This window comes from Notamacropus eugenii, chromosome 4 (assembly GCF_028372415.1).
Source record: "Notamacropus eugenii isolate mMacEug1 chromosome 4, mMacEug1.pri_v2, whole genome shotgun sequence".
Taxonomy (NCBI): Eukaryota; Metazoa; Chordata; class Mammalia; order Diprotodontia; family Macropodidae; genus Notamacropus; species Notamacropus eugenii.
Genome location: NC_092875.1, coordinates 37,132,004 through 37,410,750, shown reverse-complemented (window position 1 = coordinate 37,410,750; position 278,747 = coordinate 37,132,004). Strand labels below are relative to the sequence as shown.

Sequence of the window (278,747 nt, the reverse complement as noted above, 5' to 3'; positions counted from 1 at the left end):
CTCTGATTCTTACTCCCTATGGGACTATGGGCTTTTATCCATTCACCTCTCTGAGCTCATTTCTTCATTTTTAAAAAGGAGATAATAATAGTTCCTATTACCCCTGGGGCTAGTGAGAGGATCAACTGAGATAATAGGGGAAAAAATCTTTTATTATTATTTTATTATTATTATTATTAACCAATCAGTATTTCCATATATGTACCTACTATGTGAGGGAAGGGTTCCTTATTTGGGAATTCTCTTTATCCGTGAAATCACTATTCCCTGTCCTACTGTGTGTCTCACAACATGGGTAAAACATTCCTTTTAATTTATTGATATTTATTTTATCTGCTGTATTTTTATTTATGTATTTTATTTATTTCTTACTTATTGGATGGTGATGAAAATCTTTGCAAAAGCCTCTGGGTATATTTAATAAATTATGACTTTTGACACATATGCAGTCTGTTTTGGAGATATTCTGGAAATGGGACTACAAGTCAATGGAAATCTTGGCCAGCTGGTTCTAGGACTGAGGGAGGAGGGATGGGGAAAGATGGGGCAGTAAGACCATCTAAAGGGAAAACCCAACACCTTGTACCCAATCCCTTTCCCAAATGAGATCATGACTTCATCCCCATTTGCATTCTTTTCCAATTAAACTTCCAAATTCTTCCATTCGTGCAAAACTTCGTTCCCTTGAGTTTTTCGAATTTTCCTCAAAGGTCTGTTAAAATAGATCAATTTGGGGCTGGGCAGTGCCTTGAAGATATCCTAGTACAATCCTACCATTTTATAGATGAGGAAACAGATTTAGAATCAGAGACAAAGTAACTGCCCAAAGTCACATAGTGACCAATTAATGGTAGAATTGAGACTGAAAGAGAAAAGTGGCTGGGAATCAGGCCTGGCTTCTCATCCCAAACCACATCAAGAACTATCTGCTTTCAGCTCTATATGTCTCCATGTCACACAGCACAAGAAGCTGCCTTGTTCCTTATTAAGATCCTGGACCCTTTTGGTTTCATGCTTCTGCTCAGATTCTTTTCTCCTCATCTCTCATTCTCCTCATGTCTTCTTCTTTGGAATTCTCTAGGGCCCTCAGAATCCCCTCTCCCTCTACCACAGCCTTCCTCTCCATCATCCATTCATTCCCCAAAGAGCCGGTCACCTTACGTTAAGATCGTCACATGTGTCTCTTGGGGAGAACAACAAACCCAGACCCATGTAGCTGAAACTCCTCAGTTCAGGAACTCTCAGAGGGCAGGCAGGGTCTTCTGCTTCCTTTGGGGTTCACAGTGTGCACAACAGAGGCTTCCAGGAGGTCTGAAATGGAACAAAGGTGTGAGGATAGATGTGAATCCTTGAATAATTTGGGTAGGTGGTTGATATGAATTCTCAGTGGGCGGTATTTCTTTCTTTCTTTCTTTCTTTCTTTCTTTCTTTCTTTCTTTCTTTCTTTCTTTCTTTCTTTCTTTCCTTCCTTCCTTCCTTCCTTCCTTCCTTCCTTCCTTCCTTCCTTCCTTCCTTCTTTCCTTCTTTCTTTCTTTCTTTCTTTCTTTCTTTCTTTCTTTCTTTCTTTCTTTCTTTCTTTCTTTCTTTCTTTCTTTCTTTCTGTCTTTCTTTTCGATGCACTCAGCTTACCCCAAACATAGGCAGCAACCAAATGAACTCTATCCAGGGATTTAAAATTGGTTTGTGGGAGTTCTAAACTTCCAGAGCATATGCTGGGATCAAGTATGCATTTAGTCCAAGTTCCTAGAATCTAGACCCTGCAGTATGAGGATCAAGGGCCATTGATGGGGGGCTGAGGGAGGGAGAGGAAGTTGAGGGCTGAATAAAAATGAAAAGCATTTTATTTTGGTTATTTACAAAGAAAGCTTTTATTTTTTGGTTAAGGTTAAATCCAAAACACAGCCAAATTACTCAATAAATACTTAAGATAGAATTCATTTATATGAGAGAAAAGTTTATTTTTTATTTTATAAGCATCTCACACAGCCGCTGAAGGAATATTCCTAAAACAGGTCTGATTACATCTGATCACTCTACTCAAAAATCTTTAATGGTATCATCCCAATAGAACAGAAACTGCTTGAAGGCAGGGAACCATAATTAAAACTTTGCGTGTATCTTTATCATCCTACGCACCAAGGGTGGTAGTTTTAATAAATGCCTGTGAAACTGAATTGTTTTTATCAGTACCAGATCTCAAGCTACACTATAAAGCAGTGATTATTAAGATGATTTGATGCTGGTTAAAAAAAGAGGTTGATTACTAGAACAGATTAAGTACCCAACACACAGAAGTAGACAAACAGAGTAGGACAGTATTTGATGAACCCAATGTCCCAGTTACTGAGGGAAAGACTTACTATCTGACAAAAACTGCTGGGAAAATTGGATAGTAGTCTGGCAGAAATTAGGTTTAGACCAACCCTTCACACCATACACAAAGATTAAGTTCCAGATGGATACAGGATCTAGATATAAAAGCCATGTCATCAACGAATTAGAGGAGAAAGGAAGATATTATCTTTTGGATCTATGGAAGCGAAAAAGTTCATGACTACATAAATAGGGAGTATCACACAAGATAAAATGAGCAATTTTGACTACTTAAAATTTAAAATATTTTGCACAAATTTAATGTAGTAAAAATTATAAGGGAATCAGATAACCAGGGGAAAAATCTTTGCAATAAATTTCTCGGCTAAAAGTTTCATTCCCAAGGTATATAAATTTAGATTTATAAGATTGAGTCCTTCTCCAATAGATAGTCAAAGGTATTTTTCAAAGGATGAAATCTAAGTTATCAACAATTATGTGAAAAAATGCTCTAAGTCATCAATAATTAGGAAAATTCAGATTAAAGCAACATTGAAGTTCCATTTCACATCTATCGGATTTTCAAAGATGACAAAAGAGGAAAATGACAAATGTTGTAGAGAGTGTGGGAAAATAAGATGCACTCATGCATTGTTGGTGGAGCTGTGAAGTGGTCCAGGCATGATGGAAAGCAATTCCAATCTATGCCCAGAACCCCTTTGACTCAGCTATACCACTACCAAGCTTATACCCCCAAAGAAATTAAAGAAAGAAGAAAAGGATCTCTGTGTCTGAAAATATTTATAATGGCTCTTTTCCTGGCAGCCAAAAAATTGGAAACTAAGAGAGTGGTTGCTTATTGGAGAAGAGCTAAATAAATTGCAGCATGTATGTAAATGCAATGGAATATAATTGTGCCATGAGGAATGATGAAGTGGAAAGTTTCAGGGGAAACTGGGAGGAACTTTATGAGTGAAAGGAGCAGAACTAGGAGAACTCATACAATAATAACAATATTACAGCTAGGTAGCTAGGTGGTGCAGTGGATAGAGTGCTGGGTCTGGAATCTGAAAGACCTGAGTTCAAATCCAGCCTCAGAAACTTACTAACTGTGTGACCCAGGGCAAGTCACTTAACTCTGTTGGTCTCAGTTTCCTCATCTGTCAAATCAACTGGAGAAGGAAATGGAAAATCACTCCAGTATCTTTGCCAAGAAAACTCCAAATGAGGTCATGAAGAGTTAGATAAGACTGAAAAATGACTAAACCATAGCAACACATTATACAGAAAAACAACTTTGAGAGACTTTGGAACTCTGATTAATGCAGTGGTAAACCCTAAGTCCAAAAGAATGAAAATGAAACATCTACCCTCCCAACAGAGAGGTGATAAACTTAGAAAGGTATAGACATTTTCAGATTTGGCTATTTGGCAATTTATTTTTGCCGGACTACATAGATATGTTTTGAGGTGTTTGCTTTTTAGTTTTAATTTTTAAAATTAAAATGTAAAATTAATTTTTAAAATTTTTAAAAACTTTGCTCAGTGTGTGTGTGTGTGTCTGTGTGTGTATGTGTGTGTGTGTGTGTGTGTGTGTGTGTGTGTGTGTGTGTAGGAATCATTAGTACAAAGATGGCAGCTTAATCCATGGGAGTTAATAAGGTTACTCAGAATGTAGAGATCGTTCGATTCTACAATCAAACCTTGGAGAATTAACCACTGATTTAACAAATATTCGTGAAATACCAACAATTCTGAGACATGAAACACATGTCTGAAAAACTGAAAATGATGGAGTACAGAGAGGGCCCATGGTAGGTGTGACCAGCTTGCTCCCACCTGGCTCTGTGATCACTTCAGATGCTTCCTCTGACCCCAGCACTCTAACTCTGCAGAAGATAATGCATCCATGGGTGTCCATCCTGTATGACTCCTGTCCATGATTTCTCTTAAATTAGCTATGTGCCAGAGGTCTCCCACACTTTCTCCTCATATTGTGGCAACATACAACAACTAAAGAATTTCAAAGAATGTGAGAAGACCGAGATGTCAACAGGTAAATGTCTGATATGAAGACAGGGGCTAGTCACAAGTGGAGGGAGGGCAAGGGTTGATGGGTACGTAGACTGAGATCTTCCTTGGTACCTTCATAAGGTTTCTTTCATAAGAAACCAAGATACATTTGCTCTCAGCACATTGGGTGAACCCTCTGGCAAACTCTCATCCTTCTCCAACTAATGACCTCTCTTGGCTTCCTTTAAGTCCCAACTAAAATTCCACCTCCTACAGGAAGCCGTTCCCAACCCCTCTTGATTCCCTATGTTAATTACTTCCTATTTATCCTGTATGTAGCTTGCTTTAAATACATTTTCATGTTGTCTTCCCTACTAGGTTGTAAGCTCCCTTGTCAGGGACTGTCTTTTGGTCTCTTTTGTATCCGGAGGAATTAGCACAGTGTCTGGTACTGAGTAAGAGCCTCATAAATGTTTATCAATTGACTGACTTCTGGGAGCTGAAGAGCAAGAGTCCTATGGGATAGACAAATGGAGATGGATTTCTATCTACATTCACTTTATCTCTTCCAATCCAAAGGCCACCATATTGTGCTCTCCTAGCCCTGTTGTCCGCAATCCAACAATCTCTTGGTCTTTCCACTGGAACTCAAAACTGCTTCTTTGGAGACCCTGGACCAAGATTGGTGGCCCCTTGTCCTGCCTGACCCCCTGGACTGCTACATCACTTCTCTGACCCCACGCATGACTCCTCCCCTTCACCCTTTTGGACTCTAGCTTCCCTTTACATGTTCTTTCTCTACTGGATTTCAAGTTCTTTGAGGAAAGGACTGCCTCGATCTCTTGATTTTGTGTCCGAACAGAGTCTAGTACATAGAAAATACTGAATGAATGCATTTGTATTCATTCAACACTGGAAATTTACCCCATGGCCTCCTCGCTCTAGAAATACACTTCACTGCTGCAGTTGCTTCCTCTGATTGGCCAGCTCTTCCCAGATTCTCCATTTTAGGGCAGGGTTTAGGTTGGCCATGTCTTCCTTCCTCTCTGGCTTTCCAGACAATCTCCACCACACCCTCATCTAGGTCCCCTCTCCCTCCTCCCCCATCTTCCTTTTATGTGTTGCCTTCTCCCATTAGAATATAAACTCCTTGAAGGTAGGAACTTTCTCCTCATATTTGTAGATACATTATAAACATTTAACACTTCTTGATTCAATTTCATTGTTAGAATCATAACCATTGGCATTTTGAGTGTCTGCTCAGAGCAGGGTTGGTTCTACACACATCTTGATTCAAAGGTAAATAGAATATGGCCTTCACAGCAGAAGTGCCTACTTACATCTCTCTTTCCAATTTTAGAAACTTTGATCAGAAAGACTCCTGTTTCTATAGCCTTTGTGCTCTTGCTCTCAGCCTGGCTTTACCCCATCCCTCCTTGTCCCTCCCTCTGAAGACATTATTTTAAATTCCTCCTCTGCTCCCTTCAGGGCTTACTTATTCTCTCCCCCAACTTATCCAGGCTCTCTACTGTCCTTCCAAATGACCCACAAATTTAGTTCATTACCAAAACAAATCCAAGAGAAGGGGCACCGAAAGGAGTTGTCATCTTTCTCTCTGGTGCTAAAAGCTAAAATTTTACTTTGTGTAATGAGTGAATACCTTTTCCACTCAAGATAAATACATTTTCCCTTGAATAAGATGAGTTGGTTTGATCAGACAAGGGTCTGTCAGCCTAGCATTTTCAGTCAACAGATTTGGATCTGAGAGGAGCAAGCTGTCTGGTCACAGAACCGGGGCAGGCCCAGAAGAGGCCTCCTGCTACTGTGGATCATTTGAACATCATGTGGAGTGAAGCTGCAGAAGCTATTCTGGGAACTATAATGTAGAAATGAACCAAAATTGCTCTAAATTCCAGGAGTATCTGCAGGGGTGGCCTTCCCAGCCATTTTAGGTCCCCCCTCCAGGCTCATGTGGGCAGTCCCCAAGGGCAGCTGAGTGGCTCAGGAGTCACCTACCAAGGTCGATTCCTGAAAGCCTCTTGACAGAGGAACAAAATGAAAGGTGCTTAAATCTAGGGTCAAGTAGTGGGAGTCTGGGTTCGACCCCTCCTGGCACCAGGATGTCCCTCTTCTGCCTTTTCTGGTATTGGAGCATTCCTTGCTGGTGGCTAGGTGGTACAGTGGATAGGGCATTAGACTGGAGTCAGGAAGACCTCAGTTCAAATCTTGCCTGAGATTCCTAGCTATATGGCCCTGGGTTAAGTCACTCTTATTCATTTTTCTAATCAGTACAACCTATTTCACCTGACTGTTGTGAGGCCTGAAGGAGATAATAAATGTATAGTGTTTTGCAAACCTTCAGGTGGCACCTAAATACTCACTTGATTGCAATCATCAGTGCCCAGGAGTGGCAGCCCATTGGCAGGGGTCCTCACAAACAGGGTCGCTGCCTGTCTCAGTAACTGGGCATCTTCATTCTTTCCTCCCCCAACCAACTATTGAAGTTTTTTTTTTTCATTTATTCTAACATTCCTTTCTATTACCCAGGTTGAATTTAAAAGACACCCCATAGCACAAGCTCTTCCAAAAAATAAGTTTTTATTGTTTTGGCTGCAAATATATAAAAAAATGCATTGTAGTGTTGAATACAGCTGGTGGAAATGTGCTTTTGGATAGCAGAACAATGGAGGGCATGATGGAGGGTGCAGCAGGACTGCCTTCCACATAAAGACAAAGACAAAGGTTTCTGTTCTCTGGGGTTTCATCCCCAAAACAAATTAGATTACTGAAATGAACCCTGAAACAAATATTGAACAAAACTCACAATAAAACCATTTATGCAACAGACTAAAACCAGGAAAAGTGACAGCATATCATGGTGCTACAGTAAAAGCCAATGAATTCAGGCTTCCTTTTGTCAAAGAACGATTCAGAACTGTAAATAAATCATCAATATGGGGAGGTCTCGGGAGAACCTGTCTCCCTGCCGGGAGCTGTTCATTCATCCTGGTTTATCAGTTGAATGCAAACTATTGGTACTGATGACCTAGGTTCAGATTCTGGTTCTGGCACTTACTGTGTGATATCCCTGGGCCTCCTTTTCCTCACATGTAAAATGAAGGCCTCTGAGGTCCTTTTCAGCTCTAGAGCTATAATCTTAATATTGAAATATTCAAAACTCCAGCTTCTCCTAAACCCTTTAAATCTCTTTCTTCCAGAGACATCTTAATCCCTACTAACACAAAACCAGAAGAATATTTCAAAGTTTCTTATGCTTTGGATTTCAGACTCACTGATTCAAGAGAAAGTTGGAATAAGAGAAGGAACTAAATATTGTTGTATGGTGACCAAAAATCCCATTTAGGTCAACGATACAAAAACAAAAAAGAAAATATTCAAGACAAATTTTCCCTTTTTCCCCCAAGTTGATTTTCATAAGCACCAGGAGTAGTTCCATTTGATAAGAGTTAGGAAGGCAGGCCCCTCCACGCTCTGAGTCTGCTTTCTTCCCTGATCCTTCCCCCACCACAGGCCAGCACTGAAGGGCTCTGGGAGCTTTCTGCCAGGACCTTAAAGGACTTCCTTCCCATGGGCCGCCTGGCTTATTCAATACTTCAGATACACAGCCAGATTTCCTCGCTCATCCTTTCATTTAAGGTAAATATCTTCCCCAACTAACTGAAATTATGAACCAACACCACATTGAAGATCCTTCACCTTTCAAAAATCAGGTCGTATCCTCAAGTCTTCCATTTCCTCATCTGTAAAATGGGGATACTTGCTTGTGTCTTTCTTACAGGGCTACTGCAAGGCTGAAATGGTATCGTGTAGATGAAGGCTCTGGAACAAGTTTAAAAAGTGCTCTTCTAAGGTACTGAATTACTACTGACTGGTACTGCCCACAACCTTGCTGGAGTGCCCCTGGGGAAAGGAGCTCTCCCAAACTGCAGGTGTTTTTCTGCACACACAAAGGAACTAAGAACTTCTTAGGAAAAGCCTAACACTCCAATGTTACACCATGGGGAGGACACCACACACAGAGAGGTAGGTAATTGGCATCGCCCTCGGTTTTGCCTGGGTGTACATTCACACGGATGGTTTTTTTATCTGCTTGTCTTGGTGGCAAATGAGATATAAAAGAACTGAGACCAGAAAGATCAGGAGTAGTGAGACAAGTTTCACAACTGTTTCATAGCCTGCTCCAGACCCAGAAAAGAATTTGGCTGACAAGGGAACAGGTCTACAAACATCAGTGGAAATTCAATCTGTCTTTTTTACTTTCTAGACACAGAACCGGGTTTTAGTCACATGGCAAAAGTCTGGCTGGATAGAGGTAACACCCAAGACAAGAGATTAAATAAAAGTCTGGAATCCTTGAAGTGTGTTCACTTGTTAATATCTCCAAGTCCTAGGGAAGAAGGTAGGAAAGGCCTCGGGGTAAAGAGCCATGACCACCCAAGTTGTCTTAGCCTTAGAAGAGCAGGGTGCTTTGTTACCATGGTTACCACAGCCCCCTTAAGCTCCCTAGCAATCCCTACCCTCCTTACTTCCCCCCAGGGGCATCGGCAGTAAGCAGGGAGACCACCAACTTTCCTGAGCAGGAGTGTCGAAAAGAGAAAATAATAGGGCTAAGTTGGTACCATCAGAGAACAGGGCATGATTTCATCACATTTGGGCCGGTTTCTTTTTCGGAGCCTATCTCCAAGTGTTGGGTCTCCTGCCAGCTGCCAGAAGACATGAGACCAATCTTGCTGAAGCCCTGAATTATGGAGACTACTTCCAAAAGGTATCCAAAAACAGCTACATGACTGGCCTCAGAAGGGAGAAAACAGATGTGGTCTCAAGAGCAGGGAGGGGATGGAAGGAGATAAGCAGAGCCTTCCCAGCTGCAAGTGACAATCCCCTACATCCCTGCTCATGCTCCTGTTAGCATTAGGTATATTTGGCACCCTATTTTCTTACACTCCTCTCTACCCACTAGCTTTCTATCAGGGAAATTTTCTTCTCATGAACATTTTATTTGTGCTGGGGAAAACAGGAACCCAGTCACCATCCTGCAGCATGAGGAAGGCAAGCAAACATCATTCAGATTTTGTAAACCCAGGTGGAAGGGGTGTGGGAGGGGGCTGTGTTGGGAGAGGGTGGTGGGAGGGAGTACACACAAGTCAGAATGCTCAGAAAACCCCACCGGGTGCCTGCTTCAGCGGCGTCTTCACATTTCCGATGCTCATCATGAAACAAGAACTGATAATGCTGATCAAAGAGATGGTGTTAGAAAAGCACTTTCTGAGATTTGTGTGGCAGAGGGGAGTTTTCTGAGCTGTGATTTTTTTTCCCTCAAAAGACTCAGCTGTTTCTTTAGAAGAGGGGAAAGAAAGGGGGAAAGCGAATGTAAACAAATCCCAGGTAGAAGGTCAGAGTTGTTTTCTGTCCATTTTCCTGGGCAGCTGGCTAAAATAACCCCTGAATCCCCCCAAGCTCACCCTGAAGCAGATCAAAACTCCAGAGCTTCTCAAGCATCCCCTGCCCAGCAAGTTGGTAAAAGCAGACAAATTCAGGCCCAGTCAGAGGTGATCTCCAAAGAGGAAAACCTCTGGGACCATAACTTGTGAAGGCCCAGGTAGAGCTCTGTTTCCCAGTCACCACAGTTAAGTCTTGAGCACCAGGATAAATGAATTTAAGTAAGTGGGTAAACAATGAAAACATGCACTTCATCACACAATTTGTGAGTATTCACATATACATCTACTTCATGAAGTCTAACCTAACCTACTTACTGCCTTAATATTTCAAAAACACTGATTTAGCAGAAAGGAATGGCAGGTCAGAAAAGCAAGATGCCAATTTCACATTCTGAGAAGGTTGAAAGTCTGCTTGTCCCCCTACCCTGCCCTCCCCTCCCACTTCTGGAGTGCTCCTGGCATTGCAGTAGGAGAAGGGCTCCGGGCCAGGGCAGGATGGGCTGCAGGGACCAACACCGAGGCCTCGATCCTTTTCACCACTTGCTTTCTGCTTGCTTCCCTGACACCCAAGGAGTGTTCCTTTGCACTCTGGGTAACTAGCACAAGGCCGTGAAGCACAGGGGTCTGGTTCTGTGACCTGTAGGTTTGTCAAGGAGTAGCTCAACCTCACTCCTGTGTTTACTCGGAGGGCACAACAAAATCTGCAAAGTAGGAGGCCAAATTCTCTTCTGATCTGCTGCTGACTCGAATCCAAGTTCTCAGAGGAGAAGCACCTCTTCTCTGAGGCACAAGCCTAAGGCCTCAGCTCCTCTGGGAACAGAGGCCCCCCCCTCCCCCTTCTCTCCCTCTCCCTTGCAGCTCCCTCTGTCTGCTTCCCTCCACCTTCCTAGATTCCAGACTGAGGAGGGAGGGGGAGAGGGGGAGGAAGGGGTAATTCCCTAACGACCTTGTGCTGGTGCTGCGATCCACTCTACAGGTTCTGAATCAGGCAGCAAGCGCAGAGGGACATGTTCTGAGGCCTGGATTTGAAGCCCTATTTGTTGGAGATGAAACAGACTACTTTTTATGCAAATCAGACTCCAAAATGGTGGAAATCAAACGTACTCTCATTCTACCTATATTCCAAGGGAAATGTGGATGAGAGAAGGGGCTTACCACCACGGGCTCAGAAACTCCCAGAACTTGTTGGAGATGAGCTAGGCCCAGAGCAGTCAACAAGGAATGCTCACTGCCTGGTGAGGATGGAGAAGAAGCAGGCTCTTCGCCGTCACCTTCCTGAGAGAATTACAGCCAAGTGGGTCTGGCCTATTTTTAAAATGGGGAACAATGGGGCACTTTGCCAAGGGCTGTGAAATGCATATTTATTTCCACTTTTCTAGTCAGAAGGAGGGAGTAGCAGGGGCCTCATTGAGAAAGGCAGTGGCTTTCACCCCGGGAGGAGAGCTCGCCACTAACAGAGACCCCTCCAGACCTACAGCTGCCACGTGGAAGCTGTCCAGATGGAGGGTGACCTGCCAGGAATTGAGCTTTTGCACCTGACACATTTCCAATCCTTTCAGTCTTAATGAGGGTTTTTCTCAGTACTCAAAAAGATCCAATCTACCAACCTGGGCTGGTTCCCTTGCAAATGGGCCAATTTCTACATACGTGACTGAACATACATGTTAAATAACTGAAATAGGTCATTATTAATGGATAAGACCTTCCTTTCCTAGGTCCACCCTTCCACTCAGATCAGGTACTCAGAATTATCTCCTGATCCACGAGGCCAATAAAGATGCCTCCCAACTACCCTCAGTCACCTGAACGGTAGACTAGACAGGTTCCCTTTCCTCAGTCTCTGCTTACAGGAATTTCTTTGGTCTGAAAATCTAGGATTTAGAACTTTCAGAAGAGTCCTGGGTAGAGGCTAGGCTGAGAATGAAGACAACTGAAATAATATATAGCCTGGCTTTTTTCAAATGCGATACTTAAGAACAGTGGTTTCTTACACAAACAAACTTTTATACAATGCTCTCAATCCCTTTAGCAAGCACAGCTCTGAAGCTGAGGGAGGGAAACATCAGGTCGAGCTGCCAGGTAAAGGCTGAGGGCTCTGGGTCTTGAGCCCCAGAGCTTTCTTCTCATGTCCAGGATGCTAGATAAGTCACTATATGGCACGCTCCCTCTCCCATCATTTTCCGGACTGGTGCAGCAGCTTTTCATGTCTTGTACATACATGTCCTCAAGAATGCTTTGGTTCTTGAGGCAGACTGAAGATTCTCTTTAGAAGGCACTCCCTCCCCTCCTCCCACTCCCTGCCAGCAGCCTATGCCATGCAGCAGCATCCACTTGCACATAAGTTTAAGGGTATTTACAAGCTACAGATGCGCGTCAAAGTTGCTACCTTGATGGTGCAGGCAGGCAGACACCTTCCAAATGCTACATCAGGAGGACTGGAGTCAGAGAAGAGAAGCCTTCCTTACTACCATAAAAAAAGCAAGAAGAGAAAAAAACCAAGCCCCACATCTGGAAATGGGGGTAGGTGTGGACGGAGAAGCCCTTCCTTTGTCCTGAAACCATTTCACTCCTCCACTCCTGTAAAGCCTTCCAGAGAAGCTGGTGTGAAGTAAAGCAGGTTCAGCAGCAAGGCCAAACATTTCCCTTTTTCTGGACCAGCTCTCACAGTCTGAATCCTGGGGAGGCTGACATCTGAGGTCACTGAGCACAGGAACCCAGTAATGCAGTGTTTCAGCAGATGGGCTATCACTACTGACAGGCCCTTCGCCTGCTACAAACCTGAGCTGGATATTTCTGCTGAAAATGTTCATCTTTATCAGAGGGAAGTCCTAAGGGATGCGATGAAAATGGGCTTTGGGAAAAGCCAAGGACACTGGCTCTCGAGCCAGGTACCCTTGACGCAGGGAGGGATCCCTGAGCTAATGGTGGAGGCCATGGGCTCAAGGCTGCTGAGACTCCCCTGTCCTCTTGTCGATTCTGGTGACGGCCTCAGATGCTTGCTCTGGTAACCGAGATGGGTCCGTGAGGATGGAGGTTGTTGTGCTCAGCTGGCGGAGGGTGAGCAAAACCACTAAGAGAGAAGAGGGGACCACAAGAAGGAAGCAGGGAATTAGCTAGCTCAAGGACACAACAGCCACCTTTCCCCCCCAACCATTTCTCTTAACCTGCACCTATCCTGGAAACCCTTCTCACCAACCCTTCTCACCCAGGGTGGGGTCAGGGGACAAGGAACACTGGATTGTTCATTCTCTTAGGTATAAACCAAGCCCATACACTCACTTGGCCTGAGAACAGGGAGGGAGCAGTGCTGGTCCAGCCAGGAGAGAGCACTCTGATGGAGCTCATGCAAGTTGGTGGTTGACACCATGCCCTTGAATGACTCAAACAATGGTTTGATGATAATGCTGAACTGCCCAGCACATGGGTTAAGAAAAATGAGAATGAATAAGGTTTAAGGGACCATCTATCACACTCCTTCCCAACTCCTGACATGTTTCCCTCTAATCCATTACTCCTGGAATGGCAGCTAACACTATGCAAGAGAGGGTTAGAGAGGACTTGGATTTGGGATCAGCAGGTCACAAACCTAGAACTGGAAGAGGCCTTAGAGCTCATCTACTGTTGAGCTTCTCACTTTAAAGGTGAAAAATCAGGACCTGGAGAGAAATGACTTGCCTTAGGAAGCGGCAGAAATGGGATTTGAACCCAGCCCCTGTGCTCCAAGTTAGCATTTGAAACTCGGAGCTCAGCCCACTGTCCCACAATGCCTTCTATGTAAACAAAGTCAACGCCTGACCCAAATGCCTGTCTCCATTTGGTTTCTAAGCATCTGAGATTTTGTAACTGATGGGCAGAAGCCACAGAATTAATGTGGAGTAATTCTTGGCACAAACAAAATAATACATAATGTCTGCCACTGGCTACCAAATGCTCAAGACTTCCTTTACCTAAAACAAAACCCTTTCCCTTGAAACTGTCCTTCTTTCAAGCCATCATCCCCTCTCCCCTCTCCCCTCTCTAACAGTTAAATTTCTAGAGTCTGCTGAGATGGCTCAGGGGAAGAAAGTGAGGCTGGTGACCTTGCACAGCCCTCCCTCACTCAAATCAAAGCCAACTGCAAATCATGTCATCATCCTGATATCACGGTTCTCTGGGAGAACGAAGGACAAATACAACAGTCTAGAGTCTGCCACACCCTCTATCTCCAGCACTTCATGCCTTGCCTCAATTCTCCACCCCTTGCAATGGCTTCACACTCTGAAATTGGTTTCTAGAAGGGCACCAGTCTCCTTTCACTTGCCAAATCCATTGGCTTTGTCTCGCTCTCTGTCCCTGACCTTTCTGCTACATCCAGATGTTGACCATTCCCTCCTGAACACTCTCTCTTCCCTTGGTTTTCTAAGACACTGCTCTCTTACCTGGTTCTCTTCCTACCTAACCACAAATCCCCAGTCTCTCTTCATGGATTTGTCCTCTAAATTCAAGTGTCCTTGAAGGCTCCTCTCCTGGCTCCTCCTTTTTAAATACTCTTTCCATTATCACTTACTTCATTGCAATGGAATGAATTATGACCTCTCTGCAGGTGACATTCGAATTCATGTATCTAGGCGCAATCTTTTCCCTCAGCTGCAGTCCTGTATCTCCAAATGATGGCTGGATACCTCTACCTAGATGCCTCTTGACATTTCAACTGCTTGGTCCTCAGGCCTCTAGGCTCTTTATCCTGGCTCATTTTCTCATCACTCACAATGCCACTGGCCCCCTAGTTCAGATACTCACCATCTTCCCATGGTCTCTTGGAGCAGCCTTCTAATTGCCCTCACTAGACTCTCCCCTGAGAATCCACCTTTAACACAGCTGCCAAAGAAAGCTTCATGACAATGTCATGACCTTGCTCAAAAATACTAAGGAGCTGCCTACTCAATCACAAGATTTTAAAATGAGACGAGTATGCCATGTCTTAGCAGCCACATCCAATGTCCACGACAGTCTCTGCTCAGCTGTTTGCACACTGTCACGTGGTGAGCTGCTTGAGGGCAGGGGCTGTTTCCTGCCTTGCCTTTTAGTATTCCCAGTACTTGGCACAGTGCCTAGCACATAGTAGGTGATTCATAATTGCTTTCTGATAGACTCTACTTAAAGACTTCAAATGAGAGGGGGACTCATGACCTTCAACAGTGATGACCACTTCGCAGATGTGCCCAGCTTAAAAAGAATCTTTCCTACCTCAAATTACTCCACAAACTTCATCTGGATTGACTCTATGACATTCTACTTGAATGATACCTCTTAGAAAATGTGTCATATCATCTTCTATTTGATATGAACCTGAGGGCAGGGACCATATCACCTATCTTCTTTTTTTAAAATGAGGCACTATACACACATATACATGTATGTGTATATATTATCAATTTGAATTGAGATAAGATAGTTAAAACTTAAAAGGACACCTGTCAAATAGATATCTGTGACACTGTGTAACTAATTCTGTGTGACCACTGTCGACTGTAAGGTGAGAGTTGTTTTTCTAGCACAAGTTTCAGTCTAAAGAAATGTAACAAGTTAGATATGCAGTGTGTGTGCATGTTAAGCAGTTTTACTCAAGACAACACCGACTCATTTTGATCATTTGATGACTAAAACAACAGTGCAGGGTGCCCCATGAATAAACCGAAGTGAATTGAAGTAGTGAAACGAAAGTCAGTATTTATCTGTTCTTTCAAATTGCCTTGTGTGTATAACTTGCCACCATAAAGATTGGTACTGATTAAGTGTCTCTGGAGGCCTATCACCTTTGGGGATCAGTGCCCAAACCACTGATAAGGCAGCTCCCCTACTACTTCTGCAGAGGTCTTCTTTGGAGGCAGAGACTAAGTGGCAGTGGACATGTCTGGTGGCCCCACGTCACCATATGTGATTCCCAGTCATCTCCCTATAGCCTGGCCCCCACCTTCTGAGCCAAGCCTCGTGAGCTCTAAGCTAGAGGGTGATTAGTGACACGAGGTTCATGTTTCAAGGGCCAAAACAGCCCATGAAACTGGCCTACCTACCCAGAGCAGAGTTCTGCCTGGGGACCCAGGTACCTCCCTCTTGCTGCTGTTAGCCCATGCACCTCTAAAATGATGTAGTCCCTCTAAGCTGAGCCTCACGAGGGTCAGCAGCCCTCAAAAGTGATGACTTCAAACTGACCCCCCCATCACTGGAACAAAGAACCCGAGGACCATCTCACCAAATCCCAGGCCTGGCCTCTATATTCTGTCAGACAGGGTTATTGGAGCTCAATGAAAAAACCCAATGACAACAAAGAATCCTTGGGGATGCTTCTGAAGGAAATGAAGTGTCATTTTTCTGTGATTTCCCCTGCCCTAGTAGATTTTTACGGGGCCAAAGATGAAAACAAAAGATACAATCCAGAACTTCCAATTCTGTAGAGTCCGACTTTTTACATAATCATCAAACATGTCCCGCATGTGATCATACTGGCGGCGAGTAACAGGGACTCCTGTGGCAGGGAGTTGCTGCTGACAGGAGCTGAAATGACAAGGTCAGAAATGATGAATAATTCTGAGTAGGACACCTGAGGGCAGGCATCCTCCCAGGTGATGGGGCAAGAAAGACCACAAATAGCATTCCCGCTTTCCAATGTTCATGATCCTGAAGGGAAATGGTCTCTGGCCCCACCAAGCCTGGCATCTCACATGATGGTGGCGTTGAGCTCCTCAATCTCCTCTCGAAGGCGCCGTGCTTCCTCCTGCATCTGGCTCCTCTCCTGCTGAAGTTTGGCAATGTACTCCACTGTCTTCTGCAGGGTGATGGCATGGCTGGTCTACAAAAGGGAAATGTCAGCCTCACAGCAAGTCCAGTGACAGAGGGAAGGCCAAAAAGCTCCCTGCTGCCCACCCTTCCAAAAGTTGCCCCTACTTTCTTAGTCAACTTACCAGCTTGCAGCTGTTGGAGATCAAACTGTTTAAGGTCCCAAAGCCAATCTTAATGTTGAACCGTCTCTTCTGTTCAGCTGAAATGTGCTTCATCCTCCGACTCTGAGTGAGGAAGCATATGCATCACACCTGGCCACACCAGGTCCCCTTTGGGGCTAATAACTTGTACTTACTGCTTCCTATTTTACTGTGATCCACCCTACATAGACTTTAGTTGCACATGTTACCCAAAGCCTCCTGCAAGCCCTTGGCTGGTAATAAGACTGCATTTGGGAGAAATATTAGGAAAAAATCCAATTCACTGAAGTCATCAGGAAGCAGAATACATTTTATAAACACTGCAAACACTGGAACAGACCAGAATTGGTTGGTGTATCTCTTCTATGATTCTTACCACAAGATACAACCCTCAGCAAATGTCATCTTACTTCTCATAAAACAGGGCAGTTCTGAAGCCTCAATCGACAGATATTTATTAATTATTTACTACATGACAGGTATTGTGCTAAAGCATTGTGAATGCAAAGCAAGGTAACAACAGGCCCTGTCTCTCCAGGAGCTCACCTTCTCAAAGGTGAGATAACACAGGAATAATTACATACAAAGTAGATGGGAGGCAAAGCTGGAGTGAAGGCACTGACAGATGGGAGAACTGAGAAAGCCTCTTGCATTGAGTCTTGAAGGAAGCCAAGAGGCAAAAGTGAGGAGGGAGAACATTCCAAGCATCAGAGAGAGCCAGACAGTGTTAAATGTAAGAATAGCAAGGCGGCCAGTGCTGGCAGGTCATAAAGTATGTGGAATCAAGCATGAGAAGACTGGACGGGGAAGAAGGGACTGGTTATGAAGAGCTTTAAAAGTGAAATGGAGGATTTCCCATCTGTCTCTGGAGCCACCAAGGCTAAGAGAACAGAAAGTGACAGTCAGGCCTGCCTATCACCACCAGTGACTGTCTACTGGAGAACCTTATAAATGACAGTTGGTAGAAATCCATTCAGCGGTCTGACAGATGAAAGAGCTGGTTCAGTTAGAAAGAGAATGATGCGGGGAAGCTAGGATGTTTTAGCTCTCCTCCCTAGTCTAGCCCTAGAGTGCAGATTTGGGACACAGAGGTGCCTCTAGGTTTCTAGCTACCCTCTCCCTTCCACCATCTGCAAAGGAACCCCAAACCAGAGAATGAGATACCTTCAATGCAGCCACATTTGGGGGGTCTGTAGTGGATTTCCCTGAGCAGTTCTGGGGAGATTGAGGACTGGGACTTTGTTCTGATGCACAAGGAGAGGCCTGACCAGAGTTCGAACAGTCTCGGTCTGAAAAGGAAGAATACAGACTCCTCTTAGAAATGGAACCCAACATACTGATCCAACCATTCTGTAGAGCAATTTGGAACTATGCTCAAAAGACTAGAAAATCATGTATACTCTTTGACCAAGCAATACCACTACTAGGTCAGTATCCCAAAGAGATAACAAAAAGGAAAAGCACCTACATGTACAAAAGTATCTAGAACAGCTCTTCTTGTGGTGGCAAAGACTTGGAAATTGAGGAAGATGTCCACCACCGAGGAATGACTGAACAAGCTATTGTATACGATGTGATGGAACACTATTGTGCTATAACAAATGATTAGCACGATGCTCTCAGAAACACCTGGACTTAGAAGAACTCATGCAAAGCAAAGCAAAAGGAGCAGAGCCAAGAGAACGCTGTATACAGTAACAGCAACATTGTATGATGACCAACTGTGAATGACTTAAGTTCTTCTCAGCAATACAATGATCCAAGACAATTCTGAAGAACTTACACTGAAAAATGCTATCCATCTCCAGTGAAAAGAACTGATGGAGTCTGAATGCAGACTGAAGCATACTTCTTTATTTTTCTTGCGGTATTTTTTTGTCTGTCTTCTTTCACAACATGACAACATGGAAATATGCTATGTATGACTGCATAAGTGTAACCTATGTCAAATTGTGCACCTTCTCAATAAGGGGGGGAGGAAGGAGAATTTGGAACTCAAAACATTTTAAAATGAATATTAAAAATTGTTTTTACATATAACTGAGGAAAATATAAAATAGTAAATTTAAACTTAAAAAAAATGCCAAGACTGTCTCATGAGAAAACAAAAGGAAAAGAAATGGAACGCAAACAGTAGATGGAAAGGCTCTTCACCCACCATCAAGCGTCCAAGTTTCCAAGTAAATCAAGTGTTTACAATAACTTTAACACCAATTTGTGAAAACCCTCCCTGCTGCTCAACCAGACATTTAAGAATACAAATGTATGCAGTCCTACTTGATGAAAAAAAGGTTTCCAATGGGCCCAGAATAAGGTCTGCCTTCATGTCAATCCAAAAGGGCTGCCAAGGTAACAGAGATTCAATCTGAACTCTACGTCTGACAGAGCATGGGCATCCAGATAACAGCTAACATTTATGTATCATTTATGGTCATAAAGCAATGTAGAGACATTGTCTGATTTAATGCCACAATATCCTTGAGAGGGAATAAGTTTTTGTCTTTAGGAACAAGCTAGGGTTCCTAGATCCTTTCTTAGTTTATACCTAAGCACTCAGAACTTTTTTGAGTGTATACTGTAGATGTTTTTCCTCAAATACTTTAAATTACACTTGTCCACAATGAAATCCACGTGTAACACTCACCCCATTTCCACAACCTTGAGAACTTGCTACACTTTGATCTTATCAGCTTGGCATTTCTAATCTAAAAGTCCCATTAGGGACAAACACAGATATCAGGAATTGAACTCTTGCTCAGGGATAGAGTGCCCATGTGCCAATGAAGGTAAAGGACAAACACACAAACCAACAAACCCCATGTATTTTCCCGGAGCTTTGCATTAAGGGAACTTGAAACTGAAAAAGAATGAAGGAGAAAAGGACATTTAAGTACGTACTCATGCATGCAGTATGTCCACATTTCATAGACAGTAGCTACAATGTAGGAAGTCCTAATAAAGGTATGCAGAAGATGACAGGATACCACAAAACACATGGCCTCAGTTATACATATAAAATACACAAACATGGTACACTAGAGATTTTAACACTAGGCAACAAATCCGACCTCACAGATGTCATGGAAAATTGATGGGATAGGACCCATTATTACAACATGGCTCTGAAAGGGTAGACCTTATTCAAAAAAACAGGACAGGTAAAAAGAAAGGCAGGAACATTGCATATTACAGAGACACACTCATGAGAGGAAAACTAGGAACCAAAGGGCGGAAGCTTGGGGGAGAGAGTTTAAGTGAAGATAAACCAAAGCATCAACAGAAGTGACGTTGTCATCAGGGGCAGAGTGGAAACCACCTGGACAGAAAGAGGAAATAAACAGATCGATGAGTTTGAGGAAACGATGACAAGCTTAAAAGAGGAGCAAAAGAATTGTGGTGAGGACTGAGCTGTCCAGACACCTGGTGAGGGGGGCTCTTTTTCTGCAGAGGTAGAAGACCCTGACATTTCTTGCCCTGCTTTAAAAATGTCAACCTTAAAAAAATGGAGGAATGACTAAGGGGGGACTGATATTCTGGACCTGATCATCACCACTGAGAACTAACCAACTGCTCAGGAGAAGTAATGGGAACCTTAAGGAGACAGGATACTTCACCTTGAAATTTGTGACAGAGGAAAGCCTGGAACAGATTGTGAAAGAACAGATCTTAAAATATTTTTTTTCAATTGTCAAACACTTATTTTTTTGTCTCTCATCCGCCTCTCCCCAATTAAAAAAAAAAAGAAGAAGAAATACAAAACAATTATATCATCCAAGTATAGTTAAGCAAACGAAATTCCTGCACTGGCCACATCCAAAAATTGTGCCTCGTGTTTTGTATATTAAGTCCATCACCTTCCAACCATGAAGGAGGTAGCTTTCTTCAATAGTCTTTGAAAGAAGATACTTTATGAGGCTCAGGGAAACGGTAAGGAGAATCCACAGCCCACACCCTTTCAGAGGAAGCCAGGCCAGTAAGGGATGGGAAGCTATCAAGAGTGAAATTCTGAAGGAAAATAAAACAATTCTGATACGGAAGGGGGGACCTGCCTAAAGAAACGGATGGGATAATAACACAAAACATAGAGAAGGCAGAAATAGTCAGAGCTTCTGTTTTATCTGTTAAAAGGGAAAGGCTTTTGGACTGGCTAATTGGAAACTGAGACAGTACAAAGAGATAAAAACAGAACACCAAGCTGTTCTTGCTTAGTCCAGGCAAATGACATTTCATAGCACTGAAAGACTGTGGGGAGCAGGTCAGGAAACAGGGAATGGCAAATGTCCCAATTTCAAAGAAAGTAAGAGAGCAGAGACTGAAAACTATGGGCCAGTGAGAGTTCTGGCTTCAATTTCTGGTAATATGCTAGGATAGACAATATTAAAAAGAGGAAGATAGTTAGCAGCTACAGAAGTCTGTCCTTGTAATCCCAAGAAGCTAGTGAGATATCATCAAGAGTAGACTTGGCTCGACTTTCATTTTCTTTTCTGACAGGGTTACTAGACTGACCAGTCAAGGACAGTTTAGAAATAGGTTTACCTAGATTATAGACAAAGTCTATTATGCCCTTGTTCAGATGACAGAGACATGGGATAGAAAATTGTACAAACAGGTGAAATATGAGCTGGTTGAATGGACAGACCCAAGTATAGTCAGTAATAGTTTAATATTTTTGTTACAAGGAATAGCTCCCTGGATAGAGGTGGGCAAAGAGACATATTTGGAGATAAAAGTGAGGGAAAAACAGAAAATGTGATGACATCATGGAAGCAGGTCCCTAGTGGATTTTCCTATGAATCTGTCCTTGGCCTTCTAATATTTGTGTTAGGATTTAATATGCACTTTAAAAAAAAATCTACGAATCATATGTAACAAGTTCATGGTTTCACATATAGTCATCTTATTTTACTTTTATACTGAAATGTATAGGTTGGTTGATGATTAAGTTTACAATAAAAAAGAAAATTTTTAAAAAATCCCCTCTACCTGAGAAAAAAGATCTAAGCTGCATGTTGATCAAATTTATAGATGGCACAAAAGTAGGAGAGAGAGCTAATAATACTACTGTGTGATGGAATCAGGATTTTAAAACTTTTCAATAAACTAGAACAGAGGCTAAGTCAAATGAAATGGAATTTAATAGGCACCAAGTCTTAGACTTCCAAAAAACAATTTTACTAATACAAAATGGAGGAGGGACATGGGTAGATGAAGTTCATCTAAAAGATCTGGGGATTTTAATGGCCTACACGATCACTGAGCTAAGAGTGTGACACCGCAGCCAAAAATGCCAGTGTAGTCTTAGGCTACACTGAGAAGCAGCAAGTGAAACGCTAAGACAACTTTCAGTCCCCTTGGGTTCCGGTGAAAGTGACAAAATGCCTTCCGAGTCAGAAAGGATAATGTGTGCAAGAAAGAGAAAAAGAAAGGATCAAAGGACTCTGTCTAAAAAAGATACTTGCAACAAATGGTGATGCTGTAATGGAAAAGTTTAAAGAGACAGCAATTGTGGTAGCCGTCTAGAGAAGTCAGAAAGATACAGACTGATCAGAGATCAAGATGATGATTCACACAAGTGGAGGTGGATAGTAAAAGAAAAAGAGCTAAGAGCAGCAGTGTGAAACTCAAACAGAAATGGATCCCCACAGGCCACAGCCAAGTGACCTAGAAAACTACCGCAAATGAACATTACCTACATGTGAGGTGGCACTCCAGCGAGTTTGACACCCGCAGCAGGGACAGGGCAAAGAGCACAGGCTCGTGACGGTGGAGGGACTGGGCTCTAATCCTGTCTCCGCCGCTCCCTACCATGTGGCAGCTTTAGCTTTCTCATATGTAAACTGAGAGTGTGGTCTCTGGAGTCCTTTCTAGCTCTAAGACTATGGTCCTAAGACAGGACTGTTTGGATGAACCTGGAGCAAAGGAAGGTTTGGCCTGGGAGATACTGTCTGGGAGGGTCTGTTTTGTTATATTTCTTTCCCTGAACAAAAAACAAATTTCTCTAAATTCCGCCTTTATAACATACTTTATATGTTTATATCTTCATAACAAATAAGCATAGTCAGACAAAATAAATTCTGACATTAGCCACGTCCAAAAAAACCTCTCATTCTGTAGGCTGGGTCTGAAGTCAGAAGACTTCCAATCCAGCCTCAGATACTTCCTAGTCCTAGGACCTTGGACAAGTCACTTCACCTGTTTGCCTCAAAGATAGCAACAGCACCCTACCGCCCAGGACTGTTGCTAGGCTCAAATGAGACTAAAAATGATCTGGTACTTCACACAGTGCCTGGCACACGGTAAATGCTATACCAATGGCAGCTGCTGCTGTTGTTATAACTGCCCGTCTCCTTGGTCAGGAGGGGAGGAGCACACTCTGAACTCATGGTTAGCACTGAGGAGTGTTCTCAAGGTCTGGTGCTGTGATAATCATTTCTCTCCTTGTTCAGTTCATACAGGTCTTTTCAAGTTTCCATGAAACTGACCCTTCATCATTTCTTATGGCATCACAGTATCCCATTACATGTATGGGCCAGCATCTATTCAGCCAGTCTTCAACTTATGCACATCTCCTTAGTTTCTAGTTCTTCACTAAAACTAAAAAAGCTATCAATATTTGTATACATATGGTTCCTTTTCCTCTTTCGTTGAGTCCTGGAAGATTCTTAAGAACTAGAAAAAAAACCCCACATAGATATGTTTGTCAGAATATGTACTCTGAGTTGGACGGGAAGCAGGCCACCTACTGCCAACATATCTCCTCTCACAAACCCCTGAAGTTTGTGCTAGATCAAACAGTGATCAAGAAATCCAATGAGAAACTACAGTAAGTGATTTCTTATACCCCTAAACTGCACAAGAAATCAATCAGCAGCTGACTCCTATACAAATGAGAAATGGGGTCCCTCCAGCAAAGCCAGGGACAGTATGACAGAGATAGAACATGTGTCAACTGTAAGGCTTTGTCAAGAGGCAGCAAGAATGGAGGGCTTCTGTGAGAAAGCCCCAAGAAGGTCCGAATTCCAGAAGCGGGGCCCTCTGAAGCTTCAGGCAGTAACCTGCAACAAGCACAGTTCTGCAGTTCTCAGACTTGGAGGAACAAGGCAGGGGGCTTAGAAGGCCTTATTCCTCTTTCCTGACATGCCAAGGAGGGTTCTGAAGATGGAGAACTCTGAACTGCAAAGATCCAGGAGACCCTCAGCACCGCAGGTCGGAGGGGTCAGAATCAGAACCCAGGATGAGACCAGTCCAGGTCAATCCTTCCAACCCTGTAAGTCTCACAGGATGAGCAGCCTGTCCCTGGCACAAAGCCCCAATAAAAGAACTAATGCTGGAGAGACAAAGAAATCAAAGAGAACACTAATAAACAGAGAAAGTCATTACAAATCTGAAGATCCTCCAAAAGAATTCAGAAACTCTAACCAGTAGAATCAAAGGGAAAATGAATGTTCCACAAGGGCAGCATGAACCTTGAAGGAACAAAATGAGAACTGATGAGATGAGCTCTGGAGAAACAAAACAGATCCGTAGCTTGGCGGAGGGCAGGGGGAGCCTCACTCAAGCAGGGGCTCACTGAAAACAAGACTGGGCCAATCAAACGGATACCACCAGATGGCAAGAGATAGTGAAACAAAATCAGAAGATGAAAACCATTATCCCTCAGGCAGTGTAATTCTAGGGGAAAGAGACTGCTGTGAGAGGGAGTTTTGGGAACATCTCTGATGGAAAGATCTGCGCTGACCAGAGACCCCTGGCCATGGGAAGCACCCAGCTGGACACTGACACAGGGCTAACGTAAGGGGGGAGAAGGAACCCTCACAATGTTCACCTCTTCACAGCGTTTTGGGGGTGAGTTGGCTGTTTTTTAGGGTTAGAGCAGGTTCCCAGAAAGAGATTGGGGGAAGGAATTCACTGGTGTGCAAAGGAGGAAGGTGGTAGAACTTGTTGTAGATGAGACAGGAACATATAAACATGCAGTAAGGAGTGAAAGGAGTGGGGTGGTCAGGGAAACTTCACTTCTATCTGTAATGGACACATCCAAACAATTTGGTTTAGACACAGATCTCAATCTCAACATCTCAATATAGATAGATCTCAACAGCTCAACAGGGAAACAAGTTGAGATTGAGGACAGGGAAGGAAAAGAGGAGAGTAATACAAAGGAGCAAGCAATTGACAGCAAAACAAATTTCCTGATCCTGAAAAGCTGGGGAGGAGCAAGGGAGGGGGAGAGAAAAGAACTAGAATCTACAGGAGAGCCTAGGATCGCCTCTGAGACGGCTGGGGGTTGGCTGAACAAACTGGACACAAAGGTCATGGAATGTTATTTTGCTACCATGAAATAAGTCATCCACCTCCTGAGAGACATGACGGATACAAGGTCCAGAAACACACATTTTTGGACAAGGTCATTGTAAGGATCTGTTTTGACCATGCTTGTTTGTTACAAAGAATTTTTTCTTTAGGTAAGCTTATAAATGGGGGAGAGAAAGAATATGTTGAGAAAAGGGAGCTCAGCAACGCTAAGGCCAAAAGGGGGGGCTAGCATAACATGTTCCAAATGCATAAAAGGGAACAAAAGGTTGTTGAGAAGGGAGAACAATGTAAAAGCAGTGTGTAGAATTCATTTCATTCTTTAAGTAAAAAAAGCATAAGATGTATGGAATAGAGAAGCTCTATTTTGGGATTTGGCTATATGGATGGAAAGGTGCTTCTCTGGTGCTTCAGTTCAGATTCTAAGTGCTTAACCACTTATTGTAACTATCCTGCAGGGCTTCCTTTTTTGTTTATAGGAAAGGAGAGAGCCAGTTGCTCTAACTTACTTGATTTTGTAAAGATAATGTTCTGTCTAACAGAACATTATTCCGAGCAGGTGTATACGGGCTTCCTGTGTTCGAGGTGGGTACAGGACACAAAAGTGTTAAGAACTCCTAGTTTAGAATGTGGTTGACAAGACAGTGAAGGTTCAGAAGATCATGCTATCTAAGGATCTGTGGCAAGAACTGGAAATGTGTAACTTGGGAAAAAAGAAGATGCAAATGAACAAGATAGTGATCTTGTGAGCGTCTGAAGAGAAACTGTTCCACAGCTCAGACTCACCCGGCTGGGCCCCGGAAGGCACAACAGATGCATCGAGCTGGGAATTGCCAAGAGGCAGATTGAGGTTGGTATAAGGAACAATTTCCTAACAATTCAAGGTGTCCACAAATGGAATGGGCTGTTTCAGGAGATACTACAGAGATCCTGAAGCCAAAGCTATGTGGCCATGGCAGGTATACTGTAGAGGAAACTGATGTTCAGGCTGCACAACAGCCTCCTAAAAGAAAGCTTCTCCCTCTCTCCAATAACTCAATCATCATTTAGGTGCCTACTATGCTCCACGCTGTGCTAGAAACCCTAGGGTACAAAAAGAGGTAAAGGACAGGCCCTGCCCTCAGGGAGCTGACAGTCTCCTAGGGGAGACAACAAGCTATATCCAGGAAACATAGGAAATAATTAACAGAGGGAAGGCGCTAGAGTTGAGGAGAGTTGGGAAAAACCTCCTATAGAAGGAGGGATTTTAGTTGACCTTTGAAGGAAGCAAGGGAAGCACTCCAGGCTTGGGGAACCACCAAAAATGAAGTGTCTAGTTCATAGAACAGCAAGCAGGTCAGTGACACTGGACTGAAGACTATGCAGTGGGAGGTGATGGGGAAGAAGACGGGAAAGGTGGGAAGGGGGCTCCTAATCCTTCCTCTTAGCCAGGAGGCCTCTGCTCAGACATGGCCAATGGCTTCTTTTCCTACCTACTTACTTGCCAGGCACTGAAAGCCCTCACAATCTAGACCCCTCTTTTTTACTGTCTTAAGATCAAAGCCCTCAAGCTGGTCAGAACCTCAGACAACAGTCAGCCTACTACTCCAACTTCGTAAACAGAGAAGGTAAGGGATGTGCCCAAGGTCACAGAGGCCTTCTGCTGTTCCAAGGTATGCAGACTGTGCCAAGCAGCCTGTGGTTTGGCCAGCTCTGTACCCTTCCACTTTTCTTATTCCCTGTGCCTAGAATGTCCTGCTTCACTAAAGCCCCCTCTCACTCTATGAAGAAGGATGCTGAGGCACAAGACCAGAGCTATGACTCTTTTTAACCCTTAGCAATTTATCACTTCCTCTACCCCAACCCCTTGGACTTCACAGAGTACTTTTATACTTCTCGTAGGCATTTATCATGTACTACTGCATTATGTATTACTGGGTATTGGGACTAAGCTCTATGAGGGTAAGAACTGTAGCATTGGACATTGTCAAACCGGAGAAATAAATGCTTGGTTTTTTTATTTCTTTATTTTATTTTACCCATAACTTCAGGTGTCTGCTTTCCCTTCCCCATTAAACACTCACTGGAAGATGGAGAGGCAATCTGGGAACCGCTTCCATGCAGTGAGATCTGCTCGCCCTTCACCAAGGACTCTTGCACAGCACTTGGGGAAAAGAGCCGAGAGGCTGGGGATGGCTGGCTACTAGTAGTATGGCCAAGGTCTGCAGCAACCAAGATGCCACTATGGAACTCAGTGACGCCAGGAGCCTGCGACAACAGTGGGATGGACGTTACTTATCTAAGGAGTCAGTCTTCAGACCAGTTTGCTGCCTGTGGACAGCTGCATGCCAGAGAGGGGAAGACTGGTCAGTCCTAATGGCAAAGGACCTAGTTACTCTGGAGTGGGATGGAAAGGGAAGTTTCCTTGGAAAAGGGAGTAACAAGGGAACCAAAAGGGAAGGGGACCCCCTACCATCCACTGCCTACTGCCCTCCTCTCCCATGACAAGAAGAGTCTGCTTTCCTCACCCTGGCGATGACCACATTGGGCTGGGACATCGTAGAGGTCAATACCCCTTCTCTCTTCAGAGGGCCAGGGGTCACAATCACTGCTTGGGGTTGTCCTGAAAAGGCAGCTGAAGAACAAGGAGATTTGGCTGAAGGTCCTCAGAGTACAGCAGGAACAGCAAGGACCAGCATGGGAAAATCAGGACAGCCTCACCACCAAGAGCCACCATGGTACCTCAGTCATGGCCCATACCAAAGGCACAAAACAAACAAGTCCCGCCAATCTCCCATATCTGAGGGATCCCTTTCCAAGACAAGGCTCAGGAAGATGGCTCCCAGGACCCCTAGAATATCTCAGACCTTTACCCTGTGGTCCCACAAACACTTCACAAACCCAAAGAACTAGAAAAGGAAGAACAAAGGATCAAAAGAAGATGTCTTCTCGCCTCATTCATGAGTTAAGAAGGTCCCACATTAGTTCATCTACTTTACTCACCTGGGGTGATATAAGCATTCTTTAACAGCAAGGACACAGGCTCAGGTTTTGGAGCAGGCACTATTTTAGGGGGCTGCTTGGCCCGCCCACTAGCCAAGGGCACAGATTTCGGATGGACAAAAGTCAGGCGAGATTGGCTTGGCCCAACTGCTGGAGGCACGGTCAGGCTGCAGGGCGGTCCTGGTGGGGCTGGCTGCTGTGCAGTTAGCACAAGGCCCTGGCTCTGGCTGAAAGTAGCTGCAGAAGCATCATGGGTGAGTGTAGCCGAGGCTGTGTGGGTGATGACTGAGGATGACTTGCCAACTCCAAATTTCTGTGACTGCAGAAAAGTAGATGGAGCCTGGGCACTCAGAGTGGCCCCTGGAGGGGGCACTAATGGCATTGCAGGAGAAGATGGGGTTGGTGCTGGGCTGGGAGAGAGCAGGGAACCTGGAAATACTGGGAGGAAAGTCTGTGAAGCACTCAGTGGTGGCTCGGGGCTCCCAAAGTCTGTGGGCTGGATGAAAGGGCCCCCAAGTCGAGGCCCACGTTCGCAGCTCTGCCTTTCTGCAGGGCTTAGGGAGGCTGGCCCTGGTGGGACAATGAGGCTATCAGGGAGGCTCACAGTGGGCAGAGTACCAGCTGACAGGATGGGGCCCTGAGGAAAAAAGGAGAGAACACCAGAGTTAAAGAGTTCTTCTTCATCAGCTTCTAATATAATATAAGCTCCAAGAACCTGGACTGGAACCCCAAAGGATTCAACTGCTGTGAGAGAGGAAACAAAGCTGAAGATACCCAAACACATTACTGCCAATCTAGGGGGATAATACCGGTCTTAATGGCCCCAGTTGTGCCCAACGGGCTGGACTCCAAAGTGGAGCCTAGAGAAAAAACAGTCAACAACAAAAACCCTTCCACAATCACACTCTGAAGATGACAAGTTTCCCACGAGTCCTCCTTTTCTGTTACAAGACGGCAGGATCAAGGGTCTTCTGAGAAACTGGCACGGATCTGGATCTACAGATGTTCTACAGATGTCCCACATATTCCCAAAGGCTGGGGATAAGTGACAAAGATTTCATAACGATATCCTTCCAAGATAAGCTTTGCCCATGGCTAGAGTGTAATCTCTAGTTGGTCAAAAGCAAGGGAAAGAAATAAACAGAATCTATATCTTCTAGTCATTCAAGACATTCTAATCGGATAGGAAGTACAAAACGGTATAAACAGGGGTATGTACAAGTATTCTACCTCACATACTTATATTGGGACCAAAAAGGAAGGTTCCTAATAATTCCTTATAACACTTAAATGTCCTTTACTTATAAATCAGTCAAAATGGCTACGCCCCTGGCACAAGCCTGTGCACAAATTCCTAGAAACGGACACCCCCTACCTGTGCTGGTGGACTACTGGGGTCTGTTGCAGTTGAAGAAGTAGGTCCAGCAAGGGTAGGGCCAAAGATGGAGCGGCTGGATGAGAACAGGTCTGAAAGACAAGGTCAGGACCCTTTAAGTTCCAAAGCCCCCAGACAGCCTTTGAACAGATAAACAGGTGCCTACAGGATTAGCCTCCCCTTACATGCAGGGGTAACAGGAGGTAGAAGCTGCTCACCCTTGCTAGGAACTCTTCCACTGGGACAGCTTTCTTAATATGGAGCCAGTCCCGATTGCCCATCAGGGCTCACTCAGAACAATTCCCACAACCCCATGGTTCAACCGCTCTTCAGGTCCAACGATCAAGGGCTCGTTTTGAGACATACCAGCTGGGCTAGGCCTGTCACCAGTGCCCTCTGCTGCACAGATGGAGAACTGTCCATAGCCAGAGCCATGGCTGGGGCTCAGGGAAGAGAGGACAGCAGCCAGGGCTCTGCTGAGCCCAGACACACATCTTCTCCCCGTCTGTAACCACTAAGAAAGCACTAACAGTGAGAAAGGGTACCCACTGTTGTTCACGAACAGCTCAAAGTTACCTCAGTTTTCACAGTACTCTGGACTTAACCACCTGTTTGACTCCTCTGGGAATTACAGAGAGGCATGGCTATGACTTCAAGATGGCCAGGTCCCCTTCTCTGCTCCATGTGCTTACCCTGGAAAGGTTCAAATGTGTCCATGAAGTCAAAGTTTGGTTGTAGAGGGATGAGCCCTGGCTGGATCATGTCTGCATTTCCCAAATGTGCTACAAGAAGGCAGAGAGGAGAAAGGAGCTGAACTGGGCTGCAGGAACAACCAGCGAGGCCAGGACGCACCTGACCATGTTTCTGAGCCTTCCTCACAAAAAGCAAGAGTAAATCTGCACGGCTGTCTTCAAAAGAGCTGGCCTTGCTCTCCCTAGAGTATGAGTTACTGTTTGCATTGATGCTTTGGAAAGTTTCACTGAGGCCAGAAGCGCAGGGGCTACCCCCCACCCCCTACGGACAAGGGAGCTGGGACCAGCTCTGTTTCTAGTCCAGATTGGCTAGGCCTCTCTGGGCAACCCAAGGGACCCTAACCCCAGGGACTCACCACAGCAAGCCTGACCTCAGATCTAGCCCAGTACACTGAGATTCCCAAATTCTGATGCTCACCTTGTGTATAACCCAAAAGGCTAGCAGAAAGAAGGCATGACACCAATGCCAGCAGGTCCAAAGAACATACTAAAGATTTGCTTTAGATTCTCCTGACCAAATAAAACAGTATAATCATCAACACCAACGCATACTGTTCTTAAGAAGATAACGTTTGGGTAGAGTGGGAGATCCTAGGGCAGGGACGACTCAGCACCTAACGGTGCCTGGCCCACAGCCAGAACTCACTAAATGCTTGTGGCAGAAAGGCCACAGGGCGTAAGTCCAACTGCCCATCTAGCTCAGTATTCAGTCTCTAGCAGTGGCACCAAACAAACACTGCCCAGTCTCTAAGGTGCCAACTTCAAAAAAGTGAGGCATCTATCACTACAGAGACCCTGGGGCAGTGAGGTGAAGTTAAGTAACTAAACTTGGAATAGAAAGTGACTGGGATTGAAGGGAAACAGACTGAAGTTACCTATTTCCCTTGGGTTGGGCCAGGCCACTGGCTGATGCGATGAAAGAGTGGAAAAGAGGGTGTCACTGAATTCTGACATGAGCATGTCTGTGTCCAAGAGTGGATCCTCTTCCATGGGGACTGGGGTGTCCCACCCATCCCCACTCTTATGCCAGAAAAGCAGGTCATCATCCTACTCCCATAGGAAGTAGAAAGAAAACAAAAGGGTTAAAAAAAAAAAACCTAATCATAACCCTGAATTCTTAACTACAGGGCATCAAGAAGTCTCATCTAGTCACCTGAGGAGTGTTAGACAAGAGCTGCTGATGAAGACCCTGCTGTTCTGAGGCAGAAGAAAGTCAGTCAATAAACGTTAAGCATCTACCACGTGCCAAGAACTCTGTGCTAAGTACTTCACAAACATGATTTCATTGGATTCCTGTCACAACCCTGCGAGATAGGCATGGCTATTACCTCCATTTTACAGGTTGGGAAACTGAGGCAGACAGAGTAAATGGCATGGCCAGAGTCACACAACTAGTAAGTGTCTAAGGCTGACTGTGAACTCAGGCCTTCCTGCCTCCAGGCTCACACTGCACACCCAGCTGCCTCCAGGTAAGTCTGGATTCTCTAGGTCCTGTTCTAAAAACAGCAAGTAGCCTGGCAATGATGATGGGGAAAACAGCAATTTGTAAACCAGTTTCCTCCCAGTTCTTCCTCTAAATGAGAGGATGCCTCCTGCTCTACCACCTAATCCATTCCTCTCTCAGTCCAAGGTAGCTGAATCCTGCTTCCCACAGAGGCTCACTCACCCGGACCAGGCTGGAGAGGTCCTCGTCCTTGTGCTTCTGTAGCTGTGGAGAAAGGGACACTCATGTTACCAAAAACCTTCCATGGCAGCAGAATGGGTTTTTCTGTCATGGGTACTGAGATTGTTTCTCTAGCTGTAGGATGCTCAGTCACTGCCCAGATACACACCTTTCTCTGGCAGAACAGGAGCAGGGAGTCTTAGCCCCATGTCAGAGGCAAGGAGACCAGGGAACAAAAGTATAGGGCCCAGTGGGCTCATGCTAGTCCAAACAGGCTTTCTTAGCACTACATACTCAGCTCTGCTTAGCCAGAACAATGTTTTCCAAATCAAACTACACTTTGGAAAAGTAATGATTCAATGCATTGGTGACCAATTTTTGAATGGCTGGCTCAAGGAGTAACAAATCAAGAAGATGTGACAAAGTAGAATGAGCAAGAATCCATCTGTAAGTTTAAAGATTCTGACAGAAGGATTTGGGGCCTCTAAACATCTGTCATAGATCACTGCCAGTCCATGGATTAGTAGCTGGAATACAGTGCTAGAGAGCAGCATGGGACACCATCCAGCCTGCCTCTGGGAGAATGGCCTCTGCCACATTCTCTCTGGTGCCAAGGACAGATACCCTTTTCTTGAAGTATGTTCTCCACTTGTGATACTCCCTGATCACAATCTCAATTCGCCGTTTCCAGTACTTTCCTTCTGTGGTGATGGCCTGGAATGTGGGGAAAGGAAAGGAGGAGATAATGTAAGAGAGAGAATTATTTTTTTTTTTTTATCTTTTTTTTTTTTTATTAATTTTTTTATTTTTTTAATGTTTAACAATCACTGCCATACAATTGCGATTTTATCCCTCCCCACCCACCCCCCCACTACCTCCCTCCCTCCCCACGACTGCATACAATTCTGTATAGATTCTACATATACTTTCCTATTGAGTATATTTTCACTATAGTCATGCTGTGTAGTCAGACTAAGATAAATGAAAGAATCCGTATAACAAATCAGAACATGATACACAAACAGATACACATACACAAACATGATCTGCTACATTATGTGAGTGACTTCCATATTTCTCTAAGAGAGAGAATTATATCAGTGTTAAGACAAGACAAAAATGAAAATGTTTAACATCCTATAAAGGCCAGGAGAGGGAAGCTGAGCACCTTGCCCTTGGCCATATTTCACACTTACAACATCATTCACAAGGTCACAAAAGCCTTTACAGTTGAAAGGTGAAGATTATAAATCTGCCCTTTCATTTCAAGCCTCGCCAAAATTAGAGGGGCCCAGAAGGGGAGAAGGAGGCACTGGAGAGCACACAGGAGATTTAGAAAACCGCTCCTTCCAACCCTTAAAATCAGGTAGGTCCTAAAGAAACTCAAGTGTCAGTACAGAGGATTGTCCTCTCATGTACCCAGAACTGATGCCCCAAAAAGACAATCTTTCCCAAAGCACCTCTGGCCGGCGATGCTCATCCACTTCCACAGAGCCATCCAAGGGAGTCACAAAATGGCACACGGGATTCTTCCGTTTCTCCAAGTCTAGGGAGAAGATGGGAAGAAACTGTAACTCTATCAAAGACTTCGGCATGTCCCCTCCCACCCAGTCTGGCTGCTCTCTCTCCTTTCGGCTTAGGTCCCTCCTTAGCTTCCTCTTAAACTGGAAGAGGTAAGAGAAGTAGAGATCAGAGGAAAAATGCTTACAAACAGTAGATGAAGGATCCCTAGAAGGGATCTGACACCTGCCAGAACTGTCCTGGCCTCCTCTCCTAAGCAGCCCCTAAGAATGCCTCTGCTTTGGAGCTCACTTACACTGCATATACCATGCCCGCCAGATGGCGTTATTGAGCCGGATCTTGTCTCTCCACTGCAGCTTTAGCCCTTTGAAGTTCTTCCACTTTGGAGATACCAATTTCCCACTGAAAAGCAAAATCAGGAACTCAGTGGCTTCCATGAAAACACTGGAGTCAGAGGACTGCCAAAAGCTACCCCTCCAATACCCTCCATGAAAATGTGACACAGGATCAGCCTTTATTGTGAACTACCCAGAACTGGCCCTGTCCCCCAAGGCAGGTAGCTGCCTGGGGCCCTGCAGCCACTGAGGCCTGTGAGTGTGGCTTTTTTAGCCCACTGATATTTCTCGAGGTTATGCTTACAAACCAAGGAGGCACAAGGTGAAAGAAAGCTCCTCTGAGCTCTAGGCCACAAGAGCCACCTCTGAAATACAAATCTTTCTTCTTTGGCTTGGTGCAGGAGGAAGAGATGATCAAGAGAAGACACAAGCCAAAGCTCTTCACTGGTCACCATGGGATCCCAGGATACCCCTTCTCCAAACACCCTCAGAATGACTCAGGAAAGCAAATTCTCAGCTGTTCTGCCTGCTTGGGTATGGCAAGGAAAGAACTGCCATTCAGCATTTGTCTTAAATACTGATAAACATCAAATACACTTGAAAACTCAGTTTCTATTGCTGACTCTATGTGAAAATTACTGCCTCTCTCAAGAGAACCTAAGTCAGAGATACCAGAAGAAGCTAGGAATGGCAAGGCCAGCCACCATCTGACAACTTCTACCTCTACTTGCGAGAGGAGTATGTCTCCAAGAACTAGACGACTACGACTGATGACAAGACCCTGATGGCATCAGTGGAGGCAACAAATGCTTCCAAGCACATAGATATAGTGGCAAATACTTACTTTCCTCCTGCCTCTATGGATGTCCAGCAGTAGCACCCCACCTCATCATCACTCATCGCTTCATGATCCTATCCTTCCTGAGTGAAGCATGCCTCTGGTATCCAGAGGAAAAAACTAGTAGCAGCAAGGCCAGGCCTTATTTCAGAATCTCTATTCCCCCTCAGCCCACCCTCCCAGAAAAATGTATCTCAAATGTACCAAACAATGGGACTGTTGATAACGACATTTATGTAGATAATAAATAACTTCTCTATTAGAATTAGAAAGCAAATTTCAGAGCAGAGATGACTTTATTTGTTTTAACATCTCAGTGCCTAACACAGTGCCTGGCAGAGAGGTGTTATCCTCACTGTGGCTCCACAGTATCTGAAGTATTTCTTCCTGGCTGCCTGCAATATTTTCTCCTTGAGCTGGGAGCTCTGGAATTTGGTTGTAATATTCCTGGGAGTTTTCATTTTGGGATCTCCTTCTGTAACTGTGTGGGGAAGTCCCTTCACCTTTCCAGACTCTAGGATCTTCATCTGGAAAGAAGGTTGTTGGAGCAGACTCTTTAATCCCTCCATTGTAAAGAGGGGATTAAGCAAGTTGAGGGTCTTTAGACCTCAAATGTTCCAGAAATTATTTAACCTTGATGCAAATCACTTCTCCTGAGTACAGTACATGCAGGAAGTGCTGAAGCCATTTCTTACTCTGCCTCCCACTGTTACTCCTAACTGTATTTATATCTCGGACATGGGAAAACATTATCAAAATCAGAGCTAGATTTAGAGTTTTGTTGACAGTCTAGATTTAAGAAAGTGATGAAGAAAGAAATGTTGCACGGGCAGAGCCAAGGAGGTGAAGAAAGTCAGGGACTCGCCTGAGCTCTCCCAAATTCCCCTCCAAGCAACTTTAAATAACACCTAAGAAAGAATTCTGGCATAGCAGAACCTACAAAAAGACAGGGTGAAATGATTTTCCAGCCCAAGACAACTTGGAAGGTTGGCAGGAAAGGTCTGTCACACCAACTTGAGAGTGGAACACAGTCCAGCATAGACTGGGCCTCAGCACATCAGCTACAGGCCTTGGGGGCAACTGAATCAGCAGCAGCAGCGGCTTCCAGAGCTCTGAGCTCAAAGAAGTAAGAAGACTGAACAACTGGTCAGAAAGAGATTTCAGAGGTCCCTCTGCTGGCACTGGGCACATTTCCAAGTCACAGTCGTAGGCTGCAGTCCCAAGGCAAGGCACTATCACACCAGAGCTTGCAGCTGTAGGGAGGCAGGGAACCCTGGCCACAGCTGTAGGGCAGAAAGGAGTGTTGGTGATCTCTCACAGACCAGAATACAGGCCAGGAGAATAGTAAACACATCTCTCCTTCGATTATTCCACACTGGAAGAACTGAAAATTTACAGACCCTCAGTAGTAACTCCAAAAACAGATGCACCAAAAAAAAAAAAAAAAGCTTGGGACAGTGCACCCTCTACCCTGGGAACAGAGGCTAACTTTAACATAAAGGCTAGAAAAATGCGTAAACAACCAAAAAGAAACTAACCACAGAAAGTTAGCACGGTGGCATGGAAGACTGAAATACAAACTCAGATGGAGACAACAAAGTCAAAACTGCTACATCAAAAGCCTCAAAGAAAAATTTCCTCAAAGGTCTCAGAAAAGGATTTTAAAAATCAAATAAGAAAGGCAGAGGAAAACTTGGGAAAAGAAATGAAGAGTAAAGCAAGAAAATCATGAACAAAGCCGACAGCGCAGTAAAGGAAGCACCAAAAATACTGAAGAAAATTAAAACCTAAAAAAAAAAGAACAAGCCGAATGGTAAACGGCACAAAAATCCAATAAGGAGAAGAACTCCTGAGAAAGACCTGAACAAGTGGAAAAAGACATGCAAAAACTCACTGAGGAGCCCCCTAAAAAACAGAGCTGGCCACATGGGAAAGGAGGCACGACAGCTCACTGGAGGAAATAGCTCCTTAGAAACTAAAATGGCAAATGGAAGCTAATGACTCCATGAGGCAGCAAGAAACAATAAAACAAAGCCAAAAGAGTAGAAGAAAATGGGAAATATCTCACGGGAAAAACAATGGACCTGGAAAAAAAGATCAGGGATAATTTAACTTTGGACTACCTGAAAGCTATGATAAAATATATATATATACAGACATCACCTTTCAAGAAATTATCAAGAAAAAATGCCCTGATATTCTGGAACCAGAGGGCAAAATAGAAACTGAAAGAACTCATCAGTCACCTCCTGCAAGAGATACCAAAATAAAAACTTTCAGGATTATAGCGAAATTCCAGAGCTCCCAGGTCAAGGAGAAAATATTGCAAGCGGACAAAAGAAACAATTCAAATACTGTGGAGCCACAGTCAGGGTAACACAAGAGCAGCTTTTACATTAAAGGATTAGAGGCCTTGGAATATGATACTTTGGAGGGCAAAGGAACTAAGGAATCACCTACCTAGCAAAAGTGAGTATAATCCTTCAGGGGGAAAATTAAAAATTCAATGAAATCAAGGACTTTCAAGCATTCCTCATGAAAAGATCAGAGCTGAATAGAAAATACGATTTTCAAATACAAGACTCAAGAAAAACACAAAAAGGTAAACAGAAAAGGAAAATCACAAAGAATTCAATAAGGTTCAACTGGTTACATTCCTGCAAGGGAAAATGATACCTGTAACTCTTAAAAACTTTTATCATTATAAGGGCAGTTAGAAGAAGTATATGTTAACAGAGGACATGGGTATGAGTTGAATATGATGGAACAATTATTTAAAAAATAAAATTAAGGGGTGAGAAAGAGGAATGCACTGGGAGAAAAGGCATGAAAGAACTTTTATAGTGGAGGGGAAGATGGAGGGAGGGGAGCACACAAGCCTTACTCTCATCTGAACTGGCTCAAAAAGGAAATAACATTCATCCTCAGTTAGATACAGAAATCTTTCTTAGCTTACAGCAAAGTAGGAGGGGAAGGGAATAAGAGAAGGAAAGGGGATGAGCTAATAGAAAGGAGGGTAAATTGGGGGAGGTGGTAAACAGAAGCAAACCACATTTGAGGATGGACAGGGTAAAAGGAGAGTAGGATAAATGAGGAAAAACAGGATGGAGGGAAACACAGTTAGCAACCGTAAGTGTGAAAAAAAATTTTCTTTCTCTGATACAGGCCTCATTACTCAAATATATAGAGAAGTGGGTCAAATTAATAAAAATAAGAACCATTCTCTAATTGATAGTCAGAAGATATGAATAGGCCATTTTCAGATAAACTAATCAAAATTATCTAAGTCATGTGAAAAAATGTCCCAAATCACTACTGATATCCACAATCAATTCCATAAACCTTTATTAAGTGAAGTAGGTGGGATAGAAAATTTAGCTAAAGTTCTATGCATGGCCTTCTGATGCTGACAATTCTGCAGGGGGATATGCTTCAATCAAATAACCATTATACAGAATAATGCATTATAAAGGCCTAAGAGAGATGCTAATAAGGGGCTATGGAAAGCTCAAAGAAAGGTCATTACCAAGTGAGGGGCAATGAAACTGCCTTAAGGGATTCTGGGAACTCTGGGCAGACAGAGTTCATACCTGTACCTATCACAGAGCCCCACACATAATGGGCACTCAAATACTAGGTCTGAGGGTAGGAAGACCAGGTATAAATCTGGCCTTGGAAACTCACTAACTGTGTGACACTAAGTGATTTCTGCTTATCTGTCGAGAGGGAGGGAAGGAAGGAGGTAGGGAGGGAGGGAGGGAGAGACAGAGAGAGGGAGAGGGAGAGGGAGAGGGAGAGAGGGAGGGAGGGAGGGAGGGAAGGAGGGAGGGAGGGAGGGAGGGAGAGAGAGAGAGAGAGAGAGGGAGAGAGGGAGGGAGAGAGAATATCACAGCCTGTACTTCCAGAGCTGCTGTGAGGATCAAAAGAAACACTGGTGAAGTACTTTCTAAATGCACTGCTGCCATTATTATTACTAGATGAAGGACACTGAAAGGAAATATCCATAGTACACAGTTCTAAAAATGCACACACTTTGTATTTTTTAAAAACAATTGCCCCCAAATGGTCTCCTCTCTCCTCCTTCCCTCTTGTTCCTGCCATTTACCAGGGCATTTACTCTTTAACGCATGCCTGGTAACCTTAGCTGGGCGCTCCTCACAAAAAGTTATTTGAGAATAACAAAACTAGGGAGGGCAGCAGCATGTCCCTGGTTATCAGAATGCTTGGGTCACCTCCAAGAAGAAGAGGCTAGCCCTGAGACAAGAGCTCAGGCACATCTGGATGATAAGCCTAAAGGCCACAACAGTGCTGGCAGAGTAATTCTACCCTTGTCACCATGGCTCTGTCTGTGTGTTTGGGGACAAGAGGGATTATAAGTGGCACTACTCCTCCCAGCAGGCCCTCATTTTTCTTTACTAGTCTGAAAGAACGTAGATTACTTCCCTTATCCCAAATGCCCTGGGCTGAAGTGGTCCTTCCTTGGGCTAATCATGCTGGACAGTATGTGACCTCTGAGGTCTGTGATTTGGGCAGTACATGCTTCCCATTTCATCATTAGTAAGTCATGGTAGGTTTTGTGTAGTGCTAACAGGTACCTGACAACACATCTACATGGTTACTTTAGATTTATAGTCTCCACAGGATGTTCTCCCCCTGATACAGGATTAGAAACCCAGTGAAAATGAGGGTGTCAAAGAAAACCATATTAACATTGAGGAAAAGGACCACAAGCAGAGATGGGGGGAAATGACATTTATTGGGGACGTGACAGAAATTCTTTTTCAGGAACTGGTTGGTCCAGATAACTGCCAATTTTCAAATTCTGTCACTGTGCAGGATGCCACCATTGTACCCGTGCCTCACAATTAACCCCTAGAATTCATCTCTAAAGTGGATCTAGAAAGCTGGAGGAACATAGAGCAAAAGGGAAAGGGGTCACACAGCAGTCTGATCCAGATATTCTGTGTCTTGTCCACCCAAACCTTGGAGAGATTCTAGGTCAGAAGCAACTGCAGCAAGCAGTAACAGCTCAGCTAAACCAATCTAGCTTTCTAAAGAGCCAAGGAAAATGCCAGCTGTGCCCCAAGGAGCTCCAGAGCGCCATTCTGGCCAAAAGAAACAGCAGAGCCTGTCTCTACACTCATCCGCAATGGAATATCTTCACCTTTTCCCCTCCTGCTTCGACTCACTTCTCTAAAGAGGCTGATGCTTCCATAAGCCCACACGCCACTGGAACATTCTGGACTCCTTAAGGCTTGGTCAAAGCCCACGGTGAGGTCTGGCACTCACTCTCCAAGGTCATCCATCAATTGGCACACAAGTTCCTTCAGGAAGTTACCATCTTCACATTGCAGTGGTGTGATAGCCCCCACACTCTCCCCATAAGAAAGAAGAAGCTTACTCACTCCTTAAATTGTGAAATCTACAATGGAAAAAGTCTTCCTCTCAGCTTTCATTGGCAGATCTAAGTATCTTACAGACTCCCTTTTAAAAGAGACGCTATTCTAGTGAAGATGATGACTCAGATGCCACAGTACAAGGGAATTAAAGTTATTAAGAAGGTAACTTTCCTGGGATTGTAAATCATAGAGAATTTAACTGGGAATCACTGAAGATTCGTAAGATGTACTGAAATGCTTTTTAAAAAATGAACAATGGGACAGGAGGAAGGTACCTGGATTCAGTCAGCTCCAGACAAGGATCCAATAACTCACTATTAAAGGGAAAGGGAGATGGATGGCTTTGGAGCCTGATTCTCTGGGTCCCCGAACAGGAAGGGAAAGAGAAGCATGAGGCACTCTGAAGTAATGGAAAGAGTATTTCAAGGGGAGTCAGAGAACCTGGATTCAAATCTTGGTTCTGCCACTTATTAGCTTACAAAGAACAAAAAGCTCCATCTCTTTGGGCCTCAGTTTTCTCAGCTGCATAATAAGAAAGTTGGACTAAATGAGCTACATAAAAGTAACTGTTACCAGATGGTATTCAACCTTTGCCACTGCAGCCTAAGTGCGTCTTTACAATGGACTACTTTTAACATGACAAAACAGGAAAACGACAAATGTTGGAGAAGATGTTGGAAAACTGAAACGCTAAAAACATTGCTGGTGGAGTTGTGAACTGATCCAACCATTCTGAAGAGCAATTTGGAACTATGCCCAAAGGGCTATCAAACTGTGCACATCCATATCCAGTGGTATCACTTCTAGGTCTGTATCTCAAAGAGATAATAAAAACAGGAAAAGAATTCACACAGACACAAATATTTATAGCAGCTCTTTTTGGCCAAGAACTGGAAATCAAGGGGATGCCTATCCATTGGGAATGTCTGAACAAATTATGGTGCACGATGATGAGCAGGCAGACTTCAGAAAAACCTGGAAAGACTTCCGTGAACTGATGCTGAGTGAAGGTAGCAGAACCAGAACACTGTACACGGTAACAGCAGCACCGTGCGATGACTGACTCTGACAGACTTATCTCTGCTTAGCGATGCAAGAATCGAAGGCTACTCCAAATGACTCACGATGGAAAATGAGTCTCCATCCAGAAAAAGAACTATGGGGTCTAAATGCAGATGGAAACGTGCAGTTTGCTCCATCTTGTTTTGTTTCTTCTTCTCATCATTTCTCCCACAGTTCTAATTCTTCTTTACAACATGACTAAGAGAGTCTTTATCAGACTGCATGCTGTCTTGGGGTGGCGGGAGGGAATGGATGGGGAGAAAATCTGGAACTCAAAATCATATGGAAATGAATGGTGAAAACTAAAAATTAATTTTAAAAAATGGGTTACTTTTAGAACTGGAAGGGACAGCTGTAAAATACAGGGGTGAGACTCAATGACTTTAACATCTCTTTCAGATCTAAGTCTGATTTTAGGGCTCATCTAGTCCAAACTCCTCATTCTGCAAAAGGGGAAACAGACTCAGAGGGATGAAATGACTTCTCCAGTCTCCCAGCTAGGATTCAATCCCAGGCTCCGCCTCCAAACTGATGCTCTTTCCCTGTATCATGCTGTCTCACTTGCTCAAAACTTCTGCCGCCCCAGACTAGTTTATCTTCCTTGGCCTTTCTTCAGGATTTGGGCTGGTCCCTACAGGCTTCTGGGAGCCAAGACTAACAGTCCATGGTTAAGACAAAGGTTCATTGAAGAGAGCTGGGATGAGAGGGAGCAGCCAAAGCCAGGGAAGAAGGGCGCATGTAACGGAATCATCCCTGTGCTTCTGGCCCTCTCCAAAACCACCCCGTATCAGCCTGCCCACACAGGCAGAGCCAGCCTCCTCCTTGCAGGCTTGTCAGCATTTCAAGGCCTTGTTCCCACACCTACACTTGAGTGCCATCTTCAGACACGTGAAATCAGTCCTACTCACAAAGTGCTTTTGACTTTTATTTGAAGGGACCTTATTGGGTCCCAGGAGTGTTGGCCTAGTGCCTCAAAACAAGAGTCAGAACTCCAAAGCTTTCTTCTGGGATCTGTGGCAGACTGACAGATGGGACGGGCCCCATTTCTCTACCTTTTCTCAGCCAAGGTGGGTAGTCAGCTAGCCCGACCCGTTCTCTCCATGAAAGTGCTATCTAGCTGTAAAAGAACTGGAGCCTATTTTAGGCACAAATACTAAATCTAGGGAAATGACTATAGGGACAGAATCACAGAGACCCTGTGCACAAGATGTTCCAGTGCCAAGATGAGCTCCCAACTGGTTTTTTCCAGACTTCTTTCACTCCCATTTCCCTCTCTCTCTCCTCTTTATCATTCTGCCTGATTAAGTTCCACACTCCAATCCTTTAAACTCTGATAGTGGGACCAGGCCTTCCCCACACTGAATTATCAGTGACATGTGATAATGACCTTCATCCTTATTAAAAAACCTCAGAGACTTGACCCCTAAGGCATGCCCTCCTGCTCGCTGATCTGCCTAAACCAGTATTGGGGGGAGAAGGGGAAGGGGGTCAGAAATCTAGCAAGTTTTTAATGTTCAGAGGAAGTAAAACCAGGTAAAGAGGGAAAGAAAGGGTATATGTTCTGGGGTCGGGCATGGGCAACAAGATGGAGGATGAGACAGCATGTTTAGGAATGACATCCTAGATGTTATAGCACCAGAGCTGGTAAAATTTGAAACTGGAACTCTGGTTTCTCTCAATTCCCTTGGGCTAGAACCAGAACAATCCTACTGTTCACAGCATAGAAAGAACCTTCTCTCAAATTGTGCCATACACTAGACACTCTAATGGATAACTTCTGGATACTGTTTGTTTCTAGCACAAGGGTCAGCAGGTTTCTCAAACAATCCACAGAGAAAACCATGCAATCAACCAAACCTTAAGTACTCATTCTATTGGAAGAGACACTGAGTCCTAGAACCTCAGCATCTTTCCTTACACAACTATGTGTGGGGAAAAGAAGTTGGCCCATAGAATAAAAGAAAGTGGCCTGTAGAATAAAAAATTTACAGTGAAATGTAGGGGGAAAAAACTTCTACAAACATACAACTCTTGTATTTTACACTTCAAGTGTTTATTACCTTTGATGCATAATGTTGAGGCAGCTAGGTAGCTCAGTGGACAGAGTGCTAGGCCTGGAGACAGGAGGACTTGAGTTCAAATCCAGCCTCTGACACTTACTAGCTGTGTGACCCTGGGCAGGCCACTTACTATTTGCCTTAATTCACTGGAGAAATGGCAAACCACTCTTTTTTCTTTGCCAAGAAAACCCTAAGGACAGAATCAGTGTCCATGGGATTGGAGATGACTGAACAACAAAGCATCATTAGTCCCTATGACCTTGGAAAGAATATTAAGACTAATAATTTGGGTGGGTTAATTTGAATTTGTGCAAACATCTGGATTTAAGAAATCACACTTCACCTGTAAGAGTTTTCATATACATGTCTCTCATTTAACCTTGTACTTTAAGGCCTTTGTGCATTTAAAAGTAGCTATTATCAATTGTACTCCTTCTTGACTCAGAACATCATGCTGACTTACAGGGTCAGAAAAGAAATTTGGACAAGCTGGGGGAGGGGGAAGTGGGCCTGTATCAGACGGCCATTATTGCTGTTGGCACCGAAAGGAGAAGAAAAAGACTTCCAAGTGAAGTGAAAAGATGATAATTACTACATTCAAACATTCCTTTCAATGGCTTTATATAAGAAACAAACCCCAATTAGTCTTAGACATCAGGTAAAGCAATGGAACTGAGAAATCATCTGCTTTTTACTACTACAATGTATGAATGGAGGCAGGGCACCTCACTCTACTGGACCGCTGCCAATGTGCTAAGAAACCCTAGTTAGTTCCCTCAAAAGAAAAAAAAAATTGCAGGCCCCCCCCCCCCCCCCCCCCTCCTTAGTTTCCCTACAGATTGCACAACTCTCAGGACTGGTGGGAGGAGAGATGGCGATCAGGCAGCAAGCAGCTCCAAGTCCCTCTGAAGAACTACGCTAAATAAACTCAAGGCATCATTGCTATTATTAGGCCACTCCAAGGCAAGGCGAGCTACTTACGCCGATTAAGGGCCAAAGAAATCTGAAGCTGCCTGTACATTTCTGAGGATAAAGTAACATTGTCACATCCCCCAACCCTAAAAATAAACTCCCCAAAGCCATAGGGATCGCTTTCTAAAAGGAGCCTCTGTCCTCCACTGACTCTGGGAAGAAAGACCTCCCCTCTAGAACCCCAAACCCTCATAGCTTAAAACCAGTTTTAATTGGGATTCTCAAAGCATTAAGCAAGCAAGTGGCTAAAAAACCAACCGAGTCAAATGTCATTCTGTGAATCATTAAGCCAACAAAACATACCTTTATAAAACTCAGACCAAAAGCATCTTCCAGATTTATAGATGAGATCATCCCAGTGAAAATCTTCCCTAGACTCCCAGCGGACACATAAAAATAAGCACTCCAGAGACCCTGGCCCAGCTGTCACCAGGAGCTTACCACCCAGCCTTCCTCTCAGCTCTTCTATAGCAATGGTTTCTACACTAGAATTCCTAAAAAAATCTGATATTCTGGATTTTCAGAGGATAGTGCGTGGCTCTATTCAATTCTCCAAACATTTATTAAGGATATTTTCTGTGTGCTGGACACTGTGCCGGGTACTGGGAGTATCAAACAACAAAAAACAAACGTCCCTGTACACTCAAGGAGAATACAACATAGAGCCTAATGTAAGTGAACAAACTGTATACAAAGCAATACCAACCACGAGAGCGTTAAAAACTGGGGAGCGTGAAGAGATCCAGAAAGGTCTCTTGAAAGAAGGAGCTCCTGGGCTGTGTTCTGACAGCATGTCAGGGGGATGGGGTTAGGGAGGCATGAGGGACCACGTGATCAGAGGCCAAGGGCTGGTGTCTTGTGTATGGGACACCAGCTAGAAGCCGGTTTGACTGAGGCCCAGAGTAAGTCAAGGAGGGTGATATGGAACAAAATTAGAGAGAGACAGAAATCATTATGAAGGATTTCAAAAGCCAAGTTGAGGATCTCACCTTTTCATTCCAGAAGTAAGAGACCTGGTAAGTTTTTTTAGAGGGGAAGTCGTGGAAATGACAAGGCAAAAGCTGTGCTTTAGGAATATCAACGGGATGATGGTGTAGAAGAAACAGACGCTGGGAGATCAATTAGGAAACTAGTACAACTGACTAGGTGACAAGTGAGGATGGAAAGAAGCCAATGGCACAGGAGATGTCGCAGAGAGACTTGACAAATGACTTACTATACAGGATTAAAAATAGCTGTAGTGCTCTCTCAATAGAAATAGGAAAATCTGAGAATTGGCTTTGGGGAAAAATGAGCTCTAATTTAGATATATTGAGTGTGAGATGTCCAAGAGGCAATTGGTAATTTGAGACTAAACTCAAGGGGAGAATTTTTGGTTTGATATATAGATTAAGGAGTCATGTGCAGGGAGATGATAACTAAACGTATGGCAGCTGAGATCACCAACAGAGGAAATACAAAGAAAGACCAAAGAGGAGAGTCCACAGCAGGGCTTACTTATCCACAGTCTAGGAAGACACTTAACTAGATACTTTGATGATGACAGCAAACTTGGGACACTCTCAGGGTACTCACGTAAGCTATGTCCTTCCCCCAAAGCCCAATCTTACTTATTAAAAAAAAACAACAAAAAAACAACTTCAACAAGTCCAAAATCCTGACTTTTGAATTCAACACCTTCTGCTAACACACACCAGTCAGCCTAGCTTTTTCAATGTCCCCAATCCTTGAATGTTCTGCTCAAGTCCTTCAAGTTTTTTTTTAACTCTTCAAAATTTATTTTTATAAGTATTGATCATCTTTCCCTCCACTAATTAAACCAAATCAAAAAACCCTCACAATAAATACAAATAGTCCAGCAAAACAGATTTCCACGTTGGCCACATCCAGATATGCATGTTCATTCATTCTGGATTTTAAGTCCATGACTTCCCTGAGAGGAGGTGACTGGCGTGGTTCATCTTCAGTCTTCTGGGCTTGCAGTTTATCACTACATTCACAGGACTTCAAAGTGGCTTTTTGCTGTGTCGTTACCTTTGCGTAAATTGTCGCAGTCCTCACTTTACTATGTCAGTTCATATCATACACTGTCCACTTCAACATTTCTTTTGGCACAATAATATTCCATTACATTCATACGTCAACATTTGTTTAGTCATATTCCTGATAGGTGAGCAAGCCCCTCCAGTTTCGAGTTTTAGGTTACTAAGGAAAGAGCAACTATAAATATTTTTCTACATATGAGTGCTTTCCCTTTTTCTCTGATCTCTCTGTCTAAGGTAAAGGACTAGCAGTGGTTTACCTGGGTTATGATAGAAGCAATTTGGGATTGGCCTCTAAATGCCATTTGGGACATTGATGTGATATGGCTGCTCACAGTGCATTCTTCCTTCAGGTTCTGTGGCAAATAAATGGTCACATTAGTACCTCTTTGGTCAAAGTTCTATATTTCTTTCCAGAATGGCTGGGCCAATCAACTCTCCACCAACAATGGCTCATTGTTACCTGTTTTCCCACAACCCCTCCAACATGTATTTTCTTCTTTTGTCATCTTTGCCAATCTAGTGGGTGTGAAGTGGAACTGATATTAGAGATCTGGGGCACTTTTCCAAATGGTTACTGACAGCGTGGTTCTCAACTTCCTTTAAAAAACTGCCTATTCTTACCATTTGACCACTTATCTACTGGAAATTGCAAAGTCTTATAAATTTGAATCCATTCCTTATGTATCTTGGACATGAGACCTTAATCAAAGAAACCTCACTGCAGAGATTTTTCCCTTCCAGTTATCTATTTCCCTTCTAATTTTAACTGCAATAGATCTGTTTGGGCAAAAACTTTTCAATTTTATATGGTCAAAAACGTTCCATTTTATTTTCTGAGATTCTCTCCATTGCTTGGTTATGGATTCATGGATCTCAAAGTTCTCCCATACTCCTCTAATCTACTTATGATGCTACCTTTTACATCTAAAGTTAAATATCCACTTTGAGTTTATCTTGCTGACAAACTGCTTTCTGCTTTCCCCAAAAGTTTTTTCCATATAGTGAATACTCATCCTATAAGTGAATGGGGTCTTTGGGTTTATTGAAAACTACGCTACTGTGTTCAATTGTTTTACATTGTTCACCTAGTCAGTTCCACTGATCAACTTCTCTATTTTTTAACTAGTACCAAATCATTTTAATAATTACCATTTTGTAGTACAGTCTGAGGTCTGGCGCTGGCAGATGTCCTTTCTCACCACTTTATCATCACCCTTGAGATTCCTGCCCTTTTGACCCTTCATATGAATTTCATTATTTTTTCTAGCTCTGATTCTCATTAGTTATAATTAATTCTAACTCTTTTTAGTTCAAATTCTAACTAATTCTTTGGTAACTGATTAGTACAGCACTAAGTAAATTAATTTATATAGTATTATTACTTTTATTATATTGGTTTGACCTACCCATGAGCAATTAATTTCTCCAATTATGTAGGTCTGGCTTTATTTAGAGTATTTTATAGCTGGACTTATTATATAGTTCCTAGATGTATTATGGTAGACACACTCAAAATACTTTATGCTTTCTGAAGTTATTTGGAATGGAATTGTCTTTTTAGCTCTTTCTGTTTGGTTATGTTGGTGACATTAAGAAATACTAATGATTTATGGAAATTTATTTTATCTCCTGCAACTTTGCTTCAATTAACTTTTGGTCGACTCTTAAGTTTTTCTAAGTAAATCATATTATCTGCAAAAAAGCAATAATTTCCCTCTAATTCTTTCTTATTTCATTAGGATATTTAGCATTTCTAGCAGTATGGTAAATATGTGGTAACTATCACCTTTCCTTTACTCTGCTATCCTATTACATTTAAGTACCACCTCTTGTTTAGCCATCGCTCAATCAAAGGGCTTCAGCTTTGTTTCCATTTCTTTGCTACTACAAAAAAATGCAACTATAAGTGTGTCAGCAAACATAGGAACTTTCTCTTATCAACGTCCTGGAATTCATGGAATCTCTGGGTCAACGAGTAATTATTTTTTAGTTACTTTGTTTGAATAATCATAAACAGAATAAGCTACCTTGATAAGTGCTGAGGTCTGTAGATATTTTCAAGTCAACGCCTGGTAGGTTGGTAGTCCTGACGTAGTTAGTCAGCAAATACTTATTAAGTACCTACTAGGTAGCAGACACTGTGCTAAGTGGTAGAGATACTAACAGAAGCAAAATAGAATTGCTGCCTTCAAAGAGCTCATAAACTAATGGAGGAAACAACAAATGAACAGTAAGTAGAAATAAACAATATAAAGGATAAAAAGGAAAAAATTTGAAAGAGGAAAGTCACTAGAAGGCCCAAATAGATGATCATTTAAAAAAAAAATCTATATTATGCTGAACGTGTAAAATCTTTAGCAGTTCCATTTAGAAGACATTATAAGTCTTAGATCTAATTCATCAAGTAATTTGTTCAGTTCAATATTTTATGCTTCATTGATCTGTTAATTTTGTCAAAATGGAAATACAAATATTACAGTCTCTAAATGGCACGGTTATGCTGTCTGTTGTTCCTTATAATTCCGTTACTTTTTCCCCTATGTATTCAAAGCACATAGTTTTAATATGTATATTGGTTTGTTGTATATGATTCTTTTAGCATCAAGGACTCATCTCATTTATATATTATGATTTTTTGTTTCTGCTTTGTCTGATAGCAGGACTTCAATTTCTGCTTTTTTGAGTTCACCTAAGATAGAGTAGACTGCTTCATTGCCTTCTATTTATTCCTTTTCCCTTTCCTTTCTTTTCCTTTCTCCCTTCTCTTCCCTTTCCCTTCCCAAAACCTTAAACCTACTACACTCTGAAGCTCATACATTGGACAAAATGAGGCCCCCGCCTAAGGGCTCTCTTCTAACTTAAGAGTGATTATCAATAATAACCGTTGCTTTATTTTTCTTTGCCTCATTTAAGGGGCCACCCCCTTCTTAAACAGGCATATTCAACGAATGGACGTTACCTCACCCTAAGTGAGTACCGGCATAGACTCTGGCCTAAAGAGGCCAAGGCCTCCCAGTGCTTCCTGGATCATCTCCCGTCATTATGATGAATATCTGGTCACTGGAGGAGAAGTGAGGCTGGTGACCTGCATAGCCCTCCCTCACTCAAAACAAAGTCAAGTGCAAGTCATGTCATTTCTCTGATGGCATGGTTTTCTTTGGCAACGAAGGACGAACACAAAAGTGAGAAGCTGTCCATTTTTCTCCATCACATATGTTTGCTCTTCGTTTTGGATAGATACGTACTATATTAAGGGAAAGTCATTTTATTACTATGCTTTCCAGTGTTTTAAACAGGAGTTAGTGTTGGACTGTCCAAAGGGATCTACTGATATCACACAGTTTTTGTCACTTCTATTTACGATTTATTTTATTTATAGTCTTCCTTAGGTTGAACTAGCCCTGAATTCCATGTACAAATACAATCTGGTAGTAGTGCAGAATCCTTCTGTTATGCTACTGTAGCCTATTTGCTAACAGTTTATGTAAAATTTGTGTGTTACTCTTCATTGGGGATGTTTCCCCTCTCTTTTGTCTCTGCTTGGCTAAAGCATCAAGACCCTATATGTACTACTGGAAGAGATTGGAAGGATGCCTTTTCCTATTACTGTAAACAACTCGTATAGTAACGGCAGTAGATGTTCTTTCTTTTTTATTAATTCACCTGTAAATAATGCTCCCAGTCCCCCAGGCTTGCAGTGGAGGAGACATCCTGGGTCTTCTCAGTCTCTGACCCCCTCTCTCCAATCTGTGTCCAAGCCCTGTCAATTTCGCCTTTCCAACATCTCTTGGACTATTCTATCATCACCTCATGCCTGCTGGTGGGTCAGCCTGTCTCAAGCCTCTCCCCACTCTGGCTCACCCTCCATTCAGCCACTTAAAGTGATTTTCCTAAAAGTGAAAATACAACCTATAAGAAGCCCTCCTACTCATTAAACTGTGGCACCAGGATCAAATACAAAATGCTCTGTTTGGCATGGAAAGGCCTTCATAACCTGCCCCTCTCTCCCTTCCCAGTCTTCTTATACCTTACTCTCCTCCACGTACTCTTCAGTTCAATGATCTAGTCACCCTGGTCTCCTAGCTCTTCCACAAACAAGATGCTCCATCTCTTACCTCAGGGTCTTTCCTCAGATTATCCCCCATGCCTGGAATGCTCTCCTTCCTCTACTCTGACTACTCACCTCCTTGGATTCCTTTAAGGCCCAAAGTCTAATGCCCTCCTGTTAACCATATCCTTTCTATCCTGTATATAATTTACCTTTGTTTGCACTCCATCCTGTCGGATGACAAGCTCCTTGAGAGCTGGGATTACCTTTTGACTCTTTTTGTATCCTCAGTGCTTACAGCATCATATCTGGCACATAGCAGGCACTTAATAAACGTTGACTGATTGACTGAAAACAATTACATGTATTACTTCCATGGATCCCTACACCAACCTTGTGAGACAGGTGTTATTCTCACCCTCATTTTACCAATGACAGAACTGAGGCAGAGAGAGGTTAAGTGACTTACGCAGGATCACAGAGCTGTATCCCTAAGGTGGGATCTGAATTTAGATCTTCTTGAATCCAAGCCCTATACCTAGTCAACTCTGCTTCCTCACAGCCATCTATCTATCTGCTCTTGAACTTCTTTCTTTGGGAATTCATTTGTAGTTTATCCAATTTCTTCTTGTGTTAATCTGAGCATTTTACATATTTTTAAGTATTTTTGTTAGCATATAATTGGGTAAAACAATTTCTAACAATTTCCTTTATTTTCTCTTTTAAGTGTTACGCTTTCTTTTTTCCATTTTACTACAATTTGGTTTTCTTCTTTTAAAAAATGAGGTCTAAAAAACTCCTACATTTAGCAGTTCAAATTTTTTTGCGTTCAATTTTATTAATGTCTTAATTTTCACAATTTTTAAGACCAGGCTTCTCTAGGAGACCTGGCCTAAGTACATCATGCCACAATGAATCCTACTTTTTCTCAACTCACATATCACACCAAAATAGAATTTCTCACATCTCTAATCTGTCTTTTACACAGTCACCAAAAAATCTTCATAAAGCACAGGTCTGACCATGTTCCTCTCCTGATCAAAATTGTAAATGGTTCCTTTTTGCTCTATGACAATACCAACTAGTGGTCTGCCATTTTAAGATCCTTCAAAATCTGGGCCCCAACCTACTTTTCCTGACTTGTTCACGTCATGACTCTTCACAGATATCGTCACCACCATTTATAAAGCATTTTACATACATTATCTCTTTTGTGAGAAGTGGGTGTTATGATTATCCTCATTTTGTCATTGAGGAAACTGAGAGAGAGGTTAAGTGATGTGCCCAGGGTAACAGAGTAAGTGCCTGAAGCAAGATTTTAACTCGAGTCTTCCTGACTCCAAGTGCAGGGCTCTATCTAGCTGCCTCATTAACTCTACATTGTCTAAAGTCTAGTTCCTGGGACACGTCATCTCTCAGAGACGTTCATTCACACAGGCCATCATCCTTGTGCCCTCCTCACCTCTGCCCTTCATGTTCTTTAACTTTCTTCAATGATTGGCTTGGGGGCTACCTAGCTCCTCTTAAACAGAGTTAACTTGCCCTGATGCTACCAGTGTTTATTGTTCCCTCCTTCTTGAAAAATGCCTCAAGTCCTTCCATCCCTCCTCTGCCAGTCCCTTCCTTTGAACTCCTTGCCCTGAACCATCTGTATCTACACAAAGCAGTCTCCCAGCAGAACAGAATAAATATCTGGAGGGCGGAAACTGCTTCATTTTTGCCTTGGCCACCCAAGGTCTAGCAGAGTGTCCTGCCCACCTCAGACATTTAACCTATTGAATCAGAAAATACCATAAAATAGCACACGATCATTACTTGGGTGGTAGTCACCTCACAAAAACGTTGACAGCCGGAACAAGGGGTCCTTCTTCAGCAGCCTCCCCGAATTCTGAGAACAGTGTTTACACATAAATCCTCTGAAAATGCAAGCACACTGGATTGAGAGCTGATTTTACCCATCTCTGACCCTTCTGGCACAAGCAGCTCTAAAGTAGGTGGTGTTTACTGCCTAGACATTTTCCACACAACTCCATAAGAGGTCATATAGTCTGAAGCAGATCCATTTTCTAATTGTCAGAATTTTTCTTTGGAACTACCTTTTCCCAGAAGAAGAAAGTACTAAGGAGACTGTAAGTGCGACTTACCCAGGGCAGATGCATTAGCAGGTAGTACTAGTTATCACTAACAAACCTGCAATCTACAGATCTGCCAACCATTAAATGGGAAGTTCATACTGTACTCGCAGCTTACGTACTCATCTGAGGAAGGATAATTCCAGCATTGGTCCTAAGGGGACAGGAGCGTGCTGAGCAGTTCGACCTATAATAATTCACTCGTAACCATCCTGGACACCAAATTAAGGTTTCTGGTTACCTGTTTTCCAGAAAGAAGTATACTCTTTATAAAATATAAAAGAGAGCAAGCAACCATCATCTCAGGGGAGATATTCCTGGAAATTACTCTTAGTAACCTGCCAATGTCCCTCCCCTGCCAAAAAAGGGAAAGGAAAGGAAGCATAGGAGGGTACGATCCCCATTACATCACTCTCCACAGAGGGAAGCCCTGTATCCCCAGCATAGGATGAATCTACTCCAATCAAGCTAACTTCTCTTTCACCTGCCCCAGGATCAGATATTTGCTTCTCTAAGTCTCCTAATTATTACGTTTCTCTTTCCACTCTGAGAAGAGGCTCATTTCTAATGCATACTTCAGTAAAGAAGCTTTGGGGGGTTGGGAGGAGTAAGAAAACCTGGGGATAAAACTAGCCCATTAAAGATAAAACAAGCCAGTCAAAGTCAGAGAGAGACTGGCCTCTACTTAAAAAAAAAACAACAACCCACTAATTTTCTCCCCCCTGGGCAAGCAGCTGATCTGCGGACATCACTACAGGTTTCATTTTCATACACTTACTAAAGCTTAGAATTCTCAGAAGTTAAAGCAACAAAAGGAGCCATTCTATACACAGGAAATCAAACTTTCAAAAGCAGAGTTATAATACAAGGAGAAGCTCGTCCTATCCACAGCTCTAGCCTCCAGCTTTTCTCCATGATACTATGAACCCAGAATCAGGGGCACTTGTGGGAAGTTGCATGTGTCCACAGCTTCGTACATGGATAAGCACAGTTTGAGTTCCTACAGTTCCATAAAAGTAAGGTCAGGGCATCTAATCTTGCTCTTTCACTACCAGCTCAGGGCCTTTCCAAAAAAAAAAAAAATGGTTAAATAGAGAAGAAAAGCCAAAAGCAGAGAAAGTTTAGAAGGAAAACCAAGCGATAAAGAGCCATCATAGGAAATAATATACATTTATTTTCTCAACAGCACAATATCCTAAAAAGGCTTCATTTTTAATATACTGAACTAGGCCAGAGGTGGGGAACCTATGGACTCAAGGTCACATGTGGCCCTCTAGGTCCTCAAGTGCAGCCCTCTGACTGAGTCCAAGTTTTACAGAACAAATCATTTTATTTAGGGAATTTGTTCCGCAAAGTTTAGATTCAGTCACATGTGACCTCAGGCCAAAGGTTTCCCATCCCTGAATTAGGCATTCACCCGAAACAGATAACCACCATCCAACAGAAGTATAAACTCTAAAGAAACAGTCAACCACCTCAATTTAGGGGTACAAAGCAAGAGTTCTACGAATATTTTTCTGATCTTTGAGAGACAAAAGGCATGCAAATATGTGTGGGGCAGTGGTTAGAGAAAAGAGTGAAATACAAAACGAATTCAAGGGATTTTGTATCTAGAGAGAGCTTAAGAGCCTGGGGCTCCCCAAGCAACAGCCCAGACCAGCATTAGTGTGAGCTCTGCCAGACTCTCCTGGCTTGGGGGCGGGAAGGACCTGCCTCCTCTGATGTCAAAGTCCTAAATTGTGCTGGGGAACCCAGTGCACCCTATCAACAGGATCTCAGACCAGGGCACCATTCGCAAATGGAGACAGGGGATGCCACCCAACATCTACCTTCAAGTATAACAGCAGCATTTCTAATCAGAAAGCTTGCTGACTTTTGGAATTCAATTGCACTTTCCAAATGTCCCTGTTAAATACCAGCAAGTGCAAAAAGGACAGTGTAACACCACCTAGTTCATTTACTTTCCTCTGACCTCCCCCAAGCACACAAATCTCCTCAGAGGTTTACAGATGTATTGTACAGGGACAGGACACAAGGAAAGACTTCTGGACCTCATCCCCCAGTTCAAATGAGAGACAAGAAATGGAAGAAATGGGTTGGGGGGTCTGAAGGCGCTTGGGCCCTGGCTCTACCAACATCCTATTCAGCAAATAATGTCCCAGTTCTTTAAATACAACCAAAGATCAGCAGAAACCCATAAAAGCTGGCGAGAGCAGTCATCTTTCAAGAATTCTTTCTCCTTCACTTTCCAACCATGCACAGCTCTCGGCAGGGCAAAACACCTGAGTGTTGTTCAAGAGAGGCAGAAACCTGAGTGTTTCAGACTTAGGGTGTGGCAGAAGCACGGCAGTACTGCACCCTCCAATCCCAGTAGCACCCTCCGGCACTAAGGCTGCACGCAGGAGAAGCTTCCCTTTCATACACAGGCACTCAGGCATACTTCACATCAATTACCCTTATCGAGCACCGCTTAGGCTAGAGATGAGAACTTTTGCTGGAAGGAAAAAATGGAAAACAATGGTGACTGTCTCAGATATCACCTGAAGCAACAAGGGGAGAAGAGGGGAGAGGGTGGGAAGTACCCAGTCCAGGGAGGTAAGAGACCAGCCCTGGCACTGCTGGAGTGGTGCCAGAAGAGAGGGAAGAAAAAACTGCTCAACCACTGAGAGGCTACAGGACAAATGGTGGGAAGCCCCAGCTTCCTCACCTCTTCTGCCCCAGGAACATAACCAGAGAAGGCTTTTGTCAGGAGAACTCGTTCCTATCACTACCTGAGATGGTGATGGGCTAAGGAGGGAGGGGGAGTAAGACCAACCCTTTCAGGGATCAGAGTTCCAGCTTTTCAGCTCCTTTCCCTTTACCTGTGGGCTGGCAGCCGATGAGTAAAGACAGAGAAGTTTTTGGAGAGGAAATGGAATGAAGAGGGACTACCAATTTCGTCTTCTTCTGGTCCCACTTTCTATTCCAGTTTGAACTGAGGTGAACTTTTCAATTCAAAGATTTGAAGGGAATTGAAAGGAATATTAAACTAGAAGGGAAAGTGATCTTGCCACACAGATTTTCCTGTCCCTTGGTAAGTTTGAGGAAAGGCAAAGGGGATGGCCAGGAGAGAAAAGAGGAAAAAAAAAAGAGGGAGGGGTAGGGGCCATCCAAGTTCAACAGCAGCAAAATGAGATGGGGCCTGTGCCTATATCCAAGAACCAATTTGGGGATCCATATGATCCAGGCATCAAGGGAAAAATCAGGCTAAGCAGCCACATTTCAGGTGGCTTGGTTTGCACATAGGCACAAGATCTGAGAAGTGGACAGTCCAGGGCTGCTTCTGTGTAATAGCTCTTCAAGTTCTTGCAAAACATAGAGGGGCATCAGGGAACTCACTCTCAGCTGCCACTTCCGACTTGGGAGACCACTAGTGGTCGGCAGTCTCCCCTCCCCCTCCCCCTCCCTTCAGATATCACTGACATCCTAGATAATGTCCTGGCATGACACCAGTCAGTACAAATACCCACATTCTCTGGCTTAGCCACAGACCTTGCAAAGGAAGGCATATGGGCCACCCTGTCTATGTTCCCCCTTCCTACCCCAGGGCAGGGTTAGGACAAGTCTCACAACAGGTGTTGTTTTACCTCAAACCACCCCACATGGATGAATTTTTTTCCTTCTTTTTTAACCCTGGACAAGGAGACACAGAAACATCTTGAATATTACTGGATTCCTCATCTTTTTAAAGGAGACAGTCTGATTAGTTCAACTGTAAGGCCCAAACAGAAAAGAAGGAAAAATAGAGAGGCCTTAAAATAGCCTTCGAGGAGGAGCCCTTTTTTTTTTTTTAAAAACCAAGTCAAGAAGCAAACAACTTCCACATTCCTTCCAAAGTCTCTGTGAAATTTCACCTCCTGATTTAGGGGACATAAGGAGCAGGCACCACAGAGACTCCTTGTCTTATTCCTGCTCTCTCTTGACGGTAAGAAGAGATGATTCCTCACACACACTCTGACCACATCTGACTATCCCTATTCTCCACGTCTCTTGTCCCACAGGAAGGCGACACTTGTCTAACTTGCTAAGGACAGGGGTTTCATAAAAATCAACGTGAAGTTTTTAAATTCTGAAAACTTGAGCTGTGAGCATTCAAGCAATAGTTTCCAACCTTCCTTCAGACATGGACTTTCATAGCTTAGATAGGAGCAATCTGGGATCGGCCTCTAAATGTCATTTGGGCCACTGATGTGATACGGCTGTTACCAGTGCATTCTTCCTTCAGATTCTGTGGCAAATAAAGGTCACTGTCAGTGGGAAGGTAAACGGTGTTCAGAGACCATTTTTTTATTGGCCACAGAATCTGAAAGTTGAAAAGTACACAAGGGCTTTATAAAGGTCTTTTATAGTAGCTCTTACTTTTATTGCCTGGTATGCAGAAGAGGGACCAGCCCTTGGTCCAACGGCCCCAAGTTGGCAAAGTCTGTCTCTGCTAACCACCTTCTTTCATCTTCCTTCACCAGCTACGTCAAGTTGCACTCGCCATTCTGCAACTCCCACTGTGGTATCTCCTTCTCAGCCTTTTTCAGATAGTCATCCATGCTGCAACACTTCTTCTGAATCCTATTTGCCAAACCTTGTCTAGCCTATGTCTTCCTGGACCTCCTAGGTGACTGGCCGGGTTAATGTGATAAATTAATTTAACTGAAATGCTATTATCTATTAAATGGCTTAATTTTATCATTCCCAGAGAAAACCAGCCTCAATCAACCAAACCATAAGCAAGAACATATCTTACCTACTAGGAAAATAAGCCTTTTGGTATTCCTCAAATTTTACCATATAAGTGGCTAAATACTCCATGAGATCACTTTCTATTTGATGAACAAAATAACCCACGCAAACTACCCTTTAGCTCTCTTCAAGGCCCTCCCAGCTCCAGCTTTTAGAATAAACACTTTAATTTAGCTGTCTAGGGCTAGGGACTAATTATGCTTTTTCAAAAACATTTCATGCTCAGCATTTTTTCGGCCTCTAGGCTTCTCATTATCACATTACCTTTGCAGTTAAAACCTCAACTGGAGAGAAACTAATTTCCTGGATTTGGGAGAGGGCCCCTGGATAAGTATCCTCTGCCTCGGCAGCATGGTTATTGTGACCACCTTTATGTCTACAGCGCTGACGAGACAAGAGTTGGAGCTGGCTAATTTAACAGGCCTGTAACAAATGTAAACCTAAGGAGAAACTGCGGTAAAATAATGTCAGCATCAGAAAGAAATAGACCATCTGTCTCCCAAGTCCCTGCTTGTAGTCTCATGTTACTTAGTGGCCATGCCAGAGAAAGGGTTATTTCTCTCCCTACTATGTGAACTTAGCATAAAACACTATGGATATGAGAAGAGCAGATGCCAAGCCAAAAAGGTCAGCAAGGAGAATTCAGCTGTGACTGCCTTGTCACTGATGATAGAAAATGAACCAGTGCCAGAGCAGGTGGTCTCAAGCACAGGACAGACAAGAGCCAAGGGAGACTGAAGCCATGAGCAAATGGCGTGATTAGCAGAAACCGAAAACCTGCGGGACATTCAGTGGGGAGGAAGTTAACTGCATACCAGCTGGGGTCCAGAAGGAACCTGGGCCAGTCACTCATCTGGTGGGGGAGTTGCATACTCTGAGCTACACAAGACAGAGAGGAAAGGGAAATGATAAGTATTTTTTCCCCTTTCCTGGGACTGGCAGTTCTCTTCCCATCCCACCTCAAGAAACAGTGTCTGAGGTTAAAGGAGCCAGTTTGAAAGCACCAGAGTGATTCAAGACGGACCAACCCAACCTAACTGGCACTCTGTCCCAAAACAAAGATTCCTTTGTGAGAAGATTACAACAGCACAGTAAGGCCCATCTGAAAACGCTGCCCTCCTTCCCCCAATTTCTCCCCTCACATACCCATGACTTTGGGAGATCCATCAAAAAGGACAAGACACCCGTGACCCAGCCCCAGTGCAAACACCCATATGACACAGAAGGTGGCCTGTTGCTTTTCAGAGTCAGAAACCAGAACTGGCCTCTTCACAAGAAGAAAGTACTCAAACTGGCCCATCCAGGAACTCTAGTTCACAGGGCACGTTTCCTTAAGTCAACCTTAATGCCACAATTCCACTGACTCCTGCCAAAAAGAAGACAGGTTGAACTGTTGGCCTTTCCAACTACTTCCCCAGTCTCCCTGGAGACAACAATGATCTATACTCTGAAAGGTCTCACTATGGCTCCCTTATAGGTCAAGGGCAGAAGTGGGACCTATGGCCTCAAGGCCACAGGTTCCCCACCGTTGGAGGGACTGATTCCATGCTGGCCTACCCAAGTGAAAGTTATTACTCCCTGGGCCCTTTTCAGATGGAGTGTTTAAAAACTGAACATTGGCCGGAAACAAGAAGAAATTCTATGTTAAGGGGAAGTTCTGAGAAGAGAGCCCTCCTACAGTATTTCTTTTCATACTACACCTGTCTCACATACTTTACCCAACTTCTGGCAATCACATCAACACTCTATACACACCCTTGTGCCAAGAAGTCAGCCAGCAACAACTCCCAAACAGACACAAGCAAACAAAGTTAGTGGCCAGAAGGTCAGCAGCTGAACACACAAGCAATCAATAGCCATCTGCCAGTGCACCATGGAGGAGCCCCTGAAGGAGACCATGATTTCTAAAGATGAGTATCTTTGGCTCTACCTGCCCCCTACCACAACACCATGCAAGGACACTGCCAAAAACAAGCTAGAGGTTCCCATAAACAAGTTTTGCAGGAATCCTGATGGGGGAATCCAGAAAAAGTCACAGTGAGTCCTTTGTCCAGGCAGGAAGGTCTCAGGACATTAGAGACAGGGTCAGGACAGTAGCATGCTACAGAGAGCAATCTGGCACCAGGAGAGAGTCTATGCAACAGGGCAAGAGCAGGTCTCATAGGGTACCCTCCCCACCCCACCCCCACTGGACACTGTGATGGTGACAGGCGGCAACTAGCAGCTTTGTCCCAGGTCACAGAGCCAAAGTGGAATGAGAAGGGTACCTACACATGACAGTGGCTTCCAGGTAGGGAGACCCTGGGCAGTGTACAGAGAAAGAAAAAAAATTCACAAGCCAGCAGCAGCAGCAACAGCAATGTGGCCCAGACCTCAAGTGCAAACATGGGACCCAGCCTGCAGAGGAATAACAAGGGCAGGAATCGCAGACCAAAGGGAAGTCTACAGATCTGCTGCTGCTTTGGGACAGCACCAGGTTAGGCACAAGAACTCACACTAGGGGGAAAGCAACCAGACTTTGCTCTAAATCAGATCACTTTGGGAGCTTGCAGGTCCCCAGCCTGTCACTTAGTTCCTGGAATAACACCATTTAATACTCCAAGAAACCAGCAATGGAATCAGCCCTGATCTTTCCTTCAAAAGTGCTACAGAACCCAGTCCTACATCAAGTCTGAAGTTGAAAGTAGGCTGGAAAAATGGACAAAACAAAAAAAAAGGATTCCACTATAATAAGCTGTAACGGTGGCAGAAATGCTCCAAAAAAAAACCCAGAGGAGAAGGATTCTGAAACAGTAATGCAGCACCTCAGAGGAACATGCAACGCAGGTACAAACTCAACTGGAATTCATGGTTGTGATGAAGCAAGAGTTAAGAGTAAAAAATGTTTCTATAAATGGAATGAGAATGCTCGAGGGAAAAGCTGGAAAAGAAATGAAAACTATGGAAGAAAGAATTGGAAAAGGAGTTAGCAGTTTGATACTAGAGGCACAAAACCTTTGAAAACAATAAATTCCCTGAAAGTTCAAATGAACCAATTAGAAACCAATGACTCCATGAGACAATAAGAAATATTAAAAGAAAGTCAAAAGACTGAAAAAAAAAATAGAAGAAAATATAAGAAAGTCCGTACCAAAAACAGCTAACCTGGAAAAGCAGACTGAGGGGAATTTAAGACTCACTGGAATATCTGAAAGCCATGACAAAAAAAAAAAAGTTTAACCATCATGTTTCAAGAAATCTTAAAAGAAAATTGCCCAGATGTCTTAGGCCCAGAGGGCAGAGTGGAAATAGGATCCGTATCGTCACCTAAAAGGAACACACCACCTAACCCCCCCCCAAATGAAAATGCCCAGGAACATCATAGCCAAAATACAGAGCTTTCAAGTAAAAAAAAATTACTCTAAGTGGACAGAATAAGATTTTAAGTACCAAGAAGCCATAGTCAAGATATTCAAGATATAGCAGCCACCACTCTTAAGAAGCAAAGAGCTCGGAATATGTCTTTCCACAAGGCCAAGGATCTGGGCTTACAACAAAGAATGACTTATTCAGCAAAACTGAGTATAATCCTACAAGGCAAAAAAAAAAAAAGATCTTTAATGAAATAGAGGACTTTAAGCATTCCCGAGGACAGTGGATAGGGTACCAGACCTGGAGTCAGAAAGACCTGAGTTCAAATCCAGTCTCATATACCAGGTGTGGGACCCGGGGCAAGTCCCTTAACTGTGTGCCTCCTTATCTGTAACATGAGCTAGAGAAGGAAATGGTAAACCACTCCAACATCTTTGCTAAGAAAACCCCAAATGGGGTGAGGAAGAGTCAGACATGGCTGAAACAACTCAACAAGCATTCCTGCTGAAAGGACTGGAGCTGCAGAGAAAGTAAACTACAAAATAAGGACAAATTGCTGACAATCACGCATGGAGAGATGATCCTCTCCCCTCTGATACCTGCTATCATCAGGACTCACCAAGGGAATGCTAATAGACACGGCCTGGGAGTGCTTCTGTTGGGTAGTGATCTTAAGAATGGAAAGGGGGGAAGAAGAACACAACAGTGGAGTGTGTGGGGGGTGGGAAGGAAAGGAAGGTTAGGGAAAATTATCTTACGTTATGAGGGTGCACAAGTAGACATCTACACCAATGAGGAAGGGGCAGGAGGAAACAGCTGAGAACTTGAACCCTTCTCTCCTCTGAACTGGTCAAAAGGAAGAATATGCACATAAAAAGCTGAGTACAGAAATACATTTCACTCAGTGATACAGGAAGGGAAGGGGACAGGTAGGATTAGAGGGGAGGGTAGACTAAGATAGTCATAAATCTAGTCCTAAGCAAAATTAATTCTAAGGATGTACAAAAATATTTATAGCTCTTTTTGAGGTAGCAAAAAATGGGAATTTGAGGGAGCACCCATAAACTGGGGGATGAATGAATAAGCTATGATATATAAATTTGATAGGACACGATTATGCTGAATTCTTACTAGTATAATGACCAATTAGGATTCCAGAGGATTAGTGACGAAACATGCGATAGCATAATAGAGATGAAAGAGATGAAAGACTCTGAAGGCAGAATAAGACAAATATTTTTTAGGAAATTTCCAATGTGGAAATTTGTTTTGATTGACCATACATATTTGTAACGGATTTTATTTTTCTTGAGTTCACAATGAATGGGGTATGGGGGTTAGTACTGGAAGAACAGATGAATACTAGTTGATTAAAGCAAAATATAGTTTTAAAAAAAAAGAAAGAAAATTTGGGAACTTTTATCAACACACACAATTCCTGAGGATTCACGATGAAACATGCTGCTCTGTGGAGAAACATCTCCACAGAGAAGGATCAGAGTACAGATTAAGACATTTTATTTTTAAACATGTCCAGTGAGAAATTTTGTTTTGCTCAACTACAGATGCTTATAACAGGTTTTCTTTTCATTTCTTTCTCAAGGTAGGGGAGAAAGAAGTGAGAGGGAGAGAAGGCTAATCTTTGTTTGCAATAGAAACTCAATAAACAGTCACTAAATTAAATAACATTTGTCTTTCTAACAGCCTTTTTTAGTCACTTTAAGTAAGTAGCCTGGGGTTTCTGAAATTCTAACCTTTGCTGTTAAGCACTTAAATGAGGAATAAGAGCAGTGAAAAAGCAGGGTTAGGACTCTGGATCTCAGTGATATTTTTTCAATGGGTACACAATCTGGGTTTCTAGGAGACATCTTCTCACCTTGTGCCAGAGGGAACAGGACTGAACGAAATGGCCACTTGACAATTCTTTTCTTTTTAACAGAGGGGTGCTACCCATTTCTTTCACAATCTGACCAAAAGGTCCCAGTCCCTAAATTAGCCCAGTTTTTATAATTCTCCATCTGTTCTTTTCTGTGCTGCCTCCTGGGGCCTGTAACCTCTCTCTCACTTGGGTGTATCTTCCCTTATCAGTTTTGAGAATTGTCGGTCAACCGTCAGTCCTTAAGGAAGTTAGAAAGAGGAGAGTTTATGGAGAAAGATAATGAGTTCAGTTTTGGATATGCTGAGTTTAAGAGAGGTTAGAGTTCCATAAGCAGATCTGAATAGAAATCACTGAATCTACGGGAGCTAATGAGATCAACAACTAAGGAACTAAAAAGGTATAGCGGGAGAAGAGAAATGGATCAAGACAGAACCTGTGGGGATAACCAATTATTAACTGGGACCTGAAAGTCTAAAGCAGACTGAAAAGTAGCAGTTAAGACAGACTGATAGTGTCAAAGGTTGTAGAGACATCAATAAGGATGAGGACTGAGAAAAGGGAGCACTTTCTACTGCATGATGACATCAGAAGCCAGACTGTAGAAAATTAGAAGAGTGAGAGGAAGTGGTGACTCCTCTTGTAGATAGCCTTCTCAAGGAGGTTAGACATGGATACAGTTGAGGCAGGACAGAGGCAGCCAACAGACGAAGATTAAAGTGAAGGATGAGAGAACACTGACTGTCAGATTAGAGGCTTAGCCTCTAACATGTTAAAGGAATACGCTAAGTTCTGAGCCACAGGAGGGGCAGGCACCTAGGGAATTCTGTCTAGAAGTCTGGGCAGTCTTCTTCTGATTATTGGAAAAATAGTTGAGTCCTTGTCTTTTCACATTTTGTGAAAAATTATTAAAATCTTCACAGAGATAAGGAAAACTGTCTCTACATTGACAAAAGTCAAAAAATTGGTTATTAATATTATATTATTAATAATAACAGCTAGCATTTATATAATGCCTTAAAGTTTGTGATACTGTTGCTAGTGGGGAATATATATATGTATAAAATGAAATCTCATTTGATTCTCACAACAACCTTGTGAGGCAAGCACTATTATTATCCCCATTTTACAGATAAGGAAAGTGAAGCTGAGGAAAGTTTAAATGTCTTGCCCAAGGTCCCACAGCCAATATGTGCCTGAGGCAAGAACAGAATTCAGGTCTTCCTGACTCCACTGGACCACTTAACTGACTCTAAGTAATTGGTAAGTAATTTATTAGTAAGATATCATGTACATGTGATCTGCAACGTATATCAGATTAAATTTTTTATAAACTGTATTCGATTAAAAAACTACGCTCTGTTCACATATGTGAGTTCAGTCTGGTCATCATGCACCACAGTCATCTGCTTATAGCTTTAAACAATCTGAAGGAACTCTGTTCCAGAACATGCACTGTCTTTTACATCATCTCTTAAATCTGGTAGTCTCTAACTTCTTACTGTTGTAACTAACAATTAATATGTGCTACCTAGACATGCATTCTCAAGCATTGTAGCCTATGGAAAGCTAAGAGGTTAAACTGCCCTCCTCCCTTGATTTATACCCTTCTCAAACATATAATTAAGTAGAAAACCTTTACAAATGATTCGTATAGAGAAATGAAGCTCTCTCCTTTAATTTTCACATCAAGTGTACGAGACAAACATTTTGACCAAAATGCTCAAAATAAGGGGGGCAGGGAATAAAATTATACATGATTTTACTGGAATTTTTATAGGTGATAAACACGCACAGCATTGCTTCCATGTAAAGAAGGCAAGAACCTACCACAATTAATGTTTTTAATAGAACTATCTGAAACTAAATAAATGTTGACAGCCCCCCCATAATGATTCTATTTGACATCTTTTAACCCAGTCTTACCGAAAATACAGAATTACAGACTTTTAAAACAGAAGCTGGCTGAAAAAGGCTTGCTACTTTGCAGATAAGTTGGCATCAGATCCTTTCTGCTAAACTCCTATCTAGTTCTTACTACTACATCATGTTAAAAGTCTTACTGAGACAAGTATAATTTGCCCCCATTTGTGTATATGGAAAATGCAGGTATATGAAGAATCAACAGACCAAGGTTTACACAACTGGTCATTTACAGTGGGGTTCCAACCTGACATAACTACCTTCCCCAAAACTAAGGAACTCCTTTCCCATTCCAATTGTCTGACTATAGGATTTCAGATTAAGCAAATTATTTTCTGCTGTAGAGACCATTTAATCCTGTCTGACTCACCAAGGTAACCATTACAAGGTTATTTCCATGCTTAGCATTCAGAATAGAACAAGAAAATATGTTGGGGAAAGGGATGTAGAGGAACTTGGGAGGCAGAGAAAGAAATTATTACTTTAAGGGCTACTTTGGGTTCAAGAACCAGAGATCTGCAGAAATCTGCTCCACTTGCCATTGGTTCCTATTTTTTCTCTTCTAGCTTCTTACAGTTGAGTCCAACTTAGTTTATTTAAGGGAGCTCCTAACCAGACAGTTCATCTGTTCCCTGGGGTAAGGAAAAGGAAGGTTTCACTGAACAATGAAATATAAGCTATTGCTTCTTCTCATTTCCTTTTGGGGACTGCTAAGTCACACCCACATGCACTCTTCCTGGGCAGGAAGCAGAGACTCTGCCTTTTCACAAATGGACAAGTCTAGTATGCTAAAGCCAACATTCTCCTACAATTTGTTCCTCCCCAAATAAACACTTGAACCCCATATGGAAACAGCAGCAGTTAACAGGAAATCAAGGCCAAAAAGCACAGAGTGTACCAATGGTGGGATGGGGGTGGAGGGAATGAGAACAATGAGGTCAAGGGACAGGAAGCTGAAGGTAGACAGAACCTAGACTAGGAACATTAGTGCAGAAAAGCACCAGCTGGCCCTCCCTATTATCAGCTCTCTCTAACAGTATTGACAAAAGTCCTACATCCGGGAAGAAGAAAAGAGGAGATCTTCAAGTGGAAGTCATCAAGGTTCAAATCCCAGTGGAACTGTTTTTCTAATGTTCCCTTCATTCTCTTCCTAGCTAGTCACGCTGGCCCTCCTCAGGAAGCCAGCTCTGCCACAGAAGAACCTGCCACTGTATTCTCATTTGTCTGCCAGACATCACAGCCCAGCCAACTGTCTTTGGGTCACTCCTCTGTCAGCTTCTGCAGTCAAGGACCTCACTGCCAGTTAAAGGAAGTGCATCCCTCTGCCAGTCTCACACAAGGAAACAATGAGGGGGATCTACAGCTACAAAACCTAGCAAAGGCAAAGGCAAAACAGGGATGGAATGTCTTTAACAGGCAAAATAAATTTACCCACTAACTACAAAAACTGCCAAGTAAGACAGAAGTCATCCTAAGGCTCCTCACTTACTTCAAAAGCAAAGCTCAGTTTCTTCAGAAAATAATATTGCTAAAGTAAATGCTGGCTGGGGGCAGGGGGAATCCCCTTGATGAAATGTTCTTCCCTGGACTATTTAATAGTAAGCCTTGGGCCAAGCAGTTCTCACACTTTTTCCAGTGGCAAAGCCCTTTTTGTAAAATAAAACATTGGTGAAGCATCTGCAGGAAAATTTTTAAATTAGGCTTGCCACTAAAATAAGGACAGCAGGAACCTGCTGTGCAAATCCATATGGATGCTGAATTTATTCTATAATTAAGAAAACAGAGGTGTACGTAAACAAACGTGAAGATTTACCCACACTTGTCTTTTTTTTTTCTATTGGGCTCATTTTAGTACAAATAAATCATCATCAATCACTGTAATGATGCCAAACACCAAGAAATAGCAATGGCCAATCTTGGTCCTGGAAAAGAGAAGAGGAAATTCATTTACTTCCTTCTGCTAAAAAGAAGGCAATGGTTGCATATACACTCTCAGACCCAAGCAGTCTCTGATTTTGCTTACCAGTTTTGTTTGTCTTTGGCACATATCTGGAAATGACTAAGGGAAACACCAAACAGTATTGACATAAATTATTCAAAAAATAAGTTCCATATATGTATCGTTTGGTGTAGGGTTAAGAGTTCCTAAAATTCAGAGGCTTGCAAACATGGTACAATTGCTCGTAGTCCCTTGCGGGTTTTCTGATCCATGGTGCAGGTTCATTTTTCTTATTATTTTATTTAAATGGGTTTTTAAATACAATTTATAATGAAGCTATTGAAGCTTCAAACTGCATTAAGATTTTTGGGACATGTGGAGACTGAAATTAAAATATATTTTATTTTTTAAAATGTAAATTCCTAATGATAGTAAATAACACAAGGCTGATTTAAAAAAAATTTCAGATCAATTTTATCCTGAATCTAACAATATTATAAGCACAGGCTTCCAATTTGAACAATACTTAATGGCCAGCTACCCTTGTAAGAATGTTTCACACACAAAAGCAAATTTCCCCTTTACTTACATGTCAGGTACGTTTATTACCTGTCTATATTTTTGCTTTTAAAATTTGTGTTTTCAAATTTGCTACGTCTTGTTTGCAAATGCCAGAATCATGGAGTAGTTATTAAATTTGGAAACAGCACACACTATACAAGATTACTAAAAGTAAACTCAAATGGCCTAATCTCATACTTGCATTTCTTCTGTACTTTGGACTTGATATTTTAATAGGTCCCTAGAAATTAAAAACATTCAAATGAGAGAACGAACACTTGCCTTTTCAAAATTTCCTCTTTTTGCGGAATTATCTTTAACAGACATTGATACAAAAAAGTTATGGTTTTTTAAAAATTCTAAGAATACAAATGGACATTAAATTGAATTGAACACATTCAATGCCTAGACATAAAGAAACCACTTTTCAGTCACTACTAATTTCAGCTAATCTCTCACAGTCCTCTTCATTGAACGAATACATACATGCACTCTTGAGCAGCAGAGCATGGCCAACAGGCCTGCCAGGTCTGTGTGTGGTGGCCTGCCACTACTAAGCCCAGGTTTCCATGAGCAGTTTAAGAAAACGCGATTACCAAACACCACAGAAGAGGAGGACTTTGGCTTTCCCCTCTTCTGGTAAAACAGCTGGGGTAAACTAAGTTTTTAGCCCTTTTCTCTCCCTCCTGAATCAGCGAGGCCCCAGCGAGGCTTCCAGAAGTTTACAGAAAAGTTAAGTCACAGGCTCACAAGTGTAAAGCTGGTAGAGAGCGCTAAGGCTGATTCAATGCCTTCATTTTACAGAAAGAGATGAGTGTCCGCTCAAACAATGGATATAGCTAAGATCCATTATAATATCCAATAATATCTAATAATGGAATTGTCTCCCTAAACTGTTACTTTTCTCATGTGACTTAAGAAAAAGGCTCCCCCAAATGCTAACAGGTACACGGCAAGCCAGAGGGGCTGTACTGCTTGGATTTTCCCCAACAGAACAATACAAGCTCAAGGGGCCTCCTTGAGCAACACTGCCATTTTACTTTTTAAATAGAAAGCCCCCACCCAGCTCTGTGCTGATGCAAATAAGCAAACCCAGAGCGCCAGGGGAGGAACTGCCAGCACTATGCCTTAGAAGATGGAAGTCAGAGCTAAGGGGCAGACATGTGACAAATAAGTCACCAAGGAAATTCTTTTGAAAGGAAATGGGAGCTCTTACCAGAACTCAGAGGAACATATAGCTTAATTATTTCTTCCAGAAGGAAAAACAATGCCAACCACAGGCAAGTTTCTACTATTTTAACTACATCTGACTTACTTACATTAAGGTTAAACTAGTTGCTAACTGTTTAGAAAACAGCAACTCAGCTTACCAAGGAGAAGAAAGAAGTTCCCATTTCTTTTCTTTACAGCATACACTATTCCTGGAGAAAGGCTCCCAGTCAAGGTGACTGAGCTGAGTTTTCTTACTCTGTTTGCAGACCAGATCTGGGACAGCCCCTGCCAGCCCAGCTCACCAGTGATCCTAATCCCAAGTGTGAAGGGCTAAGCACCAGCAGATCTTCCAAAGAAAGTGAAGAAGCTAAGTGGTACAAATCCTTAATGCATGCACAGTGATCTTTAAGCAAAGGATCTTTAATCCTTCCACCCCTTCCCCGCCTCAGCACCTATCTTGAGAGATGGCTCTGGGATTCTTCTGGCATTGAAATCAGACTACAAATATGGTGTTGGGCACGGCCACCCCAGGACCAGCAGGCTCTCCATTCCAATATTTAAAAGCTGGTGGAACATCCCTCCAGGCCCCGAGATTCCCACTGCTCCAAGAAAGGGCTGGCTACCCCTCCAACAGCTGGTGACTCCCAACACACAAAGCTCAGCTTTAGCATGAGGCATGTACCCAACAGTTCCTTGTAAGCACATCTAGGGTTCCCAGTAACTGCCACAGGGAAGAGGTGGGGCTTTTTGTCTAAAACCTGTAAGCCCTCTGCCAGAAGTAGAATGAACAGAAGACTGGACCAGAAGTCAGGAGACCCTAAATCCTAACTATCAGCAGCTCAGTATGTCCCCCTTGGACAAGCACCTTTCTTCCCTTCTCTGGATAACCTCTAAATAATCCTCTGATCCTTAAGATCTTTTCCAGCTCCAACATCCTAAGATTTCTCTGAGCAAAAAGGGTGTTGGAGAAAGGTAAGAAAGCTGAGTTGTAAGAAGTCAATGACATTCTATCACCATCTACCTAAAATGAATTCTACATCAAATCAGTCACCCCCAGGTCCTGCCAGCTGGGATAACCTGGAAGTCCAATCTCTTTCCCTCTCAACTTTAAACATCTTACCCACCTGTTGGGCTAAAGAGGTCCCAAATGCCCAGGGTATCTCCACAGTGAATGGGGCAGGAGTCAGGATCCCAGTAGGGGCCTATGGCCAAGAAATCTGAGGAGCTGGAGTCTGGTCTTCATCCCACTACTTACCCAAGGCTTAAGCATGGCAAGTAAGAATGAGAAATTGCCCTTGAGCATGCCTCCCTGCCCCTCAGCTTCTTCCTCCGGACAAAAATGATGGAGGCTGGTTTCTAAGATCAGAGGCAGCATGACTGAGGCACACAGCTAAATGGCCAAGAGCACTGACTTGTAGCCAAAAGGCCTGGCTTGGAGAGCTGTCAGCTGTGCAACCACAGGAAGACCACTTCAGTCCTCTCAAGCCATCTGATGACAGGCCCAGAGCTCCTCTACAGAATGGAGACAACCATGTCTAAAGGAATGCCCGGAGTAAGCAGAGTACTAAGGGAATGAGAAGCACTGCTAAGATCACAGTCATAGTTCAGAACTGGGCTCACCACTCTTCAATCCATCTTTAGCACAACTGTCATCCTCCTAAAGGACAGGTCTGACCATGTCACTTCCCTCCCTTAAGAAAATGCCAACGGCTCCATGGGTCAAACCCCCTTGATGGCGGCGTTTAAGGCCCTTCACAAGCCGGCCTATTCTGTCCTCCCAGATGGGTACATACACTCCTCAGACACAACATTCCATCTCCTGACTGCATGTCCCAAGTTTAGGCCTGGAATATACACCTAACTTTGACTCTCCCTTCCTTCCTTCCAGGCTCAGCTTCCAAGCTATCTGGCCTTTTCTGAGAATCCCCCCACTTCCCCCAAATACTTTGTATCTACATTTATTTGTGTATACATTACCTCAGCTCCTCTACTCTCCTACAAGTTAAGATCCTTCAGGCAAGGGAGTATTTGGTTTTTGTCCCAGTATCCCCAACACCTACACACAATATTTAATAAATTAGCCTAAACTAACCTCTTCACTTTACAAAAGAAACTGAGCCCCAGAAGGGTTACATTTCAGTCAACTCCAATGTAGAATTGAGGAGAAAGGACTAGATCAGAGGTTCTTAATGTAAGTTCTAAGAATTCATTTTTAAAAGATTTTGACAATTTTTTCAATGTCATTAGTTTCCTTTATAATTTCCTGCATTTTATTTTATACAGTTAAAAACATTATGAGAATGGGTCCAGACTTCACCAGATTGTCCAAGGGACCCAACACACAAAAAGATTAAGAAACCCTAGAAGGTCCATTCTAACTGTAAATTTTATGCAAGATAATGATAACCAACATTTCTGTAGTCCTCAAGTTTTCCAAAACCCCTTCCTCACAACCACCCCCTGCAACATGTCCATCCTCTCTTTACACAAGATGAGAAAACCCTGCTTTCTGCCTCTTAGCCATGAACAAGTCACAACCTCCTGGAGGCTCAACTTCCTCCTCTGTAACATGAGGATCAGAAACCCAATGAATCTCTAAAGGTCTCTTTCAGTTTTAGCGTCCTAAGCAAGGAGATTTCAGGGAGCAGCATCCAAGTTCCTTTTGGCTCTCAAACCCCCTGGTTCTCCTTTTCTGCTTGTCAGCCTGGCAAGAAGCCAGGCTGCAGAGATCCTTGGGGAAGGAGGACAGAACCTTCCTATTGCCCACGGGGAAGTGAAGGGGGAGATCTGAGAAGGGAACTGAGTGGGGAGCTCCCAGGGTGGACTGAGGAAGGAGTATGGTGATATTTCTCAAGGTCTCCTCCCACTCCTGGTCTCCCAGATCTACAGGGCTAGATTGAGGGTTGAGGGAACTCCCAGACTGGGTGTGGAAGGGCCTTCTCCCAGGTCCCTCAAAGGGAGGAAGAAGGTAAAGCCTGGATCCTGGAGAATTCCCAGGGGAGAGCAAGGCAAGCCGGGGCAATTCTAGTGTGGGTTTCCTTGATGGGGGAAGGTAGAAGGAAGACTTTCCAATTAGAATGAGTAGACCAGATCCCTTCAGTCCTGTCTCCCCAAAGCTCCCCATAGAAAGGAGCATTTCCAGTGGATTTATGGGTAGAAAGAGGAGCTCCCTAAATGCATGTTCAGGAAGTCAGCTCAGGTTCCCAGCCAGGGGTGAGGAGGGTAAAGTCCCCATGGGAGGGGGAGTGGAACTCTGTATGGACAGATGGAAAAGAAATAGAGGTCTCCATAAAGGAGAGAAATGGACATACGGGTGAGTGGGCAGAGACCTCCCCATCATGTAGTGCATGTAGAGGTCACCACCAAGTCTCTCATGGGGTTAGGATCCATATTTAGGTGGGAAGGAGTGAAGGAATGGCTGCAAAGACAATATTCACTGGAGTGTGGAGAGTGTGGACACCCTGTATCTGTACAGAAGCAGTGAGGAACATCCCGTGTTTAGGGGAATCACCTCCCAGGTTCCTGAGCTGGATGAAGGAGGTAGATCTCCATGGGAGACAGAATGTGTGGGAGGAGAGATGGGGTAGAGGGAGAAACAAGTTCAGCAATCTCCTGCAGAGTTGATCTCCATGGGAGGAGAAAACCATGCTTCTCCCCTGTGGGAGAGTCATCTAAGTGCCAAGGCAGTTGGGTGGCAAGGCAAATAAGAGTGTTAGAGCTTGGAAGACCAGCATTCAAATCCTGCCTCAGACCTTCACTAGCCATGTAATATCTCAGAGCCTCTGGTTTCCTCATCGGATTACAGCACTCACCTCACAGGTTAGCTGTGAGATCAAATGAGATCATATCTAGAGACGGTGAACTTTAAAATGCTACGTAAGTGTTAGTTATTATTATCATCCCCAGCTGAGAGGGAGGTACATGTAGGTCTGCAAGGGGGAAGGAATGATCATCTTTGTCTCTAGGATTCTCCAATTTGGAGGAATGAACCAGAACGCATGTGCCTCTGTATGTGTGCAGGGGGTGGTCATCCCATCAACCCCTAGATGGGGATGGAGGGGATAGGGGGGAGTAGGGGAAGGAATAATAGCCGAATGAGCACCCTGCTCTGGAAGGCGCAGGGGGAATGTCAAGGAGGAGGGAGAAACACCAGCTGGAAGTACAGGGAGATAAGCAGCTTGTGTTGAGGAAGGGTCGCCATCCCCCAGAACTGACAAGTGAGAAGGTGGGTGTGTAGGAGGCAGGTTCTTCCCCACCTGAGTGTGATTGCATGTGGGGAAGGATGTATGAGAGGATGTGTTCCCCCTCCTGCAGCAGAGGGGACGGGTGGGGTAGGTACCGGGGAGTGAGCCATCGTCTCCGGGCCACCATCGAACGAGGGATGTGTAGGTGGGTAGCTTGGCAGCTGAAGGGGCCGAGGCGTGGAGGGTCATGCCCGAGTCTCCCAGGTAGAAGACTGGGGAACAAAAGTGGGCGTCCTCGGAGGAGTGGAGGAAGGGAGGCCCCGGAGTGCCCTTCGCTGGGAAGGGGTGTCTGTGGGTGTGTGGGTGGGCAGGTGAGCAGGTTGGCAGCAGAGGGGGCCAGGGCGTGGGCCCTAGGGGGGATGTCATGCCCGGGCCCACCCCCGCTGGGAGCCGTGCACGGAGCCCTGGCACAGGACCGTGGCGTTGGCGGAAGGCTAGGGGAGGGGACCCCGCGGGAGGGGGCGGCGCCCGTGCCCACCTGTAGGCCAGGGTCATGCACTCGAAGAGCTTGGTGAGGGACGCGTCGATGGACAGATGGCACGAGCTGGTCTTGCCGAAGCTGTACGTCTGGCACGTCTGCTTGTTGACCGTGTCGAAGTCGTAGCCCTTCTTGGGCGGGTGCTCGCGGTGCGGGGACGACACCATGAAGTGGCCGCTGTGGATGATCTGCTGCCGGCCCCGCCGCCGCCCCCCGGGCTCCTCCGCCGCCGCCTCGTCGTCCTCCGCCTCGTCGTCCTCATCCTCGTCCGGGCAGCCGGCGGGGGCGAGCCGGGCCGGGCCGCCCGGGGGGCCGGAGCCCGCTGGGGCCGCGGCGGCCGAGGGCTCGTCCGTGTCCGAGTCGTCGTCGTCGTCGTCGGGAGCCGGCGCTTTGAGCAGCACCGGGCGGGTCCCGCCGCGAGGCCGGCGGGGCGAGCACATGAAGACGTCGGCGGCCATGAGGGCAGGCCCGCCGGGGGCATCCCCCGGGGCCGGGGCCGAGGCTGGAGCCGAGCGCGGGGCTGGGGCCGGGGCCCGGGGCCGGGCCGGGGCCAGGTTCGAACTGCCGCCGCCTCCGCCGCCGCCTCCTGCCGCTCGCTCCCCCGGAGGAGCCTGAGGCGGGGGAGACTACCGCCCGGATCAAGCCCCGCCTCCTTCTACGTCACGGAGCGGCGCGGCCAATCAGCGGCCCCTGCCGGGCTCTTAAAGGCGCAAGGCCTGCGCCCGGGGTGTGCGATTTACCCTGAGCCACGGAGGACAAAAAAATTTTCTTTTTTTTTTTTTTTAAACCAGCGCAACATTCGGGCGCCCCGCCCCCCACCTCCTTCCCTCCCCTTCTCCTGGGCCTCCTTCCCTCGCTGGGCAAACAAGACGTCCCCGCCCCTCCAACGCCTCCTCCCCGCCCCAAAGCAACTTCTGTGCTGCGGGAACTCCGAGACAAGGGAGCTCCACGCCAGACAGTCCCGTGCGAGCACTTTTTAAGCGCCTACTGAATGCGAGGCCCACCCCAGGAGCGGGACCCAGGCTCTTCTTGCCCCAGACTGCTGGCAAGGCAGTGCGAGGCGGAAGGCCCGGGGATGTCCGAGGTGCCAGGGATGTAATAAATGGCCAGTCCGGGCCCCACCCCGACATTCTGCAGAGGAGGAAGCCCAGGCACTGGAGGGGAAGTGACACGTCCCCTAGCGAACACCCTCCCTGTATAATGGCTCCGCGAGCACTTATGAGGCGCCTACTCTGTGCCCCTCACTCTGCTGGGTGCCCGGGGTACCAGTCTAAAGAAGGAAGCAATCCCTGCTCAGAAAGTTACTGCAAACGGAGGGGGAAGGGGAGGAAACGAAGGAAGACAGGGAGACAGATGTAGGTGGGTAGCTGGGGCTAGAGAGACATAGGGAGACGGAGAGGAGATGGATACATAAACAGATACATTGTTGCTCTTTGTCCTTCCTTGTGGAAGACGACCGTGACGTCAGGGAGGTGATGCCATGACTTACACAAGACTTGGATTTAAGTGAGGCAGGGCTGGGCATAGTCACCAGCCTCACTTTCTCCTCCGGAGCCATCTGGGCCCAGTGGCCTGACATAGATCAGGAAAACTGGAGATGGCTCAGGATGCAGTGTGAGACCTTGGCCTTGTTCAGCTAAGGGCTTTCCCTTGTCTCACTTTGACTGAGTCTGTCATTAAGACTAGTTAAGAAGTGAGCCAAGGAAAGACTCCTTTTATCTTTAAAAACAAACAAACAAATCAGTCTGGGAGGGGAAGCCCCTCAGGGTTTCTGGCCAAAACAGAATCAATTACTATTTACACTCTCCCTGAGCGGTCAGGCTCAAACAATGACCACTAAGTGGAGCTTGAGGCCAACCTATTGCTGGCCAATCCTTGAGAGCCAGAGTGAATTGGGTTTAAGTAGTGGTCTTTAAGAGAGAAATCTAGCCCAGAAATCCCTAGATATCTTGCTAGGTTTCAGCCATCAAAATTTACATTCCTTTGGGCTGAGCACTTGGGAGGTAAATGGCATGATACCCCTCGTGGAGGCGGGGAGAGGGGTATCATGCCATTTACCTCCCAGGTGCTCAGCCCAGGTGCAACTAGCCAGTTGGGTCCCCCTTGGGTCAGCTTGGACTGCTCACTTGTGGTTTGTCCTTCACTCTTGAAAAGGGCCATGACACCAGGTAGGTGATTTTAGGACTTGCAAGTAAATTGGATTTAAGTGAGGGAGGGCAGTGCAGAGTCATCAGCCTCACTTTCTCCTTCAGAGCCATCTGAATCAGATATAGATCTGGACAACTGGAGATGGCTGACCAAGTAGATCTGTAGATATAGGAAGATGAGGGGTATGGAGGATAGAGGTAGATTATAGCTAGATGGCAAGTGACACAAATAGAGAGACAAAATAGAGGTAGATGAAAGATAGATGGATGACAGGTGAGAGCTAGATAAAAGAAATGAGAATAAATACAAATATGCATTTAGCTTAGTGCCTGGCTATGGTAAAATAGTAGGTGCTTGTTGACATTTACTTGTTGAAAGAAATACAAAGTAGTTGGAAAGAGAAGCTGACATTTAGGGGGATTGGGAAAGGCATTATGCAGAAGGCCGTGCTTGAACTGAAGAGTTGGTGAGGTCATAAACTTTATTAAGCCCCTACTATATACCTGGTATTGTGATAGATACATCAGGCTAAGGATAAAAAAATTTGAAATAAAAAAAAGTAAAGTAATTCCTATTTCTTTAGGAATTTACATCCTACAGATGAAGATACTTGAGACCCTGAGATTGAGTGGTGTGCCCAAAGTCACATACCAATTAGTGCCAGATGTGGGCTAGTGCTCAGATCTCCTGTCTACACAGGGTCTAAGTCTTCTGCTTTTTTCCACACACCACAGCGATTAATCTTGCTTGTCACACTACCTCCCTCACCACTGAATGTTATCCCTATCCCTCTCCAAAAAGCAACTCCCCTCTCCTGGGCCAGGGTAAATAAATTACCTGTGACTATACATTGGACTCTAGGGAAGATTGAAACGAATTGTCAAAATACAGCCTTCAAACTGGTGCCGGGGACCAGCTCCACCGAACTTATCAACAAAGAAAACTTGGGTAAGGTGTGTCCTTCCTGTCTGGGGGTTTCTTCACAATCGGCTAATCTCTGCCCTGAAGACCTCATGGGAGATTTGTAAAGATCTAATGAAATCATGAGTAGAAGAGCCTTTGTAAATCGGGTAAGCCTTTCATTCATTCATTCAACAAACATTTATTAAGCCTTTGCTCTTGGTGAGGCCCCATACTAGGCCCTGGGGGAAATCCTAGGAGGGAGAGCCAGACTTGAAATCTGAAGAGATTTAATACTTCGATTCAGACGGGTAGCAGCTGGGTGACCCTGGGCAAGGCACCTAAACCTTGTAAGTCTCAGTGTCCTCACCTACAAATTGAAAATGATAAAAAAAAAAAATGGTAGCCTTTATCGCTCAAGATTCTTCTGAGTAATAAAGGAAATGATGTGTATCTATTAGGGAATCAGCTTAGTCAGGGAAGAGGATAACCTGATGAAATTGATAAGCTCCTCAGGTAATTTGATGAGATTTGGGGGAGTGGGGTATAATGAGCACCTCTACCCTTGGAAAATGTGGACATGCCCACTGTTGCCTTGTTGAGAGGACTAACCTAATTTTTTTTTCTTTTTTGTCACGGTGTTACTAAACTGGCAGAGGATGGAAGTGGAAAGATATGTATAATAAAGGGCTTGGACTAGAGGTGTGACAGTTGGAATATTAATTCAACAAGCATTCATAAAGCACCCAGTCTGCAAGAAGCCGTGTGCCAAGGGCTGGGGATATAAAGACAAAAATGAAATTTCCTCTTCCCTCAGAGAACTTACATTCTGATTTAAAAAAAAAAAAAAGCAACATACATGTAGATCAAAATAGATTTAGAACTGGAAGGGACTTTGGATAATGTTGATAACTTTTTACATGTGAGGAAACTGAGGCACAGAAAGGTTAAGTTATTACACACTTCACATTAACTGCTCCTCCTCAGCAAAACTCAAAGATAGTCATACCCTTCATCTTGCTATCACCAACACAAGTACCCTTTCCATGTTCATGAACTCTGAAATTCCCTTAACTGATCACAGTTGGTTGGCCCTCCACCTCTCCCATGGATATACGCTCTGGGAACCCCCTTGAACTCTCCTAGAATTGTCCCACTAGATCTGGTGGTCCCCTGAGGCCAAAAGTTTTCTATTATCTATGATCAAATCTCTGTTACCTTTAACCTAGGCTAGCCCTCCATTGTTTGTTATCTCCAGGTAACCTTCAGCTACTTCCTACCTGTAATCCTATTCTCTTGGTTCCAGGTATCTGACCTCTAGTCACCCCAGTCCCATCAAGATCTTCCCTGAATTTCTTCTCAAGACCTTCCCTACTTGACCACACCCTAGATCCCTTCCACAGTCTTTCTGTACTTAAGATCCATCTTGCCTCCATGAAAGTGTTCAGATTCAATCTGGCCCTTATCATAAGGGCTCAGATTCTATCTGGCCTGCACAAGTATCACAAATGCTCAGATTCCTTAAGAGTCTACCGAGTATAGCAGATCTTTAATAAACTGCTTTTCTTTGGCTGAAAGAAGTCTTGGGTCGAATTCATTAGGGCGGGACCCAGCTTATTGCTGTTTCAGGGTCCCAGCATCCCTAAATCTCAACATCTCCATCTGCCTTCCACTACCAAACCCTGCTCTTGTTTACTCTGTGACCTCCAGTCGCTAAACCCTGTTCTCCCTCCCAGACCATCACTCCTACAATAACCACATTATCCTACTTTCTCTATCTTGACCTCTTGTTGAACCAATTCAGCTGTACACTGTTCTCTCTTGAATCCCTCACCCCCTTAGCATATCACCAACTACAGCTGGAGCCTTGAGTCATTCTCACCATCATTCAGAATGTAGGCCTTCAGGCCTTATCTTTAAGCTCTGCTGGCAGCTTCCTGACAGTTTATAAACATGTCCACATCTCCCCCATCCTCAAAAAACTCTCTTGATCTTCACATCCTATCATCCCATATCTCTCTTACCTTTTATGAGTGAACTACTGAAGAAGACTCCCTATAATAGGTGTCTCCATTTCTTACTTTAAACCTTCCCACCTGCTGCCCCCTGCCACCAATCTTTGATCCAACAGACAATGGCCTTGCTATTCAGGAGAACAAGATATTCCATCTCCGGGCATTTTCACTAATTGTCCCTTGTGCCTGGAATGTTTTCCCTTCTTATCTCTGTCTCTGGCTTCTTTCAAATCCCAGCTAAAATCCCCACTTCTACCGAAAGGCTTTCCCTGTTAATTCTGGTAACTTCCCTCTGTGGATTACTTCCTATTTGTCTTATATATAGCTTGTCTTTACAAGGTTGTTTGCATTGTAGACTGTGAGCTTCTTGGCACCAGGAACTGCCTTCTGCCTTTTTTTGTAGCCCTAGTGCAGAGTTTAATAAATACTTATGGACTGAGTAACTAACTTGCCCAGAGTAACAATACCAAACGTAATGTGAATGCAATGTAATTTCAAGGGGGTCTGGGTGAACAGGAATAGTCTTGTTTAGGAAGTGGTACTTAGATTGAACTAGGGATGCCAGTGGTAGGCTGGAAAGGGGACAATATTTCAGGAATGAGTCTGTCCTAACCCTGGGCAAATGCCTGCTGGTCCATCCCTCAGATGCAAGACATGCTAACCCATGAAACACTGAAAGAAATGCCTTGAATGACTGTTTAATCTGAATCCTGCACTAAGAGCATATTGGAGGCTGGACATTGACTGAACAGAAAGATTAAGAGTTAATAAAGCCATGAAGGTATTTAATCTTCCTATGAACTTATGCCCAAGAAGAGTAGGCACCTATCTCTATGAGAAAGGACCCAAAGACTGTAGAATAAGACAGATTCTTCTTTTCCTTTCTCGCTGCTTTGCCTCATCAACCAATTACAATGCTTAGCAATCCAAACCTTGCTTCCCCATTAATCACTAGCTTGGAACCCTTGAAAATTACGGGACTATCCGTAAGCCAGGGTAAAAGTGAAATGCTGGAAAGCCATCCCTGAGAGGAGCTCCTCCAATATGGCTCCATTATCTGCACAGACTTGAATCACCCCTTCTATCTCCATCCTTCCTGAGACCTTCCTTGACTGCACAGACTTTCTCTTAATAACTATCATTTGGATGTGTAAGTCAAACTTGAGATTTTTCCTTTTCCCCTCCCTGGTTTGGACATTGATTACTTATCTGAGACCACTGGACTCACAGATCCAGTCGGCTGCCACTGCTTCTGCCTGAGTGCGCCTTACTGGGGCTGAGACAAACATATGTATGTACATATTGTATACATATGTAACACACATTATATATGCACATATATACATATATGTTATTCTCCCTTTTAGACTATAAACTTCTTGAGGTCAGGCACCACTTTACAACTGTTTTTGTATTTCCAGTGCTTAACGTAGCACTGGGCATATAGTAGGAGCTTAACAAATGCTTGGTGATAGTTGATTGATTGGAGAAGATTTTGATTGTCTAAATGGAATAATTGAAATAGATGAGAGAAAGTGATCAAATCTCCTCATTTTAAAACTCCTAGAACTCACTCAAATAGTCCCCCTTCATATTGCTCTAGTGAGTGGCTCCAATTCAATTGAACCCAGGAGTAGGGGGCCTTTAGCATCAGTAATTAACCTGTACAAAGGCAAAGTTAGGAATGGAATGACAGTAGCATGTTCGAGAAGGCAGTCTGGAAAGATAGGTTGGAGCTAAACTGTGATGAATTTGAAGTACCAGGGATAAGGAGGAAAGAAAGAAGCATTTATTAAGCACCTAGATACTGTACTAAGTGTTTGCAGATATCTCACTTGATTCTCACAACAGCCTTGTGACGTAGGTGCTATTATTATCTTTATTTTACAGTTGAGGAAACTAAGGCAGAAAGAGGTTAAGTGACTTGCCCAGGGTTTCACAGCTATTTGAATTCATGTCTTCCTGATTCTAAGGCCAACACTCTATCCACTGTACCACTTAACTATATCTCCTCCTAGAGGCAATAGGGAATCATTGAGGATTTTTGAGCAAAAGAGTAACATGGTAAATCCTACAATTTAAGAATGTTAATTTGGGAGTCATGTGGAAAATGGTTTGGGGAAGGGAAAGGCTAGAAGGAAAAAGATTTGTTAAGTCTTGATAATGAATCAAGGTCAGTGGAGACAAGCCTACACATGGTTGTAAAAGGTAGAACCAGCCTATATGCTGGTAAATGTTTAACCACCCTTCTCCAGGAAACTAAAACAAAAGCCTTCTCATGGCAAGCTTTCAAGTTTAATACATATTGGTAAAAATTTCCCCATCATTATCCTTTTGTGGAGGAGGAGGCTATTAAAATATTTTTTTTTTAATATTCTATTTTTACATTTTGACTTCTGAATTTTCTCCCTCCTTCCTACCTTTCCCCCACTCATTGAGAAGACAAGAAATGTGATATCAATTATACATGTGAAATGATGCAAAACATTTCTATATTAACGATATTGCAAGAAAAGCAAGAAAAATAAAGTGAGAAAAATTATGCTTCAGTCTGTGCTCAGACTCCATCAATTCTCTCTGGAAATAAATAACCATTTTTTTTTATCATAAATTCTTCAGGATTATCTTGGATCTTTGTATTACTGAGAACAGTTAAGTCATTCAAAGAAAATCATTGTAAAATATTCATGTTACTGAGTCCAGTGTTCTCCTGGTTCTGTTCACATCACTTTGTATCAGTTTATATGTCTTTCCAGCTTTTTCTGGAATCTGCCTACTCACCATTTCTTACATTACAATAGTATTCCAGTTACAATCATATACCACAACTTGATCAGCCATTCCCCAGTTGATGTGCATTCCTCAATTTCCAATTCTTTGCCACCACAAAAAGATTTATTTTTAATATTTATAGATATTAATCCTTTTCCTTTATCTTTGATCTGTTTGGGATACAGATCTAGTGGTAGTATTGCTGGGTCAAAGGAAGCGTAGTTTTATAACCCTTTGGGCACAGATTCAAATTGTTCTCTGGAATGGTCAGACCAGTTCACCACGCCATTGACAGTACATTGGTGTCCCTACTTTTCCATATTCCCTCCAACATTTGTTATTTTCCTTTTCTGTCATGTTAGTCATAAGTGTGAGGTAATACCTCAGGATTGTTTTAATTTTCATTTCTCTAATTAATAGTGATCAGAGCATTTTTTTTCACATGACTATAGATAACTGATTTCTTCTTCTGAAAACTTCTTGTTCATTTCCTTTGACCTTCTTAATTGGGAATGGCTCTTATGTTTATAAATCTGACATACTTCCTTATATATTTGAGAAATGAAGCCTTTATAAGAGAAACTTGCTATGAAAATTCTTTCCCAGTTTTCTGTTTTTGTTTTAATTTTGGCTACATTGATTATGTTTGCACAAAGACTTTTTAATGTCAAAATTATCCATTCCACTTTCCATGATCCTCCTCTCTCTTTTGTTTGGTCATAGACTCTTCCCTTATACATAGATCTGACAGGTAAAAATTTCCATGGTTCCCTAATTTGCTTAGGATATCACCTTTTATTTCTAAATCATGTACCCAGTTTTGCCTTTTCTTGGTATGTGGTGTGGGATGTTGGTCTATACCTAATTTCTGCTAAATTGCTTCCCTAGCAATTTTTATCAAATAGTGACTTCTTGCCCCAAAGCTTAGATCTTTGGGTTTATCAAACAGCAGATTACTATAGTCATTTATTATTGTGTATTGTATATGTGATCTGTTCCACTAGTCTATTACTCCTTAGCCAGTATTAGATTATTTTGATTACTACTTTGTAATATGGCTTGAAATCTGGTACTGCAAGGCTGCCTTCCTTCATATTTCCCCCCATTAATTCCCTTGATGCTTATGACTTTTTGTCCTTCCAGTTGAATCTTTTTATTATTTTTTTTAGATCTGTAAAATTATTCTTTGGTAGTTAGATTGTTATGGTACTGAATAAGTAAATTAGGTAGAACTGTCATCTTTATTATATTGACTTGGCCTACCCAGAAGCAATTGCTATTTCTCCAATTGTTTAGAAATGCCTTTATTTGTGTGAAAAATGTTTTGTAATTGTTTTCATATAGTTCCTGTATTTGTCTTGGTAGCTAGACTCCCAAGTATTTTATATTATTTTCAATTATTTTAAATGGAATTTCTCTTTCTATCTCTTCCAGCTGAGTTTTGCTGGAAGTGTATAGAAATGGTGATGATTTACGTAGGTTTATTTTGTGTCCCACAACTTTGCTTAAGTTGTTCCTTGTTTCAACTAGTTTTTTAAGTGAGTCTCCAAGTGCATCATCACATCTTCTGCAAAGAGTGAGAGTTTCATTTCCTCATTGTCTGTTCTTTTTCTTTCAATTTCTTTTTCTTGTTTCTTTGCTCTAGCTAGCATTTCCAGTACAATAGTAAACAGTAGGGGTAATAATGGATATCTTTGCTTCACCCCTGACCTTACTGGGAAGGTTTCTAAATTATCTCCGTTAGAGATAATTCTTGCTCTTGCTTTTAGATAAATACTACTTATCTTTTAAAGAAGAGCTCCATTTATTCCCATGCTTCCTAATATTTTTTAATAGGAATGGGTATTGTATTTTGTCAAAAGCTTTTTTCCTTTTCTTAATTAATTAATTTATTCATTTTCAGTTTTCAACAATCACTTCCATAAGTCTTAAATTTTCTCCCCCTTCTTCTCCCCTCCCTCCCCGAGACGGCTTGCACTCTTATATGGGTTCTACACATACATTCTTTTTAAAGACGTTTACACATTAGTCATGTTGCATAGAAGAATTTAAATGAATGGGGAAAAAACCAAAACATAACACAAGAGAAAATATTCTGCTTTCCGATTCCATAGTTCTTTCTCTGGATGTGAATAGCATTTTGCCTCCAGAGTCCTTTGGGAATATTTTAGGTCCTTGCATTGCTGTGAAGGGTTAAGTCTATCAGAAACAGTCCTGGAACACTGAGTCTTTAGAATTCTGATCAATGCAATGAGAAACCATGAGTCAAGAAGACTAAAGAGAACAAATGACACCTAGCAGAAAGCTGATAGACTTAAACCAAAGAGAGACATATACATTTTTGGGCATGGCCAATGTGGGAATGTGTTTTGCTGGACTAAAATATTTGCTATGAGCATTTAATTTTATTTTAATTGTTCAATGGGGGAGGGGCTGTAAGGACAGATAAATTCTTGCAAAAATAAATTAATTTAAAAGAAAAAAGCTTTTTCTGCATCTATTGAGAAAATCATATGGATTTTGTTGTTTTTGTTATTGATATGGTAAATTATGCTGATGGTTTTCCTCATATTGAGCCAGCCCTGCATTCTTGGTATAAATCCCATCTGGTCAGTCATAGTATATATATTTGTGATATAATGCTGTTATCTCCTTGCAAATATTTTAGTTAAAATTTTTGCCTCAATATTCATTAGGAAATTTGGTCTATATTTTGCTTCCTCTGTTTTGTTCTCCCTGGTTTAGGTATCAACACCATATTTGTAACAGAAAAGGAATTTGGTAGGACTCCTTCTTTGCCTATTTTTTTCGAATCGTTTACATTCTCTATCATTTTCTTAAGTATAGGCAATCAAGACCTGATATTTGAGGTATAAATGGTCACACTGAAAATTTAACAAGCAGCTCTGGAGAACCAGTTCAATCTGGCTCCAGCACTCTGCAATCTTAGAACCAACAAAACAGGACAATTATTTAGTTATGGGGGATGAGGGAGAGTGAAGAGTTAAGCATGGCTCCAAGGTTACAAATCTAAGTAAATGGAAGGATGGGGCAGATGTGAGATACTGCACAGATAGAACTGATTAGTTTGGTAACTGACCAGAAATGAAAGCTGAGGGAGAAGGTAGAGTCAAAGATACCTCCAAGGTTACAAACAGTCATGGGGCCATGGAGAGACAATGAAATCTAAAGAAAAATCCAGTGTAGAAAGATAATAGACATGTTGGTCTGTTTTATGCCTCCCCTGTTATTTATGACCAGAGGGTCTTCCAAAAAGGCTTTCTCTGTTGCTTATAAGAAGTCATGAATAATTTGTATGTTAAGATGCCTGATTGGAAGAGAGCATGTAAGGCAGAGGTTTGTGCTACCAAAATAATGGTTTTTAAAAAAATCATTGGCAAACAATCAGCTTAGTGGGATGCTATATTCTCTATATCTTTCCATCAACCACGTGATGGTAAAGATATGGCGTACTGTGGAATATTGCTTTCAGAAGTCTTTGCCTATTCCCTACCTAGACCTTCGCTGAGGACATTGTTAGTATGTGTGGAATTGATTCTCATAAAAAATGTATATAGAAAGGGGAGTTGGCTTCCCAGTAAGTGGTTGTTGATGTTCTGTTGTTGGCCCTCTTAAAAAAAAAAAGATCTGAGGTTTTTTTTTCCTACATCTTTTGTATCTATCAGTCAATCAATCAATCAGTCAATACAGGGATGTTGTAGTGCATAGAATGGTGGACTTGAAATGAGATACTTCCCTGCAGTGTGACCCTGGGCAAATCATGGATTCTCTTTGGACTTTAGTTTCCTCATCTGTTAAAATGAAGGGTCAGTCTTGATGGCCAAAAAAGTGCTTTCCAATTTTTGATCTACAGTGCTGAATCTGTATTTCCTGATAGACCCTGTGTAGACAAAGACAAATCTGAAACAGTGCCCATCCATAAGGAACTTATGTGCTGCTGGAGGAAATAAGATGTAAATAGACAAGTAAGTAAAAAATATAGATAGTGTAATTATTTTGAGTTGGGAAAGGCAGTAGAAGATGTTGAGCAGGAAGAAATTAGGTAAGGTTTCATTTAAGAGGTGGTGCCTGAGCTATACATATATATATATTTGCATGCATGCATACACATGCATACATACATACAATATAGTATATGTGAACATGTGTGTGAACATGTGTATGTATATGTATATATGCATATGTATGTATGTATGCATATGTGTATATGTATATATATAAAGTAAAAAAAAAGACTTTTTAAAAACAATCTGGAAACTGTTATTCAATCCTGTCCAACTCTTTATGACCCATTTGGGGTTTTCTTGGCAAAGATACTGGAGTGGTTGGCCATTTCCTTCTCCAACTCATTTTATCGATGAGGACGCTGAAGCAAACAGGGTTAAGTGATTTGCCCAGGGTCACACAGCTAGGAAGTGTCTAAGGACAGTGGTGAAGTAGATAGAGCACAGACCCTGGAGACAGGAGGACCTGGGGGGCCTAAGAGTGAGGGCAAGAGGTTGCACTGAACCGGCAGAGGCAGACAAAGAGAACTCTAAATCCAACTTCATCCCTCTACCAAGGATATCTCAGTGTGCCTAGAACTGAGTCACTGGCTCTCCAGGTCTAATAAAAGTAGCACCAAAGACAGGTGGTTCCTTAGTCAGGGAAGACTCTTCAGGGACCTTCCCACCACGTTTTGTCCAGAAAGCCCGGGTCTGTTCAAAGTCTTCCCTGGAGTGTGAGCCATCTGGCACAGTCCCTTCACAAATAAACAAGCCTGGTGACTTTAAAGGGCTGCTGCCACCTCGGGGAAGTTGTCTGAAAAACATTAAGGCCCTAAATTACTCTGGCCCTTCTGAAGGCACGTGGCCTTTCTCCCAGGGCCTCATTGTTATTTCCTAGGCTAGGAATCCAAACAGGATCTCTATTCATAAACTCGTAGGATCAAAGCTCCTGAAGAGAGGCCATCTCACCCTAGAGCTGGAAGGGACTTCTGAAGACATTTAGTTCAAAGCCCCCAACCCAATTTACAGATGAAGAAACAGACCCGGGTTGGTGATGGGACTTTCCAAAGGTCAGAAAGGCAGTGAAGGTCAAAGGTGGGATTTGAACCCTGGTCTACCATTTCTTCAGGTTTCATTTCTGGGCAAGGCAACATACAGGGATAACTAGGAGGTGCAGCTGATAGAGCTCTGGCCCCGAAGTCAAGAGGAGTCCAGCACCCTTGCCAAGAAAACCCCAAATGGGGTCATGTAGAGTCAGACATGACTGAAACGACTCAACAACAAGGCAACGTGTGACTAACATCATTGAAGTAGGAGATGAAGGGAGAAGCTTAGGAGAGGGCTTTGGATATTTGTTGTTGTCTAGTCATTTTTCAGTCATGTCCAACTCTTCCTAACGCTGTTTATTAAATGTCTACTATGTGCCAACCAACATGCAAAATGCTGGGGATACAAAAAGAGGCAAAAAACAATCCCTGTCTTCAAGGAGCTTACACTTTAATGGGAGAGAAAACATGCAAAACATAGTGAGCTATCTACAGGATAAGTAGGAAATAATTAACAGAGGGAAGGCACTGGAATTAAGAGGGGTTGGGAAAGGCTTCTTGGGGGAGGTGGGAGTTTAGTTGGGACTTAAAGGAAGCCAGTGAGGTCAGCAGTCAAGAGCAGAGAAGGAAGAAAGTTCCAGGCATGGAAGATACCCCGAGACAATTCGGGGAGTCTAGAAATGGAGGATCTTGTTAGTCTAATAGCCACATGGCCAGTGTCACTGGATTAAAAAGGGTGTATGGGGGAGTGAGGTATAAGAAGACTGGAAAGGCAGAGGGACACAGGTTATGAAGGGCTTTGAATGCCAAACTGAGTATTTTGTATTAGATCCTAGAAACCATAGGGAGCCACTGCAGTTTATTGAGTAGGGGAGTGACCCCTGTTTTAGGAAAATCAGTTTGGTCATCGAATGGAGTTTGAACTAGAGTAGGGAGAAACCTGAAGCAGGCAGATTCACCAGCATTGTGATTATCTGGTTGTGAGGGATGGGGGCCTGTACCAGGGTAGGGGCAGTGTCAGAGGAAAGAAAGGGACATATTTGAGACATGTTGCAAAAATGATTCAATAAGCATTGAAGTGTTGCCTGCTGTATGCCAGAGACGATGCTATATGCTGGGGATACAAAGACATATTGCTTGAACCCTAGCAGTGGGTGAGGGGCCTTTCCACAAGGCACTCTGGCTCAGGGCTCACATGGAACCCAGATTCATCCTCACCCCAAAGAAAAGGGATCAGGCTTTTCTTATTCTCTCTGGTTTATTAGGCTCCTACTTCAGAGTAGGACGCCAGGAAGATAGAAAATTGTTAAAAACAAAGCTTAGGTGTATGTCTCGTGTCCTTCTGACTTTGAAAATGACCATGCAGAGTCTGTAAAATCTCATCAGCCTCAGTCCTCCATCTCATCACCCCCCTCTGCCTCTCAGAACTCTATGAACTCCAAAACTCCATTTAAGGAGAGAACTCAGCTCAAACATGTCATCTGTCATTTGGCTACAGTACTTTGAGACTTCTCTGACTGCTTTTACCACTTTTACCCCTCGACCCCACCCCACTCTTTCAGCTTTCTTTTCGGTGTTGACTTCTCTTATTAGATTGTAAACTCCCTGAGCAGAAACTATCTCTCTTTCTTCCCTCTTCCTCCTTCCTTCCCTCCCTCTCTCTTTTTAATTAATTTATTTTTAGTTTTCAATATTCACAAGATGACTTGCAATCTGATATAGGTTATATATGTACAATCATATTAAACATATTTCCACATTAGTCATGTAAAGAAGAATCAGAACCAAAGGGAAAAACCATGAGAAAGAAAAAAAGATAAAATAGTATGCTTCAATCTGCATTCAGACTCCAGACTCTTTCTCTGAATGTGGATGGCATTTTTTGTGCTGAGTCTTTTGGAATCGTTTTGGGTCATTGTATGGCTGAGAAGAGCTAAGTCTATCAAAGTTGGTCATGAAACAATGTTGCTGTTACTGTGCACAAAGTTCTGGTTCTGCTCACTTCACTCAGCATCAGTTCATGTAAGTCTTTCCAGGTTTTTCTGAAATCCACCTGCTCATCTTTTCATATAGAACAATGCATTTCATTGCATTCGTATACCATAACTTGTTCAGCCACTCCCCAGTGGATGGGCATCCCCTCAATTTCCAATTCTTGTCTACCACAAAAAGAGCTGCTATAAATATTTTTGTACATGTGGGTCCTTTTCTCATTTTCATGATCTTTTTGGGATAGAGACCAAGTAGTGGTATTGCTAGGTTAAAGGATATGCACAGTTTTACAGCCGTTTGGGCATAGTTCCAAATTGCTCTCCAGAATGGTTAGATCAGTTCACAACTCCACCAACAATGCATTACTGTGTTTCAATTTTCCCACATTTTCTCCAACATTTATCATTTTCTTGTTTTATCATGTTAGCCAATTTGATTCTTTCTTTTTTCCTTCCTCCCTCCCTTCTTCCCTCCTTTCCGTCTTTCCATCTTTCCTTCTTTCCTTCTTTCTTTCTTTCCTTCTTCCTTTCTTTCCTTCTTTCTTTCTTTTTTCTTTCTTTCTTTCTTCCTTCCTTTCTTTCTTTCTTTCTTTCTTTCTTTCTTTCTTTCTTTCTTTCTTTCTTTCTTTCTTTCTTTCTTTTCTTTCTTTCTTGTATTACCAATTCTTTGCTTAGAGTCTAGTACAGAACAGGTAGAGTGATTCTCTTTCCCTACTAGAATGTCATCTCCTTGAGTAGAGACTGCCTTGCTTGTTGGTACTGGATTCCAGCCCAAGTAAGCACTTAATAAATGATTTATCTATCTTTCTATATGTGGGCAATCGATCAGTTAAAATTCCCTTTCCAAACACAAAAGTACTACTGATTATACGACAGTGCCCTTTGACCTGGCTATACCACTAGAGGCCTGTGCCCCAAAGAAATCAACAAACAAGGAAAAGGTACAAAAATATTTATAGTCGCTCTTTTCATAGCCCCAAGCTGTAAACTAAGGAGGTACCTACCTGTTGAGGAATGGTTGAACAAATGGTGGTACATGAATAGAATGAAGTGTTATTGTGCCATAAGAAATGATGAAATGCACAATGTCATAGAAAAGTGGGACGACCTTTGTGAACTGACTTCAAGCGACATGAACAGAAGTAGGGAAATAACGTAAACGACAAGAATGTTATAAAGAAAGGAAACAAAACTTTAAAAGATTTTACAGCTCTGATTGGCACAATGATAAACCACAGCCCGGATAAGTAAAGATGAAGCATGGCCCCCATCTCCTGCCAGAGAGTGCCAAAGGAGCCATACGGTTTTGGATGTGGTCAGTGTGGGAATTTGTTTGCTGGACTGTGGGTATTTGTTATAAGGTTTCCTTTTTCTTTTATTGTTAAATGGAGAGGGTCAGTAGGAGGGAAAAATAATAGAGGATGATTCGGTAGATAGAGTGGGGGAGAGGGAAAGAGAGAAGGAGATAGAAAGGAGAGAGGAACAGGAAAGAAGAGAGAGATAGAGAGATAGGGACAGAGGGAGACAGAGACACAGAGAGAGAGAGACACACACAGAGACACACAGAGAGAGACAAAGAGAGAGACAGAGAGAGAGACATACCCAGAGAGACACACAGAGACAAAGAGAGACACACACAGACACACAGAGAGACACACAGAGAGAGACACACACAGAGACACACAGAGAGAGGCAAAGAAAGAAAGGGAGTCAGAGAGACAGAGAGAGACATAGAGAGACAAAGAGAGAGACAGAGACAGAGATAGAGAGAGACAGAGGGAGAGAGACAGACAGACAGAGACAGAGAGAGAGACAGAGAGAGACAGAAACAGAGACAGAGACAGAGACAGAGAATGAATAGTACCCAGTGAATAGGTAAGGGTTTTAAGGGCTTAAGGTTAAAATCCTTTCTAATCCTAAATCTCTGATCTAATAATCCCCATCCCAGACAGGAGGCTGTAGTCAGGAGACTTGGGCATTAATCCCAGCTCTTCCACCAGTTCCTTATAAGAATTGGATCAAGTCAGGATCCTTCTCTGTACCTCAGTAGCACCAGCAGTAATATGGGGCCAGTGAAAGTTCTAGCTTTTCTTGAGAGGCTCAGATGCAATGCCTGTTCTGGAAGTGCCTCAGTAGTAAAAGAAAAAAAGGTTGTTTAGCCTTTGAGTCAGAGATTGTGTTTTGCTTTTTAATCTGGATGGCATTTATCCAGGAATCAAGTCCTGTATTGTTTCTACTAAGATTCAGGGAGGAAAAAAATCAATTCAAAGTCACCCAGCAAAAATCAGTGGCCAGATTTGGAGTCATTAACTACTGTGGCTTCTGGATCTTCAGCCAAGCCCTTCATTCTCCAGATGCTAATCTTAAAGCCTACAGAAATGTGAAGTGACTCACTGAGTTATGCAGTCACTAAGTGGGACTTCAAAGGTGGGTCTTTGGACTTCTAGTTAAATTTGCTGGTGCGCTAAAGGACTGAAATGATTCCCATTTTACAGATAAGAGAACTGAGGCCGTAGGATACTACCTCCCCATAATTACATACTAAGTCAGAGCTAGAAGAGTCCTTATAGACCATCTGATCCAATGTGCCCGTTTATTTCATAGATGGAACGGTGAGAATCAGAGAGAAGTGACTTACCCAAGGTCACACAGTGAGTGAGTGAGTGAGTGAATGAGCAGCCGAGTCAAGACCAGAACCAGTAAGTCTCCTGACTTCCATGTTGATGTTCTCTGAGAGGCTCAGTGACATACAGTGCCAGAGAGTATCTGGAAGACCTGGGTTCTTGTGACTTTGAGTAAGTCACAATTTCTCTGAGGTTAATGTGACCCTTATTTGTAAAACCGCAATGAAATGATCCCTGTAGTACCCATTTTACGGGTTTTGGGGAAGGTCAAATAGAGGAGGAAGGGGAGAGAATCAGTATTTGTTATTATGTACCTACTATGTGTTAGATACTCTGTTCAGCCCTTACAAATATTGTCTCATTCAAGTGCACTACCTTGTCCCACTTCCAAGGGCTATCCAAAAGTTAGTAAACACTCAAGGTATCAGAGTGGGGAGAGTGCCCAGGCCCTGCCTCTGACATGGCCTGGCTGTGTGACCCAAGCTGAAGTTCATAGGCCTTTCCAACTTCCTGTCTCCATCCTAGCAGTTTCCATGACATCTGCAAAAGAAGCCAAGGGCTCTTTCCAGGGCTAGCCCATTCAAGGTTCTACAAAGAGCCCAACAAAAACAGTGCATTGTACCTAAGGAAACACCCTGGGACTGCAGCCAAAGGATTTCCAAGAACTGGGAGCTACCCCTATGCAGAGGCATGTGATCTCAGTGCCACCAGGCAACTCTAAGTCTAAAATGTACAGAGCATTTGCAGAGTTGTATTATTATAACAGGAGTTTCCTTATTGGCACTTATCTGCCACCAAAAGAATCACTCACAGAGCCTTTCCAAATGAATAAATTTCAGTTGTTATTCCGGCTATTAGATGGTGCAGTGGGTAGATTATTAGATATGTCTTCAGTAAGGCCTGAATTCAAATGCTGCCATATTTAGTGTGATCCTGGGCAAGTCTCTTAACTTCTCCAGGCCTTCATTTTCTAATCTGGGCTCCTCCATAAATGCTAGCTGTTATTATTATTTCCCCAGAGGGCCTGGAGACAGAGAATGCTAGTACCCTGGAATGACTCTAAGAAGTCCTGGAGGGTTCAGGAAAGCTGGTGAACAGGGACTCATCCAATTGGTACCAGTCTTAGGAGCTCTAATTCGAGACCTCAACAGCTTCTTATCACCTGGGCAACTTTGGGGAAGTCTCAACTTCTCCGAGTCTCAGTTTCCTCATCTGTAAAATAGCACTTACTTGACAGTTTTGCTGAGAGGGCCAAATACTGTCCAATATAAAAATACTTTCCTCACCTTACAACATCATATGAATGTGAGCTATATCATTGTTTGGTTTTTTTGTCTTTGCATGTCCAGTGTCTAGCATGGGGCCTCGCACAAAAAAGTAATGTAAGGGTACATGAAGCAATGCACCCCACTTACTCAATAAGTGATTCTATGACCTGATAATTTGACAAGGTGAGATCTTATCCCCTTTAATCAATCATATGCTTTGGACAAAGAGCAGGGAAGACTGGGGGAGAGTCTAGGGAGAGTGTATGGGTGGTCTGAGGAGCCTTGGTAACATCACAGGAGGGTGTGCTGTATAAAACAAGGAAGCTAGTTCAGAATCAGAGAGATTTAGGTTGGTTGGCAGTAGAAAGGAGGGTTTCTAGAAAAGTTTCTGAAAAGGAATCTCTTTAGGGATCTAGGAAAAGAGGACAGGATCAAAGCCTCAGACCTCAGTCCAGTTCCATACCCCACCCCAAGAAGGAGGTCTTTGGGAACTACTGAAGTTTATAGGACTCCCCCCACCCTCCTATCTATGTTCTAGCAGTTTCCACGATGACACGTGAGGAGCCAAAGACAGGACACAGGTTTAAGGCTCTACAAAGAGCCAAGCAGAAAAGCCACAGTATGCTGAAGAGCAAATTCCTAAGGACTCCAGCAAAAGAATTTCTAGGAGCTTCAAGTTTCCCCTTTGCAACATGAGATTTCAAGGCTTGAGTCCACTTTCCCTTGGATTTATATGGGCTTATGATACAGTGTGCCACAGACTTTGGAAGAATGTTTTTGTACAAACTTCTAAGCCTTAGAAAATATCTCTTTCTAAAAGCTGATGAAGTCTGGATCTTGGTTGGAAGAACACTGATGGGGGCTCATGGACTTTAGTGTTAGAAAGATATTTCCTAACCTTTGGGGCTAAGGGGATACATAGCTATTGTTCTGGAACCCAACTCATTAGAGTTAGTAAGGTTGGGGTAAGTTTCCCTTAGAATCCACGAGTTATAATAGTAATAGCATATAGAGAGAGTTTCTGAAGTACTTTATAGACATCTCATTTGATCTCCATAACAATCCTATGAGATAAATGCTATTATTATCCCAATTTTACAGAGGAGGAAACTGAGGCACACAAAGGTTAAATGACTTGCCCAGTGTTACAATGACTTGCCCTGAGTTCAAATCTTGACTTATGATAGTAATAAGTCTTAAGTCAAGATCTGAACTCAGCTCTTTCTAACATAGTAGATGCTTGATAAATAGTTGTTGATTAATAGAACACTGGCTGGGTTAAAGGTGTGGGCTTATGTTTTCTCTGAGCAGAGCTAGCAGACTTCAGGAATAAAATCACAGGTTGGTCAGGCTGACCAAGACTAACTCTTAGTCAATAGGCTTCTATGAAGACCAGACAGTTCAAGAGCAAAGTCATTATGTGGTGCATTGTAAAGAAGACAGATCGGGAGTCGAGACCTCACAAGCATAAAATTGCTGATGAGACAGCAATTTGTCTGAAAAGGTTCTGAGGGTTTTAATGGACCACAAGCACAATATGAGCAAATAATGTGATTTGACAACAGAGAGAATTAATGTGATTTTGGGTTGTACTAAGAGAGGCATAAGGAATAAAAGGTGAGAGGTCCATGATTCTGTCCTGGTTAGACTATACCTGGAGTATTAGGTTTGGTTCTGGGTGCCATATTTTAGGAGGGATTGATAATCTGGAAAGCTCCAAGAAGAATATAGTCAGGATAGTGAAAGGCCTCAAATTTAAGCCATATGAGTGAGTTCCTAGGAGATTCGAAGTTGTCCTGCCTGACGGGCATGTTAAGTGAATTGTCTAAGGTCCCATTGCTACTTAGGTCTATAAGAATTTACTAAGTACCTATTGTACAACTGGCACTGTGCTGAGCTCTGCAAATATATAGGGAAATATTGATCACATTGATGGGAAAACTTAATTTGTTAATATTGTTGAACCTAGCTTTATATGCCTAGAAAATTGTCTAACCCTGAAGTTTACTGCAGAGATCAGGTGAGCCTCAGAGACCTTCAGGGAAGATTATAAGGAATACTAAGATTCCCACCAGGTGCTTGTTGTGGGTCTGTTCAGGTCTCATTTCGGGTGTGTCTAAAGCTTGTGTTTTGGGTTCCCCAAGTTAGATTGACTTATCTGTTGATAGACATCTCCAACTGTCCTTCTCTTGGAGATTACCTACTATGAGGCCAATCAAGCAAATATCCTTATGCCTTTATCTGAGTTGTACATACCATAACCTCACAAAAATTTCAGGAAGACACCACATCTTCTCTCCAGCTCTCTCCCTCCCAAAAAACCTAACAAATTTCTTTCTATAACTATTTCAAATTTTGGAGTTTGTTCTCATGATGAACAGAAACAAAAAAAGGCAAAAGGTAGTCTCAGCTCTCAAGAAGCTCACAATCTATGAAAATCACTATGTACAAATAGGTTATCAACAGGAGAAATTGGAATTAACCAATGAGAGAAAGCATTAGAATTAAGGGGGATCAGGAGAGGCTTCCTAGAGAAGGTAGGATTTTAGGTGGGACTCGAAAGAGGCAGAGATGAAGAAAGACAGGATTTTGGCCATGAGAAGCAGCAGTGGAAATGTCCAGAGCCAGAGATGGAGTGTCTTATCCAAGGAACAGCAAGGAGGTCAATATCAGTGGGGTACATGGAGGAGTATAAGGTGCAAGAAGACTGGAAAGTGGTGGCGGAGGTTAAGAATGCCAAACAGGGGATTGTATATTTGATCTTAGAAGTAATAGGGAGACACTGGAGTTTATTGAGTGGTGATGGTGAGATGACAGCCTGACTTTCACTTTAGGAAGATCACTTTAACAATGGGACAGAGGATGGACCAGAGTGGGGAGAGACTTGAGAGAGGCAGACCCATCAGCAGGATATTGTAGTAATCCAAGTGTAAGGTGATGAGGGCATACACTAAGATTGGTGGCCATATCAGAGGAGAAAAGAGAACAGATTGGAGAGATATCATAAAGGTGAAATTGACAGGCCTTGGCAAAAGACTGGACATAGGGGTGAGAAAGAGTGAGGAGTTGAAGATGACACCTAGGTTGTGAGCCCAGGTGACTGGGAGGACGGTGGTACCCTTAACAGAAATATGGAAGTTAGGAAGAAGAGAGGGTTTGGGGAAAAAGATGGTGAGTTCATTTGGGGGCATATTGAGTTTAAGGTGTCTATGGGACATCCAGTTCCAGATGTTTAATGAGCAGTTGGAGATGCAAGAATAGAGGTCAGCAGAGATATTAGAGTTGGATAAGCAGGTCTGAGAATCAGCTTCCTGGAAACTTGTAAACAATAGCTATAAGAATTTTGACTGAGTGATAAATATGAATTGAGTGAACCTCCTAGGAGAAGTTACTGAGTGATGGTGATAGAGGGAGATCCTGGAAATGGCTGTGGAGGAATTCACTTGGTTGAGAGGAATGGGATCTCTTGGGAGAGGTACACTCATCCTTGGGGTTCTGATGAACCTAAGTCAAAGATGGGAGGCCAAATGGAAAGCAAAGATATTAACATTAAAAGGAAGACTCCTCTCACTGAATAAAAGAGTGAGTTCTTAGAGTACAGATTTGGTTTTTATAACCTTTCTGGCTTATTTAGAATAAACAGACAATCAGCAGAATTTTATAGCAACTTAGTATAGATAAGTAAAGAATCTCACAGAAGAGAGAGAGGTAGAAAGAAAGGAAGATTAGCCAAGGGGGAAAGGGGAAGTATTTGGAATGCAGCTGGCAAGATTTATTCTAAGAAAACATTTCCTACTCGAGGGCACGAGTCAAGGGGAAGTAATCAAGCACTGTTACAATTATGAAAGAAATCCTTTTAGATAAAACTGTAAGGTCTTGTATTCAAAGACAGCTAGCAGTTGTTGTATCAATAGCTGAGACCATCTGCTTTACTATGCCCTTGTATAGTTTATTATGTTTTATTTCTTCTTCAATACCAGTTGAGGACTTTCTAATGTTAGGTCGCCAGGGGTTGAGTGATCAGTCCATCAAAATGTGCCAAAATAACTATGGTTCCTATTTTTCTCCTATATGGAAATAGTGTATAGAAGAAGGAAATAGAGAAAGGAGTATTCTAATTCTGCCATCTTGATTGGTGAGCTTGGGGAGTAAGTGAAAGTACAACCAGTGCTTCCCAGGGAGGCTGTGTCCAGAAGGAACCTGGGTCTCCAGGAGAGCCAGAAGTAATGAGTAGGAAAGGAAGAGTGTTAAGATGAAAACAAGTTTATTGTCTGTTGGGGGTGTAAGCTCAGTTCCATGTGGACAGTCTCGGGCAGGTAAAAGTGAGGACTTCTAAACCTTAGAGATCTCATGAGGCCCCCCAGGGAACAGCAGGGAATTGAGGTGTGAGACCGGGCTATCTCGTGCATTTCCGCCTCTTCCCGTGGGAAACGTGCTGGGAGAGAGCATCCCCGCCCTCGAGATTGGCCCGGGTCTGAGCACACCTATTGTTGTCTAACAGGCACGGTATTCAGGTGCAAACTATGCGGCAGGAGAGCTTAAGTAGGGTCAGGAAAGCCTGAAGGCGCTCTTAGCGCTGAGGGGCCCTTAGAGGACAGAAGGCCCCTCTTCCTTCTCTCCTCTCTTCTTTCTTCCCTCTCCCCTCTCTCCCCACTTCCACTTCCGCTTCCATTCTCTTACTGTAAGATCTTTGCCTCCTTGGGAGATTCCTCGCTCCCCAGGAAGAGTTCCCCCTGCACATGTAACCAAGACCCTGAATAAAGCCTAACCCTTGTTCGACTCTGGAAAGTCTCTTCTCTCATACGTTTATCTGGTTTGGCCAGCCGAAGACCTGCGATAGGTAAGGTAAGATTCGGGTAGCCCTCAGGCCTCTAGGCCTGGCAATTGTCTATGGAGCAGGCATTTCAGAGAATACAGGGAAAGGGGTAGGTAGCTTTATGGGACATCAAAGGGAGTTGGTTGAGGGGAATGTGAATCAGAGATGGGTCAGTGAGGGGGGAAGAACTGGTTTGTTTAATGACAGCCAAGGATTCAGGATGATTGGGATGGGGGAAACATAACAAGGTGGGAGTTTCTTCATCATTGAGTAATGAGTTGAGGTAGGTTATCAACATCTTTAGGTAAGTGGCTCCAGAGAAGAGTTCTTTCAGGACCTGAGGCAGCTCAAGTAAAGGGACACGTGGGGGAGGTGAAGAAATGGTGTCACTCCTCTTCCCCCTAAGGCAGGAGACCAGGAAGGAGATGTGATGGACTGGTGTTTCTCCTCCTTCTCTAGAAGGCAGGAGATGTTTGTTTCCCCTTGCCCCAAAGGTAATAAATAGTAAAACTGGGGCCACAACGACACAAAATACAGAGTTGCATGTAATCCAACTTGTACCTGAACAAGAATCCCATCTACGCAATCCCTGACATATGGTCATTCAGCCTTGGCTGGAAGACAGTGTTGGGAGAACTCACCCATTCTGCATATCAGACAGTTTGAACTGTTAGGAAGTTTTCTCCTCACATGAAACTCAAATGTGCCGCTCTCAAACTATTCTCCATTGCTCCTACTTCTCTACAGAGCCAAACAGAACAACCAGCACTTTTATAGTCTTTAAAAATCTGCAGAGTTCATGCCCTCCATTGTCTCACCCCAGCCTCACACCATCCCTTAGGATTGGCACAATGGTTCTCATTATGCAGATGAGAAAATGAGGGGCCTAGGAAGTCAAGTCACACAGCTAGAACGTGGGTCTTAGGATCAGAGCATCATGGATCGAGAGCTGGAAGGGGCCCCTGAGTCCATAAAATCCAGCCCCCCCCCCCATTTTCCAGATGAGCAACAAATGCCCGGAGACTCCCGAGTTAGAGCATCACCAAAGGTCTCTTCTTGTCTTCCAATGGCTTATTCCCTGACCCTCCCACTCTACCTCATTCATTACAGCAGATAATAATACTCTAAAGTTGGGATCAATTGAGCAAGTGAATCAAACCACCTTGCCTGCTTAAAGAGAAGGCTGCCCTTATATATTTATCAGGTGAGGACGCATCACTCTTAATGTTTACAGAACTTTTTCCCAAAAAAAATCACCCCTATACAGCGGGGAGATCATAGCTTTTTATAGAAAAGGAAGCCAAAACACACATTAAGTGACTTACCCAGGAAAAAGCCAGTAATGGACTAAGTCAGGATTCAGCTCGGGTCTTTGAACTTGATTCTGAGACCAAGACATTTTCCACTATGCGTACGTTTTACAGTCTCCAACTCCAGGGTCCATGTATCACTCAGAGAAGAAAGAGAAATGCCTACAATGTAAACTTTAAAACTGTCCAGAAGCCTGCCCCTCCTCACCGGGAGGGTCCCCAAACAGCTCTAGGTTTCTCTGCCTTGGGAAAAAGTGGGAAGGGACACGAAGATGGGAGAAGGGTAATTCCAGAAGACCAAGACTCAAGAGAAGCAAAATCACAGGAAGGAATGCAAATGGGGCAGTCTTTTAGGAAAAGCTGAAGCAAAGGAGGAAATACGAAGGGATGGCTATAGATAAATAGTGCCTGGGATCGGGTCTCTGACCATCACCCTAGAACAGGGGATTTGACTCTTTTTTCGTATTAGAGACTCCTTTGTCAGTTTGGTAAAAATCTATGGACCCCTTCTCAGAGTAATTCTTAAATACATACAATAAGATACATAAGATTGCAAATGAAATCAATTATATTGAAATATTATTATCAATTAAAAAAAAAAAAAGCAAACCAAGTACTCAAAATAACTACATATGAAGGAAGACGCTATCTGCATCCAGAGAACCGATAAATAGAAGTGTATATAGAATGATTTTATATATATGTATATATACACATATATTTGTGTCTAATAGTAGCCATCTCTACAATGGCAGGGGGAGAGGAGGGAAAGAAAAAAAGAAATTTATATGATAACTTTATTATCTATTTAAACGAAATAACAATAATAGATTTGCAATTTCAGGTGCAATCTTCTTTTTATTATGTTATGGAAATGCTTGTTTTAGTCCATAAATTAAAAATTAAATTGCAAAAAAATTTCATGGACCCCCAGGTTTAAAATTCATGGCTTAGAATAGGGATCACCACTGGCCCAACCTATTGCAATTAGAGTCCTTTATTGTTGCTGTACAGTTGTGTCTGACTCTGTATGACCCCATTCAAGGTTTTCTTGACAAACAAATTGGAGTGATTTGCTATTTTTCTCTCCAGCTCCTTTTACGGATAAGGAAAGTGAGGCAAACAGGATGAAGTGACTTGCCCAGGGTCACATAGCTAGTAATGTCTGAAGCCAGATTTGAACTCAGGACTTTATGACTCTAGGCCTGGGTACTCCATCCACTGTGTCACCTAGTTGCCTAGATAGGGTCCTAACAAGCCCCAAGTCATTCTACCTTCTCTCATATGGCTATCAAAATATTTTTTCTTTTAAAATAATTTTATTAATTTGGCTTTTATAACATCTTAATTTCTAAATATAACTCTAGGCCTTCTGTCCCCAGAAAACTATCCCTGGTAACAAAGAATAAAAAAGAAAAGAAGGCAGAAAAACATTTCAGGAAAACTAACCAACACCATCAACTGATTTGTCTGGCAATATATGCAATGTTTCCAACGTAGGGTCCCCCACCTCTGCAAAGAAGGGAGGGAGGAATGATCTTGGGTAAGTTCCTTTTTTTAAAGTTTATTTATTTATTTTTAGTTTTCACTTCCATAAGCTTTAAATTTTCTCCCCTTTCCTCCTCACCTCCCTCCCCATGACAGCATGCAATCTGACATAGACTGTCTCTCTATATTCCTGTTAAACATATTTTCACATTAGTCATATTATACAGAAGAATTAGGACAAATGGGAAGAACCATGAGAAAGAAACAAAACAAAACAAAAAAAATAAAAGTCTACTTCGGTCCATATTCAGACTCCACAGTTCTTTATCTGGATGTGAATGGCATTTTCCATCATGAGTCCTTTGGAATTGTTTTAGGTCCTTGCATTGCTGGGAAGAGCTAAGTCTATCAAAGTCAGTCATCACACACTGTGGCTGTTACTATGTACAGTGTTCTCCTGGTTCTGCTTATTTCACTCAGTATCAGTTCATGTAAGTCTTTCCAGATTTTTCTGAAGTCTGCCTGCTCATTATTTCTTATAGCACAATAGTATTCCATTACATTCATATACTACAACTTGTTCAACCATTCATTCCCCAGTTGATGGGCATCCCCTTGATTTCCAGTTCTTGGTCACCACAAAAAGAGCTCTGTAAATATTTTTGTACATATGTGTCCTTTTCCCTTTCTTATGATCTCTTTGGGATACAGACCTAGAAGTGGTATTGCTGGGTCAAAGGGTATACACAGTTTTATAGCACTCCAGACATTGTTCCGAATTCCTACTAGAGTTTTTGTTGTTTAGCTGTGTCCAACTTTTCATGACCCCATGTGGGGTTTTCTTGGCAAAGATACTGGCATAGTTTGCCATTTTTTTCCAGCTCATTTTACAGATGAGAAAACTGAGGCAAACGGAGTTAAGTGACTTGCCTGGGTTACACAGCTAGTAAGTGTCTGAGGTCACATTTGAACTCACATCCTCCTAACTCTAGTAACTAAGCTGTATCCATTGTGCCACCTCCCTGCCTCATTAGAGTTCTGAATAGATTAAGAGATGGGGGTCATACTAAGAGATGTGTTCCTATAGAAACTATTTAAATATTTGCTTTATATGGATTTTTATTCACTTTTCAAATATGGTACTAAAAATTTCCCCTGCATTGCTAAGCAAGCCTTTGTAGCTCCTACAATGGCAGATTTTAGTGTTGTGACCTGCTTTAAAAATAAAAGCCCATTGAAATAATTAGGTATCAAGTAATTCTTACAGGGATTCAAAACAGGTTTGCATATAATGCCATTAAGACAAGTAACCGTAAATAGAGTGAATTGAATTTCATCAATTGAAGATTTCAGCCAAGGATTTCTTTTAGTGTCTATGTGGTAATGCCTCCATTTAAGATCCAATTGGTTCTATTTTAAGGTCCTGTACTTAAGATGCAAAGGATATCAGAATGAGTTCAATCTATCTGGCCTTTTTGTCAATGATGACTAGAAAAGAAAGTATCTGCTGGAAAGTTAAAGTAAAAGAACCGGACCATATTCAATTGAGATGCTAAAACTTCAAGCATTTTCCACTGTGGAAGGGTCATCACTGGTAACTGTAAAGGTCAGAATGATGACCTACATCAATTGGCTACATCAATTTCTAATGGATAGCTAACGTTCTTGCATACTTATTTTTAGAGGTAATTGGACATGATAGTCTGAGTCAAAACAAAAAGGTGTAGGTTGGGTAATGGCATTGTCTTCTTGGACCTTGAACCCTTATTTCCTCTTCTCTTCCCTTCTCCCCATCTTTGCTACAACTTTGGACAAGTTACAGCTGCAAATTGAATTACGAATGTGAAAAGTTTATTGATTGTGACAATTCAGTGAATTCCATAGCAATAATTTATTATTTTTTCTTTTTAAAAATGTATTTCATATTTTATCTTTCTCCAATTACATATAAAAACAATTTTCAACATTTGTTTTTAAAATTTTGGGTTCCAAATTCTTTTCCTCCCTTTCTGTTCTCCTCACTAAGAAGGCAAGTAATTTGATATAGGTTATACATGTGAGGACAATAATTTCTTAAAGAAGAAATCCATCTCTGGAAAGTCTTCCTGGATTCCTGCTCAGCTAGACCAGTTCAGATCCCAAGAAAAAGAAACACAACCTCACACTGACTTAAAAGTAATTCTGCTTTGATTATTTCCCATTTCTTGTCTTTGTTAATTTACCTGGTGTGAAGGACATCTCAAAGTTGTTTTAATTTGCATGTCTATTATGATTTGGGGGTTTGGAGCATGTTTTCTTGTATCTATCTATAACTGCCAATTCTTCTTCTGAGAACGGTTCAAATTATTTGACCATCATGCCAAGAGTTCTCATAATATTCCATAAACAAGTCCTGCCTTTGGCACATATCTTTGAACCTGCCTGCCATCTTATTCCCAGAAAACTTCCATCCAGTATAGCTGAGGGATAGCTTGTGTCTCATTTCCCATTAAGCGTCTTTTCTCCTCCATTCCATGTGATTCACGAAGAAATGTGCAGCATGATTTAGTAAGCACTTATTGCTGGAAAGCCTAATTAAAAAGATATAGTTATAAAGCTTCAGGTAGAGCTGGGCCATTTAGATAAAGGACCAAGCATCTGTCATCCTAACAGCGGCAGCTGTGTTCATGGCTAAATGCATACGTTTCCTCTTTTTAAAAGAACTGGCTCTCCTGAAAGTTGTTGGCAGAGGAGGGCTGCTGTTTCTTCCCCCACCAAAGTCACAATCTTAGAAGAAAGGAATAATACTGTCTTGCCTCAGTCAGCCTGGATGTATAAGTGGTTCCTCAGAGGACTCTGGGTCAGAAGTCACCTCTATTTTTTACCCCTGGAATCACCACTCGGGCAACTGGCTTACATTCATACCTCTGGAGCCAGAGGGGACCTCAGAGTCCCTGGTCCAACCCCTTGATGTTATAGGTGAAGAAACTGAAGCCCAGACTGATCATGTGACTCGATGGGCTCATAGGACCTTAGATCTAAGGCTGAAAGAGACCTCAGAAGCCATCTCGTTTTTGCAGATGAGGAAAATGAGCTCTAAGGGAGATTCAGTGACTAGTTGTGTGACCCTGGGCCAGTCACTTAACCTCTGTTTTGCCTTAATCTGCTGGAGAAGGAAATGGCAAACCACTCCAGTATCTTGGCCAACAAAACCCCATAGACGGATAGTATGGTCCACAGAGTCAAGAAGTCTTGACACAACTGAATGACTGAACAGCTACTTATACCCATATGCATATACACACATATAATATGTATGTGACAATGAACATAGCCTCCATTTATATGGCATTAAAGTTTTCAATGTACTTTATCTATATATCTCATTTGACCTTTGAAACTGCCCTGTGAAGTAGGAGCTGTTATTTTCTTCATTTTTACAGATGAGGAAACTGAGGCCCATAGAAATTAAACAACTTGGCCATAGTCACACAGCTAGTGAGTATGTGAGGCAGGATTTGAGCCCAGGTCTTCCTGATTCTAAGACTTCTGTTCTATCCTCTTTGCTAAACTGTCTCTCTCACCTGCAAAGGTAAGTGTCAGGCGGCATTCATCACCTCCTCTGACACTGGGAAAGGATCAATCAACAAGGATTTATTAAGTGTCTGCTTCACTCCAGGCATCATGCAAAGACAGAAATGAAACAATATGTGTCCTCAGAGAATTCTAGCTGAAGAGACAAAACGCAAGCAGTTTTTACAACCCTGGGGAGATTATGTTTCTTTTCCTGGAGAGACTAAATAAATGCCTCTCTCTCCTTGCAGAGGGTGGGGATGAACAGGTTGAATTTAAGACAATGTTTGGCAAAAGTTGGGCCTCACCATAAAGGCCTGAGGTGTGTTTGGGGGAAGAAGGAAAAGGGAAGGCTGTTAAAATCTGGACCCACCCAAGTTAAAGTGACAGATGAACTCATTCCCCAGGCTCAGTGACTGGGGAAGAAATGCTTTCTTAGGCCTGGAGCCAGACCTGCAGACAGACAACCTGGTGGAAGAGAGGAGCCCAGATAAAGGCACCTGACCCTGAGTGCCAAGAAGCCCCTTTGTAGCCCAAAACAGCCTAGGGCTGGGCTCAGGGATTTGGGGGCAGAAGCCAAGCCAGAATTCTAGTGCCTCCAGGGACTTGGGCTGCCCCTGCCAGGGAGACATGGAATCACAAATTTAGAGCTAGAAAGAACATTGGAGGCCATCTCTTCTAACCCCCTCCTTTCACAAGTAGGGAAACTGAGGCCCAGAGAAATGAGGGGACTTGCCCAATGTCACATAGAAAGTAAGTAGGCACCAACCCAGGCCCTTTGGGAGGCAACTGGGTGACTCAGCGGCTAGAGCACCCAGACTGGAAATAGAAAGAACTGCGTACAAATCCATTCTTAGATATTTACTGGCAGTGTGACCTAGGCAAGTCACTCAGCCTCTGACTACCTTAGTTTCCTCAACTTTAAAATGTTTAATAATAATACCTGCCTCCCAGGATTGTTATAGATCAAATGAGATCATATTTGTAAAGAATTTATCATAGTGCCTGGTATATGGTGGGAGTTTAATATATGCATGTTTCCTTCCTCTCTCTTTTGCTTCTTCTGATTCCAAATTCAGCATTCTTTCCACCACATCATGATGGTCATCTAGTCCAATCCTGTCCCTAAAGAGAGATCCCAGGGGGCGGAGCCAAGATGGTGGAGTAGAAAGACGCACATACACATAGCTCCGAACCCACAACACATAGAAGGACTACAAGGAAGTAACTCACGGTGAATTCTGCACCCAGAGGCCACGGAACATTGGAGCGAGGGAGATTTCTGTTCTGGAGAGACCTGCAAACCTCTCGCGGGGGGTCCTTCGCGCTGCAGACGCGGAGCCCAGCCCAGACCTGCTGCGGCCGCGGCCGCGGCACCGAGAGAAACAGATCCCACCAGGCTTCAGGGACGGGATCACCAGCGGCCACACAAGTACCTCCACCCACAGGTGATGGGGGTTGGTAAGAGAGTCTCTTTGGTGGGTCAAGAGGGGAGTGGGGTGCCCCCATAATTCAGGCCCCCCCGGGAGGTAGAAGCTGAGAGGCGGCTGCAGACCACGGCTCCCCAAGCAGGCGGGAGCCTGAATCCATTGTGGAAGGTCTGTGCATAAACCCCCTGAGGGAACTGAGCCTGAGAGGCGGCCCTGCCCCGACCTCAGCACCTGAACTTAATCTCACACTGAATAGCAGCCCTGCCCCCGCCAAAAGCCCTAAGGCTGGAAGCAGCATTTGAATCTCAGACCCCAAACGCTGGCTGGGAGGATCAGGAGGCGAGGTGGGTGTGAGGAGAATATTCAGAGGTCAAGTCACTGGCTGGGAAAATGCCCAGAAAAGGGAAAAGAAATAAGACAACAGAAGGTTACTTTCTTGGAGAACAGACATTTCCTCCCTTCCTTTCTGATGAGGAAGAACAATGCTTACCATCAGGCAAAGACACAGAAATCAAGGATTCTGTGTCCCAGCCCACCCAATGCGCTCAGGCCATGGAAGAGCTCAAAAAGAATTTTGAAAATCAAGTTAGAGAGGTGGAGGAAAAACTGGGAAGAGAAATGAGAGAGATGAAAGAAAAGCATGAAAAGCAGATCAGCTCCCTGCTAAAGGAGACCCAAAAAAATGTTGAAGAAATTAACACCTTGAAAACTAGCCTAACTCAATTGGCAAAAGAGGTTCAAAAAGCCAATGAGGAGAAGAATGCTTTCAAAAACAGAATTAGCCAAATGGAAAAGGAAATTCAAAAGCTCACTGAAGAAAATAGTTCTTTCAAAATTAAAATGGCACAGATGGAAGCTAATGACTTTTTGAGAAAGCAAGATATCACAGAACAAAGAGAGAAGAATGGAAAAATGGAAGATAATGTGAAATATCTCATTGGAAAAACAACAGACCTGGAAAATAGATCCAGGAGAGACAATTTAAAAATTATGGGACTACCTGAAAGCCATGATCAAAAGAAGAGCCTAGACATCATCTTTCATGAAATTATCAAGGAAAACTGCCCTGAGATTCTAGAACCAGAGGGCAAAATAAATATTCAAGGAATCCACAGAACACCGCCTGAAAGAGATCCAAAAAGAGAAACTCCTAGGAACATTGTGGCCCAATTCCAGAGTTCCCAGGTCAAGGAGAAAATATTGCAAGCAGCTAGAAAGAAACAATTCAAGTATTGTGGAAATACAATCAGGATAACACAAGATCTAGCAGCCTCTACATTAAGGAATCGAAGGGCATGGAATAGGATATTCCAGAAGTCAAAGGAACTAGGACTAAAACCAAGAATCACCTACCCAGCAAAACTGAGTATAATACTTCAGGGGAAAAATTGGTCTTTCAATGAAATAGAGGATTTTCAAGCATTCTTGATGAAAAGACCAGAGCTGAAAAGAAAATTTGACTTTCAAACACAAGAATGAAGAGAACCATGAAAAGGTGAACAGCAAAGAGAAGTCATAAGGGACTTACTAAAGCTGAACTGTTTACATTCCTACATGGAAAGACAATATTTGTAACTCTTGAAACATTTCAGTATCTGGGTACTGGGTGGGATTACACACACACACATGCACACACGCACACATACATAGAGACAGAGTGCACAGAGTGAATTGAAGAGGATGGGATCATATCTTAAAAAAAAATGAAATCAAGCAGTGAGAGAGAAATATATTGGGAGGAGAAAGGGAGAAATTGAATGGGGCAAATTATCTCTCATAAAAGAGGCAAGCAAAAGACTCATTAGTGGAGGGATAAAGAGGGGAGGTGAGAGAAAAACATGAAGTCTACTCTCATCACATTCCACTAAAGGAAAGAATAAAATGCACACTCATTTTAGTAGGAAAACCTATCTCAAAATACAGGAAAGTGGAGGATAAGGGGACAAGCAGGGTGGGGGGGATGATAGAAGGGAGGGCATGGGGAGGAGAGTGCAATTCGAGGTCGACACTCATGGGGAGGGATAGGATTAAAAGAGAATAGAAGTAATGGGGGACAGGATAGAATGGAGGGAAATATAGTTAGTCCTATACAACACAACTATTATGGAAGTCATTTGCAAAACTACACAGATTTGGCCTATATTGAATTGCTTGCTTTCCAAAGGGAAGGGGTGGGGAGGGAGGGAGGTAAAGAAGGTGGAACTCAAAGTGTTAGGATCAACTGTTGAGTAATGTTCTTGCCACTAGGAAATAAGAAATACAGGTAAAGGGGTATAGAAAGCTATCTGGCCCTACAGGACAAAAGAGAAGATGGAGACAAGGGCAGAGAGGGATGATAGAAGAGAGAGCAGATTGGTCATAGGGGCAATTAGAATGCTTGGTGTTTGGGGGGGGGAGGGGATAAAAGGGGAGAAAATTTGGAACCCAAAATTTTGTGAAAATGAATGTTAAAAGTTAAATAAATAAATTTAACAAAAAAAAACAAAAAAAAAAAAAAAGAAAAAAAAATAAGAGAGATCCCCTCTACAACAAATAGAAATGGCCTTCTAAGGGAACTCCAACTCTGTTGCTCAGTCATTTTTCAGTTGTGTCTGACTCCTTGTGACCCCATTTGGGGTTTTTTCAGCAGGAATACTGGGGTGGTTTGCCATTTCCTTCTCTAGGTCATTTTACAGATGAGGAAACTGAGGCAAACAGCGTTAAGTGACTTGCCCAAGGTCACACAGCTAGTAGATGTCTGAGGCTGGATATAAACTCAAGTCTTCCTGACTCCAAAAAGCTTTTTCCACTGAGCCACCTAGCTGCCCCCCATGGGGTATAGGGAATGTTAAACAGAAAAAAAAAAAGCCAGAAGTCAAGAGAAACTACAGGCCTTTGGGTCCTAGTTTGGTTTTGCTGGTTAGTAAGGTCTAGTATTCAAGGGTGTGATCTGGGTGTTCACTTTCTGATTTTTCTCTTCCTTTATCTGATCTCCAATAAAAGAGTCTGACTGGTAGATCCACCCTGTGTCTGATTCTTTATAGCTGACATTCTAGGAGTTCATAATCTAATGGTAGAGACAACACATCAATAAACAGATATATACAAGGTACATAATAAAGAGGGGGGTCTAGGACATTCTAGGACAATGTTCCTGTCCCTTTTGGCTTAGGACTTTAAGGGGGAACAGTATTGTTTTACAGACACTCTTTGGGATGGTAGAAACAAGTCTTTATTAAATACCTACTATGTGCCAGGTGCTGTGTGAAGCATTTTACAAACATCATCTCTTTTAATCTTATTATCCCCATGGGACACTTGGGGAAACTGAGGCAGACAGCAGTTACTCTTATACAGAGTCACCCAGCTAGTGTCTGAGACCAGATTTGGACTTGGTTCTTCTTGACTCCAGACCCAGTGCTTGATTCCAGCTGCCTTTGAGTGGGATCCTTATCCATTTCTTATTTCCCAGGTCCAGCCCAAAGTGCAATGGCTCCCAATGAAGTTCCATTTGACGAGCAGCAGAAGCCTCCAGAGGTTCCCAGGGTGGCATGGGGTATTGGATGTGTTACTGGACTTGGAATTAGCCAAATACTTATTAGACTGGTGATGCTGGCCAGATCCTTAATTTCTCTGGACCTCTGTTTCCTCATTTGTAAAATGGAAGCATTGCACCTGGCAGTTTCTAAGTTCCTTTCCAGCTCTAAATTCATGATTTTATGATTTTTTTATTATTTCAGGGAGAAAGTACAAACTCCTTAGCCTGGCATTTAAGACCCTCCAACATGATAACCCCCTTAACACGTATTCCATGTTCCAGTCAAACTGTACTAGTTCTTCCCTGAATTTTATGTCAGCGCCTACCTACGCCCAGTCTGTCCTCCATGCCTGGAATGCCCTCCCTCTGCTACTCTCCTAGAATCCTTATTTTCCTTCAAGGCTCTCTACAATGCTCCAACCTTCACCAAAGTATTCTCTCTCTCCCCAGATTTTCCTTTGTCAGAAATGCTTCTTTGCCCTGTGGTACCCTACTCTTGATGAGTATTTATGGATATGTCATTGGGTAGAAACTGGACTTGTGATTTCATTGGACAGAGAAGCCCTGAGTAAGGACACTCCCCTTGCCCATGCCTGTTGGCACCTTTTCTGCAGCTAGAGTTTGAGAGAATTGCAGAGACGTTCATCAACTTTTGTTGGTTCTTCACCCATGTCCCACCCATTAACCTTGTGGGTCTTCCAAGGGCCTCTCTTGGGCCCCCTTCCTTTTTCACTCTATACTATCTCACTTCCTGATCTCACCCATGCCAAGAGGCTCATTTATCATCTCTAGGCCCATGATTAATTCCTTTATCTGTACATTCAGCCTTAGTCTCTTTTCTGAGCACCAATCCCACATCACCAACTGCCTTCTGGGCAGTGGATGCCCCATAGTCACCTCCTCCTTAATGTGCCTGAAACAGACTTACCATCATCCTTCTTTTGAACCTCTCTGTTACCGCTGAGGGGACCATTATCCTTACACCTTGAAACTTGGTATCATTCTCAAGTCCTCACCTTCTTATCCTATGTATCCGATCCAAATGGTCAAATCTCTTATAGTCAGCATGCCCCAAATGTCTTAATTTTAAACCAAACTAAGACTTTTGGGACACTGTACATCCCTTTCTCTTCACCCATGCTGGAGTGAAGGCCTTTGGCCCTTCTCACAAGAACTAAAAGTCACAATATCTGCTGGGTTGTTCCCTTTGCTTCAAATCTCTCCCCACTCCAGCCCCGTCCTCTACTCAGCTGCCAAAGTGATCCTTCAGAACTATGGTGTGATCACTCAATACACTCCGGTGACTCCTTATTACCTCCTGGATCAAATGGAAAATCCCATTTGGCTTTTAAAAGCCTTCCTATCCTGTCCCCTTCCTCCCTTCCCAGTTGTCAGACCCCTTACTCCCTTCTACACACTCCAATCCAGCTACTCTGGTGTTCCTTACCTCCAACATTTCGTTTCCCATCTCTGCACCTTTGTATTGTCCACTTCCAATGTCTGAAATGCCCTGCCCCTCACCTTTACTTTTTGCTTTTCCTGCCTTCTTTCAGAATTCAGCTCAAAAGTGCACTTTCAGGAGGCCTTTTCCTTCAGCTTTCAGTACCTTCTCTGGTGAGATTTCCTTCCATCTCCTCTGTGTGTCTTGTATTATTTACATACCTTCTCTCCCATTAGACTGAAATCCTGGAGGGCAGAAAGGTTTGGTCTTTTTGCTTTTCTTTGTATACTCAGACCTTAACACAGTACCCAGCATACAGTAAATGTTTAATACTTGCACAGCCCTTCATCAGATCCAATAGACTTGCAGATCATGTCATCACCTTCCTGGTACCATGGTTCTGAACAAATCACAATAAATGCATGTTGTCTGATGTGCAATTCTAAGGGTTTGTGCTGAGGGATCATTAAAGCCAGGGTGACTGCCGTGGGGGATCAGGAAAGGCAGGGTGACTGCTGTGGGGGATCAGAAAAGGCAGGGTGACTGCAGTGGGGGATCAGAAAAGGCAGGGGTGACTACCATGGAGCTCACGTGAGCATCCCAGCTACAGCAAAGCCTGCAGTGGCGAGCTCCTGATGTCTGGATGTCAGAATCCATAATGCTGAGGCTTTTCCACAGCTAATGGGCTGCTGAAAGACATGATCTACTATCAATGACTTCTATTTCTGGGGAGATAAGCTCCAGGAAGCAGCTGGAATGTGTGGCTGAGTCTGTGCCTGATGCAAAGCCTATGCGTCACTTTCCTTGTACCAAATCTCACGCGTGAATCCTTGCCATAGTTGAATTCAGTTCTTTTATTAAATGCCTGCTATGTACAGGGTGTTGTGCCAGATACTGGGGGAGATACAAAATTTAGAAAGGCCACAATTCCTAGCCTCAGCAGGCTTATAGTCTGCTAGAAAAGATCAAAAACATGGGAAAGTCACTAACTGCATTAGGGAGGGAGTAAAACCAAGGTTAGTGCTTTCTATTGATTATCTCCTATTTTTAACATTGATTATTTCCAATTTATCTCTGATTATCATACTATTATCCCCAACTTATCCTATACCACAGGTTATTTTTACATAGTTCTTTCTCTATCTGTTGCTTTAGGCTTCCAGCTCCTTGAGGGAAGGGACTGGAGTTTCTGCCTTTTTTTTTATCCCCAGTACTTAGCATAATAGGTGTTTATTAACCGTGGGACTAACTGCTTTGAGAGGTTTTGATTGGGAGCTTGGGTGCCTGTGCTTGGACCCCAATCCTAAAATCCCATTTCTCCCTAGCCTCAGAACGCTATCCCAGGCAGTTTTTCCCCAGCCCAAGGACAACCTGCCCTAGATCTCTGTTCCTGATACAGTAGCCACCTGTGTGCTGGCTGAACTGGCTATGTACTGGGTCATAATGACATTTACCACTCACTGACCAATCATATGTGTCCTAGACTTGGACATACTCCCTTACATTTATCCTGTCTAAAAGGACATGGATGAGAGCAGCCTGGGTATTTCCTAAGTCAGTTCTGAAGGCTAGGTGACTTAGGGACGTTTCAGACCTAAAACCACACCTTCATGTAGTCTCCCTCCTTGGGCTATTTCCCAATGAACTCTGGGTAAAATACCTTCCCAGTAGATACTAAAAGTACATGTTCTTTTATGAGCTAACCACTCCTTAACTACTCCCTAATCACACCTTGAATCATTTAGTTGGCATATTTGGCACTTTTTACTATAGAATGTCTTATATAAACTTTACCTATACCCCTCTGAGAGTACAGGTTCCCTAAGAACTCTTGCCTACTGAAAAGGGTAATAAATCTTTACCACCTTGACCTCAAGAATTCTTGAGTCCGTGAATCCTTTACCAGATGGCTCACGCAGGGAACTTCCAGTCTTGGGGTTACTGTATCTTTCCAGCCCTCATCAGTTTGAGTGAGAAGGCTATTACTGATCTAGTAAGGCTTGGTGGCATTTGAATAGATCTTTAAAGGATAGATGGTGCAATGGATAGAGTATGGGCTTGGAATCAGGAAGACTCAACCTCATGAGTTCAAATTGGGTCTCAGACACTTACTAGCTGCGTGACCCTGGGCAAGTCACTTAACCCTGTTTGCTTCAGTTTTCTCATCAGTAAAAGGAAAGAAGGAAAAGAGAAGGAAAAGGCAAACCACTCCAGTCTTTGCCAAGAAAACCCCAAATGGGGTAACAAAGAGTTGGACATGACTGAATTACAATAATAAGGAATTCAACAGGTAAGGAGGGCAAGAGAGGACATTTCAGACATTCAGTTTTTTACCTCTTGGAATCCCTGGTTTCCTTGGAAGCTCAGTCATCACCTTCTATGTGAGTCTTTCCTGATTACTAATGCCCTTCCCCTATTCCCTTAGCCCCACTGACCCTGAATCTATTTATATATATATATATATATATATATATATATATATATATATATATATATATATATATATATATATATATATATATATATACATATATATATATTTATACAGAGTGTCCCAAGAGTCTTAATCTCTTAAAATATCACAGACTTTTGGAACATCCTATATTTACATTTGCTGGCTCCCCGTAAGCTCCCCGAGGGCAAGGACTATAACTTTTCTTCCTTGTACTCTCAGTACTCTGTCACTACAGTATATCCTTGTTGACTCATTAATAGTATACAAAGCCCCAGAGGATTAGGGGAAGAGACAGTTATCCAACTTGGCTGGAGTCTAGAGTTCCTAAAGTATCTTAATCAGAAATAAAACTTGCTGAGAAAGATAGATAGGCATCAGGTTGGGGAAGGCCTTGAATGTCACAGAAAAACTTCAGTTTTTTGTTTGGTAAGTAAATATGGGTAGGAAGCTAGGTGGCACAGTGGATAGAGTGCCAGGCCTGGAGTCAGGAAGATTCATCTCCATGAGTTCAAATCTAGCTTCAGCCACTAGCTGTGTTACCCTGAGCAAGTCACTTCACCCTGCTGTTCTCGGTTCCTTTTCTGTAAAATGAGTTGGAGAAGGAAATGGCAAACCACTCATTTTACAGATAAGGAAACTGAGGCACACAGAGGGAGCAGAAAGGTGGGGTGGGATACTGAGATGTGCCAGAACTTTCCAGAAGGAGAAAGCTGCTGTAGTGGAGTATGAAAGGGAGGCCAGTGACAACTCAGGAGGTGGAAAGTCCTCTCACCTGTCTGGCAGCAGAACTTCCAGGGTAAACAGACTCTTCTGAGCCTGGTGCTACCCATTCTTGTGAGGACATAGTTTTGTAATTAACAGGGAACTCTGAAGGTTTCCAGTGCTGTCCCTGCAGTCCTGTGGCCACCCACAATCAGATGGCGCACAATGAAGGGGCCTTAAAGAGTGGCCCCCCGCTACTGACCCCTAGACACAGGCTTTCATGGAGATGTGGCCAGAAAGACTGGAAGCCCCTTAAGGATGGGGGCTGTCTTATACCCCTTAATATTCCACATGGCCTGCATTATTGTTCAGTTGTTTCAGTCGTATCCAACTCTTTGTGACCCCATTTGGGGTTTTCTTGGCAAAGATACTGGAGTGGTTTGCTATTTCCTCCTTACAGATGAGGAAATTGAGGCAGAATTAGGTGACTTGTCCAGGGTCACACAACAAGTAAGTGTCTGAGACCAGATTTGAACTCAGGAGGCTGAGTCTTCCTGACTCCAGGCCTGATGCCCTGTGCCATATGGTGCCCCCAGCTGTCCCTCATACTGTTTACATTTCCTCATCTTGCAAGGTCATCATCATGCCAGTGACAGTAGCATACATGTACAACATGGTTTTACAATATAAGTTCCAACATATTCAAAAAACCTGTTTGCATATACATATCCCTCTAGGACTTACCTGACTGATGCTTGGTCCTTGGGGCCAAAGGCCTGATACCAACTTGGGGTACCCCCTGAGATTTGCCTGAAGATGGATTTCTCATTACTTAATAGGGTCCAGCTCCTTCTCAGATGTGACAACCCATCTCCTGACTCCAATGGATTGGCTACACCCCATGCCTGGTACTCTTTACTGCCTTATCTCTGACTATTGGCTTCTTGTGAGATTCGGCTGAACTCCTACCTCCTTCAGGACGCCTACAACTCCTCCCCTCGAAGATGGGCTTCCAAGTATCTACTCTGCATAAGTCTTGAGCAATATCATTTACATGCGTGCTCTCTCACCTATAGCCTATGAGCTCCTTGAGGGCAGGGCTGCCCGTGTCTTTGTCCCCAGTGTCAGGCATATAGGAGGCCCTTAATAAATGATGCCTCACTGACAGAATGCTGGATTTGGAGTCAGGAAGACCTAGCTGAAATCTGGCTTCTGACATTTACCTAGCTGTCTGACCTTCAGCAGGGTATTTTATTGTTCTCAGACCTGGGCTACTACGCTTCCAAGACTAAGATGGAGGCGGGTTTCCACCTGAGCTCTTGGAAGTCACTCAAGAATTTCTGTGCCTCTGACTCAACAAAAACAAGACAACAAGAATGTGGCATTCATATTTTAATTTTTTTCCTTTTATTTTTTAAATGGGAGTCATTGTACATTGTACAAACCATATCTACTGATGGAATAAATAAGTGAAAAAAAAATCATACCTCTATACAACACACCAGAAAAAAAAAGTCATGAGAAGGGGGGGAAATGAACCAAAAAAAACCAATTCGGTATTGAAAAAAATTCTTTACACCTTCTAACAGGTCCTTAGAGATAACAAACATTCCAAACCATTACACTTTTATGAAAGGAGGTCACCACCCAGAAAAGAGAGACCCTAACTGCCCTGAGGGTCATTGATGGTTGTTGGTTTCATGAAGTGCCAGCACTATTTGGAATGTGTTGCTGCGTGTCCCTGACTCAAAACAGGCCCCCACCCAAAGGAACAAGTTCAAGTTCATCCTGGGAGTGGAAGGGGCCAGTTTGGCCAAGTGTTCTGTCTCTGCGGAAGGCTTCTGGGTCTATCTCCCTGCCCTCAGCTCAAGCCGCAGGCTCCTATATGACGGGTGATGGCGGTGGCCGTGGGTGGCGATGGGGTGGTGTGGTCAGTGAGGACCGTGAGCTCCGCCCAGGAAGCACATCTGGATTTTTGCACTATTTCTAAAATGTGGTCAGCAGAAGAACTTTCAGTCACCATCAAGCCCAGGGCAGGCCAGCCTGTGTTTGCCCATGTCTTTCACAGCGCCCTTCTGACCGCCAGGGTCCTACAAGACCCCCTTTTCCCCAAGCGTGGCAGCGGATCCATTCCTACTTTCAGGCACTTCAGAGAAAGACTAGCGACGGTCTCAGCGTTTCGTCCTCGCTCCATCGCTCCATCGGTCCAGTCCAAGAAGGGATGATGCTGAAGAGATGTGAACAACCCCAATGAACTCTGGGTCCTTTCTTTAAAAAAACAAACCACCACCATTTCCTCTGGCTGTCTGTACCGGAACCTCTGGTCTCCCAAAAGAAAAGGAAAGAAAACTCTAAATGCACCTTCATTTCATCTAAATTGAGATGAGCTGTAATCATAGGTCATCCTAGGGTTTGCAGATAAAGCCTTTCACCTCCCAAAGTGAAAGGGGGATCAAGGTTACTTCCTTCTTGTTTTAGACATTGCAATGCACAGTTCTCACAGCATGAATGACTGCCCAGGGGAGAAAAATTCATGGATACAAGGATCTGTTTGTTTTTTAAGTTTTAAAAAGAGAGCTACTCTTTGAGCATCACTAACTCAAAATTCAAGATTGAGTTGTTTTCCCTTTATTTAAGGAGAAATTTTGCATGAGGTATTTGAAATGCAGGAACTTTTTTTTTTCTTTTTTACACTTGTTTTTTCTCGAAGTGCAGGAATAGACTTATTTAAAAAAGAAAAGCCAGACCCCCTTGAAAAGTCATAGAAAACCAAGCCTGGAGACGCTCGAGGTTGATGGCGGTCAGCATGGCGGAGGTGTCACTGGAGTAAAGGGGACAGACGTCCAGAGAGAATCCACAACCAGAGAAAGGCTGCAAGAGAGAAGGCTGAGAACATTGCCTAAAGAGGAGGGGATTCCCAAGTCCACAACTGAACAACAGGCTTCTATTCTACATGAGCCAGTAGGCCGGACCATCTCCCCAAGGGACCATACCCAGAGAAGGGGCACCTGCATTTGAACAAAAGTCACCTGTACCAAGGCAGGTGAGCAAGGACCATTGCTACCACTGTTCTCCCAACAGGGTGCAAAGGTTTGCACCTCCTCCATGCAGAACCCATTTCTGGAGGAGAGGCATTACCTGTCTGAAGGACGCCCTTTCTGCTGGGCCAGAAGGAATAAACAGAAAAGGGGGGGATTTGGCTCTGGCAGAATGGAAGGGTGAAGGCTGCGGGGAGGCAGAGGACAGAGCATGTGACTTTGGATTCGAAAACCCAAGTCCTATGAAAGGTGAGGTCAGCACCAGCTCATCCTGGCCTCTCCCCATCCCACCCACCCCCCACCCCAGCCTCAGACTTTGATACAGAGCCTGCAAAGAATATATCAATTTTAAAAAATCATGCCATTTTCCACTTTGGAGATCTGAGAGATGCATTTCAGGGCCAGTGAGGATCGGAAGCGCTGGGACAAGTCTAAAGGAGGAGTTTGCACAATCATTAACCTGGTCCCAAGGCTATGGCCAGTAGAAAGGGGGTGGAGGGGGTGTCCCCCAGGATGGAGCTCAGCTTCCCAGAGAGAGAGAGATTTAAAAAGAGCAGCAAACTGGGGAATTATTACAGCATCCCCAGCCAGGAACCCCTCCTCTGGGGGAACAGAAGGAGGCCACTTTGGGAGAGCCTGTGGTGGGCCTCCCTTTCCCCCACCCCTGCCCCACGACCCCAAGGGAAAATTCCCATCAGTCTCAGGTGAAGACCTCAAGGAGCCAGGGCCTGGAGCTCAGGGCTAGATGGGCCAGACCCCAAACATGTGCATACAGCCCCAGACTCCTCGGGCTTCTCCAAGGTTTCCTCCATCTCTGCTCTTCTCGAGGTAGGGGTAGGGCAGGGAAGGGGCAGGGATCACAAATGAGCTGGCAGCAGCCTAGGAACAAGAGGGCACTTGGCAAAAAATGAAGACAAGCAACCGGGGGTGGGATTGGGAGAGGGGGAAAAGCAGACCTCGAGAGCTGTTCTCAGGGACACAAGGCACAAAAACAAAGCAGATGGAATTGCTGGAACAAGCAAGAAAAAAGCAATTAACTGACCTGTACCATCCTTAAATATCTTACACGGTTAAATGAGAAATGAAAAGATACAGCAGCAACGCAAATGTAACCGGGACCTTTTTTTTTTTAAAAGAAACAGTGCATTAGACCCTCCTGAGTTGTTGATTCCATCCTTGCCAAAGACAGTAACTTAGAACTTCTGACCGTTTGCTTTCACAGGAAAAAAAATAAAATAAAATAAAACAGTGTTCCATGTTGTATTTTTTTCAGTGTCTGAGAGAAGTCACACCTTCCTAGGTCTCCTTGGAATTTTTTTTCTTTTTTTTTTTTGCTCAGTAAACTTTAAAAAGTTAGGAGTTCTGTTCTCATCCATGAGAAGCTGCGTAGGTCAGGGTGTTCTAGGATGAAGCCCCCGCCGGTGTACCTTCGGTAAAAACGGGATGGGAAAAATCTACTTCCGTGTCTAAATCTCGTCGGAGTTTTGGTGGGAAGCCTCTAGTTTCATCTTTTTAGAAGGTGGTGCTCCTTCCGAATCCTGAAAGGACAGCAGGGCAAAAGGAAAGAAAGAAAAAAGGGATGAGGTTAAAATGAGATATTCAGGTTAGACGGGGAAGGGTGGGTGAGAATGCTCCTCAGTTGTCTCCAATGGCCTCTGTGCAAGGAGGGGATTGAGCTAGGTTTTCTAAAAAGGGCTAAATTTGGAAGACTGATTGACAGAAATAGTAGGATCATGTCCTGGCTGAAACACACTGGCATGGTGGGTTCTTTTTGTATACTTTAAGGAGCTGGATGCTTAATCGTAAACTGTAGTTCTTTTCTTCAACCCTCAGCATATCAGATGGTTTTTGTGAGTGGAAGTAGCTAAAAAAAAACCCAAAACCTAGGCAGACATTTACTAGCTGTGTGACCTTGAGCAAATCACTTAACGTCTGTTGTAAAGTGGGGATAATAATAGCACCTACTTCCCAGGGTTGTTACGAGAGCTTTGTGTAAGGGTTCTGAAGGAACCTAGGTTTGAATACGATCTATGATGCTTACTACATGGGCAAGTCCCTTCACTATCCTAACCCTCAGTTTCCTCTTCTGTAAAATGAGATGATTGGACTTAGATGGTCTCCAACCAAGGACTCTTGTCTGAGTCTGTTAGCCTGTGACTCTTCAAACCTACTGAGGCTGGACCTTGCAAAATCCCTGGCCTGTCCTCTGGGACACAAAATATTCAGATTTGCTTTACATAGTAGGAATCAAGTACAATGCTCATTTCAATGTAATTAAATGTTCTGATTTGGGCAATCTACCTAAAACTTTTTTTCACATCACTAAAAAACTCGAAACATGAAAAAAAATTACCAAACCAAATCAGCTAGGCTAAAGTTCCTGTAAAAGAGATACACGGAAGGGTTGTACCCCAACTCTTTAATACACAGTAAGGTATCCAGCCTCAAAGCTTGTGCTTTCTCTGGGGACACTGCTCTGAAGGAACCAGACCTGCCTCCAGGCCACAAGGAATCACTGGAAGAGAAGCTTGGTGGTATGTAGTTTTCAAGGGCTTCAAAAATTATTTTCTTTTGGGAAAACCAAAATCCCCTTTCCCCACTATTTCCACCCCCACCCTAGTCCTGATTCTGTTTTGTTATCTGTTTAATCTTGGGTAAATCACTTCACCTGGGCCTCAGCCCTGAGAACTCTTGCTTTTGACCAGTTCTAGTGGAGGAGGTTTGGGTTCACTGGACCCAGAGGAATGATAATTCTATCAACATTACTAACAATAGTTTAAGGTTTGCAAAAGTGTTTTACAAATATTAATTCAACAACAATAATGCTGGGAGGAAGGTGCTATTATCTTCATTTCACAAATGAGGAAACTGAGGCCAACTGACTTGTCTGGTCACATAGCTAGTAAGGGTCTGAGACTGAATTTGAACTCAGGTCTTCCTGACTCCAGGCCCAGCACTCTACTCATTGTGCCACCTGATGAGAGACCGCTTCTTCATATTTCAGACCAAAGTACAAAGGGAAAAAGAAAAAAAAAGACAAATAAAAGACCTACTGAAGTGTTTGACTTAGCACTGGGGCCCCTTTGACGTAAAATACTGATAAAAATCAACCTGAATAATGCCTCTTTAATGTGCCAGCCTCCCTCCTCTCCTCCAAACAAAAGACCCACTGGGAAACTTGTCTGCCCTTCCTGGTCTAGAGGTGAGTACCTGAGAGTTATTTGATGCTTCTGTGGTTATATCGTTGTCCCCAGAGGGTGGCATTTCGACTTTCTCTGAACTGTTCATTGAATTTTCCATTGAGGACTGTGAATTCTGCTCATCAGAAGTATCTGAAGGAGACAAAGAAAAGACAGTGGCCATTGTCAAACACATGGGAAGAGGATCCATAGCGTAACAATGTCCAAAGTCTGTTTGGGAAGCCAACACCTTCCATCCAGTCATCTATAAGACGGGGAGGCTTTTCTCCGGTTCTGGAGGAACATCCATGAGAGGCCTTGGCTTCTTTGGTTCAGAGTAAGCAGTCAGGAAGAAGTCAACACGAATCACCTGTCTGCACTCCGAGGCCCCTATGGCCAAATGATCCTCCACCTCACTAGAAGAATTAACCCTGATAGTAAAGAATGATAAAAAAAAAAACCAAAACTCAACGTCTCAGTTCCACAAAGCTAACTAGCACTTACACACACGCGCACACACACGTATCTCAAATGAGATGTTTGTCAAGTGCTTAGCACAGTATGTGGCACATAGTAGGTACTTAAAAAAAACCATGGACCCCCCCCACCTCTCCAGCGTAGGGACAGAGGTACACTTTCATAGCTCTTTTTATCCACAGTAATACGCAGCATTTTTACAGAGCTTTTAGGTTTCCAAAGCTTGACATGTTATCTCTTTAGATTCTCACAATAATCTGGTGCTACTATTGTTCCAATTTACAGAGAGGCATGCCAGTTAAGTGGCTTGCCCAGGGTTACACAGCTAGTAAGAGTCTGAGGCAGGACTTGAACCTAGGTCTCTCTGACCCTATGCCCCCAACTCTATGCACTGAATCACCTACTTGTCTACTAGGGCTAACTCTGCTATTATTATTTTGCTTAGTTTCATGTTTTGGTTCTTTTTAGTAGTTGCTGTTCCCATGGACCATCATCATGTTTTCTTGACAAAGATGCTAGAGTGGTGTGCTATTTCCTTCCCCTGAGATCAAGGCAAATGAGGGCAAGTCACACAGCTGGTGTCTGCGGCTGAATTTGAACTCAGACCCTGAGCACTATCCATGGAGCTACCTGGCTACCTTTCTTATTTACATGGTGGTAATCATCATGCTGCTGCTTATTTCCTTTTTCATTCATTCCTAAGTCTTCACTGAATTGTTCACACTTGTCACTTCTGGAACCATAATAAGATGCCATGGGATGCACAGACCACAATTTTTTGGTCCCTTTTTTTTTCCCTTTTGAAAAGCTTCCTTGATGTTCTTTTTTTTTCATACATAGCTGTTATTTTCCAATTGGGACTCCCTTAATCCCAAGGGAACTCCCCTCTCTTATCACAAACTAGGGTCATCAAGCAAAACCAAATCAATACACTGACCCTGTCTGAAAATAGATGTATCATTCTGCACTAAAGCCTACCGCCTCCAAGTCAAGAAGCAGGAGGCAGACCCAGCAGTCCAAGGGCAGCCCAATCCATCAAGGCTCTGGAGGCTTCTCTTTCCCTTGCTGGGGGCTCCTGTAGGCTGGGAAAGCCAAACAGCTGCAAGGGTTACCAGCAACTAGGACACACAGCTGGGCCCCAGCTGGCTGACCTCTCCAGCTGTGCCTGCTGGGCAGCGCTGGTAAATGTCTGTTCTTTCTCTGAGGGCCTAGTGACCCATGTCACAAAGTCAGGAACAAAGGCTAGTTTAGTTCAACCCGGAGCCACGCGCCTTTTCCCAACCCGGAGCCCTTCTCCAGTGGCTTGAGTCTAGCACCATCTAGTGGACACAGAGGTTATGGCCCAGCCTCGATTTCTACTCAGGAGAGTCTAGTGAAAGAAATGGGCAAAGCCTCTTCACCCTACCAGACTGATTTAAATGCCTCAGTTCCCCTCCAAAGGCAGCCAGGGAAAATCATTCTATATCTTTTTTCCCTTTTAAAGACTAGACCAAAGAATGCTGAATTAGAAATAGGATATTAGGGCTGGGAGGGGTCTCAGAACAGGGGATGTCAGAGCTGGGAGAGACTTCAAGGATAATTCCATCCAACCCCCTTACTACACAGATGAAGAAGTTGGGGCCCTGCAAGGAACCATCACTTGAGCAAGGTCTCACAGACAAAGTCAAGGGCAAAGCTAGAGGAAGAAAGTCTTTGTCCCTGTAGGTTAAGCAGCTCTTATAAAAACAGGGCACAATCTGTTTCCCTGGGGCCAATTAAAAGATTCTACACAGCAGTGAACAAGGTGGCCTTGTTGATCTTTGTATCCTGTGACATCTAGCACAGCACCCTGCACACAGTAGGGCACCAACAAGTGTCCCCTGGACTGAGCTGGGCCCTCATCTCCCTTGGGTCGCTGACCACACCCTGCTGATTCCTGACCCTAGAGTCAGCCCAGGGACAAGCCAACACAGAGAAGTCATGACTGGACATCTGGCCGATCCTGGCCTCTCTGTCCTTGTCACCACTTGACTAAAGGCATGGCTTAATTCCTAGGAGTATCAACTACCTAAGACTGGCCTCTAGAAAGGATCATGGCTATACTGGTCCTGTTCTTCCAGGATAAATCAAATACCCAGATTCTGATTCTATTAATGCAGCACTTCAAAGTTCGCCAATAAGATTAACTATGCTGGCATGTACGCAGCATTTTATGGTTTGCAAAACAATAGAAATGTGTATGTACAGAGATATACAAATGATCCCATTTGATCCCCAGAACAACCCTGGAAGCTAGGTGCTCATTACCCCCATTTTACAAATGAGGAAACTGAGGCCGAGAAAAATAAAGTGACCTGTCCAAAGTCACTAGCTAATAAGTATCTGAGGCAGGATTTGGACTTGGGTCTTCCTAACTACGAGTCCAGGGCTCTATCCACTATGGTATCAGGAGTTGATGAACAATTTAAAAAATGCTTGGAAAATCGTCCCTTTGTAATTTTAGGCATTTTATTTTACGCATTTAAAAAAATTATTGAGAAGAGGTCCTTAAGAGTTTTACCCAAGTATAAAAAAAAACCTTTATACCAAGTCACTTAACTGCTTGAAAAAATGAAGTTTAGAAATCTTTCTGTTACTTCACTTGAATCTCACCATCACCCTCAGATGTGGAGACTACAGATATAAATCCTCCCATTTTACAGATTTTCTTCTTTTTTACTGATACTTAGGAAGGTGAAGTTATCTTGTCCAGGGTCACAGCGATAACAAATGTCTAGGATGGATTTGCACCCAGCTCTCCTATCCTGAGCTCTATCCTCCACATCACATGCATAAATAGCCTCATGCATTAGCAGCTGTCCAGGTTGCTCCAGGCTAGTACAAGGGCCAGGCCTCCTTGGCAGATGAGGCCAGTGCCAGAGGCAAGTAAGTGACTGAGAACTACCGGTTCATCTTAAAAGTTTGCTGGCATCTCCCTATCAGCATGTGTGTGGTGATTAAGAGCTAGTTTTAAGGGTCACTCCATCAATCTCTCTTGGAATAAGCGATTGGCTGGTCAGACAACCTGTACTCATGTCCCCTGCTTGCTTAGCACATGCCAAGTTTTGGGGTTCACACCTATGGCAGCTTTGTTGGGGGCCTTCTATAGGGTCAGAGGGCTGAATCAGTGGGTCTCTGGGTCCTGGTTTTTACTCACTCTTCCTTGTCATTTGAGGGCCCTCTTGTTAAAAAACAAACAAACAAAAAAACCCCACCTCTTTACACCCTGGCTCCTTCTGCCTCTCTAGTCTTTACTCCCACCCGCGTCCTTTGAGTCAGCAACACTGGACTCTCCCCTATACCTCGCCTTCTCCAGGGCCTGGGCCTTGGAACTGGCTGTCAGACCACTCCTCTCCTGGCCTCTTTTGGCTGCCATCACATCCCACCCTCTGCAGGAGGAACTCTCCTCAGATTATTTCCATCTATTCTCTAGGGGTACCTATTTATTTTCAGTATCCCCAGCACTTAGTAAAAGTCTCTTGGGGCACAGATGAGTTTTCCCTTTCTTTGGCACATAGAAAGTGCCATTTTAATGTTTGTCGACCAACTGAAAACATTTTTAATGGTATGTCTCCATCTCTGAATTTATGTAAGCCTTCCCTCATACCCAGAGGACCAAACCTTGCCACCAAGGATAAACAAAAAGTAAAAAACCCCAACAATTCAGCAAAACTAATCAAAGGAGTTTGCCAGCATATCCAATATTCCAAGCTCCCAGCTTTGCAAAGAACGAAGAGGCATGTTCTGTTTTCTGAGTCCAAGCTCGGTCTTTATAATTAGGCAGCATTTGGTTTTTTTCCCATTTATAAAATACTGCTGTACTGGTGTGTACAGTTTAATCTGATTCCCCTTACTGCACTGTGGTGAAATTTCTTCTTTCCTTGGTGAATTCCTGCCTTAAACACCTCTTACAGGAAGCCTTCCAGGATCCACCTCTGGTTAGTAACAATACCCCCTTCTGTCCTCTGATAGCACTTGGCTTTTGTAACTTTCTAAGGGAATTTCTTTGACATGTCCATGAGTTGTGATCTCACTGATGGGGTTCTCAGTTCTGGCAGATCACAACCCATTCATGCTGGCCCATCCTGGGCATCTTGTCTATGTCCTGTAAATCCACCCAAGGAGGTCTATACAAAGCACTTTGGGCCTTCCTGAAACTCTCCATGAAACATAATATGTCATGTTACGGATCATAGTTTATCTAGGTGTATGTCTTATCTCCTCCTCTCCCCTACCAGACTGTTAGCTATAGGACATGGATCTGAAGTAGGAAGGGACTTCGGGGGCCACTGAGTGTCTGAGCAGTCATGGAAACATAAGGGATGGCAGACCTGAGTCTGAGTCTCTTGTTTTACAGATGAGGAAACTGAGGTTCATGGAAGAAGGGACTTGGTCAGTGTTACACCAGTTAAGCATCAGAGGCTGCATTTGAACACAGACCCTCTGACTCCAAAGTCAGCAATTTTTTCCTTAACCCTCATTCTACCTAAACTTTGTATTTTCCTTCTCCCTGGTGTTCAGCATGTTACTCTGCACACAGCAGATGCTCCATAAGTATTTGCTGAAACTGTAGCAAAAGGTTTTGATCTCTCTAGAACAATGGTTCTGCGGTGAGATTTTGGGGACTCATACTAAAAAGGAAAAAAATTTACATAATTCTCTCAGTATCAATGCTTTTCCTTACAATTCTGTATTTTATTTTTTCATCTTAATTAACATTATTCTGAAAAGGGGTCTACAGATTTCACCAGACTGTCCACAACACAAAGGAGGTTAAGAATCCCTATCAATGAAGCACATCTACCCATTTCGAGGTGGAGAGGTGAGGCAGTACAGGTCCAGAACGCAGCACACGCTGTCATGTGGAGCCAGTAGCAGTTGGTTTTGCCTATTTTTCTTTGTTTCTAGGGAAGGTATGAGAGGGTGGAGGGTAGTACAAAAGGCACCAGTAAAACCTTTTTAACTCTACACTGGGTGTACAGCTTATCATTATTTGATGTTACTCTGCCATCTGGGGGTGGCGCTTCCTTTATGCGTCTTGGATTTCCTAAGTCTGACCTCTTTCCCCAGTCCCTGTCTTCCACCTAAATGCTTTAGAGTGTCCTTCCATTCAACAGTGCCCCAGGCTCTCCAGGTTAATATTAAAACAAAGCATTCCTGCCCAACTTCGTGGGATGGAGGGGCTTTTTCACATGGGGGCAATTCTTACCAAACAGGTGGTGATTCTTGGTCAAGGGTTTAACATATTTAGCAGGCTGATAATCATTGGCTTCCCAGATCTGGGTCCACCAAGAAAGACAGGAAGTCTGTCTTCCCCTCTTGGTGTGGCTTCTCTGTTCCGGCTGCTGAGTTACCTGAGCTATTCCCCTGCCCAACACACAGTTGGGTTCCATCTGCTCACTTTTGAGGGACATCTCTAGGGAGAGGAAGGAGAGGCTGGAAAGGAAGCTCTCTGTGTCTATTTATGTTAGAAAAAGGATCTAGGAAAGATCCAGACACTTCTGGCCATGGCTACTGGGTGGATTCATTTTCCTTGACAATGTCACTTATTTGTAATGAAGAACTTTTCTCCTCCCTTGTTTTTAATCGAGGGAGGGAGGGAATTAGCAAGAGTGATGTGAAAAAAGGAGGGCCACTGAAACACGTTTTTAAATGCACATAAAGGATTTCAGAGGCCAGTGATGACAGAGCATGCTACATGTTCCCCCTGGAGAGGGGATTAACTGCAGGTACAGAACGAGGAATGAAGTTTTAGACAAGGCAAATGTAGGAATTTGTTCTACTTGACCATGTATACTTGTTACAACGATTTGTCTTTGTTTTTCCGTGGGGGGGTGGGAGGGAGAGAAGAAAGAAAAAATGGATTTTCATTCATTAAAGAAAAATTTAATTTAAAAAAACTCCAACAAAAATGCATAGAAGGATTCTTAAAGGATCATCTTCTCTCAGAAAGAAGCATAGATAGTTTTGAAAGTAACTTACTTGAAAGTGACATACTTACCCACTGGTCCGGACCCTCATCTCTTTATGCCTGAATAATTGCAATAACCTGCTGGTGGACCTTCCTGCTATATATCTCCCTACACTAATCGATCCTCCATTCAGCTGTCAAATTGACCTTACTAAAGCTGAGGTCTGACCATGTCCTCCATAAACTCCAATGACTCCCTATCACCTCCAGGATCCAACATAAAATCCTCTGGCTTGGTATTCAAAGCTTTCACTACCCAGTGCCCTCCTAACCTTTCCACTCTCCTCACACCTGACACTCTAACCCTTATACTTTGGTCACACTGGCCTCCTAGCTGTCCCACAAACAAGACACTCAGTTTCTTGGCTTAGGTTTTTTTAACTAGCTGTCTCCTATGCCTAGAATGTTCTCCCTCTTCATATTCCTTCAAATCCCTGCTAAATTCCCACCTTCTGCAAGAAGCCTTTCCCAAATCCTCTTCATCTCAGTGCCTTCTCTCTGTGGATTATCTCCAATTTGCCCTGTCTATAGCTTGCTTGGATGTAGTCCACTGTACACTGTCTCTCTCGTTAGATTGTAAGGTCCTTGAGGGCAGGGACAGTCTCAAGCCTTTCTTTCTATCCCCAGAGTTTTAGCCTGGCATGTAGTAGCTGCTCAGCAAATATTTTTGACCAACAGTGTGAAATGGGGAGAATAGTTTCATATAAAATACACTTTCTGTGTTCTGCTGTGTAGACAGAAATGCCCTGTTCATTAAGTTCAGATTTAAAAAATTTTTTTGAAAAGAAACAAGATCTGAGTCCCTACTTTTATCCCATAGTGGGCACTCACCTGAGGTGAGGAAAGAGAAAGAATGGCCCTAATGAAACAGGAAGCCAGGTGGTCCAATCCAGATTTTAAAGCTCTCTCCTGCAGAAGGGACCCCCTGGATCCCAAGATGACGCTTCAAGGCTTGGGGCCCAGCATCCAGAAAGGTTCAGTGGAGCCTCAGCTGCCACCTGCTCATCAGTAGCCTCTCCTTTCAGCTTCATTGGCCTGATTCTGGAATATTTTCCTGAAACCTAAATTTAGTACTTGGGTACATGGACATTATGTCATTTACCAAACTCACCGGCAAACAAGCTTGAGGCAAGGTCAACATATGACCACTGGGCTGCTCTGTGGTGAGGGGATGCTATACAGGTGGCCTGAAAAGGCCCCAGCCTGCTTTCACACCCATCTTGGTGAATGACAGTAATTCTTACAGAGAGGCAGTGTGACTCAGTGGATATAGGCAGTCAGAAGGTCTGAGGTCCAAGCCCTACTACGGTTCTGTGTTTTGCTCTATTTTTATTTCTGCTAAACACTTCCCAATTGGGTTTTAATCTGGTTCTGTTGGACCAGTGAGTTCAACGCCTAAATTCCTCATTTTCCAGAGGAGGAAACGGAGGCCTCCTGGGAATTGCCCAAGGTCACCCAGGTAGAAAGAGAAATGAGGCAGATTCAAACCAAGTACTTGTTCTATTTTACCATAAGTGGTTTGTCTCTCCAACACCTCATGACAAATAAAAAGAGCCCAGATCTTGAAAGAAATTAGGCCATGACCTAAAAGAAATCAGGATACAGGGAGGCACCTGGGCAGAAAAGCCATACCTGGCTCCTGGCCTGGGTTTGCTCAGGCGCCTATGGCTCTCTCTCCCTCTGCTCACTGACCCATCATCGTTCCTCTTTTGAGAAGGGTGAGAAAGCCTCCAGAAGAGGCTGCTAGGGATGAGAGCTGCTGATCCTGTCATCGGCAACTTGATCCCAAGGGGCAGCCCAGCCAGGAACACCCACCCAAAGAGGCAGGAGGAGACTCAAATACAACTGTTTCTGCCTGCAATCTTCATTCCTGCCCTACCCCCTTAAAAAAGCAGTGAACTTCCAAGTTGTTTCAGGATGCAGGACGCTGTGAGATGGCTGGGCACTATGCTAAGCACTTTACGAACATTAACTTATCCATTCCTCATGACAAGTGTGGGAGTGAAGGTCCTGTTTTACAGCTGAGGAAACTGAGGCCCTGTGAAGTTATACAAGACTGGGGGATGTCTAGGAGGCCTCTCTCAGACACCTGGGCGCCAGTGCCCCACTCCATGGTGATGCTGACAACAGCAGCAGCTCATGTGTCTACCATGCTCTGAGCTTAATACAGAAGCTGGCACACAGCGAGGCAGCTGACAGTGGATGTAGTGCTGGGCCTGGAGTTGGGAACATCCAAGTTCAACTAGCTCTGTATGACCCCACTGGGCAAGTCACTTAAACCTCTGGATGCCTCGGTTTCCTCTACTGTAAAACAGGGATAAAAACAACACCTAACCCCCACAGTTGTTGTGAGAATCTCTGAGCCTGGCATCGTGCCAGGCACATAGTAGGCACTATATAAATGCCATATTATGGAAAACTTAATATTTTCTTCCTTCCTTCCAGCCTTTCTTTCAATTCTCTCCCTCTGTCCTTTCTTTTTTCCTTCCTCTCTCCTCTCCTAAAACCTATGAGGCTCAGATTATGTTCACTTCAAACCTGTCAACTCCAGCCATTCACAAGCTCCATTTGGCTAGCATTATTATACCCATTTCAAAACTGAGGAAATGAATGCCCATAGTCACATATTCAAAGATGTTTCCATGACAACCTGTTGCAACTCATTTTACTCGTTTTCAGGAGGCGACCTGTGGATTCTTTCAATTTTTACTTTGCCCTCTGGTTCTAACAGATCTGGAAAGTTTTCATTTATCACGTACTGAAATATGGTTTGGGGAGGGGGGCGGTGTTAATTAAGTTTTCTAGGAACCTGAGAGTTCTTTAATTATTCCTCATTGGCCTGGTCAAAGTTTTCCAGGTTAAATGTCTTTAACAACAGATACTTTACTCATTCTCCTACTTAATGTTCTAATATTTCTTGTTGTTTTATGGCATCAGTGAGTTCTGTTTGCTTCATTCTAAATTTTCAGGGAGTCTACTACTTAGATAAGTTTTCTACCATCTGTTCTAAGCTGTTTATTTTATTTCCCATTCTTTCCTCTACAACTCTTATTTCTTACTTCTAAATTCACTTTTTAGCCCTCACTTCATTTCATCCAGTTATTCATTCATCCAGCTTCTTCTTTGTGGTGGAATCATTTTTTTAAAACTCTGAGGCTTACTTCTTCTTCTAGGTTTGTCTACTGGATCCCTAATAGTTCTTCAAAGGATTTGATGATTCTTCTACTTAATCCCATCTCTAGCCTCAGTACCTGAACTGAGTGTTTGTGCCAGGGTCAGGGTATGCTCCCTCTGGCACTCCCAGATGGGATGTTTGGTCACCCCATGGGGGTCCTGGGGTCCAGCTGTCGACTTCTGCCTCAAAGGGTGTGTCTGCACTAAGATCACAGCCGTCTTCAGGGTCCTCTTGGGTCTCCAACCCCTCCCCCACCCAGACATGTTTGCCTGGCTGCTACTGGCTCCTGGCTTGCCTCCTGGGTCAGAGCTCATTGTGTTTCTGACTTCACTGGAGTTTCCTTGTCTGAGCACTCGGTTCTTTCTGCCCCCAGGTTTCAGGTGCCCCTGGCAGGGCTCTGATTTGTGCTGGCAGACTTCAAACTTGTTTACCTGCTGGACCTGGAACTGGCTTTTCTGGTGGGACCCCTTTCTCATTGCCCACAGACTTCCAGCTGCCTTTTGTGCAGCCTAGGGCTAGATGAAGGGGCTCCCTGTAGCTTCTCGCCGCTCTCCTCAATCCTCATTCTGTCTGAGGTTGCTTTAGGTCTTTGCTGGAGCACAGGAGAGAAAGCTGGAGGTGCCTCTGTTACTATGCATACTCTCGCTTACCTTGCTAAAGGCCTTGCCCACCTGGCCTGAAAATACATCCAAAGGGCACAGCACACTGGCCACCTCCTCCCCACTCAAGCCAGTCCCAAATCAGATCACATCGACTTCCCATCCTCTGCCTGCTAAATCATGAAATACTCTCAGAGGCATTTGCAATTTAATTTGTTTTTTAAAAAGAAATAATTTTGGCAATGACATCACTAGTCTTTTTGGAATCACTCCACAACCTCAGAATTCCAACTGGACTGTGCAAAATCTCCTCCTGACCAACGAATTAGGCCTGCTCCAGGCAAGTTTAATTCATGACCAGGCAGAATGCAAGGCCAGCTAAAAGCCACTAGAACTGAACGCAGCCAACGTGGTTACTGCCCAATGCATGCAGTAAACCCAAGCCCTCTGCAGGCCCTCAGGGACAGGACCAGAGCCCTTCCAACAGTCCAAAGGCAGAAGTCTGTTCACAACAGACATTTCAGAAGGAGAACAAGCATCCCATGTTTTGGCACGGAGCTCCCTGGTAACTTCGGTAACCACTGCTACGGCTCCACTAGGAAAAATAAAATCATGTCACTCCTTTGGGATGTAATGCAGGTGAAATCTGCCCCACAGGCCCTCCCTGCCCAGCCCACCCCACAGCTGCATTTCAGCCTGTCGTGAGGACATACTACACAGCTGCCATCCTGGTCCAAGCTGACCTGAAATCCACCCCAAGGATAAGACAATTCTGACAAGAGAGGGGAAGGATGAGTGGGGGAGTGCGGGGGAGCGCGAGGGAGCGCAAGGCATCTACCTTCTGACCCAGCTTGCTCCTTAGTCTCTGCATGGACCTCGTCGGACTTCGCTTCAGGGCCGTCCCCTTGTGCTGCCGAGTTCGGTTCTGGCACTGGACTGGAGTTGCTGCTGTTCTCCTGCTTAATCGGTGATGCATCTGCTATGGAGCTCTGGTTACTGTTGTCATCTGGGCCGAGGGGAAGAAGGGGAGGATGAAAAAGACCCTTGGAGCAAAACCAGAATCACCCATGACACCTGCTGTCCCGCCCTCATGCCTGCTGAGAGCCAAGGAGCCCAGTTAGGAAGACAGCGTCTCCCCAAGGCTTCCTGTCATGTACCCACTCACCCAGCCACTTTTCTTCCTTTGTTTTGACCTATGCCATGACCAGGGAGGTCCCTGTCTTCACCTGGGGAAGAGGGGGTGCTTCAGAAAAGCCATACACTACTGGGCTCTGGACACTACAAGGAGGTGCGCTGGGGAGTCCTCCAACCCCCTGCTCTTTGTCATTCTAGAATCTGAAATCTTTCTGATCACTGAAACTCACAGCATCATAGATTTAAGATCTGGGAGGGATTTTAGAGGTCATCTAGTCTTACCTTCTTATTGTGAAGGAGATCGAGAGGAAACTGAGGCCCAGGGAAGACCAAGCAGTGACTTGACCAAAGTCTCCCAGGCAGAGCTGAGATTTGGACCCAAACATCTTTGTCTTCAAGTACCGCACAACGTCTCCCACCCACAAGAACTATAATGGCTTGCACAGTACTTTACAAAGATCTCGTTTCTTCCTTCAACAACCCTAGGCGGTAAGGTTATAATTACCCTGTTTTATGGATAAGTAAATTGAGTCAGATGGAAGTGACACGATTCACCCGGGGTCACACAGCATCCGAAGCTGAATTTGAACTCAGGTCTTCCTGGCTCAAAGTCCAGCTCTTTACCCACTTTGGCGGATTTTGGACTCTAAAAAGGCCAGCTGTGTATGGGGCAGGGAAAGATTTTCTAATTCAGGACTGTCCCTTCCCCAAGTTATCTCTATGTGGGACCCGTAAGCATCAAAGGATACGTTAAGATTGAAGAGCTAGAATTCATCTTAGCTGAGGCCCAGCAGGTGAGGCGACTTATCCGGGGTGTGAGACACATACACCCCCCTCCCCCCCACAGGAACATGCATCCCAAACCCCATGCTGTAATGGAAACCCTCCCAGGAGGACAGATGGACATGGCTTTACGACAGAGCCTACTTTCTGAAAAACTGCCTATAAACACAACTCTTTGAAATGGAACCCCATTGTAGGAGCACAGCTGGGAGCTCATTAAGGAAAAGAAGCCAGCTGCTAGTACTTCCCTAAAATAAATAATGCCCCCCTCCCCAATTTACTTGTAAATCTGGATGTTCCCTGGTTGAGAAGGCTGTAGGTAGGGCCTATAACCCAGGCTACTCAGCTGATTTTACCAAGAAATCAAGTGACCTTCCGCCCCACCACCCCCCCAACCCCCAAAGGATTTTCAAGGTCAGACTTCAAAGAAAACCTCAAGAGGAAAATTTAGTATCAAAGGGTTAAGGGCTTGAAGGGGCCCTAGGGACCAACTAGTATGACCTGTGGCTGGCTCTGGGTTCCAATTACACCTCTTACATTTCCAACTGTTTTGAGTTTGGCCCAGTCACTTCTTGAGATTCTGAGCTAGAAGGAACCATATAAGTAAGTCACTGAGTCCACTTCCTTCATTTTACACATGAGGAGACTGAAGACCTGAGAGAAGTGACTGACCCGGAGGAACAGCTATCAGGGGTCAGAAAGATGCTTCCCTGACACTGAGGTTGCCTCCATTCCATACCAAGCTGCCCAAACTTGAACTGGGGGAAACGTGGACCCAGAGAAATTGACTTGCCCAGAGGCTGGCAAATGGCAGAGGTGAGATTGGAACCTGGGTTTTCCAATGGCCAATCCTGTGATGAGAATCATGGCACTCTGATGAGGCCCTTTCTGGTTCTCCATACAAATGGAGGAAAGGATTATACACAGATTTTGCCAAGCCACACTCATTAAAAGGCTTCTGAAGACACCCTCCTATCCCCAGTATAGCAGGGCTCCTCAGACACTCTCTTGCAAGGGGTGGGGTGGGGTCAAGATTAACTAGCTGGGCCACCCTGGAGAAGTCACTTAAACTCTATGGGCCTCAGTTTACTCATCTGTAAAATGGTGTTGGCACTCAATGACTTCTATGGCCCTTTCCAGCTCTAAATGAGACAGCCCAGTGGATAGAGCACTGGACCTGGGGTCTGAAAGACACGAGTTTAAACCCAGCCTCAGACACTTACTAGCTGTGTGGGCAAGTCACTTCACCACTGTCTGTCTCAGTTTCCTTAATTGGAATATGGGGATGATAATTAGCACCTATCACCCAGGGTTGTCAAAGCACCTCCCTTCCAAGGCTATCATGTGGACAAACTGGGATATCTATAAGATTCTTTGCAAAATTTAAGACACTCTATGACAAACAGAGTTATAATTATTATGTATTAAATATACGTATTATTATAACTATTATAAATAAGACAACGAAGTCTATGATCCTTTGAAGTTAATTGCCTGGGAGGTAGGAGGTCTATAACCACTCTGCTTTGGGCAGGGTCCAGGTGGGTCTGACTCAGTGTCACTGGCTCAGGAACGTTCTGTCTCCCCCTTCCCTTCCAGTCCACCCTAGGCCTTGCCCAGCCTCCCACCCCTCTGCTGTATGGAATGTGACAAAGCCTGAGGAGCTGGCTCACCGTGCATGTCCATCATTCCTGGGGATGAACTGTTCTCTGGGGTGGTCACCTCGGACCCACACTTCTCATCTTTTCCCTTCTTCTTGCTTTTATTTTTCTAAAGGAAAAACAAAAAGAGACCGAATCACCGAACTCTGTGAAGACTGTGTGAGGGACACCCCTGGGGATGGGGAAAGATAGAGCATTCCAGAATTTCTTTGGAGAGGTTTCATTATTTTCAACTGGAACGTGTTTCATTGGAGACCTTACTCTGAGTCCCTCTCCTTCTTCCCCACCCCCAAATGTGATGCTAAAAATCAGTCCATCTCCATCCCCTCCAAAGAGAGAGACTGAGTGTTGTCAGAGGGGTCCAAGCATTACTTATGGCAATGAACCGGCTGCTGCCTGAGAAAGGGATCCACACGTTCTGGGGACTTCTGCTTTCCTTCACTGACAGAAAGCCACTCACTCTCCTGTCTGTCTAGAGCAAGTTCAGACTTGGTCAGGATGAGGGACAAGGAATGCAGAATCTCCACATTCTCGACCTGCTGGAAGGGAATGAGGCAGGTCTGCAGGTGAGGGGGCAGGCCTGGGGAGCAGGAAGAGGAGGGGAGCGCTCTCTCCACGACTGGAGAAAAGGAAAGCAACAAGAATTATTAGACTAGCCAGAAGCCCACGAATCTTCAGAAACCAGCAGACTGCAAGGTTCTCGACTACAAATACAAGCCACACAATGTCCTTGAAAATTCAACAAATCCACTGTATTAGCACGGAAGTGGGGAAAACAGTCACCCGTAATCTTCCAGACACAACACTGACCCATTTAGAAATGGCCTTCTTAAGAGATGTCACCATCTTGGATACTCCTAACCCCATGACTACATGCAACGAAGCAGCAGAGACTGGACCCAGGACTTCACCCTTCAGCAAGAGAGACAAGCTCCTCCTGTGTAGTACAGTGCCTGACACATAGTAATCTGATCATCCATCTGTCCAGCCACCCATCCATCCACCCATCCACCCATCCACCCATCCATCCATCCATCCATCCATCCATCCATCCATCCACCCACCCATCCATCCATCCATCCATCCATCCATCCATCCATCCATCCATCCATCCATCCATCCACATCCATCCTTCTTCCCTTTCAATCCTGCTTCCCTCATTTTTCTTTTCTTTCTCCCTGCCTTCTTTCCTCTCTTCCTAGGAGGTTAGGTAAGGCAGTGGATAGATCGATGAACCTGGTGTCAAGAGTTCTGGGTTCAAATCCTACCTGACAACGAATAGCTGTGTGACCTTGGGCAAGTCACTTAACTCTTGCCAGCCTTAGTTTCTTCTTACGTAAAGTGGATATAATAATAGCACCTACCTGTCAGGACTATAGTGAGGTTAAAATACCATTTGTAAAGAATGTTGCAAATCTTAAAGCACTATGGAAATGCTAGGGATTATGATTATTACCTATAGTTTTGGAGAGTTCTCAATGACTTGTCCAAGGTCATACAACCAAAGTGTCAGAGATGAGACTCACACACCTAGGTTCACTAGATCCCCATACCAGACTGCATGCTGTCTTGGGGAAGGGGGAAAAATTTAGGACTCAAAATCTTATAAAAGTGAAAGTTGAAAACTAAAAATTAATTAAAAAAAAATCTGGATCCCCTCTGACGACCCAATCTCCCTGGCCATCCTTTCCAATAACGGCTGCCCCTTCCCTCATTCCCCCCAGCTCACCGGTCAAGACAGGGAGCTGGAAAACTGCCATTTCCAGGGTTCTCCTGCTACCTCCCCCCGCCCCCACTCAGTAACCTCTCCTCCTTGGAGGTTCCCTGTTTTTCCTATCTTTCAGTCCATCAAAACCCTGGTAGCCACTGTCTACAGACCCTCCCACCCCCATCACTCCCCTTCCTCAATGGGTTTGTTACCTGGCTCACAATCTTTCTCTCCTTCCCAACTCTTGTCCTCATACTTCAAAATACAAAGGGATTCTCTTGAGCCCATTACCCACCCACTTTCTCCGTGTATTCATTTCCCACGACTTTCTCCTCAACCCCACCTCAACACACACAAGGATGGCCACATTCTTGGAATTTGCCATTTCTCACAATCATCTCCCTGTTCAAGAATTCCAAAATCCCCTTCTCTGACCATAAGCTATTGGTTTTCCACCTCTCTCTCTCTCTCTGCCCTCTCTTACACAAACGTATTCTTCATCGGCACCACTGGTCCCTCAGTTCTCTCCCAGGCCATGTCCCACTAGCTACTCTTTCCTCTTCTCTCCATCTTGACTCCTGGATGAATGAATTCAACTCTATACTGGCCTCTCTAGAATCCCTAGCCCTTTGATTATATTGCCAATTGCCCTATTACATCCTTTATCTGATCATCATCTATTAGCATTCCAACTCTCCATCAGCCTTCTAATACCAACCCAATTCTTTTGTCCACATTGTGACCTCCAATCCCCTGGATCCCCACAGTTCTCTAAAAGATCATTGCCCCTGCAATAATCACACTCTCCTCCTTTCTGCCATCTTGACCCCTTGCTGAATGAGCTCAACTCTACAGTGTCTTCTTAGTCTCTAGATCCCTTATCATATCGCTCCTTACATCCAGCCAAACCCTAGCCTTGAACCACCTTCAGAAAGTGTTGTTCAATAACACTTTCCCACAGCCATTCTGCCTGGGTCTACTACAAAATATGTTACATGACCTCAACTGGGCTCTCACCACCACAAGGCAATCCTACCCTACCTCCCTTATCAACTCATTCTCCACAGCTGCTCTTCCAAACCTCTCATGGTTTCTCCTACATCCCCCCTCTCAGTGGAGAACCTTGCTTCATATTTTATAGGAAAAAAATGCTCCTTCTTCCTCACCTCCTTCAGTCTTTCTATGCTTTCACCCCAGCTTCACAGAGAAGTGATCCTACTCCTCACCAAGGCATATCTCCCTCTACCTGCTCAAGTCATCCCAATCCATCGCATCTCCTACAACACCCTGCTCCTTCAATCATCTCCACTAATCTCCTTCTCTCTCTCTACTGGCTCTTTCCCTATGATCTACAAATATGCCCATGTGTCCTCCATCCACAAAAACCTTCCATTCTCTCTAGCATTCTATCACCCTGCTCTTTGTGGTCAAATTCCACTTTCTCTCCTCCACTCTCATTTTAACCCCTCAGAATCCTGCTTCTGACCTTATCATTCCATTGAAACTGCTCTCTCCAAAGTTATGAATGATCTCATATTTGCCAAATCCAATGGCCTTTTCCGAATTCTCATTCTCCTTGACCTCTACTGTTGAGCGCTCTCTCCCCCTGCATACTCTCTTCTCTCTAGGTTTGCTACACACCCCACTCTCCTGGTTCTCCTCCTAACTACATGACAGCTCCTTCTATGTCTTCTTTGTTGGATGCTCTTTCAGATCACCCCCTCTAACCACACACATCCCTCAGGGTTTGGTCCTTAGCCCTCTTCTCTCATTTGGTGATCTCATCAGCTCCCATTGATGTAACTACCAGCTCTATCAATGCTGATAATTCTCAAATCTGCCTACCCTGCCCCAATCTCTGATGATCTCCAATCCAGGATCTCCAACTGGCTCTCCTCCCTTTCCATCTGCTGATACCTTGCTCCACCATGTGCTCTGATCTGGTGACATGGATTTTCCAGCTGGTACAGAAACAAGATGCTCCATCTCTGGGCTTGGGTCATTCCCATGCCTGGAATGTTCTCCCTCCTAATCTGTCTCCTGGCTTCTTTTAAGTCCCAACTAAAATTTCATCTCATATAGGAAGCAGCCCTCTTAATTCTGGTGCTTTCCCTTAATTGTTTCCTATTTATCTTGTACACAGTTTGTTCATACATATTTGTCACCTGTTGACTTCTATACTAGGTTATGAGATCCCTGAGGCCAGGGGTTATCTTTTTCTTTGCCTTTTTCTGTTCCCCCAGTGCTGATTACCACAGTATCTGGCACACAGGAGGTGTTTAATAATTATTGACTGGCTGACAAAAAAAAAAAGCCTCCAAACTACAGTATGTGTATTGAAATCAAAGCCATATACGTAGAGTGATCACACACACAGGTCAGATCTCATTCCTTCTCTGTTCAGCTGGGCTGCAGGGGCTCTCAATGAGCTTCTTATTTTCATTATTTATTAAAAAATAATTAATTAATTTACTTTTAGTTTTCACCATTCACTTCCATAAGATTGTAAGTTCCAAATTTTCTCCCCCTCCCTCCACCCCAAGACAGCGCACAATCTGATACAGGCTCTACGTATACATTCATATTAAACATATTTTCACTTCTTATTCTTATTATAAGTACTCTTATTCAATTACAAGCAGCAATATACATGTACAACAGTCCACCAAGCACTAATAATAGCTAGCACTGAACAGCACTCTCAAGTTTCCAGAGCATGAGACACACACACACATTATCTCACTGGAGGCTCACAATAACCCTGAGAGACAGGTGCTATTGTCATTCCCCTTTTACAGCTGAGGAAACTGAGGCAGAAAGCCATGAAATGACTTGCCCAGGGTCACCCAATATGGAAGGCAGGGCTCTGACTCCAGGCCCAGGGCTCTGTTCACTGTCCCACCTAGACAGAAACAACTTATCAAGACAGTGGCTCATCCCATGGTCCTGGGCTATCTCTATCCAAACTTCATCAAAGATACAAATGAACATAATAGCAAGACTTAGGACAGCTGACATTTACAGACTGCAATATTTAAGTCTTTGTCTCATCTGATAGTCACAAGAGCCCTATGCAGAGGCATTAGTCCCACGGATCTCTAGAAAAGAATCAGAAAGTCATCTGTTTAAAACTCCTTTACAGAAGAGACAACCAAAGCCTGGGAAATGCTCTTATCCATTCTACCAATATATCTCGCAGGATTATTACCCCCATTTTACAGATGAGGAAACTGATGCCCAGAGAAAGAGGTTAAGTGATTCGCTGCTCATGGTTACTCAGCAATTCAGTGTATGAGGCAGGATTTGAACTCGAGTCTTCCTGACATCATATCCAGTGCTCTATTAACCAAACAGCCTCCACCTTCACTGGCCTCCAGGTTGTTTGGTGAACTTAGCACTGCCTGGGTCACCTCCATGACTGGCCTCCTGGCTGTTTCATGAAAGACGCACCACATTCCTTTTAGTCCCAATTAAAATTCCACCTTTTATAAGAAGCCTTCCCCAGGCCCTCTTCATTTCAGTGCCTTCTCTCTGTTAATTATTTCCTATTTATCCTCCATCCTACAAAGCCTGCTTTGGATATATTTGCATGAGACTATAAGCTCCTTGAAGGTAGGCAGTGTCTTTTATCAGCACCCAGCACACAGCAGGTGCTTAATAAGTGTTTGTTAACTGATTTCTTCTTTAGCCTGGATATAACTTGCTCTGCATGTACCCTCTGTCTCTACTGTCTCCGTGAGGGCAGGGACTGTCATGTGGCTCTCTTTGTATCTCCAGCCCTTAGTACAGTACCTGTCTGGCAAATACTAGGTGCTTAATAAATGTTTATTGAATTGAATTGCTTAGAATGTATTTTCCCTTCATTGAATCCCCAGCTTTCTCCAAAGCTCAGGAGCCACCCTCATCTCTGGCATCTTTCTCGATCTCAGATCCCCAAATTACCTTCCATTTACCCATCTGGGGGTATGTATGTTTCTTTCCCCAAGCAGACCACAATAAGCTCCCCGAGCTAAGTTCTGTCTTTGTATCCCCAGCACCTTGGAGAGTGCCTTGAACCCAGCAGACACTTAACAAATGCTCACTGACTGACTAAGCTTTGCCATTCTGCAAAAAACAAGACAAAACAAAAACAAACAAAACCCCAAAAAGCTCAACTGAAAAAAAAAGTGAGCACCCACTGACCAGGGAGCAGCTGAACAAAAGGTGCCTCAGAGCTGCAAGGGGATGCAACTGTGCTAACCTGTGACTGATACGAGGCATTTGGAGAAGCCTGAGAAGACTCAGCGTCCCAGCCTGGAAGGGACCTCAGAGACCCTTGAACCCAAGCTCTCATTTCACAGATGAGCAAACTGAAACTCAGGAGGTGAAGCAGCTTGTATAATGAACCACAAAAACATTCAATGATGCTGAACTCAATTGGCGGCAATGACCCCAGGGACCGAGGAAACAGACGCCACTAGGTGGTGCAATGGTTAGAGCTTTGGGCCTGCAGTCAGGGAGACCTGAGTTCAAATCCAGCTTCAGACACTTACAAGTTGAGCAAATCACTTCACCTCTGTCTGCCTCAGTTTCCTCATCTGTAAAATGGGGATAATAACAGCATCTACACCCCAGGGCTGTGGTGTGGATCAGATGAGATAATCAGAATAGTGCTTGTCACACAGCAGGAGCTTAATAAATGTTTACTGACACCATCCTCTCAGTTATCTAGGCTTGAAGTCACTGTGTCAGCGGGGCTCCTCATTCTCACTTAATCCATTTCCAAATTTCTACCTTCACAACACCTCTTCCATACATCCATTTTCTTTATTCCTACAGCCACCGCCACCATCATCGTCATCATCCTCATCATCAGGCTGTACTAATACAAATATCTCATTTGATCCTCACAACAACACTGGTGCTATGATGATCCTCTTTTTACAGATGGGAAACTGAGGCAAACAGAGGTAAAGTGACTTGCCCAAGGTCACTCAGCAAGTTAGTGTCTGTGGTTGCATTGGAACTCAGGTCTTCTTCACTCCAAGTCCGGAACACTATCTACCGCATCACCCACTGACCACGAGCTCTAGTTCAGGGCCTCGTTCCCTATTGCTGAGACCACCCCAAAATTCTTCTAACGGCTCTTCTGATCCACCTTCCACTCCTCCACCAAGGTAATTTTCCTGAAAAGTAGATCTGCATCTCCCTCATGAACTCTAAGGGCTCCCTATTGCCCCAGGATCAAATGTAAAGTCCTGTTTGGTACTGAAAGGTCTTCATGACGGGGTCTCTTCCTACCTTTCCAGTCTTCTAGCCTGAGCCATGTTTCCCACACGAGCGGCAGGACTTTACACATATCTATCTCATCCCCTACCTCTCTGGGTTTTTGAAGCAACTGTTGATCCCCTGGTCTGGAAAGCTCAGCTGCCTCCCTTTTCAACCTCTTGTTCCTGTGGCTGGCTTCCATTAGACTTTTATTTTTTAAAATTTAGCTTATTTTAAATTCATGGAACAAAATAAACATTTTCATAACAAAGGAGAATAAAAAAGACGCTTGCACGTGAAACTGCAAATCTACCATGGATAACTTGCAAATCCCTCCAAATACACAGCAAAGTTAAGCTGGAAATTCCTTTTTTTACCCTCTTTTCTTCCCTCTCCCCAACCTCACCCTAGAGATGGCTACCATTGGACAAATATAGGCATTTAAGTACACACACATACATATATAAAATTATTCTACACATACTCCCATTGGTCAGTTCTCTCTCTGGACATAGCCATTTGCTTGTAGGCTGTCGGTTCCACTAGATTGTGAAAGGGTAGGGACAATCTTTTGCTTATCTTCCCATAAATCCCCTGGGATTAGCAAAGTGTTAGGCCTTAAGGCCTTACAAAATACTCACTGACAGCATCTAGGCACAAGGGAGTGGTTGGAGTTAGGAAGAGTGGCCCGGTCAGAGAATGTACTCCAGAGGTGTGGAGAGGAAAGGGCTGCAGGGGCAGCTGGATGGTTCATTGGGGAGCGCTGGACTGGGAGTCAGAAAGAGCTGAGTTTGGATCTTGCCTCTGACACCTTGTTGTGGTTCAGTCACTTTTCAGTCCAACCCTTTGTGACCCCATTTGGGGTTTTCTTGGCCGAGATACTGGAATGTTTTGCCATTTCCTTCTCCAGCTCATTTTACAGATAAGAAAACTGAGGCAAACAGGGTGAAGTGACTTGCCCAAGGTCACACAGGTAATAAGTGCCTGAAGCTGGATATGAATTCAGGAAGATCAGTCTTCCTGATTTCCTTTGCCACCTCGATGCCCCTCAAAAAACTGGTTTGCCATTTCCTTCTCCAGTGGATTAAGGCAAACAGAGGTTAAGTGACTTGCTCAGGGTCACCCAGCTAGTAAGTATCTGCATTTGAACTCAGGCCCAGAGCTCTATCTACTGCATCATCTAGCTATCCCAGACACTCATAGGGTAACTAATACAAGTGACTCTAGGCAAGTCATTTAACTTCTCCAGACTCAGTTTTCTCATCTGTAAAATGGGGAGAAAGAAAATCATCTATCTTTCAGGTTTGCATGAGGATCAAATGAGAGAACATGTGGTGTTATCTCAGTTTGCAAACCTTGAAGCACTCTACAAAAGCTAGTTATCATTATTATTTTGTACAAGGGACTGTCAGTAACAGGGGGAAACCATAAGGTAAGAACAGTGAGGGCTGGCCCAGAGGAGGTAAACACAATTAGACTGGAGGACAGGAGTCTGGAAGGTTTTAACCCAGGGACCAGCCGGAAATCACCAGAGTGGGAACAAGCAGGAAGCCTCAGGCCCACGGGGTCACAGTGGCCCAGCCACGTGGTTCTAGGGGCTCAGACAATGTAGGGATGGGGACACTGGCTCAAAGCTGGACTGGGAAGGGTCCCCATCTAGAATCTACCCACTGACTGTAATTTTAGTCATTCGATCAACAAGCACCAAACCAGTGCTTACTACATCCAGGCACTAGGGATGAACATTTCCAATCTCCAAGGAAGCATGCATGCTACCAGGCAGAACAGCATGTAAATAATCCGTCCATACAGGTTTATATACAGAACGGACGGGTGGAGGGAGGGAGGATGGATGCCAAGAGAGGCCTCCAGCAGAAGGCAGCACCTGGGGCCCAGCCTAGAAGGAAGTCACCGCTTATAACGGCTCCCCATCTGTTAAATGGGGAGAACACCACCTGGTGCTGGGACCTCAAGGGTGTCTACGACTTTGGGGAAGGGCAGCATTATACAAATGTGGTTGCTATTTATTACCACAGGGAGGGCACGGGCTGCTGCTTCCACACCTGCCCCCAAGTGCCGAATGACAAGTTCTTCCTCCCCCACCCCAGGCAAAAGAGAGGAGAACCACAGTCGCTGGGGGAGCAGAGAGTGAGTGGAGCCTCTGGTCAGGAACATTCTATCCCTGGACAGACTTCAGAAAAACCTGGAAAGGCTTATATGAACTGAAGTTGAGGGAAGTGAGCAGAACCAGGAGAACATGATACAAAGGAACAGCCACAGTGATCGAGGACTGACTTTGATAGACTTGGTCCTTCTCAGCAATGCAAGGACCTAAAACATTTCCAAAGGACTCGTGATGCAAAGTGCCATCCACATCCAGTGAAAGAACTGAGTCGGAATGCAGAGCAGAGCGGACTATTTTCTTTTCTGTTTTGTTTTGCTTTCTTTCTCAGGATTTCTCCCATTCGTTATCACTCTTTTCTGCAACGTGACTAATGTGAAAATGTGTTTAACAGGAGTGGATGTGCAGAGCCCATATATTGCATGCTGTCTTGGGGAGGGAGGGGGAGAAAATTTAAAACTTATGGAAGTGAATGTGGAAAACTAAAAATAAACAAACTTAAAAAAAAAAAAGATTCTATCCCTGGAGAGAGGAGAGGGGTGATAGGGAAGAGCAGGGAGAAGCTGGGGAAACGTGGAGAGGCATCTGACTCTTCCATTATATCAGGGAAGGCCAAGGAGCTGGGCCCACCTGTCCTCTGGCCTAGTTACAGGACCCCTCCCACCTCCTCCCTCAGGGGACAGGAGCCACTGGGGGAATTGAGGGTGGGTTCTTATCTCTGTAAGGAACCTTCCCCTGCACAGTTGAATAAAATAAGAGCCTCTAGTGACAGGAACCCAAGTCAAAATCTGGCTGTGGCTGCCAAGACACAAGACTAAGTTCTAAATGGCAGGGACTATCTCCCTTTTGTCTTTGTATGTCCAGGGAGCAGCACAGAACTAGGCACACAGAAACCCTTTAAAAACAAAAGAAAACCAAAAACGTCTGGACTGTTGTGAGACGTGACCAACCAACCAGAAGCTCACTGAGGGCAGGAACTGTCTTAATCCTGTCTCTGAATCCCCAGTACCCAGCACTACCCAACTAAACAACAAACAGATATCAATAAGGTTTGTTTAAAAAAGAAAGAAAATTACCTTATGTTTATTTTAAACTTGAATATGTAAATGTAGCTAGGATTCTCTGCAGTTTCCCCCAACAGAATATCGGGCAGAGACATTCATTTTTATCTCCATGTGCCTTTCACTCAACACAGCACCTGGAACAGATTGCTGTTTGCCATTTCCTTCCCCAGCTCATTTTACAGATGGGGAAACAGAGGCAAACTGGGTTAAGTGACTTGCCCAGGGTCACACAGGTAGTAAGCCTCTGTGGCCAGATTTGAACTCACAAAGTGAGTCTTCCTGATGCAGACCCTGCACACTGCACTATGGCACAACTAGCTGCCCTGGAATACGGTAAACCCTTAATAGGTGTTTGACTGACCGAGCTGTCAGTGTATTTTCTTCTTGGAAGGTCCAATTTACACCAACCTTTCCCCAGGCATCTGCCAACCTCCAGGCCACTGACTGAGATCTCTCAACCTGCCTCCCCCGTTTTTCTCTCTCCCTCCTCCCTGATGCCTGGTTCAGAGTCTGCCCCTCATGTTATGTTTTAGACCCTTGGCAGTCTGTCTGGTGAAGCCTGCAGACTGACTGCTCCTCAGAAAAAACATATGTATAAGATTAAAGCTAATAATATTAACGGTGATGTAATACCTAACATTTACGGAGCATTTTAAAGCCCACAAAGCATCAAACCTATTAGCTCACTGGGTCCTCACAACTACCCTAGGAGTAACAATAATATCAGCCTTAACAACAATTACTACCACTATTAACATTTACGCAGTGCTCACACCACTACTACCACCACTGCTCCTACCACTACCACCACCATTTACACAGTGCTCACACCACTACTACCACCACTGCTCCTACCACTACACCACCATTTACACAGCGCTCACAGCGTGCCAGATACTGTGTTAAGTGTTTTCCACTCATCTTATTTGATCCCCATAATAATGAAGGAAGGAAGGTGTTATGATGATCCTCATGTTACAGAGAAGGAAACTGAGGCAGACAGAAGTGAAGGGGCTCACCCAAGGCCATACCAGTAAGTGTCTGAGGCTGCCTTTGAACTGCTTCCTGACCTGACTTCTTTAAAAGTTTATCTGTTTTAATGTAAGTACCATCAGAAATAAAGCCCATAAACCAAAGACCTTTGGAGTCCTCAGTAATTTTTAAGTGGCTAAAGGGAGATCCCGAGACCAAGCAGCTTGAAAAGCGGGCGCAGCGGAACCCTGTGACAGGCTTGCTGAGTGATGGCATTCCATCCATATGGACTGGTCCAAGTAAAGGCAAGAGATGGGAGGAGGGGCATTGGAGGGGAATTGTGCGCAGAGTAGGGTGGGAAGGTGGGAAGGGCTCCAAATGCCCCACCAAGGTCTCATCTGCCCTGGGGGCAACAGAGGCTTATATGATATGGTACCACCAGCCCTTAGCGCATATAATGCCCCACCACACACTCTACAACCCAGCCAAACTGGGATGCTCTGTCCCGTAAGTAGGCCTGGTGCCTGTAGAACCTGGACTCCCATTCCTCCACCCATGTGGACCTGTTAATACAGACTAGTCCTTGGAGGCCCATCTCCAACATCGATTCCTCTGTGAAGCTTTCATGGTCCCCACCAACTGCCCTCATCCCATCTCAAGCTGCCATTGTATTCTGATAACTTTCTTTAAAGCTATTTACATAATACTGTATGTTTTAATGACTGGTCTTCATCTGGGGAGGCTTCATGAATAGACAGCTGAGGCCTAGGAGCAAGAAAATCTGAATTCAAATTCAGCCTCAGACTTCCTAGGCAAGTCACTCAGCCAGTTTGCCTCAGTTTCCTCATCTGTAAAATGGGGATCACAACAGCACCCCCCCTCCAAAGGTTGCCGTGAAGATAAAAGAGAACAGATTTGTAAAGCACTCAGCACACTGCCAGGCACATGGCAAATGCTGTATAAATGTTAGCTGTTATTATTGTTAAGAATAATAACTTTTATGTCATCCCCAGTGCTGAGCACAGGCTCTCGCACCAATCGGGCTCTCAAGAACGTCTTTACTGAACCAAATCTACAGGACAGCAGCCAGTCATACTCACGTCATCTACCTTCGGCTCTGTAACGGGGACCCACTTATAGATCCGTAGGGACGTATCGCCTACAGTCACCCATTTCTTCTCCCTGTGGATGAAGGGACAAAGAGATCCTGGTTACTTGGGGTCCTCCAGATGGGGCCTGTGATGAGCATGGTGAGGGGAGGCAAGGTTTTGGGGGCAAGATATTGGATCTGCCCAAGATGCTCAAGACCAAACTGCCCACAGAGTCCAAACTCCTCCAGTCATGGGCAAGTGGGAAATTCCACCGCCTTTATAGTTAAAACCGAATCCATTTTGGTGAGGTTGCTGCCCTCCTCAGCAGTTCATTTGTCTGGGAGGATGCAAACTCCTTTTCAAAGACAGCAAGAAAGACCCCCCCACACACTCAACGCTCACAGCAGTGTGTGCGTGTGTGTGTGTGCATGTGTGTATGTATGTGTAACAGAGAGAAAGAACCCGTGTGGGCTGCCCATGGATTGGGCCGTGGTGAAACAAACATGAACCCAACAGAATATCACTGACTTGGGACAAGCAATGCCTCTGAAGGATTCAGAGGACTCTGGGAGGAGAGAGAGTGATACAAGCAGAACCAGGGGAACAACACACACCACTACAACGATAAAAACAGAAAAGAAAGACGAAACAAATACGAACGTTAAGCAGTTATGACCACCAAGCACGGCCGGGTTGAAGACCTGAGAAAACTCACCTCCCTCCCTCCACTGCAGAGGTGGGGGGTCAGGGCTAGGGAATGCTGCATATATCACCATCTGAAATGGGCCAGTTTTACCAAACTCTTTCTTTTTTAATCTTTATTACACAAGGGATGGTTCACTAGGTAGGGGAGGGAGAAAGGACATATCCAGAAATCACAATGATGTAAAAAGAAAAACCTCAGTAAAAATGAAAAAGAAAAAAAAAGGGGGGACTTTTTTGTGCTTTTTTTTCCTGTAAATATCTAGCTGTATTGGGTTGCTACGTGGTTCAGTGGATAGAACACTGGGCCTGGAGCCTGAAAGATCTGAGTTCAAATCCAGCTTGCGATGCTTACTAGATGGGTTACCCTGGGCAAGTCATTGAAGTTGTTTGCCTCAGTTACTTCAACTGTAAAATGGGGATAACAAGAGAATCTACACCTCCTTGCCCCATTGTAAGGATCGTAATTTATCAAGTTCTTAACTCACTTCTTGGCAATAAGCAATCATTAAACATCCATTAAGTCCTACTTGTGTGTGGGGATACAAAAAGAGGGAGAGATGATTAGAAATCAAAGCATGTAAGAAGTAGCCCCGGAAAGACAGGAAAGAACTCCTGGCATGAGGAACAGCCTAGGCAAAGACTTGGAGAGAATGAGGTGAAAAACTGCCTAACAGAAACAAAGAGATTAGTTTGCCTGGAACATTAAGCTATACAGTGAAATCAAGTGGCATGATGAGTTACAGTCAGACTGAGAAAGGGTTAAGATGGAGGCAGAGAGAGGAACTTGAGTCTTATCCTAAAGGCACAAGAAGCGATGTAGTCAGATCCAAGCTTTAGAAATAACGCACCCTGGGATCTGTGGGGAGAATGGAGTCTCTGGAGGGCAGAGACTAAAGGCGGGTCGCAAAGTAAGGGGCTATTTGACTATAATACTGTCAGATTTTTCAATGCTCTCATCACTTTTGCTGATTTCTTCTCCTTTCCCGTAGAAGAATCCATTGTTACATGATGGGCATCTGGCACATACATGTGCAGACGCTGTCAGCTCCCTACGATAGCATCTCCTCCCCCCGTGCAGTTATAAGGGACAGATGGCTTGCCGAGAAATGTAGGTGATAGAAAAAAATTAATAAAACTCTATTAAAATTAATTGGAAACTCCAAAATTTAATCTTAAGGAGTTGGTGGGTCAAAGAACAAATCATCAAACAACAGAAAGCCAGCATCCAATAAAATGACAACAAACCAAAACTTTGGGGATGGAGCTAAAAGGGGAAGGATACAAAAGAGAATCTGGGCTAGGGAGAAAACAGAAATTAGGGCAGGGAGGTAGTGCCACAAAGCATAGAGCCCCCAGCCTAAAGACTCATCTTCATGAGTTCAAATCTGGCAGCAGAGACCTTAGTAGCTAGGTGACACTGGGCAAGTCACTTAACCCTGTTTGCCTTGGTTTCCTCACCTGTAAAATGAGCTGGAGAGGGAAATGGCAAATGACTCCAGTATCTAAGACCCCAAATATCCAACAAAAAGTTGGATATAATTGAAATAATTGAAAAATCATAAAATTATGAATGAAAATTATGAAAATAAAATTTTATTTTTTTAAAAAGGTATTATGATAGTCAAGAGAAGAAGGCTGAATGGGGATGGAGGAGTAAAAATCATTGATTTAAAGCTGGAAGGAGCTTTGGGGGCGGAAGAGCAGAAGCACTCCAAGCCTCACTCTCCCAACATCCCCTTTTACAGGTTATCGACTACAACCCCCAATGGCCCAGAGCAGTGAAAGTGATCTGCCCCAGATCACACAGGAAGTTAATCAGAGAGCCTCTGGGGCAGGGGTGGGGAGTGTGCTGGACTTGAAGACTCAGGAGGATTGAGATTCGAATCCAGTCTCAGATGCTTGCTGGTTGTGTGAGCCTGAGTAAGTCACTTAACCCCTCTCTGCCTCAGTTTTCCTCATCTGCAAAATGGGAATAATGGCACCCACCTTCTAGGGTTGCTGTTAGGATAAAATGAGCTTTGTAAGCCTTCATGTATTATATATTAATGTCAGCTACTATTACTATCCTAACTTGAGCAGTCTGCTCATTGCATCACAACCCATGATTGTGGGGAAAAGGCCATCCCCCTGAAGTAGAGAGCCTGGGGGCCTTTATCTAGGTCAGCCGAAGCCAGAAGGCCCTGGGCACCATGCCCATGGCAGCACTGTGGCAGCAACACCCCTTAACCAGACCCAGCTCGACCCACTTTCATTTGTCATTTGGGTAGGAACCTTGCCAAAGGCGATTCACCCACTGCACATGTTTAACAGCTGAGGATTCCTGCTTGGGCTCTTCTGGGTAGGAAGGGCCTGGGGGCTCTGCAGACATAGGCATGTGGGAAGAGGGGAGGGAGAGAGAGAGAGAAGAGAAAGAGAGAGGGAAGGAGAGAGGGGAAGAGAGAGAGGAGGAGGGGAGAAAAGGAAAGAGAAGGACAGAGAGTGAAGGAGGGAAAAAAAGAGAGAATGGGTGACAGGGAGAGAAAGACAAGAGAGAAGAGGAGAAGAGAGAAAGGAGAAGGGATGAATGAATAAAGGGAAAGGGAAGGAGAGAGAGGGAAGGAAAAAGACAGGGAAAGAGAAGGGGAGAGAGAGAGAGAGAAAGAGAGAAAAAGAGAAAGAGACACACACACACACACACACACGCAGAGAGAATTCAGAGCCATGCTTGGCTGCACCCGAGAGCCTGCTTGCCAGTGATGCTGATGCGCTGTGAAAGGCAACTCAATGCAGGCCTCTTGGCTTCAGGGCAGGGGCTGCAGATGGGTAAGAGGAGCCGGACTGGAAAGCCACATGCTAATGGGCTCCACTCCCCCCAGCCCTTGGCACGTCTTCATTATGGATTATTCATGCCTGTCTCCTGGGTCACACATGCACGGATAACACACGGCTCCGAGACCTGGCAGAAGGTTGTCTGGATCCTCGAGGAAGGAGCGCAGAGAGGAGGGATGTGTAGATGATGGGAACACAGACTCCGCTCTGCGTGGTGCTAATGCAATCTACTGTTGGCGGAGGGTGGTACCAGAAAGAATGCTGCATTGGTCATCAGAGGGCTTGAGTTTAAATTATAGCTTGGTGGCCTCGGGCAAGTCACTTAGGCTGTGAGCCTCAGTTTCCTCAACTGTAAAACAAGGGGGTTGGAACAGGTGACCTCAAGGGTCTCTTCCAGCTTTATAGCCATGGTTCTATGACCCTGAAAAATGGGGATAATAAGAGTCCCTACTTGGAAGGGCTGTTGTGAGGACCCAATGAGGTACCTGTAAAGTGCCTGGCACACCGCAGGCATTTAATCAATGCTTATTTCTTTAGTCTACTCCCTTCCTTTCCAGAAAGACGGGCCAAACCCAAATACTGTTAGTACTTCAGGGTCCAGTACCTTCCATAGGTGCTAAAACTATTCCATTAACGTTTGCAGGGGAGGGCCAGGGCTGGGACAAGGAGATTACAGTGCTTTGAACAATCAATCCATCACCATCCAAAGTGCTGGAGACACAGGGATAAATCAGACCCACAGAGAAAGGCAAACAACAGCCCTTGCTGATACAACAAGATGAAATGTTAGTGACATACAAGATACGCCAAGGGGCAATTAGGTGACAAAGTGGATAGAGTGCCAGGTCTAGAGTCTGAAGGACCTGAGTTCAAATCTGACCTCAGAAGCACTTCCTAGCTATGTGACCCTGGGCAAGTCATTTCACCCTGCTTGCCTCAGTTTTCTCACTTGTCAAATGAGCTAGAGAAGGAAATAGCAAACTACTCCAGTATCTTGGCCAAGAAAACCCCAAATGGGGTCACATCTGGCTGAAGGACAACACAACAATAGAAGACATTAGCCCCAGGGGTGGTCAGAAAGTTCTCCAGCAGAGGGTAGGATCTCAAGAGCTCAAAAGCTCTACATGCATGTGCACCCTACAACAGGGCATTTATTGTAAGTGTGCTGGTTATTCCCATTTTAGAGACGAGGAAACAAAGGCCAATAGAGTAGGCAACCCGAGGTGTGCTCATAGCAAATGACTTGTTACAACGATATAGCATCTGAAGTTGGCATCAAACACAGGTCTTCCAGACTCTGATCTCACTGCAAAAAGATGGAGGAAGACTGATGAGCCCAACCCAAGGAAGACCCACTCCCTCTGTCTGAATTGCAAACCAACTCACCGAGCATTGATTAAGTACCTACTGTGTGCTGGGCATTGCACTAAGGACTTCACAAATAGGATTCTCACACCGCCAGGAGGCAGGCACTATTATTATCATTTTACAGTAGAGGAAACTGAAGTAAACAGAGGTTAGGGGACTTGCTCAGGGTCACACAGCTAGTAAATGTCCAAGGCTAAATTTGAACTCAGGTCTTTCTGACTCCAGGTCAAACACTCTATCCAACAACACGGGAAATCCCCAGGAAGAAGGTCCTCTTCCTCTACCAACAAAGGCTCGACCCTTCTAATAATATAAAGTCCTAGAGAACTGCCTAGAGCAGCCGTACTCAAACTCAAATAGAAATGAATCCTTACTGACTTAGAAAACCACAAACTGAAATCATCTATGTTGTGTTGTATTTTTATTTTGTTAAGTATTTTCCAATTACATTTTAATCTAGTTTGGGCCACACTCAGTGACACTTCTGGGTCCTGGAGCACTGAGGAGTTGTGATTGGTCCCAGGGCATTCAGCCCAGATTGGTCAGGGGCAGCATTTGAACCTGGTATCTGGTTCTGAGGCTAGCTCTCTATCCACTAGGCCATGATGACGGTCTCCAAGATATCCCTTGTAACAAAAATTTCAAATGTGTAATAAGACAGTAATGTGGACTTGAGCATGATCATAAAGCTGAGGGGGAAGGAGGTAACAGGTGTCTCTGGTCCTAGAAGGGATAGGGAGGTATTGAAGAGGCTTCAGCAGGGGTCTGACTGAACAGGATGGCCTGGAACTCAACAGCTGTCCAATGAGGAGGATGCTGGGAGAGCCAGCGATGAGTAGAGAGGAGGGGTCAGATTCAGGCAACTCTGGGAAGGCCTGAGCCACAGACACCTGGATGGTTACATTACAAAAATCCAGAGAACGGTGTGAGGCTTGTGCCCACCATAAACAACATTATGGGATTCTATATCTGAGAGCTAGAAGGGACCTTAGAGGGTATTAAATCCAAACCCCTCATTTCACAGAGAAGGAAACTGAGGCCCAGAGAGGTGAGGTAGTTTGTACATGGTTCATAAGCTGCTGAGCTGGCATTAGAACTCGGGTCCTTCCGCTCAAAATCCAGTTCCATTTCTGCTGCCCCATCTAGACCTGGTGTGTGAGCATATGAAGTCCAAATGACAGAGTTCTTAAAAATTAAAAAAAATAAAATAAACAAAAAACCCAAAACTGGTTAACTTAATTAGTTCTTATTCAAAACATGCTTTTAAAACAATAACTTTAAAAACTCCCCCGAAAAACAACTTTTGATGCTGGAAGTGACAGTGATAGATACTTCTCTCACCCTTCCTACCCCTATACACACACACTCACAGATACTCTTTTCTAAGATGTTTCAGGGACAAGAGCTCCTGAACCCCCTCCCATTCTCTGCCCTTGTTTCAGACTAAATTTCAGCCTTTTCCACTCTAGCATGAAAAGCCCTGGCTTGGTAATACTGTTCCTCCAGGTAGGCAGACCCCTGGAGAAAATCACCTGTGTGCTGGGGAGATTACAAAGCGGACAATTAAAAACCCTGGTCACCTCCCCTTCCTGGGGCTGATTCCCCTTCCTGGGGCTGATGCCCCTCCCTCCGGCCATCTACCTCCAAAAGTTCAACCTTTCTGGCTTCTGGTTTCCACCCAAACATCTGGATCCTGGGGTTTCCAGCCTACCCCACTGCTCAAACATCTCTTAAGAAAAGGACAAGCAAGTTCAAAGCCCCTGACAGGGTCCCCAGGAGCCGGCCCAGCTGCCCACCGCCACCTTCTTTAGGCACCTGGCCACGATATAATAAATGGGAACAATTGTCACCGGGCATCCAGGAAGGAATCTAAGTTACCGACTCCCCTTTCCTTCTCCAGCATAAACGTCAGCTCTGTTATTTCATCTCAGTCAAGCCCAAAAGCTTTAATCTTGGCAAGTGCCTGGCCCTCTCTGGACCTCAGTTTCCCCATCTCTAAAACGAGAGAACCAGACTAGTGGGCTCTTAATCCATGATCTCAAGATGCTAAGTTTTTTTCTTCCCTTAGAAATAACCATAAAGGGATCTGGCAAAAAGAACACACATTTACACACTTCTTCAAGGTCACAGGGTTATCTGACTGGGTTTGGAAGGTACCTTAGAAGTCCAGCTCTATCACTGGATCCAGAGGTAGTTGGGGGCACAAGGGAAAAACCTGAGTTCAAATCTTGCCTAAGACACTTACCTCTGTTTTCTCAACTGTAAAATGGGGATACTAAGCACAGCTACCTCCCAGGGTGGCTATGAGGACAAGCTGGGGTAGTATTTGTAAAATGCTTTGTAAACCTGAAAGCCCCACAGAAATGCTCGTTATTTTACCCAGAGAAGGGCATAACTTGCTGTAAGTCACCCGAATAGTGTCCAGCTCCACATTCAAGGCTCTTCCCATGATGGTCACACTGCCCTTCACCATTATTAATGGGCTTTCTTCACAAACAACTCTACTTGTTAAGTAGCATGTTGCGGCCCTCATTCTACAAAGGAGGAAACTGAGGCAGGCATACTTACTCGAAGTAACTGCACTGGGTCACAAAGCCTGAAATAGAACCTGGACCTCCTGGGACCAAATCCTACACCCGACCCATTCTCTCAGAGCAGGTTCATGCATCAGTAGGTGAAATCTAATGAAACTAATAAGCATTTTACTCATTTTAAAAATAATTTTTTATTGATACCATTTTAAAAAAACCTATCACTGTTTTTTCCCCTTGTATCCTTTCCTCCCCTTTCCAGAGAGTTATCCCATAATTTTTAAAAAGTATTTTTATAAACACAGGAAAATAACCAGCTAAGTGATCAACCCATCAAAAAAAATCTGAAAATATACACAACGTAATGTGATAACACTTGGGGTTGTCCCACCTCTGCAAAGGGGTGGTTCTCATATCTCTTCTTTGGGACCATTCTTTCTAATTTTGGATTTTTTTGTGATTGTTCTTTTTATACTGTTGGAGTCATTGTGTGTACTTTTCTCAGCAAATCCTACCTAACTGCATCAGTTCAGGGCTGTCTTTTCATGCTTTTCTGTATTCATCACACAACATTTCTTTCAGCACTATCCTATTCCGTGACATTCCACAATTAGTTTATCCATTCCCCAATCAATGGGCTTCTACTCTCTTTCCATTTCTTTGCTACTGCAAGAAAGTACTGCTATAAATATTTTGGTGGAAAAGGGGCCTTTCTTCAACAAGCATTTACTGATGGCCTACTGTGCGCCAGGCACTGTGGCAGGAGACACAGAGAGAAAAGGAAAAACATCCTTCCATCAGGGAGCTTGTATTCTCCTGAGAAATACACCATGTAAATTACTGAGTATATTATACAAGATAATTTTTTTCAAAGAGCAAACCTCAGCCCCCAGAAGAACAAACCCCCAAAACCTTGATAAACTGAGAAGGAAGGGAGATCGTGAACTACCAAGAGGATCAGAACTCTCTCTGGGAGAGACTGCCCAGTTTGGGAAGTTGGAAAGACAAGCAGGACATGCATGTCACTGCCTCACTCAATAATCTGCACTGGCTCCCTATTAACCTCTGGGATGCGGCATCAGCTCTTTCTTCTGTTTGGCCTTTTTAGAGCCTTTCACAACTTTGATCTCGACCCCAGTCTTATTATATATTATTCCTCTTCCTTAAGTCAGCCGGTCCTTCTGGCTACTCATAACACTGCACACTCCACCCTCCCATCTCCAAGCCTTTGCAGAGCCGGTGCCTGAGGGCTGGGCTGCCCTCCTCACACACCTCACGCTCGGAAGTATCCTTGGTTTCCTGCCTCCATAATACCTTCTAGTTATTTTGTATAGATTTTTGTAACATTCTATACGTTACTTCTCCTGATAGAGGGTAAGCTCCGTAAGGCAAGTCTCCAGAACCAGCTCAGGGTACCCAGCACATAGCAGATGCTTGTTGGGACTGATGGAAAATAGGGATTGGAAGGGAGGGAGGAATGAAAGAGGGGAGGAAAGGGAAGGAAGGAGAGCAGGAGGGGGTTAGGGAGAGCTGGGCACATAAGCAGCATCCCCGGAGCCTGGGGGCCCGCTGCGGCCCCAGTACAGCCCAGGCCACCTTTGGGGCCCCGCGCCAGCACCCCTGGTTCCCAGCAGCCCAATGCCTGGAGTCCAGCTGCTCCTGCAGACTCCAAGGCCCACGTGTTCGCCCGGGGGGAGGGGGCTGAGCCAGGGATCGCCCCAGCCCCCGGCTCCCCCTGCCCTTCATTCATTGGGCCGGGATCTGAGCGTTCGGGGAGTTTATTTTTAAAGTCGCTGCCAGGAGGCTCCACGCCCGGCAGATGCTGCAGCGGCGCGTTACAAACACACGTGGCCAAATGCACCCGTGGGGCTGGGGGTGGGGGGCTCGCTACCGAAGCAGCGGGTTTGCTCCTAGAGGGGGGCAGAGGCAGGGGAGACCCAAAGGAGAATGGGAGGGCAGGTCAGGGGCTGAGGCAGAGCCCGAACGGAAGAATGAGAAGAGAGACAAAGGCTGGGAGGAGGGACGGACCAGCATTTATGAAGCCCAGAATGTGTGCCAGGCGCCTAGACAAGAGGCAGGGGCAGAGACTGGGAGGGACGGAGAGACAAAGAGACACTGAGTCAGACTGGAATGGACACAGCAAATCAGGCAGACGGGTGAGAGGCAGGATGGGACAGAGAGAGAGAGAGAGAGAGAGAGAGAGAGAGAGAGAGAGAGAGAGAGAGAGAGAGAGAGAGTGAGAGAGAAGGGGAGGGAGAGAAAGAAAAGAGGGAGAGAAAGAAAACAGAAAGAAAGGGATGGAAGAGAGAAAAGAGAAAGGAGAGAAGAGGGAGGGGAGGAGAGAGACAGAGAGATGGAGAGAGAGAAGGAGAGAGACAGAGACAGAGAGAGAAAGAGAGAGAGAGAGGGGAGACAAAGAGACCAGAGCTGAGACTGGGCCAGGGCCAGAGAAGAGACACAATATGAGACAGAGTCGGAGATGGGGGAGGGGAGGGGGGAAGTGAAAAGGGGAGAGAAGGGGAAAGAAAGGGTGAGAAAGAAGGGGAAAGAGAGGGAGAGAGTGAGGATGAATGAGAGACAAGAGGTCAGAGGTAGGGAGAGACAGGCACGTGGGCAGAGACTGGCCCACAGACACAGGTCAAGGGCAGAGGGAGACACAGAGACTAGAACTGACTGGACCAAAGAAAGAGCTAAAAAAAACCACCCCCAAACCAGGGCTCAGGGCTCACAGCCCGGACAAAGAGACATGGGCAGAAGGGAAGGGAGGGGTGGGGTAAGGCAGGGACTGAAGGCACATTTCACGCACAAATCTCAAAGTCACGCCATGGATAAAAATATCAAAATCGCGTCTGGTAAGCATGGATGGCACATCCCTGGGAAATGCTGTGGCCTTCTGCTAGACCAGGCCTCCACCTGTGCTACTTCCTGTAACTCAGCACCTGAAAACAGAAGCAAGCTCTCTTTCCCCCCTACCCTCCAGGCGAGGGGTTCAACATCGGGCCCAGCCTGCTCAAAAGGCCTTTGCTGAGCCCCCAGCTCAGAGGAGGTCCTTAGCAGGAAAAAAAGCCTCTCTTGCCCTAAGTGCCCATCTGACCTTGGCCTAGAGCCTCGATGGCGCATGACCCCCACACACAGACCTGCTGACTCAAAGAGAGTTCTGTGCCCCAAGAAGGGAATTTCATTCCACACAAAGGGGCTTTTCTTCCTCCAGCATTCAAGTCTCCCAGGAAGCTTGTCCCTCAGTCCTCCTTGGCCCTGTCTAAACCTCAGCAGGGCCTTGGCTTTATTCATTCAATGGATCCCAACCACTGGCTGCTGGACCTTCGAGGGGACCTCCACCACGGGGTCCAGGGCTGGAAGGGGTGAGCCCTCTTGGCTGTGCCCAGAACTCAGAAATCATCTCCCACCTCCACAAACACCCTCCTTTTCCTCACCTCTGCCTCTCAAAACCCTCCATTCTCAGCTCAGTTCAGGGTCCACTTTCTTTCCACTGGAAGCCTTTCCTGATCCTCCTCTTTGACAGCACTTTCTACCTTCTTGAATTATCTTGAATTTCCCATCGAATACAAGCTCTGTTGAGATGGGCACTTAATGCTTGCCGAATCACAGGATGGCAGATTCAGAGCTGCAATCAACCTTGGAGCTCATCCAAAAATGCACAGATTTGGAGCTGGAAGGGACATCTATCCCCACCCCCAACACCATTTTGCAGATGAGGAAACTGAGGCCCAGGGAAGTGAAGGGACTTGGCCAAGGTCACATGAGTGGCAAGCAGACCTGGCCAAAAGAAATCCTCACCAAGCAGCCAAGGAAGAACATCAAAGAGTCACTGAAACACAAGTCTGGAAGCCCATGGCATCTGGAGACCGAATGAGTTCTTAGAGAATCAAAGGTTTCAAGCTGGAATGGGTCATTAGCACTAATTTAGTCCAACCCTGTCAGTGTGTAGAAATGAGGAAACTGAAGCCCAATGAGGGGACATGACTGACCGTACATCACATAGACAATATTGAAACCTAAGTTCTCATCTCCAATTCCAGCCCTCTTCCCACTAAATCAATCCTGCCTCTTGTAAATAAAATGAAAGTAGGGAACCGGGGAGAGAAACCCTAAAAAAAACCAACAACAAAACCTTTCTCCCCAAAATAGCTCCATCTGACCTTCCCAGCCCCAAGAGCCAACTCTGGGAACATTCAGACCCAACTCTAAGGAAAACAGGCCTTGGCCTGCCCTGGGGTACAGCTGTCTACTGTTTATGTCCCGCATCCCTGATGGAAGGCAGCCTGGGCCAGTGCCACCTCCTCTAATCTTTACCAGAGCATTTCACAGAACAATTCTGCCTCTCTGGAGACGCAGGGCTCTTCTCTCCCTTAACCTCTAACCCACTGGGGTTGGGTTTCTTCTTCCTCTCCATTGGCTGGTCCATCAAAGCAGGCACCACCTTTGTTTTTCTCCCACAGAATCTTTCAGTAGTGTTGTATAACCATTGAGGTTTTTGGATTGTGGAAATGCCACTATGGGTTTGCTATTGCAATAGAAGGAAATGGGGTGGTAGGCCTCACCTTTAGAAGTGAAGAGCCTTGATGAGATGGATACAGTGGAAGGGTAACTTTTTTGAAGGGTTGCTGCTGTGGAACTTTTAAGCCAAAGGATACACCAAACCAGATCTTCCGGAAAGGACCAGTACCAAGTACCAAGGTGCTGCAAATTTCCTGTCAGCCCTGAGTCCAGTTAAGATATAATTATGGACCTTGCTTGTCTAGAGCCCCCACATCCTCAGAGCTCAACTCAAAAACTCAAAACAATGGTCACTGCGGGGAGGAAAGGGTCCAGAGTAATGAGGCCCACTCCAAAAATCTTATCTGGTAACAAAAGCAAGGTGGAGGTGGGGAGCCAGCCTCAAAATCAGATCCCAAAAAGAAATTCTAAAAAACCAAAATGACAATCGGCCGGCCAGGAGATGATAAGAGCTCTAGCTTTGACCTCTGGATTAAGTCAAAGAAGAAAATAAACATTCCCCAAGCTGGCTGAATTCTAGGATGGGCACAAGGAACAGCCCCTCGGAGTTGAAGTGAGGTGGCTCCATCTGCCCTGGTGCAGGCAGCTGGGGAGTCCTGCTGGGCAGCTGAGAGCCTCATAAGCAACCAGCTGGAGCAGCTGTCAGGTCGCTGGGGCCCTCCACAAGGTCCTCCTCTGAATGGGGAGGGTAGGGGGCACAGGCGAGGTGACAAGAGAACAGGAGAGTAATGTGTCCACTCTATATTTGTAGGTTTGGATTCGAATGCAGTGAGAAAAGTGCTGGGCTCCGGGTGTCCCTGGTGACAGATAAAGGGACACGGAGAAAGTACACTTTTCTTAAGGGAAAACTTTCCCATCTGACCCAACCCATCATACAACAGAAGAAGGTTCTCGGATAAGTTTTTGGTTTTTGGTGGTTGGCGGATTTTTAAAAATCATTTTGTAGGGATGCATTTCCGGAATTTGGTAATCCCTTTAACACCAGGGTTGTGAGTCAGAATGGACTGGAACAGCCGAGCCTCACAAGCCGCTTCTCATGGTTCTGAATATTCTTTGTCCCCTGGTAAGCCAAATCAGCCCATTGTCCCGGCATCTAGCCACTCGGAGGCAACCCATTTCAATAGGAGGGCTGGGAGCACGTGGACGTTATTGATTTTTTTCCCCCTTTTTCTTTTTTTTATCCCGGTCGGATTTGGCTCAAGAGGGTAACTGCTAACTTCTGACAACCTACGAGGGAGCCCTGCTTCCAGTGCGACCTTAACAGGAGAGGGGACTTTACTTTAAAAAAAGCAACACTATGCCCTGAACTTGTCAGCCAAGCCTAAAGTTGTACGCATTCGTGTTTATATATAGGTCAAAACATCCTGAAACATTATAGAGCGGTCCAGCGAACTTCTGGGAACACTCCTCCCTCCCAGCCCACAGGCCAAGGGGGAGGGGGCTGGTAAGTGCATGGGAAAGCAAAGTTGAGACGAGGGGCACGCGGGTTAGAGTTCCACCCAGGTGGGCTCGGCCAAGCCCGCACACGCCGGCGTTAGGACAAGGTGGGCGCCCCCAGTCACTAGCGGACCACCGTCCCCCCCGGCTGGAGCCAAACCAGCCCAAGGTTAACAAGAAGCCAAGTTTCGATCAGAAGCCGAGTGCCTTCATCTCCGTGCACGAGGCGGCTGCCCCCCAATAAGAGCCGGCTGGGCTGTATTCACACCCCGCCCCGTTTCACAGCACCCCTCTTTTCCGGGGCAGAAGCAGCGCGCTCGGTGCCGGACCCGGCAGACGCTTCTCAGCGCCCGGGTCAATTACGAGGAAACTGACCAGCCTCGCTCCCGGCCGGAGGGGGTGGGGGTCGGCCCGGCCCCAGCGCGGCTCCCGGCTCCCGCTCGCTCGGCGGCCTCGGCAGACCGCGGGGCGCCGGCGGGGGAGGGGCGGGGGCCGCGGGAGGCGCACCCCCCAGCCCCCGGCGGCACAATGGAGCCCGGCAGCGCGGCGCATCCCGCCCGGGCCCCGCGGCGGCCGCACAAAAAGCAGCCTTCATGTGACTCGCGGAGAACGAAATGGCTTCTGGGTCCTGCCTGGGTTTCCCCTCCCCGCCGCCGCCGCCGCCGCCGCTGCCTCCGCCCCGGGGAGCGGCTCCGGGCTGCGGGCTGCGGGCTCGCGCACGGCCGGGCTCGGGGCCGCCGCCGCCGCCGCCGCGCCAGGTGGGGCGGGGAGCAGCCCGAGCCGCGGCGCGAGCGCACCTGGGGCAGCCGCTCGGCTCCGCTCCGGCTCGGCTCGGCTCCGGCGCGGGCGCCCCCTGGGCAGGTGACCCGGGCTCGGCCCCCTCCCACCGCCCCTCCCCGGCCCGGCCCGGCCCGGGCCCCCCCGGCGCACACACGCGCGCCGGCCCTCCGGGGGGGCCCGCCCCCCCTTACCATTTGCGCACTTTCTCGATGGCCGCCATGACCCTCTTGATATCATCTTTGGCCCGGCTCCTGGTCTCGGCTCGAACCGACCGGCCCGACATGGTGCTGGCTAGGCGAGCGAGGCTGCTGGAGCGCGCCCTGGCCCTGCTCGCTTTCCCCTCCCCGGCCGCGCACTCGCTCGCACGCACACACACACACACACACACACACACACGCATGCATCCACACACTCGCTCACACACTCGCACACATACACACACTCCCGCACGCACGCACACACTCGCACACACACACACATACAGACACACAAAGCCTGCTGCCGCCGCTCGCTCCGGGCCCAGTGCGCAGGCGCCCAGCGGCGGCAGGAGGGGCAGCCGCAGCAGCTCCGGGCCGGGGCGGCAGAGGCAGCAGCGAGCAGGGCCCGCGGCCCGGGCGGCCCGGACGGACGGCCCGGACGGCGGCGGCGGGGTCACGGCCGCGGGCCGGAGGCGGCCCGTGCGGCGCCAATAGATCCATCCATCCATAAGGGGGGTGACCCGCGGGCGGCCCTGCCACGGGCCCCCGCCCCTTCTGCGCCTCCAGATCGACCCCCCCCCGCGCCATCCTTCCCCCAAAGCGCCCCGAGCGAGCGCTGCGGCAGGCTCCGCTGCCGAGCCTCGGGGGCCGTCCCGGGGCCGCGGGGGCCCGGCTCGCTCGCTTCCCGGCCCGGGCTGGCCTGCGCTCCCCGGGCGCTGCTGCAAGTTTCCTGCGGGCCTCCCTACGTCCGCAGCCGGAAGGCTGCAAACTTCATTCTGGAAAAGTTACAGCTGTTTTCTCCCCTTTGTCTAAAAAGTAGGGCGAGAAAGGAAAAGAAGACGAATCCCTTCCCTCCCCCGCGTTGTCTTCGTGACTGGGGAACTCTGACCTGGCCACCCGTCCCAGATCCTTTACCTGCCTGTTTAAGTAGCTGCCTCACCTGGCCTGAGAATCCTGAGCCCTGAACCGAGCCGCGGGGCCAAGCGCTAGCGCCCCGGGCTCCTTCCCCGGGATCCCTGACTTTGCAGCGGACAAAGGGGAAGGGGCTGTTTGGACAGGTTTGCTTTGGGGCCCGGAACTCCAACCTAGGTGAGGCATTGGGATCTCTCCCGGTGCCGAGAGGTAGTCTGGCACATCAGTGAGAGTGCCGGATGGAAAGGGAAACCGGGCTTGGGATCTGGACCCTGACCCCACCGATCGGGGTAACCTCGGTCTCCCAGGCTCACGGGTTTAGATCTAGGAGGGAGCTGGAAGGTCGTTGGGTCCAGTTCCCTCCTTGTAGAGATAAGGAACCCAAGAGCCAGCTGGGGTGTCCTGATCTTTCCACACTGCACCATGGAGTTACTGGTATAAACCAGGATAACAGCACCAGTCGTGATTACTTGTCAGAGCTATTAGGAGACTAAAAAGAGAAAACCCCTGGAATGCATTCGCTTTCTCCCCACCTGTTGGAGGCTCTGGGGCCATTTAAAGCTCATCAGCTGAGTGTCACTTCCTACAGAAGACTCCCAGTCTTCCCCCTACCCCCTCCGCCCCAAGCGATATATTTTGTTTTCACTTATCTGGGTATATGTTTGCTCCGCCCTCCAATGCCCAGCATAATATAAGCTCCTTAAGTGCAGAGAGAGTTTTTTGGTTTTGACTGTAACCTCAGCAGCTAATACTAGGTCCATCTGGCACATTCGTTCAGTTTTCAGTCATGCCAAATTCTTTGTGACTCCATTTGGAGTTTTCTTGGCAAAGACACTAGAGCGGTTTGTCATTTTACAGATGAGGAAACTGAGGCAAATAGGCTGAAGTGACTTGCATAGGGTCATACAGCTACTAAGTATCTGAGGTCAGATTTGAACTCAGGTGTGCCTCACTCCAGGCCTGGAGCTCTATCCACTGGGCCACCTCATTGCCAATCTGGCATATAGTAGGGCTTAGTGCCAACATTTATATGGCATAAATCACCTTCCAGAAACTCTTCTGATGTTGGCAAACCTTAAAATAGTATAATAAATAACAATTTTTGTTACTTAGGGGTAGTAATGTCCTTAGAAGGAACATGGGATTTGGAGTCAGAGGGCCTAGACTTGAATCCAAACACACTAGAGTTATTTCATCACCACAGCCGCAGATCCAATCTGTTGCCAAGGCTTTTGCAATATCTTTCTAACAGGCCCCTTTTTCTCCTCTAATATCCCACCATTCTGGTGCAGATCCTTATCACCTCACTACAGGATTGTTTCAACCAGTGGGTCTTCCTGCCTCAGATCTTTCCCTGCTCCAATCCATTGCTCATTCAGCCACCAAAGCAATTTTCCTAAACCACAGGTTTGATTATGTCACCCTCCATCCCCTTCAATAAACTCCCTATCACCTCCAGGATCAAATATAAAATCCTTTGTTTGGTGTTCAAAACCCTTTAGAAGCCCTTCTACTTTTCACCTCACTCCCCAAACATATACTCCTTGATCTATGGACACCAGACTCCTGGCTGTTTCATGAACAAGATACTTTATTTCTAGGCCTTTGGTATTTACTCTGGCTGTCCCCCAGGCCTGGATCACTCTCCCTCATTCCCACCTGCTGACTTTCCTGGCTTCCTTCCAGTCCTAACCAAAATCCCACCTTCAACAAGCTTTTCTCAACCCCTCTTAATTCTAATGCCTTCCCTCTGATAATTATTTCCCATTTATCCTACATAGGAATTTATATATATATATACACATACATATACATATCTGTATATATGTATGCATATATGTATGTATATGTATAAGTATGCACACACTATATATATAAATTTTTCATGTTTTCTTCTTACTAGATTGTGAGTTTCTTGAGAGCAGGAACTGTCTTTTTGTATCCCCAGCACTTAGCACAATGCCAGGAACATCTATAGTTATTGCTGCTTATAGACTGTGTGACCTTGGAAAGTTGTTTTTGAGCCTCAGTTTCCTCATCTGCAAAATAAGACTGTTGAATTAGATGACCCCTAAGGTCCCTTCTAGGCAGCCAGATGGCTCAGTGGCTAGAGCTCTAGGCCTGGAGTCACCTCTTGGAATCCCTGGCTCCCTCCAAGCTTTATATCATGGACTACCCAGATCTCTCCAAATCTTAGTTTTCCCCTTCCACCCCTAGGCCATATTAATTTATATTTACTTGTGTATATGTTGAACACCTCCAAATTCTACTACTTTGATTTGTGACTTAGTATCCATAATATGATGCTCAGTGCCTTGAATATCAGTGAATGCTTACAAAACTCTTCTTAATGATTACACATCAAATTGCTTACAGTCTTAGGGAAGGGAAGGAGAGGGTGGAAAGGAGAAAATTTGGAACTTGAAATTATAAAAAAAATGTTAAAATTGTCTTTACTATGTAATTGGCAAAAATAAAATATTACTTAAAAAACCTCACTTGTTGAATTGAAGGTGTTTGAATTTGACAGTGTTCCATGTAGAGACTGGAGAAGGAGAAAGTAAGCAGTGAAAATAAAATGGTTAATTAAAACCTTTTGGTGCTGAAAATCCCTGGAAAACTTGGAAAGATGAGCAGGTGCTGACTCAGGTTCTTAGAATTCATGGAGCTGAAATTTGCCATGGATTTCTAACTTTGGTGAGTGGCACATGAATGAGATCTATTCATACCCACCAGTTTCAAGCCGAGCAAGATGGTAATGAAACATCTGGCCTTTTGGGGGATCCTTGGAACCCTGTGCAGTCTCACATAAAGACAAAAGCCCTTCTAAACCCTCTTTTGACATAATAGGATGACGGGAGAATGAGACTTCAAACAGATGAACCAAAATTAGCCCCTCTTTCTCTGGCTGGTTTCCCACTTGAAAAATATTCCTAGACAGTTTGCCTCACAGTGCCCTAGCAAAGAGATGTTCATTTGATGGGATTATACCAAAAGAAACCTCAGAGTTTACACAAGGGAATAAATAAAACAGGAACAGTGAATAGTGTTCCTAATAAAATAGGAACACTGAGGAGCAGCCACAGAAATATCCTCTTCCCTTCCTTTAGGGAGAAGGTGATAGTGAGAGGCAGGGCTAGTACTATCCTTAGCTACCACCACCATCTCCCTTTTGACCCTAAGTACATCCAAACAAGATTAGGAAAGACAAGGATGTCAAATTGGGGGGAAGTCTGGGATTGGAAGAGGTTCCTTGGAGACACTGTCTCCGTAGAGACACCACTGTGTGGTGGCCAATCCCCATTCCTCTCATCAGGAAGGTGAAGACACAGGTATGCAAATGTTATGTTGGCCAACTCCCAATAGGAATGATGACAACCACTATCATACCATTGTATCACCGCTACCAGATCCTCAGAGTGGAAGAAACCTCAGAGGTACCCTTAAGGCTTGGGGTCTCATCTTAAAGCCGAGTTTCCTGGGGGATAGATGAAAACTGAAGACCTTCAGTGATGGGGAATTCACTGCCTCCCACAGCAACCCCATTCCACTTTTCAACTTTGATATTTCAGAGGATGTATGATATCATGAGAATGACATGACACTCCCTTCAGTGAGGCAGATCACAACTCATTCAAGCCTTCTTGTCCTGAGATACTCCTGTCCTCCTGTCATGGTCTTTCTGAAAATTCTACACATGTAATCCGCTCAAAATGCTGGTAACCTTTCTCTAGATCTCTTGGCATTGTATGCCTAGCAACGATAATTAAATTTACCAGCTGCTGTCATTGTTAGACCCGTAGAGTTTGCAAAGGGCCTTGTGGGTAATATTTCACTTAATTCCTACAACAACCCTATGACAGAGGTATGACAGGATGCTGAGAGGGTGAGGGTCTTACTGAGCTTCAAATGACGAGCGAGTGACTGAGACAGGAATTTAAATTCAAGTTGCCTAGCATTCTCTCCATGTATGGTGGAAATAAAACACACTTGTTGCTTTATTTCAGGAAAGCCCCAGCCATGCTTCCTTTCACTCACCTCCTCTGTAGCCTCCTCAAAGTGCAGGCTTTTGCTTCCTTATCTTCTCTAATCCTACTTTAGCAAGTTCTGCCATTGTTCATGGATAGGTTGTATCAATCTATTCTTCTATGTCCCTACTCACTATCCTTGTAAACTTTCTGGAATAAAGTGCCTCTCCCTGGTGAGAACTATTCCTTTATGAGAATGGTTCCCCCATTAGACAGCAAAGTCCTTGAGGGCAAGACTGTGGAATTCCAAGACTCTTATTCATATAGTGTCACTGAAATAATATTGGCATTGAAAAGATGGGCTCTTGTTCCAGGTAGAAGCTTAGAGTAATTAAAAGCACTGAGCAATTCCACATTCCTCCCTCCCTACTCTATTTTGGACCTGGTTCATTCTCTAGCCCCAATATTTAAGTAAGATTTTTGTCTGGATGAACCAATTCTATGGAATTATTCATCCCAAATATATAACATAATCTGCTGTGATTCAGATTCAAACTGAGGTTACTGTGGCCACAACACAGAGTACTAACCATTATATGATCATGGCATGCCACCAGATCAGGTCCTCTCCTCTCCCTCTCTACATTTCTTACTCAAAGATCAAGCCTTAAACACAAGTCCATAGACTGGACAACAAGTCCTCACCCATCTAGCACAGAGTGAATGTAATAACTAAATAGTAATTTGTTTCTCTTTTACTCACAAATCGTGAAAGTCTTCCTCTTGTAGTTTTTTAAAAATTTTTTTTATTAAAGGCGCCATCCTTTGAGTATCTTAAAGAAGCCTACTCATTGAATGGGTGTATCTCACTCAAAGTGAGAATGTGATAAGACCTTGGCCTGAAAGGGTCAGGGTCTCACATGGCATCCTGGGCCATCTCCAGTCATCCTGATGAATATCAGGCCACTGGACCCAGATGGCTCAGGAGAAGAAAATGAAGCTGGTGACCCTGCACAGCCCTCCCTCACTCAAATCAAAGTCAACTACAAGTCATGTCATCATCTTGATGTCGTGGTCCTCTTTGAGTATGAAGAACAAACACAACAAATAACATAATCTGGACTAAAGGCATTCTTCCTCCACTTTATTATTTCCCCTGTGGAGAGTTAAATCAGAGAGTTTTGAGCAAATGTAGGACTTGTTGAGGAGGTTCTGTGTTGTTCCAGGGATGCAATCCACACGGGTGTTGTCCGCAAAGAAGTCCATCTGGAAGTTTTGCCATCCCATAGGGAATCTCTCTTTCATTCAGACTCATCTTTTTTGAGAGTGACAGAAACATCTTTGCTGAATGTATCAATATTAATGAGATCCAGCATGGAATAATGGATGGGGATCTGAGTTCAAGTTCTACCTCCGATACACACTGACTATATCACCTTGGCTAGCACACGGGACCTCTTGGTGCTCTAGGACAGTCCCGTCAAACTTGGATAGAAAAAGGAGGCCACTAATCCATACCAAAGGATCCAAGCAGGCTGCATGTTAATTTAGCTTTAAAATGTAATGTTATCTACATGACCTATGTCAAATTGCTCTATTGTCTTACGGAGTGAGAAAATTTGGAACTCAAAATTTTATTAAAAAATATTTAAATTGTTTTTACATGTGACTGGGAAAAATACTATTTAGAAGAAAAAATATAACGTTACTCATTTGACTTATTTTTATTTATTTTGTTAAATATAACATCAATTAAATAACTCTTTTGTTTATGTAGCCATAAATGTAACACATGACACTTTTACATCTGTAGCTTTGCTCGGTCTCAATGACACAGCATAAGATACCCTCTGCCTCCCCTTCCATGAGACTGCCAGCTTCCTTTTCTGTGTTTTCTTCCCACATTTGATTGTAAGCTTCTTGAGGGCAGGGACTGTCTTTCACTTATTTGTATCCTCATTACTTGGCACATAGTTGTGTTCATCCTTCATTGCCAAAGAAGACCATGCCATCAGAGAAATGATGACATGACTTGCACTTGACTTTGTTTAGAGTGAGGGAGGGCTGGTCACCAGCAAGGTCACCAGCCTCACTTCTGGCACATAGTAGGTGCTTAATGAATGCTTACTGAATTGAACTAAATACTTTCCAATGACATTTTTTTGGAGGTAATTGGGGTTAAGTGACTTGTCCAGGGTCACACAGCTAGGAAGTATCTGAGGCTAAATGTGAACTCAGATCTCCTGACTTCAGGGTAGGTGCTCTGTCCCCTGCACCTCCTATCTGCCCCTTCCCAAAGACTTTTCAATCCTGTACAGTGTGTTGAGGGGGTCCTATGCAGCCAGTGGTTACATATTTGATACATCTGGCCTAGGTAACTCTCTAAGACTATATGTTGCAGGAATTTCAACCCCTACCCCCTGATATTCATAATTAAAAGATAATGGAACAAAGATGCAGACAGTTAAATGATATGGTAGATAGAGCGCCAGACCTGGAGTCAAGAAGATTAATCTTTGTGAATTCAAATCTGACCTCAGATACATCCTAGCCGTGTGGCCCTGGGCAAGTCACTTACCTCTGTTTGCCTTAGTTTCTTCATCTGTAAAATGAGCTGGAGAAAGAAATGGCAACCCATTACAGTACCTTTGCCAAGAAAACCCCAAATGGGGTCACAAGGAGTTGGAAACGACAGAACAATTATTATTAGAATATAATAAAATTTTTGTGACTTTATTTGGTGCTTCTTACAATGTCTAGCCCCTTCTAAAATTCTCATTGAAAAATCATTTAAATTTTTTTAAAAGAAAATGAACAGAACAGAGGGAAGTCAAAAAGGAAATAGAGACAAACAAGTCAGCTTTGAAAGTAACAAGTTGAAATTACATACTTAAAACCATCAAGCTATATGTAACACTCATAGTTTTGTATACTATTTTCTGTTCTACTTTGTATATGGGCATGGTCAGGGTTGTGGTCTTTTTTTTTTTTTTTTGGTGTTTGCTAAGTGCAGAATAAAAAAATATATTTTAAAGAGTCACAGGATCATAGACTTAAGAGCTAGAAGGGACCTTTAAAGGTTATATAATCCAATTCTTTCATTTCAGAGATGAAGAAACTCTGAGACTTAGGGAGGTTATATGAATTGCCCAGAGGCATGCAGGTAGGAAATAGCAGAGCTGGGATATTAACCCAGGTCCTCTGATCCCAAACCTAGTGCACCACACCGCTGCACCATACCTGTAATAGGTATTTTTTGATGTGTTGCTATCGTTTCTTTGCTAAAACTTTATTCATATTAATAAATTCATGTTAATTAGTGACATTATTCTGTATTCTCTTTCTTAGCCTTATCCCTTCCTGGTTTGCATATCAGGAATATATTTGTCTCATGAAAGTGTTGGTTGAGTGTTTCTTTTGTTGAAAAGAGTTTTTAGATCATATATATTAATTGCTCTTTAAACAGCTGATAAAAGTTACTTGTAAATCTACCTAGACAAGGGTTTCCCCCGAGCTCTGAGAACCGGACACACAACTAGTATGTGTCAGAGGCAGAACTCAACTTGTGTCTTCTGGACTCCAATGTAGGCCTTCTATCAATTAGGCCATGCTGCCTCTCATTTTTTAATAAATATTTTTGTAGATAATCTTCTATTTCCCTTAAATTCTGAGTTTCGCTAGAATACAGTTATGCATAGTAGTTTCTAACAATTTTCTTTATTTCTTATTTGTTGTGACAGTTCACATGTTTATTTTTTATTCTTTGCAATTTGATTTTCAACTTTTTAAAATCAACCTAGCTAATGAGTATTGATCTAGTCTCTTTTAAAAGTAACTCTTGGTTTTATATGTCCAATAGCCTTTTTATTTTCAATTTTATCTATTTCCCCCCTAATTTTAAAAATGTATATTTTTTGTGATTGTTAATTTAATGCTTGTCTAGGATTTTTGTATTGAGTAGCATGGTTTTCAGTTTTCTTGTTTTCATGGCCATCCTCTCTCTCTCTCCTGTCTCTCTGTCTCTCTCTCTCCCTCCCTCTCTCTCTTTCTCTGTCTCTCCCCCTCCCTCTCTCTTTTCCCCTCTCTCTCTCTCTCTCTTTCTTTCTCTCTCTACACACACACACAAATACACACATATATGCTACAATTTGTCAATGTCTTTTCTAAATAAAATGTGGCACACCCAGAACTGAATACCATACTCTACATGGGATATTACAAGGGCAGAAGCTAGCTAGTTTATCTTTCTCATTCTAGACATTATATTTCTAAGTATTTTTGGTTTTTTGGTGGTCACGTCACTGTTGACAGCTATGAAACTTACATTCCAGACACAAGTCTTTCTGTCCCAATCTGTGGTGGACTGGTTTTAAAAATATTTCTTCCAGCTTATCTTATAGGGAGTAAGCCAGAGCCCAGGAATTTGCTGTTTATGACCATGTCCTATATCTACTTCAGCTGTCTTTGAAGCAGCTGCCTTAGGGAAATGGCTCGCCAAATCCCTTATGAATACAACCAGCCAGGAAATACCAAATGTTCTATGTAGCCCAGCCCTCGCATGAGGGGACAGATCATTTTAAAAACCTGTCTGCTTCCCCTCCATCACTCTCAGAACACAGCAGATGGTAGCTGCTGCCTTTATGTTCGATGCATAGGGCAGGAAATGAAGGTCCAGCAAAGCTTGTATTGATTGACTTTTGACAGTTTTAATTCATCCTAGCCCTAAGAACTTGAGAGCTCATAGGGCCTATATGTCATGGAAATGCCTCAAGGAATGAGCTAGAGGGTCATGGAGTTAAATAGTGATTTCATTCTATCTTCAAAAAGTCTGCTGGGATAGGTAACCCCACTCTAGACAGCTGTCAGATACCAACAGGGGCATTTCACTCTGACTTTATTCATCAGCAGTCATTCGGAAAAAATAGCATCGGCTCTGCAAAGCAAGGCACCACCTCTGTGTTGGGAAATTTTCATTGGTGCTCTGGCCCTTGGATAGGGAAATGTCAATACTCATCAATTTCTGACCATCCCATCCTGGCCCCAGTTTTTAGTAACAGACCAGGCCAACAACCATGGTCTATTTAGAGAAGTGCACCAATGTCCAGAAGTAGGGTGGAGTAGGTCTGGGTTCCTTCTGGAACAGCTGCTGTGCAGAATGCCCAAGATGACTTGATGCTCCAACTAATATTCCAGTTCCTTGTGATGCGCTGCATTCCTAAAATGTCTATTTTTGAACCACTTTTATTTAGTTTTTTAAAAAAATAGAATGTGATTTTTGATGGTCACTGGTCTATCTCTAAGTTCTGAATAGCAAATTAAGTTGTACATTATGTGAATTTTTTTCCTTCCTTCTCTGTAAGGGCTGCAATAATAAGACGGACTGACCTTCAGATAGCACTTATGCCCATTATAGCATTTGTTCTTCGTGGGATTGCAGATCTAAAGCTGGATGAAAGGGTCTTCAGAGGTCTCTCTTTTTATGCATGAAAAAATGGAGAGGCAGAGAAAGTTAACATCACCTTGGTAAAATAAACATCCAAAGTAAAATTCGAACCCGGGTCCTCAGATTCCAGAACCAGGGTTTTCTCTGTTTTCCCTTGTTTGTTTTATGATGGCCCTCATTTTAGAAAGGAGGAAGCTAGGGTCACACAGATGAAATGATTTAAGCTGAAAGGCGGCTTTTTCTGATAAATGAAGAAATTGAGACCCTGAGAGAGAAGAGTCACACAGATATCAAGGGAGGGACAGCTGGGATTCGAACTCCAGGCTTTGATCCCAGATCCAGTGCTTTAGCCCTTAGAGACTTGTTGCTGCTAGTAAGCGTGAAGCAAGAACTTGATTCCCCGCCCACTGGACGCTATGGCTACCTACAGTTCTAACCATCCCAAAGGGAGAATGCAGCTTCCCTGCAAGGCCAAGGAGGAGAGATGTGTCTACACGGCCCTCGGAACCGCTTTGCTGAGGGTCGGCAGAAATGCTAGCCCTGTTTTCCCCCGGCTGGCAGGCATGTGTCCTTGGTATGAGAGCAGGCTGGATTGGTAGAAGAGATCCGCCGGTGGGAAGGTCTTTCCAAAGGTCTGAGCTGCCCAATCTTGAATAAGTCAAAGAAATGGATTGCAGTCAGGCCCTCCTGCACCGCCCCCACCCCCCACTCCCACCCCGTCCCCGGGACACCGGCACACAGCGCTCCCTTTGCTGGCTTCAGCATCATCGCGATGGCTCTTGTGGGGAACGCTGCCCTTCCGCCCTCAAACACAAAGTGTGGAGAGGCCTCCCGCTGAAGCGCCCCACTTACCCAGCATCAGAGAACTGAGAGACGCCCGCAGAACCCGTTCTCCCTGCGTGCCTGAAATGCCTCCTCCCTGACCCCCTACCGCTTCCAATACCAGTGTCTCCTGGAGCCCGGCTGTTCTTGGTTCTCCTTCTGCCGATCTGCCCGTTTCTTCTGGGTCTCCTCTGCACGATCATTCCTGTCCGACCCCCTCGGAATGGGGCTCCGTTCTGGGCGCTCTTCTCTTCTCCACCTCGAGGCTCTCCTTGGGATCTCTCACTTCACCAAGGCTTAGTGATCCTATCTATGCAGCTGACTCCCAAGGAGATGGATTTAGTGGGTGCATCTCTCGGGGTCTGGTCCCTGCTGAACATCTCCACCTCCATGTCCTGGCTCAGCATTAACGTGTCCAAACCTAAAGTCACTACTCTTCTGACACACGCTTAACATAGTCTTTCCCCCTTCCTTCTCTTTCACCCCTTCTCCCATCCCCCTATATCCATTCAGCAGTCGAGCCTTATTAAGTCTGTCCTTAATCACAATGGTCACCATCCTTATCCAGCCCCTCCTCACCTCTTCCTCCTCTATAAAACTAATTGGACAGCCTTTGTGGTTCCTTTCAGGTCTACATATGGGATCCTATGATCTCATAGGGATAATAAAAAAATAATGAGTAAAATACATTATGTACATGTCAGTTCTTATCACAGCTATAACAGAAAAGGGAGGAAAAAATTCGAATGCTGTACAATTTGGTCTGTAATTCAAAATAGAGGGAAAGACCACTGGCCATTGAAACACAATGACTATTCTTTCAAAGCAAAATCAGTATTTTGGGGAGGGACACTGCTCCCATTAATTTTATTTACTTGTGACCCTACTGGTTCATCCCAGTAGAAAGTAAGCTCTTTGTGGGCAGGACTATGTTTCATTTTTGGTTTTTTTATATCCTTAACATCTAGCAAAGTGCCTGGCATATAGTAGGTGCTTAATAAACGATGGCTGAATTGAATTCTCGTAAGAGCCTCTCTAACCCTTCCTTCCTTTAGACCTCATAGCTGCCGTTCTGAATGGAGATTCCATCACCCTTCGGGGTCACGTCAGAGAATCTTGACTCTAACTTTGTAGTTATTTGGAGCATGAGCTACTGTCAATCCTGATTGACCCCTTGCTTTTCATTGCACAGACAAGGCATATATTTGCAGATAAGAAAACAATTATGAATGAAAGGAACCATTGAGTTGGAAAGGACCTCAGAGGTCTCTCTCCTTGGGCATAAATCCCCTTGGCATAAATCCCCTGCCAAGAAGTCAGTCGTCCAGCCTTTGCTGAAGTACCAAACACGTCTAAAACTCTAGTGTCTGGATTGCATCCAATGCTGAAGACTATTTATCATCTCCACATATCTCCCCAAAGTGTCTCTAAGAACATTTTGTAGATTTGGTAATATCCTCATTAGACCCTGTGCAGAGGCATAATTGACTCGTGGTGTTTTGTGGGTTTTGTAAAAGGACATAATCCAGCAAGTGTTTCAGGAATCTTGGCTCCCACCATCTCAGGTCACTGTGACACAGGCTAGTTTGGGGCAGATGGTTCTGTCTGATGTTCCAATGGATTACAAAGACTCTCAGGGCACCATTTTTCCAATAGGAGCCTGGTGTAGGTGGGAGTGCTTTGTACATAATTGAGGGCTTTGCTATTTTATCTCGCACATATAACGCCCACCCATGTAGAAGGAAGTTGTTTAATTGGATCAAGAACTCCATCTCCATTGTTGGACTCTCTAGCAAAGAATAGGACTTTAGAGAGCGTGGATGAATGCGCATATGTACAGAGTAAAACTTAGCACATTTTCCCAAGCGAGATAACATTAGTAGATGCAGGAGGAAGTAAATGTGTAATTGGCCTGGAAAGAGAAGCCGGAGTCAAGATTGGAAAAAGTTTTAAATGTCAAAAAAAGGGAATTTGTATCTTATTCTAGAGGGAACAGGAAGTTACTTGAACAGGGAAGTGGCACAATTGGACCTGATCTTTACGAATATCAGTTTGGCATCTGTGCGAAAAAGGCTGTACTGGGGAGAACAGAGGCTGGAGGCAGGGAGACCAAATATCTCATTTGATCCTCGAAACAATGGGGGGGGGGGAAGTGAAATTATTATTCCCATTTTCCAGATAGGGAGATTGAGGCACACAAGGGCTAAGTGATTTGTCCAGCATCATACAACTAGTAAGTATTTGAGGGTGGACTTGAACTTTGTTTTTTCTGACTCCACACCCAGCGCTCTATCCATTATGCTACCTGGTTGCCTCATTTCACACCCTGCCGTTTGACTGTAAACTCCTTGAAGGTAGGTTGAAATTGGGTCTTCTTGCATTTGTATCCCATGGCCAGTATAAGGAAGGTGCAAAAGCATTGGTCTGAGAGTCAGATACAGAATCACAGAATGTCAGATCTGGAACCTCAAGGGCTACCAAGTCCAGTTTTACCTATTTGGGAATGAGATCTTTGCCTGAAGTCCTTCCTTGGGGACAACCAGCAGCTCTGGAGGCAGGCCCTTCCCACTGAGGGTAGCCCTGCTTGTTAGGACATGAAACCTAAGCCTGCCCTTCTGTAACTTCCCCCTAATACTCCTTAGTGATGCCCAGGGGAGCTGACAAGGACATGCCTCTTCCCTCTTCCACGTGATGGCCCTCCAAATACTGGTTCTCCTTGTCTTTCCCCCCCAACTCAAACCTTCACTTCTCCTTGTTGACCATTCCCTAGTTCTTTCAACCACGTCTTACACATCATGATCTTCAGGCCTTTCTTCATCCAGTTTTTGGGGTCCTTTCTAAAATGGGGTGCCCAGAATTTAAACTCTGATGTTCTTAAGTCATGTGGCTCTGGGCAAGTCCCTTTACTTCTCTGATTCTCTGTTTCTTCATCTATAAAATTGGAATAATACCTGCACTGCCTACCAGTCAGGTGGTGCAGGAGACAAAGTGCTAGACTTGGAAGCAGGCAAACTTGGGTTCAAATACAGCCTCAGATGCTTCCTAGCTGTGTGACTTTAGGCAAGTCACTTCATCAATTTCTGCCTCAGTGCCCCCATCTGTAAAACGGGGATAATAGCACTTACGTTGTTCTGATGATCAAATGAGATAACATACATACAGCGCTTGACAAATATCAGGTGCCAACTAATACCTCAGAGGGCTATTTTGATGAGAGTGTTTTGCAGACCTTAAGTGCTATGGAAATGTGAATTACTGCTTCTCAGAATAAGCCTGTTGAAGTTGTTGAATTATGGTACTAAACTCCTCCCTGTAGCACCAGGCCCAGGATCATTCATGGAGGGGGGGGCGGGTCACCTAAGAGAGCAAACAAAATGTGCCTCGGGGAGATACAGGAGAAGACCAACCCAGATTCTGTTGGGATGCGTTGGTTCAACGGAGTAGTTTGTGGTTCTGTTATAGCACACGTGGGCAGCCTGGGCGTGTGTGCTGGTTGCCTTGTTTTTTAGATTCTCTGCTGAGGTTCCTGTTTGGATTAAGCATGACCCTTGGTGTTCTTGTTAACGGCCATCCCCATCCCCTGTTGCTGGCTTCTGATGAGATAAGCCAGTTCTGGAAGGTACCCTCCCCTGAAAACAAAAAGGACTAAACCATCCCCACCTCACCTAAATAGATGCTGATGCCTTACTTGGCCAGTCAAGAGTGACTGAGAGAGAGAGTTAACATTGGGCCACATGTACTCCTCTGGGAATGAAGCTTGTCTTATGTCTTGTGTCTTGCAGAGGAAATCACTGACATAAGATGCTTCCTGTGTGCCAACCCGCCACTCCCCCAACTCCCACCCTACCCATAGACCAGTTCTCAGAGGCTTCTCTCTCTCCTGGAAAACACCATCTCTAGAGAACAAGGACAGCCCCAAATAACCATGTGCAATTTACAGCTTATCTTCCTTTAATTTTCACGTTTAGCCCAATTCCCCAGCTTATTTTCTTTGTCCACTAGCAGGATACTGGTCTTTCCAACATCTTGAATTTAAAATTCCTAAAAGGGTCAGTGGGGGTGAGAGGTTGGGGTGGGGGGAGTATGCTAAGTGGAGGGAGAATCTATAGGGAAAGCAATGTCTCTTGTGTAAAAGACAAAGTCCTGTGTTTCCTGCCGTCTCTCCCACGTTAGTGGCCTTTTCAGATGTCTTCAGGAATGGGCAAGCCAAGGATGTCAGCAGTGAATATCTCAGCAGTGATTTCTTCCGGGAGCTCTTCCTCCAGGCAAATGCTAGATCCTGGATGAACAAGACGAAACCAAAGTCCCAAAATGGTCAGGTCTTGAGTAAAAGAACCAAAAGGAAATATCAACCAAACTGCCACCACCACCACATTAAAAGGGATCTGTTCTAGGACTTGGCTTCGGATCCTTTGCTGTCACTGTGGGGAAGTTATCTAACATCCCATTTTTACCATAGTGATGACTGCTAAGCAGTCTTCTGCAAAGTTCATTGAATGAATTACGTGGAGAGCAAGAGTAATTTGGCTCAAGATACTTTGGAAGAAAAGCCCAAATGAAGAACGAATGGGACATAAAAGCAATAACTCCCAGTTTAGAGCACTTTACCAGGTTGCAAAGAACTTTGCTCATGCAAGGAGGCACAAAGCACAGATACTATTCCCATTTTAGAGTTAGGATAAATGAGGCTCAGAGAGGTCACTAGTATGTTTCCAAGCTGGGCCTCAATGAGTCTGAATCTCTGCACTGGAAGGAACCTCAGAGGCAAGTCCAACGACCTCTGCCTGAAAAGGAATTCCTTCTCAAACACTGTAGCCAAGGGGTCCGGTAGGAGACCTCCAGGTGAAGGGGAAGCTGCTGCTTTCCAGGACACTTCTCATTGTTAGGAAGTCTCTTCTGACAAACATCAAACTGAACCCTGCTCCTCACCTTCCATGTGTTCTCCAGTCAGCCCTCCCAGGCCAAACCAAACAAACCTGATCCTTTGTCCCCTTTCAGCGACCTGAAGGCAGTGACTGCTTCCCTCCAAAGTCTCCTCTGTGGGCCCAACACCCCATGTTCTTGCAGCCATTTCTCATGTGTCTTGCCCTCCTCCTCCCACCTGCCCGGCTCTCTTTCTTGTTCCACTGTGTTTGAGTCTTTCCAAAAACGTTCCACGTGATGGTTGTCAACTCCCATTACTACGGGCCTGTAAGCACTTTCTTATCTCACCTAAGTCCTGAGAAGGAGAAGCTGCACTTTTTGTGGTGGCTAAGAACTGGAAACTGCAGATATGCCCATCACTTAGAGAATGGCTTGATTGTGATGGAATATTATTGTGCTATGAGAAGTGACAAGAGGATGGTTTTAGAAAAACCTGGAAAGACTTACATGAACTGATGCAGACCGGAATAAGCAGAACCAGGGGAACCCTGCATACAGTAACAGCAATATTGTTCGAGGACCGACTGTGAAAGACTTAGCTATTCTCAGCAATACAATGATCCAAGACAATCCCAAAAGACACGTGATGAAAAATGCTCTCCACCTCCAGAGAAACAACTGATGGTGTCTGAATACAGACCAAAGCATACTATTTTTCCCTTACTTTTTCTTTCTTTCTATTCAAGTCTTCTTGTACAAAATGACTAATATGGAAATGTTTAACATGATTGCACATGTATATAACCAATATCAGATTGCTTACCATCTCAGAGAGCTCTAAAAAATGTTTAAAAATTGTTTTAACATGTACTTGAGGAAAAATATTTTTTTTTAAAGATAAGAAAGTGCTTCAGACATTTCCTCCATCATATGGAGGAGGAAATCAAAGCTCCTCCAGGTTAGGTGGATCAGATGCAGGATTCAAGCCAAAGCCTTCCTGGGTCAGAGGTCAGCCCTCTCTCCCCATTCCATCCACCAGCCTCTCCCAGCTGTCAAAGGCTGGAATGCTCAAGTTTAGAGTGGGAAATGACAGGCCAGTCTAGACTACTGTGGATTGGTCTGGATTTAGAAACTTTGTTCCTGTTGCAGATGTCCTTTTCTCTGACAGACACGTGAACAGGGAGGGTCAACATCGATGTAGACCTGAGATCTTAGTCACCTTGGGTGATTCCAGGGAGATCCTGACAAAAAGAGCAAGCTGTCCATAAGCTTTCCAGGCACTCTGTGTCCCTACTATCGCTACCAGCCTGGGCCAGGCAAAGGGCAGAGAGAGGGAGGGCAGGAAATTCCATGGTTGCCTCCTCTCTCTGTGGCCCCTGATATCCAGGCAGGTGCCAAGGCCTGTCCCCTTTTCTCTCCTCTGACACTGACACCCCTACCCTGGTGCAGGCCCTTATCACCTCACACCTAGATTACTGTAGTGGGTCAGCCAGCGCCAAGGGCCTCCCCATCCCATCCATCCTCCGCTTGGCCATCACATGGATTTACCCAGAGTCCGAGTCTGACTATGTCATCACTTAGTCAGTGAACACCAGTGGTTCCCTGTCAACTCCAGTACCAGAAAGAAAATCTGTGTGATCTCTAAAGTCCTTCTTCACAAGCTCACCTCTTCCTATCTTTGCAGGTTTCTTATTCCTTTTCCCTCTTCACATACTCTATAGTCCAATGACATCGGCTGCCTGGCTGTTCCTTGACCGAGATGTACTACTTCCCAAATCCTCTCCTTTCTCCTGTCCTTTCCTTTCTTTACCTCCTCTTCCCTTTCTTTCCCTTCTCTTCCCTCTGTCCTTCCCTTTCCTTCCTTTCTCTCTGTCCTTCCCTTCCATTCTTTCTTTCCTTTTTTTTTCCTTTGCAACTAGGTCTTCTCCCTTTCTCAACTAAGCCAAAAATGCAGTGACTTTCAGCCAGGTCACAATACTATCAGCACAGAAGCTTTAACTGCATCATTTTTCTGACCTGGCCAGTTCACCAATCCTTAGGCAGCCTGGCAGCCCTCTGCTCCCAGGGCCACACCACATTGGAATCAGACTTAGCATGACCACCTGATCCATTCTTGTCCAACTGCAGCTCAAAACTCCTGCACTCAAACTATCCATCAGTATCAGTCTCCCTAGCAGTAAGGACTACAGGTGTGCACCACCCTGTCCTCTAACTGGTCATTTTCACTGGAATGCCTGAAATTCTCTCCCTACCTCCTGCCTTCCCTGACTTCCTTCAAATGTCACTGAAAATCTCACCTTCTGTAAGAAGTTCTTTTTGGTCCCCCTTAAGGCTCTTGTTTTCCCTCTGAGATGATCCCTAATCTATCCTGTCTGAAGCTTATCTATACATAGTTCTTTGCATGCTTTCTCCCCATTGGATTAGGAGCTCCTTGATAGCAGGGACCTTCCTTTGTATCCCCAGGACTTCTCATAGTACCTTTCACATAGTAGGTGATTCATGAATATTTGTTGAGTTGATAATCTTAGCCCTAAAGGAACTCACTCACATTCTCTTTTAACATTCTTTTTTCCTTAAATTTTGAGTTCCAAATCCTCTCCTTCCATCCCTCTCCTCCCCCCTCATTGAGAAGGCAAGCAATTTGATATAGGTTATACATGTACAGTCATGTAAAACATATTTCCATATTAGTCACATTATGAAAGAAAACACAGACCAAAAAAACCATTAAACATAAAGAAAGAAAAAATGGTCTACTGTGGTTTACATTCAGACTCCATCACCTTCTTTCTCTGGAGTAGAATAGCATTTGTCATCATAAGTTCTTCAGGACTGCCTTAGAGGTATTGCTGAGAATAACTAAGTCATTCACAGTTGCTAATTAAACAATATTACTATGATTGTATGCAGTGTTCTCCTGGTTCTGCTCACTTTACTCTGCATCAGTTCATTTCCGAAAGCATCCTGTTTATCATTTATTATAGCATGATAGTATTCCATTACATTCGTATACCACAACTTGTTCAGTTATTCTGCAGCTGATGGGCATCCCCTCAATTTCCAATTCCTTGCCACCACAAAAAGAGCTGCTATAAATATTTTTGTAGATATAGGTCCTTTTCCTTTTTAAAAAAAATCTCTTTGGAATATAGACCTAGTAGTGATATTACTGAATCAAAGGGTATGTACAATCTTATAGCCCTTTGGGCACAGTTCCAAACTGTTCTCCAGAATGGTTGGATCAGTTCACAACTCCACCAACAATGCATTAGTGTTCCAATTTTCCCATATTCCTTTCAACACCTGTCATTTCCTTTTCTGTCATGTTAACTAATCTGATGTATATGAGGTGGTCCTCAGAATTGTTTTAATTTGCAGTTCTCTAATCAATAGTGATTTAGAGCATTTTTTCATATGACTATAGGCGGCTTTGATTTCTTCATCTGAAAACTGCTGTTCATATTCTTTGACTTTTATCAACTGACCTTTCTCAACTAGGGAATGACTCGTATTCTTATAAATTTGACTCAGTTCTCTATATATGTGAGAAATGAGGCCTTTATCAGAGAAATATGCTGTAAATTCCTCCCCTTCCCCATTTTTCCTTTCCTTCTAACCTTGGCTGCATTAGTTTTGTTTATGCAAAACCTTTTAAATTTAATGTGATAAAAGTTATCCATGCTTACTTACATTCTTCCAAGACAGGGATATGACATGTCCCCAGACAAGGAATAATGAAGGAAAAACAAATGATTTCAGAACTGAGGGAAAGTGAAACAAGCAGAACCAGGAGAACAATCTTTACAGTAACAGCAATACTGTCATCAGCCCAGGGGATGGTCTGAGCCTGGAAGGTGCCCCTTTTAGGACCTGAGCTGAGGTCCCACCTGCTCTGGGAGGCCTTTCCTGATCCCCCCAGTCGTAAACACTCTCTCTTCAAATGACGATTTATTTAATTATTTGTGGAATTATTTATGTGTGTGTTTGTCCCTCCTCCCCCAAAGCATGTAAACTCTTTAAGAACAGGGACTGTTTCATTCTTGTCTTTGTGGCCCCAGCACCTGGCATGGCACCATGGTACATGATACACTGTGTACTGAAGTGTATACTGTACTGTATACAGAAGACACTTAGTAAATCTTTGTTGAGTTCCGTTGACCTGGGCTTGAATTCTGGCTTCAAATCCTAACTAGCTGTGTGACCACAGACAGATTATTTAACCTCTCTGATCTTCATTTCATTTGTAAAATGGGAATAATTATCAGCCCTCACAGGACTGTGTATACCTTGAAGCACTATGTACAAATGAGTTTATTAGTACCATTAAGAGAAAAAAAATTGGAAAAACAAGCAAGGAAACATGAAGTCAAAAAGGATGACCAAAAAATGATTAAAATGCTCTCCCCACAGATACGCGTTCCTCTCTAACATGCTGTTTGGTGCTTTCCTTGGACTGAACTTGGTTAAAACACAACTAGCTAAGGGAATGAATGCCTGTTGCTTCTGCCATTAGTTCATCACTGTTGGCCTGTGCTCCGTGCCTGGGGAAAGTTAATCATCACCCCATACCTTTGTAAGCTAAGGTTGCAGGCTCCGATTTCCAGCCCTCTGGGTTCAGGCCAAACAGCGTGCTGAAGCAGTCTGACAGCTCCTCCTCTGTCATATGCTCTCCTGTGTCCCGGTCAGTAAAGAGATAACTGGTTAGTGACTGGGGTTGTGGACATGAAGGCACTTTGCTAAGCAGCAGACACTACACAAATGAGCTCCAGTACTCTGTAGAGTCATTATTTCATCATTAAATCCACTAACACAGTTCCTGACCTGCCTATACTTTGGTAGAGGTGGCTTCATGATTGTCTGTGCCCCATTAGACAAGGTCATCCCCACCAGTGGCCAGCCTTTGGGTGACATGCTCCTTCCAGTTCAGCTGAGCTGATCTTTGGACAGTAAGCCAGGTTCATGCTCCAACTTTCCTCCTTTGGTAGGGCCTGCCAAAGCTTGTAGGGTCCTTGTGCACTGGCATGAAGGACCCAGACTTACCTCCATTCCACAGGGATGATGATGGAAAATGAGGGGGGTCAGTTCCTATATTTAAGGTGAGGGGCAAATAAATGAGTGGTCTGAGAGTTATACTTGTATCCAAAAAAAAAACCAAAACATTAAAAGACCCTGAGAAAGGCCTCTGGTGTGTTGGGGCAATCCTCTATGGAGTATTTACAGAAGAAGGTGAACAAAAATTGGCCAGGAGAGAAGGTGTAGATGCCTTTCGAGCCCTCACTAGTGGGGGGAGTGCCCACATTATTGGGAAGGAGGCTCCTCAGCTATTTCATGATTTCCTTAACTGGAAACCAAGCAATGTAAATGGCATACGACTCAGCTCATTGGGGAGGGCCACCCCACAGGCTTCCTTCTGTGCTTTTAATGACACCTCTTCAATTCTGAAGTTAAGTTCTGACTTACATGTGAGGAAGGGGAAGAGGTCTGAATGGGTTACCAAGCTAGAATCGCCTATGATCCCTTTATGAAGCACAAACACTTCTCTGATTGAGTTAAGAAGGGAACAAAGCAACTGGCTGAGCAAACAAATTAGCCAGCGCCTCTGGGAGCTTTAAATCGCTAAGCCCTGGACAAATTTCAGCAGTTCAAGAGGGAGAGATCGAAAGCCTTCTGCTGACTGAGAAGACCACTGGGAGGGGGAGGGGAAAGTGGACGTTTCAAGGCCATGTAGCTTTGATGGGGAGCTATGGGACCAGTGGAAGATGGTGTGTCCACTGGGGAACAGTTATGTACTCTAGACAGGCATGAACACCAAGAGGCAGTAAGTGAAGGGAGGAAGCATTTTCAAGAACCATGATCCCTGGAAAAAAAGAGGGCAATTGTGCTATGGGGATCCGACCCTGGGAACCCAGCTGAGCAACCCATTCTGAAGAGTATGTTCTACGAAGAAAGATCTTACAGGATCTGCAGTACCAGGAGTTGCAAATTGCCTTAGCCACAATGCACATGATACTGTACATCAGGGGTGGGGAACCTGCAGCCTTGAGGCCACATGTGCAGAGGCTGCACTTGAGGACCTCGAGGGCTACACGTGGTCTCAAGGCCCCAGGTTCCCCACCCCTGATGTACATGATACTATCATGATACTCTTAAGTTTGTGCCCACTTTCCCACATATTGTGGGAGAATATGCCCCAAGTTTAGGAGAGGAATATTTCATAATTATTCACTGAAGCACACCGCTAGGGGCTTGTCAGTGGTAGTGTTGGGAGTACAGATTCACAGGGTCACCCCTAGAAGCCAAGGAAGCAGCTCTTTTCTGAGAACTAACCCCCGCCAAGGGTGCTACATGAGTGATAAGAATGACTTGCTCCTCATCCATTATGTCAAGTTATGCTTCAGCAGCCCTCTTCAAAAACATATGTCTGGAGAGACAGATAGCTTACTCAGCATGCTCACCTAAAGTAACCAATCACAAGGGGCTTCCTATAGAGCTGAAGGACATTGCCAAACCACTGTCCCTGGGACCTTGTTTTCTTCCCATCTCCATCCCATCCCATTTCTAATGGGAATACCCATCTTTACTTCAAAAACCATAAACTGAGCTTTATATAAAGGTGGGCTGTACTTATACACTTTGATGCCTTAGAGAGGTAGCCTGGCACAGTAAACCAAGTGCTAGACATGGAACCGGAAAGACCTGGGTCTAAATTCTCTCTCTGATATTTACTGTGTAATCATGAACAAACTCAAGTTTCCTCATCTGTAAAATGAGGATAATGCTACCAATATTTGCAACACCTAGCTCACTGTTGTGATAAAAATAATGTAAAGCACTTTGCAAACCCATCAGTGCTATAGCAATGCCAGCTGTCACTGTGACCACATGATGAGGGTACAGCTTCTACTACTGTTACTTAATAAATGCTCATTGACTGACTGATCACAACCCATGATCTCATCCTGGGAGACTGAAGCCTGGGTCCTTTTGGAAGTCCTCTACCGCACATTGACCCAGTGACCACGTTAAGAATGCCATTGCCCACACTGAGGCTGTCCATCTGTTATCTCTCATTCCCCACACCTCATTCGCTCACCTCATATCTTGGATGACGCCTTTTGTGTTATTCCTTGATCGAGAGAATGGTGGTTGGTAGGTTAACATAGTGCACCAAAGCTATCGCATATATACTGACCTTTGGTTAGAAGCAACTCTAGGAAATCTTCTCTCCTAATAGCCATTTCTCCATCCTTATTGAGATAGCCAAGAACTTTGAAAGCATTTCGTATGTCATTCATGGTTTGACCAAAAGGTGGCCTGTGGTTGACGTAAACCTTCACAAAATCTGGCAAGTTGATGGAATCAACGAGCTTCCCTGTATCCACATACTCACTGAATTTAATTTCATTTAGCATATCATCAATCTAAAAAAGATGCAGAAATTTTTTAAAAATGTATTCTTGGTAAACATGAGTCTGAAATTTTTACATACTTTTTTTTTAAAAAAAGGTTTTATTAATACTTTATTTCTTACATCACCATAATTATCCCAAGCATCCCTCTTCCACCCCTCCCAGAGAGTCATCCCACATGACAAACAGTATATTTTAGGAGAGGAAAGAAAAAGTCAGTGCAACTGACTGATAAATTGAAAAAGTCCAAAACTATGTGCAATGTGTAACACCTGCAAACTTTCCACTTCCATGAGTCTCTTCATTTGAGTCCTAATAGATCTTTATAATTTTGTTACATTGACTTTCGATTTGGTGGTGTTCACATACTTCTAAAAAGCAAAAAGTAACAGGTACAATGTTGGACCACATCTAGTTTTTCTCAGCATGATCATTCAATTCAGAAATATTTATCTATAACAATAATAATGATAAGGAACATCTATATAGTGATTATAAAGTGTTTTACATAGAACATTTCATTTTATCCTCACAATAATGCTGGCAGGTAGGTGCTATTATCAGTCCCATTTTACAGACGAAGAAACAGACCAGGAGAAAATAAGTGACTAGCTTAGGGTTACCCGCCGAAGGGAAGACTGAAACAAAGGTCTTCCTAACTCCAGGTCCTGCACTCTGTCAACTACATATCTTGTGTTATTTGAGTTTTCCTTGGCAAAGATAGTGGAGTGGTTTACCATTACTTTCTCCAGCTCACTTTACAGATGAGAAAACAGAGGTAAACATGGTTAAGTGACTTGCCCAGGGTCACACTAGTGTCTAGTAAGTATCTGAGGCCATATTGAACTGAAACGTGCTCTATCCACTGTTCCACATAACTGTCTTTCTTTCTCACTACTCCACTGCACAGACTTTACACTCCGAACAAACAAGACTCTTAAATCTTTTAGAAAGACAGATTTTGAAGAGAACTCAGAAGGCATCTACTCTGATCTTTTGATGCTTGTCCAACTTGCTGTTTCTCAATCGAATTGTTAAACTTAACCACTATTGCAGTCTTAAGAGTTTGTAGCTTAAAGGTTGTTTGTTTTCTGGGGGTGATCTGTGAATTTTTTCCATTGAAATTTCATTTTCTATGTTTAGAAGTTCTGTGCAGTTCTATTTTATTATTTCCTGCATTATAGTGTTAAGATTTTTTATCCTATCATATTCTTCTGGGTTCCTATGATCATCAGGTTGTCTCTGTACATCCTGTCTTCCAAGTTCAGTACATTTTGCTTGCATAGTTAGTATATTTTTTAATGTTCTTGTTTCTGGCTTCTCTTTTAGACTGTCCTTTGCTTCTGTGTATTTGCATTCCCAATCTGTTGTTCTCTCTTTTGTTTATTTAACTAGGCTAGCCATTGCAGATTTGAGTTTTTCTATTTGGCTCATTATTTTTGCTGTGCAGGACATAAATTATGCACTCATAATTCTCATTTCTCTTTTAAGTCACTCAAGAATAGTGTGTTGGGGTTCCATGTTCTCGTCAACTTCCAGAGGGTCCTTTATCTCATCAAGTGTTGGATCATTTTCCTTTTTTTTTTGTGGTATTATTTATTCATAGATGCCTGAACTCATTTACTAGATCTGAAGCCTATACTGCCTTCTATTGTTAGTTTTTTTCCTATTGATTTATCTGTTTATGTTCAAGGTCTTTAGATTTCTTCTTTCTGAAAATTTTTAGTACTTTCAGTCCTTCCCCTCATTTTCCTTATCACTCACTTCCTGACTCCCTCCCCTTGAACTGCAATTTCCTTGGGGGCTGAATATCAAAGTGTCTCAGCCTCCTCCCTTACTTAGTAATTCATAGTTCATCAGCCTAGGTCTCTGCCCCAAGTGACTTCTGGGTGATCAGAACTAGCCCCAGTTATATGCTGTGCTCTTCCTTCCAACTTAGTGGAGTACTACACAACTTCCCATATGCAGTGTCCTGGTCTTCCCACTTCCTCTGCTCCTTACTTCTCTGGCCAAGTACCAGCAGTTCAGAGCCTGCTTTCTCCAGCACCAGCAGTTCAGAGCTTTGCAGCACTGCTACTTCTGGGTTGCTCACCAGGGGCATGTTGGCTATTGATGCCTGAGCAAACTTTCACAGTGTGGTGCCAGGGTCTCTATGTCACTGGAAAAAGAGTGGGGAATGGGATACAGGAGTGGGTTTTGATGTAAGCCTGTGCTGTGTCCTTGGATTTGCTGGTATGATCTTGTTGCTAATAGTGTTGGAGGTGAGATAGGGGTGCAGGTCAGTGAGCATCATTTCCTGGTTTTGGGAGGGATTTTTAAAAACCTTCTTTTGGTTTCTGGTTATCCTAAACCATGGAGATAGCTGAAATTACTTCATCTTTGGCAAATAATTTCTGTGTTACAGAGGGCTGAGAGGTTGTGGGCATTAACAAAAATGTCAAATCCATCATCTTGTTGTTCATGTGCCTAGAAATTCCCATCTAGTCTGATCTCTAGCTGACTGAGTCATTCCTTGAGAGTTGGAATGTCTGCTTTTCTGTCCAGTATCTAGCACAGGTGTTGGCACATATCAGGTGCTTAATAAGTATATGTTGACTTAGACTGACCAAGAATCCCCTCCACCATATGTTTAATCACTGGTTGTTTAGCCAGAAATAGGCTAAAGTTTGTAGTTGCATATTTCTGGAAAATAATGACGGGGGCAAAGTGGGAAGGTATGATAGTGATATTCCAGAAAAAGAAAAAAGAGAAGTGATATCCCAGAAAAAGAAAAAGGCACTAGTGAAACATTAAGAAAAATACACAGAAGGCCCAAAGTAGTTCAGAAAAGGGAACAGATAAGCAAGTCAATTTTAGATCTATCATGTTAAATTTATTAGTTTTTTTTAAAAAAACTGTAAATAATAGAGATTTCAGATTTTACATGCAATCCTCTTTTTCTGTTTTTTTTTAAATAAGGAATGTTTCTCAATGTTCAAATAATGATATTGTTCAAGTTCATAAGAAGAAAAACAATTATTTTTTAATGCCCTATTGAAAGTGACTTACTTGGAGCTGTCGATTGGTCCAACCAATCTGGAAAGAAATTGGGAACTATGCCCCAAAAGTTACCAAATTGTGCATTCTCTTTGATCCAGCTATGCTACTGCTACCCTAAACCCTCCAAAAAAATCAAAGAAAGGGGAAAAGGACCTATATGTACAAAAGCATTTGGAACAACTCTTTTTCATGGTAGCCTGAAATGAGAAACTAAGGGGGTACATTCCTTTTGAGGAACAACTAAACATACTGTGCTACATGAATGTAATGGTATTTTATTGGCTCATGAACAATGACAAAATGGACAAATTTGTAGGAAACTGGACAGACCTCTTATGAAATGATGTGGACCAAAGTGAGTAGAAGTAGGAGAACGACAAAGCTCTGGAAAACTTTGGACCTCTGATCCCCGCAACTACAAACCATGAGTTCAATTCACCTCTGCACAGAGGAAATGGAAAGGGCAGTCACACATTTTTAGCTACAGCCAAAGTGGGAATTTGTTTTGCCTGTGGACTATGGAACAATATGCCCAGGGCTTTATTTTTTTGGGGGGGGAGGGGTCTTTATTTGCTCAACTAGAATAAAGGCCTGGAATACACATTTTTTAAAGACTGACTCACTCCAGGTCATGCAGTGTAGGCAGATCCTACACTGACTACAAACCCACCAGCTTCCTACCATTCCACACCTCTCTTTCTGAGCTGGAATCATGAGACAGGAATGGGAGTGTGCCTGTTCAAACTGACTACTTAAAGGTGATGCAGGTCAATACATATTTTTTAATTTCAATTTTTTTTTTTAAATCCCTACTCCCTATCCCCTACTTTCCTGCAACCTACCTTCTGCTCCACCTCAGTTGTAAGCCTCTCACCAGGCACAAAGACTAGTCTATAATCTTGGGAAAGACTGAGAAAACAGCCATGTTCCAGATGCTCTGATCATTTCTGAGTTGCTATTAAATCACACAATTGTGTCCCTGCAAGGCTCTTCAGAGGCTATCTTGGTCCAACCTGCACCTAAGCAACAATGTCCTCTACAACCTAGGTGTCCTTCAGCCTCTGCCTGAGAGTCTCCAGTGAGGGACAGCTAACTCACTACCTACTGTGGTGGGCAGTGTCACTTTGGGATGACTGACAGAAAGTTTTCCCAATATCTAGTCTTTCTAAGCTTCTGTTCATTGATCCTAGTTCTGCCCTCAGGGCAAGAACAAGCCTAATCATTTTCCTGGGATCGACCTTAAGCTAGCTGAATGTACTTTCACTTCCATTCACCTTTTCTCCAGTCTCAACATCCTCCAACTAATCCTCACATGGTGTGGTCTCAAGGTTCTAACCCATCCCCATTGACCTTTTCTGGGTATTCTCCAGCCTAACAATGCCCTCCCTAAAAAGAGACACCCAGAACTGAACCTCACACCACCTCTGTACTTGGGATGTACTGTCTCTGCCCCATTCCTGCCCTTCTTTCAAAGCCCAGCTCAAACATTACCTCCTCCAGGAAGCCTTCCCTGATCTCCCTGACTAAAAACAGCTTCTCCTTCCTCTGATCTAGCACAGATCTTGTGTGACTCTTGCTGCACTTTCATGCTTTATTCCCATAGCTCTGACTTTATCTCCTCTCCAGTGCCATAAAGTTCACTAAGGGCAGGGATCATCTGTGACTCTTTCTTCCTCTCCACAAGGAAGGGTACACAGAGGGAAGGGTGCAATAGAGAGCAGATGAGAGAATGCCACATTTTGAGTCAGAGGACATGGATCTAACCCTAGTTTTGTCCTTTATTACCTGACATCGAGGGGCCTCTTCCTCTGTAAAATGAGGGGAAGGAGGACCAGACATTCTCTAAAGTCCCTTCTGGCTTTAAAGCCACTATTTCAGCAGGAACTCAATAAATATTTGTTGAATAAATCTTTCCACTGCTTATTCCTCTAACAAAGTCTTAATCCTAGCTTAGTGATTTTATTTACTATAGAACTGGGTGGCCCATGGTTAAAGTCAGGAAAGAGTCTTTCTCTGAAGATGGAGCAACGGTAAACAACCAAATCCAGTCTCAGATCTAAGAACACAGACATTGTTCCTTTAAAATATTGAAAACAGAAGCAGTATCCTTCATTTCATTGTGGAGCAACCCACTGCTTGTTGGCATGAAACAGCCTTGCCCGCAGGGGTAGCTCAGGAGGTTGTGCAGATAAGTTTGGAAATGAAGACCACACTCTTTCCAGCACCAGGCAGAAGAGACCAGGCGGCTCTCTTCCCTTTTGGACTGAATCATGCTTTGTGTATTTTTTTTTCCGGATGAGGTCTATGATGCTGAGGCCCCCTCTTCAGGGTAGAGCCCTCCAGATTCCCACGGGATTCTTCTATGAGCAGAGATGTTGCCTGTTGGCCCTTCGCTAAGATTCCCCTTCCTTGCTATGCAGGGGCCGTGCCAGTTGGCTGCAGTCCTTCCTCCCCCACTGGAAGTGAGTCAGTCACAAAGATTAGTGGACCAAGTTTGGGAAGAACTCCGAGGAAACAGCCATGTTCAAAAGTTCCCGAATGTCCATCCCAACCACAGCGTCTGACAGTATCACGGCTTTGCTTTCATTACCCCACCTTCCCACAGGGTGGAATTAGCGCCTTCTGCGCACATGCAGCACCGTATTGTTGCCATAATGGCAAATCAAAGCTTCTCCAAAGAGGTGTGGATTCCCTGCAATGCTCCCCCAACCTGGCACATTCTGCCAAGTAGCAGCTCTCTGGATGAGCTGGAGAACTGAACTTCCCCTTATCACATTAACCAGCTTAAACTCCCTAGGACAGCTCACTCAGAGGAGAAGGGGAAAGTACATAATGATGCATCAGTCTTGTTACATAAGTGGCTTTTGACTGCTGGGTGTGATGTCAGTGTCAGAGCCCTCCATGTGTCAGAGCAGAGTTTAAAAGAGCTCAGGAAAGGACAGCAATGTCTCAATAGGGAATGTATCATTACCCACAGCAAAGGGCTGCATCAAGCCAAAAAGTCCTGAGAAAATTTCTATCAAAGTCTCAGTAAGTCTGACGGGAAAACAGCTCTCCCTAAAAGCTTAAGATAAAATGTCTCTTTGGGTGGCAAAGTTTGTGGAAAGACATGGGATCCATCTGGGTGAAAGGGCCTGCAGAAACGGTGCCATTATCTTTACACAGGGCAACCAAAGGAATATATGTGCCCTGTAAAAAGGACTGAAAACGAATCCACCCAATTGGTTTGTAATAACACTGATTAGATGCAGATGCCTGGAGCCAGCTGACACTCCCAACACCTGCTCCCTGATACCTGCTGGCTCAACTTATAAATAACCATCACATGTTGCAGGCTACTTTGTTACTGTTCAGTCATGTCCGACTCTCCGTATCCTCGTTTGGGGTTTTCTTGGCAAAGTTACTGGAGGAGTGGTTTGCCATTTCCATCTCCAGCTCGTTATATGGATGAGAAAACTGAGGCAAACTGGAATAAGTGACCTGCCCAGGAAGTGTCTGAGGTTAGATCTGAACACAGATCTTCCTGACTCCAGGCCCTGCGCCCCATGCACTATGGCACCACCGAGCTGCTCACTCACAGACTACAATCCCAGCACATGGACCACTAACCTTAAGAGATTGCTTGTATTCATCTCTTTGTTGCCTACCTTCCTTTATCTAATGGTAAAAACAAGTAGTTAGGCATCCCAATTCACAGAAAGAGCAGCTAACGGGCACCTCACTGTACCTATCTTTTCTTTATACCTGCTGGGTGATGGAGGAGTAAAATGCTGCCACTTCCGATGTGGCTTCCCTGATCTCAAGAGCTCAGGGGTGCTTAAGGTTTTTTTTTGGGTCACAGACCTCTTTGGCAGTTTGGGGAAGAGCTGGACACTTTATAGAACAATGTATTTCTTAAAACATTTGTAATTGAATAAAATATTTAATTTTAGTTTGAGGTTAATAGCCTGCCAAGTTCAAAGCCCAAGGTGTCTAGGATCCCCAGGTTATGAAACCCTACTCTAGCTAGAAGCAGTCTCCCTCATTTGCTCACATTTCCCATATTGTAATATGGCTTATTTTTATCATGTACATGCATGTACACAGATCTGTTAACCCCCCTGTTAGACTGTATTCTCCCTGAGGAGAGTGACTGCATCTTGCTTCCATTAGTATTCCTCTAAGTGCCTAACACTGTGTACTACAGGTAGCAGGTGCTTCACAAATACTTGTCTGTTAAGTCCAGTGCTGCTGACCTTCATCTCCAGCTTCAGTGTATTTATATCAGCATGCTCCACCCTCGACAGCCCAGCAGATCTCCTTCCCTCTTCAGCTCCAGTATTACCTCGTCTGGGAAGCCTTCCCTGATTTCCTCAGGGGTCAGAGTTCCCTCCATCTTCAAATTACCTTGGATTCCCTTGTTTCCACATAGATTGGGAGGGCAGAGTCTGGTGGTTTGTTGTGGGTTTTTTGTTTTTTGTTTTTTTGCCTGTGTCCCTAGCACCTAGGACAGAACCTTGGGAATGGCAGGAGCTGAATCAATATTTCAATAGAATAAACTGAATGTCCATTCAGGGCTGTGGCTCCCTACCTTGATGACCAACCATTACATGTCCATGGTCCAGTCACGAGGACTGATCAGGAGAGGTGAAAAGCACATTCATATGATAGAAATAATGAAGAAAAACAGTATTCACGACTAATTCTAGAAGAGACAGATTTCTCAGCAAGAAGTTGATGAAGCGATGCTTTTGTCTGTGCCTACCCCTCCACCTTGCAGCAGGGACTCAGATTTTCTTTTTTGATTTTGCCACGGGCCTCTCAGAGATGAGTGTTTGGGTGAGCACTGTGGAGGAACTGAAAGGATCCCTGGAACTCACCAACACTTTCAGCCAAGAGCTCTCAGTGATCAGAGGTTCTGTTCTCTTGTTCATGCCCCAGACCCTGTTTGGGGAGAAGACAAGCTACCTCCCCATCACACAGTGATCGAAGCCAGGGGATCCTGACACAGGAGCCATGAGCCCAAATGAGGAGGCATCAAGTCTGGCATCACAGAAAAGTTACCTTCCCAGGGTCTGTCATGTGCTCTTGACTGCAAAATAAAGCCTAAGCATTTTAGGACAACGGCATCTTAAATGTCTTTCCTGGGTTGTGACAGCTTATGTGACCAAGCTGTTTTTCTGTTGAGCCTCTCCTCTCCTTTTGGGGGAGTTGTAAAAGTAGTGACTATCATCCCTCCTGGGAGGAGTCTAAGGGACCACACGTTTGCACATGGTCAGAAGCACTCTGTCTAACCCAATCCTACTATACCTTCTCTACTGTTTTACTTGGTAAGCTCATCAGCATCGATTTTCATCTCTACAATGACAACACCCAGATCTACTTACCCAGCCCTAACTTCCAGGCTTGCATCTCCAACTGTCAACAAGATATCTCAAACATGATGTGGACATTTAGAACTTAACATGAACTCATCCTTCCCCCTAAACCAGGGGTGGGGAACCTGCAGCCTCTAGGCCACATGTGCCTTCCTCGGTCCTTGGGTGCAGCCTTTTAACTAAGTCCAAATTTTACAGAACAAATCCTTTTTTGAAGGGGATTTGTTCTGTGAAGTTTGGATTCAGTCAAAGGGCCACACTTGAGGACCTAGAGGGTCACATGTGGCCTCGCAGCTGCAGATTCCCTATGATTGTCCAGGGCACCACCATCCTCCCAGGTACCCAGGTCCACAACCTAGGTATCTCCCCCAATGCCTCACCCTCTCATCCTCCTCTATCCAGTCTCCCTTCCAAGCATCTCTTGTCTATAGCCCCTTCTCTCCCCTGCATTCTCCTTGCCAGGAAGGTTCTCCTGCCCCGTCACCATATAGCTTCTTTCAAATTTCAGCTCAAGTCCCACCTTCTGAAAGATTTTCCTGGTCCTCCTTAATCTCAGTGCCTTCCCTCTGAGATCTTAGCCATACACAGTTTTTTATGTTGTCTCCCTATAAGACTGTGTTTCTTGACAACAAAGACTGATTATTTGGTTTGTTTTTTTCTCTGTGTCCCTAGAGCTCAAGCAGACAGTGGCACAGTAGGCACTTAGTACTTACTGACTGAATTAACATCTATTTTTCTTTGTTTCAAGAGAGGTCAATTTTTGGGTAGAATATACCTGAGAACGACTGTGATATTAAAACAGAAGGCATCGATAAAAATATCTGATAAATAAACTGAGGCATCAAGGTGGCATATTGGATAGAGTGCTGGACTTGAAATTGGGAAACCTAAGTTCAAATCTGGCCTCAGACACTTGCTAACTGTGTAACCCTTGGCAAAGCACTTGACCTCCTCTAACCTGTTTCCTTTTCTATAAAATGGGGACAATATCAGCACCTTCCTCCTGGAGTTGCTGTACGGACCAATTGAAATAACGTATGTAAACACTTTGCAGATTTTCAAGAGGTATATAAATAATAATGATTATTATTATCAATCCAACTACACAGTATGTTTCCAGGAGACGTCTTATAGCCAAAGATAGAAACACACCTCTCAGGAGAAATCAACCTTGTTTTCACCTGCGTACACCAATTCCGGAGAGCATCTCTCTTTCTTTCTGTGTCTATTTCTCTCTTTGTCTCTGTCTCCTGTCTCTCCTGCTTTCTGTCCGTCTTTCTCTCCTTCTCTGTCTTTCTCTCCTCTGTCTCTCTCCTTCTCTGTCTCTGTCTCTCCTCTCTCTGTCTCTGTCTATCCTCTCTCTGTCTCTGTCTCTCCTCTCTCTGTCTCTGTCTATCCTCTCTCTTCTCTCTGTCTCTCCTCTTCTGTGTCTGTCTCTGTTTATCCTCTCTCTGTCTCTGTCTCTCCTCTCTCTGTCTCTGTCTCTCCTCTCTCTTCTCTCTGTCTCTCCTCTTTTGTGTCTGTCTCTGTCTCTCCTCTCTCTGTCTCTGTCTATCCTCTCTCTTCTCTCTGTCTCTCCTCTTCTGTGTCTGTCTCTGTCTATCCTCTCTCTGTCTCCGTCTATCCTCTCTCTGTCTTTGTCTCTCCTCTCTCTTCTCTCTGTCTCTCTTCTTCTGTGTCTGTCTCTTTCTCTCCTCTTTCCATCAGTCTGTCCTCTTCTGTATCTTTCCCTTTTTCTCCTTCTCTCCCCTCTCTGTCCCTTTCTCCTCTCATAATACCATGTTCTTTGTCGTGTTAAGTCCTTTTTCAACAGTGCATCTGAAGTGTCCACAATTGAATTTGCAAATCTATTTTTTCCAGAACAAACACAGGATCCGCTCTTTGACCCACAACCACTGTTTCTCAGAGAATGCAGGATTCAGTGTCTGACTCTTCTGGTGCAAATACGATATTCCCCGGTTACTCTCTTTCTACCTACCTGCTCTTCAGATGGATAGAAGCCAATTGCTCTCATTATGAAAGGAAGCTCGCTCAGGGGAATATTTGTTGACACCTTTCTGGTCTCCATTGTATCAATGCCCTGACTACGGAGCTGGGAATAATAAAAATAATCCTCCAGTTCCTAAGAGGGAATACAAAAGAAATGTGACAAATTAGACTTCGGGCTCAGTATCCACAAGACAGCACCTCTCCAGTATTCTCTCAGAAGGAGATCTAGTAGGTATTGGGGCGAAAAGCTTTGAAAAAGGCCCCGTAGGGATTCTAGGCACATTCTTTTTAACAATCCAAATGGAGGTTGCCAGAAGTGTTTACTATGGAGGCATTTACCTTGTAGAATTCTCCTTCTCTGCCCCCATCCAGAAGACCATAGAATGGGTTCAGATCTTTACCTCCCAGGTGAACAGCTGCCTCCAGAGCCCTGGAATAATAACAAAGCCATTGCTATTAGAGAGTCCTCATGCAAGAACACACTTCAGATGGTAGTCTGCCCCAGTGCCCACAGCTGTGGAGTGATACTAGACAATGAGGTGCAATTAAAGTCTTGGTTGGCTTGTTAGGAAAAGTCCCTGGAAGATCAACAGGAAAACTGCACATTCGGATGGCAGCCCAGCAGCCAGAGGTAGGAGAGCACCAAGTCTGAAGGCAGAAACCCCAGTTGGGTTATGTCCTAGTTCAGCAATCTGGGACCAATCCCTCCAAGGCTCAGTTTCTTCATTTGTCAGCTGTGGAGAAAAATATCTATGCTGCTTAACTCACAGGGCTGTTGTGAGGTTCAAACTTGATAAACCAGAGAGAGAGATAGAGACAGGGACAGACAGACACACACAGAGAAAGAGACAGAGACAGAGACACACACACGCAGAGGTAAGAGTGTCTATTGTTAAGACATAAGCCCAGCACATGGTTTTTTGGCCAGAGAAGGTACTTAATACAAATGGTGCTGAATGTGAACTTAATCCCTGCCATGGTCTGGCTCTGACAATGAGGCCAATGCTACAGCTGGCTCTCACTTCTGTGTCATTTCCCTTCCCCACCTCCCCCCTCCCGGCCACAGCTTAGGAAGGTCTTTCGAAGCACAGAACTTGGCCCTTTTCACTGGGGAGAAATTCCATGTTTTGAAACAAAGCCCACAGGACCCAAATCACTCATTTTTACAGAGGTAGAAATGGAAGCCTAGAGAGAAGTCACCTGCCCCAAATCACACAGCTAGGAAGTGGCAGAGCCAGGGAGCTGAGACTCAAGTCTTTGCAAATCCAGGACTCCCAGCTCCCCCCAGAAGTCCAGCAGGATTCTCCACTCTCCCCTGAAGGCCAGCAGGGCTTCCCACCAGAGCTAAAACCTGGTTTCCTCCAACACAGCCAAAGCTCCTACCAAGCCTCGAGGCCATCATGAAATGACAATTCCAGTCAAAGAAGAATATCCTTGAGCTTTGGAATTTAGGATTAGACCATTTGAACAATACAAAGGCCTGCTTCTCCACAGGCTATGGTGCACAGATGAATAGTGAGACATTTAATAATGACTGACCATTCCACGGTGCTTTATCATTGTTTCCTGGGTGCTTCGAAGGTGGTCTTTCATTCACTGCTCCCAAGAGCCCTGGAAGGGAGGGTGACTGGATCTCCCATCTCCCTGATGTGGGTATTCCCTCCAACAAGGCAGAGTCCAGTCCTTCCATGCCAACCCATCTCGACCATAGCCTCCCATAAGTTCACCACTGGAAGATCCATCCAATGTGCTGGTGGCTATTCTTGAATTCCCTTGACATTGTGAGGATATCATTGGAGTCTGGGGGCTCTTAATTGGTTATCTTTCCCTCTTGTCACTTGGCCAGTCCATCTTTTTTCCATCATACATTTTTGATGACTTCATTGATACCACTTCTCCTTCCTAATCCCTTTCTTACAATGTGTCATAAACTGCTCATGCCCACCATGCCTATGGTATGTCTCCATTGCCCTTCGGGCTATCCTCACCTCTTTCTTTGGAGTCTGTACATTCTATAACTTGCAGCAAAACATCAACAGTGAATGAATAACTGATGTTCAAGGATGGACCTTTGCTTTAGGGAAAAGCTTGGGGTTATTCAAGGAACTTTGCAGTTTCCCAAAAGCAATCTAGTCTGCTTTCCTCCTCCAGTTCAACTCTGGGCTAAATTCACTGTTGATTTTCACTGTCTGTCCAAGTGAGATGAACTAATGAAAGGACCTTATAGTTGGGCTACCACATTTAGACACTAACATTATGGTCTCAGATGTATCTGGGCATTGCCTCAGACAAGCTGAGACCTGGGAAAGAAGTTAGCTTAAAAAGGCTAAGTTCTCCCACTACATCCAGGGTCATCTCCAGTTCTCCTGATCTATATCTTGCCACTGGATACAGGTGGCTCTGGAGGAGAAAGTGAGGCTGGTGACTTTGCACAGCCCCACCTCACTTAAATGCAATTCACTTGTAAGTCAAGACATAATCTTCCCTACACTATGATCCTCTTCGAGAATGAAGGACAAGTGCCTCCTCCTCCACCTCCTCCTCCTTTTCCTTACCATCACCATCATCCTCTTCCTCCTCCTCCCTCTCCTTCTCCTGCTCCTGCCGCTGCTGCTTCTCCCCCCTGTTCCCTTGGAGCAGACCATCCTGGTGCCTCTTTTGTGAAGTGGCAGCTGAGGAGACCCTCAGACTCGCCATGGCTGATGAAAAGCCGAAGGAAGGAATCAAGACTGAAAACAACAACCATATTAATTTGAAGGTGGCAGGGCAAGATGGTTCGGTGGTACAACTTAAGATTAAGAGGCACACACCACTTAGTAAATTAAAGAAAGTCTATTGGGAATGACAGAGTTTGCCAATGGGGCAGATCAGATTCCTATTTGATGAGTAACCCATCAATGAAACAGACCCACCTGCACAGCTGGAAATGGAAAATGAAGATACGATTGATGTATTCCAGCAGCAGACAGGAGGCACTTGCTAAAAAGAGAATCTACAACTCTTTTCCCAAGGAAAACAATGCATTCAGTTTGAGAAAATCAAGATTTGGTTCATCCACATCCTGACTACTGCTGTAAAGTTTTCTTTCTTCTTTGATTCCCTTCCCCCATTCCTTTATTGTACATAAAGTAACTGGTGTGTGTGCACAGAAAAAAAAAGAATGAAGGACAAACAGCAACAACAACAGTCACTAGCACATGCAGACATGCACATCATGGGCTCAGATGCATTGATAGAGGAAATGGAAATGGCATAAAAGAAAACAAGAATGGAAAAAGCAGCTGGACCTGACTATGGATTTGCAGAGAAGCCTGTTCTGGAGGCAGGGTCCTTCTGAGGGTGATGAGTGACTGATCTCAAGGGCAGGGAAGGAAGAGGAGATGCCAAAGACATGGGCAAAACTTGGGTCTTAATAAAAGGGGACCTAGGGAATACAAATACATCCAGCCCATAGGAAATACTATGATATGATCTACAGACACACACATCGAGATAGCTTTGATAAGAGCATCTGCAGGAAACAGGCAGGCTTTCACAAGTGACACTTCACAGAAAAATGTTGTTGATCAAATCACATCTTTACTATTCTATTACTAGCTAAAAGATGTAGGGAATACAAGCTCTCTCTGGGCTTATTGTTTATTGACTATAAAAACCCATTAGATTCAGTAGAATAAAGTGATGCCTTAAAGGCTCACTCCCAACCAGCTTTTGCCATGCATATATCAAAATTACACAAGATTGCCAGAAGGAATAACAATTGAGATAACCTTGATCAGCAATCTTCTGATCACTGACATCAAGTGAGGTACAAAACAGGGAGATGTGTGCTTGCCACTGACATAGAGATCTATGAGAGTTCAAGCTGAAGAGGAAACTGAGGTTTCTTAAGCATTTTTTGTGTCCTGGACCCCTTTGGCTGTCTGATGAAACCTATGGATCTTTTCTCAGAATTATGTTTTTAAGTGAATTAAAGAAACTACATAGGATCACAAAGGAAATCAATTATATTGAAATGCAATTATCTAAAAACCTTTCCAATAAGATCAAGGATGAAGCTAGATGTCCATTACCACTATTATTATTCAGTATTGTACTAGAAATGCTAGCTATAGCAATAAGAGAAGAAAAAAATGGAAGGAATAAGCACAGGCAATAGGGAAACAAAACTGTCACTTCTTGCACATGATATGATGAGTTACTTAGAGAATCATAGAGAGTCAACTAAAAAACTATGTGAAATAACTAATGATTTTAGGAAAGTTGCAGGAATGCAAGAACTACATAAACACAATTACAAAATGCTTTTCGCAAAATTACAGATCTAAACAAATGGAGGAACATTAATTGCTCAAGGATAGACCAATATGATCAAAATGACAATTCTACTTAAAATAATTTGTAATGAGATAAAGGTCTCATTTCTCATTTATGGAGGCAAATTTATAAAAATAAGAGTCATTCCCCAATGGATAAATGGTCAAAGGAACAGGCAGTTTTCAAAGAAGAAGTCAGAACGACCAATAGTTATATGAAAAAATGCCCTAAATTACTAATAATTGGGGAAATGCACATTAAAACAACTTTGAGGTACCACCTCCTACATATCAGATTGGCTAACATGATTGAAAAGATAAATGACAAATGCTGAAAGGGATATGGGGAAATAAGTACACTAGTACTGTTGGTAGAATTGTGAACTGGTCCAACCATTCTGGAAAATAATTTGGAACTATGGCCAAAAGGCTATAGAACTGCACACTCTTTGACTCAGAAATACTACTACTAGGTCTGTATCCCAAAGAGACCAAGGAAAAGGAAAAAGACTCATATGTACAAAAATATTTATAGCACTTCTTTTTCTGGTGCAAAAGAAACTGAGGGGATGTCCATCAATTGGGAAATGGCTGAACAACAGATGGCATGTATGATGGAATCTATTGTCCCTTAAGGAATAAACAAGCAGGATGATTTCAGAAAAATCTGGGAAGACTTATGGGAACTGATGCAAAGTGAAGTGAGCAGAACCAGGAGAACATTGTACACATAACAGCAATATTGTGAGGATGATTAGCTGTGAAACTTAGTTACACTGATCAATACAATAATTCAAGACAATTCCAAAGGACTCGTAATGAAAAATATCACCCGTTTCCAGAGAGAGAACTGATGAACTCTGAATGCAAAGTGAAATATAACTTTTTTACTTCCTTTATTTTTCTTGGGGGCTTTTTTTGGTGCATATTTTCTTTCGCAACATGGCTAATATGGAAATATATTTCACATAACTTCACAAGTACAATTGATATACTGCTTGTCTTCTGAAGGGGTGGGAAAGGGGACAGAGGAAGAGAATTTGGAACTCAAAAATTTTAAAGTATACTTTTTCTATTTTAATATATGATTGTAAGGAATGATCTTGCCCCGTGGACTACTTTATCTGTATCTCAGAAATTTCAGTATGTTGTTTCATTACTATCATTTTCTTTCACACAGTTATTGTTTTCACAATTTGTTTTTCCATTCAGTAAGATTTAATTGTTGAGTCTTCATTTGGGTCTGGATCTTTTGTTTGTGGTTCCTGAACGAATTTCTATTTTTATTGCACTATGGTCTTTAAAGGATATATTGACTATTTCTGTCTTTTTACATTTGTATGCATTTATCTCTGAGTCCTAGTATATTGTCAATTTTTTTAAAAGTTCCATGTGGTGCAGATAAATATATTTATTCTTTTGTTGTTCCACTGAGGACACACCATAAATCTTTTAATTCTATTTTTCCAGTTTTTGCTCTATTTAATTTCAATTCCTTATTTTCCCTTTTATCTTTCTGTAAGACTTATCCAAAATTGAAGTCTTCTGTCACTGTTGTGTTACTATCATTGTCTTCAGATGTTTGCTTTATGAAATTGGATGAGAAGGCACTTGGAGCAAATAAGTTTATTACTGATATTGGTTTGTTGTCTATGAGTCCTGTGGTGGATGAAAGATGAAATGACAGAGGAAGCTTGAACCTTTGTTTCCTTAGTTATTTCATCTTTCATCTGCCATATTCCTTTCAACATAATATAGTTTCCTTGTTTATCCTTTTTTATTTCTTGATTGTTTTTGTTTTGTCTGATAGCATGACAGGAACTCCTACTTTTAAAAATTCATTTAAAACATAGTAAATTTTTTCCCATCATTTTATGTATGTCTTTATTTTTAAATATTTCTTGTAAGCAACAGATTGCAGTTTTATTTTCTTATCCAATCTGTCACTCTTTTTCATTTTGTTGGATTGTTTAATCCATTCACATCTAAAGTTTTATAGAAGTTAGGTTTATATTTTCCTCCATTTGTCACTAAAATCAGCTTTTTTCAAGTTATCATTTCCCTCCTTCTTCTGCTGTAAACCCAGTATTATGTTTCTTCGGTTACTTTATTTCAATCTTTTTTTGAGGTAGCACTGCCTCAAAGTTTACAAGGTATCCATTCTAGGCCCTGCCCTCTAGGTGCTTTCTGTCACTGCTTTGTAGAACTTACCTCAAAGATCCTCCTTTTCCATTGTGCCTAACTCTAAGAACTGTGTCAATTATTATAAGTGTCAGAGAGGACAATGTCCCATAGTAGGACATCTCCCCTTACTCCACCTCTTGCTGACCTTTTTTCTACTTGGAAATCTCCCCCTTGTGTCCATGCGCTTTCTCTCCTCCAGGTGGGAGTTGTCGCAAGGGGTTCCAACTCCTTCCCACTAAGGACAAATAAACTTTTCAGGCACCAAATCCCAGAGGCATCATCCAGTATAAAGTCCTCATCTGACTTTATCTATAAGAGCATATATCAGTGGAACCTTCTTCTTCCATCTCCAAAGTAAAGCTTCCTTTTCCCCTACCCCCACCCCTTTGCAATCTTTTCTCCCTTCTTCTTACCCACTCCCATTGGCTCTTTTCTTTCTGAGACCATGGAGGTCACTTCCTTATTGAGAGCCCTTGATTTACCTGGGACATCACTCCCTCCTCTCTATCCCCCTGCTCCCCCCCCTTCCCTTTCATGTACCCTCACATGTTGTACTACCGTCCCACAAAAGAAGCATTTACCTATAAGTAGAGGTTGTCAGGCTCTTTCCATAATGCTTCCTATCTGCCTCTTCCCTATTACCTCTACCAGATTTCCACCTTCACCCTGGTCTCCTTGTGTACATTTAGAAAGACGTCTCTTCCTGATCTTTCTGTTGTCACTCTATTGCTTGTTACGGCCTGTATTTATTCACTCCTCCTGCATTTCTGGTGTTGGAATGGCTGAGAAATAAATAATCTCTTCAGTCCTAGTTTTTCTTCTAAAAAATGTGTTGAACTCTTTCTTATTATTGAACATCCATCCACATCTTTTGTCCGTATGGTTAAGCTCAGATTTGCAGACTGGGTCACCCTGGGCTGCATCCTGAGCTAAAATGCTCTTAGGAACACATTATTCCATTCCCTCCTCCTTCTTCTAGTGGGTACAGAATAGCCTTGCATTATTCAAATGTTTTTTCTTTTGTATTTGAAGATTTCTGTCCTGATGGCTTTCAGAACTTGTTTCTGAATTACATTGTTAAATTTAACCACTATGTATTTTGGAGTTTACAGCCTTGGATTTTTTCTGGAAGCAATCTGTGAATTCTTTCCATTGGAATTTTATTTTCTATGTTCAGAAGTTCTGGGCAGTTCTATTATGTTCCTCATTATGGTGGTAAGGTTTTTATGGGTTGTTTTTTTTTTTGGTCCTGTCACATTCTTCTGGGAGACCTATGATTCTTAGGCTGCCTCTATGCATCCTGTCTTCAAGATCCATATGCTTGGCTGGCATAGTAAGTATATTTTCTTTTAATGCTCTTGTTTTTTGCTTTTCTTCTTCTGGATAGTCCCTCATGTCTATGTGATTCCCAATCTACTGTTCTCTCTTTTGTTTATTTACTTCAGCTTGCCAGTACAGATTCAAGTATTTCTATTCTACTCATTACTTTTGCTGTACAGGAAAGAAATTCTGCTCTCATAATTCTCATTTCTCTTTTAAACCACTCAGGGATAGCATGTTGTAGTTCCATGTTCTCCTCAAATTCCACAAGGTCCTCTGTCTTAACAAGTGTTCATCATTTTCCTTCATTTTGTAGCATTTATTCATAGATGCATGAAACTCATTTACTAGATCTAAAGGCCCTATTTTCTTGTTACTATTTTTTCTGTTGGTTTATCTGTTTGTGTTCAAGGTCTTCACTATTTCTTCTTCCTGAAGTCTTTGGTACTTTTGGTCTCTCTCCCCTGCCCACCCCATTTTCTTTATCACTCACTTACTGACTCCCTCCCCTTGGACTGTGGATTCCTTAGGGGTTGGATCTCAAAGCATCTCAGTCTTCTCCCACACTGGGTTCACCAGCCTATGTCTCTGCCTCCAGTGACTTTCAGGTGGTCAGCATTAGCCCCAACTAGATGCCATGCTCTTTCCCTCATGATTGCCGGAGTACTGTATAGAAACCCACTCACACAGCGTCCTGTTCTGGTGACCCGTCCCACTCCCTTTGTTCCTTAGTTCTCTGCCCTGCTTTCGCCAGCATTAGCACTTCAGAGCTTTGCATTGTGGCTGGTGCTTTTTGCAGCCCCTAGCAGACTTTTGCTCTTGAAGAGTTGTCCCCAAGCTGACTGTCAAGGCCTGAGCAACCTTCCACAGCATGGAGCCAGGTTTTCTACAGGACTAGGGAGGGGGGAAGAGGCTGCAGGGGTGGGTCCTGATGTAAGCTTCTGTTATGTCTTCAGGACTGTTAGTGCAGCCTCAATGCTGGTCCAGTGGGAGGTGGGAGAAAAATGCTAAGCGAGCTTAGGGTCAATGAATTTCAAGTCCTGGGTTTTGGAGTTGGGTTTTTTTGTTTTTTTTTTTTATTGTTAACCTTCTTTTGGATTCCGGGTGTTCTAGGTCATGGAAACAGCTGAAGTGGTGTTACCTTTGGTGCGTAATTTCTGTTTTGGAGAGGTTTGAGAATTTGTGGAGATCGGAGAAAATATCCAGCCTGCCATCTTATCGTTTATGTGACCCAGAAATTAGGTAGATTATTTTCAAGAGTTACTATGTCCAAAAAAAATTGTCACCCTATAACCAAACATGATAAATCTCTCCAAACTTAGATTAATCTTACTGTGTCTCCACTACAGACACATTATCCATAGCTAGGTGTGTATCAAAAAACTCAATTGCTAGGCCCACACTTGCATTTTAGTGAAAGATCTTGGAAAATACTGTGAAATTAAGTGTTTTGCACTCAGACACTTATGACTTCTTGAACAGCTTGATCATCTTACATATCCTTTCCACAAAGTCCTACTCCAGTGGCTCATTGTGGCGTGGAAGCGTTCCTGGCTTCTCAAGAGCTGTCATTGGAGCATAGTCTCCTACACATTCTAGCATACTTCAATGGGCATTTTCTCTGGCAGTTCATCATGCCTAGAACGCTCTCCCTCCTCAACTCCACCCACTGACTGCTCTGGTTTCCTTTAAACCCTAAATAAAATGCTACCTTTTACAACCCCTCTTAATCCTAGTACCTCCTCTCTATTAATTATTTCCTATTTATCCTGTATATAGCTTGTCTGCATGTATTTGTTTGCATGTTATCTCTCCCATTAGATTGTGAGTTTCTTGAAGGTAGGGAATGTCTTTTGCCCCTTTTTGCATCCCCAGTTCTTAGCACAATGCCTGGCACATAGAAGATACTTGATAAACGCTTATTGATTGATTGGAATAGCTTTGAGTATGGGCCCAGAAAAAGATGGCATCTGGAGAACCAGTCTAGCTAATTAGGTACAAGGAGAATCACTGCCAGTAGGCTGGCCCCTTGGTGATTTCTTGGCCATGGCAACCCACGAAACAAAGAAAATACGAAAAAATCCTCAGTCTTGTGTGGCTCCCTTACACTTTTACAGTGATGGTGGGTGAGCAGTAGAAGATGAGGCAGAGGGTGCCATTAATCACAAAACTTTTAGACCATCTATAAAAATTAACTTAGCTGTTGGTGTATAAAATGTGAAAACCCTGCCTAAAGACTAGAAGTAGACATTGAAGAATTAAACTGTACCAGCCTTGACATTCTCACTATAATGAAACTGGAAGATATATACAAGTTGCAGTTAAATGGAAAGTTGGCTCAAAGTTTTTCCTTAGAGAAGCAAATAAAGGAGTTGAGGAAATTGGTTTCTGTCATGCATCCAAAGGCAATGAGAAACATTATTAAATCAGACATTTGATAGTTCATATTGTGATGTTCAAGATGAGTTTTTGCAATCACGCAACCAGGCCACCATGAAAATTATTACAGCTTATGTGCCAACATCTGTTGTAAAGTATGAAGAAATTCTAGGAAGAACTCAATAAGCAACACAGACTCAAAGATTATTAAGTAAGATTTCAATGCAAAGGTAGGTATAGGTGAAGATGACAAAAGTGTTTGGAAAGATTTTTTGAGTACAGAATGAGAGAAGCCAAAGACTTGTAGACCATGAGAGGTCATGTCAAATGAGGAACAGTTGAAGGAACTAAATATAATTAACTCTGGATAAGTGAAGACACTATCTTCAAGTATTTGAAGGGCTGTTGTATGAAGGAGGGAGAAGACATGTTCTGTTTAGTCCCAGACGTCAGAACCAGAACCATGGAGTGGGGGTGGAGGGCCGAGGGGGAAGCTGCAAAGAGTTCAGGCTGGATCTCATGAAGACCTTTCTAATCATCACAGCTGTCTCAAATTGGAATGGGCTGCTTGGGACATGGTAGGACCCCTTCCTTGGAGATCTTCAAACTGAGGCCAGATGGCTACCTGTCTGATATGTTCTAGCAGAAATTCCTTTTGGGCGTGGATCAGAACAGATGGTCTAAAACCAGTGGCACTCCTCAGATACCATGATTCCTCAATGATAAGGAACAGACAGATGTGCACTGGAGTCTTAGTAATACTATGAAATGTATCAGGCCTATTAACAGACTTCATATAGCTTCTTACATTTCTCTAAATTCTTCATATTTGCCTTTTCACTCATTTTTCATGATGACTCTTGATATTCTTGACCTTTCAGTCTTCCAAATGAGTTTTGCTATTATTTTGACTAATTTTATTCCTTTCATAATTTAATTGATTTCGCACTAAATCTATAGTACAACTCAAATACTATCATTATTTTTTGCTATATTGGCAAAGTCTAGCTTTCCAGTTATTTTTATATATTTTATACATTAACATATCTATATATTTATACATAGATTTAATATTCAATATATTTATATGTGTGTATTATAGATTTTTATAAATAAAATTTCTTTACTCAAATAAAATTATTTTGTAGTTTTATTTCTACCAATCTTATGTGTGTCTGGGTAGTTTATTTCAGAAACTAAATGCATTTTATTTTTACTCCTACATTTTGTATTTGTGAAGCTTTTTTAAAAAAAACCACTTAAGTATAAAATATTACTTTTAGCTCTATTCAATTTTGTCTGATAAATTAAGCCCGCTTCTCTAGCCTGTCAATATCTTTTTAGATCCTAACTCTGTCATGCAACGTTAGCTATCTCTCCCAAATGTATGTCATATGAAAGTCTGATAATTCCTTCATCTAGATCACTGATATAAACAGCATACTGGGGTCTCTACTAGAGACTCCATCTAAACTGACACTGATCCATTCATGGCTCTGCTGTGTCTGGTCCTTCAACTAGACTCCTGTCTCTACCAAGTGTACACTATTATAGTCCATATTTCTCTATCTCAGTCACAACTGAACATAAGAGATCTTATTAAATGTATTACAGAAAACTAGGTGACATCAGATTGGCTAACATGACAGAACAGGAAAATGATAAATGTTGAAGAAGATGTGGGAAAATTGGAATACTAATGCATTGTTGGTGGAGCTGTGAGCTGATCTAACCATTCTGGAGAGCAATTTGGATCTATGCACAAAGAGCTATAAAACTGTGCATATCTTTTGACCCAGCAATACCACTTCTAGGTCTATATCCCAAAGAGATCATAAAAAAGGGAAAGGAACCCACAAATCCAAAAATATTTAAAGCAACTCTTTTTGTGGTGGCCAAGGATTGGAAACTGAGGGAGATGCCCATCATTTGAGAAATGGCTGAACAAGTCGTGGTATATGAATGTAAAGGAATACTATTGTTCCATAAGAAATGATAAGCAGGCGGATTTTAGAAAAACCTGGAAAGACTTACATGAACTGATGCTGAGTGAAGTGAGCTGAGCCAAGAGAACACTGTACACGGTAATAGCAACATTGTGCGATGACCAGCGTTGATAAGCTGACCCTTTCTCAGCAATGCAATGATTTAAGACAATTCCAAAAGATTCATTATGGAAAATGATATCCACATCCAGAAAGAGTCTGAATGCAGATCAAAGCAGACTATTTTCCTTTTTTTGTTTTTTATTTCTTATAGTTATCCCCTTTCATTCTGATTATTCTTTCGTAACATGAATAATGTGGAAATATTTTTAATATGACTGCACATGTATAGCTTGTATCAGATTGCATATCATATTGGGGAGGGAGGGAGAAAAATTTGGAACTAAAAGTCTTACAAAAATGAATGTTGAAAACTAAAAATAAATTAAACAAAATCTAGGTGAACTATCATTACACTGTTCTTGGATCTGCTTGTCTAGTAACCCTGTCTAAAAAGAAAATGAGGTTTGTCTGGCAGGATTGACAAAACCTTGCTAGCACCTTGAGGTCATTTCTTTTTCTAGAGGTTCACTATCCCTCTCTTTAATGAAACATTCCAGAATTTTACCAGGAATAGATGTTAAAATCCCTAATCTATAATTTGAAGGTTCCAATTTTTTCCTTTTTTGGAAACTCAGCACATTTGGCCTTTGACAGTGCTGTAGCACCTCTCTAATCTCTGCAATCTTTCAAATGTCATTGAAACTTCCCCTTGGCCATCGTATGGATCAGGTCTTCCAGCAGTCTGGGCTATGGTACAGTTGGGCATAAGTGACTTGAAATCATTAAGGATAACTGCATCCTCTCTTACTATCTCCCTAACTTTCTTGAGTTTCAACTCTCTCTTATTTATTTTCATTCTGTCTTTTCCAGCCCAAAGACCATTCATGAGTCTCTTTTGCTGGATAATCCACCCAGGCCTTGCCTGTTAATTGTGGGTATCCCCCAAGACTCTGCTGTCTGCACCATTTCACCTGGTGATCTCATCAGCTCCCATGGTTTCAGCTTCTATCTCAATGCAAACAATTCTCAGATCTGTGTAAACCTAGCCTCCCTCCTGACCTCTCCTCTCATGTTTCCAAGTGCCTATTGGGCATTTAAAACTGTCTTATCTTGTAGAGATCTTAAGCTCAACATTTTCCAAAACTGAACTCATTATCTTACCCCCCAGACCCTTCCCTCTTCTGGAGAGAAAACTCTGCTGTTCCTGAAAGGATACCACTGTCCTCTCAGTCACTCAGGCTCAAAGTGTGGGTGCCATCCTCACCTCCTCACTCTCTTATCCTCCATAAAGAATCTGCCTTCACACTTCTCTCATGCCCTCTTCTCTGACACTACCACCACCATGGTCTAGGACCTCATCACCTCCACTGTCAAACTGACCTTCCTAAAACACACAAGTTTGATCGTGCCATCCCCCATTCAGTCAACTCCAACGACTCCCAAACAATCCTGTTAGGCTTTTAAAGCCCTCTCCAACAGAGCCCCTTCCTAGATGTGCAAGTCTTTTTGTTCCTTACACGCTCCCATGTACCCTGTGACCCAGTGCCACTGGCCTCACTGTGCCTCTCAGCTCCAGGAGTTTTCTCTATCCGTGCCCCACGCTTGGAAGACTCTCCCTCCTCATCTCTGCCTCCTGGCTTCCCTCAATTTTCAGTTAAAATCCTATGTTCTGCAAGAAGACTTTCCCAAGCCTCCTTCATGCTGGTGCCTTCCCTCTGTTGATTATTTCTGATTTATCTTATACAGATGCTGTTTGTACGTAGCTGTTTGTCATGTTGTCTCCCCCATTACACTGTGATTTCCTGGAGTCCAGGGACTCTTACCTTTTTTGGAATCCCCAGTGTTTAGCACAGTCCCTGGCACATAGTAGGTACTTAATAAATGCCTGCTGACTTGCCAATTTGACTTGGATTCCCCATAGTCATCTCAAATTGGACACGTCCAAAACAGAACTCCTTATCTTTCTTCCCAAACCCTCCCCCCTCTAAACTTCCGGATTACTATTAAGGCCACTACCATCCTCCCAGACCTATAACCTCGACTTCATCCTTGACTTCTCATTCTTACTCACCCTCAATCTGTTGACAAATCTTGTTTGTGCCTTCTGACATCTCTCCCATCCACCCCCTTCTCTCCATCCACAACCACCACCCTAGCACAGACCCTGCCTTTATTCTCTCCCCACGCCAATCTAGTCTTCACTTGGTTGCCATAACTATTTTTCTAAAGTGCATGTTTGACCACGACCTCCTATCCCACTCAGTGAGTTCTCGTGGCTTTCACAAGATCAGATATGATGGTCTCTGTTTGGTACTTTCCACTCCTCGTGGTTCACCCCTTACTCCCTCTTCAGTGTTCTTAAACATCTTCCATGTACTCTATGGTCCAGCTACACTGACCTCCTGGTAATGCCTCTAACAAGTCCCTCCAGTCCCTACACCTTTGCTCTATCTGCCCCCAGGCCTCTGTTTCCTTCAAGGCTCAGCTCAAGTCCCATCACCTAGGAGGCCTTTGCTGACCCCTCCCTTTTCAGATTTTATCTGCTCTGTACAGAGACCTCTTCCCGTGTTGTCTCCCCCATCTAAATGTGCTCCTCGAGAACAGGGAGTCGTTTTTGTCTTTCTCTATAGCCATGGTGCTGCCACACAGCATGCTCTTAATAAAGGACCACTCATTGACTGGCTGACTCTATCAAACTCCTCTATCTCCTCTTTTTCTCCTGGAGGTTTTTAATATACTCCGATGCCAATGTTGCTTCCGTTTATGCTATCTGATCACCACCAAGATGCTTCTCGTCCTTCTTCCCCTTGGATTCCCACAATTCCCAGCAGGTCCCCACACTTGGTGCTCCTCCACCGCCAGCCTGCCTTTCCTTAGGCTGTCTCTTTCAGCTGCTTCACCCTGGCCAAGCTCCAGGATGTCTGTATGAGGTCAGGTTCCTCTCTCTACTTAGGGTTCCTCTCAATTGTTATCCATCCTTTGTACACTGGAGCTCAGAGGAGTTAGACTTTGGGTTCTTTTCTTGGGTTTATCATCTATGAGTTTCTGGCTGGCCCCCCTGCTATCCTTCTGCTTGGTGGATGTCTGTAGGCAGGTTTTTTTTTCTTTCTTTTTCCTTTTCACTTTATAGTCTATAAGAAGGGTTGTTTGATTGCTTGTTTGGGGTTTTTTGCTTCCTTTTTCTTACTCAAATGCTGAACATATTAAGAGAACAAAGCTAGCTTCTAAGTGCTAATTAATTAAGGACCTTCATCACAGAAATAAAATTAAACTAAAATTTTATCCTGCCAGATCCTCTCCAATCATTGTGAAGAGATGTGCATCAAAAGTTTTATTTCTTCATACTCTGCCCCTCTAGCCTTTAGACACTGAGGTGGCAGGGGATAACTATGGCCTTCCACTAGAGTCTCTAGATATTTAACTTCAAATAAGCTACATTTCTAGGTAAAGAAAAATGGCTATTATCTGAGTATTCTTCTACTATAGCGTCCTAACGTATCACAGGATTTACGGCCAGAAGTGACTTTAGGCATCATCTAGATCGGAGTTTCTTAACTTTTTTTGTTTTCTGGACCCTTTTGGCTATCAGCCCATCGACCCCTTCTCAGAGTCGTGTTCTTAAACGTATAAAATACACTACATAGGATTGCAAAGGAAACTTGTATCATGTCATTAAGAATTTATTAAGCATGACATGACAGGCACAGGGTTATTTTACGGTTTCAAAGAAAGGCAAAAACAGGAACCTGCTTTTAAGGTGGGTACAATAGAACTGAGGAGTAAAGAAGCAAACCCTTACGTACATATTAGATATTCACAATGTAAATAAATGGGAAGTAATCTCAGAGGGAAGGCACCGGCAATTGGGAAGATGAGGAAAAGCCTATCCAAGAAGTTGGGATTTGGGATTTGAGATTTGAGCGGAGTCTGGAAGGAAGCCAGGAGGAAGAGGAGATGAAGGCAAGCATTTCAAGCATGGGGGGCAGTCAGTGAAAAGGGGGCACATCAAGACAAATGTTGTTGGGTGGTGGGCTATGTGCTGGGAAGTGAGGAAGGAAGGATGAAAAAGGTAGCAAGGAGCCAGGTTGGGAGGGGCTTTTAAAGTCAAGCAGAAGATTTGATCCTGGAGGCAATAGGGAGCCGGTTTATTGAGTAGGGAGAGTGCTATGGTCCTACCTAAACCTTTGGTAACCTTTGTGTGGAAGATGGGGTGGAGTGGAGAGAGAGACCACAAAGAAGGTTATTATTATAGCTCAGGGCTGAAGGGATAAAGGTCCTGAACCATGATATGGGACTGTGTGAGTGGAGAGATGTGTGGGAGAGATAGAGGTTGAAAGATTAAGGCTCAGCAACTGATTGGACAAATGGGATGAATTTGAGTGAGGAGTTGCGGGTGACACTGAGGTTTCAAGCCTGGGTAACTGGGAGAATGGTGGTGCCTTTGACAGTAAGGGAGCAAGGAAGGCTTGGGGGTTAAGATAATGAGTTCTCTTATGTCCATGTTTATGGGATATTGAGTTCAAGATACCACATAAGCAGTTGGTGATATAAGACCAGAGGTCAGGAGAGAGGTTGGGGCAGGATAACCAATAGGAAAATCATCTTCATAGAGATTATGTTGGAATCCACAGCAGCTGATGAGATCATCAAAGGAGATAATATAGAGGAACAGAAGAGGGCCCCATACATAGCCTTGGGTGACACTCAAGCAGTGAGTGGGTTGTGACACGGATAAAGATCTATTTTTAAAAGACTGAGAAGTCAGACAGGTGGGGGAGTGGAGAGAACAATGTCACAGAAACCTAGAGAGGAGAGAGGTGATGAACAATTTCAAAGGCCGCATGAGAAGAGCCTATTAGATTTGGCCATGAAGATATCTTTGGTGGTTTCAGTAGAAAGACAGGGTTGAAAGCCAGACTCCAGGGGGTTTGAATGAGAGAGGAAATGGAAACACTGTTGGTGGGAGGCTTTAAAACCCAGGTTAAGAACCTCAGATCTAGGCCAATCCAGTCATTTTACATGTGAAGAGGCTGGAGCCCAAAGAAAGGAAGGAATTTCTCTAAGGAAACCTAGGGAAAAGAATTAGGATTGAGATTTGAATCTCACACTTCTGATTACAAATTCCATGCTCTTTCCCTAAAACTGCTTCTATCCATCCATTCCTCCATCATGCATCCAGCTGTTAATTAAGGAGACCAAATAAGATCCTGTCTACAAGGGGCAGAGCACAGTGCTTGGCACACAGTAGGTGCTTAACAGATGCTTGTTCCCTGGGGAAGAAGAAGAGAAGCACTGGGGAGGTGCTGGAGCACAGCCTGGTCCATATGGCAGAGGCTGATGATGTGGTCCTTCTTTCAGGCGGAAGCTACCTTCAGGTTCTATGTGAGATGGACTTATTTGCAAGGCTTATAAGCGCAGGTCAAACACACGATGTTTCTAAAGCACTTCACTCATTGTTTTTCCTTCTGTTCTCATTAGAAAGTGTGGCTGGGCTCTAACACTCCCAGGAAAAAGAGCACTTAGTACACAGTAGAGGGAGTTTGAATTAGAAGCCATGAAGAGTTTCCTGGGAAACAAGGAAGTTTCTGCTTCCTCCACCATCCCCTGATATAAAGCAGACTGGGAGAGGCGCCCATCTGACAAACGGGAGCAGAACACAAGCCTGGCTTGAATTCAGGGGCAAAGATACTTGCTCCTGAGTTTGTTCTCCCGTGTGGCTGTTTACTGGACAAAACTGCTGGATTCAGAGGCTGAGGGGGAGAAGTGGCTGCTTAGCTCAATGCTTGGGTGAATTTGTGACCTCATCCTTGTGGGCACTCTCTCCCCAATGACATCTACTGTAAGCCATCCATGACCATCCTGTGCCACACCCTCCCATAAATGCTCCAAGGCAGAAGGCCCTCCTCCAGCTCTCTTGGCTTTGCACAAATATAACTGGATGCCAATGGAGCATGCAGGGCGTCCATCAGTTATCCCACAGTCCTGTCCCAGGGCAGGCACGCCTCCTTGTCCCGTCAGTCTAGTGAGGACCTGCACACCGCTGGTCCTTCATGATGTATTGTAGCTTGCTCTCTTGCCCAACGCACCTCTTTTCATAGCTTTTTGGGGGTGTGTCAATTTAAGTTCTTTAAATTTAACTCTTAGAATAAAAGATTTAACACTTCATGGTCAAAAGATGTAAACAAAAAGTTCCCAAAAGAATTGCAAGCTATTAATAACTAGAATAAAGGGTGCTCCAAATAACTGAGAAGAGACATGCAAATGAAAACAACTGTAAGATTTTACCCCATATTTGGCAAAGTGGCCGAGATGACAAATTGTGGGAACAATCAGTGTTGGAAAGGGTGTGGAAAGACAGGCACACTAGTGCACTGTTGGTGAAGCTGTGGGTTGGTCCAACAGTTCTAGAAAGCAATTTAGAATTACGCAATAGAGTAACTAAACTGTCCCAACCCTTGGACCTCAAGATTCCATGGCTAAGCACAAAGGTTCCATACATACTGAAATATTTATAGCATACCTTTTGGGGGTAGCAACAAACCAGACACAAAATTAGATGACCTTTGATGGGAAATGGCTAGATGATGGAACACGAATGTAATGAAATATTATTGTGTAGACAAGCAGGACAAATACAGGAAAACATGGAAAGACTTATGTGAACTGACACACAGGGAAGTCAGCAGAGCCAAGGAAACAACGCACACAATGACAACTACCACGTGACTCTAAAGAACGGCAGCCAAACAACCAAAACTGAATGGTGTGAAATTATCAAAGACAAGCTTGGCCCCAAAGGGAGATAAGAGAAGACACTTTCCTCTGCTCCTCTGCAAAGGTCAGGATCTGGAGGTGCAGAACTGTAAATAATGTCAGATTTTTTTAGGCATTGTTTGGTTTTACTGATTTTTTTTCTTCTTCCTTTTGTTTTTCTTTTTTAAAAAAGTTCTTCATTATACAGGTAGCTAGGTGGCACAGTGGACAGAATCTAGAACTTGGGAGTCAGGGAGATCCAAGTTCAAATCCTGTCTCACACACTTCCTAGCTGTGAGACTCTGGGCAAGTCACTTAACTTCTCTGTGCCTCAGACTCCCCATCTGTAAAAATGGGGATAATAGTAGCACCTCCCTCACCAAGTTGTTGTAAAAATCAAATGAGTTAATGTACGTAAAGTGCTTTGCAAACCTTAAAGCATAAACTTTAGTTATTATAAAGGATCCAGGAATGGGTGTGTGCATGAGAGATTCAGGGAGAAACACAGGCAAGATGGAAAGATATCAACAAAAATCTCTTTTAAAAGAATGAACACTCTCCTCAAAGACTTCATTCAGACAAATGCCTGTCCCCTCCAGGCTTGGCCATGGACTTCAGGTGCCCTGGATCATTGAGGCTGAACATTCACTCTCTGTTATATTTGATTTCTTTGGTGTGTGCATTGGACTAGATGGTCACCCAAGTCCCTTCCAACTCTGAAATTCTGTGCCTGCTTGAATGTCACAGGGGCCACTAAAAAGAAGCTAGTTGCCTGCTGGGAGCCAATGGTGGCTCTTGGATCTATGTGAAACCCAGCTGAAGCTACATCATCAGGCCAAGGAAGATGTATCCAAAGCCCTGTGCCCACCTGAAAGCACAAGATAAATGACAGCTGGTGTGATAAACAACGTGTCCAGCATTGGGCAGGGTGGAGGTGGGTGCAAGGGATGTCAGAAAATTATCCCATGTTTCCCTTGGGCTTTTGGCCCTGACCAGAATCTCATAAGGTTTAATAATCCCATGAGGGTAGCGTATGGGTTTGCTCACTAGCAAGACAGGCCTTGTGTTGCCATCACTTACTCTAAATTAATCTCCCACTGTAAGACAGTGTGGTCATCACCTCCTGCAGTGAAGACATAGGTGCCGTCATAAGAAAGAGTCACGTTGGACACCCCATCTGGGTGGCAAATAATAGCAGCTGTCTTGTGGGGATTACCATCGACTGGTAAGATCTGAAGGCCAACCTGGTAAGAAACACGAACAGGGCTGGTTTTCTCTCTCTTCATGTAATATAACATCGGTCTGTGAGCTCCCTTATCACAAAAGAGCCAAAGTGGTGATCCAGAGCCCACTGCTGCACAGACACCCCAAAGCCAATTCCCTGCCTCCCACCCCAACACCCTCTGCTCTGGTGGTGCCCTCTCAGTCTGCAGAGGCATTGTTGCCCTGGAAGCTCCACCAAGTCATTTGACATGAGGATGCTGCCTATCATAGTTAAACACTACTTCCAAAAAGGTCAGCCAGGGCATGGGGCAAAAGTTCACATGACTCCAGTGATAGCAGTATAAATTTAGAACTAGAAAGAAACTTAAGAGGTCATGGAGCTCAAAATCCTCATAGGGCCAAGACAAATGACATCCCCCTACCAGACTCCCCAGGGAAGTGAATGGCATGGCCAGGATGGGAAAGCCATCCTGCCCCCAAAAGCCTCCCTCTGCCCATCATTCCACAGCCAGCCTTGCCCTTCTGGGTCCCCTTGATACCGCTGACCACATCCCACCCAGAAAATCTAATACAGCTCATACCTTGTCTTTGTTTATAAATGCCAAATATCGTTTCTGTGGGTCATTTGTGGCCTTCTCTGGTAGGACTAGGACTCGCTCAATGGCTGATCCATAAGTTGGCCCAATTAGTGTCTTTCTGGAGAGACAGAAATAAACAAAAACAAATCTGTCTATTTTTGTTCAAAAGATCAAAATGTGAACACATGTTGGTTATTCTAAATCTTTGGTGAATTTTAAGCACAATGCCTTTAAAAGGTAGAAAGTTCTGTCACTTTGCTCTGAATTTCCCACCAGAGCACTGGGGCATGCATGTACAACTCACCCACTGCCATCTACCATTGCTAACAACTACTTCAAAGAAAGTGCGCCAGGTGTGCTGGCGCAGTTACAAAGAGCAAACACTTTGGAGAAACCTTTGTGCAAGAAATAAGGATTTTAAGTAGTCAGTAATTCTGACTTTCCCCTGCGGTAACTAAGAGAGATGGATAGAATGCCTTGGGACAAAGAAGCAGCAAGGAACTGTTCTATGCCAGCGGCATGAAAGAAAAGCCCCCGCTCTTCAGTGCTTGGCTGTTATGATAGACTATGAGATTTTCCATTGTTTTGTCTGTTGGATGTTACAGGTGTACGTTGGTCTATGGGATCGAGGGGTTCCTGAAAAATGGTGTGCAAATTAAAATTGCTTTAGGTCAAACACATCTTTCCAGAGCCATCAAACCACTTTCATTTGGATCCCAGGAGAGCACATGGGAACACGACAATTCCAGCCCAAAGTTGGCCTAAAGGTAACATAAGCTGACCTCAGCAGATAGTGACAACACTGAACTTAACTAAGATTCGGCAGGAATGAATGGGAAATGGGAAACTGAGGAATTACAAGTACTAGAGAAACAGTCCATCTGAGTTTAAATTACCCTGAGCTGTTTATTGAAGGGGCTAAGTGATAGAGCTGCCAAGTCACGTTTTGCTTTCCTAATCTGAATGGCTGAAAGTAATAAACTAGTGGGTTTTAAAAAATCTCCACTATTTCTATATCACTAACTCAAAGTCCAATGATTCTGAAAGAGTTTCTTTATTCCTCTCACCTCTAAGCTGCTTCACCTTCCATTCAGATTTGTCATGGGGGTTGGGGGGGAGGTGTGCAACCAACTAAGTGACTCTTGTTCCACGGTTAAAGCAACAAGAGCATATAGTGCCCAGCCACCAGGAGCAGAGGCACGGAGACTCTGAAAGCTCACCAACATCTCTGTGAAAAATCTTTCTGTCCAATATTTCTTTCTCAAGGCTTTCAGAGTGTTCCATCTCTGGGTTTGTAGCCAGTCCCCAGCACGGTGCCTGGCACATAGCAGCTGTCCCATAAAGGACTGACTTGGGGGATATTGTGCTATGTTTCCCCCCTAAGATGACTTCTCCATCCCCCGCAATGGGGCTTCTACCAGCTGCCATTAAAGTCTATTTGGATGTGAGTTTTCACAGGCTGTGCCACAGATGAACTGGTGTGTCCATGTCTATCTCCAGGGGCAGCAGGCAGGCATCACTCGCTCCCAGAAGGCTGATGGGAGATGATCAATGGAGGGGCTGAGAAGTCACAGATCATGTTCTCTTACAGACCATGTCCTGGCCCCAAGATCCCAGGAGGTCCTCATTCTTGGAAGACTTGTGTCTTGGCTGAGACGCTGTATAACAGACAGTGGCTGAAACGCTGAGCTTGGAGCTCAGGGAGCCTGGTGCCATGATCTTTCCATGGGCATGTCCTAGCTAGCTGATACTGGGCCTCAGCTGTCTCTGTCAAACGAGAACATCTGGTCCCTCTGATGTCCAGTACAGTCCATCAGCCACTAGAGTCAGGCCCTGCCCACAATGGCTGCCCAGTCTTCTGGGGCTGTTATTGATCATTCTTGTTTCGTCTCTTTTCCCTTCAGCAGCTGCCAAAACCAGAGCCCAGGGCTCTCTGTGGGGGTAGGAAGCAAGTGAGAACGCCTACCTGCCCAACAGTCCTGGGAGCCCTGGGATCATAGGAAACTGACCACCAACATCAATAGTAAGGCGGCATATTCTGTGGCCTCCTTCTTGGAGGGAGCTATTTCCCTCATTCCTATTCTATGGCACTAAAAGGGCTCTAATTCTTCCCAAACTGAGAAGTCTGCTCTGGACTCTGCAGCAGCATGATGGGGCACCAAGAGCCCTGCCTCCCCGAGGCACTGGGGCTGGGAGGGACCACCTAGGAAGGCAGAGTCCCTCTGGGGACCCTCCTGGTACCTGCACATCTTGGTGGTGGAATTAAACAGCTTCACTTTGTACACACTGTTGCAAATAAGCAAGAAGGACTCTCGCGTGAGAGGGGGGTACCAAACCATACACTTGGGGATGGCCTCCTGGTCCGTGCGATGGATGTCCAGGACCTCCAGGTGGTCCTTGGTGCTGTTGAGGAGATCGTACTCTATCTGCAAAGGAAGCCCAGCACTGTCACAAGATCACTCAGAGATGGGTGGGCCAGCTGGAGAAGCTCTGGCATCATCCCCACAATCATGGTGCCCCTGTCTTTGGGGGCCAAGGGCTCCCTTTTGGCATTCATGGTGGGTGAATTTATAAATTCTTAAGGAGGGTCACAATAAAAACTATCTTTGGCTGCTGCTGGGTAGATGCCTACCTTGTCTATCACTCCAATCTGAGAGATAAGGGGAGTGAATGAGCATTAATGTGTGCCCAGAACTGTGCTGTTGTTTGTTTGTTTTTTAAACAAATATGATCTCATTTGATCCTCACAACAACGCTGAGAAGTAGGTGCTATTATTACCCCCATTAAACAGATGAGGAAACTGAGGCAGACAGAGGTTAGGTTTGAAATCAAGTCATCCTGACTCCAGGCCTGGGCTTTACCCACTGTGTCACCTGGGCTGTTGTATGGTGAGAGTGACGATCACTGCACTATCTCCTTTTTTCCTGGGGTCCAGCTCCTAGAGGCATTATACCCATGCTACAGAGGAAGAAACTGAGGCTGGGGAGATTTAGTGACTTGCCCAGGTCACTCAGGTAACGAGGGAGGCTGGAGGAGGGTCTCTCCTGACCCTCAGGCCCTCATCTTTTTATGTCACTTTTCAAACCTCAAGGTCTCAATGACCTTTATAAACCACTATTGTGAATCATCCATCCCCACGTTATTGTAGAAGAGGTAGCCCCAGGACCCCTGAGGACACATCCCCACTTCCACATTGGTCAGTCAGTCAGTCAGTCAGTTAACATTGGTTAAGCGCCTACCATATGCCAGGCAGTATGCCTGGGATACAAAATGGGATGCACCAGGGATATAAAAAGAGGCAAAAAGACAGTCCCTGCCCTCAAGATAGACAATCTGCAAATGAACATGCACAAACAAATTACAGACACTCAGGATCAACACGGAATAATCACGAGAGGGAAGGCCCTGGATTTATTGGGGTTGTTGTCAGAAACACCCTTTCCAATTTCCTTTTTCTCAGAATTCACAAGGCCAAGGTCTCTTTGTAAACCTCTCAGTGGAAAGAACGGTGTTTGTGGCTAGAAGCTTTCTATTGTCAGCTCTGTTTTTAATACCACATGACCTTGAGCAAATCTCTTAAGCTCTCTGGGCCTCAGTCTATGCATCTGTAAAATAGGCTGTCAGACTAAATGGCCTCTGAGATCCTACCAGCCTATATATAATAGGAGTGGGGAAGCTACCTTCCTTCTCAAACTTCAGCCCAGCAAAGGCCCCCTCTAGGCAGTGTTACCCCCATTTCAAGGAGAAACTCTAAATTGAAGAGACTCACCCAAAGGATCAGGCAGAGGATAACTCACCAGCAATCTGTCCTTGCCAAGGCTGAGGAGCCTGGGGTCATTGTTATCCTGTTGAATCCCAAAGAGCAAACTTTGAATTTTTTTGTGGTGAGAATGAAGTCTTGCTAAATATTCCCAGACCTTTTCTCCATTTTTTTCCATTAGTTTGTAAACTGCCACAGTAAAATTGACATCCTGAATGAGAAGAAAAGAATTCAAATCATTCACAAAAGTTACCAGGTTTCCTCTGTCCTTGTAATTCCAATGCACGTTTTAACAACTCGAGAATTCTCCCCATTGCTCTAAGCCCGATGTCACCTTTTTAGAATGTTTTACCAGTGAAATTCCATTCACCTTCATCAGTTTCAGTACAGTTAACGGAAAACTCTCCTTGATGATGGACCAATGCACAAGCATTGACTAAGCCCCTGCTGTATGCCAGGCATTGTGCTGAGTGCTACGGATGGAAAGACAAGACAAAACAAAGCAGTCCCTGCCCTGAACAGGTCTACACTCTACTGCGGTTGTCTGTCCTTCACTCTCAAAGAAGACCATGACATGCAAGTGAATTGAAGTGAGGCAGGACTGTGCAAGATCACCAGCCTCACTTCATCCTCCAGAGCCATCTGAATCCAGGGGCCAGATATAGATCAGGAAGACTGGAGATGGCCCCCACATTCTACTGAGGAGTGGGATAGAGGGGCAGATACTGTAATCAGAGACAAAACAAAATGTATACAAAGCAAAAAAAAAAAGGAAGCATTAGTAGCTGGAGGAGGGAATCAGACTCTTGAGTTGAGCCTTGAGAAGGAGGCATGGGTTTCAGAGGCTCTGTTGCCTTAATAACCATCACGGGCATGTCTATGGGATTTGATCTTCACAACAACCTTGGAAGGGAGATGCTACTATTGTCCGTATTTTACAGATGAGAAAATTGCAGGAGAGATGGAAGTGACTTCACAAAGCTAGCAATACCTAAGACAGGGCTTGAACTCAGGGCTCCCTGGTTCCAAGACCACCTCAAGGCATCAGATTTCCGGCTACCTTAGAAGGTAGAAGGAAAGCAGACCAAACTGCCTGAAATATAGAGTATGAGCCAAGTCCAGAGCCGGAGTGTGAGCAGCTCTGTGAATGGCTTTGTCTGAGGACTGTGGGAGAGCGATAGGGCGCCTCTGCAGCTTCCTGAGCTGGCACTGTGCTGTAGGAGAAAACTAAGGCTAAAGTGAACAGCTCACTTACCATGGGAGTCCTTGACAGAAGCTAGACATGAAAGGACCCTAACATCCGCCTAACAAGGAGGCCCCTCCACCCTTTTTCTTTAAACTAGTGTGGCTTTGAAAGAGTTGCCAAGATGTCCTTGGATTCTTCATCTCAGTGGAAATACTTACAGCAGTTGCCAGGAACTGGGAGTCATGGGAGAAGCTGATAAGAGTCACATTGCCTCTGGAATATTTGAAAGGCTCCGGAGCCTCGTTCTTTAGCGACACAGCATCCATAATGTAAACCGTCCCTTCAGTGAAGCCAGCCCCCAAAAGAAATCCTGACAACACAGGCCAGAGAACAAGGACTCAGAAAGACATCTCACATTTGGAACCTGGGAAGGCCCGTCAAAGTAGAAGGAAATACCTTCGGGATTGAACGTCAGGCTCTGGATGCCGAGCCCGTCCTCGAAGATCCTGCTCACCACGTACATTTTCTTCCGATAATTCCACATTTTGAGCATTCCACAGACACTCCCAACAGCAATAAGGGGCTTGTAGGGATGACAAGCGATGGCGTGAATGGCGTCCTTGGGATCAATCAAGACTTCCTCTAGTTTGGTCCCATCTGTCGTTAAATGGTACACCCTGGCATCAGATGTGCCAATGATAAAATTTCTGTTTGCCAAGGAGAGACCAAGCCATGTCAGCAGTTGTGGGGAATTGGGGCACAACAGCTATTCAGTTCCTAATTGGGTATGAAACCACTCTGTGTCTGTAATCTTGTGACATTATTAACCTCACATCTCCAAAAATACGCCATCAATATCCAACAGCATCCATTTGCAAGTGAAAAAGCCTACATTTCAACATGCAAATTGAGTCATTAAGTATGCAGATGGACAGTCAGTTCTACAATTAGCTAATCTGCACATGCAAATTTTCATTTGTGTATGCAAATGTGGAGTTCTGCACATATGCAGATGTGCCTGTCAATGTTGCTGGGGTAATTAAACAGCCTCATTTGACAATTTGGTCTTGAAAATTTATGGCTATTAATTATCAAACATCTTTAAATGCAGCAGCTAGGATGAACAGAGCTTGGAGAAGAAAAGGAGACAAATGCACAGGAGGGAATCCAAACTCAACAGGGATGGGAGTGCCAAATGGAGGAACTTTCCAGATTTCATACAAAAACTCTGAATTCCTTTTTTAAAAAGGTTTATCAAGTTCTTGAAACTTTATTTATTAGCAATAAAGTTATCGGCTAAGTGGGAGCCCTTTGCAGGCTGGTGAGTGACATTTCCTATCAAAAAGCAGGCATGTCCGTAAGCTGGGAAAGTGCCAGGAAATGAAAGAGGCCCTGTCCTCAAGGAGCTGACCTACAATCTAGCGAGGGGCCATATGCACACCATGGAGGCAAACATGGACATACACAACATGGCAGAGCCTGCCCGACTCACCTGACAATGAAAGGGTTGCCTGGAAGGGTGCAGTCCGATGGGAAGTTTGATTTGTCCCCCACAGGGAAGAGGGGGTCCTTTGAAAAGGAAAGCATCACTATGGGGCTCAATTTGAACTGGCTGTACCAGTTAACCAGTGCCAGCTTGCTATCATAGAACCTAATGTGACCTCTGACATCGCCCGTTACAAAGTATCTGGAAAAAACAAGGTCAGTTTGTTAATGGCACAGCTCATCCCTCCCATGTTTCACGCCCTGTGCAGGGGTGGGCAACCAAAGCAAGCCATCACTTCAGCCCTAACCTGTGCCCCAAGTCTCAGGAGGACAGCTCATCCTGCCACCTCCTTTCAATAACTCTATATCCCCATGGGCAAGAGATAACTTTCAGGCCCAGAAGCGGGCACAGTCAAGTCTGGGGGCCAAAGAGTATCTCAGGGGGAAAAGAGTTTTCTGTTTTACTCCCTTCATCTGAAATCCACATCTTTAAAGTAATTTTAATCACGAGGGAAAATGAATTCTCTTGTGTCCAGAACATATGTGCAGAAAGACCAAATAAAAGCCTGTATTTGGTGAGAAGCATCAGCTTCTTGCCCTGTGTGTCCAACACTGCCCTCTCCTGGAATCTGAAAAATCATGAGTCTTCTAAGCGTGTGTGTATGTGTGTGTGCATGTGTGTGTGTCCATCAGAAAGTAAGTGCTAAAGTTGGTTCTAAGAGAAAGGAACAATGCAGACCAGCTCAAAAGAGGCAGATTTAGGCACAATGTTAGGAAAACTTTCCCAACAATGACTGCTGTTCCAAAGGGGAATGGGGAGCTGAGGGGGACTTCACTGCTGGGCTGGGGGTGGGGGAGGATGGGGGGTCTTTAAGGGAAGGTCAGTAGATGCCCCCTGTCAGGGATGTGGTAGAGGGGCTCCTGCTCAGGTTTGAAGAAGCCTAGCTGCTCTCCAAAGGGTCTTCCATCTTCAACCCTAAACTAATCCAGAATCTACCAAAAGATAAGTTGCAAAGCCACTATCATTATTTTTTTATACCAAGGATAATATTACCGTAGGGAAAAGGTAGCTTTTTACCTTTTGATTTGGATATTTTGTCTCACATTTCAAATCCCTTTAAGACATGAGTAATTATTAAATTATACTTTTCTAGCTATGCTGGGTTCTCTCTACTACCCTCTCTGACTCGCTCTTTTAATCTGACATAAAGCAGGTATTTAAGAAGCACTGATTTGTGTGCTAAATAAAGATTACAACTCTTTCTTTTACTTCTTTTTCATCTTCTGTATAGCCATCACTCAGATATTAAAAACAAATACTCTTCTGAATGAAGGCCCCAAATATTCACAGTGGAAGTGCTGCAGGGGACAAACCTCAACTGGAATCTGGAAATAACTGCCATTGTGATCAGTCACAGGAATGTATTAAATGACTTACCTGTCCACAGAAGTTAACACGGTAAAGGCATCCTTCTGCAAATGCACCAGTTTACAAGCTTTGATACGAAGTACCTCTAAGGAGGTGTAGGATCGAGGTGGGGGGTGGAGGTCCCAAACCACCAGCTTCCCTTCCGTCGTGGCAGTCAAAATCTGTCTGGCCGCAAAATGAAATACGGACTGGCTAAATTTTCCCACAATTTTGTTGAATGTCTGCATTTCAAAAGAAAAGTTATGGGTTACCACTTGTACATACAAACAATAAGCTCATTAAAAGTCGGCAACAGTTACAGAAAGGTACCAAGTCAAGATACAGCTTAACCCCCAAAAAGAAAAACCCAGTTACCCTGCAGACACTTCTAATGCCCACAAAAGTCCTAAAGTGCTAAAAGGGCCTTGGATGGGAATTGAGTTTAACTAAACGATCCACTGAAAGCAGATCAAAGGGACATCACTTGCTCAAACTTCTCTCATCTCCAGAGATTATAAAGGGAAATTCAGATGCATGCAACCTGTTAGAAAGAAAATCATGCTCTAGTTATAGAATGATATTAGCATATTAAAAATTTCCTAATCAGCTTTTTGTCACCAATCTATTTCTCCAGGAGAGAATGATACAGGGTGAATAGTGATGGCCCTGGAAAACGGCCCATTGTTCACTTACAGAATGAAGAAGCCATATCTGCAGTAGAATCATAGGATTTAGGTCATAGGAAGAGACTGCAGAAGCCATCAGTTCTAATTTCCTCATTGTGCAGATGAAGAAACTGAGGCCAGGAGAGGTAATGGCTTGAAAGGATGAGAACTGGCTCTCAAATGTGGTATGTGGGAGGTTCTAGGGGCCTAGGCTTCCAGACTCTACCTAGGTATAGCATCAGAGGTCTGCTCCTCTAAGGGAGCTCAGAAACTGCTTAGTCCAGTTCCCTCATTTTACAGATAAGGTAACTGAGGCTCACAGAAGTTTAATAGTTGGGCCAAAGTCACAGAGGTAGTAAGCCTCAGAGATGGGACCCAAAGCCAATGCTCTTGATACACACACACGTATATATGTATATATGTTTATACATACGTGTGTGCATATACACACATAAATCACACAGAGAGGTATATGTCACATCCTCCTAGATTATACAGGTACCACAAAATCTATTTTTTTAAATTCTGAAAAAACTGCGAACAAAGCGAAATTTAACGATTTGCTATGCGATATTTCAAATGTGTTACTCAATTTCCCCAAATATACATTGAGAATCATCATATTTGCGCTTTCTCTTTCTCAGATGTATTGTGACAACCAATTGAACAATTACCAATAATCCAACAAGTTCTCTGAACTCTTTAAAAGGAAAGAGTTATTGGAAAACACCGTGTTTTGTTCTCCCCAGTACCAAATAAAACTCACAGAATGCTTTCCTTTATCACTGAGGCTCACATTAAAATAAGGTTCTTGGAGATCAGGGCATTTGATATGGTCTTTTCATAAATGAGCTCTCACAGCCATAACAAGTGATTACTTTTGGACCTTTTGGACCTTGAGGACAGGGGCTATTTCTTTTTTTTTTTTTTTCTGTCTTTGCAGCCACAAAGCCCAGCCCAGCACCCAGAGCAAGGTAAACAAATGCTTCAGGAATGTTGGCTGAATGAATTTAAATAAAGTGGGAAAGATGGGGCTCTTAATGGAAATCAGGACACAAGTCCAAGGTATTTTATGATCATCTTAGTGTTTTATACCCTCAGCTAACAAGGACAAGGTAGACCCTGCACCTGCCCAAGGAACTGAACACCACCCGGTTGCTGGAGCAGCTTGAGCCCAGAGGGACACCTGGTGGCTCATTTGGAGACTGCACTCTGAGCCGTTATGCTGGCTGCATCTTTGGGAAGTAAAGATAGACGCTGACTGACAATTAGCTACCTTTTTCTCAGTCTCTATGGCCCATGTAAGAGATGCACCTGCTTAGAGAGGAGAAACTCCTATACCTTATAGAAAGAAAGGTCAGACAGCTCCAACCCTGAAGGAGCCTTTATTCCCCCAGTGATGTCTATTCTGAGACAGTCTATTCTACTCTGGTGGTCCTAACTGTTAGGAAGTACTTTCCCTACATCAAGCTAAAGTTTGTTGCCTTCCAATTTTCACCCTATAGAGGGCAGTGTTAGTGGTCAACCTCAGGGTTGGTCCCACTTCACTGAGTGTCTGTGAGACATCTTTAGCCGGTTGACCAGTAGGCATCGCCAACTCAGTGTGGCCAAACGGAACTTACATAATCTCTGCTTCCCAAACCCATCCCTGTTTCTGTTGAAGACACTACAATCTCATTGGCCTCAGAGTCATCCTTGACTTTTTCCTCTCTTATCCCTCATCCCCCAAATGCCATCAGCTTCAGAATCTTGACTCTTTCTCTACCATACAAGTCTTACCCAACCCCAGCTCCTCCCTCGTTCCAGCCCTCGTTCTTCCTTGGACCATTACAAGAACCTCTCAACTGGACTCTCTGCATCCACGTTCTTCCCTTTCCAACCACTCTTCTACACGGTGGCCATATTGGTATTGCTAAAGCATACCATGTCACTGTTCTGCTCAATTTCAATGACTCCCCATTGCTTCTAGGATAAATACAGATTCTTCTGTTTAGGCAGCTGGACGGTACAATGGGTAGAGCACTGGGCCTGGAGTCAAGAAGACCTGACTTCACATCTGACCTCAGGCGCTTATTAGTTTTGTAAGCCTGAGCAAGCCACTGAACCTCAGTTTCCTCATCTCTAAAATGGGGATCATAATAGCATTGTGCTCAGCACAGTGATTGGCAGTTAACTGCTATATGAATATTGTTAAAGTTCTTTACAATCTGAGTCCAGCCTAGCTGTCCAGGTTTATTGCACAAGCATTCTGTTCTCTGGATTAAACAATCTTTTGCTATTTCCCATCCCTCACATCCCATGTTCCACTTGTCTCTCTGATTTTGCATGGGTTGTATGCCCCAAGCCTGGCATGTTTTCTCTCCTTGCTCCCATCTCTTGGAATCTTGGAATCCTAATACAGGGTTCAGCACAAGTGCTACCTCCTAAATTATTTTGTATTTGCTGATCTGTTCGCCCTTGCCCTCCCTGCTTTCAGGTACCACCTTAATCAGTCAATCCACAAGCATTTATTAGCTCCCTCCTATGTGCCAGGCCAGGCTCTAAGGTTACCAGGACAAGACAGTCCCTGTCCTTGAGGAGATGACATTTTGCTTGTCAGGGACTTTATAGAGAAGATTCTTGGTGACTCAGGGTTGGATTCAATGACCTTTGAGGGCCCTTCCAACTTTGAGATTCTGTGATTCTGAGTCAGATCTGAGGTCAAATCCTAACTCTTCTCCTTATTACTTGTGTGAGCTCAGGAGAGTCAGCTAACTTCTCTGGCCTCAGTTTCCTCATATGGAAAGTGTGGGTGCTCAACCCATAAACACCTAACCTCCTTCACAGATAACAATCAAATATTCTCTCTCAAAATCTGATACGGGAAAATACAATAAACATACTCACTTTTTCAGTTAAAACTGGCATACTAAGTTGAAGAATATCATTTGCTTCATCCTGGTAAATGCAAGTAAATATTAATATTTCTGCCTCAAAAGAGGAATTTTATAATATCAGGATAGTCACAAGAAAAGCACAGAGAAGGACTAATGGTGTTAAGAGGGTTTTATCTTATGGAATTAAAATAACCAGCTGCCTCTTTCACACTCATCCCAGAACCAAAGCCCAGACAAAAACAGAGAAATGGAAAGATATTTCTCATACTATAAATTACTGGGTTAAAAAGAAACCTGGAACCCCCTGCAGAGGCTGCCTTCTGCTGCTCATTCCTTCCTGTCTCCTTTCCCATCTGACATTTTCGGGATCTCTAGGCACCAGAAGAGAGGGTGAGATGGACCATGAATGGCTATTTGGGGGGAAGGGATTGGGGAGCTGTCCAGGGTGACACTGCAGCACAACTTTCCAAAGGGTCAGTCACACCTCTTTGTGCTGCAGCCTTCTCTTCCTCGGGGTGTTTCTGTACTATCATAAAACACTCAGCACAAACACAGAGGGAGGTCAGGCCAGGTGGGCTGAGTTCTCCAGTGTGCACTGGATTCACCTGACAGGCAGCCAGGAGTCAGGCTAAGTAAAGCTCTATGGTATTGGCATCGTGAGTTTGGTGTCAGAACCACCACTGGACAGAGACAGTGCAACCCAAGTTCTGAAGATCAACTCAATATAAAGAACTTATTCACAATTAGAGCATCCCAAGAAGGGAACAGACTGCTTTGGAAGCAGCAAGCTTCATATCCCAGGCCTTTAAGATTGTGATCATAAGCTGGGGATGGTGGAGGGGAGATGGATGCTTCCTGTGGGAGGACCTGGATTAGCAGCCCCTTCTGGGTCTAAGATTCTATGACTGACCAGCCTCCCCTCTGAGCTTCCAAGACAGGAAGTCAGTTCTCCCTTTAGCATGCTCATTGGAGTCAACTTGGTATTCATGAATTTCATTTTTGAAGATTTCTGACTACATATGAAAACCGTGAACTGTATTTAAGAACAAGCCCCTCAAGTTCAACTGCTTCCTCCGCAGGCATTTTATTTTGAAGAAATGTCTACTGGGGGAAAAGCTTCTAGCTGTGTGGAAGGAGACTTTTCTCATAACAACTTTTTTTATGATCTTAAGGAAAGATTCTCAGAATCTGGAATTAGAGATCATGGATTGAAAAAGCAAGATATGCTTTGTAATAGGACTAGAATAGCCCAATTTTAAAAAAACATTCTGAAATATAATATCTTCTTAACTTAATAATAACCTAAATTGATAAGAGCATGGCCCAAGTGTCATATACCCAAGAATGACTCCCGGCATTGTCACTTACCCATTCATAATACAGCAGGCGGCTTTTACTGTTGCTCACCAATTCTGTATGATTACCTGGATTGAAGATAATGTATTCCTGAAGTGTAAAAAGAAATTGGTGAAACACTCTGTATGAGCATAAAATTTATATGGACAGAGTCAGAGAACATGTGTCAGGCCTTACTTTAATAGCAGGGCACCATGCCTCCTTCTCCTCTGAAGGGTGTTGAACCTGGGCCCCGCTATGTGGCCTCAGTGAATTATTCAGTGTCTTAGCTCCTATACACAACTGTAAACCTCTTAAGGACAAGAACTTATCCAGCTGATCTCTGTGTTCCCTCCAGATTCTCAATAAATACTTGCTAAATGAATAACAAGCACACAGGAAAATAAAACAGACTAGACAAATCGTTTTCATTCCATTCAATTCAACAGGCATTTACTGAACATCTGCCAAACACTGGGGATGCAAAGATAAAACTCACACAGTCCCTGGCAGTCACTTGGGTGGCCTAACAGAGGATGGACTGAAGTGGGGAGAGACTGGAGACAGGAAGCCCTTCACCCCCAGCAGGCCGCTGTTCACTCCCACCACTCTGGAGCAGGCCCTCATCACCCCCACATCCAGACTATCCCAACAGCTTCTGGGAGGGTCCGCCTGCCTCCAGTCTCTCCCCACTCCCCCCCAGTCCATTCTCAATCACTGAAGTGATTTTCCTCAAGTGCAGGCCTGTGTATGTCACCCCCAAAACCACTCAACATGCTCCAGTGGGGCCCTGGCACCTCCAGGATCCAATACAAAGTGCTCTGTTTGTTGTTCAAGGCCCTTCCTAACCTGCCCCCTCCTCCCTTTCCAGTCATCTTACACCTCACTTCTCAATACGTCCTCTCTGACTCAGCGACATGGACCTCCCAGCTGTTCCACAAACAAGATACTCCATCTCTCACATCTGGGCATTTTCTCTGTGTCCCCATGCCTGACAGGCTCTCCCTTCCTTCTTCTGCCTCCTGGCTTCCTTTAAAATCCCATCTTCTACTTTCTCAACCTTTTTAATTCTAGTGCCTTCTCTCTGCTAAGTATTTTCTATTTATCCTGTATAGAGCTTGTATGTACGCAGTTACTTGCCTTGTTGTTTCAAGTTCCTTGAGAGCGGAGTTGTCTTTTACTTTTTCTTTTCTTTGCATTCCCAGTGTTTAGGACAGGGCCTGGCACGCCGCAGGCACTTAATACATGCTTATTGACTGACTGATACATCTACAAAGTGGGAATACCATTTGGGCCACCTGCTTCATTGGACTGCTCTGGGAATAAAATGCCATAATGGATGTCATCCCATATCTGATTTCCACAGTGACAAAAGGTGAATGGCCAGAGAATTTTCTGTAAGGGCATGTGCCCAGGTTCAATGTTATTTCCTCTCTTGAGCTTCAAACAATGGAACTCACCTGAACACCCATATCTGGCTCCAGGGTAATAGAACATGCAGGTGTCTCGGTGTCCACTGTCCATCTCCAGATACAGACTTTCTTTAGGGGAAGGTAGCAAAGAGACTCATAAGAAAAGTATTCAGAAGTGGGGTGTGAGCTCAGTCCCTGTACGGCTCTCCTGATAAGAGGGCACCTCCTGGTCACTGGGCACACCCAGCCAGCCAGCACACAGCCAGTGGAGGAGACCGCAGGCTTCAGGATGGGTTCAGTTCTTCTGAACATCCAACTGGCAGATTTGAGGCTGGCTGTCTGGAGGAGCTGTGACTAGAGAGATCCCTAACAGCAGAACCAGAGTGTCCTTTACCTGGAATGTTGCATCATCGATGGTCACTAAAAACTTTGCATCCTTTGTCATTGCCATGGCTTTAATGCCATTTCCATCTGGACAGCTGTCGAATATAGTATGCACGGGAATACTGCAGAGTAAGAGAGATGCGTGGCGGTCACCATTCAAGTTAAGAACTGGCTGCTCGATCCTCCCACGCCACTCAGCTTCAGGAAAATTCATGGGATCATTTTTTTCACACAGGCAGTTATCCTAAATCATCTTCATACTTGTCAGGCTTCAAGTGTTTCCCTTATTTCCCTAAATCTCAGCAAATGGCTGGCCTTATCTCCTCAATGAATTAAGCCCCTTCAGAACAAGCATTCCCCCCCCATACAGACATGTTGTGCCACCTCAGAATCTCTATCTGCCCACACGCCATCCTCCCTCCTAGGCCAAGCCCTCTGAATGTCTTCCTTCAGCCTCCATCATCAGTCCAGCCCCACCCTTTTCTACGTCTGTGTCTCACACTGTGATCAGTTCCCCTGGCTCTTCCTTCATCTCCCCATCCTCCCCTGCCCAGTTGCCCTGTTCATCTCTGCTCCTCTAACACACCTCTGCTCTTTCTCAGAGGCCTGCTCAGTTCTGTCCCCTCTACAGACCCTTCCTGCCTGCTCCAGCCCTCTATCCCTGGGACCTGCAGCACTGTGTGCATGCTGCCCTGAGACGCTGGCTCTCGTCCCATGTAAGCTCCATTTCTCCATAGGCCCCTGAGGGCAGCCCCACTTTGTATGCACAAGGCTGAGCTTCACAAATACTTCTGGCTGATGATGGTGGCATATTTCCTTCCATTTATTTATGTCACAGGAGCAAACGGAGGAATCTCCCCGATCTGGGGGACTGGGCACTCCTATGAAGCCAAGGCCATGCACAACCAGAGGGCTCTGGCTGGTCCCTGTGTGTTCCTGTCCCTAAAGGCTGTGTCAAAGATGACTGACAATTATTGAAAAGAACCACCCACTAGGGAGGCTTTAAAAAGAGAAATAATGTCCACTCTTGCCTTCTTCTTTTTTTGAATATGGGACTTGGGATTCTCACATGACAGCCCTCTCAGTTCCTCTCTTCCCATTAGGGAACTGGGAGTGGGGATGGGGAGGGAGCACTGAATTTGGGGATGGCCAGGATCATTCCCTTCTGTGCAGAGTCTCTGAGCTGGTAGTTCAGGGTTTGGGACCTGCTTGGTTTACCTGTGCATGTACAACGGAAGAGACATGGTATGGTTCAAAGGGAAGGAGCCTGCTCAGCGATGAAGAGGGCATCATTTTTAATAAGGTATTTCAGAGACTTTTGTCTAACACTCAACATACAGAGAGAATTCTCAGTGTCCTGGCTCCCAACATCCAGCACAATGTGAGGAGGAAAGTGGCAGGGAAGAGAAGGGCTGTCTCTCCTCTTTTCTTCCCAAGCTATAGTGATATGTGCCATACACATGTATATATACAAACATAGATACATGCATATATGTACATATGTACACACACATACATGCACACACAGCAGAGTGTACACGTGCTTGTCTATGTGTATGCCTGAGGCTGGGCTGGGTTGCCCAGGGAACATGTGACAGGAGAGCCATCCTGAGATGGATATTTCTAGCCAAGGTGGCTATCTCACTCAGGGATTCCGGGATGCTGGGTGGCAGCGGGTGGGGCTTCCTGTGACCACACCCTTCTCAAAAGAGAAAGATGACCACTCCTAAGAAGATAAGAGAAGCCCTTGCTAGCCACAGGAGATGGACCTCAACTTACTGCTTAGACAGTAGAGAGGAAAGGTAAAGGTGAAACCTTGTTAGGAGTCCCATAAATCTTCTGCCTTCGCCTCCCCAGACTGTAAAATAGGAGTTAAGAGTTGTTGTTTGTATAAGTTACTACTGTGCTGTAAGAAATGGCGAAGGGGATGGTTTTGGAAAAAACTGGGAAGACATCAGAACTGATGCAAAGTAAAGTAAACAGAATAAGGAGAACCATGTACAAAGTAACAACAATATTGTAACAGTAACCAACTGTGAAAGACTTGCTCACTCTGATCCAAGCAATGATCCGCCACAATTCCAAAGGACTCATGAGGAAAAATGCTATCCCCCCCTCCAGACAGAGAGCTGATGGACTCAAAATACAGATTGATGCATGTTTTTTTCTCTTTCTCTTGCTTGTTTTCATTTTATTTTATTTTTTTGGAACATGGCTAATGTAGAAATATGTTTCACATGATTTCCCATGTACAATGGGTATTGTATTTTTTTACTTCTTAAGGAGGGGAAGGGGCAGAAAAAGGGAAAACTGAATCTGGAACTAAAAATAAAATTAAGTTTTAAAGAATGATCACTCATGTTTTAATTTTTTGGTCAATGTGTACTTACGAGTTTTTTGTGTTCAATGCATTTTTTTTGGTGGTGGAAGAAAAAAATAACATACTTGATATTTACTCCTTCCTATAATGAGTAAGGGGACCTAGTTTCTTTTGGGAGAGACCCTGGACAGGAAAAAACCTAAGCTTTAAAAGATTGTTCCCCTTGAGTCCAGGATTGGTGCATAATGAGTCAGACTGTGACAAAAAACTCTGAGCTATCTCTCCCTCTCTTTGGGAGCAGGCTCCAAAGACTGAACCTGGCCCCTTTTTCTTAAGACCTGCTGTGGTCAGTTTAGTGAAGAGCCTGGTCCTTGGATTATAGACTCATACCTGTAGCCTTGCCAACCTAGTCAGACCTGCTTAAACTAGTGCTTGATTGGCACAGCCATAGTGAATTCAGGATTACCTCCCCACCATGAGGAGTCATCAGAGGAGGGGGTTAGTGACATTCTGTTCATTTATCCAAGGGAAAAGCATGTAGAACCTCAGGAATTTTTCTGATTTAGTTTCTCTCTTTTTTTTTTTCAAAAAGATGAGTTGAGAAATATACTGTCTACGGAAAAAGGAATTCGAGGAACTTACTGCTTATTATTAAAGCCCTTGTGTGAAATAAGTAACTATACAAACATATGAATAAAAATAGTTTTTACTCTGAATAAGAGTTCTGAGAATTTAGTACAAGTGGGGAAAACGAAGCTAAAAAATAAGAAATGAAACAAGAATATCTTATTACGAAAATGTCTTCATATCAAAACTATTCTACAAATTTGATTTTAAAAGCAGGAGGTAAAATAGAAGCAAAATAAGATGCATGGAAAAAGAAATTTCTAAAGAGAGAAAAATATAGTTTTAAGGTTTGGTGATTCAAACCCGATTATTGACAAGCATTTTTTTCTTTTCTCCAAAATAATTGAATTCTTTTACTGGCCTCTTTTGATAGCGTTTAAGTAACAGGATTATTTTTAAACAGAAAAAAGTTTGACTATGTCCTAATAATCAATTCAGAGGATTTGCTGATCTAAGGATTAAAAAAATCTCCTTTAAATGGAAAAACTGAGCACAGGTTACTCCTTGGGTCCTCACAGTGTGATCAGCTAGGATTCTCTTTGGCAATACGAAAATGGAATGTGCAGAAATACAGCTTGTCAGTGTGGCGCAAATAGACCAATGCTTGACATTGTACACAAGAATAAAGCCCAAATGGTTACATGATCTAGGTATAAAGAATGATACTATAAACAAATTAGGGGAGCAAGTAATAGTGCATTTGTCGGATTTATGGAGAATGGAGAAATTTTTGACCAAACAAGAGACAGAGAACATTATGAAGTGCAAAATGATTAATTCTGATTACATTAAATTGAAAAGTTTTTGCACAAACCCAATGCAACCAACATTAGAAGGGAAGCAGAAAACTGGGAAAGAATTTTTGTAACTAGTGTCTGTGATAAAGGCCTCATTTCTAAAATATATAGAGAACTGAGTCAAATGTACAAGAATACAAGTCATTGCCCAATTGATAAATGGTCAAAGGATGTGAACAGGCAGTTTTCAAAGGAAGAAATTAAAGCTATCTATAGTCATATGAAAAAATGTTCTAAATCACTATTGATTGGACAGATGCAAGTCAAAACAACTGTGAGGTACCACATCACACCTATCAGATTGGCTAACATGACAAAACAGGAAGATAATAAATGTTGGAGAATATGTGGGAGAGTTGGAACACTAATTCATTGTTGGTGGAGCTGTGAGCTCATATAACCATTCTGGAGAGCAATTTGGAACTATGCCCAAAGGGCTACAAAAATGTGCATACCCTTTGACCCAGCAATATCACTTCTAGGACTATATCCCAAAAGAGATCATAAAAATGAGAAAGGGTCCCACATGTACAAAAATATTTATAGCAGCATTCTTTGTGGTGGCCAAGAACTGGAAATCAAGGGAATGCCCATCAATTGTGGAATGGCTGAACAAGTTGTGCTATATGAATGTAATGGAATACTATTGTGCTATAAGAAATGATGAACAGGAAGACTTCAGAGATACCTGGAAAGACTTATATGAACTGATGCTGAGTGAAAGGAGCAGAACCAGGAGAACGTTGTACACAGCAACAACCACAGTGTGTGAGGAATTTTTCTGGTAGACTTAGCCCTTCACAGCAATGAAAGGACCTAAAAAATTCTCAATGGACTCTTGAGGCAAAACACCTTCCACATCCAGAGAAAGAACTGTGGAACTGGATCACAGAATAAAACAGACCATTTTCTTTTGTGTTATGTTTTATGGTTTCTTCCATTCATTTTAATTCTTCCATGCAAAATGACTAAGGTGAAAAGGTATTTAGTAAGAATGTATGTGTAGAACCCATATAAGATTGCACACGGTCTTGGGGAGTGAGGGGGGGGGAGGGGGAGAAAAATCTAAGATTTATGGAAGTGATTGTAGAAAATTGAAAACAAATAAATTAATTAAAATTTAAAAAATATATAGCTTGTTGAGTGTTGCGCACACCAGTAAAGACAACAGGAAAGAAGATAAATGTTAAGTTCCAAGCCTACCCTGAGAAGCCATCCCATACGATCACCAAGCATTGGGGGCCTTTGTCAGCTGTTGCAATCCACCTTCTGTTTTCACTCACGCAAATACAAGTGATCACATTACTGTGACCCTATGGAGACAGAGAAAAACATCCCTTGAAACATAAAGGCTAGAACCAGCCCCAAACCTGGACAGTGTAGGGACCTGCTTGTGGGGGGAAAGTCGAGAGGAGCATAAGGGCAGACGGGGTTCAAAGCATCTTCCTTATTATCTTATGCTGATTTTGCATTTCTGTGAGCACCTGCAATCTCTCTCAATAGAATGTAAGCTCCTTGAGGGTAGGGAATTTTTTTAAAATTTTATCTCTGAATTCCCAATACCTAGAACAGCGTCTGGTAGAAAGGAAGAGCTTAATAAATGTTTATTGATTGACTGATTGAAAAACACTACTAGTGAGCTGGGTCCAGAATTGAACAGGAGGAGAGCAGGCTAGCTTTCCTTAGGGAAGTCAAAAAGTTCTTTAAATGACTCTAAGCTTCTCCCTGAGACATCTCATCATTTTAATACTGATATTTAATTTATTAGAAACAATAGTAACAATAATGAATGGTAATAATAATTAGTAGTTGATTAGAGAGATGCAAATTAAAACAACTCTGAGGTGCCACCTCACACCTACCAGATTAGTTAACAAGACAGAAAAGAAAAATGAGAAGTGCTAGAAGGGATATGGAAAAATTGGGACACTAATGCATTCTTGGTGGAGCTGCGAACTAGTCCAACCATTCTAGAGAATTTGGAACTAGGTCCAAAGGGCTATAAAACTGTGCAAACCCTTTGATACAGTAATACCACTACTAGGTCTGTATCCCAAAGAGATCAAAGAAAGAGGAAAAGGTCATATTTGCACCAAAATATTTATAGCAGCTATTTTTGCAGTGGCAAAGAATTAAAAATTGAAGGGATGCCCATCAATTGAGGCATGGTTGAACAAGCGGTGCTCTATGATTGTGATGGAATACCATGTTGGTATAAGAAATGATGAACAGGATGGTTTCAGAAAAACCTAGGAAGACTTATATAAACTCATGCAAAATGAAGTGAGCAGAACTGGGAAAACACTGTACACAGTAACAGCAACATTGTAATAATGATCAATTGTGAAAGACTCAGTTACTCTGATCAACACATGACAATTTCAAAGGACCCATAATGAAAAATGCTATCCACCTCCAAAGAGAAAACTGCTGAACTCTGAATGCAAACTGAAGCGTACTTCTCTCTCTCACTCTCTCTATCTATGTTTTCTTTTGTTACATGACTAATGTGGAAATATGTTTTGCAAGACTTCACATGTGTAATTGATATCAAATTACTTGCCTTCTTAAGGAGGGGGGGTGCTAGAGGAAATTTAGAACTCAAAAATTTTTAAACTTTAATGTTTAAAAAATTTTGTATGTAATTGGAAAATATTTAATGAAAAACATCCTGAAAAAATAATTAGTAGTAACTGATGTTCATAGCTCTTTAATATTTGTAAAGCACAACCACCTTCGGAAGGTAGTGCATTACCCCCATTTTATAGAAGATTGAGGCATTAAGAGGTTAAGTGACTTGTGGGGGGTGGGGAGAGGGCTATCACAAAACTAACAATTATCTGAAGAGGAATGAGAATCCAGATATTTTGACTCCACGTCAATGGCTTCATTTTGTATTCCCATTGCCAAACTTATCTTCTGAGTACTAAATCAAATCTGTGAGTTGTCTGTGCAGCACTTTGCCAACATTACAGTCGTATATACATGTCTACTGATTCTTGGCAATGGCAGCAGCATTATCCTACAACCTGCAGAAGCACTTTGATCTTGAACCTAAAATATCTCCTTCCTGATTTCATCTCCAAAGTCCATTCATTCTCCCCTCCGCCCCATGTAGCTTATTTTCTCTCCCTGTTCTCCCCATACTTGACTTAGGCCAGGCCTGTGCTCACATTCTTTCCTACTATTAGACAAGTAATGGGCTTTTCTCCTTCCAACTGTTCAAAATCCTGCCCAGTTCCAAAGGTTGAGCTCTTTCCAAGACCCTTCCCCACAGTTCAGCTCACACTGCGCTTTGCCTTAAGTTCTTCCTTTTGTGGTTTACAATCAACAGTAGAAAGTTTTTACACTTAATTTGAGGGTGGGGTGTGACACCCCACCCAATCCATTAACTAAAATGATAGACTGTGAGGGGTTAGTAACAGAGACAAGGAGATGTAAAGCAGAACGAAGAGGCTCCCGCTGATCCCAGGCTAAAGGTTGCCCACCTTTGGATGGTAGATGCCCACCTATAGTGAAGGCATGAAACAGCATCAAGTGGAGACTGCAAAAAGTCGATGGTAGATATGAAACGCTGTCAGGGCTCCCTTGCTCACAAGCCCCCACCAGTGTGTCTGCCTTGTCTCCCATCAGTTAGAGAACATAATTAGCTCAGAACAAAGACATTACTGAAGCAGCATAGTCAAGAAACGTTTCCCTCACATACCCAGGGCACCATCTCACACCATGACAATGGGAAGAGGGGATGTCCATTGTGGTTCATGAGTGGAGAGGTCCCACATAAGGAAACTATGTGGCCAGGGTGCATTCTAGGAGTGGCAGCTCACACTGCTAATGTCACTTATTACATGACCTCCTTTGACCTCATTCTTACACTTTGAGTTATAAAACACTTGACTTCTTGGCTGCAATCACCACGGCCTCTAGCTTCTGGCTCATTTAAAAACCTGGCATAGGGAGCACCATGACCTTTTGCCAGAAAGAGTCTAAGCCTTTACCTGGAGATTAGCAGGAGCATCTCTCTAGTGTTCCGTGGGGCATATCATCTCCTGACTTTCAGGGCCCTGGTCCCAGGCTCCCTTTCCTCTGTTCAACGATCTGACTCAGCTCACCAGTCAGATTCTGCTCCACCGGAGGTTGCCATGTGCTTCGACTATAAGAAGCCATTGCCAGGAGAGGAAGGGAGGGAAAAGAAGGGAGAAATCTCCCCTCTCCTTAGCTACACTAAGAGGTATCGGGAGAGAAAAGGTGAGGAGCGAACTCTCAATGGCCAAGCTCTTCTCTGAGAGCTGGATTTCTTCCCAACTCTCCTCTGCAGCTTGACTGTCAACACAGACTAGGGATGACTTCTCTCCTTTTAAACTCTGAGTCTCCCCCTATTCTCCCAAGTCACTGATTGAGTAGGCAGAGAAAAGAGCTCTAGGCTGCTCCAACATCTTTGCCAAACTCATCCTTTTCTCCCCATACTTAAATAAGGTCAAGGTCTGAAATGGGTGGACCCTCATATTTCTCTGTCTTTGTTAGCTGACCCATACACCCAGTTATTTAAGCAAGTGAATCAGAGGGACTCAATTGATCAGGGGTCCTCCAATCAACCCCCCACTATACCTATTTGCCATATAGTCCTATTCCCTCAGGGCAGCAGAGTGGTGCAGTGGATAAAGCGCCCAGTCTGAAGTCAGAAAGACTTATCTTCTGGAGCTCAAATTCAGCCCTAGATACTTCCAAGTTGTGTGACCCTGGGCAAGTCACAGAAGGCAAGGCCTGTTTGCCCTTGAAAGTTTTACTCTCAGAGGAGGAGACCAAGGGCTGCTTGGAAGGGCTTCTGTGGGGCCATAGTCCAAGGATCGTCTCTTCCCCACCTGGAGATGGTGCTGGGAGTTCTTAAAGGCATCAAAGAGCACGGCAGTGTGAGAGCAGGCATAGAGCACGATCCTCTGGTTTTCATCTCGCATGTTGTAGATGGGGAGAGAGCTGTTCCACCCATAGCACCAGGCCAGGTTCTGTAAGGGAAAAGAAGACCCTGAGCACCTCAACACACCACAAGATCTTCGACCTCCCTACCCTGCCCTAGACACCAATATTGTGACCCCTTCCTGGGGGTTGGAGGATGGAGATGCTCAGGAGCTAGGGGCCCTCAGCCCAGTCACTCAAGCCCACCCTCTGGGCTTCTACTTCTCCATCTGATCTCCAGGTGAAGATGAGGATGACAGCAAGAATGAATGATGGGGAGATAAGGCTGTAAAATGTGCCAGGGACCTCACAGACATTATCTCATGGCAGCCTTACTACAACCTTGTGGAGCAGGAAATAGAGGTATTATTACCAGCAATTTACAGATGAGGAAACCAAGGCTTAAAGACTGGCTCTTGATCACAAAGCTAGTAAGTAGTGGAGACAGAATTCAAACCTAGATCTTCCTGACTTCTATTTCAACCCTCTACTTACTAGAAGAGATCATATGAGACAAATATTTTGCTAGAACAGGTCAAAAATTGTGCTACTAAATCCTCTATTGAGAGATATTCCAGTAGGAGACAAATTTCAAATTAGAAATTGAAATAGAAAACAAAGAAAAGCAACATTATTAACAATCTTGAGCTAGCACTCACTTGCTTCATGAAAGTACCTACAGATATTGGAAATACAAAGTAATCTCTTATGATAAAGTAACTAAATTTACAATAGAAAGCACAGCTGGATCTTGTTAAATACACAGACATCACTGAAAATAGGAATTTGAATCAAATGCTTTAGAAAGATTGAAAATATGTCTTTAAAGAAAAAGTGTTTTGTGCTATAAGGTGGAAATTCAGAGAAACATGAAGATATGAGACAAAGGAAAGAAAGCAGAGGCATGAGAATAATATACTCGCTATCATATAAACGGAAAAAACCTTAAAAAGTTAGAATCCAGATTATAGACAAGGACCAGCCTTGGTTCCAGAGGTATGGAGACCCAGGTCCCTGTGCCAGGCTTGGCAAAAGGTGATGGACCACACACACAAACAGAATATTACAAACTCTGTCAGGCCAGGTTGTTTAGATGGTTGACTTCTTTTGCTTTTTACAAACACAGGCTCTATTGGTGCAGGAAGAATTAAAAAGTGACACTGGTATAAAAAACCAAAATGAAACAATTTTATTGGTTTTTCATAAAACCAACTCTTAGTTTTCTTTATTAGTTCAACAGTTTTCTTAATTTCAGTTTTATTCATCTCTCCTTTGGTTTTCAGTATTTCTAATTTGGTATTTACTTGGGGGTTTTCAGTTTGTTCTTTTTCTAGCTTTTTCAGCTGCATGCCCAATTCACTGATCTCCTCTTTCTCTATTTTATTCATGTAGGCATTCAAAGATATCAAACTTCCCCTAAGAGCTGCTTTTGCAGTGTCCTGTAAGATTTGGTAGGTTGCCTCATTATTGTCATTCTCTTGCATGAAGTTACTGACTGTGTCTATGATCTGTGGTTTAACCCACTCCTTCTTTAGGATTAGATTATTCAGTTTCCAATTAGTTTTTGGTCTATCTTTCCATGGCCTTTGATTACATATAATTTTCATTGCATTATCATCTGAGAAGGATGCATTGACTATCTCTGCCTTTCTGCACTGGATTGTGAGGTTTTTATGGCTTGGTACGTGGTCAATTTTTGTATATGTGCCATGTACTGCTGAGAAAAATGTCTGTTCCTTTCTAAACCCATTCAATTTTCTCCAGAGATCTATCATATCTACCTTATCCAGAGTTTTATTCACCTCCTTAACTTCTTTCTTGTTTATTTTGAGGTTAGATTTATCAAGTTCAGAGAGCGGGAGGTTGAGGTCCCCCACTAGTAAAACTTTGCTGTTTCTTCCTGTAACTCCCTTAACTTCTCCTCCAAGAATCTGGATGCTATGCCACTTGGAGCATGTAGGTTTAGTAATGATATTGCTTCATTGTCTATGGTGCCTTTCAGCAGGATATGGTTTTCTTTCTTATCTCTTTTGATTAGATCTATTTCTGCTTTTGTTTTGTCTGAGATTAGGATTGCTACCCCTGCTTTTTTTACATCAGCTGAAGCACAATATATTCTGCTCCAATCTTTTACCTTTACCCTGTGTTTCAAATGTGTTTCTTGTAAACAACATATTATGGGATTACGAAAACCAAAATGAATCAAGAAATGTTGGGAAAAAAAAAGAAATGATATACTTAAAATTTTGGAGTTGACCTGTTCACTATTTAAGTTGTCATAAAGAGCAGGTCTGGTCACTAGGGAAGGTAGTTGCATCTCTTGAGGCCTCTTGTCTTCACATATGCTTTGGGAGATGAAAGGAGGGCCCCCCTGTATCTTCTCAAGGCTGATGACTTTTTGTCACAGTGGGAGCGAGCTTCTATTTCCTACATCTTTCCATCAGTTGTTTGCCTAGGACAACCAGGTCTGCTGTAGAAAATCACCTGTAAAAGGCCCCTCTTCCCTTCGCATGTTTCCATCAGAGAGAGCCTGAAGGGTCTGTCTCCAAGATTTTAGAGGAGAAAGTAGAATATCTACTTTTATGTGTGTGGATTGTTTCTTTTTGATAAAATGTACATTTCCTAATGGCAATGGCAGTTTCATTCTGGTCTATCTCCAGAGTTTATAAGAATAAATGCTTGCTTGCTGTATAATCAAGCAATAAACATTAAGCAGCTGCTAGGAGCCAGGCATTGTGCTAAGAGCTAGGGATATGAAAAGAGGTAAAAGACAGACCCTGCCCTCAAGGGGCTTATGGTTTAATGGGGGGACAACATGCAAGCAAATACATACAAAGCAAGTGATAGGATAAATAGGAAATCATTAAATAGAGAAGGCACCAGAATTCAGAGAGGCTGGGAAAGGCTTCCTGTAGAAGGTGGGATTTTAGTTGGGACTTGAAGGAAACCAAGGAGGTCAGTAATCAGTAATGAGAAGAGGAGGAAGAGCCTTCCAAGGATGGGGGACAGACAGAGGGAATGCTGGCAGCTGAGAGATGGAGAGTCTTGTTTGTGGAACAGTCAAGCAGTCAGTGTCACTAGATCAAAGAGTATGTGTTGGAGAGTAAGGAGTAAGAAGCCTGGAAAGGGGGGCAGGTTACGAAGGAATCTATGTTTTAGGAAAATTGATTAGCAGCTGAATCAAGGATGGATTGCAGTAAGGAGATATTTGAGAAAAGCAGACCCACCAGAAGTTACTGCAAAATCCAGGTGATGAGGGCCTGCATCAGGTGGGTGACCGTGTCAGAGGAGAGAAGGGGGTAAATGCAGAGGAGAAACATTCAGGTCTTGGCAACAGCTTGGATGTAGGGGGTGAGAGATAGTGAGGAATCTAGGAAGACACCTACATTGTGAAGAACTAGGGGGATGCTGTTGCCCTCTACAATAACAGGGGGAAGAAATGGGGAGGGTTTAGGGGGAAAGACAATGAGTTCAGTTTTGGACATTTAAAATGTCTGCTGGGCATTCAGTTTAAGAAGATTGCATGTCAACAGAGACATTGGAACAGGACAGGCAGATTTGAGGATCATCCACAAAGTAATAATTTGGTAATTAAAGTAATAAATGGTACTTAAATCCATGGGAGCCAAGGAGATCACCAAGAGAAATCAGGTAGAGAGAAGAGAGAAGAGGGTACAGGACAGAACCCTGTTCTATAAGGACTATCTTATGAGAATGCCCCTGTTCTTTAAAGAACGATGAATATAAAGATTTTAAAGAAATACAAAAAGATATATAAAATGATACAGAGTGAATGGAGCAGAAGCAAAGGACCATATATAAAATCATTGAACTATGTAAATGAACACACCTTTTTGAATGGTAACAAAACTCAGATAAAAATCATTATTTTCTATTTGTTAAAGGAAAGAATGGTATATGCTTTACGAGTTGGTGCTAAAACTATATGATATTTTTATCTGAGTTTTTGTTTTTCAAGATTTTAAAAAAATATAGGAAGACTAGAAACACTTGTTTTTCTAGATTTACTTAACTGGTTTTTTTTTTTCCACAGACCATGCAATGTGCAGAATTCAACTGGAAATAAGATATGTTAAAATAAGTTGAATAAAATAAATTTAATTAAAATAATTAAAGAAAGCAGAGAGATGGTGAAGAAGAAAAAAAAGTCAAAACCAGCTACTGCCCAAAATGGAGCCATACTCTTCATTAAGGACTACTAGTTTACTGGGCAGCTAGCTAGCTAGAGTTCCTTTTCCTCTGACTTCCTACTACATTGATGACTGGTATCAGATAATTCAGTATTTAAATACCAACTGTCTTATATTGCTTTTCCAGCTGTTTCACGTAAGATAGACTTGTTCCCTCCATTAGGATATAAACTTTCTAGGGGGAGGAAAGGGGATCATGATTTCCAATTTTTATCAGTCTTACAATGGCCAGAATTGGGTGAGATACATAAATCAGTGCTCCACAAAATACTTGTTTAAGGAGCCATTGACTATATTCAGTATGGAACCAATTCACTGAACTTTTACTAATGTTTGACACACTGCCTTTCCTAGGTGTGAACATTACTATTCAGAGATTAAATAAGGCTAACTCATAGCACATCTCCTTTTTTCATTTGAATTCTTCTCTGTGACCCCCATAGAAGCTATTACACGTATGGAGTCTGATTTCTCTCTCCTCCACTCCTAGCTCTGGGTTCCATCTGTTTATTTCCTCTCCTTTCCATTTAGACCTTCTCTTGTGTAGGTGTGAGTGATAGACTCATAGGATCATTATTGTCTCAAGCAGCAACTTCCAGGAACAGAATCATTTAACATCTGATTTCCCTTTGGAAAACCCTTTCTACGTATCTTAAAATCTGACTGTTCTTTTCAGAACTTGATAATCTTTTAAAGAATTTTTAAAGCTCAAAACTTCAGATTTATGCTGGCTCCTGGAAAACTGGCTGTGCCAACATCAAAGCTCCCCAAATAGTTGACTGCCATCGGTTATCCATGCTTGCTGTTACAAATTCAAGGTAAAGGTGAAGTGATGTATTATATACCTATGACAAAAGTTGCTCATTCAAATTGTATGCCTTTCACTGACATCCAACAGCTTAATTTATGTACTAATAATTCTCTTCTATTATGGTCTAACACAGGGGCAAGGAACTTGCATCCTTGAGGCTCACGTGACCTTCTAGATCCTTAAGTGTCAAAAGATCTAACATAAGAGTCTAGAAGGCCACAGGTGACCTCAAGGTCACAGGTTCCCCACCCCTGGCCTAATGCTGGTTGCAAATACAGAGGACTCTTCCACCAATATTTCTCAACTAAAGACATGGGATCTGTAAAATATATTTCTTGTTGAAAACATTTTTTTAGCCGAATCCATAATGAAAACAGATTTGATTATATTTGACCCTCCTAAGACTCCTCCTTACCAATTTGGAATTTCCTTTTTTGTTTCTATAACTGAAATGGAAACCATTGTCACATCAAATAACTATGGGAATCATGAGTTTACTTCTTATATAAGAAGTGACAGTTACATTCTTTGGGAATGTAGCACGACAGTCCAAAGGATAAAAATAAAAATGTTGAGACTAGAGAGAGCTTAAGGGAACTTGGCAAATGGGACACTGGAAATTTTTCGCTATCCTAGGAAACCAAGAGTCCTGGCCATCTGGTGGAAGACTGGTGAAATTACTAGTATGCCCATTAGAAAAACTACAATGCAGCCCTGTCGGTGACATGAAACCACTTCCTACTGGCCTAGGACAGAACCAGATAAAAGATTTCTGGAGGCCTAAAAACCCAATGATCTGCCTTTTTCATCAGACTAATAAGCAAATCAGAAGAAACTTAAAACTCCCCTCCCCGGGTTGTGCTGTCAATGCTACAGGAAGACTGAAGAAGTCATTCTTTTAAGTTTTCAAGTAGGGGTCTTTTACTGGCATCAAACTGATGCTAACACCTTCAAAGTGTAGGAATCTCCATTCATGATCTTCCACAGGTGAAATGGGCGCGGGTCCATAAAATAAACAATTTCATTTTTCAGCATTTTCAGAACTGTTAGCAGATGGAGAAAGGAAAAACCCAAACTTTGTTTCTTTCTCTGGGTGAATGAGAATATTTTTATTCCTAACAGATGGCTCTTCCCTGGAATATTTTCAGGCTTAGCACTGGCAGTTGCTTTTCGAAAAAGCTTGACGCATTTCAACAGTTTTCAGTATTGTTCGATTTTTTTGCTTTCCATTAGACCAGCTCCTTTCAAACCACAACAAGGGTAACAGAAATAAGAGAAGAAGGGACAGGAGTGGATAGGAGGAAAGCTGTCAAATGCAGGAGAAGTGGCACAATTCATGAGGAACAGAAAATTAGAATGAAGAGCGCACCCATGGAAAGGACAAACTCTGCTGGGAATTTCCTGTTCGTTGAAATTGTTGCAATATTGACACATTTCACAATCTGTCACACCATCACCATGCCCAACACTTCAAATGGGCTTTAAAAATGGAAACAAAACAATATAATAAAGTATAAGATTAAAATTATTGTTCTGTTATCAAATCTTTGGACTTAAAATATGCATATGATTCTTGTAAAAGTACTGAAAAATCTCTGTTACTTACCAGGGGATAAATTTTTTCCTCCTGCGTTTTTTCTCTGAATAGACCGTCTTCCCTGCTGAAGAATACTAATGAGTCTTGTCGTGTGGGTTCTTTGGAAGAAGAAGGCTCCTCTTCTTCAACCTGTTCTTCTGTCTCTTCATAAGGAATATTCCCATTCTCAAAAACTCGGATTGAGGATTTCCTTGATGTGTCCGAAGAGTCATCAGAAATCTGGTGAGCCAATTCAGGAGCGTCTTGAGGACCCTGTCCCTCTGATTCTTCAATAACTTTATCTTTTTCTCCACTTTTCTCTGTTTCTTCAGACTTGCCACTTGAAACTTCCTTTTTATCATTAAAAAAAGAAATGGTAATTAAAAAATATAATTCCCACTTTGAAGGGGGCAAATACCCTATTGTCTCCCCTACTATGATTCTATCCCCTTCACAACCACAGCCAATAACCATCAAGATGACTTCTTTGACATTGTACCAATTGGGTTAACTACTAAACTGTTGAGATAAAATGCAATGAGGATTTCAATCCCCAGAACAGAGGATAGTTGGAGCGTACTTGGTTTATAAGAGAGGGTATCCCAAAGCTTAACCTATTGCCCACAGGTAGGAAATGTGAGATTGGTTAGTTACCACCTCCTCAACAACAAAGGCCTTGAGTCAGCTGCTACAGGGTTGAGGAAGTTGTCCTAACCAGTAACCAGTACCAAATATCTGACTTCCTCCCTTTTTGACCCAATGTTGTCCAACTTCAGTTTAGAGCTTTAAAAGCATACTCATTCACATACAGTATTTCATAAACATCAGAAATTAACTCATTACTTTGTCCTATTTAGGGGCAGCTAGGTAGCACAATGGAGCGTGGGGCCTGGAGTCAGGAAGACTTGAGTTCAAATTCTGCCTCAGACACTTTCTACCTGTGGGAACCTGGGCAAGTCACTTAACCTCTGTTTGCCTCAGTTTCCCTATCTGTAAGATGAGGATGATAATAATAGCACTTACCCTCTCCTCCAGGATTGTTTTGGGAACCAGGTGAGATAATAATAATACTTATAAAATACTTAGCACAGTATCTGGCATACAGGAAGTACTACATAAATATTAGCTATTATCATCATTGATTATCATAATCACCATTAATATCATTATTATTGACCTCACTCAGAAATCCAGGACATTCTAGCCCATGTTTAATTTCCCATTAAGACTTTCTATTTCCTTCACCTCTCTGCATAACTCATAAGGAAACCAACTCATTTTGTAGTCTGCAATACCTTTATTTCAAAAACAACATAATTAAAAAGAGTAACTCTTAACTGTGCTGGCTAGGTACGGCTGTGAATCTGACTCACAAAAGATTGACATTAGCCCTCAGGCTATGTTTTGGCTCAGTCGGTTCAGTCACATCCAATTCTCCCTAACCCCATTTGGAGTTTTCTTGGCAAAGATACTAGAATGGTTTGCCATTTCCTTCTCTGGATTATTTTTCAGATGAGGAACTGAGGCGACTAGGGTGAAGTGACTTGTCCAAGGTCAGACAGCTACAAAGTGTCTAAGGCCAGATCTCCAAAGAGATGTAAAAAAGCCCCTTCCTGAAGAGGTGACCCAGCAGGAAGCCCAGCTTATCAGATAGAGGTAACTGTTCGGTAGAAGCCTAATAGCACTTCCACAGAGAGAGAAAAGAGGGCAAATCAGCAGAGATAGCAGCCCAGCAGATAACGCTGGCAGCTTCAAAGGCAAAGAGGGAGGGGGCTACCTGGGGTATGACCCTCAGAATGTTTCTTGTCTAGTTATAAATGCTTCCTTTGCCACTGGTGGCATAAGAATCGGTTGGAGATTGAGCCCTGGATATATGGAAAGATTTTTCCTTTTTATTTACTTTGATATTCTGCTTAATTCAAAATCTTTGTTCTGAGTTAATGTGTTCTCTGGTTTGGTGTGCTAAGAGGAGAGCATAGGACCACAGGCATTTACCATCTGCCCTGCTGATGTAACCTGAAGAGAGACAGGCTTTGCCATCTGTCCTGTAACTAGATCCTCCTCTAAGTGAGAATATGAGCTTGTTGAGGGCAGGGAATGTCTCATTTAGTATCATGCTTGGCACAGAGTAAGTTAGCACTTAGTAAGTGCCTTTCATTCATTCACAAGCTGTGGTTTTAGATAGATGCTTTTAAGGCACCTTTGGATGTAGCAAGGAGGTACTTTCCCCCTCCTCAGCCTTTTTTTTTCCTGACTCCCTTACCTTTCCAGGCCCAGCCCTGTGACCCCAACAGAGGGAGAATGAGCTGTGACTCGCTGCCTCCCTTCTCTGCAGCGGTAGGAAGAGTGTGCAGCACTGTGCCCTCTGTCTGACAGAGTTCATACGCTAATTAATTTTTCCTCTTGTTTTATCATTTTTTACAAGAGATGGCTCTCTGGGCGGCAGACAGGAGGGATACAAAAGAAATTGAAGGTGATATAGAAACTAAAGACAGTGATAATTTTAAAAAAGAAGAAAACAAAACAAAATTCTGTAAGAGATGGTGGACCATCAGCTGGGCCCTAGGAGAGGGGCACAGTGGGAACATATACCCTAACCCATCTAGGAGCTGAAGACAGAGCAGGGCAACTCTGGGTGTGGTGGGATACACCTGCCATCCCTCCTGCTCCTTACAGTCTGAGGCTAGTGGAGCCTGGAAATTCCGAGCAGCAGTCAAGCTTTCAACAGCGCAGTGGCCCTCCCTGAGGTCGGAGGCCCTCCCTGAGATCGAGGGCCACCAGACTGCCTAAGGAGGGATGAGTCAGCCCAATCAGAAACTGAGCAGGTTGGAGCATAAGTGCTGAGCAGCAGGGAGGCAGCTCCTGAGCGTCCACTCCGCTTCCAACCCGGGCAAGGCAGGAAGAGAGCCAGTGTCAACGAAAGAGGAAAAAAAGAAAATCCAAACAGCAGGGAAACAATGGTTACTGAACCACCCTAAGAGGCTCTTGTTAGGATGGGATTGAGAGCCATTCTCTGACCCCCTCAGCATCCCCTCCCCAGCTCAGCTAGCACCCTGCTGCCCTCTCCTAGGGAGCAGCTGGGGAGATCAGAGGTTAAAGGACCACCCCAGGGAGCTCCTCCTGGTCTTTCTTCTCCCCTCTCCTGTCTTAGTTAGAGCTGTGCCTACAGTGAGGTATCGAGTCATGGGAAAGGAGGGAGATGCTGACGGTGGGGAAAGACAACATCAGCTCTCTATGGAGTCGAGTTTGAGTCCTTTCCATACTCTGAAGTTTGTAAAGGAAATCTGTTCCTTGTCTGGTATCTGGGGTTGATGGGCACCCTGTGGAGAATGCTGTACACTAACATCTGTAGGTGTGACCTAAGCGAGAACAGACAAATCAGAGAGGTGACCAGATCTGACATCAAGTGGGCTTGATCATAATTTACCATAAAAGATGATCCATGCAAACAGGTGCTATTGGGGCACAGAGCTGGAAGAGTTTACTTGCAGGTGGGGAATCAGGGAAGGCTTCATGGAGGAGGAGTTCTGCTTGACAGTGACATGAGGGGGTGGTCTGAGCTGAGCCCAGGGAGGCAGGTTAGACTTCAAAATGAAGAAATGGGGGGGGGGGGCGGGGGGGGCGGGTCAGCCCAGGGAAGGACATTGGCAAAGGCAGAGCCACAAAAAAGGCCAGGGTGTTTGGGAGGGAATGGAAAGGACAATTTGGCTGAAGAACAGGGATACGAAATCGGGAGGAGGAAGGTGATAGCAGACCATGGAGGACCTGAACCCCCACACTTAGCTGGCATTTGATTCCTTGGACAACAGGGAGCTACTGAAGGTTTGGGGATCAGAGGGATGTGACCAGAACTGGGCTTTGGGATGATTTCCCTGAGGGAGATTTATAACAAGGGTCAGGAAGAGAGAGCGCAGAGGTGGAGAAACTCACGTCCCCACTGAGCTCTTCTACATCACCCCTGAACCCTGTGGTTAATGGTGAGAATGCTTAGGTCCTTGGGAGAGAGTAAGTGGCACTCGTGTACAGCCACACTGGGGCACCACAGCACTCCCCTCTGCTCCTACTTACTAGGGAACTCTGGGGGGAGCTGGCAGTGAGGGCCTCCTGGTAGATGAGCTCATTCTCCTCGGAGACAAAGGGCATCTGCGCTTGCAGGGCTTGGCTGGTGCGCTCTGCTATGCTCCTCATCCACTCTTCAGAGGCTTCTTCCAAAGTGCTCTCTGACTCCTCTGCATCGTTGGCCATCTCCACGATGCTCTCTGTGCTGCCTTTCCTCTGGGACACCTGGCCATCCTCAGAGATGCTTTCTGTGGGCTCTCCTGCGGTTTCTTTTAACGGTTCATCTTCACTTACCATCATCTTTCCCAATCTGAGTTTCCTTTAAAAAAAAAATCACATCATCAGAACCAGTGTGGGCTATTCTTCCCCCAAACAAGCTCTAAGGAACACAACACAAGAGCTCTTTTTCCCAGAAACAGTGACCAGAGAACTAGTGTTAGCCTTCTTCCAAGGAGCAGTCTATCCTCATGCCCCCAAGAGTGGTCTCTGAACCCTGCTCTGAGGATTTCAGAGCCTAAATTGGAGGCCCTTTTCCAGGCCTGCAGAAGAAGTACATAAAAGATCCCCAGGCTTGGAGAGCCTGGCATGGCAAAGCAGACCTTCAGCAAGGCCTCCGGAGAGGAAGGCTGGGACCCAGGGCTAAACAGCAGAGAGTTCTCCAAGTTTATCATCTACAACTAAATGGAAGAAAGTGTCTCCTAGCAGAAGACAGCCTCCCTGGAGGCAGGGACTGCTTCCTTTGTGCCCACTGTCTGAGTTTATCCCCAGTGCTTAATGAATGGGATCCTCCTTAGGAATTTCAGAGCTGAAAAAGCTAGAGGAGGATGTTGAGGTTCTGAGTATGGACAGGTCTCCCCTTTCCTCTCTCTGGCACAAGAGAAGTTTAGCAGTTAAGGGAGGTACCTCAAGAATCACAGGAATGGAACAGAATTAAATCCAGCACACATTTGGGTGCAAGGTACTGTGCCAGAGGATAAAAACAAACAACCAAGCCGTGTCTTCCCTCAAGGAGTTTATGTTCCACTGGGGAGAAAACCCAAGCACCTCATTAAGCAAACGAAAAATGGATACAAAGTGAGGAGTGATCCTAGGAGTGGGAAGTGTCACTTGGGCTAAGACTTGGACTGAGGAGAAGGGTCCTAAGAGGCAGCGGGGAGAAGAGAGGGCATTCCAGGCGTGGGGGACAGCCTAGGTAAAGGCTCAAAGGTGGGAAGAACAAGGGGCCTAGTCTGGCTGCAATGCAAGGAGTTTGAGAGGTGAGCTCATGTGAATTCAGTCTGAAAAGACAGTCTAGAGCCAAATAGTGAAGGGAAGGGCCCTCAATGCCAGAGGAGAGGCAAGAGGAGGCCCCTGGAAGTTCTTGAAGGAGGTGATATGGTCAGAGGTTACTGCAGTAATCGAGCCAGAGACTCTATGGGGAGAAAAGCAAATACTTCATTTGATCTTCTCAACAAGCCTGTGAACTACTACCATCTCCACTTTAGAACTGAGGAGACCAAGTTAGACAGAGGTGAAGTGACTTGCCCAGGGTCTCACAACCAGGAAGTGTCTGAGGCTAGATTTGAATGGAAGTCTTTTCACTTCATCCCCTCTTCTTCCCTCTCCCCTTGGCCTCCATGAGAATCAGGAAGACTTGCAAACTGACGAGACGCTGAAGAGGAGAGAGAAGAAAGGCATGAGGCTGTGTAAGGAGCCTCAGAGATGAATGAGGAAGGATCCTGAGAAAGATGGGATGTTTTGTGTCTCCTCCTGGGAGGTAAGTAAAAGTAAGTAAAGGCAGGCTCTTGTTAAAGGAGAGGACAGTCTCAGGGCAAAGCATTTAGCCTTTGCCAGATGAGGAGCTTGGGCTACAAGGTATTCTAATGTCCTTTTACTACAAACACTATTAAATACACACACACACACACACACACACACACACCTGGATTTCTCATCAGACAACCTGGTACTCAAATCTCAGCTTTGCCATTTTACAATCTATATTATTTTAGGCAAACCACAAACTCCATCTGGGCCTCAGTTCCCTACTCTGTAAAATGAAGTGCTACATGGTCTCTACGGTCCCTCCAACTTAAAACATGTGATACCTGCAAGGACACAAACATCCTCCGCAGTCTACTCACAAACCTTCTCACACATACACAATCCATACAGACCATATGAAAGACACACACGTCCCACAACTTCCATAGATCTGCAAAACACAACTCTCACCAAGCTATCCCCCACCCAAACATTCACAGGATTCCCTCCTAGGCCTGTACCCATCCATATCTCCTACATACATAAATTCCGCTCCCCCCCCAGATATACAAACAATACCTATAATTCCCATGTAAATACCACCCCTCCCACAGCCACAGCAGCACAGAGTTGGTGGAGACCATTTGGTCCTAGCAAATCCTCCAGGCCATATGTGACAAGTGGCAAAAGAGCCCAGTGTGAGAAAGAGAACCTCCTACCTCCTGAGGAAGACCATTTGGCTGTTTCACAACCCATAATTGTTAGGAAGCTCTTGTGGTGCAGTCATTTTTTTTGTTGTGCCTCTCCATGATGCCATTTGGGGTTTTCTTGGCCAAGTGATTTGCCATTTCCTTCTCCTGCTCATTTGACAGATGAGGAAACTGAGGTAAACAGGGTTTAGTGACTTGCCCAGAGTCACACAGCTAGTAAGTGTCTGAGGCCAGATTTGAACTCAGGAAGAGGAGTCTTCCTGACTCCAGGCCTGGAGGTCTGTGCACTGGGATGCACCTGGCTGCCCTGTATGCTAATTTTCCTTCTTTGTGATTTCTACCCAAGCTGGAGCCTCTGGGACCAAGTAGAACCAATTCCTTGCTCCTTTATGGGAGAGCCCTCTACCCAGAAACAATGATTTCCCCCTGAGCCTTCTGTGCTCCTTTAACCAGGGTTCACACTGAATGGACTTGAAGCCCTTACCCCTCCTGGCTTCCCTCCTTCAAAAGCTTTCTTTGTGTGCAGATGTCCTTCCCAAAATTCAGTTGTGACACCCACCCCTCCCACAGTAGGCCTCCTCCATGAACACCGGCTGTCCAGATTGATATGGGCCTCCATTAAACACCAAAGCCCCTGTCCCAGCATCCTCTGCTCCCTTCTGGTCTTCCTTCCACCACTGCTCTGGGAGCATACAGTTCTTACATCAGACCTTTTAAGGAACAGAATTTGGAAGCCTCCTCCTGCCATGTACAGAAGTACTATCCTGCTTCAGCCTTCCATAACCACAAAGCACCAGTGGCTGCTAGGGACCAGGTCCCTGTCTAGAACCAGAGACTTGGACAGCATTGCCAGGAACTTGTCCAGGGCTAGGGCCTTGGGTACCAGACTACCTTGGTTGAGCGAGCCTCAGCCTCCCAGACTCTTGGTATGAAACAAAGGAACTCTCAAAGAGTGTGAGCTCAGTCAGACTGTGGATACCCAATTACCTGGCTGACCCATTACCTGGCTGATCTCCCTGTAGGCTCATGCCCTTCCCTGGTGTCTTAAAAGATAACAAACAAGGGTCTCACAGGATCCTTGTAGGAGGCAACTGGAATCAACTCAGGCTTCCCCTGTACTATGATCAAGTGAGATAAAGCAGTTTGCAAAGCTTAAAGTCTCTGTAAATGGTAGCAAATTGGCCACCAATAAATGGTCAAGTCTCCTAAGGCCTGAGCTTCAGTACCTCCCTGCTGCCTTTACTGTGGCTCCCATTCCCACCCAACTGCTGAGTCCCTGGCCTGCTCTGCTCTTCCCTCTCACAGGATGCCCTCCCTCAAACTAGGAGTTATTGCCTTCAAACTGAGTCTTCTTCTAGCTCTTCTGTATATACTGATACCTGTCCTTGTCTCGCCCTCCAAATGCAAGCTCCTTGTGAGCAGGAATTGTTTCCAGGATTGTCTTTTGTAGCCCCAGCTCTCAGCCCAATGCCTGGTACACAGGAAGTGCTTAAGAAATGCTTGCTGATTGACTGAACCAACTTCCCTTGGTCCTAGACCTGTCTTCTTCCAAAATCATTTCATCTTCTACTCACAGAAGACCACGCTTTTCCACACCAGGTGCACCCTGGGCCAGGAGGAGGACAAGGCTCACTGCCTTTGCTCAGTGCTGTCCCTTCCAAACCCTCCTCCCTCTGCCAGAACAACTCAAGCCCTCCCTACCTCTGAAATTCACTCTGTGGACATTCGGCCCTGCCTAGCCCCTTGTGGCAGGCCCCCTGTAGGCCTCCGAGTCCTTTCTCAAACACCCCCCTCACCTCCCCCCTTCAGATCCACCCCTTCATTCCCCCTCAGACGCCCATGTGGGCACTCACATAGCTCCCATCACCACCTGTCATTCCAAAATTCCTCTCTGACCATAACCTTCTACCTCTCCCTCTGTAAGCTCATTCTTTGTCCTCTACTCACTCTCTAGTCTCTCCATCCTCCCCTGTTCTTGCAGTCCAGCCTATGGAAATTCACCAAGCATGTACCAGTCACCTACAGTGTGCGAGGCTCCTAGCACGACAAAATGTCAAACAGATAATCCACTGGGGGAAACAGCACAGGCACAGACAAATAAATACAAAGTAATTTGAAGTGGGGAGAAAACTCACAAGTGGGAGAATCAGACAGGAAGGACTCAATAGAGAAAAAAACATTTGAAATGAGCCTTGAAGGGAGCTGAGAATTCTAAGAGGGAATATTCAAGAAAGGATGATGATGATGATGACAGAAAATAGCACTGTGCTACATATTTTATGATCACTGTCTCATCTGATCCTTACAACAACCCTAGAAGGTAGGCAGCATTATTATCCCCATTTTACAGATGAGGAAATTGAGGCAAATAGAGCTGAAGTGACTCTCCCAGAGTCAAACAGATTTGAGCTGAGGTCCTCCTGACTGCAGGCCCAGCCTCTACTCTCCACACCATCCAGCTGCCCCTATGTAACCTGTGCAAAGACATGGAGGTGGGAAACAGAATATCATGTACAGGAAACAGGAAGTTGGCCAGTTTGGCTACAAGTGTGAGGAGAGTAATATGAAATAAATTTGGAAAGATAGGTTGGAGCCAGGTTGGGAAGTTTTAAATGCTAAACAGTGGAATTTGTATTTTATCTTATTGGCAATAGGGAGCCACTGAAGCTTCTTGAGAAGGGCAGACCTGTGCTTTCAGAACATCAATTTGTCAGTTTTGTTTTAGAAGAAGAAATCAAAGCTATCTAGAGTGATGTAAAAAAAGTGCTCTAACTCACTATTAATTAGAAAAGTGCACCTTAAAACAACTCTGAGGTACTACCTCACACCTATCAGATAAAACGGAAAAGGGAACAAATGCTTGAGCACATGGGGCAAATTGGAGCACTAATACATTGTTGATGGAGTTGCGATCTAGTTCAGTCATTTTGGAGAACAATATGGAACTAACCCAAAGGGTTATAAAACTAGATCTGTACTCCAAAGAGGTCAAAGAAATGGGAAAAGGATGTCTTTATACAAAAATATTTGTAGCAACTCTTTTTATGGTGGCAAAGAATTAGAAACTGAGGGGATGCCCATCAACTGGGAAACAGCTGAATAAGCATATGATCTTAATTGGATACAACTGTGCTGTAAGAAATGCTGAGCAGGGTGCTTTCAAAAAAACTCAGAGAGAAGTATATGAACTGATACAAAGTGAAATGAACAGAGCCAGGAGAACACTGTACATATTAACAGCAACCTTGTAATGATGATCAAGTGTGAATGACTTCCCCATTTCCACAGTAACCAAGATCTAAAACAATCCTGAAGGACCTAGGATAAGAAATCTCCAGTGAAAGAACTGATGTAAACAGGACTGCAGCTTAAAGCATAATTGTTTCTTTCTCTCTTTTCTTGTTTTTTTTCTAATATGGCTGATATAGAAATATGTTTTGTCTGATTTCCCATGTACAACTGATACGTTGCTTGGCTTTTCAGCAGGCAGGGAAGGGAATGGAAGGAAGGAGAAAATTTGGAACTAAAAAATTTGTAATGATATTACAAATAAAAATAATAAATTTATTTTAAAAATTTGTCAGTTTTGCGGGGTTGAACTGGAGAAGGGAAAAACTAGATACAGGGAAATGAATTAGGATGGAATTGTAATCAATAGTCTGGGCTAGAGGCAATGGGGGGCAGTGAGGTGGCTATGAGACCAGACATGAGGGAAATAATGTGAATGGCACGCACCCCCCTCTCACGTGGACTCCAGAAGCGTACACCTTCCCCTAAGAAGGGAGACCAGAACTGAACAGGGAATGCCCAACACAGACATGATACAGCCCCTTCTGAATCCCTCTTTGTCAGGGAGGGAAGCCCAGAAGGTGAAGGAGCTCCCTCTCTTCTGAAATAACCCTCTGGGGATCCCAAGGTGACTTCAGGTTCCTGATTTCTCTAAGTGCCTCAGTCCTGTGGGATTCAATTCCCTAATATTAGCCCCTTTTCGTTATAGAGGGGTTCAGGGGATACCCAGACGTTATAGAATGATGCCTTGAGACAGAAAGGGTAACTTAGGGACAGGCAGGGGTCTTCCCACAACTCTACCAGGTCAATAACAGGTTCTCCTGATTGTGGTTTAGTATTCTAGGGACTCCTAGAATTAGAGGCTCCTGGTGCAGGCTGAAATCCTGCCTCTCCCAACCTGGGTGACTCTGTGGGCACATCTGGGCCTCAGGTTCCTCATCTATAAAATGAAGGCGTTGGATAGGATGGCCCCGAGGTTCTAGATACATGATCCTCTGACCCTCCTAGACTCATAAGGGTCTCAGGTGCTGCGCCCCCCCCCAGACACAAACCCACACCCGCTTCACTTGCCTCCCGCACGCAGCCGCAGCGCACGGACCCGCGCCTGTCCCGCGGACCGCAGGCACCGCACACACGCATGTACACACACACACACCCCCACGAAGCCAGAGGGCAGAGGGGCCACGAGGACACAACACGCACACACTCCTCTCACGGACCTTGCACACAACACAACACACGCACACACTTTGCCACACAAACGCAGCCCACAAAAGTCCACACAGCCCCACAGACCTGGAATCCGAAACACCCGAGCGTGCCCCAAACTCTCACCTCGCTCAAGAGGCTTCTCTCCCTTCCCTTCCCTCAGTTTCCCTGTATGTAAAGTGCGAGCTCGGCTCCCACGCCCTCTGAGATCGCCTCGGAAGCGCCAAATCCAGGACCCCGGGATCTGCCCCTCTCCCCGACGCTGGCCAGGTCCCTCCGGCACACTCACCTCCTCCTTGTGCTCTGGCTCCTTGGATACAGTTTACAACCCCCCGCGTCTCCATGGTAACCGCCGCCGCGGCGGCCTCAGAACGACAGGCCGTAAAGGGAGCGAGCAGGGGATGGGGTGGGGGGCAATGTCCCGCGTGCTCCCGGGGGCCACGCGGAGGCACCGAGCGCGTTCGCGCGCATCTTTCATCTTCCTTACAGTCCTCGGACTGCCCCAGTTTCGGCCCGTTTCTAGTCTCCCGCCTCCGGGCTTTTGCCTTGTCCGAGCAGGCCTCTGCGCCCAGACCGCACGCCCTCGTCTCTTTTGTTTCCCACCCCTCTCCGGACCGCCCCAGGTTGCCTCCTCCCGGAAGCCTCCCCTGACGCGCTCCCTCCTCGTTTTCCGAAGGCATCTTCGTCCTTGTACACTCGGTGAGCCATGGCGGCTTCCCTGGCCTACAGCAGCAAACGCAGACCGCCTTGCTCGGCGTTCAAAGCCCTTCACAAACACAGACTCAGCTGCAGCCACCCTGGCCTGCGGGCAGTTCCACCTACGTGCCGTCCCCTCCCTGGACCCTGGGCGTTCCCTCTAGCCCTCCCCTGCCTCTTCCCAGTGCCGCCTCCTACAGGAAGCCTTCCCCAGGCCTTCTAGGTTCCAGGGCTCCCCTCTGTCCAGCCGATGGACTCGGCTCCGTGGAACCCCATCGGGGGCTTTCTTGGCCTATCCCTCCTCCGGCCCATTGTACAGATGAGGGAAGTGTCCGAGGCTGTATCCGAACCCAGACGCTCCGACGGCAGGCCAGCGTCCAGTCCCCTCCGGCCCCCCAGCTGTCCGGGCCGCGGCTCGCGGGGTCGGTGCGTGTTTGCAGGTTAAGCTCCGGGAGGGCAGGGGCTCCTTTCTGCCCTTTTTTGTGTCCCCAGCTCTTAGCCCAGGGCCTGGCCGTGACTGACAGCTGTGTGGACATGCCCTCCCCTAGGTTAGACCAAGTGCCTCTGCACGGTTTCTTACTAGGCGTCTCTTGACTGACTGCTCGACCGTGATCTTGGCATGCCCAGGACTGGCCCCTGCATTGATGGATGGTTTCCTGAGTACAGCTGCGCATGGCACTGGACCAGCCTGCACTCCACTGGGGGTCCTACCTGGCCTCTGCGCAAAACTACCCACCATCCAGATTTATGACAAATGATAGGTATAGACGAATGGCGTTTTGTCATTTATCAAGTTTTTAATTGTATTTTAAAATGTAAACAAATCATAGTTGGGGCGAGTGAAAAATAAAGGGGAAGGTTTGGGCGGCAGTTGCATTTGCTCAGCTGACTCCTGACTTCAGAAACGAGTCCACAAGCATTTATAAAGTGCCTGCTATGTGCTGGGCACTGTGCTAAACCCTGGGGACACTAGGGAACTAGCTAGGGGATACAGGCCTTGGGGGGCTAGGGAGAAAAGCTGACCGATTCAGTTTGGGACATATTGAGTTGAAGATGTCTGTGACATCCAGTTTGGGATGGTCAGTAGACAGTTGGAGATGGGAGTCTGAGGATTGGAAAGCCTCAGGATTTTTGATGTGGACTTCCTGCCCTTCTCTGACAACAAATGGGGCTGATTCAAAAAGCCAGGATGTCATAGGCTGCCTTTATTAAACTATCTGGGATATCTGTAAAAGAGATTCGAAAACACTTGGAGTAGTGAGAATGCTTGCTATTCAAAGAGCAAACACTGGTAAACACAACAATTCTGCAGTTACAATACTAGATTGGTCATGGAGGGAACACAGTCAGGGCCCAATTTCTCCATTTGGGGAAAGAACAGAAAGGCTTCTGCTTGAGCATGAGCACTACAATGGTGCCACCCGGTGCCACCCGAGTCTGCACCACTTCAGCAGTGAAGGATGACATTTCAGCTACCTAATACATACTCCTCCAGTGATGTATCTGAGTATCTCAGTTTAGCTGTCTTTTCTTCCAGGAGGAAACAGATCTCTAAATCTGACATCTAAAAGAGGCAGAACAGCTACAAGGATGCCAGGCACAAAATCACTGATATTTATTAGAACGCATGTTTAACAGAGTCAAACACTTAGAAAGTGTCCAACCCCTAAAAACTCTGAAGTTCTCATTGGTTAATGTCGGTGTCCACTTTCACAATTTCCATTTTACAATGTGAGAGAAGGGTGCTAGATGAGACACAGATAATTACCGGGAAAAACGTGGGTTCCTCTGACCCAGACTCCCCAAAGTAGGGGCCCTTGCTGCCCCCTTGTGGAGGCAGAAGACTTCTATCTCCCAATCAGATCAGCACCTTCCTCAGAAGCTGCAGTATTGGTCCGTGGTTACAAACATTCTGAGGTTGCAGAGAAACACTCAAGATTTACCATATCACAACCCAGTCATCCATGCTCCTGATAAGTTACCTCCTCTAAGCTAAGTATCATTACACTCTGCCTTCAATACTCCCAAGCTAATAAGAGATGATATGCCTTGGAAACAAGAGTCGAGTTACAACTTCAGAAATGCCTGAACAGTTCATCTCCACTGGCAGTCCTGAGATTCTATGAGAAGACTTTGCACACTTTGTTTTAAATGGACTGTGTGTGTGTGTAGACATATACATACACACACACACACACATATACACATATATCAGAACAATATAACAGCACACTGCAAATCATATCTTCTTATCCAAATTAAAAAAAATTAAAGCAACCCCTAAAAGAGTAAAAGTACTGTCAGATTTGATTCCTACTCATTCACCCACAAGCAAAAATAATTTTTATCAAAGACCAAGACATAATTTGGAGGAGATGCTAGGCAAACAGGGAGTTTTAACCATGCCTTAATCCAGGCAGACTGTTGGTCAAAACCCCTGCTGGGCGTACATCCCCATCACCCAAGTGAGAGTCCAGCCATCCAAAGCCATTGCAAATCCTTAAACTCCCAGCAGGAGCTGAAGACAGGAAATCCAAGCCGCCTCCAGGTTCAGGGGTTGGGAAGAGGGAGGTCATCTCTGTCAAGGTCCCAAAGGGCAATCATCTTTGCAAGGGAATAATATTGCAGCTGAAACACAACAGAAAAAGGGATTCAGGTTTATGTTTTACACACCATTAAGAAAATCCAAAAGATGCTTTCCTACTTCTGTTGCTTTAATCTTTCATTTTGTGTGTCTATCTTAAAGTATATGCTCAAAGCACAATCCTTCTGATTACTAAAAAGGGAGTGAACAGTGAGGGGCAGTGTGGTGCAGTGGATAGGCGATAGGCACTGGACTTGTAGTCAGAAAACCTGAGTTGAAATCCTAGCTCTTACACTTATCAGATGTGTGTTCACGGATAAGTCTTTTACATTTTATGAACCTGCGTCTTCTGTAAAATGCCTGTAACACCTGCTTCAGAGGGCTGCTCACTGTGAGGCTCCAATGAGATGATGTACGTAAAGAACTTTGAAAAGATTAATATGCTTTATAAGTGTTAGCTCTTTTTTTATTCTGGCTGATACTGGGGTAAATTTACTTTCAGGCCTCTACTTTGGGACAGTTTACAGCTTGAGGAGGGGTTTGACTGAACAGGCAACTGCTATGTGCAAAGTACCTTGTCATAATCTAATAATCACCAAAACTGTCTACCCTAAGAACAGCAGCCCATCACCTAGGAAAGACTAAACTAATGGGGGCCCCTGAGTGTGAGGTCAGAAAAGAGAAATATAAAGAATCCAGAGCTGCGCGGGAACACCGGGCTTTGTTTCCTTCTCAGTGACTTCAGCAGCGTTGTCTATGTACAAACCAACCAAACAATGAAACCACTGAAATTAATGTTGTAAATAGAGGAAGAACTAATACACAAAATGATGGCCCTGATGATACTCATTCTGGCTCCCTCACGAAGGCTGCAGGCTATGGTTATGAAACACTATGAAATGTCAGGTTTTTTTCAATATAAGCATCAGCTTTTCTAATTTTTTCCTCTTTTTCAAAACTTCTTTGGCTCTCTGGGAGTGGGGAGGGGTGCAGGGGAAAATCTAGGCAATCAATTTTTAAAAAAAGAATAAGCTTGACCCCGAAGAAGGCTGAAAAGACCTCTTCCCATGCTCCTTGGCAGAGGTCAAGGTCTACAGGTGGGAAATGCTGCAAACAAGGTCAGATTTTTTTGATGTTGAATGCTATTGATACTTTTTTTATGATGATTTATCATCATGATGACTCTTTGAGGAGCACGAGGGATACTGGGGAAAATCCAGGCATTAAAAACAAGAAATGAATGAATAAAAACATCCACAGTCTACATGACGACTACACAATGTGAACAGAGAGAATAATAAAGCTGGAGGCTGCCCTAATGATGAAGCTGGCCCCAGAGAAGAGCGGAGAAAACCCTGTGAGGTGGGATGCAGAGGAGCAAAGTGTGGAGCACTGCATCTGCTCTCGGATTCAGTCAAGATAGGAGTTTTGCTGAACCACATTTTTTCCCCCAATTTCTTTTTGTTATGAGAGGTGACTTACTGAGTAGGTAGAGAAGGTTAGGAGAGATATTTGGATGTGATGGTGATATGAAAGCAAGAGAAAACAACAGAAATTTTTTTAAAAACCAAAGAGTACGCTGCTTTTCCAATTCCATCTTACCCTAGCAGTCCTTTCCCAGCCCAGCGTATAGGGACAAGTCTGAGCTGGAGTCTCTCACCTCTCCGGAGCACTGTCACATTCAACGGATGCTGAAAGACAAAGAACAGTCAATATGAGGGTCAAATTAGAAGAAGCTTCCTGAAATCAAGTTCTGGTAGTGATGCTGCCAAGCATGCACAGTCTGCTTGAGCTAGGACAGGCAGGTAGGGGTGGCATGGAGCCCAAGGGATTCTGACCCCAAGTCATCCAGCCTGTAGAGTTCTGAAGAGGGGATTCAAGCAACCTTTACTTCCCTTTCCCTCAGAGAGATCTAGGCCTGAAAGAAACCAAACTCCCTGTTAGCATCAGGTAGGAGGGGAGCGGAAGAGCTAAGCGCTAAACCAGCGCCCCCAGTTTGGAGAATGCTCTTGAGATCTTCAACACCTCTAAGGACCAAGTTGGGGGTTCAATGCTGTTCCAAAGGGCCTTAGTCTGGGCTGGAATAACAGGGACTTTCAGCAAGCAAGAAAGGACAGTTCACATCACTTCTGCAAGCCAACTTAAGGATTTTTTTCTCCCTAATTAATAGACTTCACTGCTGTATTTTACCTATCAGAATAAAAATTCATGGAATCATGGAACTGCAGATTTAGAGCTTGAGAAGGTATCTCTGAAATTTATCTAGTTCAACACTTTTATTTTAACAGATAGGGAAACTGAGGCCCAGTGAGCTTAAATGACCTGCCTCAGGCCACACAGGTCAGTAAGTGGAAGAGCTGGGATTTAAAGCCAGGTCCTCTGATTCCAAATCTTGCATTTGACCCAATACTTCACGATGCTGGGCATCCCCAGAAGTTTCTGTAAAATCTTCAGGAGGCCTTGGAAACCAAGGGAGCACCCACTTCAGTTTACTACCATCCAGTTCAGCAGTCAATTTCAGCACCTGTTATGTCTGAGATATTGTGCCAAGGGCTGAAGCCAAGCCTCCTTGGGCACTGTGCCAGACAGGGCCCAGCACTGGAAAGAACCTGAGCATATCTGCACAGAAGTGTGAGTACCCAGATGGGGCTTTTGGAGGAAGGATTGTTTTGGCTAAAATAAAAGAGAAGAGCCTCGGGTCAACCTCAGAATGAGAGAAGAGAGGACGTGGCCACCTGACTCACCCCTTCGCTGTGCTGGACCACTGTTCCAATGTTCTGAAGATTCTGGAAATTGTGGACATTTACTGAGCCAAACTCCACGATCTCATCATCCACTTGGAGACCCTTGAAAGATGAGACCAAAAACATGTGAGAGATTCTAAAGAGACTTCCACTGTCCAATGCCTTTCAAAAGTCAACGATGGCCAACGTGCTGATATGTTTTGTTTAGCAGTATTTTGTTAAAAAGGATCATAGGATCATGGATTTAGAGCTGGTAGGGACCTCAGAAATCCTCTATGCTGAAGGGGTCATGAGTGAAAAAAATTTAAGAAGCCTTTCAGTCTATTCCAAAGTCCTCATGTCACAGAGGATATTGAAACCCAGAAAAGAGTGATGTGTACAAGCTCCCAAAGGTAGTCATGAGTGGCACAGTAAGGACTGGGGTCTACTCTAAATGCAGTCCTCTTTCTCCTGCAGGAGCCAGGGCAGCATTGGAGGTGAGGAAGAAGGGTCACTGGAAAGTGCTGGTGATGCTTTTTAAAAGCATCGTTAAAACCCTTTAAATATCCAGTGACATTTGCCAGCAAGAACTGTAAAGTAAAGAGACTATTTTTTCCTGAAGGGAATAATCCTGAAGATTAGAAACAAGTACTTTAGATACTTGGAGGCTGGAAACCACTTCCTCCTGCTGGTTCCATGACAGACATGGATAGACTATCACTGGAAAGTTTCTGCTCCTTGTGACACCTCTGGGTGCCCTTTGAGGGCCATCTGACTAAAAGAACATTTGGAAATGAAAACTGTGGCTATCACTGGGGGTTGTATGGGGGTCCCGGGGTAAAACCAGCCACTGGTTCTCACTGCCCTCAGGAGCCCTGGCTCTATTTCCTGCCCTCAGCACTTAACTGGGGTTGTTCCAGAGAAATCCAATTCAGAGGAAAGAACAATTGCTAATAATCTTTGTTCTCATTCCATCCCAACCGTCAACCATGAAAACCACGGGCAACTCACTCTTCTTTCCAGGTGAAAAAAGCCCAGAGTCCCACAGGCCTGGAACACATAGTCCTGCCCCATCTCCTTTGCCAATAAGCTGTTCTGCCCCCTGCCCCCAGGGTGCTGTAGCTGCTGCCAAACTTACCGAGTTACTGGCTGGAGAGCCTGGGCTGATGCTGTTTACTTTAGCAAAGGGCCGAGGGGGATTCTGGCTCAAGCTCTGGCTTGGGCCCTGGCCCTGACTCAAGGCCTCGTTCTGTGCCTCGGCTGCGTCCCTTGCTTGCTTCTCTTTCCCCCTGGCATGGAGCTGGTGCAAGGCATCTTCTACCTGCTTCATCAGGGCTTTGTGGTCATTCTGCAGACCTAGAAGAGAAGCTCCTAGTAGAAAAGGAAGAAAGCCATGCCCCCAAACCAAGGCTAGTGTACATCTTTAATCCCACATTCTTAGTCAGGCAATTCCCTCAACACATTTCCCTTACAGGGAAAATGGGAGGATTGTTAGTTGAGAACTATTTCTGAATGTCCCCCCCAAAAACCATGCTGCACCATGATGGGCCAGGATGGTGTGTTTTGGTGGCATCTGTCACTGTGAAGTTAGGCACCCAATAAAAAGGCTTTCAACTGTGGGAATCTCACAGCAGAATCCTAAGATCATGGATTCAGAGATGGGAGAGACTTCAAAAGTTGAGTCCAATTCCCTTGTTTTTTACAGATAAGAAAACTGAGGCTCAGAGAGCTTAAGTTATTTATCCAAAAAGGCAATTAGTGGCATAGGTGGGACTTGAGCCCTGGTCTTCTGACTCCAACCTAAAAAACTCATTTATAATGACCATTTTACCGAAAGTTTGACTGAGGCCCAAAGATATTAATTGAACCCAAGTTCAAGGGACTTAAGAGCTGAATTTCTGTTCATCATGTTTCTCAAGCTCATGGTAGGGCAGTTACACTCTTCCATACTCACAGATAATATTGTGCCTTGCTGTACGAACTTGATATACATCCACATCTGCTCGAGGATATCCCTCAATGTCGACCAGAGGTTCATTCATCCCAACTCCTTTTTGCTGGGGAAAAGAAATATGGTTAATAGATGTCGTTAATATAAACTCATCATGTTCTCTTTTCTCAAAGTATTTTTCTTTGTACCTGTAAGGGGGAAAGTGTAGATTGTGAAAGGACAAAGAATCTATAACTAGTACCTAAGGACAAATGCCTTAGAAAGGCAGGAAACCTGGTTTAAGGGAAAGAATTCTGCTTTTGTAGTGTTGGACCCAAATTCAAATCTAGGCTCTGGTATATACAACCTATGTGTTGTTGGACAAGTAATTTACCCTCCCAGTATCTCAGTTTCCTCATCTGTAAAATGAGAGGGTTGGACTAGATGGCCTATAAGCGCCCCTGTAACTCCAGATTTATGACCTCACGATCAGGTGGACTAGGACCTCAGAAACCGGGCCTGATGGACAACTGAGTGAACGCTTGACATGTAGTCAATTTCAGGGTGTGCTCCCTGACCTTTCTGTCTTTTTGCACTTTACTAAACTCCCTTAATGCTACAATCCAACAACACTGGCCTTCAGGCAATAGCAGAGAGAGCATGGAAACAACAGGCTATGGGACAAACTGAAGATGAACCAACAGAGGGAAGGCACATGAAAGAGGATCAGGAAAGATTTCTGGTTTCTGTTGTTCAGTCATTTCAGTCATGTCCAACCCTTCCTGACCCCATGTGGGGTTTTCTTAGCAGAGATGCTGGAGTGGTTTGTCATTTCTTCCTCCAGGTCATTTTACAGACAAGGAACTGAGAGAAATGAAGTTAAGTAACTTGCCTAGGGTCACACAACTAGTTAGTGCCTGGTCTTCCCAACTCCAGGCTCAGTGCTCTAGCCCACTGCACCATCTAGCTACCCTAGCTCTACAAGTTTCTTGAAAAAGATGGAACTTCAGAGCTGGGACCTAAAAGAAGCCAGGGGAGCCAGGAGCCCCAAGTGCTTATTTGGCCTTTGTTCATTTGTTTATTCTTGATCTGTATTTTCTGAGGTCCAGCTGCTGCTTCCTCACATCGTGAATGCTATGTTCTTGAAGGATCTCAAGAGCTGTTAGAGGCAAAGACGTGGAAACATTCAGTGTTCTCTACGTGGTCTGATCTAGTGCAAAGTCTGATTGATGTCTTCTTGGTCTGAGCTTTGCCAGATTACAACCTTACAACTGCAGACTTGCCCCTGGTGAGAGCTCCAGTGGACTGCTGCTGGCCTCAACTTCCATCAGCTAGCTGGAAGGTTCTGCAGGTTTGGAACAACAGAACTGGAGGTCTGTCCTTGGTATAGGTTAATCAGCTGTTGGCCCAGCCCAGGTTTGTGGGATAAATCCACAACATGGTGTTTCCCCTCCTGTTACTGTTATCCCCAGTAGAAAACAAGCTTCTTGAGGGCGGGCCCCTTTATCTTTGTATTTCCAGTGCCAGATGCAGGAGCAAGATAAATGTTTGCTGAATTAGACTGTTGAACCAAGTGTGGATACGAGCTAATGATGATGACAATAAGCCCTGGTCTGGGGCGTTCTGAAGTTTAACCCCAGCTCCAAAGGATTAACCACCCGATAAGACAGACAAGAGTGAAAACCCTCAAGAGAAGAAAACTATTGAAATTTGACTCTTCGGAAAAACAGGTGTCCTAAAAATGCTTTAAAACCCTCTTTCATAGCTACGTAACGTAGATAAAATGAAAATATATTGTCCTTCATATCCAAAATGAACCCCCTGAGCAAAGTGAGGAGGCTTGATTCTTAGGCTCATTTTATTTTAGCTTTCCCCATTCAAAACTGTGTTCAAAACCCTGCTTTCCCAGACCTCAGGAAGCCAACCAGATCAAGTACAATGGCCCTGAGTTCCCCTACTGCCCCTTGACCCTCCTAGGCTGCACACAGTTCTATCCTTTACCACATGAACTTACTAATTTTCAGGTAAATTATCATTAATTTCCTGCCTGATGTTATAAACTCCTTAAGGGTACAAATTTCCTTTTCTCCCTATAGCAGTTGGATAATCTATTTAAAAATAAAGTACCCCATCCTACAAAGAGCAAATCGGGGTCTCTGTGCTATGAATCCATTGCTTAGTAGCAAAGAGTAGGCTCTCAGAGACCAAAGGGAATCTGAACAGAGTCTGGGGCTACAAGGTGATAATGTTTAATGTAAAATTTTGGAATAATCTCTTTGTTCTCTCTGAAGCAAACTCAGAAAATGCCTCCTCCTACATCAACAAAAGCCAGCCAAGGCTGACTTAACATTCCTTGGGAGACCTTTCACCTAAGACACTATCTTAAATAATGGGACGTTTTTCATATCTTAATATTTGTAGACATATACTAAGTTATGGCATGTTAATGGTAAAAAAGAAACAGACATCTTGGGTTGTAATTTCTATGTGAAACTTTGTCAAACTCTGTTATCTTATTGTATTTACAACCTATGCAATTAAGAAATTCCTTTCTAATGGTCTAGTTAATCACTTATGGAGACCATAAATCTGAAGGACACAGAACACTTCTTTGTCCTAAAACAGATTTAAGGCTGCCCAATTTTTGTATCGGTAGACAGAACATTTTTGGCTCCATAATGCATTATGTTACTGTTTTTTTTAATAGGGAATTGATCAATTAATTAATTAAATCATAGAATGTATGTATTTAGCCTGTTGGCTTTTCTTTAACCAAGTTTTCAGGTCAACAAAGGTGAGTCACTAGGGCTGGTAAGGTTCCTGGGTTTGGGTCTCAGCAGACTTTCAGCCACCTTGGCCACCAGGGGAGGAATCCTTCAGAGGCAACTCCAGACTCCAAGAATAGTTTCTCTCGTACATAGAGCACAGTAAGCTCTTTATACACATTGTCTCACTTAATCCTCACAGCAAACACAGGCTGGATAAAAAAGTCTTAGGGACAGGGACAGGACCGGACCTACGATTCTGTTGATATAAGAAACTCCCCAGTAAGGCAGCTCCACATCTTTTTTCTCTCTTGTCTGGATGAGATGAAAGTGTATGGAATTTCCCCAAAGCTCATGAAACCAGTATACATGAGAGTTGGGATTGCCTGGTCTGCTTGGCCCCAAAGCCAGCTCTCTATCCATTGCACCACGTCACCTCTTCTACTGGCGGTATTATATATGTATACATATACATACACACACACACACGCGCACACCATGGCGACAAATATGGTAGATATTTATGTACATATGTATGTTTGCATGTGTGTGTGTATGGTATTCATGGGAAAACAGGATCACAGAACAAGTAGCCTGCTCAACAGATTTCATAAAAACCTGAGAAGACTGATGATGAGTGAAGTGACCAAAACCAGGAGAGCATTATACACACTAACTGCAACGCTGTGTGATGATCCACTTTGAAAGACTTAGCTCTTCTTAGCAATACAGTGATCTTAGACCATTCCAAAAAACTCATAATGGAAAATCCTACCACATTCAGAGAAAGAACTCTGGAGTCTGAATGCAGATCAAAGCAGACTATCTTCTTTTTTTCGTTTTTTCTTTCTCAGGTTTTTTTTTCCTTTTTGTTCTGATTCTTCTTTCATAACATGACTAATGTGGAAATATACTGACGAGGACCATACATGTATAGTCTATATCAGATTGCATGCCATCTTAGGGAGGGGGAAGGAGAGGGAGAGGAAAATATTTAGAACTCAAAATCTTATAAAAGTGAATGTTGAAAACGGAAAATAAATAAATAAAAAAGAAGTGACCTCCTCACAGTTACACAGCTAGTGTGACAAACCCAGGTCTTGAAAGGCAGGATGGTGTAGGGGTAGGGCACTAGACTCAGCAGCCAGGAAGACCTCTTCAAATCCTATCTCAGACCCTTACAAGATGTATGGACATTAAGCAAGTCACATTAGCACCCCAGGCCTTAGCTCCCTTATCAGTAAAATAAGAAGATTGGATTTGATGGCTTCTAAAATCCTGCCAACTCTAAATCCACAATCCTATGGCTCCAAATTCTACATGGGCAGTGCCTTGATGGATCTCATCAACTAATCAATCAAAATTTATTAAACAGCAACTATGTGCCAAGCACTGTGTATCACTGGATATACCAAAAGAATAGAAAGGACAGTCCCTGTCCTCAAGGAACTCACAGGGCACAATGACACAATCTAATGGAGGGGGCAACATGCAAATAAATAAATAAAAAGCAAGCAACATCCAGGATAAATGGGAAACAATTAACACAGAGGAGGTACTAGAATCAAGACCTAAAAGACAGAATTTCACTTGGGACTTAAAAGCTGCCAGGGAGGGCAGCACTTGGAACAGAGGAGGGAGAGCATTCTAGACATGGGGGCCAGTCAGAAAAAACACCCAGAGCTGAGAGATGGAGGGTCTTGTTTGTGGAACAGCCAGGAGGCCATGTCACTGGAGTGAAGTGAGGAAGTAAGAAGTAAGGTGAAGACTGAAAAGTTAGGAGGGGGCTGGGCTGTGAAGGGCTTTGAATGCTAAACAGAGACAGAGCATCTTGTATTTGATCCTGGAGGCCATGACAAGTCAAAGGAGTTTATTGAGTAGAGAAGTGACATGCTTGGACCTGTGCTTTAGAAAAATCACTTAAGTGGCTGAATGGAAATGGACTGGAGGGAGGAGAGCCTTGAGGCAGGCTCCAGCAGTTTGGTGATGAGGCCTGCACCACGGTGGTCGCAGTGTGTGTGTGGGGGGGATTCAGGATATGTTATAAACGGGAGAATGACAAGCCTTGGCAACAACTTTGGATATGGGGGGATGAGAGAGAAAGGAGTTCAGGATGACTCCTAGGTTGGGAGCCTGAGGGACCAAGAGGATGATATTGCCCTCTCTAGTAACAGGGAAGGTAGGAGGTGGGGAGGGTTTAGGGAAAAGATAATGAACTCTGTTCTACACATTTAAGATGCTTACTGGACATCCAGTCAGAAAGGTCTGAAAGGCAACTAGAGACGTGACATTGGAAGCCAGCGGAGGGACTGAGGCAAGAAAAGTATATTTGAGAATTGTCAGCAGGAAGAGGGTAATTAATTGCATGGGGGTTGATGAGAACACCAAGTCAGATAAAGGGAGAAGAACACAAAGCCAGGGATAGAGGCCAGAACCTCAGGCTCTCAGAACAGTAAAGAAGTAGAGAACACCTAAGTCTAACAGGAAAAGATGCCCAGCTAATAACGTCTACACCAGTGGCCTCTACTTAAGTAACTGCAGAAAGTATTCCCCACCTCATACCCTGCCCCTCCCTGGGCCACCCACCTTACTTATGGACAGCTTTGATAGGAAACACCCTCCAATCCAGTCAAAATCTGCTGCTCAGTAATGTACCACACAGTCCCAGCACCTCTTGAGGCATTTCTACAGTACCAAGGACTGGTTGTTCTTGGAACAGTCACCCCAAAGTCTGAGTAACACAGCACAGTAGTAGCAAAAGTACGCACTCATACGTCCATACACTTTCCTTACAACAAGCCTATGAGGTAAATTGTTAATGATCAAGGGATCCATGGACTTAGGGTTGGAAGGGTCCTTAGAGCTCCTCTGGCCCAATCTCTCATTTTACAAATGAGGAAACACAGGCCAGAGGCCTACAACTTGCTCTAGGCTCAGCAGCTCCAAAGGGGCAGGGCCAGGATCTGAGATCTCGGCTCCCGTTCCCAAATCCACTGTATCTGGCTGTGATCCTGTTGGAAGTATTGTTTGCCTTATACAGGGTTGGGGGTAAAGAGGAAAGGACAGTTGGGAACAACCAACCTGCTCTGCAAGCTGCCAACAGCAACCCCACAGGATGGGAATTTCGAAGCCTCTTTTCCCATGTACACTGCACGGTGCCAAACACATCTTAATCCAGGTGCTGATAGCAATGTACAATTTGTTAAGCATATTTCTTTCCCCAAATCTTCATGTACAGATAAGGTTACTGAAAATCTGGGAAAGTAAATGGATTTGCAGCCAACAATGCAGCTACTAAATGTTGGAGACAAAATCGAAAAGTAGCTGTCTTGCCTCCAAGTCCGGGACTTTTCATTTCTCATGATAACACAATGCTTTTTCAATTGCCTTTTCCCAGGGGAAGGGGAACTGAGGACAGAGGGACACTTGGTCCGTGGCAAGAAAGAGTCTAAAGTAATAAGAAGTGAGAAAGTGTGTACGAGAGGGTTTCACAAAGAGCCTCAGAAATCACCCAGCAATGCAGTGAACCACACCTCTGTGAAATGCAGCAGTCACATCTGTAAAATAAGGAGAACACCACCAATACCATTTGTCAAATAGCGTTATGAAGAAAGCAAACTCTGAAGTGATATAAAAATGGGAATTTCATTCAGTAAGGTGGCTGTATTTAAGAGCCCTGGGACCAGAAGAACAAGGATGGAGTCCCTGCTCCCAGTCACTACCAGTGGTGACCTCTCTGGAAAATGAGGAGCTACGAAACTAGATGGTCCCAACAATCAATGAATGGACCATCTACAGATTCCAGCAAAGGGATTGGCAGGGGGTAGGGAAGCCTGGTGGGGTGGGTGGGTAACCACCTCGGAGGAGACATAGAAGGTGTAAGATTAGGAAAGTCAGAGCAGGGGACAGGCCTTAGAACAGGGAATTCAGTTATTTCCACAAATATGTAGTAAGCACCTACTACGTGCAAGGCACAGTGCTAGGTGAGAGGAGTACAAAAACAAAACAATCCCTGCAGATGAAGAATTTTTAGTCTGATAAGGTCAGGCTTTCAATCCACTAAGCTGCACTTCCTCAACTGTGCATCACCACCTTATATGAAAAAATCTGGCAAGAGTAGAAGGTATCTGAACACGCAACGACCTAAGACTAATTAAAAATCAAATATTCGGAGGTATTTCTGGTAGAGCTTGCCCATGCTGCATCATGCAACTTCCCTACAGCCTTAGTTGTGGACCCGGGATGTCACAGGTGGGAGGGGCCTCAGAACAGGGGATGTCAGAGGTGGGGGAAGGGCCTTAGAACAGGGGATGTAAGAGGTGGGGGGAGGGGCCTCAGAACAGGGGGTGTCAGAGGTGGGGGGAGGGGCCTCAGGACAGGGGGTGTCAGAGGTGGGAGGGGCCTTAGAACAGGGAATATCAGAGGTGAGGGAGGGGCCCCAGAACAAGGGATGTCAGAGGTGGGGGAGGGGCCTTAGAACAGGGGAATGTCAGAGGTGGGGGAGGGGCCTCAGGACGGGGGTGGTGGTGGTGGTGGTGGTGTCAGAGGTGGGGGAGGGGCCTCAGAACAGGGGATATCAGAGGTGAGGGAGGGGCCCCAGAACAGGGGATGTCAGAGGTGGGGGAGGGGCCTCAGGACGGGGGTGGTGGTGGTGGTGGTGGTGGTGTCAGAGGTGGGGGAGGGGCCTCAGAACAGGGGATATCAGAGGTGAGGGAGGGGCCTCAGGACAGGGGGTGTCAGAGATGGGGGAGGGGCCTCAGGACGGGGGAATGTCAGAACTGGGGGAGGGGCCTCAGAACAGGGGATGTCAGAGGTGGGGGAGGGGCCTCGTTTGACAGAGGAGGACATGGGGTCCAGAGGGCAGGCCCCCCCGCCCCGCCCCCGGCCGCACTCACGTCCTCCAGCACGTCATAGTAGGCCTTGATCTGTGCCTCGATCTCATCCTTCCTCCGGATCAGCTCCTGCACGTCGCTGATGGTCACTGGGGCCGTCTGGCCTCTCTCCGGCGCGGCCCTCTCGTCCCCACACTCCCTCCTCTCAGACATCTCTGAGCCGCTGCTCCAGACGTGACGTAGCGAGAAGAGCGACTACTACGGCTACCCCAGAGGGCCAAAACTACTCTGCCCGCGACCTGGAACAGGGAAGGGAGGAGTACATCGGGAGGGAGCAGCACGGAGGGAGGAGACAGGGGCGGAGCGAACACGTGAGGGAGGGGGCGTGGCTCTGCTCGGGGGGCGGAGCCAGAAATCCCGCCCCCGCTGGAAAGCGGCGGGACTGTGTCTTGACAGGTGCTTTGTGTTCTGCGTTTTAAAAAGCTCTTATTGATATACATTGTTTTTCATCACTTTCATTTCCAAATATTTCCTTCCACCCTTACCTCCCTCGCAAATCATCCTGAGTAAGAAAGATTAAAAAGAGTGGAAAAAAATAATCAACCGGAGAAAGCCTGACCATGTAGGCAACATTCCACCTACGTAGTGCCCCACCTCCTCAAAAAAGGGAGATGCGTTCCGTTATTTCTTGATGGGGATATTTAGTTGTATTGATTACCCAGGGTCCGTGTTCGGCAGCTTTTTGCTCTTCCACTTAACAAACTTGAGAGCCCCTGTGCATACTGTTTTCTTAGTTCAGCTTACCTCACTGCTTCCCCTTCTTCTGAAATCCTCAGAGGCGTCTCTGAATTCTTAATATGCTTTGTTTCTTGAGGGAACTAATATCCCATTACACTAATGAACTACGATTTGTTTAGCCAGTCTTCCACTTGATGGATAGGTCTCTAGTTTTTTCATATGGAAGTTTTCTTTCCTTTTTTAAGCTCTATATCAGCTGTGGGATTGTTGGGTCAAAAATATTAATAACTCACTTTTTTCAGATTGCTGAGAGTCATAGATTTGGACCTTGAAGACACCTTATACATCACTTAGTCCAATCTCCACTCACTTTTAAAAAAATATAAATAGCATTTTATTTTTTCCAATTATATGTAAAGACAATTTTCAACATTCATTTTTTATAAGATTTTGAGTTCCAAATTTTTCTCCCTCTCCTCTCCTCTTCCCCCTCCCCTCCCCAAGATGGCAAACAATTTGATACAAGTTATACCTGTGCAATCATGTAAAACTTATTTCCACGTTAGTCATGTTGCAAAAGAAGAAATAGAACAAAGAGAAAAAACAAACAAAATAAAAATAGTATACTTTAATCTGTATTAAAACTGCATCAGTTCTTTCTGCCCGTTGAACAGAACAGGAAAACAAGTTATACAATGACAACAATATTGTAAACACAAACTTTAAAATATTTAGTAACTGATCAATACCATAATCCACCACAACTCCAAAAGACTCATGAAAAAAATACCTTATCTAACTCCAGATAGAGAAACGATGGGGGGCAGATTGAAGCACTTTCCCCTTTTATTTTTCTTGTCCCCCCTCCATGAGTAACGTAGAAATATATTTTGCATGACTATATGCATATAAATGGGCAATTGTTCTTCTTGCTTTCTCAGTAGCTGGGGGAGGGGCTTCAGGGAGGGAAAGGATATAGAATTGAAAATTATAATAAAATTTTTAAAAAGACAAAAAAAGACTTAGGAATGCTGATCAGTATAAATAACCAAGCACAGTTCAGAGGACCCATGATGAAATGTGCAAGATTGTGCTGGAATCAGCTTGAACTAGTTTTGAAGAATCAATTGTTAAATTTCTAGAGAAAGCATTTACACATTGAAAATTGGAAAACTTACAAATAAGAGCTTGATTTATTGTTTGTTGATTGTCTAGACTTAGGAAAGTGATAAAGAAAATGTTAATAAGGAAGATTAAAATTAAAAGTGTGTGATGAGAACATTTCTTCCCCTTCCCCCAACCCAGCTGTTAAACATTTACCAGTGCACTTCTGCATGCTTTCCACTGCCTAATGGAGAGGGGAAAGACAGTGCAGAAAGAGACATATGTGTAAGTCTTTTAGTTGTGATCAATGCAGAATTTGCTTGATCAAGCATGATTGTAACAAATGTTACAAAAGGTTTTGCTTTTCTTTCCTTGTTAATTGAGGAGGTGAGAGGGAGAGAGGGCAAATTTTTGCTGATTAAAAACATTTAATGGAAAAAATTAATTTAAAAAAGAAATAAAGATAATAACAAACAAGCAAAAAAATGCAGTTTAATTTCCTTCAAGGTAGGAGGTAAACAGTCAGTCCAAAAGATGTGTCCATTGGTTTTGTTGAACTGATTTTTTTTATTTTTTAAAAATCTTCTTTGGGAGCAGGAAAGCTGATCTATTCAGAAATGAATGCGATGAAAAAGAAAAGGCATCACAAGAAAAGGAAAGAAAATTCCCAACTCGTTGGGTAGAAATTTTCATTTTTGTTTTTGAACCTCCAGGCATTGTTGTGTTCGTCCTTCATTCTCAAAGAAGACCATGCCACCAGAGAAATGATGACATGACTTGCACTTGACTTTGTTTTGAGTGAGGGAGGGCTGTGCAGGTCACCAGCCTCACTTTCTCCTCCTGAGCCATCTGGATCCAGTGATCAGATATTCATCAGGATGACTGGAGATGACCCAGGATGCACTGGGAGACCTTGTCTCCTTTAGACCAAGGTCTAGCAAAGTACCAGGCACATGGTGGATGCTTAAAAGTATTTGATGAATCAAAACTGATGCCCAGAAAATGGGTCACACAGCAGAGCCATAATTCAAACCCAGGTCTCTGGACACTGAACCTAGTATGTTAACACTGATGAAATTGTACCTGAGGATGCCCTAAGGAGAAACCCTGGACTTCAGACTTAGCTCAGGGGAAGGATTAGAGAGGGAGATAAAAGAGAATCACTTCTGGACTAGTTTTCTGTCAGTGACTGACTCTAGCAAAAATAACTCATTAACTCACAATGACCCTATGAAATAGGGTAATTAAAAAAAAAACACTGCACTTGGAACTGAGAGAAACCTAGCCATTCTGAGCTGCGTGACTCACCTGAACCCTCATCTCTCTGAGCCTCAGTCCTCTCATATGAAAAATGGTGACAATAAAAGCGATACTCCCAACCTCCAGGGACTTGGTGGTGAGCAGACTCTGAATATCAAAGTGCCGCCAAAATGAGCAAAATTTTTATCCGCATCTTGCAGATTAGATTATTGAGGCAGAACTAACCCTCTGAGTACCCTGCGATCCAATGACAGCGTTGCCCCTGCATTGCTCCTTGAAGAAGATACTGCATTTCCACTGCCTGGCAGGGTCTTCCTCCTTCTCTCAGCCTCCTGGCTTCTCTGGCTACCTTCAAAATCCCCCCTTCTACAAGAAGCTTTTCCTCATCTCCCTTCATTCTAGTGCCTTCTCTCTGTTGATTATTTTCAACTTCTCTTATTTACTACGTAATTTGCTGGTTTGTAGTTGTTTAAATGTTGCCTTCCTTGTTCTAAGGACTGGCCTTTGTCTATCTTTGTTTCCCCAACATTTACCACATGTCATCATTCAGTCATGTCTGACTCTGTGATCCCATTTGGAGTTTTTTTGTCAGAGGGATTACAGTGGTTTACCATTTCCTTCTCCAGCTCATTGTAGAGGAGAGGAAATTGTTAACCTGGGCAAAGTTAAATCACTTGCCCAGGGTCACACAGTAAGTGTCTGAGGTCAGATTTGAACTCAAGAAGGTGAGTCTTCCTGACTTCATACACAGAGTTTCATCCAACGTACCATCTAGCCATCCTGCCTGGCACATAGTAGGTACTTAATAAATGCTCAATGACTGACTCAGTTGACTGGTATTAACATTACAATAAACTAGGAGAACGTTTTGTCCAGGCTTTACTTGACCAAGAAAACCTTCTATAAATGTTCTCGAAAGAGGTCATCCATCCCTCCCCCATGAGAACTCCAAAGAGGGAAAAACAATTCTCCTCTGAGCTAGCCCATTCAGTTTTTGCATAGCAAATTCTTCCTTTTATCTCATCTAAATCTCGTCTTTAGTACTTTCTATCTTGCCCTGAGGACCCAAAGTAAGCTAATCACAGTTATCTGGACGTCTCAACCTTCTCCAAAGTAAACTACCCATTTTCTTAAACAGTTCTTTAACTGGCATGTCTTCCAGTTCTCCTTACATCCTGTTAACTTGTACACTGCATTTGTTTATGGATTGCCAAAATGTGATGCCAAGGCCTGAACACAGTCCTCTTGATAGTGACTGACCAGAACAGAGCACTGAATTCAGATCCAAAAAGATCTCAACAGGCTGATAGTGTGCTGAAATGAGTGAGATGCCATTTAATAGTGATCAGTGTAAAATTCTATAGTCAGGTTAAATAAAACAACTTCACAAATCCAAGGTAGGAAACACCCATCTAGAAAATAGTTGCTGGGGTTTTTTTGGAGGTAATTCGGGTTAAAGTGACTTGTCCAGGGTCACACAGTAAGTGTCTGTGGTTGAATTTAAACTCAGTTCTTCCTGACTCCAGTGCTGGTGCTCTATCCACTGAGCCACTGAGCCACCCAGCTGCTCTTAGAAAATAATTTTGTGGAAATACTTAGTGGACTAACAGCTCAAAATGAGTGACATTCTGAAAACAAGCCAAACAAAAACTGTTCCCAGCCTACAGGGAGGGGCAGAGTATCCAGAAAGGGGCAAGTCAATCAAGTATTTTTAAAGAGCCTACTATGTGCCAGGCACTCAGTTGAGCGTACAAAGATAGTCTCTGCCCTCAGTGAACTCATCACAGTAGAATGTTAGATACAATGTGTAAATAACTAGGTTAGACGAGGATATATAAGCAGTGTGCCTAGAAGGTATTTTCTGAGGGACAGCACAAGAGTGGGGGAGTTGGGGAAGGGAGACTTATGCAAAAGATAGAATTTTATTAGAATCTTGAAGAATCTTGAAGCAGGAGACACTAGGAGTCAGGGGTGAGGAGGAAGAACACATATTTCTCCTGCTTCCTTGTTGTTAGAGATGTGCTTGACACCAAGAAGGTATCAAGGAATATTTATTGCAGCACAGTTCAGTGGAATTGAATGCCTTTGGCCAAAAGCAGGTTCAAAACCCTCCTCCCCCCTTAGGAAGGATGAGCCCTGAATACAAAAGCGAGATGAGCTATATACCCTTAGTTCAAGACAAATCCTCCTACCAGAAGATAGATTGGTCTGTTCACCATTAGGTCCCCATCTTCTCTACATGCCCATTATGTAACCACCGCTGGTGTGATCCCCCCCAAACATACTTTTTCATAGGACCCATGATCAAAAAATGAGGGATAATTTTATACAGTGTGTGTCTGCTTATATGCATGAGGTTCATTAAGCCAGCGCAGTGAGGAAAAGCTTTCTCCAGGTTATTCCCGGTCATATTCCCTGACTGGTTCAGGCTGGTTTCAGTCCTAGACCTTCTAATCAAAAATTTTGTGACTTTCTGGAGGCCACTATCTGTCTCCTGATTGGTTGAGTCCACCTGCAGTCTTCTGACTTTCCTATCGTCTGACTTATTCTCAATGATTTTATCAACTAATAACTTCTGTGGAAACTTAACTTTTTGCTGTCTCTCACACAGTCATTTGCAAATCTGACAAACCTGCCATTTAGGTCTTCATCCAAAGCTGATTAAAACATCATCCCAAAGACCCAAGGACAGATCCCTGAAGTACTCTAAATTATGATTTCTAGATGTCCCCTTAATGCCTATTTTTGGGTGCCACAGACCTGCTGCGAGGGCTGCCAATTGTGAATGCTGAGAGAACGTGAAAGAAAAGTAGACACAAGCCAGGTGAAGACCTAAAGAACAGCTCTCATTATTTTACTGAGGGTAAGGGTTTATATAGTGTTTTTACAGGCAAGCAAGCAGGGTTATTCCCATGAGAACATTTTTTGTTTACTTCTTATACTTCCAAATTTAGTTCCTCCAACGAGACAACCTTGGGGTACACAGGCAAGGTCAGGATGTTCTAATCCATGCATATCATGAGTGAGATGGTAAACCAGTTTTCCTGATAATGTCAGCCCTCATGTTAGTACAAGTCTCAAGTAAAACCTGGACCCTACTTCACATTCTGGACTCCATCAGTACTGGCCCTCTATACTTGGGTACAACCAATTAACCAGTGAAATTTTTCCTAATTACAGAACTACCTAACTCATATCTCTCTATCTCATCTACAAATATGCTGGGAAAGATTTTGTGAATTTGTAGAAATCTAAATATGTTGTCAACAACTCTGCCTCACTTATATCCAATTTATGCATGAGTCAAAAGATATCACCCATAGCATTTTATTATTTTTACCTATCTCTAAGTTGTATGGCAACAAGCAAGTGATGAAGCAGCAAGTGCAGATACAATGGGAGTTGTTGTCACAATCCTACATGCAGGTGGCCCATGCCACAGAGTTGTGGAAGCAGCAGTGGTACTCAGCAGTCCCCTGAATGTCTGAGCAGCTTTTTAAGGATTGCACAGTTCACCTCCTAGTGTGAGGAAGGCTAGAAAAGATGCCCTAAAAATTGTCTGCTTCACCCAACCTTGGCCTACTTACCAGGGCAGGCAAGGATCCTACTCTGCAGTGGAAACACACATGAAAAATTACAAAAATGTTTATAAACCATCAGTACCCAATGGTTTGTAATAAGTGTGCACACTTACAGGCAACACAAAATTCAAATGACCAACAACTCTTATTCCAAGAGAACTTAGTAGGTATCCCATCCAAATGGCAACCCTAAGGGAAATAAGGCTGGCAAATGAAGGCCAGTGTATTGACGCTGGAGCTGGATACACATTTTTCTGGAGTGGCTGCAGGGAAGAGGAGTGCCATGAAGCTGGTGTAGGTTTTGCTATCAAAACTAATTTAATTAATAGACTTGAATGCCTACTAAAAGGAGTGAATGACAGATTTACAACAATGTGATTACTACAGGCAGGAGAGTGCCACCTCACCATCATCAGGGCATATGTACCCACCGTGATGAACCTTTATGAGGTCAAATAAAAATTTTCTGAAGATCTGGAGACTCTCATCATCAATGTGTGTTGATTTAGAGTAGGCACAGACATCCAAGACATGGCAAGGAGTCCTTGGAAAGAATGGAGTCAGAAACAACCGCAAAAGTCGCCTACTACTGAAGACTTGTGTATCTCATGACTTTCTCATCACCAGCACCATCTTCCATTTACCTAAATGCAGTAAAACCTCATGGATGCACTCTCAAAGCAAACACTGGCATTTAGTAGACTATGTCATTGTAAGGCAAAGAGAGTGATAAAGTGAGTGATAAAAACAACATGTGGTGCAGAGAGCTGGACTGATCAAACATTTATCCTCTCCAAACTAAATACTTTTGCATTCAACCAAAGTGTAGACCCCAAGGCAAGATGACTACCAGAAGACTTAATATCAACAGATTAGAGTGATTTTCTGAGCCGGAACAGTTCATTGCTAACTTGAAGGAAAAACTGAGCCAACACACCATTGCAACAGCAGAGCAGGAGAGGAATGGGCAGCTTTAAGAGATTTGGTGTACAGCACTGAATTTAGTCATCTGGGCCAAAACATTCACAAACTTCAAGACTGGTTTGTCAAAAAAGATGGGGAAATTCAGAAGCTGCTCAACAAAAATGAGAACTCCACAGGGTTTACCAGCAGGATATTTCACTCACCTCTAAGAAGACAGAGTTTAATTCCATCAAAAGTAAAGTACAAGTGTGGAACTATCCCCAAAGGACTATAAAACTGTGCATACCCTTAGCAATACCACTACTGGGTCTGTATCACAAAGAATTTAGAAGGAAAGGGTAAGGAGCCAATTTGTACAAAAATATTTGTAGCAGCTGTTTTTGTGGTGGCAAGGAATTAGAAATCAAAAGGGTGCCCATCAATTGGTAAGTGACTAAATAAGTTGTGTTATATTCTTGTAATGGAATATTATTGTACTATAAGAAATAACAAGATGGATGATTTCAGAAAAATTTCAGACTTATGTGAACTGATACAAAGTAAAGTGAGAAGAACCAGGAGAACATTGTACATAGTAAAAGCAACATTGTACAATGAAGCACTGTGAATGTGTCAACTGTTACTGGCAATAGAATGATACAAGACTATCCAAAAGGACTCATGATGAAAAATGCTATTTGCCTCCAGAGAAAGAACTGAAGTTGTCTAAATACAGACTGAAGGCATACTATTTTGACATCCTTCCTTCCTTTCTTCCTTCTTTCTTTTTTCTTTCTTTCTTTTTTGTTCAAGTCTTCTTGCACAAAATGACTAATTATGGAAATGTGTTACGTGACTGCACACATGTAACCTATATCAGATTGCTTACCATCTGAGGGAAGGGGGAAGACAAGGAGGTAGAGATAGAATTTGGAACTTAAAACTTAAAAAAGAACCAGCAACAAATGTGAGAAATGTTTTTACATGTAATTAGGGGGAAATAAAATATTATTTTAAAAAAAAAGTAAAGTGTACGCAAAGTTTGGAAAGATGCAGGATTCTTGCACAATCTGTACATGTTTCTTGTACAATCTGTATGCGACTCCTTTATTGATCTGAGGATCATGATTTATATACTCTCTTAAGCAAATGAGCAAGCAACGTTCCCATGAGAACATTTTTAGCTTACATCTTTTATTTCCATATCTTAATTTCTTCTGTGTAATAACTTCGGGGTACACAATCAGGGTCAGGACAATCTCATGTTTGCTTATCAAGAGTGCCATGGTGAACCAGTTTCCTGAGAATGTTAGCCTTTATGCTAGTATAAGTCTCAGGTAAAACCTGGACAGCACCTCACACTCTGGATTCCATCAGTACTGGCCCTCTACACTTGGTTCAGTAAGAATGCAGATGAAATTCAGTTTTATACTGATAGTAAAATCCAAAGCACTTTTATGATGCCCTGAAGGCTATTTCTGGAACAAAGACCAATAGTGCATCTCATTTACTCAGTGCTGATGGAGCTACATTGATTGATGATAAGGA

General features: G+C 44.0%; 4 protein-coding genes across 8 annotated transcripts; all 4 read right to left on the bottom strand.

Moving 5' to 3' along the window:
- Positions 1 to 6,907: 6,907 nt before the first annotated feature.
- Positions 6,908 to 73,186, bottom strand: MLXIP (MLX interacting protein). Of its 2 annotated transcripts, none has more exons than XM_072600555.1 (17): positions 72,599 to 73,186; positions 33,646 to 33,752; positions 33,290 to 33,375; positions 32,454 to 32,543; positions 31,833 to 31,874; positions 31,042 to 31,213; positions 30,107 to 30,196; positions 29,415 to 29,506; positions 28,040 to 28,676; positions 27,565 to 27,671; positions 27,121 to 27,304; positions 17,912 to 18,036; positions 16,730 to 16,831; positions 16,490 to 16,617; positions 16,199 to 16,322; positions 13,068 to 13,197; positions 6,908 to 12,858 (listed from the first exon to the last, which is right to left on the bottom strand). In XM_072600555.1, exons 1-17 carry the CDS (start codon positions 73,054 to 73,056, stop codon positions 12,728 to 12,730), a joined length of 2,805 nt encoding a protein of 934 aa, XP_072456656.1. In that variant the 5' UTR covers positions 73,057 to 73,186; the 3' UTR covers positions 6,908 to 12,727. The 2 variants fall into 2 exon arrangements, with proteins under 2 accessions (XP_072456656.1, XP_072456657.1); XM_072600556.1 differs by lacking the exon at positions 72,599 to 73,186 and adding an exon at positions 68,329 to 71,944.
- Positions 73,187 to 116,221: 43,035 nt separating this feature from the next.
- On the bottom strand, positions 116,222 to 159,006 carry BCL7A (BAF chromatin remodeling complex subunit BCL7A). Of its 2 annotated transcripts, none has more exons than XM_072600553.1 (6): positions 158,658 to 159,006; positions 144,329 to 144,410; positions 132,128 to 132,224; positions 129,376 to 129,543; positions 118,329 to 118,450; positions 116,222 to 116,656 (listed from the first exon to the last, which is right to left on the bottom strand). In XM_072600553.1, exons 1-6 carry the CDS (start codon positions 158,864 to 158,866, stop codon positions 116,585 to 116,587), a joined length of 750 nt encoding a protein of 249 aa, XP_072456654.1. In that variant the 5' UTR covers positions 158,867 to 159,006; the 3' UTR covers positions 116,222 to 116,584. The 2 variants fall into 2 exon arrangements, with proteins under 2 accessions (XP_072456654.1, XP_072456655.1); XM_072600554.1 differs by having other exon boundaries at positions 144,338 to 144,410.
- Positions 159,007 to 173,741: 14,735 nt separating this feature from the next.
- CFAP251 (cilia and flagella associated protein 251) lies at positions 173,742 to 254,498 on the bottom strand. Of its 2 annotated transcripts, none has more exons than XM_072600550.1 (22): positions 254,373 to 254,498; positions 247,143 to 247,452; positions 243,105 to 243,425; positions 236,386 to 236,526; positions 232,727 to 232,836; positions 227,790 to 227,901; positions 227,444 to 227,524; positions 226,017 to 226,094; positions 224,659 to 224,709; positions 221,138 to 221,349; positions 219,707 to 219,901; positions 218,671 to 218,921; positions 218,433 to 218,584; positions 217,066 to 217,239; positions 215,509 to 215,693; positions 213,271 to 213,385; positions 212,546 to 212,709; positions 192,805 to 192,895; positions 192,455 to 192,598; positions 181,864 to 182,092; positions 179,241 to 179,342; positions 173,742 to 174,087 (listed from the first exon to the last, which is right to left on the bottom strand). In XM_072600550.1, exons 2-22 carry the CDS (start codon positions 247,431 to 247,433, stop codon positions 173,990 to 173,992), a joined length of 3,297 nt encoding a protein of 1,098 aa, XP_072456651.1. In that variant the 5' UTR covers positions 247,434 to 247,452; positions 254,373 to 254,498; the 3' UTR covers positions 173,742 to 173,989. The 2 variants fall into 2 exon arrangements, with proteins under 2 accessions (XP_072456651.1, XP_072456650.1); XM_072600549.1 differs by lacking the exon at positions 254,373 to 254,498 and adding an exon at positions 254,210 to 254,366.
- A 1,872-nt stretch (positions 254,499 to 256,370) lies between these two features.
- Positions 256,371 to 269,988, bottom strand: PSMD9 (proteasome 26S subunit, non-ATPase 9). 2 transcript variants are annotated; one of them, XM_072600551.1, is made up of 6 exons: positions 269,677 to 269,988; positions 262,041 to 262,143; positions 261,225 to 261,442; positions 260,108 to 260,209; positions 258,966 to 259,054; positions 256,371 to 257,407 (listed from the first exon to the last, which is right to left on the bottom strand). In XM_072600551.1, the coding sequence occupies exons 1-6, from the start codon at positions 269,824 to 269,826 to the stop codon at positions 257,380 to 257,382; spliced, it is 690 nt and encodes a 229-aa protein (XP_072456652.1). In that variant the 5' UTR covers positions 269,827 to 269,988; the 3' UTR covers positions 256,371 to 257,379. The 2 variants fall into 2 exon arrangements, with proteins under 2 accessions (XP_072456652.1, XP_072456653.1); XM_072600552.1 differs by lacking the exon at positions 269,677 to 269,988 and adding an exon at positions 267,863 to 268,304.
- Between the last annotated feature and the right edge of the window lie 8,759 nt (positions 269,989 to 278,747).

Coding starts and splice junctions, on each gene's coding strand:
- MLXIP (XM_072600555.1), bottom strand. CDS start 73,056: ATGGCCGCCGACGTCTTCATGTGCTCGCCCCGCCGGCCTCGCGGCGGG. Junction 27,672..28,039: donor GAATGCTTATATCACCCCAG/GTGAGTAAAGTA, acceptor CTTGTTCTTCAG/CTGCCTTTTCAGGACAACCC. Junction 16,832..17,911: donor CAAATGTGGCTGCATTGAAG/GTATCTCATTCT, acceptor TTCCTCACTCAG/AGTCGGAGGATGAAGCACAT.
- BCL7A (XM_072600553.1), bottom strand. CDS start 158,866: ATGCGTGTGTGTGTGTGTGTGTGTGTGTGTGTGCGTGCGAGCGAGTGC. Junction 144,411..158,657: donor ATCGAGAAAGTGCGCAAATG/GTAAGGGGGGGC, acceptor CTTCATCCACAG/GGAGAAGAAATGGGTGACTG. Junction 116,657..118,328: donor AAGCATCAAATAACTCTCAG/GTACTCACCTCT, acceptor CTGTCCTTTCAG/GATTCGGAAGGAGCACCACC.
- CFAP251 (XM_072600550.1), bottom strand. CDS start 247,433: ATGATGGTAAGTGAAGATGAACCGTTAAAAGAAACCGCAGGAGAGCCC. Junction 232,837..236,385: donor ACTCCCAGCACCATCTCCAG/GTGGGGAAGAGA, acceptor CTGTCTCCATAG/GGTCACAGTAATGTGATCAC. Junction 218,922..219,706: donor GGCAACCCTTTCATTGTCAG/GTGAGTCGGGCA, acceptor CTTGGCAAACAG/AAATTTTATCATTGGCACAT.
- PSMD9 (XM_072600551.1), bottom strand. CDS start 269,826: ATGTCTGAGAGGAGGGAGTGTGGGGACGAGAGGGCCGCGCCGGAGAGA. Junction 259,055..260,107: donor TGGTCCAGCACAGCGAAGGG/GTGAGTCAGGTG, acceptor TTTGTCTTTCAG/CATCCGTTGAATGTGACAGT. Junction 257,408..258,965: donor GCTGGGAAAGGACTGCTAGG/GTAAGATGGAAT, acceptor GTTGTGTTTCAG/CTGCAATATTATTCCCTTGC.